The sequence below is a fragment of the Ornithodoros turicata genome, chromosome 8 (assembly GCF_037126465.1).
Source record: "Ornithodoros turicata isolate Travis chromosome 8, ASM3712646v1, whole genome shotgun sequence".
Taxonomy (NCBI): domain Eukaryota; kingdom Metazoa; phylum Arthropoda; class Arachnida; order Ixodida; family Argasidae; genus Ornithodoros; species Ornithodoros turicata.
In genome coordinates this window covers 14,154,549-14,432,868 of record NC_088208.1, presented here as the reverse complement: position 1 = coordinate 14,432,868, position 278,320 = coordinate 14,154,549, and the positions used below count along the sequence as shown (strand labels likewise).

General features: G+C 46.2%; 8 protein-coding genes and 1 long non-coding RNA gene across 9 annotated transcripts; 7 read left to right on the top strand and 2 right to left on the bottom strand.

Annotated features, from left to right (window-relative positions):
- Positions 1 to 3,095: 3,095 nt before the first annotated feature.
- On the top strand, positions 3,096 to 5,408 carry LOC135365971 (chitinase-3-like protein 2). Its single transcript, XM_064598614.1, has 2 exons — positions 3,096 to 4,298; positions 5,072 to 5,408. The coding sequence occupies exons 1-2, from the start codon at positions 3,208 to 3,210 to the stop codon at positions 5,343 to 5,345; spliced, it is 1,365 nt and encodes a 454-aa protein (XP_064454684.1). The 5' UTR covers positions 3,096 to 3,207; the 3' UTR covers positions 5,346 to 5,408.
- Positions 5,409 to 9,642: 4,234 nt separating this feature from the next.
- On the top strand, positions 9,643 to 41,369 carry LOC135366500 (ATP-binding cassette sub-family A member 2-like). Its single transcript, XM_064599210.1, has 11 exons — positions 9,643 to 9,758; positions 11,051 to 11,493; positions 15,769 to 16,961; positions 19,869 to 20,074; positions 21,997 to 22,352; positions 27,231 to 27,488; positions 28,008 to 28,677; positions 31,886 to 32,644; positions 32,891 to 33,165; positions 37,596 to 38,213; positions 40,930 to 41,369. The coding sequence occupies exons 2-11, from the start codon at positions 11,060 to 11,062 to the stop codon at positions 41,330 to 41,332; spliced, it is 5,172 nt and encodes a 1,723-aa protein (XP_064455280.1). The 5' UTR covers positions 9,643 to 9,758; positions 11,051 to 11,059; the 3' UTR covers positions 41,333 to 41,369.
- A 2,012-nt stretch (positions 41,370 to 43,381) lies between these two features.
- Positions 43,382 to 74,917, bottom strand: LOC135367528 (phospholipid-transporting ATPase ABCA3-like). The gene is made up of 11 exons (XM_064600824.1): positions 74,812 to 74,917; positions 68,236 to 68,671; positions 60,400 to 61,604; positions 58,605 to 58,807; positions 57,022 to 57,635; positions 53,522 to 54,300; positions 52,388 to 52,547; positions 51,141 to 51,960; positions 48,070 to 48,344; positions 45,361 to 45,978; positions 43,382 to 43,824 (listed from the first exon to the last, which is right to left on the bottom strand). The coding sequence occupies exons 2-11, from the start codon at positions 68,661 to 68,663 to the stop codon at positions 43,422 to 43,424; spliced, it is 5,505 nt and encodes a 1,834-aa protein (XP_064456894.1). The 5' UTR covers positions 68,664 to 68,671; positions 74,812 to 74,917; the 3' UTR covers positions 43,382 to 43,421.
- On the top strand, positions 69,987 to 70,804 carry LOC135367526 (uncharacterized). The gene is made up of 2 exons (XM_064600823.1): positions 69,987 to 70,342; positions 70,460 to 70,804. The coding sequence occupies exons 1-2, from the start codon at positions 70,025 to 70,027 to the stop codon at positions 70,802 to 70,804; spliced, it is 663 nt and encodes a 220-aa protein (XP_064456893.1). The 5' UTR covers positions 69,987 to 70,024.
- Positions 74,918 to 81,583: 6,666 nt separating the features above from the next.
- Positions 81,584 to 108,250, top strand: LOC135366499 (protein shuttle craft-like). Its single transcript, XM_064599209.1, has 12 exons — positions 81,584 to 83,090; positions 83,751 to 83,912; positions 86,544 to 86,788; positions 88,478 to 88,613; positions 92,610 to 92,912; positions 95,555 to 95,869; positions 97,153 to 97,352; positions 99,076 to 99,303; positions 101,222 to 101,397; positions 102,398 to 102,599; positions 107,505 to 107,650; positions 107,767 to 108,250. The coding sequence occupies exons 1-12, from the start codon at positions 82,004 to 82,006 to the stop codon at positions 107,990 to 107,992; spliced, it is 3,426 nt and encodes a 1,141-aa protein (XP_064455279.1). The 5' UTR covers positions 81,584 to 82,003; the 3' UTR covers positions 107,993 to 108,250.
- Positions 108,251 to 108,831: 581 nt separating this feature from the next.
- LOC135366498 (uncharacterized) lies at positions 108,832 to 111,307 on the top strand. Its single transcript, XR_010414195.1, has 4 exons — positions 108,832 to 108,891; positions 108,965 to 109,046; positions 110,745 to 110,865; positions 111,226 to 111,307. It is a non-coding gene; the product is annotated as an uncharacterized LOC135366498 (long non-coding RNA).
- A 123-nt stretch (positions 111,308 to 111,430) lies between these two features.
- LOC135366492 (RNA-binding protein 33-like) lies at positions 111,431 to 143,779 on the top strand. The gene is made up of 15 exons (XM_064599204.1): positions 111,431 to 111,770; positions 113,266 to 113,411; positions 114,941 to 115,157; positions 122,658 to 122,908; positions 123,863 to 123,964; positions 124,033 to 124,096; positions 124,916 to 125,094; positions 125,358 to 125,696; positions 130,969 to 131,085; positions 134,487 to 134,664; positions 136,558 to 136,820; positions 138,073 to 138,291; positions 138,724 to 138,843; positions 140,736 to 140,824; positions 143,006 to 143,779. Exons 1-15 carry the CDS (start codon positions 111,512 to 111,514, stop codon positions 143,052 to 143,054), a joined length of 2,592 nt encoding a protein of 863 aa, XP_064455274.1. The 5' UTR covers positions 111,431 to 111,511; the 3' UTR covers positions 143,055 to 143,779.
- A 12,683-nt stretch (positions 143,780 to 156,462) lies between these two features.
- Positions 156,463 to 164,793, bottom strand: LOC135366491 (succinate--hydroxymethylglutarate CoA-transferase-like). Its single transcript, XM_064599203.1, has 12 exons — positions 164,572 to 164,793; positions 164,426 to 164,498; positions 163,754 to 163,827; positions 163,587 to 163,672; positions 163,477 to 163,527; positions 163,303 to 163,423; positions 162,270 to 162,505; positions 160,375 to 160,542; positions 160,136 to 160,233; positions 159,949 to 160,051; positions 159,813 to 159,870; positions 156,463 to 156,861 (listed from the first exon to the last, which is right to left on the bottom strand). Exons 1-12 carry the CDS (start codon positions 164,657 to 164,659, stop codon positions 156,719 to 156,721), a joined length of 1,299 nt encoding a protein of 432 aa, XP_064455273.1. The 5' UTR covers positions 164,660 to 164,793; the 3' UTR covers positions 156,463 to 156,718.
- Positions 164,794 to 165,141: 348 nt separating this feature from the next.
- On the top strand, positions 165,142 to 276,103 carry LOC135366490 (integrin alpha-PS1-like). The gene is made up of 26 exons (XM_064599202.1): positions 165,142 to 165,453; positions 229,579 to 229,709; positions 233,029 to 233,108; positions 235,492 to 235,674; positions 237,270 to 237,420; positions 239,271 to 239,472; positions 240,642 to 240,726; positions 242,795 to 242,900; positions 243,932 to 244,023; positions 247,068 to 247,222; positions 248,949 to 249,053; positions 252,164 to 252,389; positions 255,805 to 255,954; positions 258,185 to 258,264; positions 258,896 to 259,046; positions 261,633 to 261,710; positions 264,167 to 264,246; positions 264,351 to 264,431; positions 265,785 to 265,887; positions 266,090 to 266,209; positions 267,172 to 267,231; positions 268,970 to 269,083; positions 271,384 to 271,503; positions 271,565 to 271,666; positions 272,640 to 272,768; positions 273,666 to 276,103. Exons 1-26 carry the CDS (start codon positions 165,290 to 165,292, stop codon positions 273,744 to 273,746), a joined length of 3,129 nt encoding a protein of 1,042 aa, XP_064455272.1. The 5' UTR covers positions 165,142 to 165,289; the 3' UTR covers positions 273,747 to 276,103.
- Positions 276,104 to 278,320: the final 2,217 nt, after the last annotated feature.

Below are 278,320 nucleotides of genomic sequence, written 5' to 3'. Positions count from 1 at the left end.
ATGTCAACCAGCCTACGTCGACTGAAAAGGGAGGTCGACGCAGAGGAGGGAGGTCCCTAGGAGGGAGTAGTTCAGTCGACCAATGGTCGACTTTCCTTCGCCATGTATACCGGTTCATGCAGTCGACCTGGCGATCCATGTCCGTTACGTCACCAGCGAGCCCTTCCCATATTGCCCGCGAAATTCCGGATTCTCGGAGGAAAGCAAGCATGGCGACGGAAGCAAGCGATGTTCCCGCTACCCCTTCGAACCCACCGCGATGCGCATGGACCGGCGAAAGCACTAAATTAATGTTGTCCATTATTCGGGAATTAGACATCGCATCGCAGCTGGATTCGAAGCGGCAGCGGAACCAAGTTAAGTTTCAGACTGTGGAACGAAAAATGGCACAGGAGACTCCGCGAAAAGCCTGTACAATGCGTTATAAGACACTTCGTAAATAAATATACTGCGAAAATAAAATACATTTACTTCCGAGATAATATTTTCGGCGCTGCTGCTGGCGAGTAAGGTGGACTGAATTTCGGGAGCGCTAAGGCGGCTTATCTAGTTGCCATGTAAACCGTGGACGGTCGACGCTCCCGATCAGTCGACTGGGGACTTCAGTCGACGTTCGCGCCCATGTGAACGCAGTTATTGTCGTCCCGATCGACATTGTCTCCCGACGTCCGACCATACGACGCTTTGCAACACCGGGCCGCTAAAGGCCTGAAGTTGGGATGCGACGAACTTAGGGTGGCGCCTTAACGGCTTCCCGACGAGCACCCGATTCGCTGCTTCCCCTCTCCGGCCTAGTACTTTTACCCATACCTCTACGTATTAGAATGCATTTCAATAATCACACCATGTTTCAGAGTGAAAGATTTTATTGATGACAGTGAAATACTCAAAAGAGGTGTAAACTTTGCAAATAATAATAAAAAAAAGAAGAAATGTGCCCTCAGTATGAAACCTATGCAGGATGTTTCACCTAACGTGATAAAAAACTCTACCTGGCGACGTACTCGCCGGTGGATTGTGGGACTTGCTGCAATTACCTCCTGTGCGAAACTTTTCCGTCATTTAGGAAGGCTTTGGATAATGTTTAATTGAGGAAAACTCATTTCCTCCAATTGAATTCGTCCAAAATGCGCCTAATGTGCCGCTTGCGATGGAAAAACGCCTATACTTCAAGCTTTTTTTTTTTTCGTCGAAATGTAGCCTCTGTGACTCTAACTGACGTGTGTAACAAATGTGACTCAAACCGATACGAGGATGAAGAGTTATTTTACTCCAAATACGCGGCACAAACCAAGGCCTAATGCTACATCAGAGGAACGTTGTCGACCAAAAGTAACGTGCTGCCTATTTGTGCTGCGTAAGCCCATGAATCTGATTTTTTTTCTTTCTGTTTTTTTTTTTTTTTTCTTGTGTTTGCTTGCTCTCGCTCTTACCTCCGTCACCAACCGTCTCCCTCTCTTGTCAGGTATAGAGAGCTTTAGTAGATCGTACGCTGTCGCCTTTGTGTACGCTCGCGGTTTACTGCTTGTCTCATGAACGCTTGCGAGTGGAAAATCAAGTGCAACGTCGTGTAAGTCGGCAGCGGCACCACAGAAATACAGTACTCCGCAATTAGTTTTCGCCCAGCAACTCCTTCTGCTATGAAAAGACTCGCTCTTGGATGTCCTCCCACTTGATTCCCCGCTGGACCCTCCTTCTGTGCGTGTCATCGACACCTTCCCCACGAGTGTTCGTCATGCTCATTTGCGTACTCTGTAGACAGTGCTAACGAGCCATCTCTATCCGTTTCCGCTACGTCTAGTGGTCGCAACTGACGCCTCTGTCTTAGAGGAGCGCTCTGGTGTCGGCCTTTTCTTCCCTCAGCTCGACTTCCAGTTCCCGGGGCGGCTCCCAGATTTCACCCCTCCATTTCATAACGAGTTCCTCGCCATAGTTTTAGCTCCCAGAAGGGTCCCTCCCTCCTGGGAAAGGGTGATCTTGCTTTCAGACTCACTTTCAGTCGATTCCGCTTTGGCGACCCCTTCCCAGACCTTGCTCTCCCTTCTGCTCCCGCTTGTTCCCTCGCACATACGCGATATCATCATTACGTGGGTTCCTGGTCACTGTGGGCTTGCTGTAAACGAGACTGCTGACTCCCTCGCAAAAATGTCTCTCTCTGGTGCGGTTATTGGCCTGCTGCCTCCCCTTCTACATGTTTGTGTACAAACAGTTTTTACAGCTATCCTCTGGCCCCATTTTGCGCCCTGCGTACGCCCACCTGTCCTTCTCGTGGAAGCCGGCTTCCTGTCCTCGGCCGTCACAAGACTCGCTGCCTCGCCCTGCCTCTCAACTTGTATCTTCACCGAGTCGGCCACTCTTCATCCCCCGCGTTTCCCCACTGTGGCCAGAACGAGATGGTTGAACGCTTCCTCATGCACTGCAGCGTTTACGCTAGGCTACGAGAGTCCTATATAAGTCCCCCTCTCCGTCTTCTGGGGGTTCCCGTGCCCCTGTAAGCCCTCCTTTCGTTTGGAGCCTCCTGCATTTCCAGCTGGGACAGATCGGTAGCGGTAGGGCTTTCGTATTTCCTTTCTCGCTCGTGCCGCTCCTAGCCCTCCTTTGCATCATCCCTTATCTTCCCACAATCACACCTGCGTAATCATCCATAGAGTGTAATCACGCGCACACTGAAGTGGATCATTAGGATAGAAGAATTCCGTAGGCTCCCTCTCCCCAGGCGACTCCTGAAGCTTTGAGTACCTCTGAAATAGCAGCAAAGGTCTGAAAAGGGTTGCATGTTGCCGAAGGACACAATGGCATCTGCTTTGCATTTGACTTGGATTACCCCGAGTGTCACTCCCTGCCTGACTTTCAGCATAGAGTATCTAGCTCCGAGAGCTCTTACTTACCTAGAATGTAAAACTACGATCAAACACATAAAGACATACCTCTACAATAATTCTACATGTGAGTTCTGCAAATAATCTGGACATGGACAATACTTGCCCCTGGGCCATAGAACAAAAACAAGCAAACTTAAGTGGCCCACATTCACCACGTCCATCACTTCAACCATCACATTCTCCACCCAGATTGTCACTGTCATGTCTCCTGGCCGATCTCCCTGGTGGCTAATGGTCATTCTGCGTGGACGAAGAAGAAGAAGAAGAACGACGACGGAACTTTAACGAAGACATCCAAAGTGCACCGTTGTGCTGAGAGTACAGCATGGACCATGATGTCCAGCCCAGTGAACCACAAGAGCCGCGTTCCGGGTCTACGCGTGTGCTCGCCGACGAACCCTCCTTCCTGCAGAACATCCTGGCGAAACACAATCCATGCATTCTGCTCTTTCTCTTCGTAGCAATTCTGACCATAGCAGGAGCGTGCACTGGAATCTTTTACGCTGTCTTCGAGCATTTTCAGACAATCGTCGACCTTCCAACTGACGACCCCATAGTTCCAAGGAGACGTCAGTTACCACGCGAGTCGATGCAGAAGATTGAGGTCTCCAGGAATGTCTTCTGCTTTTTGAACCATAACCCCAAGTCCGGTTCGCCTTACAAATTCTTTATCGAGAACGTGAGCGTGTCCTACTGTAGTACTCTGGTTTACGCGTCGTTGGGTATTGACAGAAGCGGAACTAAAATTCGCAGCAAAAACCCGGAGGTTGATTTCACAGCTAGAGGAATCAAGAGGTTCGTCGGTCTTAAAAAGACCCGGCAGGACCTCACGATTTTGCTATGCATCGGCAGCGACGATAGGGACTCCGAACACTTCCGTAAAGCCGTTAGCAGTCGCGAGACCAGGCTTTCATTTATCGGTCACACAATCGCGTGGTTGAGGGAGCAAGGCTTCGACGGTGTCGTCCTCTACTGGCGGTACCCCAACTTGGAAGTGAGGACTAATTTTAGCAGGCTGCTGACAAGTGCAAAATCGATGTTCGCCAAATCCAACTTGATCGCGTGCGTCGTACTGCCTTGGCACAGCAGTGTACGACAAAAGGCCTACTACGTGGAATCCATATTCAACAATTTCGATTACGTTTTCATCGATAGTCACAGAACTGTCGACCCGTACCTGTTCCCGGTGACAACGTGCCAGAGTCCCATCAGGTCTGTGTTCCGGGCCAGGCACCAAGGACAACCGGGGCTGGCGACCATCCTGGACGACCTATCTTTGGAGTCGTCCGGTTCGCTGAAACGAACTGCGCTCAGCATTTCACTTGGTGGTGTGTCCTTCACCGTGTGGAAGCCAATGATCCATCGAGTAGGTATGAGCGCCACTGGACCAGCGAGGCCGATGGACTATACAAAAAAGTGAGTGACCACACATGGGGAATATGCGGAATATGGGGAATATGGGGAATTTCATGGGAAATATGCGGTGTTGTAAAAGCGCCATTTCTGCAGACGTGTTATATCCTAGTCCGACGGCAAACCGAAGGCCCTTAATGGAACGGTCGTATAACTTCACATGTAGCCCAACCATCGTTTCGAAAGACATCGTTCGCTGGCCTGATCTGTTGAAAACAGGAGGCGTACGCCTTTTTTTTTGTGACAGTTATAAACTGCGTATAAAAAAGTCGTAGAAAATGAGGAAAAGGCGGAACACCGCTAGTGCGGCGGATGCTCCCCCTTGTCTAATATCGAGCATTCGCATGGCGCAGGAATGCCGGTAGTGGCATAGTGCGCCCATAGCAGACGACGCCCTTGACCCTGTCGTCTGCTACGTAAAATCGTGCGGCTGCGCCATATTTCCCATGTTTAGAAGCGCACGAACAGATATTACTTTCAGCACTCGCGCACACATGACAGCAGAAATCGATGACGTTTTAGGCATGTTCCGGTGCAGTATTCTTGAGAACGTTGCTCGTGTGAACACACGGTTTATGGCATCTTTCATTCCGCGAGAACAAATTTTTCTCGGCCATCTCGTACCGTGGGCCTTCTTACCCTTTCAGACCTCTAATAGTGCCATGGGCGAACATACTTAGTAATATACTTGGATGGAAGGGACGTTTCATCGTCACCAAAGATAAAGTTCTTGTTGTTACATCTTCGTGGTTGAACGTTGTGTTTTTCCTTCGCAGGATGGGTAAAGTGAGCTACTATGAGGTGATGGAAACGCTTCACAAGAACTCCAGCTGGACCAAATTCTACCACAGGTTTTCTGGTTGCTCGGTGGCGTTCTCGGCGGGGACGTGGATAGGTTTCGAGGACGTTAAGAGCATCAGTGCAAAGAGACCACTCGTCAGGAAAACATCCGGTATTGCTGTGTGGGACCTGGAGATGGATGACTTCTCCGGTGGTCTAGGTCCGGCTTGGCCGCTGTTAACGCAGGTGCACAGCCTTGTGGTCGACTAAGCCTTTTATGACAACTTTTTCTCACGCCCTACTATAATAAAATTTGAATGTTGTCCGTTTCTACATAGAACCCATCATACGTACCCTGTGCATCGAGCGATGTCTTTAGCACAAAGCACGCTGATGGCCAATCATACCACGGGATGATACGGCTGTCGCTTCTGATTTGTAGAACGCGCGGGACGCGTTTTTCCTGACAAAAACTCAAGACAAAGATGCCATTCGAGATGATGGATGGCAACGAGCGTCTTGTGTGCTGCAGTGCTGGTAGAAGGGACGGTTCCCTGTCTGTCTCGATGCTATGGTGATACAGAGTGGGTGCTCTAAAAGGTCAGTCACATTTTCGCAGGTAACGCTGTACCTACTTGACAGACTTCCGCTCCACGCGGTGAATAATTTATGCTAGAGACACGGTAAAACTGTGGTTACCAGGCACTGCGTAAGAAAAATACGACCACGCACACTTTCGTCTCCATGCATTTCCTATACGCTCCACCGATGTAAGCACGGCAGTCGATGTAAACCGGTTAGACGGCGCTGCGCTTTCAATATGGCGGCGTCCATGGGAAAACTGTGCATACTTGATCACGAAGATTGCAGGATCAAGAGCTCGACTGTCGGTTGAGGGCGCGTGACATTCATCTCACTTCTTCACGCCTTCTTCACGTAACGACCAATGACAGGCGAGACACAAAGTAATCAATGTCAATTACTCTGACAAGAATAAGCCCCTCATTGCAATGCAAGCATGCAGATGAAACAAACAAACATGCCCCACCCTATAGATAGCAAAATAAACAAACGAACACAAACAGACAAAGCAGTGTGTGCTTGCTCTTCGTTATTAGGGCGAGGGCAGTACTATTTTTGCGAAGGCAGTATATTATTTTTGCAATGTAATGTGGGCAAGCGTTGCGCTTGTCCTATCCTACAAATGGCAATACAACCATGCAAGTTTTTAGTGTAAAATGCCTGCGCGCCTGTGGTTATGTTTAAAAGAATATTTTGGTTTAAGTAGTCGAGCCAAGTGGTAAATTCTGAACAACCTGTGAGGATCCATATCGAGCAGGTAGTTAAAAAGCAGAGCAAAGATTCTATTTATTGATGGCCGACGTAGTCGTCTATCAAGTTTGGCTAAACAGGCGTAGAGTTGTTCATGGAGGTGTCTGTTGGAGAAAAGATAGTTTCAGAAAGAGCATCAGCTATTATGAGTGTACGTGGCTTGGGAGGGAAAGGTTACCGCCGGAGCCCCAGAATTTCTCCAAACAGTGGCTCTACCAGGGCTTCTGGGGTCGTGGATGGGATCATCATTTCACTTCAGTGAGTAAGTATATCGCGGAGTGGTTTAAATGTGAAGCACAGCGGTGCTGGTACTCCTCGAGTGTATAGGATGGAATGTTGCACCTCAGTGCGACAGCAATGTTATAAAGTTCTAGAACTCGTCTCAGTTCTTGACTCCGGGTTAACGAGAGGGGGCTAAATGTTTCGGGAAAGTTTATGGGGATGAGTACACAAATCTTTGTGGCTCATCTCATAGAGTAAACAATACAAAGTACGCGTGGGACACAAAGAGGAACGCTAAATGCGGATACGGCAGTCACGCCGTCACTGTCACAGAACGCTGAACATCCAAGGTCGTTGAAATTTCTTTCCGGTTGGTCCTACAGCCACAGTGGCATTCATGGTAACGAGGTGACAGATTTCACTGCTGTGCCCATCATCCTCTCCAACGGTGATAGGCGATTCTTCTTGTCTGCGTCGGTATCACCCTTGGCTCGCCAGCAATGGTGCCAGGACATCACTCAATTGTCGTTCCTCTATGCGGCTGCCCGACCTTATCATTCAAGGTGCCAGTGTCTTCCCTCGCAGCCTTGCTTCACTTGTGCGGCGTTTACTACTCAACGTCGCCTTCACCCCTGCGTTCCGGGCTGAGTTCCAGTACCACGATGTTTTGCGCAGCCTGCCACGCTCCAGCTATACGATTCCCCATATCGTCGAGGTGAGGGTTCTCAATATATGAGGTCAAGGAGAGTGAAGGGAAGTTGGCTATGTAGTGCCATGAGTACACTCACTGATGAGGTCTGCTATCGCTCACCAATGAGGCCTTGAAGGACATGAGGCCTTTGAGACGTGTGACACAACCATCGGTACCATATAGCGCGAGAAAAAAAATGCGGTACGTTCCACGATGCTGACATTCGTTGTCGGACGCAAGGGACTTTGAGATCCCGTGATGGCGCCTGCATGGTTTCAAGGAACCTTATTCTACCACACAATAGTAGACGTAACTGTGGAGAAGTAGGTCATGCGCGATGTATGCCGTACAAGTGGCGAGTTGTTGATTTTGAATGGTTTATTTTTATCTAATTAGATTACGTAATTAGAAGAGAGCTACTGGCTGTACTCTCTACTGCGAGTGTCAGCCGCGACGTCGGGCGATGCCAACAGTGAAATGTCTGGCACGGTTGGACGTCTAGGCTGACCGAAGGCGAGGCACTGGTTTCACTGGCGGAAGTTCGACAGATACCTTTTTTTATTGTCCCGTGTAGGCGTCGCGAAGCAACTGTGGCTATGAGCGGTGTACAGACGTCGACAGATGGAGAGAGGACAGCAGAAAGGATTGGTGGACAGGGGAGGTTAGTGTGCGTTCTGGACTGACTTCAGGGGGAGCTGTGTCGACATTCGTCTGGAAAGTCTGCCGAAACTCAGGGAAAACCTCAGAAATCACAGCAGATGGTAGTATTCGAACCCACCGCCTCTCTCGCTTCAGTACGACATTGACTCCCACCAACAAGCGGACATGCTTTCAGCCGCTTGACCATACCGCTGGTCAACAGATATAATGTTAGTGGAACCTCAGGACAAGGGTGGCGGCGGAACCCCAGTTTATGACCACTGCTACACGGAACCGTGGTGACATTTGTCTCGAAGCGTTGCAGGAGGCCCCGCAAAATGCCTATAGGTTGTAACACGGTTCTAACTCGCTCAATACCAGGTGTCGCCTTTCCGTTGTTGTCAGTGGGTTGTCATTGCAAGAAGATCTCGCAATCGGGCTGATACGTGAATAACTAAGGTCGTGTGGTCATGCTCATAAACCACATCAACAGCAAGCCGCCCAGTCAATCTTTACACCACCGTTATTGTTGCTGCAGGATGTTGTAAAAGAAAAAGGCATCAATCTCAACCAAACAACAACAGCCAGCATCTCTACAACATCTCTACACCAGCGAAACAAGCAGGACATGAAAACTAGTGCTTCTCTCATGTCCAGCAATTTAAAGAAAGTATGGAAGAAATATGACCTGCCACACAAGCTGGGTGGGCCCTGCATGAAGACTTTTAGTCCTCCCAAAAACTTTTCTCTTTTTTTTCTTTTTTTGAACGTGGTTCAAAGAAGGAAGAACGTGGTGGAAGACCATGTGGTTCATAATATTCCTCTCAGCTGTGGAAGAGCTTACATTTGACAAACAGAAAGGGCACATTACCGTGAGGTAAAAAAAAAAAAAAAAACATAGAGCCTCCCTAGGTACAGTGGCGGATCAAAGGTGTGAGGGAGGTTCTTCGATCGCCCCCAGTTTATACATTGGATTTCCCTCCATCCCCTCCCCTACTTCAGTCCCAGCAAAGCAACCGCCCCCCCCCCCACCCAAAAAAAAAAAACAAAAAAAAACGGGCGTCTGGATCCGCCTCTGCCATGTACCTAGGCATGGGTGGGCATGGGTTTGGGGTGGGCATGGGGCCATGTACCTAGGGTGGGGCATGTTTGTTTGTTTCATCTGAACGCCCCAGATTGAAGGTGTCTGTGAAAAAATACAAAACTACGACCGTAAAGCCTTCCAGGCTTTTGTCATTGGGGAACTAGGACACATGTAAATGCGTGGTCAGCTCATTAGTGCAACTATCTCCACAGTAGGAGAGATTTCTCAAGATTGATAACAGCGTGGCGATGTATATCGCAGATGGCTCTGAGGAGCAGATGTAAAAACGGCCTCTCTCTAACAATAAACCAAGAGTTGGTAGTTCAGCGTTGTCTGTGTCGCTCTGCTTAAGGGCCACAATGGTCAGCTGTTACCACAAAAAAAAAAAAAAAACACGATTCTCTGTCTTAGTAACATCACTGTCCCCGTAATACATATGGGCACTGAAAAAATAAAAATAAATGCGATACAGAGTGTCGGCTGTGTGATTTGACACAGGCAAGGCAGAAGACTCATTTACATTACCATTACGGGGGCTTGCGTTGCACCCTACGCGTCCGTTGAAAAGGAAGAATGAAATCGCCACATTGTCATCAACATCAACGGCCCATCATCACCGCTACCGTAACATCATCATCCGCTCATTCGAACCATAGGCGACCTTTGGCACTACGTCAACCACATGATCACTGCCTTCTGAACAGCACTCTTTAATGTAAGCATTCTTATGGTGCCGTCAGTCGGCTTCCTAGGAGCATACTTGAAGAAAGTCCAGTTGTTCGAAATGCGGATATCGTCTGACCCCAAATTTATGTTGGCCTGCCCCTGATTGCGGTTGTATTCGAACGGGAGCGTCCATTTGGTTCTAGCAAATAAGGGATGCAGCTCCGTACCTAATCACCACTGAGCTTTTAAGCCCAGTATGATCCAGTTTTAAGCGAAAGCGTGTGAAGACCTGCGAACAGACTTGCATTACCGTGAAAGAGGGTCTAAGAAAATTACAAAAATTGTGTGGTAAAGTGGCGTAGGTAGCGTTTTATGTGCGTTTGTGTGACACCGTATGAAGAATTTTATCAGCAGCAGCTAAGGCTGGCTAAGTAATTCTAACGGATGTAGAAGTTACGGCTAGATTATATTAATTTGTAAGTAATCAAACGTCGTCGTGCCAGCACTCGACAGCTGTTTCGGTCTCATTGGTTCATCATCAGCCGTGTAAAGGCAAGCAACATTTGAGTGGGTTCAGTGGGCAACATCGGAAGGTCTCGTAAGACGTTATATCCCCCGACAGGCCGACAGCATCCCTGCAAAGTCCTGTGCCCTGAGCCCTGTGCAAAGTCAGTAATGCACACCCAGGAAAATAACCGTTCGCGAAAGAACTTCGTATTTTCCCCTTGAAAAGGTTCTTCAAAAGTAGGACGCCAGGAGATCCTTATAGCAATTCTGTCCTTCAAGGAAAGATCCTTGCAGGGGCGCATCTAGAGTTGGGGGTCTGGATGCCCTGTCCCCCTCCTCAATTTCTGTCTTCACATTGTGCGTAATTGACCCTAGATCGCGTGTCTAGCATGCTGTCCGTGGCAGGCCCCCCTAAAAAAATCCTGGATCCGCCGCCGGATTCTTGCACTATGAAGAACTCTCGAAGAACGCTTTTTTTTCTGTGTTGTAAAAAACAAAGAAAGCGAAACTCCTTGTCTGCACATAGCGTATGAGTTCATTATATTGGGTTTAGGTTCGGTTGCCTCCGTGAGGTGAGGTTCATGTTAGGTTAGGTTCCTTTACTGCCTGTGGGATGGGGTGCCCCCTGAAGTGGAAGACCCTCATTTGTTATGCACAGCATTGCTGCGCCGCCTGGCGACACTTTGACGCACGTTAGGGAACCATAAGATGGGGAAAATGAAGCCACAGGTCGACCACTGTGGCCGCGCCACGGACATCATCCGTCCTCATGTATCCTCCGTCCTCTGCCATGAAATCACCAATTACCTTTTTACCATTTCTTTTCATGCACAGCCACAGGAGATGGGCCTGTTGTCGCAGCTGTCCGTCTTCCTGTGGAAGAACCTGTATGTTCAGAAGGTAAAACGCCACTATCTTCTGGTCATATCTGAACTGGTTGTGGCACTTGCTGCCTTCGCCATGGTGGAGCACGACAGGCCCTTGCCGCCCGCCAACATGAAAGAAGCTCCGTACCTGTCACTACAGTCGCAATACCCGAACAGAGGTGAGGAATATCTTGAGCACCCCACGAAGTTGCTCTATACCCCAGCGAACAGGGAGAACGACCGGCTCCTGGAAGAGGCCTTCAATGCTTCGTCCGGCGTTGAGCTGCTTGGGTACGCCAACCATGCTGAGATGATGGTAGCGTTCAAGAAGATGGCACCTGCACCAGCAAGTGGTCCAGACCAGCACGTCGTAACGTTGTTTTTGGAAGTGCATAACAACAGTCAACTCCAGTGAGTGATTTATCTTCGTCTAAATTTCGGTGCGCTTGATAGCAACACACAGACCACAACAGGAACTGGAGCCTGCATCTAGGGCAAATTCAGTAATCTATCTCGGAGCTAAAGAAAAAGTCCGACAAACGTTTTAGAGGAGTACTAAAGTGCCAAAACAGCACTTACGACTTTAAAACGAAAGTAACGGGAGCTCCCTTCACGTCATTCGTGACTTATGAGCGAAAGAACCTGCAATTTACCGTGTATTCAAACGAGCGATATCGCAAAAAGGAATATTCTACTGGGAGGAATGGCGAAAAACTACTCGTTGGGGCGGAAGTTCTGCCGCGATGTCGAGCATTCGCACTGACCGCTCAAAAAGCAGACGACACCATCGGTCCTGTCGTCTGCTTCGGAATATCTTTGGGCTGAGCGGCATGGTATTCATCCGGTTAGATGAGCACGAAAGGACATGACATTGGGTGCTCGAGCAGAAAGTAACGACAGCAGAAAATGCAGCAGCAATGGTGACAGCAGAAAATAATGACGTTCCCCCGGAGTACTGTGGAGAATGTCGCTCGTGTGAATACACGATTACGCTTTCCCTCTACCTCCGGAAGGTCGCCAATGCGCAGCACTCTCTCATTGGTCTCCGCAAACAATGTACTCCAATCATCGCGGGATATCGTTTGAAGAACGGTGTCGAACCAAAACCGAACCGGAAACCATGCAGGAAACGTCATTTTTGCCGGAACCGAATCCGAACCGCAATTTTCATGACGCTGTTGAAACCGAACGGGAGCAGAACCGGAAAAAAATAATAGGGGTAACCGGTTCGCACATAAAAGAAATCAGCATAAGAGTTCAAGTGCATCTCAATCTTCGAACGAGGACACATTGGTCTTCATATCGTGGATTTCGTAAATTTTCATCTAGGAGTCAAACGAGGGCGTGTAATGTGCTTTCAGAGCCCATTTTAACATGCCGCGTTACTTTTTTTAGTAACGGTAGCGGTACTCCTTACTTTAAAAAAGAGTTATCGATATCGGTGTTTCGATACTCTTTACTGAAGTAACGAGTATCGGTATCGCGATACCGCATTTCGGTAAAGGGCGCAAAACTGGAAAACAATCGTTTTTGGGAACAGAGTAGCAGGACTGCACCGCTTCATCAACGTGGACGGTATTTGCATATTTGCAAGTGCTTATCCATTTCTCCTTTGGAGTACCTGACCACTAAAAAATGTCAATACAGACAACAGTAGTAAGCAGCAACCCCACAGTTCCTGATAAAAGCGGCTCTATATTAGATATAACACGGAAGCGTTGAACCGGTTCTCGAACCGGTTCAACTTCATTTTAGGGGGGGGGGGGGATTTTTCGCGCGGCCGAACCGGAACTGACCCGAAAATGAAATCTAAGCAACGCGAACCCGAACCGAACCCGAATTTTTTTGCGGTTCGACGCACTGATTTGAGGAGACCAATCCGGGCTTACCCCACATTGTCCGGCTTCTTGAGGAGGAGAGGGAAAGCGCACATTGCGGTTTCTTTGACCCTTACAAGAATGACGTAACGAATGACCCAGCGAATGCATCCCGTTCATTTTATGCTGATGTCTAGGTAACGGCATCGTTCATACCACATAAGGATATATTTTGACACTTTAGCGCCGCCTTCGCTCCCATTGTAACTTTCTCGATGTGCTTCAAGTTTTTTAAGTTCCTGAAAAAGGCGGGCGGAGTTGCGTATTAAAACCGGCGACGTCGCGAATTTTTCGCGAACGTTAGGTTCTCAGTCGAAACCCGCTGGTTCGCGGGGTTCGAAGAACTTTCGAATTTCGAGCCAGCTTCGCCGAGGTTCGCAAAGGTTCGCGACTTGGCCTTTGTCGTGAAACGTTGAAAATGCTATGGCTGATATAGCTCTTGAAATTGAAATGCATGTTTGTCGAGCATGACAAAACAGTGGTCTGGCTCGTCAGTCAAGAGAGAACTCATGTTCTGAGGCTGGAACAACATATAGAAAGAACAAATACATGCAAAGCCTCAAATTGCCTAAGAAATTAACGATGAAAGATGGAAGACCTGGAAAGATGAAGAGTCGAGTCCTACAGCCTGGCTAACCTTTTCAGTGACTTCCATCTTTCATTTTTAGTCAGTCAAGTTCAGGGTGAAACGAACGCAGCACGGAGAAGGGACGACGACACGCAGGCGCAGCCTAGCAACGACGGACAGTTTCTTGAAAACAACAGTTCTTCAATCACTACCGCAAGAAGTGCGATCGATATTGTAATAATGCAGCCGCATCTATCAAACCTACCCCTTAAGTCGTCTGTATGCTACAGCTTTGGAATAGTTTGAAATCGCTTGTCATGATGACAAGCGACGGCACAAGAAAATACCACGGTTGTCGCCCGGCGGCGTCTCAGTCGCGCCAGCAGGTGGCTTTTTCTTTTTTTTTTTTTTTTTCTTGTCAGGTTTCCAGTTCACCTCGCTAACGTAATAAATATATAGCGCATAGAAAAATGTAGAACGTCATAACATAACCATAACACAAGTACACTCTTAAAAATGAAGTTCACCCAGTGGCGTATCTAGGGTGTGGCAGGTGTGGACAGGTGCCATGGGCGCCAGGTGAACAGGGGCGCCATTATGTGGTCGGGTGTGAATGTGCCAGGTCGGGCACTCAACCTGGCACATTCATAAATGATCTAAAGCACCCGCCATTAGAGAGGTTGTAGTGTGAAACGTAGTGCGGACCACACGAAAACGCATCCCCAAGGACATCATGTTAACCACGAGGTAGCTAAACTGGGCGCGTGACGTATTTGACGAGAACGGGGCACCGTGAGCAAACCGAACCAGCTCAGTGAGCGGCTGTCACAGCGGAGACCAAAGCAGCCTAAACAAAAGGTAAATCCCACTCGAGACGTGACAGCAGCATTTGAGGATGTTTAGGTAGCAAGCCGATCGCAGCAGTGAGACTTTGAGAGAGATATCTGAGCAAGAAAATCGACCCGACGAAAAGAGGAGTTCGTATCGGGCGAACCAACAAGAGGGTCAACCTCAACCCGTGTGTCGGGCTGGGGCAGGTGTAAAGGTGTAGGGGCGGTTTCGGCAAATTTTACGCTTCCGATGTTGACGGCAACGAGCTGTACGAAGAAATTTTGAACTGCAGAATGTTGCTCGCGAGGCGCTCAGAAAACAAAATATCGAGACCCGAAGAGCTTCTTGAATTTATTGTTCACTATGGAGATGAGAATGTCTTCCCGAACCTTCGGGTTGCGGTCCAGATAATGCTTACAATCGCGGTTTCAATTGCCAGCTGTGAGCGGTCATTTAGCAAGCTTATACTTTACAAGCAAGCTTAGCAAGCTTATACTTAGCAAGCTGATACTTTCGTATTTAAGAGCATCAATGGGCCAGGACAGGCTTTCCGACCTTGCTGTCCTAAGTGTTGAAGGAGAAGAAACAGAAAAAAATGATTTCAGTGACATTATCGACAAATTTGCAGCAGCAAAAGCCAAAAAAGGCTATCATGTGACATTAGTGGGCCATTTGCATGTGTAGTAGTTATGTGGACTTCATTAAAGTATTTACAAAACATGACCAACTGTGTCCTCGATATGTGCCTGAACAGGGGCGCAGACTCATTGGTTGCCATGGGCGCAGGTAGCTCTAGATACGCCACTGAGTTCACCGCATAGCACGCTCCTAGCCAACCATCATCTCGAATGGTATCGTTATCTGCCCTCATTTGCTGAAAACGGGAGGCGTACGCCTTTTTTGTGACAATTATGAACAGCATAAGTGTCACAAAAAAGGCGTACGCCTCCCATTTTCAACAAATCAGGGCAGATAACGATATCATTCGAGATTGTGGTTGGCTAGGAGCGTGCTATGCGGTGAAGTTCATTTTTAAGAGTGTACTTAGCGGCTTTTCGAGTCGTCAAACATATGCTTCCGCTTCCGGTAAGAAGGCTCGCGCGCATGCGCAGTCGAAGTCAAACTTCTACGAACTTTTTCAAATTTTCCCGAGAAAACTTTTAACTTCGGGAACTTTCGCGAATACGAACTTCGGAAAGGTTCGCGACATCTCTACTTAGAACAAGTCAAACATAAACGCTCTTGGCGAGCGCAGCCCTCTAATGTCGAGTAACCGCTGTGCTGTTCCCGGCGCAAAACTCCGTGTCAGTTGCATCCAAAATGCCTCTCCTACAACACTTTTTTTTTTGTTGTTGTTGTTGTTGTTTTATTTGGGCGAGGCATTCCAAGGTCACACATCTCAAATTTCAGGTTCATCATCGGCTTCTACGACAACACTGACTTCATCGATCGACGCAAGAAGGACATGCCGGTCTTCGAACCTCTCCCAGATCCCGTGACGCAGCGCGTAACCGTTGCCCGGATTCAGATCGCCCTCAACCGCGCCCATCGGAAACTGATGCCCGTGTCTAATCTGGTCGACATTGAGGTCTCGACACAAAGGCTTCCGCAGGGCCCGCATCCTCTGGACTCGTCGCCAGAAAGTCGTCGCCATCTCATGGTCTTACGCCTGGCTGTGGCATTCGGGCTTCCCTTCATCATCATCATCTTAACACTAGTGCGAGAAAACCAATCCGGCATGAAAGAACACCTCATGCTCATGGGCATGCGCGATATGGCCTACTGGCTCGGACACTTTCTTCCAGCCTTTATCTTCGGCATGATCGTTACCTCGGTGATTATGCTGTACATGCTGTTTGCTGATCGCGAGGGCCACCATTTCTTGGAAGGCACAAATTCTCTCCTGGTGTTTGTGTTCATGTTCATTTTCTGCGCCCAATATTCCGCAATCGCTTTGTTCTTCTCCGTTTTCTTCACCAACACCGTGCCGGCTTTGCTGTTCGCGGTTTGCTACTGGGTCCTGTCCAGTGTCGTGCCCTTCCTCACCATCGAAGACTGGTCGGGTCGTTCGATGCACTACATTATGCTGGGGCATAGCACGAAAACGCTTACCTCTCTCTTTCTACCCTGCATGGGTCCGCACTGGTGCTTCCGAATCTTGGGCTGCGCCAATCTTGCGGGTGATCCTTACAGTTTTGGATCGATTTCCGTGCCCGTCTTGAATCTGGACAACGTGACTATGGCTGGTATTTGGATGATGATGATTCTGAGTATAATATGTAGCTGCATATTGTTGTGGTACTTCGGCAACGTGCTCCCGTGGGCCAAAGGTCTGTCGAGACCCCCGTGGTTTCCCTTCACGCCTCAGTACTGGTGTCCCGCTAGGGTTGGGACGCACGAAAAACCTGCCGTGCCGGACGGTGTGCGATTCGAAGCCGATCCGCTTGATGTCGAGCCCGCAGTGTTCGTGAACCGGCTAGTGCTCGAGAAGCAGCAGACGTACATATTGCACGAAACAAACTTCAAGACCTTTCCCGGAGAGATTACTGTCGTGCTCGGTCCTCCGGCTTCCGGGAAGACATCTCTAGTGAACGCTATTGCAGGTCAGTAGAAAAGCTGTAAATTCGCGTGTTTGCGTCGTTATGGTTTTGCGTTGCACCTTGGACAGTCGACGTTTAGAGGGAAACATTGCCCTCGCGTTATAGTTGTCTCAGTTGAGTGCAACGGAAACTTAAGAACCTATTCAGTAACTTCAACAAAAGCTTGCTATAGTTCTCAACAGTACTGAGGACGAGTCCCGTAAAAGTGATAGATTGATTTACGTTGAAATAAAATGCGTGTGCATTCAGGGCTACGGCCAACGCCCAAGAAGCGTAAAAAAGTTGGTTGGAGCCGCAATGACGGCAGCTGACGGTTGAGTGCAGGTGGCGGGATCCGGACCCACATGTATCTTATTGGGGTTCAGGAGTGATGACAACGCACCCTCGTCAGCATACCAAGGCAGCGTTCAGAAAGACAAGTACGCACATTCACGCGCAGACGAACAAACCGAGGCAGACGGCACTTTCTAAAGATGATAACGTCACTTGCTGAGGCCAAAACGGCAGTTAGAACAAATAGCATCTAAACTTCACCAGCGTCCACGGAGTAACGTTAAAAAGCGGCACATGTACGCCCAGTGACGAACAGTCCGTGTCTCTCTAAATGAGTCCATGATATGTTAACGACAGCACTACGTTGAAGTCAATAGAAGTATGCAGCAAGCTGGTGTAATCTTTGCAGAGACACCATGACCTCGAGTGTAAGGGCAAAGATGACACAGGACGGACGGGTCGTCGTTTGTGTGTGTTCCGTCGTCAGCCCTGTCTCGTCGTTGACCTTAGACTCAAGGTCGTGTTGCATATGCTGAGAGCACTATACACACCACACACCGCACCACATAGCACGCTCCCAGCCAACCGTCATTCCGAATGATATCATTCTGTGTCCTTATTTGCTGAAAATGGAAGGAGACGCCTATCTGGGCACACATTATGCACATTATGATATCATTCGGAATGACGGTTGGCGAGGAGCGTGCTATGTGGTGAAGTTCTGCGCAACTTAAGGTGCACAGAACAGTAACAGTGCGCAATTTAATGTGCACTCTTAAAAATGAACTTCACCGCATAGCACGCTCCGAGCCAACCATCATCTCAGATGATATCGTTACCTGCCCTGATTTGTTGGAAACGGGAGGCGTACGCCTTTTTTGGGACACTTATGCTGTTCATAATTGTCACAAAAAAGGCGTACGCCTCCCGTTTTCAACAAATCAGGGCAGATAACGATATCATCTGAGATGATGGTTGGCTACGAGCGTGCTATGCGGTGAAATTCATTTTTAAGAGTGTGCTTTACGTTACTGTTAACGAATATCGTGCTCTTGATATCGCTATCGTAATCTTGCTATCATGTTCGTGATATCGCTATCGCAATCTTGCTCTGGAACGGCGTGCGCTTTGTTCCTCTATGTACCTTCCAACAGAAAGGACTGACGAAACTCTCTCGAAAGCATGCCGTTTTCATCGCTTCCATGTGCCAGAACGACATCTGGTTTAATAGCGCTCTGCGCTGCGCCGATTGATGCAGTTATCACTTCTGATGTGAGGAGAGAGAGGGTTATATACGCCTCCCGCTTTCAACAAATTAGGAAAGCGAAAGATATAATTCTGCATGACGGCTAGTTCCGAGAGTCCTTAGTCGCAGAAGAACCGGAAGTCTTCGTGGCACCGGAAGTTGTGGCGGGGCTTGTTTATGTTTACCCGACGATGTCATGTATATTGCTGAGAGCGCCACCAGTACAATTGAACCTCTGTATGCAATAAGGGGATAAGTCGAATTATCCCCTTTTTATAGTGTTTTTGTTGCAATGATATCTACATTCCAGTATGTACCTGCTAAATAAAATTTAGGACCATACTGCAATTTATTGACTCGCTACAGGAAGGTAAGAAACGGGAAATGCATGTGTGTCAATGGGATGGACAGCCAGATCAGGCACCTTTTCTACACATACATACAAATGGCGTAGCTTAAATTTTGCTGCTATGCGGAAATGAACTTCGACTTCCATTCGAAAAACATAGGAAAGTAGTTGCCTCAATACAGAAGCCGCCGATATTTCGAACAGAGACTGTTCTTCTTCTGGGCCCAGAAGAAGAACAGTCTCTGTTCGAAATATCGGCGGCTTCTGTCCTGAGGCAACTCCCTTCCTACATCTCTACCGGTTCGCTGGATTTCTACCCATCTACATTCGAAAAACATGTTCTCCCTACCTCACGTGATCGTGTCAGCAGGGCTACTGAGCGTTGTAATCGGAAAAACGTGCGCACTGTGCTAATAAGTCATATTTTACTGGTCATGCAGAACATTATTTTCGAGATTGTGCTCGTTTAGTAATGCTATAATCATATCTAGGCTGCTCCACTGCACAAAGGTAACTTCGGCCATCCTGCCGTCACTATGAAAGCTCGACTCGTGAAAACTTTTTTTCCTGCACGAAAATCCGGCACGTGCGTTGTTATATAGGAAAAGGGGATATGTCATGCTGCTGGATTTTGTTCAATTTCTGCTAAAACACACACACAGAAATGATGCGAATGGGACATGCACGTAGAGCAGATACGTGCATACGTGTTACACATTTTGCATCTGCGTTATTCGAGGAAACTTGCAACTCTGCAATTACTTTACCAAATATTCGCTTGCAGTTTCCTCGGTCTCGGATTTTTCCTCTTATCCCCTTATTGCATACAGAGGCTCAATTGTGCCACTATTTATTTATTTTTTAATGGTACCTGATTGATAATGAAATCCTTATTGATGGCACCTGGTGAACCCCTAAGTTGTCCCTAGTGGTGCCTAATCGATCGCCAAACCTTCGTTGGTGATTGCAGTGTAACCTTTATTTATTTTTTGCATTGATATTGTGCAAGGCTGTGTTGTAGGATTTCATCACTATATTGCAGGTGTGATGCAGCCAGCCAGAGGCCAAGTCATTGTTTGTGGATTCGATATGACTGAGGAGACGCGGCAAGCGAGGTCCCAACTGTCACTGTGCCCGAAGCGGGACATCCTTTTCGATGATTTCACAGTCTGGGAAACACTCTGGTTTTTTGGAACGATGCGCGACATGAAACACGACCTGTTAAGACAGAAGATCACCGAGACAATGGTACGGCACTTTCTTGTTCCGACTGAAGCTTGTATGCTGATAAATTAATCAGCTTAAAACACTATCGCTACAATACAGCCGCTCCTTGCGCACAGCTGATAAAATAGGGTTTTCGTAACGCAGGATAGGGAGCTTGCGGTCATTGCAAGCAGTGCCACAGCTAAAAAAAACGAGACTTGCAAAAGAAAAAAAATATGAAGAAATAAAGAATGGCTTTTTAACGGACTAAATCTCGTGTCTTCAGAATCCTACCAAAGTTTCGTTACTGAAATGTTCTTGTCTCACTTTAAATTCCTGCGAAGTATTTTGGTTCTACACTCTTAAAAATGAACTTCACCGCATAGCACGCTCCTAGCCAACCATCATCCCGAATGACAACGTTCTCGCCCCTGATTTGTTGAAAACGGGAGGAGGAGCCTATTTTGTGCTCCTCCTCCCGTTTTCAACAAATCTAGGGCGAGAACGTTGTCATTCGGGATGATGGTTGGCTAGGAGCGTGCTATGTGGTGAAGTTCATTTTTAAGAGTGTACGTGACGCGAAAGCTAGAGAAAAGTAAGGTACGTTCGATTACGCCTACACTCCCTGAACCAGTCCCGGGCGGTGCAGGGCCAGTTCTGAACTAGCGCAGCACTAGGCCAGCTCCAGTTCAACGGTGCAACATTAGTGCTGCCGCGAAACGAATATCGAAGAGCAGCGCTGGACTTCACTTGGACTTCAAAAATGGACTTCACCGTATAGCTCACTTTTAGCCAACCATCATCTCGAATGATGTCGTTATCTGGCCTGGTTTGCTGAAAACGGGAGGCGTACGCCCTTTTTGTGACAATTATGAACAGCATAAGTGTCACAAAAAAGGCGTGCGCCTCCCGCCTTCAACAAATCACGGCAGATAACGATATCATTCGAGATGATGATCGGCTAGAAGCGTGCTATTCATGGTGCGTGGAGTTCATTTCTGAGAGTGTACAGATGGAAAGAAGATACAGCAGGAACACTCTTAAAAATGAGTTTCACCGCATAGCACGACATCATCCCGAATGATATCGTTATCTGCCCTGATATGTTGAAAACTGGAGGCGTACGCCTTTTTGTGACACTTATGCTGTTCATAATTGTCACAGAGAATGCGTACGCCTCCCGTTTTCAACAAATCAGGGCAGATGGCGATATCATTCGAGATAATGGTTGGCTAGGAGCGTGCTATGCGGTGAAACTCATTTTTAAGAGTGAAGGAGCTCTTCAGCGCTGGAGAGCTGATTGGGGTCGAGGTTGATCATCTGCTTATAGATCAACGACGTTACAGTGCAAGCCTCGGTAGTTCAGTCAGTAACGTGCTGGCTAGCTGAACGCAAGGTGGAGGGTTCGATTCTCGCCGAGGACGGTAGTAGTGTAGGAGAGGCACACATTGCCTTCCAGCACGTGTGTAGCCAGCCATCAACCCGAGTGACATCGTTCTCGTCCCTGATTTGCTGAAAATGGGGGGCGTACGCCATTTTTGTGGCATTACGCAGCTCATGATTGCCTCAAAAATCTAACTTTGTAAAAATAAAATGCAAGTGGAAAATGCACTCTTAAAAATGAACTTCACCGTATAGCACGCTCCTCGCCAACCATAATCTCGAATGATATCGTTATCTGCCCTGATTTGTTCAAAACGGGAGGCGTACGCCTTTTTGTGACAATTATGAACAGCATAAGTGTCACAAAAAGGCGTTCGCCTCCCGTTTTCAACAAACCAGGGCAGATAACGATATCATTCGAGATGATGGTTGGTTAGGAGCGTGCTATGCGGTGAAGTTCATTTTTAAGAGTGTGGAAATGGGAGTCCAGGAACTTCCAGATTACACCGCACATGTTCATTGGAGCCAATAAAAGTTAATCGAAGTGAGTAACTAAAGCGTCCGATTTATTTCCCTCGCAGAACATCGTTGCCCTAACAGAGTTCAGTTCAACTCTGGCCGGATCTCTGGACGCCGCCCACAGACGATTCCTTTCTGTTGGAGTAGCCATAGTGGCGACGCCCCGCGTCATTGTCCTGGACGCCCCGGCGCATGGTCTGGGGCCCTTAGAGCAGGAATTCTTGTGGGGCGTCCTTGCAAAAGTGAAAGTTGCTAGCCCCACATCTATCATCATTACGACATCGGAAGTAGCTTGCGAAGCGTTCGCAGACAGAATCGCTATCCTGGGCTACGGTGCCATGAAATGTCACGGAACGCGGGCCTTCGTTCGTCATCGCTTCGGCTGCGGGTACAACTTCCGCTTCATCAAGATGAAAAGGTAACCGTTTATTTGTTGCTTTATACGCGCTGTTGTTGCTGCTTTCTAGCTAGGTTGTTCCATGAGTGAAGTGACAAAACGAAATTGCTTGTTTCCATGGTCCTTCAAGACCAGGGACGACCAGGATGGAAGCAAGAGACACAACATAAGCGCTGTGTTGTTGTCTCGCACCTCCGTCCCTGTCGTCTGCGCGTTGTGCCTTCTCAGCATGATTTGCCGACTACCACAACGTTCCACTGTTAACCCAGAGATTTGCGCAAGGATTGTCATCTCTGAGGAGGGGAATTTAGGCAAGGGGTGACGTCATCTCTCCTGTATTCGCTTGCTTGCTCGCATGCCCTTTCTGGCATGACTTCTTTCATTTTTTGCGGGCGGAGGGGGTTTGATTAAGTCGGTGGGTTGTATGATGGCGTTGACTCCGTGAGGCGTAACGTCTTTTTCACCGCAAAAAAAAGGCGCAGCGCCTTTTTGTTACACTTGTAACCATCACAAAAGGCGTGTTACCAAAGGTTTCCACTAGTCACGATCGCCAATTATATCATCCCGTGCAACGGTTGGCGTTCAGTGCGCTACGTGAAGTAGTTGAAGGCGATGGTGGAGGAGTACCCCAGAGTCGACGAAAAGGACCATCAGAAAGACCTTCCCAAGCAGCACAACAATTGGACCAATATTGGCAATACTGATCCAATATCGGGCAGACATTTCCAGTAATGGTGCAATATTGGCCAAACATGTTGTGCTGCTTGGGTTCCTCCAACATCCTGCGTGCTTGTCCAGCTGGTCTAGCTACCTTGCGCCTTGCCGGCCTTGTCTCTTGTCGATGCAGTTGTTTCGTGATGGGAAATTTAAGGAGTGGTCAGCCTAGGCGAGCTGGCTAGCTGCTCCTGTAGCTGGGCGCGTTACATAGCGGCTCTGCAGAGCACGCTCCGTCCACTCTGTCCCTCTCGCTCCGGAAGATCTGCTAAAAATAAGGCGATGTCCCGTTTAGTAAAAAGGAGATGGGGACAGCTCCTTTTTATCGCAGCTTTTTCTCATTTCATTTTTTTTTTTTTTCGCTCCGGAGTCGCTACTGAACGCTCCCGTTCTGCAGTCTTAAAAATGAACTTCACCCCATAGCATGCTCCTAGCCAGACATCATTCCGAGCACTGCCTTCCTTTCTTCTGATTTGCTGAAGACTGGGGCAGTCCGCCATTTTTGTTGCATTATGTGCTTCATAATTGTCACAAAAACGTCCGGCGCCCCGTTTTCATCGAATCGAGGGAGAGAACGTTGTCGTTCGGGATGATAGGTCGCTAGGAGAATGCTGTGAGGGGAAGCTCTGCTCTTAGAGTGCTTCTAGAGTGCATGCCCTCCGTAAAGAGAACCTCGCCGCATAACAAGTTGAAGGTCAACCATGCATAGAATGATATCATTCTTACTTTAGATTTGTGCAAAGCAGCACTCTCAAAAATGAGCTTCACTGCATAGCATGCTCCTAGCCAACCATAATCTCGAATGATATCGATATCAGCCCTGATTTGTTGAAAACGGGAGGCGCACGCCTTTTTTGTGACACTTCTACTGTTCATAATTGTCACAGAAAAGGCGTACGCCTCCCGTTTTAGACAAATCGGAGCAGATAACGATATCATTCGAGATTATGGTTGGCTAGGAGCGTGCATTGCGGTGAAGTTCATTTTTAAAAGTGAGGGATCAGCTTTTATGTGACAATTAGCATACCTTGATAAATGTCACAAAAAGACGTACGCCTTCCGTTTAAAAGCAAGTCAGGGGAGAGAACAATATCAGTAGGAATGATAGTTGGCTAGGAGCCTTCTATGAGCCTGTGAAGTTCTGTTTTAACAGTATAGCTACTTCGCTACACTCCATCAAACTGGACTTCACCGTACACTCTTAAGAATGAACTTCACCGCATAGCACACTCCTAGCCAACCATCATCTCGAATGATATCGTTATCTGCCCTGATTTGTTGAAAACGGGAGGCGTACGCCTTTTCTGTGACAATTATGAACAGCATAAGTGTCACAGAAAAGGCGTACGCCTCCCGATTTCAACAAATCAGGGCAGATAACGATATCATTTGAAATTATGGTTGGCTACGAACGTGCTATGCGGTGAAGTTCATTTTTAAGAGTGTACTTCACGGCATAGCACGCTCATAGCAAACCAACATCGCGGATGATATCGTTATCTGCCCTGATTTGTTGAAAACGGTGGGTACGTGTACGCCTTTTTTGTGACAATTATGAACAGCATAAGTGTCACAAAAAGGGCGTACGCCCACCGTTTTCAACAAATCAGGGCAGATAACGATATCACTCGAGATGATGGTAGCCAACCATCATCCCGAATGACAAACTTTCTCGCCCCCGATTTGTTGAAAACGAGAGGCGGGTGTTTTGTGTCATTATGCACGGCACAGAATAGGCTACGCCTCCCGTTTTCAACAAATCAGGGGCGAGAACGTTGTCATTCGGGATGATGGTTGGCGAGGAGCGTGCTATGTGGTGAAGTTCATTTCTAAGAGTGTAGGCATGTCGCTTCTGATTCGGAGGGAGAGGGGGAGGGGGGGGCTTACGCCTTTTTGCGCCGACTTGGATACGTGATAATTGACACATAAAGACGCACGTCTACCTCTCTCATCACATCAGGAGCGATAACCCTATCATTCATGGCAATGATTGGGGAACAGCGTGCTATGCGTTGAAGTTGTGTTTAGAGTGTAGCTAGCTTTATCCTGTTGAAGTAGAACTTCACCACATATCACGTTGGAAGCTGAACCTGGAGCCTGATTTCGTGAGGCGTACACTGTAGAAACGGAACTTTACCGCATAACACGCTGTGCGCCAACCATTGCGAAGAATGATACGGTTATCGCTTCTGATTCAAAGAGAGAATGGGGCGTACGCCTTTTTGTGGCAATTTTAACACATCCAAATTGCGGTGAAGTTCTGTTTTTAGACTGTGGGGTTATCGCCCCTTACTGGAAGAGAGGGGGGTTCGTATGCCTTTTTGTGGCAATTAGGATATATGGTAATTGCCACAAAAAGGCGTCCGCTTCCTTCTCTCCCTAGAATTAAAAGCGATAACTCTATCATTCGCGGCAGTGGTTGACGCACAGCATGCTATGCGCTCAAGTTCTGTTTTTAGAGTGTATATGCGGTTTTTTGACAAAAGGGGCGTACGTCACCCGTTACCGACAAATCAGGGTAGAGAACGGTTTCGCTCGGGATGATGACTAGCTGGGAGCGTGTCATGCCGTGAAGCTCCGTTTTTAAGACTAGCAAGAATGTGAACCGCTCGACAACTCTCAAAGCACTCACCAGCGCCCAGAGATCAGCAGCAGCAGCAACATCATCAGCAGCAGCAGCATCTCAGCAGCTGTTGAAATTACTTTGGGGAATAGAATAGGGCCCCTGTACCGAACGAGCGTCCAGACGCGTGGTACGCTGTTAAAACAGAGCTTCACCACCATGTCACGCTCCTACACTCTAAAAACAGAACTTCACCGCGGAGCACGCTGCGTGCCAACCATTGCCAGAGCCGTTTATAGGCAGAGTTTGGCCATTAGGAGGAGCCTAACTTGAAGCGCGTCATGTGACGTCACGGCTACGCCACCTCCCTCGCCGTGCTCTATTGTTGTCCCGTTGTCAGCCAGTCGCCGATGCCATATTGATGCTGATCGTTGTTTACGATGCAAGGAGGGAAGACACGTACATTGTCCTTCGAAAGCCCTTCGTCCTTGAACACTTTCAGTTTGGTAACAAAGCCCCCCCCCCCTTATCAGAGGCGGCTGTGGGTCATAAGCCGGTTATTCTTGTAGGTTGCATTCATCGCGACAACAAAGCTGACGGACAGCATCTATATGGCGCGCATCAGATGGCTGATAAGCGGATTCTGCTTGGATTCATGCTTTTTGGGCGGCGCAACGACGACTCTGACGTCAAAGTAGGCTACACCTACGAGGCTGCAAAAGATCAGAGAATGGCCAAACTCTCCCTATAAATGGCTCTGACCATTGCCACGAATGATAGGGTTGCCGCTTCTCATTTGGAGAGAGAAGGGGGCGTACGCCTTTTTGTGGCAGTTTGGATATATGATAATTGACACAAAAAGGCGTACGCCTCCCTCTCTCCTCGAATAAGATGCGATAACGCTATCATTCGTTGCAATGGTTGGCGCAGAGCGTGCTATGCGGTGAAGCTCTGTTTTTAGAGTGTAGCCAACCATCATTCCCAGTGATATCATTCTGTGTCCTGATTTGCTGAAAATGGGAGGAGGCGCCAATCTGGGACACATTACGCATGCCCCAGATAGGCGCCTCCCCCTGTTTTGAACGAATCGTACATAATATAAAAGGAATAGCAGCCAGGGACACGGATAAGGAAGCGCACAAACGAACTGCTGATTGCTTGTGTGGGCTTCCTTGCCCTTGTCTCTACACTGTTAAAACAGAACTTCACCACATAGCACGCTCCTAGCCAACCATCATTCCGAATGATATCATTCTGTGCATCGATTTGTTGAAAATGGGAGGAGGCGCCTATCTGGGACAGATTATCTTGTCCCAGATAGGCGCCTCCCCCCTGTTTTGAACAAATCATGACGCAGAATCATATCATTCGGTATGATGGTTGGCTAGGAGCGTGCTATGTGGTGAAGTTCTGTTTTAACAGTGTAGCTGCTATTCCTTTTATCATTACCCTGGTTCCGGTTCTCTTTTCTGCGTTCTTTTCTTTCTTTGTTTTTTTAATTTTGAGGGTATTTGGGTATTTTTATTCGTTATTTTGGGGATGTTGTAAGATCTTAGGGACGTGGGGGGCAGGGATGCTGAGAAAATGCCTGTCGGTGCCTGACCGATGTCCTAACCATGCAGATTCCAAGCGAAGCAGTGCATGGACACCACTAAGAAGCACGTGCCAGAAGCATACGCTCTGTCAGACCACAAAGAAGCGATGGTTCTGGGCTTGGGAGAGACCGTCAGCCCAGCAACGATGTCGAACCTCACTTTTGCGTTTGAGGACAACTACCCGAAGCTGGGAATTGCGCATTGCGGTCCTCTGTTCACAACTATGGAAGACGTCTTCATTCGCCTTGTGCTGGAGCTGGACAACAATCCGCCTAGCGTTGCGCCGTGAGTCAGTCCGTATACCTTACGAGTTAATGTGAAATCGAAAGAGGCGCGAAAAAAAAATTCCGGCAACAGTAAGCCGGGAGAGCATTGACTGTATGGGAACAATAAATCACAATTTATTTAAAAGAAATCGGGGATGGTCGAGCGCAATGCCTGGGACGTTTGGGATGGAACGACCCTGAGGGACTAATTTTTTGTGGAAGTACATTTAGTCCCCGTATGTCCTAATACTCATGTCATATCAGCGCATGTGTTGTGTCCCTCTCTGATGTCTTCGTCTTTTTAGAGCTCAGTGGCAACATGGCCTCATACCAGCAAGCCGAAATTTCATCACTCTTCCAGTGCTAATACTCCTTTCTTTTTTTCTCTCTCTTTTTTTCTTTTTCTTCGAGTGCGTAACAAAATGTATCGAGAAGAGCAACGTTTCGAGCTTGGAAACAATTTAAACGAGATACTTCACAGTAGTAATTATTCGAAAATCCGTATTTTTCCTTTTTTTTTTCCCCTTTTCTCTTTCAGGAGACCATTAGGAATGACAATGAGCCGGAGAACGAGCCGAAGCCGAAGAATGAGCGCCGCAGGAACCGTCGCCGAGGACTGGGAAGTATCCGGTCAGAACGTAATCATTCCCACACAGAAATACATTGCTGGAATGACCTCTCAAGAGGAGTACTACGAGTCCCAGGGGGAGATCGAAAATCACATCCATGCCTTGTGGAATCTGAAACCGGGCAAGTCCAGTCACTCGCAGGTCTTCAAGGCTCTTCTCGGGAAGCGAGCCTTCTACACTCGCCAGACGTGGGCCCTCCCGCTCTTCTGCTGGCTCTTACCGACCGCGATACTGTTCTGGCTGTGCTTCATCGAGTCCTCGTCCCAGGAATGGCACTTTCTGAAAGTAACCCCCGACAACATTGTGTACGACCTCGACTTGGTGTACCCTGGTGCGAACGCGTTTGTCGCCTATGCGGCGTCGACCAGCTCCAAGACTGAAGAAGCCTACAAGAAGACATTGGAGAATATGTCGCCCAATGTAACAACCTTCGGGGACGCGGTTATGTTTCTGCAGCGTCTGTCTCAGGAACGTGTCCCTGTTGACAACCTCGTAGTGGGCGCTGAGTTCAAGGACGAAAACAAAGGGCGCCTGCAGAAGGTGACTGCGTTCTACAGCGGAGACTACTACCACTCGCAGGTATTTGATTTGATCGTGTTGATGATCCCTGCTATTTCTCGTCTCTTATTCACATGTTTTATTCGTGTCCCTGCTTGCTTCAATAAACCTACCCGAGCACAAACTGAAACCGAAACAAATCGGAAGGAGGAGTGCTGGGTAGAGCCCTGCACGGGCCCGGGCCCCCGACCCGGCCCGCGGGCCGAGCCGGGCTTGTTATTGGCTGTGTGCTTCGGGCCCGGCCGAGCCCGGGCCAACAAAATACGCTAGCACCGCGGGCCGGGTCGACAAATATGTTTCAGAGAGTCAGGCCCGACCGGGCCACGCAGCTAATTCCACACAATGGAGATGCATTAGTTCATATCATCATGCGCTTGCGTCATTCCTGTGCATATTTTGCAAACACAAGCAAGGGATACGGCATTAGGCATATGATTCGACCCTCTAGAACATTCTGAAAGCCACATTACATTGCTCCTCACTCCTCACGTATTTCACAATCACTTGGCAAAGCTTGGTGAGAGGGGTATGGACTGGGAGAAGGAGTTTGTCGACAGCGTCCTCTACCACCGCAAAATCTTGTAACGATAACGCCCATGCCCGCATACGTTCTGGATTTAATTTGGTCTGGTGCGATTATGGTGTTAAACCGCCATCACTTGTATGTTTGTCTTCTCTCCTTATAAATTTACTGATAAATTTGTTTGATAATCGCCAGAGACGCGTACGTCGCGGCTGGAAATACTATGCCGGGATCTACTCGCCGGGCCACCGGGCCGGGCTCTAGTCACTGGGTCACCGGGCCGGAAGGGTCGGACCGCATAAAAATATGAAGGTCCGGGCTCGTGTCGGGTCGGGCCATTTTTCGATGCGCCCGGGCCGGGTCGGGCCCGGAAAAGTCGGCCCGTGCAGGGCTCTAGTGCTGGGACCCACGAATGGACATTTGTTCGCTGCCTCCTATGGGCCTTTTTCACAACGGCCTATGCGTATGACCTTGAGGCGCCGGAGAGGATTATCACTAGATGGCGCACTATGAGGACGGCACCCAGAGCCGTTTATAGGGAGAGTTTGGCCATTAGGAGGAGCCTAACTTAAAGCGCGTCATGCGACGTCACGGCTGAACGACCTCCCTCGTCGTGCTCTATTGTAGTCCCGTCGTCAGCTGGTCGCCGACGCCATATTGATGCTGATCGTTGTTCACAATCCACTGAGAGAAGACACGTGCGAACTTCTTGCTTCAAAAGCCTTTCGTCCTTGAACTCTTTCTGTTTGGCAACAAAGCCCCCCTTATCACTAGGGCGAGTGGGTCATAAGCCGGTTATTCCTGTAGATTACATTCAGCGCGACCACGAAGCTGTGGACCAGCTGGAGGACAGCATCAATATGGCGCGGACTAGACGGCTGATAAGCGGATTCCGCTCGGATTCAGGCTTTTTGGGCGGCGCAACGATGACTCTGACGTCAAAATAGGCTCCACCCATGAGGCGGCAAAAGATCAAAGAATGGCCAAACTCTCCCTATAAATGGCTCTGACGGCACCATCGGGGACGAGAGGCGGAAACCGCACTACTGGCGCGAGCGTGTCGGCCCCACTCAAGACCGGTTTTGGTCCTTTGTGCTACCCACGTGGATTTGTTTTGACGCGTGCCAAGCATGGTTCATTGCATAGCCGCTAGGATACGACGCGTATGTGAAAAAGCAGAGCCATTTATAGGGAGAGTTTGGCCATTCTTTGATCTTTTGGCCGCCTCATGGGAGGAGCTTATTTTGACGTCAGAGTCTTCGTTGCGCCGCCCAAAAAGCCTGAATCCAAGCGGAATCCGCTTATCAGCCATCTAGTCCGCACCATATTGATGCTGTCCGCCAGCTTGTCGACACCTTCGTGGCCGTGTTGAATGCAATTTACAGGAATAAGCGGCTTATGACCCACTGGCACCAGTGATAAGGGGGGCTTTGTTGCCAAACAGAAAGAGTTCAAGGACGAAAGGCTTTCGAAGCAAGAAGTACGCATGTGTCTTCTCTCCTTGGGTTGTAGACAACGATCAGCATCAATATGGCGTCTGCGACCGGTTGACGGCTCAATAACAATAGTGCACGACAAGGGAGGTCGCTCAGCCGAGACGTCGCATGACGCGCTTTAAGTTAGGCTCCTCCCAATGGCTAAACTCTCTCTATAAACGGCTCTGTGAAAAAGGTGCATTGAAAGAAAAGTAGGACTAAAGATCGCGTCCCTTTCAGAGACCATCGTAGTCCCCTCAAGACCGCGGCTTCCGCGACGTGGCTTTCAAGACCGCGATCTTGTTCGCCTGCTCCAAGCGTAGTTGAACTCTACCAAATTGGTGGCGCTGTTGGACGCTCTGACGTCATTTCTTTACAAACAGGGAGAAGTCTATTGAATGATGGCAGTTGAAGAAAAGTCACTAGCAGTGTCCTTGGATATTTCTCTAAGACTGTACTCTAAAACCGTACTCTTGAAATGAGCTTCAGCGCATAGCGCGCTCCTAGCCGATCATAGTCTCGAATGATATCGCTATCTGCCCCAATTTGTGGAAAACGGAAGGCGTACTCCTTTTCGTTTTTTTTTTTTTGTGACAATGATGAAAAGCGTAAGTGTGACAAAAAAGGCGTACGCCTCCCGTTTTCAACAAATCGGGGCAGATAACGATATCATTCGAGATGGTGGTTGGCCAGGGGTGTGCTATGCGGTGAAGCTCATTTTTAAGGGTGTGCGAGCGAGATGCAGACCTTCACCCGTCAGTCAGTGTCCTTTTTAGCTCCCAAGCACGGGGGGATTTTCGCGATTTCAAGATATGAACTACCGAACTGCGCACTTCTTTAACCTATTCGATATACGCGGCTCTCTTTGATGTGTCTTAGTGCGATATGTGCCGCTTCATGGTACGACTCGTACTGAGCAATTGCGGCGACCTCTGCCAGGCTACACGGTAACTGTTAGAAAGTGCATTCCGCCTTCCGCATTGCTCTCTGCCTCCACCGATACCTCGCCATGTAATGTCGCTTGTGCAGGTACAAGATTAGGAGTACAGGCAGATGGGGAACAGCGCGCTAACATAATCAGGAGCATGAACCCAAGTCGTACTAAATTCAAGTGGGAACACCTTGCAATTAAAGGCAACTGGTCATGCTCTCGACAACTGTACGTCAGTTGTTTTGATGCAGCAAAGCAACTAACGTTAGTGTAATCTAGGCCCCTTCCTTCTGCCTGCAGGCCGTCTCCTTGAACCTTGTCAACACCGCCCTCCTTCGCTACCTCACCGGCAACGACAAGTCCAAGGTGACGGCTGTGCTGCGGCCTCATCGAAGCGATGTCCAAAAGGTAGAGTCGGAGCGCATCAGCAATAACCACCTCACGGATCACTTCAACACAATCACCAAGCAGCGCATCGCACGCCTCGTCTTTGTACCCGTCGCAACGTCCTTGCTCATCTCCAGTTACGTCTTCTTCCCGATCGACGAGAGGGCCACCAGATCCAAGACAATGCAGTTACTTTCGGGCGTCTCGCCCCTCGCGTACTGGGGCGCCAATTACGTGTGGGACCTGATAGCCGCGTTTGTGTCCCTACTGTGCATGTTCTTTCCCATCATGATATGCCACCCGGGCGCATCGAGGTTATTTGGACACATCATTATTTTGACGCTCGCCTATGTCCACTCCGTCGTTCCCCTGGTGTACATCTTCTCCTTCGTCACTGATTCCATGACGACGGGGTTCTTGGTGCTCGTGGGTCTCCTGTCCCTCACGGGTGTGTCTTCAACGCTAGGATACCAACGGGCATTGATGGCCAGCGAGCATGGAATTGAGCTCTTCATGCCAGTCTCCAGAAGCCCTGCGCTGTACTTTCTGTACTTGCTGCCACCCTTCAGCTACCATTGGGCTCTGGTCAACTTGGCGCAACTGGACTACGAAAATTTCCTCTGCTCTAATCAGGCCTTGGTTGAGCTGCATGACATGTGTTCCTTCATTCAGGTATGACTGAATACACTGTTTGCAGGCCCACGATGACAGATGGGCAAAGGGTGCAACTGGCATAACTCGCTGCTGGCCAACAACCATCACGAATAACGTCGTTGTCCATAGCACAGAAGACAACCCTTTGTCCGGAGTGATGCCCCCATGACACCTGAATCGTTTGTGATTACGGTTGGCCAGGATCGTGCTACGCTTGGAACTTGTGCGGTGAAGGATGTTCTAATCTTGTTTGTATCATCTCAGGGAAGCACGGAGGAAGCGGCGGTCTTGCTGAACGGCATGCGCTATTGCTGCGGAGAGCTCTTTCGCAACAACATGACTTATCTCTCGACACTGGGCGCCCTGTCGCTCCACCGAGATTCAGCAGCTATGGAGTTGCTAGTCATGCTGTTTGAAGGTGTCATCTTTCTGATGATGCTGGTGACGGTCGAGCGAGGAGTGTTCAGGCCCTTGGTCACTTCTCGAGTTGGGCCTTCACCGCCTGAAAAGCTTAAACCGGACGTGGCTGATGAACGAAGGTACGTGTGCGCTAGAAGTGCAAGGAAATGCAAGGTTTGTTCGGATACTAGACACTGAATAAGAGCGAGGTGACTGAACATCCGGTAGATGTCGCAGGGGCGCTACCTTCGGTCAAACTTAGCTCTGGAGTTCATGATCTGTCAGGTGGCGCAGGCAATGCATCTGCCATAGCCTCCTATATACTTCAATGCTTGCCAGGTTGAGGCGGAATGGCCGTTCACCGCACTATGCGACGGCGGCGGCGCCACCTACCCTGGGTTGTGATGATCATATCGCTGCGCTTGCTGCTGTGTGATGTTTCGATTTCGTGTTCAATGTGTTGAGCGTCGTCTGCCACCGCGCATACGCAGAGATATCTCGACGCGCCCAACGTCACTGAAACCGCGTGGAAAGGCTTGCAAGCAGATGAGGGTATACGTTGACACCAGACAGACAGAACAAGCTGGCAGGCAGACAACGCTGCGTCACACGCGAAACCGAAACATCACGCGTCAGAAAACTCAGCGATATGATGATCATACGCCGCGTATGTGGCGCCACCAAAGTGGACGGCCGGTTCGCATGGGTTCCGCTTCGACTGGGCAGGCATTGACGTATATAGGAGGCTGACTCCGCACTTCTTTCGTAGTCTCAACTAGTCCGCGGAGGAAGGAAACAGATGAAGGGCCCCTGTCCGAAGGGAAAGTGGGAAGCTGGAGCTGGGGACCAGCAGCCATGTTACGTTCACACAGCTAGCTTTTCGGTTTTGGTTGTACAGTTGCTGCATAGCCCTTTGAAGGGTGGTTTCGGAATTCTTGAAGAATGTCTGTGCCTAACCCTTAGGTGGCGTGCGCAACGCCTTCATTTGGCCGCCTCAGGCAAAGTGGACGTTACAACGTTCCGAAGAAGCTAAAATTCCGTCCTTAGCCGTAAGTCACTTGCCCCACGCCAATTATTTCCGCAGAAGTTTCCTATAATAGGTGTTTTGGAACTCTGACGGGGAGGGGGGGTGGTGCCTCCTTGCCCTTCCTCCGTGGTTTGCAGTGAGACATCGCTATGCCTGCAGATGAGGCGAAAAGCGTATTTGTACCAGTCTAGACGAACATTGGAACTAGACAGAAGTGAGCAATGAGGTGACACTTAACATGGCTCGAAACCCTGTTTCTTTCGTCAATCAGTCCAGGAGTCACCATGCAAAATATTTTCGCTGTTAACGTGGATTGGCACTGCTCAATCATGTTCACAAAAACACTGGGAGAAAGCGGCCAAGGATGGCCGTCGCCATCGCCTCGCGTTACGTCGTACAGTCCCAACGCCCTTCTTTCTTGTTTACTTCTCAACTCACGTGCTGCTTATACTGCCTTGGACTGCGCCAGCCTACGTCGCAAAATACACAATCGGCCCTGCCAGGGCAATAGGTGACGCAGGAGCAGTTCGCAGGAGCTCATTTTATTTTTCGGGAGCTCAGAACACCCCGCAAACAAAAACAACAAAAAATTAAGGGGCCACTCCAGTGCTCATTTTACGTGGCGCCTTCATCGGCTTCTATGAAGCGCAAACCGCAGAGGCTGAACTAGGTCAACTGAAGAGTCACTGAATAGCTTCGATCCGAGTAATGGATTCCTTTTTCCCGGCACTATGCCGACAGCGGTCTGGAAACGCTGAGGGCACCGCTCTCCCATTGGACAAGATCTGCAACTCGGCGACATTTTGTTGACACGCCAGTAAAACCTCACACTCTTAAAAACGAACTTCACCGCAAACCACGCTACCGTTACGCAGCGAACGGAAGGAGCGCTATTCTCCACGTGAGCAAGAGCGCGTGCGCGGGAAAGGAAACGTGGCTTCCGCGTTTCACGTTGGAACGATCGGCACATCTTTTTGCGTTCCGTCCTCTACGTTGTTTTCGTCGCACAAAACATGGCTGCCCGCAACACCTCGTTGACTGTGTCGTCGACTGACTGCGAAGAGAAGGCTAGGAGCCTACGCTTCAGTACGAGGGACTACATCTTCTTATAAGAAGCCGTATTCCTTGTACCATTCGAAAACACGAACTTTCTGGACTCTGGATGCTGCCAACCAAGTCCGAGTGAGCAGCATCGTCCGCCATAACGGCGGGTGATAACGATGAACTGACCGGCAGGGGGTGTTCGTTGTCCTTTCGTTTGTTGATGGAACAACAAATTAATTTTCAAACGCAAAGAAACCAAAAGCAGAGCACGAAAACGTAGTTATATTAGGCAATTCGTTCAGAAAGATATGCCTAGACAACTTGGGAAGGGTGGTTCTTGTTATCGCCGTTGGATGGCAACACAGTTCTTACCGTACCGTTCGTAACGTTGCCTGACGATCTGCTAAAACTCTCTTGCTATCCGTTTAACGGTAGAGAACTACGTACTCTGCGTTAACGTTCCGTCCGTTACGGAACGGTCTTCTAAAACTCTCTATTATCCCTCTAGCACGCCTCCCGTTTTCAACAAATCGGAGGAGAGACCGATGTCGTTCGGGATGACGGTTGGTTAGGAGCGTGCTACGCGGTGAAGTTCATTTTTAAGAGTGCAGTTTCTTTCCTCCCAGGCAAAACGACCGTATCCTGCGGCCAACTTATTTCACATCGCGAATACCAGCGCGTTGACCGTAACAGCACGTGCGATTCTGTTTAGAGGGCTTTGATCCAATGTCGTGAAGGGGACCAAAAAGCGTGGTCGAATAAAGAACGAAGAAAGAAAAAAAAGAAAAAGAAAATAAAGAAGAAAGAACGAACGTCCACTGACGGGATCCATAGCAGACAAACTTAACGTAGACAATATGGCGTCCCCCCCCCCCCGCACACACACGGCGCCCCTGATGTAGGACTTGCAGTTGTACATCAGTTGCAATACTCTAAAGCTGTTCAGTTGGCGTATTCCATTGGGAGAGCAGATTTTGCCCCGCGCTGGTGGGGGCTTGAGTGCAAGCTCCAGGCGGGGTCACACGGGTTTGCTTCGTCAATGGAATGCTAACAATCGTTCGAGGTACGATGCACGCGCTGCGCACAGCACGTGCTTTCCTGGGTTAGCTTTGGTCTCATGGGTCAAAAACTATTGGTCTTTGCAGCAAACGTTTTGCCCTTGCTCCGCTAATGAAACATTCAGCGTCTGACACGATTCTGCCAATGGAACAGTTTTTGTCCCTTCCCGGGGCAAAAGATTTGACCCAGCTCTGCCAATGGAATGCGCCATGACCTTAGACTACACATCATTTAGGCTTCTCCAACGTACGGCATCAAGGACGGCAGAAGAATACACCTGACCGGGTATCAGAGGGGGCATTGGGCTCGATTCCCAAAACAGGCTCGCGTTTGTACAACTGCCGTCGCTGATGCAAATGAGGCTGTCTATAACCAGAGTAGAGGAACACGCTCACGCACAGTTGTCAAATAAGCTCAATGTGAAGAAAGGAATGGAAAAAAGGAGCGGGTGCTACAGGGGAGCGCATGACCCAGTGCTCACAGTGGTGCTTCTCTAGCGATCAGCGAAGTTCGTTGCTCGCCAGTGTTTCAGCAAAGACTTCGGAGTCTATCATTTGTGTATAATCCTTTCGTAGTATTACGGCACAATATCGCGAGTAGGCGCACTAACAAAAAAAAAAAAAAAAACTTGATTGTGTGACACGTTCCTATTGTCAAACGTCATTCCGACTGCTATCGTTGCCTCTCCTAATATGCTGACAACGGGAGGCATACGCCTCTTTGGGACACTTACGTTAATAACCCTCGTTAATAAATTGAAAAAATATGCGTTATAGGCATTGCTGAAAATATATTTATAATACCATCGCACTAAGGGTGTAATCGGCACCAGGAAATGTGTTTTCTTTTTTATGATTATTATTTGCCCGTAGCACTCCCTAATACTGTTCTGGTTCCGACTAGTTCCGACTACTACTTTATTCGCGCCCGATAAACACGCGCGTTTCGTAGTGACAATGACTATGCATCTGCCGCCCGAAGCAAAATGACTACTAAAGAACCGCAATGCAAGAAGTCGTCGTCTATGTTTCTGGCAGTGCAGTCCATGGTAGGGTAGGGTGTGGCGGGTTAGGTCAAGGTAGGGAAGGTACAGGTCCCGATACAAGTGCGAGACCCTAGCGGCAAGCGGAAGCGGTGGGGTGGAGGAGTGCGCCGGCAGCGACATCACTTCAAACCACGTTTCGAGCACGTACAAGCGATACCGAAACTACCGCTGTGTGTCGCTACCAGCGCGCTCGCTCACCCGTCTGAACTGAACGAGTACACGAGCCCGTTTCCGCTCGCCGGTAGGGTGTCGCACCGAGGAGCAAATACACCGCTCGCGTGTTCCGTAAACTTTTGTCGGGACCTGTGCAGTTGGGTACAGCACCGTATGCGCATGGTGACGCTGTTCCATGCAGAAACACGGCTTAATTACTGTTTTCTTCCCACGACATGCAGACTAGTCGAGAAGACACTCGCTGACAAGGACTTCTCAAAGGCTGCTTTAGTCGTCCACGATATTCAAAAAATCTACGGCAAAAGATCTGCACTCCAGGGCGTCAGCTTCATCCTTCGGCCAGGAGAGTGTGTGGTGGTCCTCGGCCTCCGGGAGAGCGGCAAGAGTTTGCTCCTGGAAGTCCTCGCAGGCATCACGGCTCCGTCCGGCGGTAGTGCTTTCATGCCAGACGGCGTCTCCTTGTCAGACTTGGAGAAATGGCGGCAAAATATAGGCGTCTGTCCTCAGTACGACGGCATCCTGGGTAAGCTGACAGTACGACAGACACTGTGGTTGTACGCAAACCTGAGGGGCATCGAGTCGTCCAAGGTCCATGACCTTGTGACGCACATTATTGAGCTTCTCAATCTTCGCTACTACGATTCCATGTACGTTTACACCTGCAATCCGGCGACGAGACGTAAGCTGGCTGTTGGAATAGCCATAATCGGACTACCTCCTGTCGTTCTAATGGATGATCCAGCGACCGGCTTGGACCTCCTGGCTAAGAAAAAGATCTACGACACTATCAGGCTCATCAGGGAACTTGTTTGCGCTGCTGTTCTTGTGGTCACGCCCAGGTAACCTACATTTGCTACTCATACTTTCATGTGGTGACTATGTCCATCGACCTTGTGTAGCGTTTACTGTTTACCGAAAGACATAACGTTAGAATGCGAACTGGGCCTGTCATCTCCGAAAGCGGAGAGTTATGTATGTCACCGTAGGTTCGGTGTAGAAATATGGCACAAGCGTAGCTTACACACGCACACACAGCAGAACAAGCAGTGGTGTGCGAGTGTATATAGATCGGTTACTATTGGGAAAGATGCCATTATTATACATTGTGTTCGTTTGCGTGGATTGTAACGGGGCGAGTTTTAGTTTCATTAGAAAGTGTTCACGATAACACGCCCTGTTTCTTTCGAGTGGGTGACATCACATTGCTAAGCTTCGATTTGATAACGTCATTGATCGTATCGTTTTCGTGGAGTTCCTTCTAAAACACCCTAAGAGCCAGTTCTCACTTGGCGACGCCGACGCGATGTCTTGAACGGACGACGGAAATAGATGTGCATTGCATTTCCGGCGTTGAGACGGGAGAGACGTCGAGCCAAAAAAAAATTGCCATGCCGAACTTCGTTCGTGACGTCGGCGAGAGCTGCCGAGAACGATATATTGGCGACCAATCAGGTGACACAGAAAGGCCACGCCTCCTGATTTTTCGTCTGCTCTGGACGACGGAATGCCACTGTGGTGTGAACATGAAAATCGTGCGATCTGACGGGGAGGCGGAAATGCGCCTCTACTTCTGCCGACGTCGCGTCGGGCGTCACCAAGTGAGCACTGGCCCTAATAGAGAGTCTTAACAGACCGTTGATAACGTGGCTAGCGTCTCACCGTATCGACCGGAGCCAATATAGTGGATAAGATTCTGAGTCACGCACGAGTGCGATTGGTTCCGATAGAGACGATAACTAAACTCATACTAAAACTCATTAGTGTGTCAGGCACTGGCCTTCTGTCCAGATGTGTAGAGAGAGAGTGTGTCCGATAAGAAGGGTTGGCAGCATGCTGTAATGGTGGCGTATACGAGGCTTAGAAAAAGGACTTGCTGCTCCTGATCGCTACGTAGTCGACACAGCCTTTTGTACAGCCAGTGTTGTCCGCACACAGTGTAGTTTTACCGCCGTACCTGACTAGCTGTGCACAGTTGGTTGCCACTTCGACACATTGTTGCTCGTAATTTTCAGTTTTAATTTTCTATACGTCGAAAAGGGCAACAAAAAAAAATAAAGAAACACTGTCAAGGAGCCCGCGAAGAGGGAATCACACACGTACACTCTAAATCTTTTCACACCTTTAAATGTGTAACAACTTGCATGGCGCACGCCTTTTTAGGTGTAGTTTTGGTAACATTATAATGGAGCACGGTTTTGCACAAATTTTCTTTACTCGAGTGTTGTCTGTCCTCCAAAAATTCAGTCTTGCAACATCTCAACATTGTTCAACAGTTTTGTAGACACTTGCCCGTGCTCGATTATCGGTAGCGATGCATATATGCATTAGCTCGTGCCTACGATATCCAAGACATCACGAAAGCAAGATTTGCACTGACACTTGATCTTTAGTAATGCTTTCGGAATTTTGTAAAATATCATCCTGGAGATGCAATGTTACGCAACCAGGTTGAATGTGCATAGCGCACACCTTTAAAGGTGTGAAAAAGTTTACAGTGTAACATGAAAAACGGTTAGGAGCAACTAAGATTTATTTGAACAAGAACTTTCGTGCAAGAGACTGCACTTCAGGTAATTTTATTTTCTTAATTTTCTAAAAGTAATTGTGACGAAAATTGTGGTGTGAGAGTGCTGGGGGCTCATGCTGTCGAATATATTAATCTTACGCCTCTCCTGCTTTGTGGTGCAGGTGGCGCCGGAGTTAACTTAGTTAACTAACAGTTAACCCTGGCGGTGCTTAGTAGAAGTAACGGCGGAGAGTGTGTTTTGGTCATCTATTTACAGTGAGAGGGGGGGGACCCTCGTTATGAGGGTGTTGTTCTCAGCTAGGCGTTCCCGATGCTAGCTCTCTTGTCGCTTCCCGGCCTGGAGTGGTGTTCAAGTTAACGCTGATGCGAGCTGTACCTTTAACGTCGAAGGTAGAGTTCTACAGGAAATGAACGTTGATAGTAGTAGTCGATGAACAGTTTGGTCTTCCGAAGCATGCTTCGTTAGCGACACGCAACTTCAGGAATGTGCGTTCTGCACTAAAAGGATCCTGGTTATTTATAAGGGTTTCCCGTTTTCTGCAAGCAACCTTTTTTTTTCCTAATTTCGGTGTGGAAACCGTCAATTTAACACTGAAAAGCGGTGGTTTTCGGTGAGAACTCTTTCGGAAATGTCAGACACGGTGAAAGGCGGAAGTACAGCAGCACAACTTTGCAGAACTTTGCAACTTGCAAGCATATATCGGCCAGCTAGATTGTAGTTTGCTAAGCGTTCCTGTTGGGATGCACTGTCATCCCATATGCTGACCCGCCGAGCTGCACAGGCTAGCTACTACCATTTTTGGCGTTGTCTGCGTGGCATGCCAGGGACCCATCAGTACCGAATCGCTGATCGTTCTTGAAACGGTTATCGGCGGTTTTCGGAAAATACCGAAAGGGAGAAACCCTAGTTATAGGATGCATGTTGTTACATAATCGTGTATCACAGCGACCTCTGGGATCATCCAGAGTTCCCAGAGCAAGTATATCGTAATCAAAGTGAGTTGAAACCAGCTGCCTCTTCCTTTCAGCATGAGTGACTCCGTTGTGATCTCAAACCGCATGGCCGTTATGTCACACGGACAATTTCAGAGCATCGGGACCACGAAAGAAGTCCACTCCAGACTGTGCAGAGGGTGTCACCTTGCTGCCGTGTTTCCACCGGGCAAACTAGTAGACGTCGCCGCATTCACCGCTGTAGACAACATCGTAAAGACTTGGTTCCCTGGGGCCACCGTACTGGCTGTCCTACACAACACCATTGAATACACCGTGGAGCTCAAGACGAATTGGACGAAAACGTTCAAGTCCCTGGGTGATCTTAAGGCGCAGTTGCAAGCAGAGGACGTTCAAATTGGAGAAGCATCGCTCGAACGTGTCATGTTGCGTAGTGGCCTTCAGACGTCTTCACCTTTGGCCACTGTTCGCGTATGATGTTTATAACGCTGGAGTAAAGCAATTTTCTCGTAACCGTGTCATTCAGCATCTTTTTGGAAATGGGTCTGCCTTCACCACGAAGAAGAGTGAATGGGATGGGTATTCTGACTTGGGTATATTACAGCTCTGTACAACTGTACTCGCGTGCAGATGTCATATGCGACATGCCATGTCCGAGGCTTTAAGATAGGAAAGAAAAGGTATGGTACGTTCACGTCTGGCTTCGACATCGCGGTTACGTATGCGTGACGAATGTACACTGCTAAAACAGAACTTCACCACATAGCACGGTCTTAGCCAACCATCATTCCGAATTTTCCTTCGTCGCCTTCATGTAAACGCGCCTACTGAACCCGTGGAGAAATTGCAAACCAAGAAAACTTCGAATTGATATTCGGTAACGTAATTGCAATTCTCGCATCACCACCGGTAGGGTATCTCCGCTGGCGATGGAACTCCCCATTCATCTCACAATAAAGTTGTTGTTGTTGTTACTGTACGTGCATGTCCTGTTAGCATATCGTTTCGGGGAGTGTGATTTAGCAGGAACTGCATAAAATCCAGCAATATAACTTGTGCATGCGGTGCACTTGGTGCAGAAACAAAGAATTCTCACGTGTCAGACCTTGGTGGATGAACGATGGTGATGCCAGGTAGGAGAAAAGTGACCCGTGTGTACAGCGGAGCATCTAGTATTGGGCTGTGCTTGAAAATGAGGTGCTAAGACAACCAGCACAATGCCACTTCGTGCATGCGTTTTTCCGATTGCAATGCTCAGTAGCACTGCTGACACGACCACGTGAGGTAGCAAGAAAGTGTTTTTCGGGTGGGAAGCCAGAGTTCCTTTCCGTATCGTCGCAAAATTTATGCTATACACCATTTGTATGCGCGTTTGGAAAAGGATCCCAATCTGACTGTCCATCCCACTGACACACATGCATTTCCCGTTTTTTACCCCCCTTGTAGCGGGTCGATAAACTGGAATACGGCCCTAAATTTTGTTTGACGCGTACATACTGGTACGTAGATGTCATATAGCAATAAAATTACTACAAAGGGGATAAGTCGACTTATCCTATTGCATCCACGGGTTCAATCCCATTATTCCACCCCTACACGGTATTAAGGGTACTCCCTGTGGACCATTGCGAAGGAAGTCGAGACAACATCAGAAATTGCAGCATTACCCAGAGCTTGCTGTGCGGATACACACCCGCCACGTTACTACATGCCGTCACACAATCATCAATCATCATATTCCCTCCTCCTCTAAGCACTATGCTAGAAACACGTAAAAATCAGTAATTTCCTTGGTGTTCGCGCGTTGAATGCTTTTATATCGTTGCTGTACTATCGCTTTCTCCATTTGAGAAATGAATTTCTCGAAAATGTACGCTTCCCCTTTTCAACAACATGGTTGGCCATGAACGTGCTATGCGATGGAGCTAACCGGTGTCGTCACCACTACCTGTTTATGGTGGTTGACGCTACACAAGGCTAAATTTCCGACCCTTGAACGTATAGATTGCACTTCTATTCCAGCGTACGCATCAATGTCTGACCAAGGTGTACGAGCGGAGACGACGTGCGCCATGAAAGGTGTAGTTACCTTGACTCCAATACAAAAGGAAAGGGATTTACGCTCTTCCTTTTCCTCTCCTTCTCAAGAAAGCTGACAAGTTACAGTTCCCGCTCCTTGTGTGTTGGTGTCAAGGCGCTTTACATGCCGCAAGGAGAAACGTTCCCAGTAAAAGAAAAGTAAAAGTTAAAAAAAAAGGAGTCTGAAGCAGTGGACGGACCCCTGTAGCCAAAGAACGTAGGTTTATTAAGCCCTCAGTCCCAGCCAAACCACCACTGTTTCCAGACATTTCAGAACCGCCGTTCAGGCCAATGTTCCCTGCTTTCCTTGAAGCTTCTGTCTACGTCGCCGCTTACCATTGGCCAGCCAATGGTAGCCACGTATTTCATGCGTCGACACTTTGTCTTCCTTCGTAACACCCTTTACATTCCCCTATAGCGTGCCTCGACAAAATTAAGAACTATACATACCAGAAGACTCCTTTAATGGCACTAGACATTAAAGTCGCTAGACACGAACATTAGGCTGAGTAGGCATTCGACGCACAGACCGAAGCATGACGTGTTCGAGAGTCGCTTCGCCAATAAGAAGGTCCTGAGCCCGCAGCTGAGCCTTGAGGTCGTTCAGCGAGCGGAACGTTTCGCTCCAGCTCTTGGTCAAAACCACGCTGTACTCGAGGATCTGCTCGTGGAGAGCAGCAGTCAACATGGCACCTGGAAACCACTTCCTGACCGTAGTATCGATGTGAGCAACAGTGAGAGGATCCTGCAGTTGCGCAGGAAAGAATCGTAGACTGAGCTGGCAGCCCTTGCAGAGTCTCGTACGCACTTCCTTGATGGTACCGATGCTCTGGAACTGGCCGTTCACCATGAGGGCCATGCGATCGCTGACGGCGTGGCAATCGCTCATGCTGTTGAAGACAATGCGCGCAAGAGGACGGATTAGCGTATAGCGTGATTTAATTTTCCACTCAAATGGCACACCAGGGGCCTGAGCTTCAACTTAGTCGTTATCCCATAACGCGCGTTAACTGCATTACTCCAGCCCGTGATTCGTCACGGGCTCTTGCGTGAGGCTTTGGGGCGCGCGAACACAACATAGCGACAACCATCGCAATGTGAACGTTGTAGATCGGGCGCAGAGGGCCTATATGGGTGACAAAAGGAAAGAGGTAGGTAGGTATAGAGGAAGCTAGGTGGTAGGAAAGAGGTAGGTGGTTGGGGTAGGTCGTCCGTCATACGACAGAAAGGCGGGGAGCGGGTCATATACGTATGTATTTTATATTTTTGTCCTGGGCTTTTGTGTCCAGCAATTTCACCTGTACAACTGAACTTCACCTTATACAGGGCCCCCAAGGTCGCCATTTTCCCATGTATTTGTTCGTATCCCGATGCGTGCAATGCCGGAGGCCGCCCTTAGATACCCCATTGTTACCAGACGTTGGCTTGCGTGGATTGTAGCGCGCTAAAGATCCAGTTGAAGCACAATCCAAGCCAGGCCAAGTCACCGAAGGAGAAATGGACGACTGCAGCGCCTACGGCGCCTGGTACGACAGGTACGCTATGTGATGCACGCAGCCGTGCACTAGATCCTTCCGATCGCTCAACACGTTTAAAAACGGGACCAAAAAGTGAAACACGACAGAGAAAGTTGTTATACGCGTTTTATTTCGACATTTGGACTAGATTCATTCGCAGAAACTTAGCGCGCTGCCGCTAAACTTAGCGCGCCCAAGTGATCCGGAACGGCAACAGTGGGATATCTAGTGGCGGCCTTCTTCGTTGCACGCTTTTCCGAGGTGAGTTTGGGGGACCTGACCTTATAGTACGACTACACTGATCTCAGGCGATGTATCGGTGCAATGCGTGGGGCACGGCGTATTACGCAATGAAGTAGGGAAGGGAGTACGGGTAGCGTGATTGAGACGAGAACAGAATGCGCCACAAACGCAACCAACCACAAGGACCAGCCACTGCGCAAAACGATACTGTTATCACTCTTGGTCTCGGGAGGGTGCACAGCGAACGTCTTTTTCTGACAATTCACAATTTTTTGTGAACTTGGCAATTTGGATACACGTTAATTCACTGTTCGGAACTCAGAAGCACTGATTACCGCAGATGCCCAGCGTGTCCATGCGGTCAGGTTCTGCATCAGCAGCGTAGCCAGAAAAATATTTCGGGTGGGTTCTATGGGAACCTTACATGGGGGAGGAGGATTTCACCCTCGTTTCTCTTTCCAAAAAGCACTACGAAACGTACGGTTTCTGGGGGTTTCAACCCGACCCTGGCTACGCCACTGTTCTGCTTGATACGTCGGGTACGTAACGTGTTGCATTTTGTTGCGTTTTGTTGCAACGTTACATTTTGCAAGACATCTTGTTACGCCATCCTATACGCTGGTCTTCCTACTGAAGTGGCCATCACCGAACATTAGCCATCCTTACCTGTGCGTGACGACAACGACAGCAGCCTTGACCAGCGTCCGGATAAGGCGAATTGTGTCGTACATTTTCTTTTTGGCGAAGTAGTCCAGGCCAGCCGCTGGATCGTCCATCAACACAACAGGCGGCAGGCCGATGATGGCGATGCCCACCGCAAGTTTCCGCCGCGTGGAGGCGTTGCAATACGACACATACAGCGTATCATAATACCGCAAGTTCAACAGCTCCACTACGTGAGAAACCAATTGTTCCACTCTGTCGGAGTCGATGCCCCTAAGGTTAGCATACAGCCACAGCGTCTGTCGGACTGTCAACTTCCCCAATATTCCGTCATACTGAGGGCACACCCCGATTCGTTGTTGCCACATCTCCAGATCTGACAAGGGGGTGCCGTCGGTCATATAGGCCGAGCCACCATTCAGAGGCTCAGTACCCGCGAGGACATCCAGGAGCGTGCTCTTCCCAGAGCCTCGAAGACCAAGTACGACCAGACATTCTCCAGGACGCATCAGAAAGCTCACGCCTCGGAGCACCGGAGTTCTCCAGTAGGTTTTCTGAATGTCATTAACTATCAGGGCGGCCTTCTCAAAGTCCTTTTCTGCAACGATCTTCTCCACTGCCCTGGAAAGGACAATCCATATTTATGTCTGCGCTCGAAGAAACTGCTCGTGTAGCGATTCCTTATGTTCACTGCCCCCTTCCTGTTTCTGCGTCATTCGTGACTTAGCGGATCGTAAGCGCCCTCCTCGGGTTCTATTAAAAACCTCTAATGGTCAGTTACAATTACAGTTATAATTTTTCAGTTTTCCCATCCCCTTCCCTTGGGAAGGGGATGGGAAGACAAGTAGACGCGTTAGCGATATACCTGAAGGCAACATGTCAACACGGTGAAGAAGAAGCACGCACCCTTAATGTCCTAGAAACACACCGTGACAGAAAGCAGGCGCCTGCCTTCTGCCTCCAACTGCATTCTGCCTTCACGATATTAACTGCCTTAATCACTTCATCGATGAGGTGATTAATACCCCTGTTACACGGGCAGCCTTCGACGACCGTTGAAGCCTCCCTTGCAAAACGCATGTAGCGCCAGCAAGCGTATAGTGTGTCAACTATAGAGTTTAGTGTCTCAGGCGGCATTAAGGCCAGTTCCCACATATAGAGCTTTGCTACATAACGCTAGAAAATTGCGCTATATTTTCCTCCTCGCATTGCTGCGAACTGCTATAAAACCACTCTTGTCGAAGTAGAGCTCCGATCAACTTTTCTAGCGCTATTCTGAGCGGTGAGTTTGTGTTAACCAATCGAGAGCTTCTTTCAGCCGTGACGTCGCGGAAGCTGGGGTTTGTTTTGCTTCCGATTACTCGAAGCAGCAAAGCGGGAAGGCGACGACGACGTGAAAATGGCCACGAGTTTCATCTGCCGATGCATGGCTTTTTAGTTACTAGAGTTCGGTATCGAGATCACAGCATCGAAAGTGTCAGCCGCGTTCATGTGCTGCGGATACCCGACGCGAATCACTGTAATATGCGTATGCGTATGCGTCACTGTATGCGAGACTAGGGAACACGAAGGGACAGGGGTTTTTACATTATGCATCATCTTCACCAGCTCGCTTGCTTCCTAGCCATTTTTCATTGTCAATCACTGTAGTACAGCTTGGGACAAAAGTTTACGGGACACCGGAACGGTGTTACGAACACGGATTTCTCCATTGGAACGAAACACCGTCAGCAAACAGGAGCGGACATGCATACTATGAGATGGATAGAATAGTCTGTCACCCGTTTCTTATTCGATCTCTTCCTGACAGCTTGCAGGAGACCGCTCGGATGAACAAATACGCTGATGCCGTGTTCCGCAAACTTTTGTCCCAAACTGTACCAGTGCATCACGTGTCAACGAGATATCCCGTAACTGCAGCAGTATAGCGCTCTGTGCTCGTATATGTGAGAACGGCAAGCAGAAAAACAGATTTTGAGAGCTATTTTCTAGCGCTATAAATCGAACTGGCCTTTACACGCACTGACTCTTACTTCTCCTGACTCTTCGAAACAGGGGGCGTAGTGCTCTTACAAAAATGGCACGCTCCTCTGGTCCTCAGCTATGGATAAACGGGTTGGCTTTGAACGCGTTATGTGATATTCTGTTTTTACAGTGTACATTCACATGCAGACACCAGCACAACACGCGACTTAAACTCCCATTCGCTGCAGCATTCCTTCATAAGAACGCCGAACTGTTCAACTTGCGGAACCGTGTAAGAACACGGAGCCTGTGCTGTTCACCTGCCGACTCTATAGTAGGTAAACACTGAAGAACGCCCTTACTGAACTTGACGACCGACATTTTACTGTTGAGAAGGCACAGCGGAGCTGTTAGCACCAACAACCTGCGCTGTGTGCCCTGGCGAACTGCCTCTGTGCTGAAGTAATCTTTTAAATCACTCCCCAAGCAGCAAAATGTACTGAAAGTCGAGTGCAATAGAGGTGGACGGGTAGGTGGAAGGCCTTGCAGAGACTCGTGAAACTAAAGAACATTGATAAGACACATACCGTTCACCCCTATTGCACTCGACTTTCAGTACATTGTGCTGCTTGGGTCAATGCTTTCACACATCAAGCGTCATGGACGTAGGTTTCGAATATTTTCTTTCCACTTCTAATCAAATCTAGCACAACAAGTGACTAGCAACAGAAGTAGTATGCCAGGTACCTCCGTTCTTCAGCTACGTCCGCGTTCAGCTGCTGTGGTGATGATGGACCGCTTTTGGAACCAGCCAGAGGCTTGAGAGCACCACTTTCCACAGATACCAATATCATCATAAAGACGATACCTTCGAGGATTAGTATTATCAACTCCACTGCAGCGGAGTCTCGGTGGAATGAGAGTGAACCCAGAGTCGACAAGTACGTGAAGTTGTGCCTGAAGAATTCCCCGCAACAGTAGCGCAATCCTGTGAGTAACACTGCTCCGTCGTCTTTGCTCGCCTGCATCCAAGGATGTGTTGATTAGAAAAAAAAAAAAAGTAGGGATGTGCCAATGGAATCCTCGAATCCTAGGCAGTGCCTAAAACAGGGAATAGATTCTTTCGAATCCACCAACCACGCTTGTTTGTTTCTTTTTCAAAATTGTCGCCTCAGGACAAGTCCACCGAAAGCTGAAAAAATCGTCGCGCGCTGTCCTCTGCGAGCTCCGTAGAGCATGATTTTCGGCTATTTTTCCGACATGATAGCTCCTAATTGTCATTATTTGAGTAAATTCGGCACGCTCTTCACATTAGCGTGGTAAAAAAGTGGCGTTTACTTGGCAAATTTCCCGAGTTAGCTCGCAAAAATTTAGGAGATGGGACGAATCCAGATTGTTACGAATCCGAATCCGGATCCGAATCCAAGGAAGGTTCTACGAATCCACGAATCTTGCGAATCTCGATCATTTTTTAAAAAGAGTTTGAAAGGCCAGAAAATTCCTACCGAAAAGTGTTTTGAAGCATAATATGATACAGGAGCAAATGCAGGAGAAAATATACCCGTATAATTCTTCTTAAACGTAATGTATTTAACATTATTGTTCAACGACTACAAGTAAGTTCTCGAGTCTGAATTATTTCCATAAAACCAAGCAACGAACAGAAGCAAAATCATGTTACTTTGAAACCTGTAATGTAACAGTTCCTACCTGAACCCTTTCACTCAATGTAAACAAAGAAACAAGAAAACACCTGTCGGTCATTGTTTACATTGAGTGAAAGACTTCAGGTAGGAACTGTTACATTACAGGTTTCAAAGTAACATGATTTTGCTTCTGTTCGTTGCTTGGTTTTATGGAAATAATTCAGACTCGAGAACTTACTTGTAGTCGTTGAACAATAATGTTAAATACATTACGTTTAAGAAGAATTATACGGGTATATTTTCTCCTGCATTTGCTCCTGTACCATATTATGCCTCAAAACACTTTTCGGTAGGAATTTTCTGGCCTTTCAAACTCTTTTTAAAAAAGGATCGAGATTCGCAAGATTCGTGGATTCGTAGAACCTTCCTTGGATTCGGATCCGGATTCGGATTCGTAAAAATCTGGATTCGTCTCATCTCCTAAATTTTTGCGAGCTAACTCGGAAATTTGCCAAGTAAAGGCCACTTTTTTACCACGCTATAATGTGAAGAGCGTGCCGAATTTACTCAAATAATGACAACTAGGAGCTATCATGTCGGAAAAATAGCCGAAAATCATGCTCTACGGAGCTCGCAGAGGACAGCGCGCGACGATTTTTTCAGCGAAATCATTGTCAGTCCGACGAAAGGAGGTTGGAAACCCAGCCCACCCAGGCATGGTAGAAAGAGATAACACAGACATAGCTTATCGCTTATCATCTTTCATCGTAGCTTATCGCGTCCGGCTTCGGCTGGGACCATACCTTCCCTCACCCAATTTCAGGGACTATCACTTTTTCTACTATCACTACTATCTACTGACAGCGAGTGCGTTCCAGGGATTTCCCTACACCCCCTCTGCATTTTTGCAACACCCCCCCCCCTGAAATTTCTCAGGTGACCCCACCCAGCTCGGCCACCAACACGTTCTGGTAGAGAGTCCGGTGCAGCGAATTACATCCTGTACTGTCAAACTTGGGCTGTAGGACCACAGTCATACAAATGACCGTACCATGCATTTGTACAATCTGTGTGCTAGGTATTCATTGAGCTTCGTGAGACAAGGTGCTAGTCTTTGTTCGTCGTGTGATTATGCATCTTAATGTTGAAATGCCGTTCATAATGAATCTGTATTCTAATGTACTGCGTTCTAACGTAGTAACATTTACAAATAAAACGGGAAAGCTGTGCAGAGATGTCACCATTGTTCCACGATTCTTTCCATGTCTAAGAAAATTCCTTAAGTGCAACCTTCACCAAGCATACCCCCCCCCCCTTGAAAGCTCGGCACCCCCCCAGCAGTGAATTTCTGGGGAAATCACTGGTGCGTTCAAAAAGTCTTCGCGAGTTATAAAGCGCCCCGAGAACCATGATGTTCGGCTATTTTTCCCGACAGGATAGATCCTGAATATCACTGTGAATATCATGAATTTGAATTCGGCACGCTGTTCATGTTGGTGGGGTAAGTGACCTCTACTTGGCAAATTTCAGAGTTCACTTCGCAAAAATGCAGCAGGTGCCAAAACGTAATAGGAACGAATGCCGTTGACTGCGTGATTCTAGGTGATGTAGTTTTCATTAGAATTGAATGACCCTGTATAGGCATTGCGAAATTACAATTGATCTGACATTATGCAGCAAAATTGCGCTGCCACACGCCACCGTGGTAGTTTCAGTATACGCTTATCAAGTCAGTCAGCTGTCTGCGCAGCATACCTCTCTCCATGCACTATTGTACCCCTGAAGCGATCTCTTTGGTCCCTCTTTCACATAACGCGGTAACCTTTTCTTCTATAGATCAATTCTGGTCTACGAACATAGGCCCTGTCACGTTTCTTCTGCAACCTTGACCCTCTCCCCTGCGCACGGTCGAAGTGTAGCAGCGCATTGCATGCCCATTTGAAAACAGTCTGCCGCGGTGTCTCTCTACAAGCGCCGCACTCCATGATCTACCCACGGAGGAACTATGGTCCCTAATTCCTCGAACCCTCGTCCTTATCCCTAAGGATTATAGTTTTAAAATGCCGAAAATATCCGAATTTGACAAAACATACAAATACCGAAAAACACCCGCCGATTCTCTCCAGGAATGAATGCCGAAAACGCAGAACCCGTACTGTACGTAAGACTTACCTGTATAAAGGTACAGATGTCGTGCAGTTCATAGAGGGCGCTCGTAGAGCAAATATAATTCTCCCACGTCAACTGCGCCACCTTGACGAGCGACCAGTGGTAGCTAAATGGCGGTACGAAGTACAACAGGTAGAGCAAAGGGTACCGCTTGACGGGGGCGAAGAGAGAGACTCCTTCGTCGGTCTTGATCATCAGGAGCTGGAAGCCCAGCGTCGACGTGATTCCAGAAAAACTCAGTAACGCTGCCAGCTCAAGAAAGCCAGCAGCCATCGAGTCCGTCACGAATGAGAAGTAGTAGACGAGGGGCACCATACAGTGGACATAGGAGAGGGTTAGGAAGACAATGTGGCCCATGATAGCTACGGTGCCGGGATGGCACATGAAGACCGGAAAGAACATGCAGAGCATAGAGACCAGTGCCAACACCAAGTCCCAAAGGTAGTTTGCCATCCAGTAGGACAGGGGAGAGACACCAGACAGGAGCTGCATACTTTTTGCCTTGGTGACGCGCTCGTCGATGGGGAAGAACACGAAGCTGGCGAGCAACGTAGCCGTTGCGCAGGGGATGACGATGAATCGTATTATTCGGTGGGCGCTTATGTGGGACAGCAGTTTAGTGCGATTGTTGTGAATGAGCCGGATGGAGTCCTCTTTTACTGTGTCGCTGCGAATGGGGCGGAACGCGGCGGTCACCTTGGAGGTGGGCTCTCCAGAAACGGTGCGTAGAAGGGCGGTGTGGACGAGGTTCAGAGAGAGGGACTGAAAAATGGAGAACAGTGCGTGCATTACTTCTAACACCATGGTTTGTGGCAAATGCCTTCTTCGCAACGCAATATGTTAACTGTCAGAAAACGATGTACGCTCCGAATTTTACGTAAGGCAGGGGCCATAGCGATGTCATCCTGTGCAGTGGTTGCTTTTCAGCGGTAACGTTCTGCTTGAAGAATGGCTATGCACAGGCAAGGGAGAGGAGGTTGGGCCGGCCGGTGGGCCACACGCCATTGCACGCATCTACCGCACTTCCCAGAAAGCAATACCGAGAGTCACCCTTAGGCCGCTATGCGACTTTCGCGATTTCGCGTGTCAATCTGGGGGCCCTTGCGTAAGGTGACCACAAAGATTTGTAATTTTTATCTTCTCTAGAAAGAACGGAATGTCCTCGATCTTCTAACCTTTGGCTAGGGTTATATCAGCGGTCAGAGAGATACATGATCAACTCCAAGTTCAAGCTAAACACTAGAAGGTACCGTGTTCGCGTCCCACCATCAGCTGTGGCTACTCTGGGTTCTCCGCCAGGCTTTCCAGACGGACGTTCCACATGAAGTCCGCCCATGACGCATATGCTAACACCGTAGCCTCCCACTGGTTCCCGCTCCGTCTGTTCACCGCTCATGGCCAGGCTCACATCTACATCTTACACGTACATCATCTCACATGTACATCTAGCCTATCGACTGTCGCACATTTCACTTGGCAACCACAAATCACGCCAAACGGCCAAAACGGCACTCACGTTCTATGCGCACGGTATCAGAGGGGGCTCTAGACCTATGGTGGCGAAGTTAGGTTCGCAGGAGAGGCATTCTGCCATATACCCCAGCGGAAGACACGTCATAGAGATCTGTTACCACGTAACCGTGCAAAGTCATTTCTTTTCATGCCCTGCTAAACGTGGGGAAGGTTCTGCAGCGCAACCGAAAGATGTTCTGTAGGAAACGACAGGAAATAACGCGGACAGTTTGGTAAGTTATGTGCGCCACGCCCAGCATTTCCAGTACGAATGCTGTTTCACCCTGTTGTGCCTTCTGTGAAGGCGGTAACAAAGGCGCAAGGCTGCATTTTATGGCGCATCACCCCTCAAGGCGTCTTGATCACTCATTAAAACTGCAGCGCCTACCGAGTACCACTCAGTAGGCGCTGTCCTATCGTCCACCAATGCAGACCACTATCCAGGAATGGAATTCGCTACCTGAGCATAATGTGTAATCCCCCCTTGTGAAGTACACTCTTAAAAATGAACTTCACCACATAGCACACTCCTAGCCAACCATCACCCCGAATGACAACGTTCTCGCACTAGATTTGTTGAAAACGGGAGGAGGAGCCTATTTTGTGCCGTGCATAATGAGCACAAAATAGGCTCCTCCTCCCGTTTTCAACAAATCAGGGGCAAGAACGTTGTCATTCGGGATGGTGGTTGGCTAGGAGCGTGCTATGTGGTGAAGTTCATTTTTAAGAGTGTACCTTTCAAAGGCCCGAGACAGCGAACGTCTACCAAGGTAGACGGCGCGTTTGCCCTGGCAACTCTTAGACGACGTCAGAGAGGAGGGAATAGTACTTTCCTTTCGTTTTTCTTTTTTTCTGCTTTTTTTTTCACATACCATATGAAAGTTGGTCACCACCACTCGCTTCGCACCAACTTTCATCTCGCTTCGTGCACTTACTATAATCGTAATATGACAATAAAGCTCTTGTTCTTCCACTCACCTCCGTATGATACGCGTCACCATAGTAGTACGCAATGGCTTGACCGGATTTCTGCTGTTTGTCTTCAGTGAACCGCGCTCCTAAAAAGAAGTTCATTTCGGGAGCTGTCTCCTTGGAGAGTGCGTCCAGAAATTGGTTTATGTCCTCCCTCGTGGTCACCTGGCCCGTGTGCTCTTCCACGAGCGGCATGTAGATGTTATGCGCCAGCGCCATGCCGTTGATGTCGTAGGACACGAACACCTTCGCGTTCGGGTGAACCAGCTCCAAATCATAGACGATGTTGTCCGGGGAAACTTCTACGCTGCTCTCTACGATTCCGTACCTCGATTTTTCGAAATAACACATCCAGAACATGAACGCCGTCGGCACCAGCCAGCAAAAGAGCGGCAGTGCCCATGACTGCCGCGTGTAGAACAAGCGCTTTAGCAGCAGGGCCTTGAGGACTTGCAGGGTGCCCGGCCGCCCGGGCTTCAGTTCCCAGAGTTCCTGGACGTGGGCCTCAACCTGTACTTCGGACTCGTAGTATTCTTCCTGGGATCCCACGCCCGCTATGAACCTGTTCGTAGCTATGGCAACGTTTTCGCCAGACAGGTCCAGGTCACCGGCAAAGCCAGTCATCAAGCTCATACGTCTGCTGCCACGCCGTGTCATCAGCACTGATTTTCCTCCGGCCCTGCGTAAGAATTACGGGTTAGAAACTAGCTCTCGTATTTTTTTTTTTTTTCTATTATCACCTGTGGTGAGTTTCCATGGGGGCACGACCTTCTGTCCTTTGAACGCGCCCACCGCGCACTAATAAACCTCATGCCTTCAGAATGCTGACTGTTATTTTCGATACACGTGTTTCACGTTGTATTTTGTGGTTTTGAGGAATACGACGTCATGGCGGGTCCAATTTACCCACGTGTCTGGCAACGTTGCCCCTCGAAGGTCCATTTCGGTCTCCTCACTACAGCCGCTGGCAGTCTTACAACGTGAGCCGGGGAGCGGAGACGCGCGCGTCTGACTACACTATTAAAACGGAACTCCACCTATAAGAACGATCTTAGCCAACAACCCATCCCGAAAGACGTCGTTCCGCCCCTGATGCGTTGAAAACAGGAGGCGTACGCCTTTTCGTGGCAGTCATGTTAATTGTCAAAAAAAGGCGTACGCTCCAGGCTTTCCACGAATCAGCAGTGATAACGGTACCATTCTGTGCAATGGTTGGCCTTCATCGTGCTATGTAGTGAAATTCTGTGATGTGGAGTACTGTGAAGTGGTGAAGAGTGTAGAAAAGAGAGAGAGAGAGAAAGATAAGCGAGAGACCCCTGTGACGTCACCTGCCCTTGGGAAAGGCCGAAACTATGAAGTTTCGCGGCTTCTATCGAAAACTCGTGGGAGCGCGCCGTGTTCACAGACGGCATATTTTTCGTACTCAGAATTTCAGCAAAGTCGATTTATAATGCGAAATAAAACAAACATTATTTAGCACGTAGTGGGAGGACTTTCTGTTGGCTATGGCTCCCGACAGTCATGAGGACGATGGGCGTACGCCATTTATATGACACTTCGCGCACGTCCAAGGGCGTACGCCCCCGGCTTTCACCAATCAGAAGAGAGACAGCGATATCATTTTCGAGTCCTGCACTCTTAAAAATGAACTTCACCGCATAGCACGCTCCTAGCCAACCATCATCTCGAACATCACTCTGTGACATCCATTTACTCCCGTGCATTTACTCCCGTGCATTTACTCCCGAAAGGGACTATTTTTTGTGGCAATGCAATTACTCCCCAAAAGGAGTAAAAGTACTCCTTTTTTTCTTAGAGTGAAGTTTTTCTGTATACAACCGTACCTCTACTGTCAACACCCAGGATCGCTCGCGCCTCTTGCTGGTGGCCTTGCCGATGGGTCTGATTTGGTATTTTCGCTTGTTTTCGCTACCAGTTAAGATATACCTTGTAGTGGCTCCGGACCGCGAGGAGCGCGTTCCTGCTTACTAAACATTACATCTCCTTTTGCGGAGCGTGGAAGCTCCCGCGCTCCTACGCACCACCCTCCACCCTCCACTCCGGTTGGACCCACCCGCACCTTAAAGGGGTTGAGAAACCACATGGATATAACTTAGTCTCTGGCAGGGTCTGTACGCCTCACTCCATGCTCGCACTTCGTATGCAGAGTCCCACATCCTATGATTTTTTTTATGCTACAGAGTTTTAAAAATCTCCCATTTTCGGCGGTCCCGCCGACTGTGGCGGCAAGCGGTGCCGAGCACCTGCATGAAACACTTTGACCGGTTGCTCAATGGCTCTACGTCATAGCGCTTCCGCTTATTTCCGCTTTCGTCCCAAGCACTTCCCCGCCGCGTTCCAGCGTTTGCCGCGACCCTGTTTACGGGCGTCGTCATGACGACGGTAACTACGCACATCCGTTTCACGCTTATGTACTACGTCATACCGAGATCGCGCGAGGAAGAGATCAGCCAAGAGTGAAAGGATCTCCTCATATTTAAAGTGGCATAAGTCCGTGACGCGGGAGCGTACCGTGAAGAGGTTTCGACGAAGATGGTTGTCACCCATAAATCTACATTTCAACCATGATTTCGTGTTAATATTCACTGATCTTTTTAAGGTTGCAGAGAGCCGGGTTGGAAGACGGCTATACCGGAAGAGAACATTCAGTGACATCTACACTCTTAGAACTTCATCACGTAGCATGCTCCTACACTCTTAAAAATGAACTTCACCTCATAGCACGCTCCTAGATAACCATTATCTCGAATGATATCGTTATCTGCCCTGATTTGTTGAAAACGGGGGGCGTACGCCATTTCTGTGACACTTATGCTGTTCATAATTGTCACAGAAAAGGCGTACGCCCCGTGTTTTCAACAAATCAGGGCAGATAACGATATCATTCAAGATAATGGTTGGCTAGGAGCGTGCTATGCGGTGAAGTTCATTTTTAAGAGTGTAGCCAACCATCATCTCGAATGATGCCGTTATCTGCCCTGATTTGTTGAAAACGGGAGGCGTACGCCTTCTTTTGTGACACTTGTGCTGTACATACAGCACAGTCGCCTCCCGTTTTCAACAAATCAGGGCAGATAACGATATCACTGGAGATTATGGTTGGATGCGGTGAAGTTCATTTCTAAGAGTGTAGTGCATTCTCATGTTGCTTGTGCCCTGATCATGTTGCGAAAACTCTCGTCGCAGTCGACGAATATTCATTTGCACGTTTTAAAGCAAACATAAAATGTTCGCGTTAACAAAACATGTGTGAAACGCCTTCGCAGTCCCCCTGGCGCCCGCCATCTTCTCGTACGCCCCCACTCTCAATGTGGGGACTACATCCACTGTTGTGCGGAGATATGGTATAGGAGTTCTGATAACGAAGGTACGGGCATACCTGACACGTTCCGGTCTGTCCTCGAGTTCCAGGACAAGGCGAATGTAGACGTCCTCCATGGTCGTAGCGAAGACACACATGTGTCCGATCCCCAATTTGACGTTGTCCTTCTCAAAGCGTTGAAGCAAAGCCGCCATCTTTTCAGGAGGCGCAGCTTCCCCTAGGCTTACCACTTGAGCGTCTTTGTGATCAGATAGGATATACGCTTCAGGCACGTGAGACTTGGCTATGTCGACGCACTGTTTGGCTTGGAATTTCCGCAGCTTCGTAAAACGAATGTTATATCCGCACCCGAAACGACGATGCAAGAACGCCCGGCTGCCATGGCACTTGAGGGAACCGTAACCTAGAATGGCAATACGGTCTCCGAGCATCTCGGCCTCCACGTTGGATGTGGTCACGATCAGGGACGTAGGACCGGTGGCCTTCACCTTTTGCAGTATACCCCATAATCGTCTTCGATCAACAGTGTCCAGCCCGTAGAGAGGTTCGTCGAGCACAACAACACGAGGTGCAGCCACGATTGCTATGGCGACGGAAAGAAAGCGCCGATTCGTCAAGCTCAGGGTGTTGGACACCGCGGTAGACCAGACATCGCGCAGCCCAACGAGCTCCTGCGGGGTAAGTGCTGTGTGCATCAATGGTTGTAGCTATATAGAGCCATTGAATAGCTTCGCTCGGAGTATATTACATTCTTTTTTCCCGGCACTATGCAGATAGCCGTCTGGCAACATTGAGAGCGCCGCTCTCCCATTGAACAAAATCTGCAACTCAGCGACATTTTGTTGACACTCACAGTGGAACCGCACACCTTTAAGAATGAACTTCACCACGTAACACGATCCTAACCAACTATCATCCCCATAGTGACGTCGTTCTCAACCCCGATATGTCGACAACGGGAGGCCTACGCCTTTTTTGTACAAATTATTAAGCGATACAAGAAAAAGGCGTACACCTCCCATTTTCAACAAATCAGGGGAGAGACCGATGGGCTGTCGGGGTTGTGGTTGGCTAGGAGCGTGCTATGCGGTGAAGTTCATTTTTACGACTGCGGTTGCTCTCCGCCCTGGTAAAACGACCGTACACTGTTAAAACAGATCTTCACCACATAGCACGCTCCTAGCCAACCATCATTCCGAAGAACATCATTCTGTGTCCTGATTTGCTCAAAACAGGGGGGAGGCGCCTATCTGGGACAAGATAATGTGTCCCAGATAGGCACCTCCTCCCATTTTCAACAAATCAATACACAGAATGATATCATTCGCGATGATGGTTGGCTATGAGCGTGCTATGTGGGGAAGGTCTGTTTTAACAGTGTATGCTGCGGCAGAACTTATTTCACATCGCGAGTACCAGCGCGCTGACAGTCACAGCACGTGCGATTTTGTTTAGAGGGCCTTGATCCACTGTCGTCAAGGAAGACGCAGGAGGTTTCTTTCTTCCTTTCTTCTTTTTTTTTTTCCGTCAGCGTCTGGCTTTCACCGCCCTATGTAGTGAAGTTACGTTCCTAGAGTGTGGAGAGGTCGGCAGACCAGCCGGAGAGACACCTTCATCCGATAAGTATAGCGATATCTCACCAATATCTGCGCGACACGTGCGTCGACGTCACCCTCAATATCTCGCAGTACGGCGAAGAATCGCAGTGTCTCCCGAACAGTCAAGTCGTCGAAAAGTACGTCGTGCTTTTGAGACAGGCCCAGCTTTTGTCGAGCCTCGCGAGTGTCTTGTGCCATGTCAAATCCACACACGATGACCTGCCCACTGGCTGGCACGAGCATGCCTGGAATATGCGGGGAGGAAAAAGCTTAAATGAACAGATACATATGAGCACCTGAATGTAAAATGTAGCGGTGGGTGCAGCCGTGTAGGGACATCGGAAGATAGGAGGCAAAGGGTGCGACCGCACCCCAGAGAGCTCTGGCTGTGCGGTCCCGAACATCCACCTTCACACTCTTAAAAATGAACTCCACCGCATAGCACGCTCCAAGCCAACCATCATCTCGAATGATATCATTATCTGCTCGGATTTGTTGAAAACGGGAGGCGTACGCCTTTTTTGTGACAATTATGAACAGCATAGGTGTCACAAAAAATTCGTACGCCTCCCGTTTTCAACAAATCAGGGCAGATAACGATATCATTCGAGATAATGGTTGGCTAGGAGCGTGCTATGAGGTGAAGTTCATTTTTAAGAGTGTAGCCTTACCATCATCTCGAATGATGTCGTTATATGCCTTGATTTGTTGAAAACGGGAGGTGTACGCCTTTTTGGATGGACTTCCAGTGTCCATCAGCGAACATCGAAGCCCATAATGGCCGCTACATGTTTCAACCCTGCTGTCACTAAATTGGACCACCGATGTAATTATGATAGTCATGTTACCCTCAACCGTGTGCCCTGATGCACATTGCACGGGCTACATGTCTGCTTCTCTGCTATTTTTTAATAGCATACTTGACTGCGTGCGTCATAGCGTTCCCCTTATGTGTCTACTTTGTGAAGCTTTCAAATCAAATTATACGGGGTGTTTCAAAAAACGTGTCATTCGGACTTTATAAAAAAAACGGGGCGACGGAAAAATACGGGGTGAACGGCATTTGTGTGCCAACTGATTTTGCCATCTTTCAAAAATATTTTCGTTTGATTTTAATTAAAAGAAATTTACTTTACTTTTTTTTACTGAATTAGAGAGCCCGTAGCGAACTTAGTCACATCTGGGTTGCGGAACGGGATCACGCATTCCATTCCGAGGAATGGAGATTTGTGATAATTCCATTCCTTTCAATTCCTCGGAATGAAAACGTATGGCCAATTCCCACTCCTGGAATGGCTTGGCAGCCAACCGTGCTGGGTAGCCCAGCAGTGCTATAGAGAAGATTGACATTACCCACCACGGAAAACGCAAAACGACAAGGTTATTTCGCCCTTCACCGTGTGGCACCCAGACCAGTCCATTCCAATCCCGCCTGCGAAAATATGCCTAATTCCATCCCATTCCTAGGGCAGTTTCCGCCATTCTATTCCATTCCGGGCTCTGCTAAATCTGGAATGATTCCGGAATCATTCCAACCCCGGAGTGGCAACTCCGCAACCCTGTGTGCATATACTCTCAGAAGTGCAGTACCGTAAAAATAAAATAAGTATTTAAAGAGACTGAAACATTTATTTTACTGAAAAACAAGCTTTCGGACGGAAGATCGCACCTGATGAAGGACGGACTCCGTCCGAAAGCTTGTTTTTCAGTAAAATAAATAAATAAATGTTTCAATCTCTTTAAATACTTATTTTATTCACTTGCGAGTGCTAGATTTTTTTGCCGGTTAGTTTCCTACCGTAAAAATGTACAGTACAGTACGGTACAGTGAGCTTACCTGTAATGGCACGCACAAGTGCAGTTTTGCCCGATCCCGTCGGGCCCAGCACAACCGTGATCTCACCGGGAAAAGCCTTGAAAGTTGTCTCGTGCAAGATGAACACTTGAGTCTTTTCAAGTTCGAGGCGATTTACAAACACTGCCGCCTCAACACCCGGAGGATCAAGTTCAAAGCGCACATTATCAGGCAGGGCCTGCTCCAGCGGTTGGTAGGACCCGGGACCCGACACGAACCAGTAACGAGGCGACAAGAGGAACCAAGGCGATCGAGGCACACCTTTAGCCCATGGAAGAACGTTGCCGAAGTACCACAACAGTACCCATTGCAAAATTGTGCTTGTCAGCATCGCAATCCAAATCCTGATCATGGAGACGTTATCCCGTTTGAGTACTGGTGAGAAAACGGAACCCCAACCGTACTCTTCGCCGACGAGGTTCGCGCACCCTATGATTCTGAAGCACCAGTGGGGACCCATGCAGGGGAGAAAGAAAGAGCTCACAAGCTTGGTCCTCGGGCTCAGCAACAGGTAATGGGCAGAGTAACCATGCCAGACCTCGAGCGTCCCCGTGGGCACCACGTAAGATGTCAACCAAAATCCGAAAGAGAACACAATGGACGCCGGTATGCTTGTAAAGAAGAGCGACAGAAACATGGCTAAGCTGCCATATTGCAAGCAGAAGAGGAAGAAGATAACGATTACAACGGTCTTGCTGGTGCCGTCCAGAAATCTCTGATTGTGATAAGGGACGAAGGACATGTACGCGATGATGAGCGTGCTCATAATCATGCCAAAGATGATAGCAGTCAGGTAGTATCCCATCCAGTAGGCAAAGTCCCTCATGCCCATGAGACGCATATTCTCTTTCATGCCCGTGTGCGTCTCCTTGACCAGGCGCGTAATGAAGACGCAAAAGGGCAAGATGAATGCCAGGCCTATCCTCGTGGCCATGAAGCTACGTCGACTCTCCGACTCCAGTGGATGCGGTCCCTCCGGGAGCCGTTGGATGGCTACCTCGAAGCTTGGTGCAGTGACGCCTTTCGATCGTGATTGGACCATCTTGCGGTGCGCTCGGTTGACGGCTATCTGCGCAAACGCTGTGGTCACCCGCTGGGTCACTGCGTCTGGGAGGGGTTCGAAGACTGGGTTGTTCTTGAGACGCCGTGACAGGAAGTTGGTGTTGTCGTAGAATCCTATGATGTACCTGCGAATGGAAAAATGTAATGTTCACCAAACTCTCCTGCTGTAAGCCCCCTCCCTCGTCACGATCGTGAGCAAGAACGTCGTCGACATTTGCCTTGTTTACGTATCTCCTTCCGTGTGAGCAACTTCGTGAGCTCCGACAAATGTGCACCAGTTTGGACCGAAGCCAAACGTTTTAAAGTGCCGTCACCCCCTTCTGTTACGCTGCCGTACTATCCAGGTGCTATCCACGCTTCAGACTTCCATGGCGACTACCACACAATACACGTACAATATGCTATACAAACTTGCATAAACCTTTATGTACACCATGTAGAAGACTACATATGCGCACAAAATATGTAGGGTATATACGTACAGCATATATGTGCAGTTAATGCCTACAGTCTACCTACAGTCTAATGTCTACCGTGCAAAATATTTCAGTTAAATTCACTGACAATTATTTGTGGCGATTGTTTCTAATAGCCAGCAATTTTTGGCCTCGCGTTGCGGCAAGAGCCTTCAATTCGAGAAAAAATCGAAACAGTTCGAAAAACGACGAACCGGTAGCAGACCACAGTTCTCGTGACCCTGGGGTATGGTCAACACCTAGATATACAGAACGCCTGCGCGCTCGTCGACATGACGTAACAGTTAAGAGTCAGCCAATCAGGATCGCGTTTTCAACGGCAGTACCCAATCACGAACGTGCTTTCAGCGGTCGTGGCCACGGAGAAGTACCACCGTCGTCTACGAGTTGTGATTGAACGTCCCGTCGTACTACATGAGAAAAACCTATAATAAAGCGCGAAACGGTCTCAATCTTTCTCAAAACTGATTTTCCGGAAAGCGTCTTGTACTTTTTGCCGAAATATTTAGGTCTGCAGGTTCCAGGTTAGCTGCAGTCACTTGCAGGTTCTTGAATTCGCAGAACGGTGAATCGCAGTAGCAGACGAATTCTTGACTATTGATGTCCACGCAGCGAAGGAGGGAGAGGAGGCAATGAGCAGGCCTTCTGTATCTAGGGGGCGTTGGTATGGTGAACGACCCTCGAGAACTAACGCCGCTGAAAAAAAAAGGGCCGCAGGAGACGAGGAGCAGGAAAGGGGCACTAGAGTATGGAACGACAGTCTTGTCATGCATTACAGAAATACAGCAGGCATTGTTTCTGCCACGACCTCTTAGATTATAGCGACCATGTCATATGTATCTGTAGTTGATGGACAGACCAGGCAGGAAGGACAAGACCGCTTTAATACTGTGGCCGTTTGCCACCAACTACCAGGAAAGAATGAAAAGGGGGTCGCAGGCACCAGGAGCGCGAGAGGGGCGTGACACAGGTGTTTGCTTCGTCTGCGTCACGGAGCGGCGCGTCGTCTGCTACATGCCCCCCCCCCCCGCTGGAGTCAGTGCAAAATTGTCCGACCATGTAACGGTCTTGGCTGCAGGCTGGTGGGACGGAGGAGTAATGTCGGGCCGACGACGTTGAAGGGGGAACGGGACGTCGGGGAGAGCCGCGACGACTGGCGGGCAAGCTTCAACCGTAGGCCGGCCTTAGACGGTCGACACTCAATGTCGTGAGTCCCGTTGAGATTGACACGGTAGTTCTTGCCGGCGCGACCAAGTACAGGATGAGGACCGGAATAAGGCGGTGTCAGGGATTTCCGTATAGCGTCAGTGCGAACGAAAACGTGGGTGGCGCTCTGGAGGTCTTGGGGAACGTAGCGCCTGTATGACGAGGATGGGCCAGGTCGGACAGGACGAATGGAGCTGAAAAACTCGTGAAGGTGCCGTACAAAGTCTAATGCATTCCACTGGTTTGAAGAGGGGGCGAAACATTCTCCGGGCAGGCGCAGGACTCTGCCATGGACGAGCTCCGCCGGGCTGGCGCCAAGGTCAGGCTTGAGCGCGGCACAGAGCCCAAGAAGGACGATGGGCAGGTGGGCCGACTAGTACGTTCGGTCTTCGTGAGCAATGAATGCAGCTTTTAAATGACGGTGCATGCGCTCGACAATGCCGTTGGATGCAGGATGTTATGATGTCGTCCGCACTCGGGGAGTTCCGAGCAAGTTGGTCAAGGCGGAGAAGAGTGCACTTTCAAACTGTCTGCCGCGGTCAGTAGTGACCTGAGACGGAACGCCGAATCGGGAGATCCATGCTGAGGAAGGTAGCGGCGACAGTTTCGGCAGTCATGTCGGGCATTGGCACCGCCCCGGGCCAACGGGTGAACCGGTCGATCGCTGTCAGCATGTACCGAAAACTGGATGACGGAAGCAAGGGGCCCACTATGTCCAGATGCACCACGTCGAAGCGAGTGTCGGGAAGGGAAAACTGGCCATGGGGTGCGATCGGGTGTCTCGGTACACCTTTGATCGTTGACAGGGCAGGCAGGCGCGGACCCAAGCCCGAACATCGGCACGTATCGAGGGCCAAATATAACGTGCGCTGATCATGTGCTGGGACGCGCCTACGCCGGGATGCGCAAGGTCGTGCTGGGAATTGAAGACCGCTGGACGAAGACCGGCGGGAACGAAAGGCCTGGGCTGGGCCCCGGACGTATGGCAACACAGCGTCAGCCGAGAGTCTGGAATGGCGACGTCGGTAGGCTTCAGAGAGGTGGTGTTGGACGCGCGCAAACGGGTGAGCTCGTCATCGGAGGTCTGGGCCTGGGCGATAAGCTCAGGGGAGAGTGTGGGTCGATGGCGTTCAGGTGCGCAAGCCTACTCAATGCGTCGGCCGGAGAGTTGTCCGCCCCACGGACGTGCTGGATGTCAGTGGAAAACTCCGCGATGTAGGAGAGATGGCGGATTTCTCGGGGGGAGTACCGACTGCTGGCGGAACGGAGGGCATGCGTCAAGGGCTTGTGGTCGGAAAGGATGGAAAACCGACGGCCTTCCAAGAAATTCCGGGAATGCCGTACGGCAAGGTAGGCAGACAGCTGTTCACGGCCAAAAGTGCTGTAGTTTCTCTCTGGAGGTTGGAGGGCTTTGGAGAAGAACGCCGTGGGCTGCCAATCGCCGTCGATCTGCTGTTGGAGGACTGCCCCGACGGCGACATTAGACGCGTCGACCATGAGTACTGTTGGGACGTCATGTTGCGGGTGATACCAGTAGCGTCGACTGGGCGAGGTGCCTTTGATCTTGCTGAAGGCGGCCTCGGTTGTCGGGGTCCACGGTAAAGGAGAAATGTTAGATTTCCCACCGGCGAGCAGTTCTTCAAGAGGACGTAGGGTCTCTGCGCAGTGCGGGATAAGACCGAGAAAGCGGCGCAGTTGTCGGAGGGACTCAGGACGGGGGAAGTTGGTTATGGCCTTGACCTTGCCTTCCAGGGGGGCAATGCCTTCAGAGGTGACTCGGTGGCCTAAGAACTCAGTGGAGGCGACACCGAATTCACACTTTGCCACGTTCACGACGATGCCGTGGTCAGCCAGGCTCTGGAAAAGCAGGCGAAGGTGGCGTTCGTGTTCTTGAGGCGAGGAGCTTGTCACTAAAATATCGTCTATACACTCAAACTCCTTTACAACGAAACTCAGGGGACAGGAAAAAAAATTCGCTGTAAAGGTATTTTCGTTAAAAAGATGTCCATTATTGGACCGATAGGCTCCAGCGGGACCGTAAAAAAAATTTGCTGTAGTGGTATTTTCGTTAAAAAGGTGTTCGCTATAAAGGAGTTTGACTGTATAAGCAAAAACAAAAGGAAGCCCTCGGACGACGCAATCGATGAAACGTTGGAACGTTTGAGCCGCATTTCGTAAGCCGAAGGGCATGCGCCAAACGGTGTCGTAATAGCAGTCTTGATGATGTCCTCTGGAGCGACGGGAATCTGGTGGTAAGCTTTCATTAGATCTATTTTGCTGAAAATTTTGGCGCCGTGCAGGTTGCTGGTGAAATCTTGAAGCCTAGGGACGGGATACCAGTCGGGTGTTGTGACCATGTTTAATGCGCGAAAGTCCCCACATGGGCGCCAGTCCCCCGTCTTTTTAGGCACCATATGAAGCGCGGATGACCAGTTCCTAGAAGAGGGACGGGCGACACCAATGGAGAGCATGTGGTCGAACTCGGCGCGAGCTATCTTGAGCTTTTCGGGCGCCAAGCGACGCGGGCGAGCGAAGACTGGTGCACCAGTGGTGTTGATATAGTGCACGACATCATGCGTCACAGGTTTCGTCCCGTCCGGTGCACGAGTGAGGCTAGGAAAGTCGCACAGGATGGCCGCATAAGGCGACATAAGTGCAGAGATGGTTGGGCCGGCCGGAGGGGGAAGGTCGCTAGCCGAGGCTGCTGGAACGGAGAGTGAGGTGGACGTGTCCACGAGTCTCTTGCGGGCGACGTCGACGGTGAGGCGGAAATGATGGAGAAAATCTGCTCCCAAAATGGCTCTGTCGACGGCGGCCACCAAAAATAACTATGGGAAGTTTCGTCGCAGTCCGAGGTTTAGGGTGAGGGAGCGCTGCGTGTACACGGGAGTTCCGGTATTGTTGACGGCAGTGATATGAAAAAGCGGGGGGCGCTTTTTGTCGAGGGCAGAGGCAGGGAGCACGCTAACTTCGGCGCCCCTGTGGACCAGGAACTTGGTGCGGGATGCCTGGTCCACCACGAAGTAAAGTCGGCTGCCTGGATTGCCGGAGACTGCCGCAGCCACTAGCGGTCTCCGCTGGAGTTTTCCGCCCAGGAAGAATGCAGTGCTGGGCGCTGGAGCCAAAACGACGGTGGTAACGGCAGAGACGGGATGGCTGTTGTGGCGTAGGTGCGGGAGAACGGGGACGACTGTTGTAACGACGCCGTGGGGATCTTGATCCTCGCCGCCGAGGGTCGTTGCGGGCGAGTGAGGAAACTACCAGGGTCGAAAGACGGGCGAGATCGGCTTGGAGCTGCGCCACAGCACCCGTGAGGTTCGAAGGATGGGTGTCAGTAATGGCGGCGCAAGTGGCTGGTTCAGACGCAACGGCGTGAGAGAAGGAGGCAGCAGCAGGAATTGCAGCGACTTGCGGAGGGGAGACCTCCATTATGTTGTCCACGTGAGCGGCCAGGTCTTGCAGAGGGAGGGTGGTTGCCGTGGCCAAAATCATTTGCACGTTCGCGGGCAGGCGGATCAGGAAGAGCTCCTTTAAGAGGGTGGGATCAAAAGCCGCCGCGCGATCGGCAAGGAGATTTTGCATGTCGCGGAGGAGTTGACTCGGGCGGCGATCACCAAGCTCTTCGGCGGTCAGAAGCTGTTGGAGGCGCTTACGCTCCGATGCTGTAGTGCGCTCCTGGATGGCAGTCTTCAGGGCATCGAAGGGAGCGTTCGCTGGAGGAGCAGACAGGATATCGACTACCTGGGCGGCAATGTCTTGTGGAAGAACGCTGACAACGTGGCGGAACTTGGTGAGCTGAGTGGTGATGTGCGCGAGCTCAAATTGGCACTCCACCTGCGAAAACCACACAGCTGGGTTCTGGGGCCAAAAGGGGGGAAGCCGAACGGCGAAATGCTGCACGGCTGCAGAGGTGGGCGGGGCAGTGCTGGACGGTGAGGCCGCAGGCGGAAAGGCGCCGGGTACGTTAACGGCGGGGTTTGCTGACGGTGGGTCCATGTCGGGTTTTGTCCGGGTCACCAATGTAGTTGATGGACAGACAAGGCAGGAAGGACAAGGCCGCTTTAATACCGTGGCCGTTTCCCACAAACTACCACGAAAGAATGAAAAGGGGGTCGCAGGCACCAGGAGCGCGAGAGGGGCGTGACACGTCGTCTGCTACATCTCTTCCCAGCATCGCACTTCGAGGCTAGCGGTGGCACTACTCATCGGCCCGGTTACTGCTTCCTCAATTTCTGCCAATACTTTGTACTTTAGCTTACAAAAGAGAACCAACAATGAACACTTCTTTAATGGACACTAGCTTTCATGTAGCAGACTACATTCCTTCAGGTGTAAAGGTACAACATATGATGCATGAATATACACAACATACAAGATAACCATGTGACATGTAAATAGAGAGAGTGAACAAATGTGAAGCTAGGAAAGAATGCGAGAAAAAAAGTAAACAAGGAGGGGAAGAAAAGAAAGGAAGCAACGTTGCCTGTCACGTAGTGTGACCGTGGCCTGTGAGAGAGTGCGGGGAAGACTGGCTCAAACAGGACGACGGACAGCGAAACTGGCTGGTAGTCGGATTGAACCACGTAAGAGGTCTGGAAAACAGTGGTGACGAAACGAAGGCTCCCTAAGAATGAGTGGACTACGGGTCAGGGGCGGATCTACACTCTTAGAAATGAACTTCACCGCATAGCATGCTCCTAGCCAACCACCATGTCGAATGATATCGTTATCTGCCCTGATTTGATGGAAACGGGAGGCGTACGCCTCCTGTTTTCAACAAATCAGGGCAGATAACGATATCATTCGAGATGATGGTTGGCTAGGAGCGTGCTATGAGGTGAAGTTCATTTTTAAGAGTGTACCGCCGTTGAAAACACGATCCTAATTGGCTGACTTAGTGGTTACGTCACGTCGACGAGTAAGCAGGCTTTCTCTATCTAGGTACTCTGCCACAGTTACCGGCGTCCTCCGTCCGGGTAACGAACCCGCGACCTTACCATCGATAAGCGGGCACGCTACCAGCAGATGCACTGCGGAGTCCGGTTCTCCTACAACTAACGACAAAAGTTCTTACTGTAGGTTGGTCTGGTTGGTCGAGGTGTCGATCTGTATGGTGATAATATTCTGGTCGGGCCCCAAGTCAGGCTTTGGCGCCTGCGTTTGGTAGCCCGCAATCATAGCGTCGTGGTTGGCATAGCCCTCAATTTCGATGCCAGGGAAGGCGTCCATGAGCAGCAGCTGCACGTCAGGAGTGTTCGGGAAGTAGAGCACCTTTCTGGGCTTGCTGAGTATGAACTCTCTCTGCTGATTGTACACGGAGGCCGGTGCCAGGTAAGGAGGGAAGGGGATGTTGTCGGGTGGCAAGGGTCGGTCTCTCTCCACCATGACGAAGGCTGCTAGCGCCACTACCAGCTCTGCCGCGGTCAGGACGTAGTGGCGCTTTACCTTCTGGACGTACAGGTTCTTCCACAGGAAGATGGACAGCTGGGATAGCATGCCCATCCCTGTGGCTGTGGATGAAAGGTAGAAGGATTGCGAAAACTATTGAATGATCAAGAAAATGTGCTAAGTACAGTCACTGTAGTATGCGGCAACAAAGAAACATATTGGAAAACAAACTGAGTGATTCACATGGCTCGCATTTTTTTACGGAGAAAGCCGACCTTTGTTCCCTTTAAACAGAGCACCTGCCCTTTTCTCATTTAACGCTTAGAGCTCGTGATATTTCCTTCATGGATCTCATCCACCAGCTTGCCTGCGTCGTGCTATGTTTCACTTTTTTATTTACTATATCTTTATAGAATAATATGTTTTAATTGACCGTATTATTCTTTATCGACTTTATGCCTACCTTATACATTTGCCTATACCTACTTTACTTATACCTATACTACTTGACTTTATATACCTATAGATCTCATGCCGGTGGCTAGGTTGCCCATTGCTAGTAGCTCTGTAGTAGCGAAATTAATAAATAAGCAAAGAAACCATTGAGCGAGGATCGCAAGGCAAACCGAAGAAGCCTTCACGTGACATAAATGGAGACAACGTTTACCTAGTAGGTACAGCAGGTCAATTATATGGTCCAAGCTGGGGAGGTAAAAGCAGGAATCAAGATATAAATCAAGAAAATAATAGTAACCATTACAAAATACAAGGAACACGTGCCCCAATATGAAAACGAATGTGGCTCAATCTGTCTAAGGCACTCCGAAGCACCTGAAAATTTCCCTTGAAGCGCGCAGTGAAGTTGAGCGCAGTGTATGTTCTGTGTCCTCTAGCACTCTAAATTGAACAGTCTGATGGGAGTAGCTGCCTCAATGCGGTGCAAGAGGGCCTTGGGAGTGGACATTCCCCAGAATGCTAGAGCGAAAGATGCGAAAAAACGTCATAGCTTTCTGCTGTCACGTGAGCACCAACGCTCAACGTCATGTCTTCACGTACACTGCTATATCCACGGGGAATATCCTGCGACACAGCCGCAGGACATTCCGTAGCAGACGACAGGAAAAGACACTGATGGTGTCGTCTGCTAAGTGTCGTCCGATAAGTGCGCAGTACGGCACTCCCGATATTCCGGCACCGTGTGAATGCTCAACATAACGTGGGACGGAGTTTCGGATCCGTGAGCAGTGTTTTTGCTTTTTCTTCCACTAGAATCTTCCGTGGGGATGTCGCTCGTGTGAATACGCGGGTAGGGGAGTCTTTCGTGGAGTAGTGTGTTGTGTATGAACGACGAAGGGGAAATAAAGAGAAGTTGACGATGGAATGGATGCGGACGGTCACGCTGATCTACGTGTTCGGATATAGGACATTATGGCGACGATGGTAAAATTTTAAAAGCAGTTTACGTGCATGTCGACATGAATTTCGCCGGACTCTTGCCTCCCTCAACCTTCCTACCAACACCAGGGGAGCCATCAAGTCCGTGGGAGCAATGGAAACAATCGTTCCTGACGTTCTTAAAGGCTGTTGATGGAGATGGCTACCCGCCGGCCAGGAAAAGAGCCATTCTGCTACACTGCTTGGGAGCGGAAGGTCAGAGGATTTTTCATTCGTTAGAGCCTTCAAATGCGCAGTCTTCAAGTACAGTTACTACGGCTCCAACGTCAACTACTACTCTCACGACTGATATCTTCACAGGGGCATTGAGCCATCTGGACAAGCGTTTTGGAGCACAAGTGAACGTGTCACTTCAAAGACACAGATTTCGCGGTCGCATGCAGCAACCGGGTGAGACTACCAAATTCTTCGTCGGTGAGCCGCGTTCGTTGGCTTCGCAGTGAAACTTCGGACAGTTCGAAGAAGAAGCAATTAAGCAGCAACTCTTAGAAGGAACAAGAATGCAGCAACTTAGGGAACGCTTGCTAGTTGAAGGGCAAGCGTTCACACTGGAGAAGGCAGTTAACTTGGCGACGACCATAGCAGCCGCCACTTCAGCAACTAATGAATTTTTACGACCATATGAATCCAGAGCTTCAGTAGAGGCCACTGATGCAGCGGACGTGCAACGAGTCGACGGGAAACCCAAACGGAGTCTACCGCACAAGTCGTCACAACCGCAGCCATCTTCTGGCAACAGACAGTCTAAGCAGACACCTGCTTGCTATAGATGTGGATCGTGTCAGCATTTGGCGAAATGACAAGAGATGCAAGGCACTGGGTCAGAAGTGTCAGCGGTCCGGAAAGTGTCAGCGGTGGGCATTTCAAGAATGTGTGCCGTAGCAGGCCCTACGTGAAATTGGTCGAGGAAGAGGAAATTCTCGCGGTACGACCAGTGCACCTCGCTGAGATACGAGAAAATCTGATTTTTGTGGATGTCACCATTGAAGTTGAAGTGCTACATGCGTTGGTTGACACGGGTTCTGCAGCATCATTAATGGCAGGAACTCTCCACGACACAAGATTCAAACACAAGTACGCACTAAAGAAGCCTACTGCGTCACTCGTGGACTATAATGACCAGAGGATCTATGTTCGAGGATGCTTCCGTGCAGCCATACAGTTTCAAGGAAAGGAAGATACGGTCCTGTTTCACGTTGTACCAAGGGGGACAACCCTGCTAGGAAGAGATGCAATTCGGAAGTTGGACATTGCTACTCAGGGAAGAGCTTCAAAGTGCGCAAGTATTTACAAAGATGCCGACATACTTCCAGAGGACTTGAGGAATGAGTTTGGCCACTTATTCAGTGAACGCCTAGGTCTCGCAAAAGGCTTCGTACACAAAGTGCAGGTTAAGCCTGATGTTAAACCTGTGGCAGCCAAACTTCGTCGTCTGCCGTTGAGCTTGAAAAGCAAGGTATCGGACGAGCTGCAAGAGTTGGAGAAGAAAGATATCATCGAACGGGTCGACGCCACAATGTGGATCTCTCCAACCGTCGTAGTTCAGAAACCTAATAAACCATTCGGCTGTGTGTGGATCTCAAAACACCTAATGAAGCAATCGTAGCTGATGCTCATCCGCTTCCGTGCGCCGAAGAGTTGTTAAACTCATTGGCCGGAGCTCGACACTTTTCCAAATTGGATTTAACTTGCGCGTATCACCAAGTGAAGCTAAGCCCAGAAAGTCGTTGCTTAACTACCTTCATTACCCATGAAGGCCTCTTCCGCTTCAAGAGAGTAAGTTTTGGGTTAGCGTCGGCACCATCGGTGTTTCAAAGGATGATGACGAGTATACTTAAAGGGTGTAAAGGGGTACTCGTCTACCTTGACGATATCGTTGTCTTCGGGAAAACAGCGAGCCAGCATCGCAATAATTTACGTGCTGTACTGAAGCGGATCTCGGATGCAGGACTGACTTTAAACCGCGAATGCTGCTTCGATGCTACAGAAATTACGTTCCTGGGACGCAAAGTTTCAAGTGAAGGGATAGCACCGTTACAGTCAAAGATTGATGCTATCGCCAGTGCTCCAGTACCTCAGGATGCAAAGACGCTGAGATCGTTCTTCGGTTTAGCAGGATACTATGCTCGGTTTGTGCCACGCTTTGCGCACGTGCTAGAACCTCTTCGAAGACTGCTAAAAAAAGGACAGACATACGCTTGGAGCGAGGAAGAGCATCTCACCTTCAACACACTTAAGAAGCTGCTCACCGAAGCGGAACTACTGCAGCCCTTTGACCCAGACCTGGATGTTATGGTTACAACGGACGCGTCCGAGAAAGGTCTCGGCGCCGTACTGCAGCAAGTGGGGTCAGAAGGAATCAGGACAGTCGCCTTTGCATCTCGAGCTTTATTAACTAAATACTACTAATACTACTAAATACTACTAAATAAACTAAATACTCCGCAGGGGAGCGAGAGGCTTCGGCCTGTGTGTGGAGCTGCGAGAGGTGGTACATATATCTCTGGGGCCGGCATTTCACCCTTAGGACCGATCACCAAGCGCTGATTCCGTTGTTTTCGCACCACGGCTGTAGAGGTCGACCAGTGCGCATTGCCCGGTGGACTGCACATCTTCTAGCATATAACTTCACAGTGGAGTACAAGAAGGGGTCTGAAAATTTGGTAGCTGATGCGCTTTCTCGCCTACCCTTACCGTCATCAGAGGAGACCAGCTTTGAGGCGGAAGTTGTGTCCCTGGTAAGCGCTACTTTGAACAAACGAGACATGCAAGATGCCGCGAAGGAAGATGCACTGCTCCAGCAAGTGAAGCAGTTCATACTCACTTCATGGCCACCAAAGAAGGAACTGCCAGCAGAGCTGATGTCATTTTTCCAAATTCGCGACGAGCTCTCTATCGTCGAGGATATCATTTCCGGGGAGACCGGGTAGTCGTTCTGGCATGCTTGATGCAGCGAGAAATTTCCGCGGCTCATCAGTCTCATCCCGGAATAGTTCGTACAAAACAACGCTTGCGTGAGCTATTCTGGTGGCAGGGCATGGACAGACAAGTCGAAGATTTCGTGCGAACGTGTACTATTTGTCAGGCGGCAGACAAGTCTGCAAACCCTCTACCAGCACCGCTACAACCGGTTCCGTGGCCCGAAAAGCCTTGGCAAAAACTTGCAATCGACATCGTGGGGCCAATTGAAGCATCATCATCATCATCATGAAGCAGCACCACAGAATGCAAGATTCATAATAACGTTAATGGACTATTACAGTCGCTGGCCGGAAGTGGGATTTTCTTCGAGTGTCACTGTTCAAGTAGTTATCGACTTCCTGAACAGTGTCTTCAGCAGGGAAGGATATCCTGATGAATTGGTCTCAGATAGGGGACCTCAGTTCACGTCAGTAGTTTTCACGAAATTTCTTCAAGAACGCAACATTAGACATTGTTTTTCGTCGGTCTACGACCCACAGGCCAACTTATCGAACGATTTAATAGGGCGCTGAAAGATTACATTCAGTTAGCCCTCTTGGAGAGGAAACCTATCCGTCAGACTGTTGTGGAGTACCTGTCGATCTTCCGAACAACACCTCACGCGAAAACAGGTTGTGCTCCTGCACTTCTATTTCACGAAAGATCTCCACGTACTGCACTTCACGTAGCAGGGTTAAGTCACGGTCAACGCGGTAGGTCATTCGGTCCTGGCAGCTCAGACATTTATCTTCGGCAGGCAGTGCAACAGAGCCAAAGGAAAATGAAGCAGTACACAGATATGCGGCGTAACGCTAAAGTACCGACGTTCAAGCCAGGGGATCTTGTACGGATCCGGCTAAAGCCCAGAAGTAAAGGAATACCCTCCTACTCGAGACCTCTCCGAGTTTAGAAGCAATGTGGAAAAAACTTCTTGCTACAAGATAATCGCGTCTGGAACTGTTCAAAACTGGTATTCGTCACTCCGAGCGCATACACTCACGATTGGAAAGATGGTCCTAGCATTGGTCGCAGTCTCTGGCCTCCTCTGGGAGCCTTTAAGTCGGCGGAACCAGTTCAACATCCACAACCTGTACCACAGCGTATACCCGACAGAGAGGAGCAGCAGCATTTCGACGCTGCAACTACGAGTCAGAGACCTCCGGAACTGGATGTGGAACCTGAACCAGAGATTGCCACAGATGGAGAGGAACAGCACTTGGACGCTGTAACCACGAGTCGACAGTGCCATCCGCAACCGGATAAGGGTGCATCGAATCAAAACGTGCCAGTGCGCCGTTCCCGTCGCGTCAAGAAGTCGCCGGCGTCGCTGAAGGATTTCGTGCTCGATTTTCAATAGGACACTTGTAGCACGCGAGACAATCAGTTCTTTTATTGTTGTTTGGGGCTATTATAGTTGTACTTTTCTTGTTTTCCCAACGGGGTAAAAGACGAAGAGGAAATAAAGAGAAGTTGACGATGGAATGGATGCGGACGGTCACGCTGATCTACGTGTGCGGATATAGAACATAGTGGATATCAATCTGTCCGGCAGGCTCGACCACTCACTTTGTAGCTGGGGCATAGATATACCCCGGACGAGCACTAAAGTGGAAAAGTTTCTCTTCGTGGAGTAAAAGATGTCGCATCACAATTCACGCTTTTGAGGAGAAATTTGTTTGAGCTTTCGCTGAAGGGACAAGCCGAACCGCTTTCGTGTCACACCTCTAGAGGGCTGAACGCGCAATTTCGTGAAACGCCACTGTAGTCCCACTCTGTGCGCATCAACGTACGTAATCAGAAGTCATACTCGTATTTCAAAAGGATTCAAAGCTTGCAATGTACTCACATTATGAAGTGCTGCAGTCCAGAAAGTAGTGACCCGCGCCGAGAGAGGATATGGTTCGAATAACCTTGGGTATGACACGCGGCGGAAGCACGCGGAAATACAACAGCAGCAAAGACGTTCATGTCGATAGTGGTTCCTCCTTGTTTGGCAGCACTATCAGCGCAGCCACGGGATCTGGCTACGCCTTGGCTGACAATAGATCAGTAGGTAGCACATAAGCCAAGACGTAGCCACATCCAGTTGGCTAGTGGCTGAGATGATTGCCTCACGACCTACTCTAGTAGTAGGTCATGGATTGCCTACCAAGTCGAGGCTGATAGGTGAACCGTACTCGAAACCCGCCACCGGCTGTTCTGTCCTGGACGTCTTTCCTGGTTTTCGCTTAGACGCTAGCTGTAAGGCAAAGGTCAGCATACTTCCCACGAAGTTGGGCCAGGGTGCACGAATCCCCCCCCCACCTGCCCGTGCAGCATGCCGCAACAAGGGCAGGCAAACCGCTCAGTAAAACACGCCACCAACCAGGGTTCACAGTATAGAATAAGCGAAATGCTGCTAGTGCTCGTATTGCCGTACGGACAACCCATCGCTGTCTCACACGCTTCATTTTTCGGGGAACCACACCGCTCCCATTCCAAAATCCCGGAGACACAACTTGTCGACCTTGAGTACCTCCTTCTTCGTGAACATGAAGTAGATCACATGCCACACAAGCAACGACCGGTTAATGTGTAGCTTCAAGAGCGCCGACGGTAGCATACCTTGAGCTTGAGGGAACGAGAGGACGCACAAAGGAGTAGACAGACGAAGCTTCTTTGCGCGTCCTCTCGTCCCCCTCAAGCTGAAGGTATGCTCGCTTGCCTGCTCATCCTTATTTCAGCAAGGGCGCTCCAGGACCGTGTGATCCCGAAGATTCATATGAAGATGATCCCTATAGACTATGAAGATACACACTCTTAGAAAAAGGGGTGGAGCAGCTACACCTTCTAGGAGGTGATAGTTGTCGCATATGTTGTGCCTAAAAGGTTGCAAAGTTCTACTTATACTACCTCACTCTCAAAACAGAACTTCACCGCACAGCAGCTGTCCATTGCCACGAATGATCCTGAGCGAGGGGGGCGACGGCCTAGTTGTAGCAATTTCGATAATTTCTTTTACCACACTTTTACACCCGTTATCAGACGCCATGTTGACCTAGGTGGTAACTATAGAAGTTACCACCTTTTCACACCCTTTTTCTTTTCTTTTTTTTCTTAGGGTGCAGCGCTGTTCTTGCGTTGGAGAGACCGCGAAGAGCTCCGCGAACTGCGCAAAGCCCCACTTCATCCCTGTTCTCGTTTACAGGTCCTCTCTGGGCAGCCTCACTTTAGCATTCCATGCGCGTACTGAAATTCGGACAGCGGAGCAAGTGGGTTTGAAAAGTGAGCAAGTGGTGAGTGCGCCTGCTGAAAAAAAGTGCTGTGAAAAAAAGGGGCGAGTGAGCCTGCTCCAGTCTGTGTGACTGGTCTCCCGCTCCGCTGCCAATGCTCTGCTTTCTGATCTTCTATAGGGCGAGAGTAGCTTGGTCAAGCGTTGTTGTGACTCGTCACATCTTCCACTTGTCCCACGTTCCTGCAAACCAAGAGCCAGGAGGCTCGAAACGGCCCTCTCCTTTGGCGTTCTGATGATCGCCTTAGAGGGCGATAAAGTAGTGCCAAGTAGTAGGGCAGTACTATTTTTGAGATGTGACGTGGGCGAGCATTGGGCTGAATGGACCTTTTTCACAACGCTTTTGCGCATGCTCTGTGACCCTGACGATGCCGAATAAGATTCCCTACATATTCAATAGATAGCGCCAATAGGGCGCCGGCTCGCCGGCTGTAGGGTACCTCGATACTTGTACTGTACTTGCGCATTCTTTGCTCTGACTGTTGCTCTGTTTGTTCTGGTGTCATAATATGAACCTATGAACACCCGCACAGTTCGCAGCGCCCATCTCCTGGAAAGGAGAGGTCCCCCCCCCCCTCCCCAAATAGAAAAAGTCCTGGGAACGCCCATGCTGTAGCTTGAGCGCCGGAGGCATTTACATGTGCGTGTGAGTGCACGTGCAGTACGTAGAGAGGTGCGCTACGCTCTAACGGAATACGACTTTAGGACTTCCGAAAGGTTTTTTTTACCGATCACGCCCGCTTTTATGTGATCGATTTGGGAAAGTGGTGCTTACGTTCAAAGAAACCAAGTTGGCGCTGTCTTTCACTTGCGAAGTGCGTTTCTCCTTGATTAGCGTCACATAGCCATCAATTTCTTCTTCTGATCCGTAGACATGGTTAATTAGCGCCTCTCATTTCTGTGAGTTCGGGTCCCTAAAGATTTACTCAGGGATTTCATCTCCAGAAGCCTGCAGTGTACAGAAGCAACAGGATTCCGAAACTGCTCGGTTTGCGCGGGTATGCGACCGAGTTGCGCGGTTTCAGCCATATGTGGCGCTGAAGGACATGGTTCGCAGCGCCCCCAAACGTCGAGCAACGGGCTAGTGCTAGTGCCCTCTGGAGGGGTGGTGTCAGAGAATAAACGAGTTTATTGTTGAAAGATGAAAGTCACTGAAAAGGTTAGCCAGCAGTAGGAGTCGAACCCACATCTTCTGGATTGCCCTGGATGTATTTGTCCCTTCTATGTTGTTCCAGCCTCAGAACATCAGTTCTCTCGAGTTTATTGTACTTGTCACTTGGAATATTTCTAATGCAAAGTGTGTGTGTTTGTGCATAGCCTCCTATATACTGATCATGCCTGCCCGCTGAGCGCGAAACACACGCGAAGGGACCGTTCACGTTGGTGGCGCCAGTTTCCCAGGATCGTGATGGTCATACCGATGTGTGTGCTCCCTGGAGAACGGCGCTTGCTGTTATGTGATGAGCGCTTTGTCGTCTGCTACTCTCCGTTGAAATGTGCGTCACGTGTGCCTCGCGCCTAAAAACCGTTGCTTTAGGTAACCGCGCAAGAATGTCTTAAGGTAGTCTCATTACGATGAAAGATGAAAGTCACTGAGGTTTTGTATGTATTTGTCCTTTCTGTGTTGTTCCAGCCTCAGAACATCAGTTCTCTCACGTATTCTCATTAGGTACGGGTTTCTGATACATGGCATTGCCTGCCACACGTTCAATTATGCCTGTAATCTCCCGTGCTTTTCTCATTACATTTGTGTGCGTCTCCCAGTCCTAGAGACACCCGAAAACGTTTGGGATGGCCGGTGACCACTCGTGACAAAGCAGACGTAACGGGGACACGGCTTGCACAAAACGAACTTTTGTTTTAAAGTAAATTGTGCTACGACAACATGTGAAGTAAACATGAAATTGATATGATGGACTTAAGGGCCTGGGAGATGGGGTGGGATGGGGATAACTACAGTGCGATCTCTAGGACGATTGCAATACAATGACTAGGGGTTTCAACTTAAGCGCGTACAACAAGAAAACGGCCGCAATTCAATCAACGTTCCTTCCAGCACAACTAACGTATTCGACGACAGCAACAAGAATTAAAATTGAGCTTGAATTCGGAAAATTGGGAAATAATGCGGGTTTTGCTTGAACTCGCTGGTTTCTGATGTGCCCAAATTAAGGCTTGTATTTGTTTGTCTCTTTGCGTGGAGTCCGACAACCATCTCGCCTGCCTCGTATGTCATCTTAATCTACCTTCGCTTCCATATGCAGATGACGGACCTTTTTCGGCTGTTCGACTACTGCCTCACATCTAATCCCTCTCAATCTCTCCTTCTCTCTCAGTCATTGTTGCTTTTGACGCAAAGTTTCGCGTGAGGGACAATCGTCTCTGCGCAAAGCACAGCACGCACTGTAAAAGCTCACAAGCACTGTCCCAGCAAACCACAGATATCCCAGCGATATCCCAGTAACATCCCGGCGTGGATGTTCGGATATCCCAGGGATTTGCCCAGAGAGCCCGTAGAAGTCCTTTGTACATCCATAGGACTAGCAAAAGACCCGCTTTTGTACGTTTCAAGAACGTCCTATAAATATCGCGACGGGATATTCGGACGTTCAGAGGATATTCCCGTTTGCATGCTTCTTGTCGTTTGGAATATTTATAGTGGTTTATGCTGACATTCACCCAAAATGAAACAAGAATATGCTGTAACATATCTTTTATTGTACCACACACATAATTTTTTTGCAGTGTATCGTATAACATTTTTTAACATAGTTACGGGTGCAGAAACTCAAAATCCTGTCACGCTCGTGCCGTGAGGCTACGCCCTGTTCGTTCCGCGGATTAACGCGCACCCCAGTAAACCAGAGACGTCCAGTGAACATCCATGTGATGTCCTGACTCGGAGGTCTGAACGTCCCAGGGAGCATGCCAGAAATCCCATAGACATCATCTGTACGTCCAGGGGACGAAAAAATCTTCCCCTGTTGCACATTCCACGAACATCCCACAAACGTACAGTAGACGTCCATGGGATATTGACAGCTTTGAGATCGAGACGCCGCATGGACGTTTATTGGAAGCTTGAAGTTGCATTTATCATCTTCAAAGCTAGCTAGCTGCAGAGCCTTACTCAAATTTCCTACTAATACAATATACTGAAGCATGCATATCTTGAAACATTTTGTAGAAGTCTTGGGTGGGCTGGTGTCGGCACCATTAACGGACCCGTAAATATATAGAGAGTGGCCACCACATAACTATTTCGTTCCCCGTTTCTCCTATATGCCTGTTTCTGGAATTTTCCCATAAAGAACACAAAGCGCGGTGGTTTAAATAAAGCAAACAGAGAAATGGAAAAGCTCACAGTCCAAAAATCTTCGAACGGTACTAGCATTTCTTTTCCAAGAGCAAGCAAATACTATATATTGCTTGTCGCGCGAACTTCCGCGAATGCGAGGGTACTGCTCGCCTCCGAAACAAAACGGAGGGTGAGCTGCCTAAGTATAATGCGATTACGTACAAAAACAGCAGTCAAGTGAGGGGTTACGTGGTGTATTAATTCTGCAACAAGGTAATGACTCTGTTTCTTACTGCTCTTGGTCTGACACACTCACTAGGTTCATCCAAAGTCAAATTTGGAGAGTGCCACAGAATTCCGCATCTCTGCCTCTTTCTCAATGAGTGCTCAACGTAACATAGACGGTCAGTTCTGGAAGGAACGAAATCTTGCAATCTTGCACAGGACCGCTCTTTGTTTCCGATAAACGTAATTCAGCCCCGGTTTGCACATCCTTTTTGGTTCGTGATGCGATCGCCTCAGAATATCCAAATCTCGATGTACCCAAGATATTCTCTTTGGGACGTAGAGGGGATATACAGAATTGGATATCCCCAACAACTAAAATATTTTGAGGAGACATTCTGGACGTCTATGTGACGTCCATGGAACATAGCTACAGTTGTGACATGCGACATAGTTTTAATCCAATCAAGAATATCCATGGGACGTACATAGGATGTCTCGACGTCTTCGACGTCTGCGACACATTTTGGACGTCTCCAGGATATTCGTGGTTTACTGGGACGGACGTGGAATAACGCGCCAATGCACTTGAGACATGAGCAATTGTCATGATGGATACTGCCACAAAGTAGGCGAAGGGCCCGGCTACTGTCACACGTCCAGACGTTGGAAGCAATGCCATAGTCGCAGACGTTTCCTTCGCTCTGGCTGTGCTGACAGCCCAAACAGGGTGCGTACGTGTGACCGTGGGTGGAACACGCAAGTCATGGTTTTCTCAGCATCCAACATATATACTTACATGTCTGTACAAGCCACAAAAATAAACAGTTGGAAGAGAGAGTTGGAAAAGTTTCATGAAGCAATATAAACAATTCAAAAGACGAGGGAAAAAAAAGCCAGAACGCAACTGCGTTGGCGGTCTGTTTCAGAGTTCACGTAGCTTCAGCCGCCTTGGTAGAAAGCCGTAGAGAATTCTCCACACCCGAATGTGCAGTAAGCTGAAATTTCTGATGAGTGATACGATGCTGTATTATCATACATCAGGAGCTAAATAATTTAATGGCTTTGACATGCTACAGCTGAGTGGCAGTCCAAAACCTCGAAACATTTATGTCAAAACTGACCTACACGCTGCAAACTGCAAATACGCTTGAAAGCACAGCACAGCTGTGGGGGCCCGAAAAGGCCTCTAAACCACCCTTGCGCGGCTGCCCTTCCGCGGTAGAAGCGATGCGCAGAGCGTAAGGGCCAGTTCTCACTTGGCGACGCCCGACGCGGCGTCGTGAGCGGGCGGCGGAAATAGACGCGCATTTCCGGAGTCGGGAGAGGAGAGACGTCGAGCCAAAAAAACTGCCATGCCGAACTTCTTTCACGACGTCGGCGAGAGCTGCCGAGAACGACGGCTGGCGACCAATTAGGTGACACAGAAAGGTCACGCCCCCTGATTTTTCGTCTGCTTTGGACGACGGAAGGCCACTGTGGTGGGAACATGAAAATTGTGCGCGCTGTCGGGGCGGCGGAAATGCGCCTCTACTTCCGTCGCGCGCTCACGACGCCGCGTCGGGCGTCGCCAAGTGAGAACTGGCCATAAAGTTGAGTTGGCGACTTGGCGACGGAGGGAATTGAGAGAGTGCGATCAACGGCAACGTGTCACGTCTTAGTTACCGAGGAAGTTGTCGCAGCTCTGCTTTATGAAGGAGTCCGGCTCTGTGTATGTGTATTCTGAGAAACTGGCGCCCCCACGTAGTGCGGCGCCGCCACGTAGTAGGCATGATCAGTATGGTATATAGGAGGCTATGAGGCTATGGTTTATGGCACTGTGCTTCTGCTCAGATGTAGCCAATCCAATCCAGTGCAGTGGATTTTGTTTCTTGTTCTAGTGTTGTTGCTTGTTAGCCTCTCTGTGCTTCACACCTATTTAATATCGTACAAATCCGATCAGACTGATCTTCCGGCTGACGCATCAGTAGCACGAGAATCAATTATTTAATCGATTATTTCGTGCAGGTGTCTCGTCATCTTGTGCTTGAATCGAGAAATTTCACGGGGAACGGTGTATACCTCTCTGCCCATTCAGCTATTTTCCTTAAGGGCGCCATAAATCACTTCTAGGAACACGACAGCTGTCCGTGTTTTTACGTGAGGATAAGTGACGGTATTTTGCGTCTTGTGGCAACGACTTTTTTCGCTAGCACATTTATTTCTTGCCCTAAAAGCGCCCGACCGACTTTTGCTGTTGTGGCAATGGAGGACGTTCCCATGTGTTCCGGTGCATACATTCCGCAAAGCGAGTTGTACCACACTTTCGACGACGGTAGACGCACATCGTACGTAGCCAGCGATGTCCAGCTTCCTTCAGCCGCCTCAGCTCCCGTGGAGCACCGTGGGTTTTATTACTTCGACCCGCAACTGAACCAACCAGTCAGTTCGGCCGTGTGGAGCACTGGCGATTGCAGAACCCCGCAAAGCATAGGTATTCCAACTGTGTCTCTAAATAGAAACTCTTCCAACTTTAAGCACTATGCTAATCAATGTGCCAACGTCGGATCAAACGTAAGGGCCAGCAAACAGAAGGGTTCTGAGGAACGAAGCCGGAGAAAAGGCGAACCCTTTCGATACGACCGGCGTTTTTATAACCGCACGCACAATGAATGGGCACAGCCCTGCAGCGTGCCTTATAGTGAGGCCTCTCATAGCAATAACTCCTCTCCGAAATGCACCGGTGATGGAATATCACCCGGTACACCTTCCGCCAGGAAAGCGAGGAAATCTGCGAGAGAAAGAAGGAATCCCACGAATCAGCCGCCTCCAAATGGCGTTCACGTTGTTGAAGAAGTCTACAATCACTGCAGCCAGCAAAACGTTAACGTCAGGTCTTCGAGGAAGCAGTCGCAACAGAGATATGAGAGGAACCAAGGTCCTCAAAGGGCTGAAAAAGACAAGGAGCAACATCCGCCTGCAGGCCCCGGAGGAGCTTCAACCTCTGGGTCAGCGGAAACTTCGCAAGGGGCCACAGCTAGAAAGAATCGTAGTCCTCGTGTGAACCCGGGACCTCCAGCTGCTGCACGTCAAGACCAAAGAGCCAAGTGGAGGACGAAAGAAAATCACGAGGACAGCGCACGGTGGAAAGACGAAGTGGCGAGGCACGCGGGAGAGGAAGGACAGCGGAGCGCGGAACCTCGAAGGACAGCGAAGCAGGACGAAATGAAATGGAAGAAGGGATGCAACTTCCCGATGGTTTGGCTGCGAGAATCTGCGATCGACAGGAGCATCTTTCCCAAGAAAGTGCAGAGCTCTTCAGTCAGCAGGGCAGACGACGCACCGCAGAAAGGTGAGGTTGCGGAGCCGCAGAAAAACTCTCACTTCCACCGAAGCCGCAGACAAAAATGACAGCTGTGGTCTGACCACCCTGAAAATAGTGCGAGGAGGCGGGTACATCATCTCGCAGATACAAATTATGAAACTAATGTAACAAATAATACCCGAAAATGTGTTACACTTATTCGAAGCAAACTTTATACCCCCTGATGGGAATATGATGGGAATTGATGTTCTGAGGCTGGAACGCATAGAAAGGACAAATACGTACAAATCCTCAAGTGCCTAATAAATTAATGATGAAAGAAGGAAGTCCCCTGATGGAAACAGACTACGCGAGTTGTAAAAGGTCTGCACGCCACTATTCCCAGGTTGGACAGAACACAGTCTGCTCTTCAGCGCGCTGAAGAAGAACACACTGCGTTTGCAGTATCGATCCGTGACCCGAGACTTCTCTGTCCGTATAGGCTATCTCCGATTAATGCAAAACTGGTTGCGTTTGCTCGACTAATGACCGGACAAATGACACGCGTTGTTGGACCTTTCGGATTTGCATTCGGCCCGCGGGAAAGCGTGCTCCTGATCCTGGACTTTGAATGTGGCCTGTGCCGTTTTGCGTATTAATCTCCTGCGTCGTCGTAACCGGTTTTCCCCCATTCACGTTCCGTTGCAGATCGCCTGACGGAACAGCTGATGAATGGCGACTGCGAGTGCATGATTTGCTGCGAGCGGATGCGAGGATCGGACCCCGTCTGGTCGTGCTGCAACTGCTACCATATCTACCACCTGCACTGTGTCCGCAAGTGGGCCACCTCACCTTCTGCCATTGTTAAAGGTAACAATGGGTTGGTTAGAAGAGACTAGTGGTTCTCAGCTGGGGTTCAGCAAACACGAAATTGTAGAGTTCCCACGCGTGGCACCTCAGTGCATACACGGGCTCGCCTTTGGCCAGCGCCGATTCCGCAGTCAACCGTTGACTTACGAATTCCTTCGCTTTACGAACGTTGCATCCTGGGACAAAACGCCTCCCTTCGTTATTCCTGTTTGGTTTATGAATAGAGCCTGAAGTTTTCGGGAAATATTTTTTTCTAAATTCGGGGGGTAAAAATCGGGTAAATAAATATGTGCACTAGATTCGTGCAAATTCGGGTGAAAAAAACTTCCAATATGCTAAATTCGAGGAGGAATCGGGCTCAGTTACTCAAACTAACAGTAGTGGTTTGGTACAAACGGTGATGGAACTACATTTTTCTGCCAAATAAGTAAGTTTGTGCATTCCTACAGAGATCCCAGTGAGGGCAATTTGCCGGGTAAAAATCGGGTTTCACCCTAAAGCGGCAACCTTCAATTCAGGGAAGAATCGGGTAAAACCCTAAAACTTCAGGCTCTATTTATGAACCCTCGATTTCTGAACAGTGAACACATGTTTCAGGGAAACACCTTGAAGGACCCCACTCTTTTTGTTCTCTATTTATGAACTGGGGTAGGCACAGTTGTCCAGGTCCATAACAGGCCAATGGAGGTCAACAAAGTAAGAAACGTAGAACATTCCGTGTCCCACTGTCAAAACGCAAAAAGAAGAAGAGGCGATTAACCCATGAAATATGACTGGAGCGTGAAGTTTTCGGGAACTGTTTTTTTTTTCTAGATTCCAGTAGTAAAAATTGGGTAAATAAACATGCGCTCTAAATACATAAATTCAAAATTCTAAACATTCTAACATTCAACATTCTAAATACATAAATACGCAAATTCGGGTGCAAAAACTTCCAGTACGCTAAATTCTGGGAGCAATCGGGCTCAGAACTGAACTGGTTCGGTACAGATTGTGATGTAACTGCATTTGCTGCCAAGCAAGCTAGTGTGCATTCCTACAGACATCTCAGTGAGAACAATTTGCTGGGTAAAAATCGGCTAAAGAGGCAGCCTTCAATTCGGGGTGCAAATTCGGCGAAGAACCGGGTTAAACCCTAATACTTCAGGCTTTAAATATGACTCATTGTTCTGGGGGGCGTGGTCGGGATAGCAGCTGTCACTTTAGAGCCAAACTTGGAAATGCACGCATATTGGGGTGTAATGCAGTGCATTTCCTGTCATTCTAACACTCTTTTCAATCCTTGATTTACCGAGGATTTTTCGAGAAAGATTAACCATTCATAAGTCAACAAAAGACTGTATTTTGGTCATTATAACCACGACTATGTATTCATAGGGCCTGACTTTTTAGGGTTAAACCCGTATCCGCCCAATATTTACCCCCCGAACGAAATCTGTAAAATTTGGGTTTAACCCGAATCTACCCGAAAACATCCGGGTCGCGTGGCACACTCATAAGCGTGCATTAAAATAAAGTTTGATAACATTGCTAAACATTAGTACCATGTTAAGACAAATTTTTATTAAACAAAAAAAATCACCCGAATTCCTGACGACAGAATATGCCGTAACGGGATTTAACCCGAATACACCCGAATTTTCAAATGAAAAATATCACCCGATATTTACCCCCCGAATTTGGCCAAAAATAAAACCCGAAAAAGTCAGGTCCTATGTATTCACAGGTACAGCTTCTTTCGTGATTTTTTCGTGAATGTGTTGTACGATGATGTTGCGTATAGATGTGAATATTCGTACATATAGAGTAACATTGGGGGATAATATTCTGGAGCAGACTGAGACCGGAGCTTTACCTTCGTTACTGACACGTGAACGATATGTTGAAGGAACAACAAATCACAACAGTGCTTCTACGCTTAAAATTTGTATTCACTGCCTTCCCTGCCGACTTTAAATGTTGTTAATGATTTCTAGTAGATCGGTAGGCGCTCACGATAACTGTTTCAAAGACACAATATGCCAATCGCCATGTTCCTCTAAAGTGGACAACATCGCGTTGATTATCTTTGATTTTACAGCTTCCTTTATCACGTAGTTTTCCTAGAGTGCTTACGGTCGATACTTTTACCAGGGTGTCTACCAACCTGGAAAACCTGGAAAACAGGGAATAGTCAGGGAATTTTGATGTGACTGGAAAAGTCAGGGAATTGTCAGGGAATTTGGCTAAAAAGCAGCTGAAGTCAGGGAAAATCGCAGGCAAGTGTCGTGATGATGCGCGGCGAATCGCGAGTGCCGACCGGTGGTTGAGAGGCGATGCCGCAGCAACGTTACCGCGAGTAGCAGTTCACCAGTATGACAAGCTCTGACGCAGAATAGTAGGGTAGCCTCACTAATACTTAATAAATGGTCCGTTTTATGTTGGATCTGGTATCAAAACGTATGAGCAGGCACCAAGTTACCTTTTGTTTTTGTCAGGGAATTTGCTTTAAATAGTCAGTGAAAACCTGGAAAAGTCAGGGAATTTGAAGGCTGCAGTTTGGTGGACACCCTGTTTTACGAGCGATACTTTTTCTTTCTTTTCTTTTCTTCTTCTTCTGTTTCTTTTTTTCCATCTGTGTTTTTTATTTAGAGGGTGGCTGGCGGTGCCCGGCATGCCAGCACACAACCAAAGCTGTGCCGCATCAGTATTTCTGCTTCTGTGGGAAGCGCGTCGATCCAGAGTGGAACCGCTACGGAGTCCCACACAGCTGCGGAGAGATGTGCGGCCGTAACAGGGGCTGCGTCCATCGCTGTACCCTTCAGTGCCACCCGGGACCGTGCCCTCCGTGTTCTGCAACTGTACGGAGGCCCTGTCACTGCGGACGGATTACGAGGGTACGTCCTCTTCTCTTGCGATCCGGTGGAACATGCGTCGTAACCTCTCGCTGACACGTGAGCGCGAGCACTCCGCATCGTATCTTTTCACGCTCTTCTAACTACTACGTGTGATTTATCTTCCGGACTCAACCACAAAATATTTCATAGCAGACGACAGGGCTGGTCATGTCGTCTGCTGTGTCTGCTACACAAGGCACAGTAGAACTTTTCCCCGAAATCAGCTTTTTCTTTTAGTATAATTTTCCATGGGGATCTTCCTCGTGTAAATACACAGCTAGGCTACCTTTTGTTTTGCGTGTGTTTGTGACTTCTCTCATGATCTTAGTTGTCTCGCAACATGAGATGTCGTGTTGCGCCAACTTGTACCTTCTAGAGTTGAAGCTCAGTACTTAATTGGGGATGTGGCTCTTGAAATAGTAAAAAATTCTCAAATATTTTGAAAAACAAGTTTAAAGCAAGCAGTGGTGACATCAGTTTCAGGTTTTCAAAAGCATATTTATTGCAAACTTTGGTAATTGAACTGACTGGACAAACTCTGTAGTTTTTGGGAAAGCAGTTGTCAGGAACTTTCTTAAATCTTTGTATAAAGCCGCACTCACTTTGTTTTATACCCTCTTTTCTGGTGCTTTTCGGCTTATGAGCGCCATTTCGGAACCATTCGAATATACTTGGTTTAGCGCAGATATCGCTTCGATTCAAAATCATTCAACTTCCTTTATTTGCAATCTTATGCAAAGGAAAACATGGAAGAAGTGGGACTGCAGGGTAAATTCAAATAATATAGAATTCCATATTTGATTCGGAATTCAAATCGAATACAGTCAACCCTCGATTTATGAACCTTCGATTTATGAATTCCCTCGTTTTATGAACACTAGCACGAGGAACCAAACTTTTTACATGCATTTTTCCCTCGTTTTATGAACCTCGATATTCGAATAATGAATGGAATTTCTGGGAACCAACTAGGCGTTGCCCAGCGTTTTTGCCCTCAATTTATGAACGGGTCGTTCCGAGGCCAACAAAAACCTTCAAAGGGATTATTCTATTATTATTCGTGGTCTTATGAATGACGCCAGAACAGACAAAATGTTTTCCAGGTATTGCACCCTCGGTTCTTAACCCCTCGAAATCCGAACAACAAACAGGTTTTTGCAGAAGTGTTCCTGACCGCAATTCATGAATAAGGTGTCCGCTGTCACCCTGAGATTAATAAACGTAGGTTAAAAACCCCAGAGGAAATTTGAGACCAGTTGAGTGCGAATGTGCTGACATATCGTCTTTCTAAGATTGACACAGCGGAAGGCATGGTCCAAAGCAAAATTAAACTATTTAGTATTGCATAATAAACAGAGTGTGAATGCGCTAACATCTGTGTTTTATGAGACTGATACAGCAGAAGGCATGGTCGAAAGCAAAATTACACAATATATTGCATTATAAACACAATACCAACTCGGAAATACTGTTCCATTTGTTCGATAGTACTCACTTAACGGAATTTTCAATTTATGAATCCCTCGATTTAGGAACGATTTTTCGGGGAACCGAGGGTGTTCATAAATCGAGGGTTGACTGTATACAATTATTCACCTCGGCATCCGCAAAAATCCACCTATTTGTAGAGTCCTGGACAATTTGACGTTAGAAAGTGGTGACAGAGATACGTGTGCCATTTCGTTGCAGTGCGTGCGATGTAGCCAACAACAGGACCTGAGTTGCGGGGATCCCTGCGGGCAGTTGCTCAACTGTGAGATTCACACGTGTGATGTTCCGTGCCATGCTGGGGGCTGTAAACCTTGCGAAAAGATCGTAACACAGAGTAAGTGACTACGGTATGCTTGGTGTCTGACTTTTATTGTGTCAAATGCCTTTCCCAGGCTCGGGGGAGGGGGGGGGGGGGGGTGCTATTTTTAAACATGTACAGTCAAACTCCTTTACAACGAAACTCAGGGGACAGCAAAAAAAATTCGCAGTAAAGGAATTTTCGTTAAAAAGGATGTCCATTATTGGACCTATAGGGCTCCAGCAGGACCGCAAAGAAATTTGCTGTAATAGTATTTTCGTTAAAAAGGTGTTCGCTATAAAGGAGTTTGACTGTAGTTTGGGGTGGAGTCTGGTGTTACAACGTAGTTTGTTCTTTCTTTCTGTCCGGCACTCCAGCTGCAGTTAGAGTGCATACTCGTATGGCGGTTAAACATGCGTTCCTTGCACATTGTAGACACATGCACGAAACAGCAACAACAACTTTGTAACCACATGTTGTAACATCATGTGTGCTTTGCATAGATTATTGTTGTACACAAATATTTGTTACATCTGACATGCATACAGATTGCTACTAAATAGTGCGCATGACACGTGACGAGGGTTGCCAGGTCAAAATCCTGAAAAGTCACTTATGCAGCTTGTGAAAGTAGCCAAACGTAGCCAATTTGCCTTGTGTGTAGCCAATTCTGTAGACAGTGGTGTGCAGGCATCATATATTGAATCAAGGCTGTTGAACGAGTGCTAGAATTCCAGTAGACAACACCACAGTCCACAGGACGTAGTGCCGGCTGAGAGAAGGCTGATCGTTAAGGGGGACAGGAATGAACGAATTGTGCGTACAGTAAACCCTCGTTAACTCGAACTCGCCTATCTCGAAATATCGGTTATCTCGAATATTTTTCGCGTCCCGATCCATGTCCCAATGCTTCCTATATATTTGGGCCCTTTTAACTCGAAGCCTTTTTTTGCTCGAGTACGGATATTTCGAAATCCCATCACCGGTAGGTCAGCGTACCTACGGCTGATAACGTGCATTCTTCGGTCCAAGAGGCTAGGTCAAGGTCGAAGCGTTTCAGTCCTAGTGACTCACGCCTCACGCGCCGCTAGCTGTGGCAGGCAGACAGCACTACCCTTTCCACCCAACGTCACTCCTCCTCCTCCTCCTCTGCATTCGTCCGAGCTTCTCTTCGTTTTGTTCTTCGCGCCGCCATGATGGCTGAACAACGCGCATGAAAGTCCCTGACTTTGGAGCGGAAGGTGGCATTTATCAAAGGCCTGGTAGAAAGTTCATCAAGCCAATAGCATGAACTCTTTCTTTCATGCGGGTTTCTGGTCTTCCATCGCCGTACCAGAGCCAGCAGACTAGTTCAGTGGCTGTGATGAATTGTGCAACGACGTGATGCGCCACGTATGTTTTGGGGAGAGTGACTTAGGACTTGAACATCGAGGACTATGCGCTTTACGACGGCGATGTTCCAGTAGCGGTGAACTGAGTGATACAGAAATCGTCGAGAGTGCCCGCGGTAGTGACGTGCCGGGAGCAGCGTCTCATGCGTTGCATTGAAGTGCTTGAAGATGCTTTCTTGTTCACAGACGCAAATGCCAAGCAGATTGCTATTACGGAGTTATTCAGTGTCAGATGACGTTAAAAAATAAATGGCTTCGGAATTGTTTACGAGCCCTATTACTGTAGGAACGCTTTTTTTTTTTACGTTTCATAACATAGCGCATTGTACTAGTAACATCGTGGCAACGTAATTTTCGCTGTTCGCTTAACTCGAAACCCCGCTTATCTCGAAATTTTTTCCGGTTTTTACGACTTCGAGTTATCGGGGGTTTACTGTACTTCGGCTTTATGGGTTGCGCGATGAAAGGTATCCCTATTTACGTGTGTAGGAGTCTCAAAAATGCAGTGCGAGGAAGTATCCGCAGAAGTAGCCAGAAAATAGCCGGGTCACCGTTGCCCAAATTTCAGCGCAATGACTGTCAGAAAGTAGCCAATAAACCTCTACCCGACAAACATCATCATGACGTTGGTAGACAGACCGAAAGTGAAACAGATCGGAAGGGGAGAGCTGGGTTCCACGAATGGGCACTTGTTCGCTGCCTCCTATTGAAAGAAAAGTAGGATCGAAGGTCGCATCCCTTTCAGAGACCATCGTAGACCGTGGCTTTTGGGCGCGACCACTAGCTTTGAACGTAGTTCAACTCTACCAAATTCGTGACGCTGTCGAACACTATGACGTCATTTGTTTACAAACAGGGAGAGGTCTACTTGGCGTAACGTAGCCAAATCTGGCAACCCTGTAATGTGACTGGAATTCGGCAAGAAATTTGGAAGGGTGAATGTTTGGGCCTGTTGGTACATAGTCATGGAAAAGGTAATCAGCAGTAAAGAACACGACAAGAGAAGTACAGGGTTCACCAAGATAAACTTCGGGGTTTGTAACGAAGATAAAACAAATTAGAACAGTGTCGGAAATCCAAAGTAGAAGACGTATTATGCCCCAAAATTTTATGTCAATAATGCCACTTGGTCTGTTTCTCTGCGGATAAATCGTGAAAATTAAAAAATCGCTGCTGCCTAAACGGCTATACCTGTGTTTCAGCTTCTTTCCGTCAGATGGCGAAACGGTTGAACGCGGCGTTGCAGAGTACGATTCTGCATTCAGTTCCACTTGTTCAGATTTCGATGTCGTCTGCAACGCCGCGTTCGACCGTTTCGCCATCTGACGGAAAGGAGCTGAAACACAGGTATAGCCGTTTAGGCAGCAGCGATTTTTTAATTTTCACGATTTATCCGCAGAGGAACGGACCAAATAGCAGTATCAACATAAAATTTTGGGGCATAATACGTCTTCTAACATCTACTTTGTCTTTCCGACACTGTTCTAATTTGTTTTATCTTCGTTACAAACCTCGAAGTTTATATTGGCGAACCCTGTAGAAGAAGACACACAGACGCTTGACTGAATTGGGCTGGACTGAAGAAATTGAAATTGATCCGAATTGATCCGAAACATATTATGGACAGAATAATTGGGAGGAACCAAATTGAACCCGAAAAGTGCAAGCCCTTAATATACAGTAGAGTCTCGATGGTACGATCACGGATGATACGAATTTCGGGATAATACGAATTCTTTTCCGGTCCCGGCTGTAATGCCTATTCTTCCCATGTACATATTAGAGTTCGGATGATACGAACGCGTTATCTTGCCTTTAGGATGATACGAATGAGCCGAGGATGCGACAGAGGTCGTTCCCCCGTGATGCGAGAGCGCGCGAGTCATGCTGCTGCTTCTTTGGAAAAGGAGGGCGATCCTCACCACGGACTCCCTTACATCATGTAGCGCAATGCAAGCAATGACTTTCCTTTTGGTGGTGGTGGAGGAGATAAAATCAAAGGGATTGCACGGCCCCGAACCTTATCACCTTATCTCTGTTTTGACCTTTTTATCCCCCTCGCAACAATAAACCGCGAAGCTGTGTGACATCGCTCTGGCGGAAAACAGCGACCAGAACACGTGGAGGGAACGTATCAGGACAACCTGTGGAAACATTATGCGTCACCATTCCGCAAGTCGGCTTCACCTAACGCCTCCGTGCTTTTGGAGAAGCTCGCTTTAGAACATTGTCACGCGACTCGCGGGTGGAAAGCACGTGCTACGTCTTTTGAATCATCTCGCGTGTTTGGGCAGCATTGTCCAAAAACGGAGACACAAAAGCGTTACGACCGACCTCTTTCACTGACAGTAACGGAAAATGAACAGTCACTGTCTATTTTCTTGCCTCAATTTTTATTTCGGTTTAATTCGTTTGATACCAATTTCGGACGATACGAATTTTGTCCGCGACCCCGTGAGACTCGTATCATCGAGATTCTACTGTGCTGCTTTTGTCATCTATTGAAAGGTTTTCATATGATATCCTTTTCTCTCTTTTTTTTTTTTACGCCGATTCTTTTGTCTCCTTTATTGTTTCAAGCAATGCAGGGTTGATGATGTCAAGGTACTGTATGCACTAACCATTGTTTACCTGGCTCCAGGGTGCTACTGTAGTAAGAAGAGCAAAGAGGTGACCTGTACGAAAGAGATGAACGTGTCGAGCGAATACTCCTGCGGGGAATCGTGCGGCCGCCCACTCGAATGCGGCAGCCACGACTGCTCCAAGCCGTGCCACTTCGGGGAGTGCGGCGACTGTCCCAGACTGCCCCACCTGGTGTTGTCCTGTCCGTGCGGTCAGACACTACTCGAGGACATTGCTGGGACCAAGCCACGGACGACGTGTACTGACCCAGTGCCTCTCTGTGGAAGCACCTGCGGGAAAGAATTGCAGTGTGGTCCCATTGGTGGGTACTCTCATAGCTGTTAATTAATGCTTTGTTTCAGGGGTTCTCAATCTTCTGACATCCCATGTGTAGGAAAAAATGATCCCGGAGAAACGGCCCAGGAGTGAATGACACCGGAAAAAGGGGGTGACGCTGATATAAACCTGATTGACTAAACCGCTGATTGGAAATGAAACGTTGAAAAATAAATCAAACTTCCAAAGAAAAGAAACAGCGAAATAAACCGCAATGTACGCTCTCTCTCCCTGCTTCTCAAGAAATGCAACAATGCAGAGAGGGCTCGAATTGGTCTCCTCAAACAATCTCCCACGTTGACTGGACGCATCCTTTGCGGAGACCAATGAGAGCGGGCTCCGCATTGCTATCCTCTTGACAAGGAGAGAGCGGGAGGGAAGGCGACATCCCATGATGTTCCCTGACGTCACAAAAGTTTGAGAACCGCTGCTTTGTGTTACGCCTCTTTAATGCTCTTTCCATGGACAACGTAAATATCAACACATTCCACTCCTCGATTATCTCGCTGTAATCGCACGCTTCAAAGTATAGCAACGCAAAAGGTCACTACCGTAAGTCGAAACTGAAAAAGCACGTTTGAGATGCGGGTTTTGGCTGCGCACGCAGTGGCGCGGTAAACAGCAGTGTTCAGCTCAACACCAACAAAATTTATTGTTATTGCGGTTGTCACGTGCTGTAGACACGAGCATGTGGATATGTGCGCCGCCACCGGCGGTAATTTTCGGTGCGCCGATGCCGTTTCGAAACCGGCGAGAGGGCCGTGAGAGGTGGAGGGCCTCTTCGCACCTGTTTTCTGACACGAAAACGCCCATTGCTGGCCTCTCGTGAAGTCTAATACCCCTGTCAGACGGGCGCACTTACGGCCTTAACGGTCACGGCCGTAAGTGCATACTGTCATTAACTCCTTGCCAGACGGGGTGCAATACGGCCTTTGCGACAAAACTGAGATAGAAGGGCAATGGCGTTCCCGCAAGACAGTTTACGGCATTCCATCGAAACTGCTCAAGCCTCGTCACCAAGCGCCATAAAAGCAGGATTTCGCACATTTAATTCAATTCGAAATAAAATGTTTTTTACCCGACGTAATGTTGTCATCTGTTTTTCTTTTTGTGTTTTTCTGGCATTTTTGCACTTTGCTTCGCTTTTTATCTCGTCGGTACAGGTGTTAAGTTCGTAGGGACACCCTCGACCCACTGCGCGCGGCATCACACCGCGTCGTCTGCATTCAAAAAGTCGGACGCCACTCAAAAAAATATCAAAAGCACTTCAAAGCAAATGTAGTTTGCTCTTGTATTTTCAAAATACCAACAAAACGTTGCTTTCGTGTACTCTCAGTAAGAAAAAAACGTGACTTCACTACATTACATTCAACATTCACAGACTTGTTTATCGATGTGGACATCATCGACAAAATGGCTTCACGGATACCGTCTGGCAGCTTCCCAGAGCTTAAGGTCGTATCTAACTTACGGCAATTTCTTAATGCCGAAACTTTAAAGGCCGTATATGTGCCCGTCTGACAGAGGTATAATTTGCTTTTGTTGATGCCGATGACAGCAAGTTACGGTTTTATGCCGTTTTCCGCTTGTTTTTCTTTGCACCATGGGCGCTCACGCCAACGGTGGCAAAATGTGCGTGCGTGACGCCAACGCCATTCAAAGTTCCATCGGCGCAAACGTCTACGTAATATGTACCCATTTCTCATTTCGGTACCCAACGGCGGTGTACTCTCGTTCTTTCCAGAATTGTGCAGCATGAGTGCAAGCAGTGCTAGTGAACCAACCAAAGAAACGTCGATACGCGAGCGCGCAGGAGAAAGCATTAGAGGTCACCCGGAAATACAAAAGTTACGAATGCTCCAAGCGATACTGTGCATAAATTACGGATTACCTAGCGTTACATGATGAATAAAGCTCGGTATCTTGCGCCCTTCATAGTTTGATACCTGTTTTATGACAAATGGCGTTTTGCGGTACGCGCAGCGCTGGTAGCTTCAGCGGCCATCTTTGTTTCGCTTGGCGTGTTCCATTCAACAAATTTCTCTGTTTAACTAAACAAAGAGCCAGCATTTACAAATTCGTTACATAGAGGTTCAACTGTGGTCAATTCAGATTCGAAATTCCCAATGTTCGCACAGTGTCTTTCCTTTCTTTATGTAATTTTGTACGTCATGACTAGAGCCTGACGTTTTAGGGTTTTACCCGATTCTTCCCCGAAATAGCACCCCGAAATGAAGGTTCACCCTTTAGGGTGAAACCCGATTTTTACCCGGCAAATTCCCCTCACTGGGATGTCTGTAGGAATGCATTAACTTGCTTTTTTTGGCAGCAAATGCAGTTGCATCACCATTTGTACCAAACCACTACAATTAGTTTGAGTAACTGAGCCCGATTTATCCCCGAATTTCGCATACAGGGAGTTTTTTCACCCAAATTCGCGTGAATTTAGTGCACACGTTTATTTACCCGATTTTTACCCCCCGAATTTAGAAAAAAATATTTCCCGAAAACTTCAGGCTCTAGTCATGACACGTGAGTGTGTCCATGGAAGTCTTTGTAAGAGGCACAAAAGTGCCTGCAAAGTTTTAATCTATGGCAGCACCGTACATGCATACCCATGTTCCTCAGACAATCCCCACCGCTGCCAGGCCAAGTGTCACGAGGGGGATTGCCCGGATTGTCCCCTGTCCACGCTGATCCGCTGCCGCTGTGGCGCGACCTCCCGGGACGTTCTCTGCATGGAGGCTGCGAGCTTAGAAGAGCAGACGTGCCAACGGCGTTGTCAGAAACGGCGTCAGTGCGGTCGTCACAAGTGCCTGGTCATGTGCTGCGTGGACACGGAACATCCTTGCCCCCTCACTTGTGGGAAGAGGCTCACGTGTGGTCTCCACGTCTGCCAAGAGCCCTGCCATCGGGGAAACTGCCACACCTGTTGGAACGTCAGTGAGTAGCACGTTCCAACTGCCTGCGTTGTGCCACGCTTTTGTTGGCAACATAGATCTGCTAGATAGAGGTGGCATTTCCTTGTGCTTGAGGAACACATGAGACGATGAGGACAACGCGAGGCTGTTGTCCTCGTCGTCTTGTTTGTTCCTCGACCTCAAGGAATCTCTCGATCTCTCATGGTGGTTCTGTGCACTGTGCGAAGCTCTCTTTATGTTTTACACATGCTTGAGACCACCAACGCTATCTGTTACGTACACAAAGGCATACGATGCACTAAAACTTTCTAATGCCACGCTCGAAGTGCTGTCCACAAGTGGGGCATTCTAACGGGGATTTCCTTTTCCCATTCAAAGGACGGCAGCTAACATGGTACGGCATATTCGGAGTGCTTCGTAATATTCCGAATTTGAAAGAAATAATTCCTACCACAAACCCTAATTTTAAGGAACCGTGTGGGAGCATTTCTTTTAACCTTTGATTTGAGTCCCATCATTTTAAACACAATGAGTACAGTGTTATACACAATGCTGATACACATGACAATTTAACTTCTGTATGCGATAAGGAGACCAGTCGACTTATCCCCTCTTTGTTGTTTTTGCTGCAATGACATCTACATACCAGTATGCACCTGTCAATGAAAATTTAGGACCGTATTGCAATTTATTGCCCCGCTATAGGATGGTAAAAAACGTGAAATGCGTGCGTGTCAATAGGACGGACAATCAGATCTGGCCCCTTTTCTCGGTTTGGGATTTTTCCACTCATCCCCTTATTGCACACAGAGGTTCAATTATTCTCTTATTTTACGCACGAACTGAGTACCACACTTTCTTTCCCAAGGCAGACTCGTGGTTTACTTCACAATTAACCGTGTGGCACTTGCTTTCTCATTGGGCATCTGCATCATATCTAGAGCCTGAAGTTTTCGGGAAATATTTTTTTCTAAATTCGGGGGGTAAAAATCGGGTAAATAAACATGCGCACTAAATTCATGCGAATTCGGGTGAAAAAACTTCCAGTACGCTAAATTCGGGGTGGAATTGGGCTCAGTTACTCAACTAACTGTAGTGGTTTGGTACAAACGGTGATGTAACTGAATTTTTCTGCCAAACAATTAAATTAATGCATTCCTACGGACATGCCAGTGAGGGCAATTTGCCGGGTAAAAATCGGGTTTCACCCTAAAGAGGCAACCTTCAATTCGGGGTGCAAGTTTGCGGGAGAATCGGGTAAAACCCTAAAACTTCAGGCTCTAATCATATCTGTGTATTATGCAGGCTTTGAAGACCTGGCCTGCCATTGCGGAAGCACAAGCATTAGTCCTCCAGTGCCGTGCGGCACGCGGCCACCAGAGTGCAGTCAACCTTGCTTACGGCCTCACCCATGTGGCCATACCGTCACGCACACGTGCCACAGCGAAGACTTCTGTCCACCTTGCGCAGCCTTAACTGAGAAGTGGTGCTATGGGAGACACGAGGTATGCATTATCAGGAGACCCCGAAGTTTTTGGGTTTTATATTTTTCCAAATTCGGGGGGGCAGAAATCGGGTCAATAAATTGATGTTGAAAATTCGCGCAAATTCGGGCAGAAAAACTACCCTCAGACTGAGTTCGGGGAGAAATCGGGCATTATTGTAGAATAAACGTTCACTGGTACCGTTTATCCAGAGTGCCGGAAGTAAGGGACAGTCGCATATTTTGTGAGAAACTAATATGTCGATGCCGTGAGGTGCCTAGCCTAGGTGCAGTTTTGCAGGTAGAAATCGGGTTTAACCCAAGATAGGTGACCCTCAATTCGGGGAAGAATCGGGTAAAACCCTAAAACTTCAGGCTCTAATTATCAGTAGAGCCTGAAGTTTTCGGGAAATTTTTTTTTTCTGAATTTCGGGTAATAAAAATCTGGTAAATACACAGGTGCACTAAATTCATGCGAATTCAGGTGAAAAAAAACTAACAATACGCTAAATTCTGGGAGAAATCGGGCTCAGTTGCTCAAGCTAACTGTAGTGGTTTGGTACAAACAGTGATTGAACTGCACTTGCTGCCAAACCAGTAAGTTAGTGCATTCCTACAGACATCCCAGTTAGGGCAATTCGCTGGTTTAAAAATTGGGTTTCACCCTAAAGAGGCAACCTTTGATTCGGGGTGCAAATTCAGGGAAGAATCAGGTAAAACCCTAAAACTTCAGGCTGTAATTATCGGCATACAAATTGGCAGTTTTTTGCTCTCGTGCCCGCTTTGTGATGTGAACTCTGTTGCATAAAATAGAAATGCCTTATTTCCTCTTTTTTTGCTGTGGGGGAATGTTTGTTTTTGTGTATGTTTGGTAGTGGACGATTTACATATGATGCGTATATAAGAATTTAGCATTTGGTGATACGCAAAACGAGCATCGCGATGAAAGCCACCGCTACTAGAAATGGGCTTCATTCTGTGTACAGAGTGATTAACAAATTCGTCGGAAAGTACAATGTGTCATTGAAGTTTAATTTCCTGATAGGATCTTCTGTGGTACGTTACATGACTTCACCCGGACTCCTGAGGAAAAATCTTGTGCATGAGTTCTCTAGCTCTCGTTATTGCTCGAAAATTGAGGTCAATATAATAGCTGCAAGGTATCAGAGGAAAGTTTCTGAGGAATTCACTCACCAAGCTTGAGGTTGTTTAACTCACGCTACAAGAAAATATCAAGCACTCCAAATGCAGCTCAGGGGCAGTTTGACAGCTGTCATATAGCTAGAGCCTGAAGTTTTAGGGTTTTACCCGATTCTTCCCCGAATTTGCACCCCGAATTGAAGGTTGCCTCTTTAGGGTGAAACCCGATTTTTACCTGGCAAATTGCCCTCACTGGGATGTCTGTAGGAATGCATTAATTTACTTGTTTGGCAGAAAAATTCAGTTACATCACCATTTGTACCAAACCACTACAGTTAGTTGAGTAACTGAGCCGGATTTCACCCCGAATTTAGCATACTGGAAGTTTTTTCACCCGAATTCACACAAATTTAGTGCACATGTTTATTTACCTGATTTTTACCCCACGAATTTAGAAAAAAATATTTCCCGAAAACTTCAGGCTCTCCACATATAGCGCACAAGCTTTACTAGTACTGGCACAGAGGGTTCACTGTCAGATTTACTAATTTTACTAACGTAAAACGATCTTTATGCGCGACTCGACATATTCGCTTTGCTTACAGAAACGCAAGGCAGTGCCGTGCTTCCTCGAGGGTCTATCCTGTGGCATGCCCTGCAACAAAGAGCTGGGTTGTGGACTGCACCGGTGCAAGAGTACGTGCCATGCGGGACCCTGTTTGACGAGCGATGCGTGTGAGCAGCCATGCCCAAGACCCAGACCTTCCTGTGGCCACCCTTGTGCTGAGGCTTGCCACACGGGAAATTGTCCCAGTACGCCCTGCAAGGCAGCTGTACGTGTTTCGCTTTATAGTTGCCCTCGTGCCTTGCTGTACTTCTTCGTTGCTCTTATTGTCACTGTGTGTTTTAGGGTTAAAACCTAGTAAAACCTGGTTTTTACCTCCAATTTGCATCAGCGTCACTTCGGATGAAGCCTGAAAAAAAAAAAAAAAAACTAGAGCTGTGCGGATAGCAAAATTTCCAATGCGAATTGTTTACGAACCACTTACGCTGCGAATTGAATCCGAATAATTTCTTCAGATGGCAAATTGAATTCAAATAATCAGAAAAGGCCTAATTTGAATAATTTCAAATACCTCATGGTGAAATATTTTGTGGTGTTCTGCTCATTATATGATGTTCTGCTCCAAACATGTGAGCCTTTTCATGCATCATAACATATCGTGAGAGAACGATCCCTCTGTGTTGTGTATGGTAGACTGCATTAGTGGGATGAACTGCATTGAGAGTTAGTCAACATGTTCCATGCAGCCTGCTTAGTGTGCATCTCCTCATTTCTGTGTTTACATTGTGAATTTCTTGTACTTTTTTTAGAAACTGCACATCATTCCATCTGTTACTGAACATAACTCTCAAAGTTGGGAGTACATTTACTGGAACGTGCAGTGTCCAGAGTACACTGTTGACCATGAGCTCACAAAATTTGTAGACTTTAATGACAGGATATTGTAAACAATGTAAAGCGGGCTTCACCTAATGCTCGAGAGTAATGAGGTGAAGCCGATTTGCAGAATAGAACAGGCACACCAAAAAAACAGTGGCAGTAATGTAAAGTGGGCTTCACCTAACTCTTGGATGTACTTGGATGGACCACTTGCAGAATGGCAATAACAATATCTCGCTTCAGTACTATTCTATCTTCAGTGTCGGTTTCTGTATTTTGTTTATGTGATCTACAGGACTTGACTCCCCTCTTCGTATGCGCTTCAGTACTATTCGAAAAATCTTCGAAAATTTCAAATACTGAAAATAGGTTGCAAATATCATTTGAATAGCATCTGAAATTCATTTCACATTCGAATATTCGCACAGCTCTACCCAAAACTAACCTAGCCAACTGCTAATTGAACTGAAAAATTAGCGAAGCATAGGTAACATTTTTCTTTATGAATTCCGAAGCCAGTGGTCATAGCATACTATTCCAATCTAAATAACTGATTTTTTCCGAAGCTTTATAACAAAGATATGACAGCCGCAAGCCATCGCTTGGCAAGGCGTGCTCGGTGAAATTTGCAACTTTACTCATACAACAAGGCAGCTTTGATTACGGAGGGATGTGGGTCGGCCAGCTTCGCAGTGATAGCAGACAGCTTAAAGCAGACAACTGCATTCACTTGTGATTTGCTTGCAGAAATGGTAGTGACTGTACATAGCAATCTTCCATAAATGAATTGTGGTACAGACCGCTAGTAGCCAGCCTCGTTGACCATGACACACACTGCTGAATAAAGATGAGATCTACGAGAAAGAAACTAAATGCGAGACGATCTACATTCGAAAAACGAGAAATATGTTGTAGATTTATTAAATCTGGAAAAGCGCACATGCCATTGCAGCAAGAGGTCCTGATTGTGTCATGCGTCGGAGGGCATGAGTTCCCGCTACATTGCATAGATCAGTGGTTCCTCAAGTTACGTTGTGCGGGGGAACCTGCAGCGGTACCGGCGCGGCTTCAAGGAACCTGCTCTTTGCAATGCTCTTCTGCAAAGATGGCATGTTTGACACAGTGAGTTACCAAGGCTTAGGCCTAAGTGGTCAAGTACCGGTACAAGCTCAAGTTACACTTGCAAGTACAAGACAGTTTCACAGAACCTCATCACAGGGCTCTCTCAACCCTGCTTGAGAGCTGCTGACATAGATGATCTGTTTCAGCTATTTGTGGCATGGTTACATGGAGAATTTCTGTTGTAGGTGACCATTACCTGTGCCTGCGGTCACCGTTCAGAACGTGTGAGCTGTGGAGAAGGCGGCCCCGCTTACAACCAGCTGTCAGCCTCTGTCCTGGCCACCAAGCTTCAAGGCATCCAGCTCGGAGAATCGGTTGACATTGGTGAAGTTATGGCCCTCTCAAAGACCAAGCCTTCGAGGTCTCTCCCTTTTTCTAGCGTTTGAATTGTACTGAACTGAAGTAGCTGGGTGGATGGTAACGATCCATCGAAGATTACTGTTCACTGGTAGGGGTGTCCGAATGTTCGAGTTATGGAATTCGAGTCGAATATATATCAATCGTTCGAAGTATTTGATTCGCGAATCGAATATCTAATATTCGGTTTTCCGAATATTCGACTATTCTATGAATATGGACGACACCACCACGAAAGTGGGCTTCACCCGATGCTTCCTTGCATGAGGTGAAGCCTCCTTTACGAAATCACTAGTGCTGCAGGACCAACAGAGGTGGGACGGCGTTCCTTTTAAGATAACGTTATCTAAAGCTGGAACTTCCGCATCTTCTATACAGTGCATTCATACTAGCGGCATCGCCACAGAATATTCTGGCAAAAGAAAAGGCCAAACACGTCTCACTACGTGGAAGTTCTGCCGCGACTTGTGTTGAGCATACAATCGCCGCCGGAGTTTGGGGAGCGGCATACTGCTGCGTGCACGGCAGACGACACCTTTGGCCCTGTCGTCTGCTAGAGAATATCTTGTGACTGAAGCCACAGGATATTCTTTGTGGTTTGAATATTTGGACAGAAAGTGCTAGGCGCTTTCCAGAAAATCGGTTTTGAGAAAGATTGAGACCGTTTTGCGCTTTATTTCCAAGTTTTCTCATTTAGTATGCGGGAATGTTCAATCACTACTCGCAGACGATGGTTGTTCGTCTCCATGGCAATAACCACAGAAAGCCTGTTTGTGATTGGCTACGGCCGTTGAAGACACGATCCTGATTGACTGACTCTTTTACGTCACGTCGACGAGCGCGCAGGCTTTCTCTATCTAGGTGTTGTTGGGTAGAGTATCTCCTCTGGTGATGAAACTCCCCTGACATCATCATCATCATCATCATCATCGCATAAAGTTGCCGTTGTTGTTAGCTTCAAGGTCCCCAGGGCACTCAGTCATGACAGATTCTCATCATTGCAGGTTAGAATGCAATGAAGAGTGTGCGCTGGTGGAACGAAATCGTCGCCTCGCTGCAGCCCTTCACATTCAGAACGCTGACCTCTCGAGTCAGGTTGGCACGTCCTGCTACTCGGAGTTTCTCAAGGAGGAGGCTCGTAAAAACCCGGCCTCCGTCGCTGCTGTCTACCAGAAATTGACTGAGCTGGTCCAAACTGCTAAACAGGTGAGTGTTTTATTCCCTGAGGGTCCGAAGTTGGGGAAGTCGGTACATGACAAGTTCACACCGCCGCAGCCAGAAACACAGACAAAAGGCACACACACAACAGGACGAACTGCAACTCACGACTACTTTACTGTTGAACACACATACACTCTTAAATACCAGAGCAGGCACCTGTTCCCCTATGTATCTGACCTATTTTTTTAGATAACAAAATTCCTCCTGTATGAGGGCGATAGAGGGAGCGCTGACACATTTTTCTCCTTTTTCCTCAATCAAGAATGCTTCGTATATCTCTCGATCCTGCTGTGATCGGAGATTAATTTCTATTGAGGTTTTATCAAAGGCAGGCGAGCATCCACATCTATCGCAGTGGAATGCCAAGTGGCCCGACGGTGGCATCCCTTTCAACAACGTCGCGTGCTCACGTAACCTAGTATTGATACACCTGCCCGTCTGGCCGATGTACACTCTTCCACAGGATAGCGGAATACAATAAACCACACCCTGACGGCAATCAACCCATCTGTTTTTGTGTTTGGTGTTACACACATGTCTTTTTTGTCGCTTGTTCACCTTAGGGCAAAGACTATACAACTTGCAAGGGGCTGAGATCACAACAGGAACATTATGTCTGACACCTACTTTCTTTATGTTATGTGCAAGTCCGTGAAAATAGGGAATTGAGACCGGTCTACCCTCCACCCGGCTCCCACCAAGCTTCGGTAAGCCCTTACATTTCCGAACAAGGCACTCTGCCACAGAGATGAGTAGATCCTCGGGATAACCCCCAACCCGCATTTTTTCTAGCTGAGACTCGAAACTCCCCTGAATTGTATGTTGACAGGACTTCTCCAAGGCAGCCCCCAGGCCTGAAGTGGCAATAGCCCTCTTAACAATCTTGGAATGCGCCGAATCGTACGGTAGTACCATCTTTTTTGATCTAGGGTGGAAAGCCCAACAAATATGGTCGTGTCCCACTCTTAGCTTCAAATCCAAAAATTGGAGGGTACCCTCCACCGGTAACTCAAATGTGAACCTCAGGCCTGGAGCACAGGATCTAAACACATCTAAGCAGGCCTGAACATAATTACCCAAAACAGGTGACCCTAAACTTGAATCGAGAAAAATGAGGAAATCATCAACGTAGCGAAACACTTTCACTCGCCGTTTGGCATCCATCATGTTCTGTATGGCGACGTCACATTGACCCAAGTATATGTCAACTAGTAAAGGAGACAAACAAGAACCTATGGGGGTGCCACTCTTCTGTAGAAACAATTGACCTTCCACTTCCACCACAGTTGCAGTGAGGTACCCTCTTAACAACTCCAAAAAGGTAGACAGATTGATTCCTGTACTATTCTGAAAAGTCACCGTCCCCGAAAGAGAGAGTTGAGAGTTCGGGGACGGTGACTTTTCAGAATAGTACAGGAATCAGTCTGTCTACCTTTTTGGAGTTGTTAAGAGGGTACCTCACTGCAACTGTGGTGGAAGTGGAAGGTCAATTGTTTCTACAGAAGAGTGGCACCCCCATAGGTTCTTGTTTGTCTCCTTTACTAGTTGACATATACTTGGGTCAATGTGACGTCGCCATACAGAACATGATGGATGCCAAACGGCGAGTGAAAGTGTTTCGCTACGTTGATGATTTCCTCATTTTTCTCGATTCAAGTTTAGGGTCACCTGTTTTGGGTAATTATGTTCAGGCCTGCTTAGATGTGTTTAGATCCTGTGCTCCAGGCCTGAGGTTCACATTTGAGTTACCGGTGGAGGGTACCCTCCAATTTTTGGATTTGAAGCTAAGAGTGGGACACGACCATATTTGTTGGGCTTTCCACCCTAGATCAAAAAAGATGGTACTACCGTACGATTCGGCGCATTCCAAGATTGTTAAGAGGGCTATTGCCACTTCAGGCCTGGGGGCTGCCTTGGAGAAGTCCTGTCAACATACAATTCAGGGGAGTTTCGAGTCTCAGCTAGAAAAAATGCGGGTTGGGGGTTATCCCGAGGATCTACTCATCTCTGTGGCAGAGTGCCTTGTTCGGAAATGTAAGGGCTTACCGAAGCTTGGTGGGAGCCGGGTGGAGGGTAGACCGGTCTCAATTCCCTATTTTCACGGACTTGCACATAACATAAAGAAAGTAGGTGTCAGACATAATGTTCCTGTTGTGATCTCAGCCCCTTGCAAGTTGTATAGTCTTTGCCCTAAGGTGAACAAGCGACAAAAAAGACATGTGTGTAACACCAAACACAAAAACAGATGGGTTGATTGCCGTCAGGGTGTGGTTTATTGTATTCCGCTATCCTGTGGAAGAGTGTACATCGGCCAGACGGGCAGGTGTATCAATACTAGGTTACGTGAGCACGCGACGTTGTTGAAAGGGATGCCACCGTCGGGCCACTTGGCATTCCACTGCGATAGATGTGGATGCTCGCCTGCCTTTGATAAAACCTCAATAGAAATTAATCTCCGATCACAGCAGGATCGAGAGATATACGAAGCATTCTTGATTGAGGAAAAAGGAGAAAAATGTGTCAGCGCTCCCTCTATCGCCCTCATACAGGAGGAATTTTGTTATCTAAAAAAATAGGTCAGATACATAGGGGAACAGGTGCCTGCTCTGGTATTTAAGAGTGTATGTGTGTTCAACAGTAAAGTAGTCGTGAGTTGCAGTTCGTCCTGTTGTGTGTGTGCCTTTTGTCTGTGTTTCTGGCTGCGGCGGTGTGAACTTGTTTTATTCCCGACGACCAGAAAACAACGCGTGACGTGCTCCATTGTCTGAGTGGTCACTGTGGTCTGAGTGAAATCATGTGTTAGCCACTGATCCTGTGTTCAAACGGGCTGTGACACTGGTGTGTGTGGCTCATTAGTCATTACTAGGGCCTGACTTTTTCGGGTTTTATTTTTGGCCAAATCCGGGGGGTAAATATCGGGTGATATTTTTCATTTGAAAATTCGGGTGTATTCGGGTTAAATCCCGTTACGGCATATTCTGTCGTCAGGAATTCGGGTGTATTCGGGTGATTTCTTTTTGTTTAATAAAAATTTGTCTTAACATGCAATCAATGTTTAGCAACGTTACCAAACTTTATTTTAATGCACGCTTATGAGTGTGCCGCACGAGCCGGATGTTTTCGGGTAGATTCGGGTTAAACCCGAATTTTACAGATTTCGTTCGGGGGTAAATATCGGGTGGATAGGGGTTTAACCCTAAAAAGTCAGGCCCTAGTCATTACATGCAAGCATTGTACTGTACGCAAGAATGTCTAGCAGGTTCATACTTGAGTGGAAACTGCAGCAAGGGACGCGGACAGGCGGGTTAATACATATACGACGGGTAGACCTGCAGACTCGCAACCAGCAGAAGTTTAATGGAAAGAGACAATATGCATTGTGTTTCCTGTTATCTGCAACAAATTTTCCTAAAAAGGGGAGTTGCCTTAGGGCCATTTTACTTTCGCCATTGGATTACTCGACGGTGCTGCTACTAGGAAACCAATTTTTTTGCTCAGTTAGGGGACTAATTAACAGAAATATTTCAATCAACTTTGTAATTATTGACTGAAAGCCTGATCACCACACGATCCGCTTGAACCACTGATGAAGCACTAAAGTAATCTCATCGCGTGCTATAGACCGAAATATTTCGCCTCGACCATCCGCTGGAAACAGAAAGCGATCACCAAAAGAGCGACGGTGCCGTCGATATCTCCACCCTCACTTAACGTCACAGAAGAACGTCATATGCGATTTTGGAAAACCCTTGTTGCGTTGTGTTTCACGATCTTTGCTTTGTTCTTCATTTTCCTTCCTTTCGTTCCTTCGTGTGTTCACAGTCGGTTGCTATATCAGTCATTTCATCCTGCCGGACACAGCTCTTGTCCTTCCCCAGTGTGATAAGCGCTGATATGTAATGGTGGTGCGCAAAGCAAAAAAGAGGAAGAACAAAGCAAAACAAAGGTCGTGAAACATTATGTCTTTCTGTGACGCTAATTGAGGGCGGAGATATCGACGTCACCGCCGTTCTTTTGCCGGCAACTTTAGGTGGGCAACAGACGGCAGAGCTGAAATAATTTAGTCTGTGGCACGAGCTGCAATTACCTTTGTGCTTCGTCAGTGTTTCGAGCGCATCATGTGAAGATCAGACTTCAATATTACAGTTGCAATGTGCTCCCTAAAGTCAACAACTAAAAAGTTGATTATAATGGAGAACTGATGTTCTGAGGCTGGAACAACATAGAAGGGACAATCACATACAAGGCCTCAAGTTGCATGAGAAATTAACGATGAAAGATGAAAGTCACTGAAAAGGTTAGCCAGCTGTAGGACTGGACCGGTAATCCAGAAGATTTCGTTGTTCGAGTCCTACACCAGGCTAACCTTTTCGGTGATTCCTCATCTTTCATTGATTAAAATGTCGCTGTAAATATATGTTGGATACGGGGACAAATAGTGAGGATAGGTTGATTGATAGTGGCCCATATTTCAAGGCTGCATTGGTCAGAAAGCTGAAAAAGTGGGCGGAGCTTCAGGTATGGGCATGACCCATTAATGGCCAGACTCCCTTTTAATATACGGCTCTGTCTCCTGGCGTGCCATTGCGGCTCCTTATCTCCAACAGCATATGTAGTTGATAGATTTCTTGTCCTTGCTAAGTTGAACACTAGTATAGGTGACTGTGACTGAGATAAAATCTGATTTCTGGAAAAGGTACTAGTACCATGGCTAGCTATACAGACAGTCCAGTTGGGTCTGCTACTGTCTTCATTATTTAAACAATTACCAACTTGGGCGTACATTTGCATTTACATACCGTTTTACCCAGAATATGCCACTCCTGTGGCACAGTTACTCATATATACCATCACCTATTCCTTAATACGATATTACATGTACTGTTCCAGTCCAAGCAGAAGTTCCGAAGCCACTCCTTTCCCTCGATGAACAGGGATCAACGCAGAGTAGTCCATGAGTTGGCAGAGTCCTTTGGATGCGAAACACAGAGCTACGACGCTGAGCCTCACCGCAACGTTGTAGTCACTGCCCACAGGTAGAAACGAATTTGTTTTGACACACTCGTACGCTGATTGATCAGCAGAATGTGAACCACGATTTATAAGGTGTCTAATACAGGCGTACCAACTCTCCTGTCCTTTGTTTTCGTAGGGAAAAGTGTCACGTTCCAAGCGTGAACCTCATGTCTCTGGTCCGCCGAGAGACAGGACAGCGTAAAGGTCCCGCTCCTGTATCTGTGGCTTGGAGACGTGATCAGCAACCAGCTAGTGCCTTTTTTGGATTATCCGCAAATTCTTCGGCTGCATCGTCATCAAATTCAGCTCAGCGTGATGAGCCAAAGTCGTCCTGCCTAGATTACTTCAATTATGCTTCATAGGAGAGTGGCAGTAGCTAGCTACTGGCCACTGGAAGAGCAAGAGTATGGTGACGATAGGACGCAAAGAAAATTTACAGGAGGCTTTCTTATTACTTTTTTTTTTTAATTATTGTGCCAGTGCAGTAACAGCAACTTCTGCTCCTGCTGTAATTTGTTGTTCCACCTTTTATAAAAGGTGTGATGATGTGATCATTTTGTGAATTTTTTATAGTCTGCTTCCATAATAGATATTAATAAAAAATATTTTCAATTCACTTGTGCGCTGTTTCTGTGAAAATTTTTTGCAATGCCGATGTCAACTTTGAAGAACAGAATCTGAGAAATCACTAGCGCCCCCTGCTTGTCTGAATGCAAGTATGGATGTATCGTCGAAGTCTGACAACTTTGCAAGTGATGGGCTCTCTTAAACAATTTGTAGCTTAAGTTTTTGGCGGTTTTTGTGCAATAAGAATACGAGTAGTATTTACGCGCAGAGCTTCACGCGAAAAACTGGTGACACTAGCTTTGTGGATGCCTTGATAAAGCTTGGGTTAATGAAGTTTGATGTGGTCAGCGACGGAGGGGGTCCTTATCTGCCTAAGCCTAGTTCACGATCATGGCCAAGTAAGTAGCGTCTTGTGGACAATCTGAAAAGTGAATTCCATAGAGTGGATAAGTCAACACAAGCTGTTCAAGTGCACATATATTTGTCCACCGTTTCCACTAATTAGCCGTTAGTATTTGTACAGTGTGTCTGCCTGTCAATGCGCGGTGAAGCGGTATCTTACCCACGGTTTCAATTAAGTTTCTATCATTAGTGTCATCAGAGGTATAGTTGCGTTCATGCTGTGTTTTTACAAGCATATTTGTCTCGCAGAAACAATGATGATGACCTTCTAGAAGATGATGCACAGTTCAAAGTAAGTTGTCGCTTTTCTTGTAAGCGAAGTCCTAAGCACTTGCCCTGAAGTGCTGACAACCTTTGCGGTGCAGGATGAATATGAACTCAACTTGGAAGAAGAAGATGCTCTACTGGCACTAAATGATGACGAAGTGTCCACATCTGAGGGTTGTGGTAAGTTAATAACGTGTTCAAGTCGGTACCTTTGTTATGCCATTAACCACAAACGGCCTGTCGATCCTTAATGGTTACCCAACGATTTGCTGCAACATTGAACCGGACATTTAGGCTGATGTTTTGCAGCCTCACAATACAATGTTATCTCCCAAAAGGAAGGAACACAGGTAACACTGGGAGTCTCAATGGTCGTTTAAACTAACAGCCATTGAACATTGCGTTAGTGCACCCCAGTGTGTGAGACATCAACCTCTCAAGGAGCAATGATCCAATGTTCCTTGAGAGGTTCTCACGCTATACACTAGGTGGCACTAATACACATGTCCATTGGTTTAAATGGCCATAGAGATTCCATGTACAACCTCAGTATTACTTTTGTGATGAATTCAGTTGAAAGAAGCACAATAGAGTTTCTATGACATACCTGTACATACCCAAATATCTGCTTTTGCTTGTCTTTTTTTTTTTTTTTTTTGACAGTAGAAGACCTGGAACTGCTAAGAGGACAAAACCCAAGACAGGGAAGAAAGACACAACACACACACACAAAATTTCTTCCCAGTCTCGAGCCAATACCGATTTGACAATACAGCACCTTAAGGGGGAACTAAAGCCGGGGAAAATTCTCGCAAAAAGATTCATCCGCTGTTGTTGTTTTCGGGTGAAAGAAACTGCAATCTACGTTTACCCTCTCCTCCTCGCTCCTCAAGAAGAGGCGCCTTGATTGGTCTCCTCGAACTATCTCTCGCGATGATTAGACAGATTGTTTGAGGAGACCAATGGGAGCCCGCTGCGCATGGTCGACCTTCTTGAGAAGGAGAATAAGAAAGAAAAGCGTAGCGGTTTTTTTCCACTCATAAATCACGAACGATGCAGTGGATGAATTCCGTTCCTTTTGTGTTGGTGTTAAGGTAACAGCTTCTTTTATTCCATGTGGTCAAATTATTGCATTTCAGTGTCCCTTTAGTTGTCCAAAAAGAACACGCATGAGTGATGTAATTCCAATGAGAGGTTAGCCGTATGTTTCTACGGCAGACCTAGGGTGCCTGAAGAGCAGCTCCTGCTGTGTGGGGTCACCCCTTGCAGAAACGAAGGCTGCAAAGCCGCCATTTTGAAGCCCATCCTAACCATGTATGGATGCTGTGTTCCAAGTTCGCCCACTTTTCCAAACCTCCTGCGCTATGTATACACGCAGCTGTGTAGCTATGCGTATAGCTGCAGGTTTAGTAGTGATGAGCTGTGCGTGAGTGTCAAGGTGGCAGAAATTTGTAGCAGACGACGCGGTTGTCTTCACCGTACACAGAGGGAGCTAGTTTTCGGGCACCCTACACAGACCTGTGTCTCATGCCCCTGTCACGCTGACTAATTTAATGTCACTTTCAATGAGTGACACTCACACTTAGTGTCATTTGTGTGGTATGTCACAAGGTATCTTTCAGTGGCACTTGGAAGAAAGTGCACTGACTATGTAGTCAGTTCCACAAACTCGCTTCTCTTCTCTTTGGCAAACCGAGTGCATAGCCTCGACAGCAGTCTTTGTGGTGTCGATAAAAACATATTGAGAAAAAGCAAGGGGCCCCGACACTCCAATATTTTTAAATTATTGCCAGCTTATTATTTGCCAATAGGTATACATAATTACCTGATATGAAATGATAGTTTTGCCACGTACAAACAGACGTATGGGAATTGCAGGTGACAGAAGTGGTGAAGTAGAGTACGTGGACGAAGATGGAAATCCGGTATCTGTTCACGAGGGGCGTTCTCTCGAGGTGGTGGCCGTTCACGAGGGTTATGGCTACCGATCCGACGGAGCGTAAGCATTTCTCTTCCCTTTCTTTCCCTTCCTGGTTTTCTGGATTACTGCAGTGGCATATTCCTGAGCAGCATTTGGTGCTTGCTTAGAGCGGCATAGCTAAGTGGATGCAGGTCTGTAAAACCCTTAGTGTTCGCTCCTGCATACTTTTTTTGCAGATTGAATCGAAATTTAAAGGGCTATGCCAGCTTCCGTGTGCAGTCTTGTAAACTGATTTTCTCAAGAAATGTGTACTCACCAACGGCAATATTATATTTTATTGGCAATTCTTGAAGGTTGTACATTCGTATCTTTGGTCGGTAAACACATGTTCGAGAGTGCCGTGCTCCCTTAAGGATGACATGTTTTTGTGTCTTGCAGTGATAATGAAGAAGAAGATATTTTGGAAGTTGGCATCGACCCAGAATTTGATGCACTTGGGCAAGAAACAGAAGAATTTGATGTGAGCATTTTTGGAAAATGTTCTTTGCAATGTTGTAATTTAACACTACAGGCATTCTTGATCGTGCCTCTTACACTCCGTTTTTTCTTCTTCTTCTTCTTCTTATATTATGTCCAGCCTCCACGGAGTATCCCGGAACGTGACCGTGAGCGAACTTCACAACGTGTTCCACATTCGCCGTCGACGTCCCGCGCGTCATCCGCCATGTCTCCACGTCATCCATCAACACCGAGCGCGAGAACTGAAAGCTCCGAGAAAGGACTCGGTCAGGACGATGCAGGAGGCGCGTCGCGCGACACAGCCGATGTGACAGACAGCTATGAGGAGACACAAGGCGGAGACGACGATGAGGACGAGGACGAAGATGGAGAGAAGACGAGGACGCGCTTCCGGGCAGAAAGGCGAGAGAACCCCGCCATGTCATCAACAGGAAAGCGCCGAGAAGAGATTCCGGACTCGCTTGGTACGAGAAACTTTTTTTTTCTTCCTGTTTCTGGAGCAGATGTCTAACAGTAGCCGACGGACTTTTCGGGCGCCGATTACTTGGACTCATTTGACAATTCAGACTCCCACGGGGAACAGTGACCTTCGCCGTGGGGTTAAAGGTGTTGGGACACTATCATGTGCATAGGTGTGTGACTGTTATAGATAGTCGCTACGACTATCGTTGCGTTTGCTGACCAAGAGCAAGGGAAGCTCCGCCTCCTGGATGCGGACCAATAGGAGGACGCGGAGGGCAGGCACTTCCCAAGCCTCTGCTCTCGCCTAAGAGATGGCGCAGCGTTGCCGTTGTTTCGCGTGTCGCTAGGCTTCTGCCACGGCGCACCAATCTTAACCAACGGCTTCACCGTCTATTAACCGGCATACACGCGACTCCCACTTTGCCTCGTTCCCATGTTGACGGACAGCGAAGCCGTTGGTTAGATTGGCGTGTCATGGCAGAAGCCTTGCGGCAGGCGAAATAACGGTATTTACACTCCTGTCTAAGCCTCACTCTGCCGTTGGTTAGATAGGTGTGCCGTGGCTCAAGCCTTGTTACATGCTAATCAACAGTAACGCTGCGCCATCTCTTAGGCGAGGGCAGAGGCTTGGGAAGTGCCTGCCCCCCGCGTCCTCCTATAGGTTGGCGTCCAGGAGGCTGAGCCTCCCTCGCTCTTGGTCAGCAAAGGCAAGGATAGTCGCAAGGACTCACTTGGTACGAGAAACTTTTTTTCTTCCTTGTTCCTGGACCAGATGTCTTACAGTAGCCGACTGACTTTTCGGGTGGCGATCATTTGGGCTCGTTCGATACTTCGGACTCCCACGGGGAACGATGACCTTCGCCGCGGGGTTAAAGGGGTCGGGACACTTTCGTAGATGCGGTTGCATCACATCATGGATGCATCGTGCTGCACGCCAGAATACGAAGGAAAAACAAAAGAATTATTCTTTTATGTGTAGGGAGATACAATCCCTTGAACATACTCCTAAGCAAAATGCAGACGTCACAGAGCTCAGAGCTGCATCCAAAAAAAAAAGAGTTATTCTTTTATGTGTCGTACTTAGGGAGATACAATCCCTTGAACATACTCCCAAGCAAAATGCAGACGTCACAGAGCTCAGAGCTGCATCCATTCCCATTGGTAGCCGTAAGCGCGTGACTTCTCGTGCACTGCCTCACTGGCGACGGCGACGGCTGACACTACGTGCACGTCTGTTTTGTAAATTTTTTAAAATTTTTGTAAAAAGTGAGTATTTTTGCAGACAATCGCCCTCTACCGTCGATGGCAGGCGTGGTGAACACATTGCTACTGTCATGTTGAATTTAGTGATCTTCTGGTTATTCAGACTTTCTTCCGGTCACCGTCGAGTCCGCAAAAAAAAAAACGGTCGGCTACTTTAATGGATAGGGTCTTGCGTTTTGGAGTCGAACCTGGTAAAACCTGTTTACTAAGGCTCTCCGATGCCTCACGTTACAGACGCCGTGATAAGTGCGGAAGATGCAGCCAAGGTGGATGCTTACCTGAGCAGAGAGGAGGAGAGAAAAAGGAGTCGCCGCGGCGGAACGGCCAGGGGTATCAGATCCTTCCAGAAGAGATGTCACAGAGGTGCTGGTGGCAACAAGGTACAGAGTTTATAACGGGACTTTCCCTGATGGCCCTGGATTTAGGCTGATATATTGAAACCCAGAGCTTCGGAGAGGGAATATGCTAATTGCATATAATGAGAGAGGGCATACATTATTTACTCGCATAATTTACGCACCCGTAATTTTGCACGCAAAATGTCGATAAGAGAAAATTTTGCATACAGTAGAATCTTGATTATATGAATTTCAGGATGATGCAGTAGAATCTCGATGATACGAATCTCACGGGGTCGTGGAAAAAATTCGTATCAAGCGAGTTAAACCAAAATAAAAATTGAGGCAAGAAAATAGACAGTGACTGTTCATTTTCCGTTACTGTCAATGAAAGAGGTCGGTTTTAACGCTTTTGTGTCTCCGTTTTTGGCCAATGCTGCCCAAATACGCGAGATGATTCAAAAGACGTAGCACGTGCTTTTCACCCGCGAGTCGCGCGACAGTGGTCTAAAGCGAGCTTCTCCTAAAGCAAGCAGGCGTTAGGTGAAGCCGACGGAATGGTGACGCGTAATGTTGCCACAAGTTGCCCTGATATGTTCCCTCCACGTGTTCTGGTCGCTGTTTCCCGCCAGAGTGATGTCACACAGCTTCGCGGTTTATTGTTGTGAGGGGGGTAAAAAGGTCAAAACAGAGATAAGGTGATAAGGTTCCGGGCCTTTCAATCCCTTTGATCTTATCTCCACCACCAAAAGGAAAGTCATTGCTTGCATTGTGCTACATGATGTAAGGGAGTTCGTGGTGAGGATCGCCCTCCCTTTTCGAAAGGAGGAGCAGCGTGACCGGGGAACGACCTCTGTCGCATCCTCAGCTCGTTCGTATTATCCGTAAAGGCAAGATAACGCGCTCGTATCATCCGAACTCTAATACATGGGAAGAGTAGGCATTCCAGCCAGGACTGGAAAAGAATTTGTATCATTCCGAAATTTGTTTAATCTGTGATCGTGCCATCGAGATTCTACGTTATAAGTAGGGCCTGACTTTTTCGGGTTTTATTTTTGGCCAAATTCGGGGGGTAAATATCGGGTGATATTTTTCATTTGAAAATTCGGGTGTATTCGGGTTAAATCCCGTTACAGCATATTCTGTCGTCAGGAATTCGGGTGCATTCGGGTGATTTTTTTTTTTGTTTAATAAAAATTTGTCTTAACATGGAACTAATGTTTAGCAATGTCATCAAACTTTATTTTAATGCACGCTTACGAGTGTGCCACGCGACCGGAATGTTTTCGGGTAGATTCGGGTTAAACCCGAATTTTACAGATTTCGTTCGGGGGGTAGATATCGGGCGGATACGGGTTTAACCCTAAAAAGTCAGGCCCTAGTTATAAGATGCTGCATTATGCGCTTTAGAAGTGTTCACATGCCGATCTTGCAGGAGAGACAGCATTAAATACTTCAGACTAACCTCTCTTATTGCGAGTAGAGAAAAAATATGTATCTTTTGCAAGTATGCATTTCTTACTACATTACTTACATTAAAAATGTACTCCCCATTTTCTATTTTCACACAGCCTCTGCCACCACACATTGACCCGTGGATGCCACACTCCGGGCCGCTGGCCTTGCAGCAGGGACGGTTTCTTTCCCCTAACCTGGGAGGAGGTCCACAGAGGAGGTTTCCAGCAGTGCCGTGCATGAATGACAACAACATGCGAGGGAAGATCTTTGTCAACCCACAGTTCCACAATGGTAGCATGCCACCCAGAGGACCGGGGATGCATAATGATGGTGAGACCCTCGTACTAGAGCCCTGCACCATCCGCGGATATCCGCAAGATACTTGCGGATTCAGATGAAAATTTAGCACTTTCTGCGGTGTGCGGATCGGATGCGGATGGCGCAAGGTCGGATGCGGTTCGGATGCGGATACGAAGGCAGCGGATCGGATGCGGATATACCGCGTGCTGTCATTTTTCCACCAGCAATTTATTTGTATTGCTCGCCGACAGCCGACAGAGAGCGCATGCTCGGGTTCACCTTTGACCATGCACGGCGGCAAGACGGGAGAGGAGGCATTCTGGCGTCTCGAACCGCGCGAGCACCGACGAGGTAGCGTTCCACGCGTTCCAGAAGTCTCTCCATATCGCGTTTGTTGAAAGGTTTACCTTTGCTTGTCGTCATGACTGAGTCCTTCCGTGACAGCATGGAGGCATCCGAAATTATACCAACATGCTTCCGGCGGTCTTTACGCGTCTTTCGAAACGTGCGGATTTTGCGGATCGGATGCGGATGGTGCTTTTTGCTCAGCGGATCGGATGCGGATGTAAACTGTTGTGTACGGTGCGGATGCGGATCGGATGCGGATAACGTGTGCGCGGATGCGGGTCGGATGCGGATGCCAAAAATCTCATCCGCGCAGGGCTCTACCTCGTACCGTTGAACAATGAAAGCTGTATCTGGGTTCACACTCGATGCGTTTCTCAAGGTAGCACCGATCCGCGACGCGTTTCTTGCACAATTCACCCGAAGACCGTTCTCTGGTGACAGGAAACCCCCTTTACAACTGCTTACGTCACCGCACCATGTAAATGGAAAAGTTTGCGCTTCCTTCCTTTACGATAACATGCCACTTCAGAAAGCTGGCGGATGTGATGCAAGTTTGTTGATCAAATCAACGACAGCGACAGAGTTGTTTATTTGAGCTTGTCCGTCGCGTGTTTTGCTACGTGTCGTTTTATGAGCCGAGACGTTGAGAGAGCTGAAGCTCTTGGGGAGACGTGTACAGCAGACTTCGAAGTAACTCGTTACTGTAACTAAATTCCTTTTTTTGGTAACTTGTAACTTAACTCGCTACTTTTGCGTCGTGGTAACTTTCAGAGGAACTCGTTCCTTTTTCAGATAACTTTGCAAAAGTAACTTAAGTTCCAAGTTTCTTTTAACTCGCTCTTCACTCACGTCCACATATTTTCTTGCTTTCTCTCCAGTTCCTTCATGGCATTTTTTGCCATAAAATGTGATATTCAATCAGTCACAGTATTTTATTCAGGAAGTAAGAACCGCCGCCATTGAAATGAAGCTGAACCATTGTGCGCCCACAGGGAGTAAGATGCAAAGCGTTCGGATGGACCTCTACCAGAGAAACGTCATCATGACATTGGTAGACAGACTGAAACCGAAACAAATCGGAAGGAGAGGGCTGGGTTCCACGAACGGGCACTTGTTCGCTGCCTCCCATTGAAAGAAAAGCAGGACCGAGGGTCGCGTCCCTTTAAGGCAGTGGTTCTCAAACTGGGTTCCGCGGAACACAGGGGTTCCGCGAGCTGCCTTCCCGGGTTCCGCGAGAAGGCTGCCGCCTCGGCCCCTATCCATTCACAGAACTTGAATTCCCCCGCCCAAGCTCGCTCGGCAGGCCAGAAGCACGCGCACCGCGGCTGCGGAGTTTGTTCGCGGCCTCTTTCCGTTGTTTATGGGCGCTTTGACCCGTTGACAAACCCCTTACTAGGCAAAGGAGTAGGCCTGGAACGTGCCAGCGAGAAGCTCCGTGACCTCTTCGTGGGGGCCTGATGTACGTGATATCTGATGTACTGCTCATGTTTAGGAACAGGGGTTCCCCGGGCCAAAAAAGTTTGAGAACCACTGCTTTAAGGGACCATATCGTAATCCCCTCAAGACCGTGGCTTTCGGGCACAACCTTGTTCACTTCTAGCTTCGAGCGTAGTTCAATTCTACCAAATTTGTGGCGCTGTTGAACACTATGGCGTCATTTGTTTCCAAACAGGGAGAGGTCTATTGTTGGACATAAACGAAAATTATCTAAGCGTGTTGCACTCCTCCGCAGGCAACTCAAGGTCTAACTCAACTGCTCACGTGCGCTGCACCTGCGTAATGCTATTTTGTGTCCGAAGTAACTTGGAAGTAACTCTTACTTTTTTTTAAGTAACTCAGTAACTGCGAGTTACATTTCAGGCTGAAGAACTTCGTTATTACCTTAGTTACATTTTTCACACGGTAACTTAACTTGTAACGAGTTCTTTTTGATGGGTAACTTCTCAATCTATGGTATACAGTCGTCGACCAATAATTAGAACCCCAATTTTTGGGCATGCTCGATTATTCGGACTCGTTTGCGGAACGGCCGCGGAGCTCTTGAGGCTTCGTTTTTAGCCAGCAGCATGTTTCGAAAGGCCCAGCACCTGCTGCCCATCCGCGATTCCCGCAACAGTGCTGTAATGCGGGCTTCACCTGAAGCACGCGTGTGTTAGGTGAAGCCGGCTTGCGGACTTCATGACGGCGGGGCCCCGTGTCAGTGTACAGTGACGAAACGTCGCTATGGGAAATAGAAGCTGATTGTTATCAGACAGAGCTTGAAGTGCGTTAGGAAAGAATCAACAAATTTTTCCAGCCTACTAGTGCTTAGTAAAGTTTATTTCGAAATCGAAATTCGTTTTTTCGGACTGCTCGATTATTCGGACTTTTGCACGATCCCCGCCGAGTCCGAAAAATCGGACGGTGACTGTACTTCTTAGGACGGACCACAGTGAGTAGGGCCCAGAATTTTAGGCGTTCACCTATAAATGCGACACTCTCCGGAATGCCTGCGTTTTCACGGACTCTATTGAATTGCGGCCTTCTTTAGCATTCTTAGATGACGTAACAGCCTTTTTTAAGGGTGAAAGTGCGAGTGCGCGTTTCAGGCTCATGTTGAATGCGGCATGTTGCTTTTCGTTTCTGCGTGTTTGTGCCTTTTGTTCTTTTTTTTTGTGTGTGTGTGTGTGTGTGTGTTTTTTTTTTTTTTTTTTTCTTCAGTATCTTGGTTTGCTAGAAGGGTTAATGCATATTTGACCTAAGGGTTTGCCCTCTCTCTCTTGATCTTTCAAGATCATCGAGACCGGAGAACTAAAAGTATTATTCAATATAGCTAGGGCCTGACTTTTTAGGGTTAAACCCGTATCCGTCCGATATTTACCCCCCCGAACGAAATCCGTAAAATTCGGGTTTAACCCGAATCTACCCGAAAACATCCGGGTCGCGTGGCACACTCGTAAGTGTGCATTAAAATAAAGTTTGATAACATTGCTAAACATTAGTTCCATGTTACAACAAATTTTTATTAAACAAAAAAAAAATCACCCGAATTCCTGACGACAGAATATGCCGTAACGGGATTTAACCCGAATACGCCCGAATTTTCGAACGAAAAATATCACCCGATATTTACCCCCCGAATTTGGCCAAAAATAAAACCCGAAAAAGTCGGGCCCTAAATATAGCTTGCTTCTAGGCCACCTCAGAATTAATGTACCACAAGTCCAAGCTTGTCCCGTGCTGTAGCCTTTAAGTGAGCACATTTTCCTGTGGGTGGAGCATTTTCAAACTCTAGCATATCCAAAGAGCGTACCACATTAACGCGCCTATTTTTGCATTTTATTGCCCGTTCTGGTGTTTTTGAGGGCCTAAATGCCAGTGATGGCCACTAACTACTTCTACAGTAGTTTAACTATAACTACTAACTACTTTGCGATGGAGTAGTTTAACTAGTAGTTCAACTACTTTTCAGTGGAGGTAGTTAAAACTACTTCTTTAACTACTGCAGTGTAGTTTAACTACATCTATAACTACTTAACGTTGTCCATCAACACCAATCCCATTCTATAGCGTTCTTAGACCCCTAAATATGAATCACAAGCAGTGATAAAAGTGAAAATTTAGTACACATGCATGACACAATTGCTCTGCACCTCCGTTCTCATCAAACAAGTAGCTCAAGGTAAAAGTCGGAAGCACAGTCCTGCGGTAAAGCTTGCGGCAAAATCGGAAGTAGTTGGCGTCTGCAGTAACCTAACTACTGTAGTCAACTACTCGAAATAGTAGTTTAACTAGTAGTTGCACACTACATTTCTGCAAGTAGTTGATAACTACTTTTTAGCTACAATCAGGTAGTTTAACTACTAGTTTAACTACATGTAGTTAACTACTGGCCATCACTGCTAAATGCCTGCGTATTTCCATCGTTTTTCGTGCCTATATCAAGGTGACTTCTTCTTCTTTTTCTTCTATTTCTTTTTCTCTTTTTCTTTTTCTTCTCCTCCACCTCGTTTCTTCTCTCCTGTGTTTCGGCAATGCGACGTACGGGACAAGATCTTCACGAAAATTTAGCCCTTAACAGCTGTTGCTGTAAAACGAGCGCGGAGGTGAAGAGTTAAGAGGAAAAGCGAATGAGCTCCTCCGACTCATTCACTGGGTGAATGCCATTTGGTTTTCACCGTGTGCCACGCAACAAATGTCATTCAGTGCATATGTCTCTGGGAATGACATTCAATTCAGCAGGGTAAGAGGGATTCAGCAAGATACGAGGGTGCACTCTGTCACTTAGCGAGTTGATCTGAAATGACCAGTGAAGCGTGTGGATCCAATCTGAACCGAGCAGCGAAACACGCTTTCTCGCGGATAACAAAATGTATGCTCCAAATCGACCAGTCGAATTCGCCATTAGTTCCTTCAACCGCGGCTTTGCGTCCCCTTCATTGGCCGTGTAGCGAAGAGGAAGGATCGTGAGCAGCATAGTTCCATGCTAGCTACGTTACTGTTGATCATGTTGATGAGTTTGAATTTTCACATTTTTCACATTTTATTTCGTGTATGCATTGTAGTGCAGATCATAGATAGGGCCTGACTTTTTCGGGTTTTATTTTTGGCCAAATTCGGGGGGTAAATATCGGGTGATATTTTTCATTTGAAAATTCGGGTGTATTCGGGTTAAATTCCGTTACGGCATATTCTGTCGTCAGGAATTCGGGTGTATTCGGGTGGTTTTTTTTTTGTTTAATAAAAATTTGTCTTAACATGGAACTAATGTTTAGCAATGCTATCAAACTTTATTTTAATGGACGCTTATGAGTGTGCCACGCGACCCGGATGTTTTCGGGTAGATTCGGGGTAAACCCGAATTTTACAGATTTCGTTCGGGGGGTAAATATCGGGCGGATACGGGTTTAACCCTAAAAAGTCAGGCCCTAATCATAGATTGTATCCAGACAGAGGTCCCATAGTTGGAGCTTGTTACGGGATCTCGTGTTTTTTTACAAGTGTAAAAGCAACTCTCGGAATTAGGTGTAACGTGTATTAAGAGAGAAAACAATAATAATAATATTATGGCACATGGTGATTAGCACAGTAGTAATATGGATCTTACAGCTAAGAAATACACTAACAAAACAATTCTGTATGTTCGAGGTTACGATGCAGTGAAAAGGAATTGGTGTAAGGCATTTTTGAATGAATGAAATGAAGATGTATGTGTGTAAGCACGATTTGTGGTATCGTAAGCCGGCTGTGCAGTTTTTTGTGGGTTAGTAGCAAGGCACAGACATGTGTAAGTTTCTCTAGGGGGTTATGTTAAGCGATGGATAGATAGATTTGACACTTTCTGTGCGGTTCATGTGGAGAAAAATTACTGGGGGTTTTCCTCCACTCAGGTACGCGTGGCTTGTACGGGACAAAACTGTCAGTTCTAATTACCCGGAGTGTTCAAATTAACGGGAGTTGCACCGTGGAAATCTGTCAGGCCCTTGTGGCTTTGGGTAAGCGCTGTGCCGTGCAGTGCCCCCAGAAATAGTGCAAGTGAGGATGTGAGTCTGGAGCACGTTACGTAACCACATTTTGGGGAAAAAACTAGGGGTGTGCGAATATTCGAGTTCTCGAATTCGAATCGAATACCAAACGCTCAAACTATTCGATTCGCGAATCGAATATCCAATGTTCGATTTTTCGAATATTCGACTATTCTACGAATATGAACGACACAACCCGAAAGTGGGCTTCACCTGATGCTTCCGTGCATGAGGTGAAGCCTGCTCTATGAACTTGCCCTTGCTGCAGGACCAACACAGGCCGGATGGTGTTTAGTTTAAGATAACGTTATCCAAACTTAGTTTAGTAGACATCGTCTGTGGAAAGGATGGCGCCCCTCCCACATACAATTTAGCGGTGCCGATGGGGGACTTTAATTTGATGTTTGTGAGGTTGCCTTTGAAAAGTTCGGACTCTTGAGTAATGACTACAGCCCACAAACAAGAAGGGTGTTTTAAAGATGTCCTTCATGTCTAAAATTTCAGCAGTGCAACTTCCTCGGGTGAGAGCACAGAAACTAAAGGGTGTTCATGGCAAAGCTGAGGCAGGATGCCAATTCGTTTGTTTCACAAATGGCATGTGGTTGTCTGAAACAATTATAGCCTCATCCGTATAACATGCTACCACCTGACATAAAATTTTTGAAATGAAGGTAACAACTCCAGTAAGTGTAGGCTCACCTGAAAAGCAGGAACCACTCCGATGCAAAATTAAAGAGTATGGGCTTTAAACAGAAGAATTGCATGTATCTCTTCTGACAGTTAATGCCAGAAAAGTTACACTAAAGCCATGGGCCACAAAATGGAAACTTTTAGTGCAAAAGTCTTATATTGTAAATTTTGCACGAATATTCGATATTTGATTCGGTATTCAGAATTTTTTCCCCCATTCGATTCGATTTGACTTAAACTATTCGGATTCGCACACCCCTAGGAAAAACAGTTTTTCTACAACTTTCAGTTAGGCTCTGATATACAGTCAACCCTCGATTTATGAACCTTCGATTTATGAATGCCCTCGTTTTATGAACACTAGCACGAGGAACCAAACTTTTTACATGCATTTTTCCCTCGTTTTATGAACCTCGATATTCGAATAATGAATGGAATTTCTGGGAACCAACTAGGAGTTGCCCATCGTTTTTGCCCTCAATTTATGAACGGATTGTTCCGAGGTCAACGAAAACCTTCAAAGGGATTATTCGTGGTCTTATGAATGATGCATGAACAGACAAAACGTTTTCGAGGTATTGCACCCTCGGTTCTTAACCCCTCGAAATCCGAACAACAAACAGGTTTTTGCAGAAGTGTTCCTGACCTCAATTGACACAGCGGAAGGCATGGTCCAAAGCAAAATTAAACTATTTAGTATTGCATAATAAACAGAGTGTGAATGCGCTAACATCTGTGTTTTGTGAGACTGATACAGCAGAAGGCATGGTCCAAAGCAAAATTACACAATATATGGCATTATAAACACAATCCCAACTCGGAAATACTGTTCCATTTGCTCGATAGTACTCGCTTAACGGAATTTTCGATTTATGAATCCCTCGATTTATGAACGATTTTTCGGGGAACCGAGGGTGTTCATAAATCGAGGGTTGACTGTAGTTTGTAGGTTTGGATTTTTCTTGACGTATCGACGAATCGCTTTCAGGTGTGGGGATGGGTCGACCTCCTCCGTACCAACAACTGAATCATCCCCATCAGCAAGGTGGCCTGTACCCGATGAGGCCCGAGTCATTTCCCTTCATGAGGCCTCCAGTCCCATCGCGACCTGAGCAGAGGGTACCGCCGTTCTCCCAGAATCCAGGGAACGGACGAGGGTTCCAGCGACCCCCTCATGCGTCTCAGACGACATATGCTAACAATGGGCCACATCCTCTGGCACCCGCACAGTTTTCAACGGTCAGTATAATGAGCATGTGTTATGTATAGAACCTGAAGCTTTAGGGTTTCACCCCATTCTTCCCCGAGTTTTGTACCCCGAATTGAAGGTTGCCTCTTTAGGGTGAAACCCGATTTTTACCTGGCAAGTTGCCCTCCCCGAGACGTCTGTAGGAATGCACACTAACTTGTTTGGCAGCAAACGCAGTTACAACATCACCATTTGTACCGAACCAGTTCAGTTAGTTTGAGTAACTGGCCCGATTTCTCCCCGAATTTAGCGTACTGGAATTTTTTTTCACCTGAATTCGCGTGAATTTAATGCGCATGTTTATTTACTCGATTTTTACCCCCAGAATTTTGAAGAAAAAAAAAAATCTCCCGAAAACTTCAGTCTCTACTTATGTAGCATTGGTGGACGTTGTTGTTTCTGCAAAACCGCGCGTTTATGATCTTGAATGAAGTGAAGAGTCTTTTCATGAAGAATACGTCCCAAAGTACATATAGAAATTGTGACCTGCTCAGTAGAATCGGCATCGAGTAAATTTTTCTTTATATGAGAAATAATTCTCTTCGTATTCGAAATTTTCGAATAATGGCACACCTCGAATAAAAAGGAATATAGTAGAACCCCTTTGTAGTAAACTCTCTGGGACCATGATGAAATTTTACTAGATCAGGTGTTTTATTATATCAGGTGTGCCATTGAATGTATGGGATTCTATCGAGACCGCAGTTCTCGTTTACTATAAGCAGAGTTTTACTACAAGAGGTTCTACTGTATATACATTCTGGGCTGTGTGATGCAAATCTAACACACTGTGCGGAATCTGCTGTTTCTCGGTCACAGTTAAATCGACCCCAGCAATGTAAATGGGTTCCAATAACTGAAGGATTGTAGCTTTTGTAACTTTTACTCACACAGAAGCCCTCCTGATTATGTTAACATCTCTTTCTACCCCTCTCATCTTCTAGGCAATGGATCGATTCGTTCCTACCTCGCGGCCTGGACTGGAACCATTTGAGATGCCTCCACCTCACATTGACTTTGGGCCAGGACGAAATGGAGAGTTCCCAGTGAGTACTTCACACTGGGCAATAGAAGTATTGGCTCTAATATTTACACCTTGATACCTCGTTAACAGCCACGCCGTGATATCGATCCCTGGGTACACCCCGCAGGCAGCGGACATCATGGCATCGCCCCTGGTATGTTTTCTTCTGTTACTGGATTCGGTGCTCATCACCATGGACAATGTGTGTGTTCGAATATCACGAGTGCTTTGCTTCGGCTTTTGGAGGAATCAGCTTGGAAGATGTGGAAGGTTGTCTCTGGAATATGCAAATTGAAGTTCCAAAATAGAAACGAAAAATTGAGCGGTTCCTTGACTTGTCCTTGAGCTGAAATACTGGACGTGGAAATGCATTGGTCCCATGAAGGGTCATGAAAATGGCTGGTGTTAATGCATTGTCCATGAGATAAAAAAAAAAAAATCAGAATCTTTGGAATGCAAAAAAATCGATTGTGACTGTAATTAACAACTGAACATTTGTATGTCACCTCACTGTGATTCACTGCCCTGCAACGTCGACTGTGCATATTTCTATCAAGGAGCATTTTCGTTTTTTTTTAGTAGCCTCATCAATAATGCTTAGAGCCTAAAGTTTCCAGGAAATATTTTTTTCTAAATTCAGGAGGTAAAAATTGGGTAAATAAACATGTGCACTGTATTCATACGAACTTGCGTGAGAAATCGGGCTCGGTTACTCAAACTAACTGTAGTGGTTTGGTGCAAACGGTGATGTAACTGCATTTTTCTGCCAAACCAGCAAGTTCGTGCATTCCTACAGACATCCCAGTGAGGGCAACTTGCCGGGTAAAAACCATGTTTCACCCTAAAGAGGCAAACTTCAGTTCGGGGTGCAAGTTCGGGGGAAGAATCAGGTCAAACCCTAAAACTTCAGTCTCTAATAACGCTGCAGGCTCAGTGAATTTTTACTGACGTTATGGTGCGTGACTTATCCCAGGTGCTCGACAGCAGTCTCAGCCTTTTGGAAGTCCTCCACACTACACCAACGCCCCACTACAGCCACCGCAGCAGCATCACATGTCTTCACCTGTCCCAGCGCACCCTTTCCCCGTGGTGTCGCAGCATCAGCATTGTCCTCCACCGCAGATTTCCCAGTCTGCTGGCCAACCTCCGCAAGTAATTACCGTAAACTGTTTGATCACCCGTACGTGCACTGGAGAACGCTGAACACTATGCACTCAGTACTGCAGTTCGACATCTTGTGCATATCCGAAATTTAATGCGTACTCCTTTTTCTCTTAACTGAAGGCTTTTGAAGTAAAGTGAATTTATACCACTCATTAAAAATGCCAACTGATTTCCTAAACTCAGAAAATCTGTCAGTGTGACTGTAGTTGTTGGTGAAAGCGTTAATCTCGTTAAATTTTCTCGCGGCTCAGGAGCAGCACTACCAGCATCGCCCGCCGCCCCATTTCCATCAGCAGCAGGGTGCTCCTCCGCAGATGATGCACGCTTCCCACCCGCCGCCACCTCACCCTCCGCACCACCACCACGGGCCACCACCACCTCCGATGCAGCCGCCTCTGTCACCCTCGCATCCAGCTTCCTCCCCCGGGGGAGGATTTGGGGCGACCCCAGTTCCAGCAACAGAGCCCCCATTTGGGAGACAGGTGCGGGGCGTACTGAGGAAAAGGGGCAGCCCTAGCGAAGGGGCGGGACAGGGACCCCTGCTGCCGTGCCCCCAACCCAAGGTTGGGCGAATGGACAGTCCCCGATCCGTGAGTTTGCCTCTCATTCTAAAAGATGGTAACAGTGGCTGGGCTCAGGGTCACAGCCGTTGGCATTTGACATACCTTATTTTCTCGATTACCAGACTTTTTTTTTTTTTTTTTTTTCAAAAAATCCAGTGTTCCAAAGTCGGGGGGTCGTCTTATACAGTCACTGTTTGATTTTTCGGACTCGGCGGGGATCGCGCAAGAGTCCGAATAATCGAGCAGTCAGAAAAAATGAATTTTGCTTCAAAATAAACTTTACTAAGTCCTAGTAGGCTGGAAAAATTTGTCGATGCTTTCCTAACGCCCTTCCAGTTCTGCCTGATAACGTCAGCTTCTATTTCCCGAAGCGACATTTCGTCGCTGTCAGTACGCTGACAAAGGCACCGCCGTCATCGAGTCCGCAAGTCGGCTTCACCTAACGCATGCGAGCTTTAGGTGAAGCTCACTTTACAGCGCGACGCAAAAGCGCTACGACAGACCTCTTCTACTCAGAGGAATGGAAAATCAACAGTCATCACTGCCCTTTTTTTTTTTTTTTTTCTTCAATATTGTAGTTGGTTGATTTCTTTCAATACGAATTTCAGATGATGCCAATGTTTTCCGTCACCCCATGAGAGAAATTCGCGGGTTGGGCAAACAGAGTCCGAAATATCGAGCAACGGAGCTGCACGGCGTCCGAAAATTTTCGACGTTCTTATCCATCACTTCTATGGGACCCGCGGCGGCCGTTCCACGAACGAGTCCGAAAAATCGGTCGGCGACTGTATTCGAATATGCGTGCCACTGCGAAGTCCGGGGAGAGGCAGAAGCGCATGACGGGATCGGCCAATAGCGAATCGCGACCGGTATCACGTGTTACGGTGTCAGTGCGATGCAAATACGGCAATACGGGCACAATGGGGGGGACGGCTGTGGCGGCGTTCATTCTTCATTCACTGTCACGGCGTCAGTCTCCGGCGTTTTGATGAAAAGTCAACACTTTCGTAAATACAGCAACAGTTTAGCGGTGGCAAGGCGCTTTCAAGTATTGGAAATTAGTGTTAAAAGTGGTTAAAACAACAGGGAGAGATCAAGAATTGTGTCAGTGCAGTGGATTTTGGACAGTTGGTGCAATGTGCCTGATGACGATGTCGGGCACATTCTTAAAGGGACTATGAAATTTCCCGAACCCCCATACTTTTTTTGGATGGAAACTGTTCTTCCTGCAGAGAAACTAATATGGCACAAATTTTTCCGGACGAAATCGCTCCACTCTGCGAGGAGCGCGCGCTGGAAATGTCTCTTCCGCGTTCCTCCTCTCCCGCGCATATTTCCCTGCCGATGGTGTAACTGTACGGACCGCTCTTCGGTTCCCCGTTACGTCACCGGTGTTGCACAATGGCAAGTAATGCCGCGAGCTCGCGCTGTGGCTGCCGCCACTGCCGAAATCTGCCGATCGCACGAAAGCTGCTGTCATGGAGATTTCCACTCCCGATGAACGCATACGCGCGATCCTACGGCGCATGCTCCTGGCGGGATTCCTCGGCTCGGCAACACGTCACGATGACGTATTGCTGAGCCGGCCGTGGTCGCGTCAAGTTGCCCGTTGTGTCTCCGCTCGGCAGCTCGTCACGGCGCGGCGCCAGCTGTCCTCCCTTCGCCGCTCCGTTTAAATTCGCTCCCGAGAAATCCGCTCGCGCGACGAAAGTAAAATTTCGGTTCTAGACTCAGAAAAATGTCTTCTTTCGAACGAAACGAAGAAAAAAATCATTTCATAGTCCCTTTAAGAAATATGGTGTATCAAATTTTTTGGACGGAACGGAGGACGACGAGCTGTGCGCAGTTAGCAACAAAGAATACAGTAGTGTAGAAAGTGTCGATAAATAAACAGTATTGTGCGTTGATTCCAACTGATATTCTGCCTCCCAATCCCTGTCAACTTTCTTTCCAAATTTGTGCACCCTAAACTTGGGGTGTCGTCTTATATTTAGGGCCTGACTTTTTCGGGTTTTATTTTTGGCCAAATTCGGGGGGTAAATATCGGGTGATATTTTTCATTTGAAAATTCGGGTTAAATCCCGTTACGGCATATTCTGTCGTCAGAAATTCGGGTGATTTTTTTTTTTGTTTAATAAAAATTTAACTATGTTTGAACTAATGTTTAGCAATGTTATCAAACTTTATTTTAATGCACGCTTACGAGTGTGCCACGCGACCCGGATGTTTTCGGGTAGATTCGGGTTAAACCCGAATTTTACAGATTTCGTTCGGGGGGTAAATATCGGGCGGATACGGGTTTAACCCTAAAAAGTCAGGCCCTACTTATATTCGAGGTAGTCTTAGATTCGAGAAAATACGGTAGGTGCACTATTTCCTTTAACTTTCAAATGTTAAATGCTTAATTTTTTGCGCCCCACGTTGGGCGCCAAATGTGGGATCTGCTCTTATTTAGGTAGCCTATCCCACGACCGTGGGCTATAATGGCCCAGTTCGTTCCCTGCTGCCAACTAAGAATGATTCTGACACGGAAAGTAGAACTTGCATATCGCCCTTTGTTCCTCTTTTCCCCCGCCTCTCACGTCTTCGTCTGAGCACCGACTGACTCCGGGGAGTCGCTTCCCCAAACCCCTCTGTCCCGCTGGTGTTCACGATAACAGGCACCACAAGGTCATTGCGATCGGCCAGGGGGATGCCCCCCCGAGGGGCTGCATTGGCACGCAACCCCACAAACACGCGAAAATTGAGACTCAAGGTTCTAGTTTATCATTGAAACTAAGGAAGGAGGTGCTTTCAGGAGAGTGCTGAAGTAGGTGTGCAGTGCACTTAACCGTGCAGAAACCGAAACGAAACCTGGCACACCTAACGATAGCTAGGCGCGACTGTGTCGTGAACACCGCATTGACTAGTGCGTAGGCAGTTTGGGACGCACAGGGAGAACCGTGGCATGGCTAACTTTTTGTTACGCAGAATTTGGTGACTACGATTTTTGAAAATGGTTTTCACCGCATAAATGCATAAATGTGTGGGCGTGCGCCACAGTAAGCGGGGAACGTGGTACATGCGTAAATGTGGGGCTTTTTTTTTCTGCACACCCCCCGTACTTCGTGGATGTCATCCCAGCTGGCCATGTCACGAGTGTTCGTGTGCGGTGACGCTCTGATAACAACGATCGAATTTCGCGTTCCCTTCAACTGTTAGGAACAGGCTCGGCTTTATGTACTTTAAAGTAATGCCGCAATTGACACGTGTTGTCATGAACGACTTTGGAAGCCATTTAATAGTAAAATGTTACAATTTTATGCACGAAATGTTGTGTTCACCAAGATGGAGATGGCTTACCATTAAATGTAATACTTGACAAGACGACAGTGATGGCCACTAACTACTTCTACAGTAGTTTAACTATAACTACTAACTACTTTGTGATTGAGTAGTTAAACTAGTAGTTCAACTACTTTTCAAGGGAGTAGTTAAAACTACTTTTTTAACTACTGCAATGTGGTTTAACTACATCTATAACTACCTAACGTTGTCCACCAACACCAATCCCTTGTAGTGTTCTTGGACACCTAAACATGAATCACAAGCAATAATAAACTTTGGCTCAAGTCATGGCTACGATCGTCAAATACAAAGCTTGCGGCGGGATTCTTTCTGTGCCTACGCGATAAACTAAGTTGCAGAATTATTTCGCAGCAAATGAGGCTTCACTAGACAAGCATTCAAAGTGAAGATTTAGTACACATGCACGACACAATTGCTCCGCACCTCCGTTCTCATCAAACAAGTAGCTCGAGGTAAAAGTCGGAAGCACAGTCGTGCCGTAAAGCTTGCGGCAAAATCGGAAGTAGTTGGCGCCTTCAGTAACCTAACTACTGTAGTGAACTACTTAAAATAGTAGTTTAACTAGTAGTTGCCACTACATTTCTGCAAGTAGCTGATAACTACTTTTTAACTACAATCAGGTAGTTTAACTAGTAGTTTAACTACATGTAGTTAACTACTGGCCATCACTGCAAGGCGATGAGTTTATTGTTTCTTCAGGCTAAGTAGTACAGAGCAGTCAAAGCTCGCCACTCTGTGTGAGCATTTTCGCTACCGCTCATGCATCAGACAATACACTCTTTGTTGTTGTTTTAAAGGCGGCAGAGAGGGCACTACTATGTGGTTACACGTTAAGGTCGGTGCTGGGTCTTGCGTTAGTGTTAGCCAAAATTGATGGGCCAAGCCATGCAGCAAAGAAATTTCTTGCACTTGGGTAAAGCACGTTGAACTTGAAAAATACGACCTGTGTCCTCTATTCTAGTTTATGGCTCCAAGCTGTCCCTTCAATCTCGAAGGCAATGTGTTTGTTTTGGATATGAAATGGAGGGTTTTCTTTCAGTCGGAAATATTATTAGGAAACAGTCTTCTTTCGACATGTTTATTATTTCGATTATAGTAGAATCTCGGTGGTACGAATCTCACGGGGTCGCGGAAAAAATTTGTATCATCCGAAACTCGTATCAAACGAATTAAACCAAAATAAAAATTGAGGCAAGAAAACAGACAGTGACTGTTCATTTTCCGTTACTGTCAATGAAAGAGGTCGGTTGTAACGCTTTTGTGTCTCCGTTTTTGGCCAATGCTGCCCAAATACGCGAGATGATTCAAAAGACGTAGCACGTGCTTTTCACCCGCGAGTCGCGCGACAGTGGTCTAAAGCGAGCTTCTCCTAAAGCATGCAGGCGTTAGGTGAAGCCGACTTGCGGAATGGTGATGCGTAATGTTGCCACAAGTTGTCCCGATATGTTCCCTGCACGTGTTCTGGGGTTCTGGTCTCTGTTTTCCGCCAGAGCGATGTCACACAGCTTCGCGGTTTATTGTTGCGGGGGGGGTAAAAAGGTCAAAACAGAGATAAGGTGATAAGGTTCCGGGCCTTTCAATCCCTTTGCTCTTATCTCCACCACCAAAAGGAAAGTCATTGCTTGCATTGCGCTACATGATGTAAGGGAGTTCGTGGTGAGGATCGCCCTCCCCTCTCGAAAGACGCAGCAGCATGACTCGCGCGCTCTTTGCGTCACGGGGGAACGACCTCTGTCGCATCCTCGGCTCATTCGTATCATCCGTAAAGGCAAGATAACGCGTTCGTATCGTCCGAACTCTAATACGTGGGAAGAATAGGCATTCCGGCCGGCACCGGAAAAGAATTCGTATCATCCGTGATCGTATCATCGAGATTCTACTGTATTATATTATTTCAACTTCTTCTTATGCACTGCTGAACTGTGTTTAAAGCGTTACGTTGTTTCTGTAGAGCCGTCCACCGATGGGCCGTACAGTCAACAGTTCAAACATCAAAGAAGTTCCTATTGTGGAGAACCTGCCACCTCCAGAGCCCGTTAAGGTCTCCCTACCGAAGGAAGTGGAAGAGGTAATGTTTTCTCATCTTTTTATTTTCTTATTTTTTTTTTTTTTTTTGAAGAAGTTCCTAAATCTTTTCCCACTGCTGAAAGGAGCATGGACAGGTCGAAAAAGTAAAAAAAGACACGTCAGCGGGAGTAGAAGTTAGAATTGCAGGCCCTGGGATACACGTTTGCACAAAACGTACGAGCGCTGTGCACAATCTTAGTGCGCAAGCGAGCCTTTAGTGTCGCATCACATTCAACAAAACGACCTCCAAAATTCAGTAATTTATTCCGATTCGCTAAGCTCTGTGCGTGCGCTGCTTTCATGCTATGACAGCAGGAATCACCTCTTCAGGCGGGTACGAGCGCTTGCGACCCAGCTTCGTTCCCGAAGCTTTTCGGTCTGTCTCTGCTGGGTCCCCAGCCACACTGGGATCCCGGGGAACGAACGAGCCGACCGTGAGGCTCGACGAGCGTGGGCACAAGAGGAGTCAGCTCTAGGACTACCATACCAAGACATCCTGCCAGTGTTAAAGAGAGCGATGTTTTTCATTCGAAAATTCGGGTGTATTCGGGTTAAATCCCGTTACGGCATATTCTGGTCGTCAGGAATTCGGGTGTATTCGGGTGATTTTTTTTTTTTTAATAAAGATTTGTCTTAACATGGAACTAATGTTTAGCAATGTTATCAAACTTTATTTTAATGCACGCTTATGAGTGTGCCACGCGACCCGGATGTTTTCGGGTAGGTTCGGGTTAAACCCGAATTTTACAGATTTCGTTCGGGGGGTAAATATCGGGCGGATACGGGTTTAACCCTAAAAAGTCAGGCCCTAACTGTTCTTAGCATACATTCATACAATACATTCTCGGCATTCAATGCTGAATGCAGGTGGTCAATGACCTGATGTCACATCATGCCAAAGTAGCTGGGAGAGACCTCGGGCGCTGTGCTTATTCTCATACACCAAGGGTCGATTCACACGATGCAATTCTCGCTGCAATTTCGTTCCAGAAACGGTTGTGCGCAATTGAAGTTGCATAGAGTAGGCTCCTTTCACAACACAAGCAATCACCATATCGTAGCGTTGAACGAAATCATCAAATTGCACGAGAGCGAGAACTGAAAAAAATACGATTGACAAGAGAGAAACTGATGTTCTGAGGCTGGAACAACATACAAGGGACAGATACAAACAGGCCTCAAATTGCCTAAGAAATCAACGATGGAAGATGAAAGTCACTGAAAAGGTTAGCCAGCTGTAGGGATCGAACCCACATCTTCTGGATTACCTGTCCCTTGTATGTTGTTCCAGCCTCAGAACATCAGTTTCTCTCTTGTTCAACAGGTGCCGCTTGCGTCGATTTCCGTCGTATGAATGTGTGTATGAGTGAGCAAAAAATGTAAGAGTGAAAGGAGGGTGAGTGAGAGTGAGTGGCTGGTTTGTCGTCCCTTCAGATGACGCACCCCGAAAGTCGCTGGAGAGGCGTGTTAGCTTAGCTCAATTGGTAGAGCCCTGGACCGGTAATCCAGAAGATGTGGGTTCGATTCCTACAGCTGGCTAACCTTTTCAGTGACTTTCATCTTCCACGATTGACAGTTTGTAACGGCTCGTGAAATGTGTTACGTGAGCCGTCGGGCCAGCTTCCATGCTGCTACGACGTTCTTGTCTGGGCTGCAGAATTTACGTCTCGGAGGTAACGTCCAGGCAGGACGCCACTGTGATTCGATGTCTTCGGAGAAGGGGGCCAAGCAATTGACAGGTTGCACCTAAAGATGGCCAGAAAAAAATCGCTCATGGGGCGATACGTCATGCAACTCTTGCAGCCAGGTTGCACAACCCAGTTGCGTGCCACTGAAGTTGCATCGTGTGAATCAGCCGTAATTCTCTCCAGGAAATGTGCACTATCCGAAGCAAATATTTTGTGCGGCAATTCCCAAATTAATTTGATCTCATATCACAACAGTAAAAAATATGAATGTTTGAGATACGTCCCGTGCTTCTTTAAAAGTAGCCCTATTTCCTTCCTCCTTTCTTTTTTTAGTGGCCGTACTGACTCATAATTAGGGCCTGACTTTTTAGGGTTAAACCCGTATCCGCCCGATATTTACCCCCCGAACGAAATCTGTAAAATTCGGGTTTAACCCGAATCTACCCGAAAACAACCGGGTCGCGTGGCACACTCATAAGCGTGCATTAAAATAAAGTTTGATAACATTGCTAAACATTAGTTCCATGTTAAGACAAATTTTTATTAAACAAAAAAAAATCACCCGAATTCCTGACGACAGAATATGCTGTAACGGGATTTAACCCGAATACACCCGAATTTTCACATGAAAAATATCACCCGATATTTACCCCCCGAATTTGGCCAAAAATAAAACCCGAAAAAGTCAGGCCCTACTCATAATCTAATGTGAATGACAGTACCACTTGAAACTTTTGCAGGGTGGCACAAGTTATGTTCTCAGAACTTAGAATCCGCAAAGTTTTACTGGTTAACTTCGATCAGAGAAGATGCATCCTAGTGTTTCACCTGTCAAACTTTTGTGGCCCTATGTATTTGTCTTTACTGTATAACACAACTTTTGTGGGAAGAAATTTGACACCTGTTGCGGTCCTGCGCGAGACTTACAATTTTGCGACTTGATAGTGTTTTTGCCATGATGGTGTTCCTGGCATGATATGTGTGCATGTATACTGGTGTACTGTATTTACTTGCATAATGAACACGAAACACACAAGGATATAGCGCTATGGACTGGTGAATTTATTAACGGGGCAAAAAAATTACAGCAACACGTATAAGTGTTGAACAAGAAAGAACTGATTGTATGTGATTGTCCCTTCTATGTTGTTCCAGCCTCAGGACATCAGTTCTCTATTGTTCAACAATCGCCGCTTGCGTCAATCCCTGTCGTGTGAATGTGTGTATGAGTGTGCAAAAATGTAAGAGTGAAAGGAGGATGAGTGAGAGAGAGTGGCTGGTTTGTCCCTTCAGATGGACACACCCTGGAAGTCCCTGAGAAGGCGTGTTAGCTTAGCTCAATTGGTAGAGCCCTGGACCGGTAATCCAGAAGATGTGGGTTCGAGTCTTACAGCTGGCTAACCTTTTCAGCGACTTTCATCTTTCATCACATATAAGTGTGCTCAGGTACAGTGAGTCAAATTTAATACCATCCAGAGCACCAGTCTTGGAACAAAATAAAATGGGATACATTTTAGTTTTAAAAAAATTAATAGTGGATTAAGTCTCGTGTCGTGACCTTTTGCTTAAATTTTAGCCATGACCCATGGCACGAGTGATGGCAAAGCCACGATTATTTTCACTTTTTGGTTATTTGAAGTTTTGCCAAGGCACACGTAGCTCAAGCAGTTGGATGCTACTTGTAAGTAACGTTTGACCCTTCGCACGATTGCAGGATTCAGCGACACTCGAATTGCGCCGTAAGATCGAAGAGCAAAAGAAATTGCGAGAACAGGTCCTGCGCATCAAAGCGGAACGCCGTAAGCTAGCGGCCATGCAGAGGCAGAGGGACGTTATGGAGAAGAATCTGCATAGCGGTATGGGAGATACCGCTCAGAAGAGCGACAGTGCAGGTTTGTGTCTAATACTCACGAGAGTTGCGTTAAAAATGAGCAGGCTCCCGTAGCCACTTCAGTGAAAAAAAAAGAAAACGGACACGAGTTTGCAAAACTCGTAGGACCCTATATGGCTAATCTGGGTTAAAAGTTGTTTTTGTCCTGCAGTTTGCATCATTGTCACTAATAGTAAAACCCAAAAAGCACAGAAAACGAACTTGCCATATTGTGAATGCGGCCACTAAGTGAGGCACTGGAGAATTGTAGGAGCATTGGCTGAGCACACAATGCGGCTGTTTCTCACCAGTTGTTCACCTGAAATGCAAGAAGTGATTTAAAACATGAAAATCTGTTTTTCCACCATATATCTTCCAATTTTACAGTGAAACCCGCGTATAACGATATTGACGGTAATCGCGAATTCCATCGTTATACGGAGTACATCGCCAAACGAGGGCTGACCTAAATAGCGCGTCCCCTGCGTGTAGCAAAAAAAAAACAAACAGAAACAGATGCTAAAAAAAACAAAACAAAAAACGCGAAGCTGTGTGACATCGCAGTGGCTTGGGAAAACAGCGATCAGAACTCGTGGAGGGAACGAGACAACATAGCAGGACAACTTCTGGCAACACTACACGTCACCATTCCGCAAGTCGGCTTCACCTAACGCCTGCATGCTCTAGGAGAAGTTCGCTTTAGAACACTGTCGCGGGTCGTGCGGGCGGAAAGCACGTGCTAGGCCTTCTGAATCATCTCGCGAATTTGAGCAGCATTTGCCAAATACGGAGACACAAAAGCATTACCACCTACCTCTTTCACTGACAGTATTGGAAAATGAACAGTCGCTGTCTATTTTCTTGCCTCAATTTTTATTTTGGTTTAATTCTTTTGATGCGAATTTCGGATTACACGAATTTTTTCCGCTACCCCGTGAGATTCGTAGCATCGAGTCTCTACTGTATCTTATCGGTTTACGTGCACGGGACAGCGTCCAACCTCGTTATATGAATACTCGGAACCACGGTCTCCATCGCTATACGCGGGTCGTTTCCCCATAGAAACAATGTATATTTTGACGGTAAAATCATGAACCATCGCTTTACGAGGGATATCGTTATACGCGATATCGCTATCCGCGGGTTTTACTGTATTTTATTTTGCCGCTCCCGAAATAGATTCGTTTTCGCTCCCGAAATAGATAGATTGTTTTCGCTTTGTTTTTTTCCTCCAATTTAAAACAAATAGCATGAAAACTGGAAACAGGAGCGTCCAAAGTACACTCCAAACGAACAATGCAGCCATTCCTCAGTCTCCTGTTGATTGTTGTTCTGTGCTGAACACTATTACTACAATTTTTGTTGCGCAACTAATGTCACTGTTATCAACGCAAAGCAACTGTGCTGTAGACAGGGTAAGGAGGTGAACAGATAGAGAGAGGATACCAGTAAGGAGGGGGTGGCAGGATGAGGGAAACGTTGGCGGTGGAAGTACATTGGTCCTACAAGGGAGTTTGATGAAGCTACTAGTTTTGTCAAAAAAATTGGGTCGAAAAAAAAAAAGTCACAATTTACGCAGTCAGAAATATCGAGCAGTGACTGTGCTTCCCCAATACAGGGCGACAACATACATATTTATGTAAAAATGTGTAAAGAGTGAGCTCTGCACTATCAAGATTTCAGAACAACAGAAAAAAATCACGAGATGACAACGTTGATGTTGTACCATACCGGTAACACATTTTCGAAGTGGAGGTGAGAAACATACGGTTACAAGAGACAGATTTCGAATTTTGTTTTGGTGAACACAAGGGGGGTAGTGCCATGATCTCTCTCATGTATTTTCAAACAGTGTTCATTCCAAAGAAGATCATTTACAAATGATCTCATTTCTCACCTGGTCTCCTTTCTACAGCTGTTGTAGCGGAGGCCACAGCAACAGCTGCTCCAAACAAACAGCAAATTCTGCCAGTACAGCGAGTACAGCCGCCAGAAAAACCAGCAGTTAGCGTCAAGCAACGCCTGGGCCTGAAACCAAGTGTGCAGCAAGACACTCCCAGTCCAGTCGTGGGAGGCCCAGTGAAGAAGGTGGTGATAGTGCGAAGAAATCCGTCTCAGCAGCCAGCCATTCCGCAGCAGAAGCTGCCGAACCGAAATGTCATATCTCTGTGTCCGCAGGTGAGGAAGATGCTGGAGAATTGTTGTAACTGTCGCGGCGCATGAGCAACAGCGTGGTCCACTTTAGTAATGCTGTTTGTATTTGTGATTTAGCCGCCACCGTTTCTGGTCGTTCTACGCACTGAAAGGTCCCTAGGTGCTTTTATTACGCACAAAATGGAAAGCTACATTGATGCACTTGCATATGTTTGTGACAGTATTTAAAAATTGCCAGATTTTCTATTGTATAACTAGAGCCTGAAGTTTTAGGGTTTTACCCGATTCTTCCCCGAATTTGCCCCCCGAATTGAAGGTTGCCACTTTAGGGTCAAACCCGATATTTACCCGTCAAACTGCCCTCACTGGGACACCTGTAGGAAGGCACTAACTTAATTGTTCCGCAGCAAATGCAGTTACATCACCGTTTGTACCAAACCACAACAGTTAGCTTGAGTAGCTGAGCCCGATTTCTCCCTGAATTTAGCATATTGGAAGTTTTTCCACCCGAATTCGCATGAATTTACTGCACACGCTTACTTACCCGATTTTTACCCCCCAAATTTTGAAAAAAATATTTCCCGAAAACTTCAGGCTCTATGTATAACTAGGGCCTGACTTTTTCGGGTTTTATTTTTGGCCAAATTCGGGGGGTAAATATCGGGTGATATTTTTCATTTGAAAATTCGGGTGTATTCGGGTTAAATCCCGTTACGGCATATTCTGTCGTCAGGAATTCGGGTGTATTCGGGTGATTTTTTTTTCATTTAATAAAAATTTGTCTTAACATGGAACTAATGTTTAGCAATGTTATCAAACTTTATTTTAATGCACGCTTATGAGTGTGCCACGCGACCCGGATGTTTTCGGGTAGATTCGGGTTAAACCCTAATTTTACAGATTTCGTTCGGGGGGTAAATATCGGGCGGATACGGGTTTAACCCTAAAAAGTCAGGCCCTATGTATAACATGCACTGCAGGGTTGGAAGTACTGGCACTAATATTACGCAGATATCTTCAGTATGGCTTTACGGAAAGCATACAAAACCCCCGTGCATTATGCCGCTTCTGGGGCCCGCACGACCCAAGGCCCGTCGTAATTATATAAAGAAGAAATACTCGGACTATGGTATCGATATGTGAGGTGGGGGGCCCTGAGCACGAGGACCACCCCTCAATATGCTTGGGCGTACTACTCTGAAACCCTCTGTTATCGTCATAGGTCGACTTGAGCGTAGGCTTTCCCAAGACTGTGAACTGCAATTTACTTTTACAGGGTCCAGGAGTTCGGCACCCTCTGCGGGGCAGAGGTGGGATCTCTGTGGTGGGCCGGGGAGCAGGGCGCAGTGTTGTGCGCCCCTCGTTACCTCCACAGCAGCAGCAGCAGCCACAGTGCGCCCCGAATGTGGCGAAGAAAGTTATCAAAATCGTACCTGCAACCAGGGGTCGCATACAGGGGCCTTCAGTGCGAGGGGGTGGAGGCGATGTTGCACAGGTTAGATGACTGTCATCTTATGACCTTTACCCCATTAAGTCCCTTTTGGAGATTCCTGTGCCAACGTTTCTTGTAGGAGGGGTATTCAGAAACTAATTTTCAATTTATTTATTTATTGGCCGTTTTATTTTCACTGGGTTGCAAGCTACTTTTCCACACAGTTTACACCATTTTTGAGGTGTTTGTCATAGCGAGACACAAATTTGTGCATACCCAAATGATGCTTCTATCAAAGTAAAGTGTTGTGGGCTAGATCATGATGTCACTGTTTCCTTCACATCATCTTCAGCATTTTAATTTATTCCGTGTTGGAGAAAATGGTGGCCACGATGAGATGTGTGAGATAGGGAGGGGCCTGGTGTTAAAATGTGTTCGTTGAGCACCAAGTGCATGACACATCGAAATTAAAAGGCAGTCTGACATTTATAACAGAGGCTTGGACACCAAGGGGGACACATACCACCGACGACGCAGGTCCTTGTCAACAACTTGTCTGCCTCAACCACTGAAGCACAGCTCAAGCAGCTGGGAAGCACTTGTGGAGTGATCACTGTGAGTGGCTGTTCACTTAGTTCATACTTCATACTTTTCTCTCTTTCCTTGTCTGTCTGTCTGCATGGTGAGTGAATGTGTGTGTGTGAGAGAGGGGTGGGGGAGGATGAGTGAGGCTGCCTGAGCCCCTGACAACACAATTGACCGTACATTGGTGGCTTGCAAACACTGAATCTCTCAGCAATGTGTATGGGTAAGGCACTGTGTTTTTGGGGTAAAACCCATTTTTACCCCCCGATTTGCATCATCGTCACTTCGGGTAAAACCCGAAAGCTAACTTGGCAAGGCGCAAATTCAGCCGCCAATACCGGCACTAGAGGACGCTATGTTCCGCATCTCATGTTCATGTAAAACGTGAGAAGCACTCCTTTTTTTTTTTTTTTTTTTTTTTTTTACCATACTGCATGATTTTACCGTTTTACGGCCAATGCAATAACGCCCAATTTTTACCCCATGATTTTCAAAAAATATGAAACCCGAAAACACAGGGCACTATGTGTGGGCAGTGCCTGCGTTTTTTCTTTGGTCTCTTAGGCACGATGCATTGTGATAGAGTCCGATACTGAAATTCCTCGCTGAAGTAGATCTGATGAATGATGTCAAGTGCTATTTATTTTGAGCACTGATAAAGAAGGCTAGGAGGTGAAACATCACTCTCTCTCCCACGACCAGAGACTGTATTAGGAGCAGCTCGAGCCCGCAGCGTCATCTGTTGCACGAGGACGCAAATCTTACGAAGCTTGCGGTGATGTGATGCTGCCGCTTGCTCGGGCGCTGTTCATCGTCTCCTTGCTCGATACCGTTGGCGCGGCGGTTTGCATTTGCGTCTCCCAGTGCCTCCAGCTCATGTAGGGTGGCTTTGGGATGATCGAGCAACATGCACTCCTTGCAGGCGGGTATGCTGCTCGATCAAGAGAAGTAGCTCAAAAGCGGACACACAGTTTTCGAATAGTTCTGGAGCATACTGCAGTGCTACTCTGTTGGAGTGCTTCGGCCCGATCGCCATCGCAATCACCATCACCATCATGGTGGGTCTGTGCGTGCGTGTGTGCGACATGGAAATCTTGCACTGCCGTAGTATGGTTCGTGCGGAGGACTAGGAGATGCTTGACGAGCCACTGGCAAAAAGGAGAAGTGCCACATGGAAATGCTCTTGTCTACTTCATAACCGCCGTAACATGTAAAACGTGTGGCGCAACACAACACATGCCGACTGGATCGGCTTTCAACGTTTATGAGAAGGAGAGGGAACAGTGCAACAGACACAAATCAGTGAAAGATGACTGACATGATGCAGCCCAAAAGATCGACTCCCGGCGCGGAGAAAAGGGGCACTGGACAATCAAGCTAAAGTTGCGCTAATGGTCGCAGTCGACTTGCAGGCGTCCTCACAGTGCAGTTCTCAGCAGTATCTCTCTGTGCGAGGCACATCGGCATCAAGTGAGCGTCTCTTCTCTGTGTCGGGAAGTCGTCGCCACCTGTCTGTCTTTCGTACAACAGCCTTTTTCTCTCTCTCCCAATGTGACGTTCTCTGGTCCCGCGCCCATGCTTGCTGCCTTGGAGACTTTCACCTCCTAGCCGTATTTCTCTGTTGCACCATGTAACTTTGTTCACATCACAGCGCCCGGAGAAACGTGGACAAGTGCCGATGAGCGCTCGTTAGCGTATTTGTGCGTTACCTTTCTTTCATATTTGAATGAGCAGTGCATATTGAAATTCTTTCAACAAATGGAATACACTTATAAAGGCACTGAAAATTTATGTTGGAAATGTGTGAACCTTTGCACGCGCAGGTTAATTATCTGCCTGTGTTTGCCTACAAGGACCTTTGATGAGCTGGGGCACTCGCGTGCCGTTTAGATGTTGACTAAATTTTGGGATGCTCTTGCCAGGGTATAGTGCTGGACCGCAACCAGAGAAGAGCCGTGATTGGCTTTCAGGATCAGCAGCAGGCCTTTACATTTCAGAAGAAATACCAAAGGTGAGTGAATTGATCGAGTAAACAGTGAAGATTAAATAATCTTGTCTAACAGACATTGCTGGTGATCACTTCGCTAAAGCCTGTACCCCACAACACGCTACAAGTAACAAATTCGATGGTGGCGCCACTACTCAAGCGACAAGGAAGCTCTGTCATAGCTACAAAATCTTGCATCTACTCCCTGTAGATATTTGTCACTTCTCACCAATGACTGTTGCCTGGCGCATGCCCAAATCCGCTAGATTTGGCGGTATGTAACTGGAGCGAATGATAAATCATAGAGATGTGGGGGCAACAGCGTAGCATGGGTGGAAAGTCAGCATTATTACAATGGAATTTCGAGCTAGTAGATTGAAAGAAGCCGTTTGATTCTGTGGTTATCGCGCGCGACCACAATCAATTGCACATTGTGTGGAAATGGATAGAACTACAGCGCCACCACAGACACACATATCATAACTAGAGCCTGAAGTTTCGGGGTTTAACCCGATTCTTCCCCGAATTTGCACCCCGAATTGAAGGTTGTCTCTTTAGGTTGAAACCCGATTTTTAAAGGGGCGCTAAAATGCACAAACAAGTTCACTTCAAGTTACGTTACACGCTATGTTAATTTTCGACCCTGTTATCATAATCCAAAACTTGGCTTCCGTTACGGATCTACAATCGAAATTATATCAGACTCTTTCTTGCTTTGGCGCTAAACAGTGAACGTCATTTCAGCTCGTGCCATGCTGCGCAGGCCGCGTCATGGAGCAGTCACTGTGAAAAACATAGTGCGCGTTGCAGAGCGGACCGGCGTTGCTGTCCGAAGGACGTGAAGATAAATGTTGTCAGTGGAACATTCGTGAGAACCGCTGTGGGCTACAACTCAGTGAATCGGCATTGAAAAATGCAGCAGTGCGCATATACGGAACACTACGATCAGACCCATTCCAGATCCACACGGCCACGATAGGTATGCGGGCGCTTCCCCTGCTGTCTCATCGGATGCCACCAGCCTTTGCCTCCTGGAGGTCCCGTTCGTTAGCGCCATAGACGGCTCTGTTTTCATTGCGTTTGTCTTCTAAACCAGTGGTTCTCAAACTTTTTTGGCCCGGGGAACCCTTTGGACCTAGCCAGAAGGACAAGGGAACCCCTGTTCCTAAACATGAGCAGTACATCAGATATCACGTACATCAGGCCTCCACGAAGAAGTCACGGAGCTTCTCGCTGGCACGTTCCAGGCCTACTCCTTTGCCTAGTAAGGGGTCTGTCAACGGGTCAAAGCGCCCATAAACAACGGAAAGAGGCCGTGAACGAACTCCGCAGCCGCGGTGCGCGTGCTTCTGGCCTGCCGAGCGAGCTTGGGCGGGGGAATTCAAGTTCTGTGAATGGATAGGGGCTGAGGCGGCAGCCTTCTCGCGGAACCCGGGAAGGCAGCTCGCGGAACCCCTGTGTTCCGCGGAACCCAGTTTGAGAACCACTGTTCTAAACGGTGGCGCTGCGTCAACTAATTTTGCTCGCATGACACTAATCGAAACATGGACTTTCATTTGAGAGCAAGTTGTTTTTGCATTTTAGTGCCCGTTTAATAGCAAGCATAACCGGGTATGACCCTAAAAAGTTGGGAGCTAGTTATATTGCGTAGTAAAAATATGCATTGTTTTCATCCTGTTTTGCCTTGACAAAACAACACCACCTTTATTTAAATCATGATTAGTGGGGAGTTTCACCGCCACTGTACATACCTAGGGCCTGACTTTTTCGGGTTTTATTTTTGGCCAAATTCGGGGGGTAAATATCGGGTGATATTTTTCATTCGAAAATTCGGGTGTATTCGGGTTAAATCCCGTTACGGCATATTCTGTCGTCAGGAATTCGGGTGATTTTTTTTTTGTTTAATAAAAATTTGTCTTAACATGGAACTGATGTTTAGCAATGTTATCAAACTTTATTTTAATGCACGCTTATGAGTGTGCCACGCGACCCTTATGTTTTCGGGTAGATTCGGGTTAAACCCGACTTTTACACATTTCGTTCGGGGGGTAAATATGGGGCGGATACGGGTTTAACCCTAAAAAGTCAGGCCCTATACATACCCTGCCCCATTGCTGGCCCTAGTCACTTTGCCTTTGACTAAGCCACGGATTTGCTCTGCACTAATTTGCTCTGCTGTAATGTTGTTTACCCGTTACTTTCTAGGCACATGTTTGACCTGTCCATGATCCAGGTGAGCCTTCTTCCACCCTGAAGAGGAAAACTACAGAGTTGGGCCGTTCCTCACCTGACAAAAAAGGTCGTCGTAGCCAGTTCGTCGTCTTCAACATGGAGGAGGTAGGGCCGTCTCGTTCTCTACTGCATTGGACTCCACCAGTAGACATACGAGGACCTGCCCAGTCGACGTCTGCTGCTGCTTCTCGTGCCGTCTGGTTTGCTAAACCGAAAAACACTCGAGAGACACACTAGAGCCCTTTTTTGCGGTTTCCAGCATGTCCCAGTTTTCTGTGTCACCCGACTGTTGTCCGGTTGTCGCGGAAGGCCGTGGCTGCCTGCCAGCCACTGTTTCCGCTTGGTCATCATGTGACACGGTACACTTCACAGTTACACGATTTTGAGAGCTGCTGCACAGTTGAGTGGTTAGAACTCGATACGAAGTACCTCGGTCGACTGGGGGTGCTTGAGCTGTAGAAGAGCGCCCGAAGTTTTTTTTTTTAATTTTCCATATTCTTTTTATTTCCTACGGGGGTTTCCTCACTTCATTGCATTGCGGAGAAGAAAGACTCAGGTGACGGTGTGCACCTACAGCCAAGCTGTAGCAGTACTGCATATCAGAGACAAACTGAAAAGTCTGCAAGATTTTCGGAGTTTCGTTGGAAGATCTTCCCTCGTAGCGGTCAAGGTCGTGCCATGAGGATCTCGCACTCTTTCCTCATTCGTTTTCTGTAGTTCATTAAAGGTACGAGTGTCAAACAATCACCGATAACGTTTCAGCATTTCATGGCCACGGGCGTGCAGCCGATTGCTTCCGCCCGTCTCCGCGGGTCACGAGAGATGCGGTCCTTCTGCAATGGAGCTGTACTAGGAGCCCTCTCGGGCTGGCAAATTCCTCATTCTTGCTTTGCCAAGGAGGTACGAAATCCCCGCTCCCGTTTAACGAGTTCTTTTACGAGGCTTCAGACGTTGTTCGTTGCACCAAGACGGGGCCATCGCGGAAGAGTTCACAACATCATCCACAGCCATTCAGTTTGCGGTGGTTCACCGTAGGAACTTCTGGCCTATAGCACTTAAACGCTTCCAGCTTTGTCGAGAGACCACGTTACTTTAGGTCTTTTCGATATGGCTACACTTGCTGCACTAGTTCCAGGAAGCTCTGCAATGGCGCCACGACGAGTGTAGTTCCGGCAAAGGCAGTTCATGCATAGCTTCAATGCTAGTGAGTGCTCCATGGTCGCTTTCAGGACGAAAGAGTGAGTACGGAAGCCTTGTCATCTACACTTCACGTTGCCTCAGTCCTGCTCCTTGTGTTCACACTGTTGATTTTTGTTTTCATATTTTTTTTGTCTTTTACGACGACGACGTTCTCTTCTACGCCGCCGATATGGACCCGTAATATTGTCTGCTTGACGTAGTTGCACTCTTGCTGCACATCCTTTCAAGCAAGTGCAGTCCGGTCGTGAGCACGTCCAGACCTAGGTGCACACTTTTACATAACCTATAGGAAAATGCATAGAGTGTGCAGCATTATTTGATACTGCAATGCGCTGCACTGCCTGAACTGGTGCAGTGAGTGCAGCCAAGTCGAAGGGGCCTTTTAGTGTAATGACGCAGGTGGCATCAACGAAAATTAAAAGATGGCAGTTGGAAAAGTAGTAGGCAGTAGTAGCAAAAGTAGCAGTAGAGGCAGTGAAGAAAAGGCAGCAGAAGTGAATTTTCAACCGACGCCTCAATTTTTGGGCAGAGGTGCTACATGAAGGTCATCAACTAAACTGCTGTGCACGGCAAGCAGTGGAACGTTGTACACTGGAAGAGATTGTGAGAAACTACAGCTGTATAGAGTTGACACCGTGCACAACTGCGTTCCTCATGACTACTTTTGCATGAGTGTCGTGTACAGACCATCATTGGTGTACTGGACTCATCTTGACCTTCTAGTTATTGCATGCAGCAAAGTGCACAGTGAACCCAAGTTCGAAATGATTGACAGCCTACTGGCCACCTGCAGCACCGCAACCAAACCCTTGAGCTTGTAAAAGCACAATGAACAAGAAGCTGTCTACGCTCGATCTTCATGTCCTCGTACTACTAGATTTAAACCATGTGACCACAGCGTCGCGGGGTTCTTTTTGGAAGCTCACTTTTGTGAGTGTCGAATACCTCTGCGTGGCTTGATGACTGCTGAGTTGTACAGATCATCTAGTCAATCCTGTCATTGGAGAAGATGTGCAAACAAAGTGGCTAAGCTCATGCCCGATAAAGTTAAAATGAAGGTGCAACCAGTAGGGCTCATTGCCCTACTGTGCCCCATTTATTGCGTTTGAACCTCAGCAAACTACTGCTCTACATTGAAGATACTCGAAAGGCAACCCACTGAACCTGATTTCTCAGCACATCTCTCTGGCTTTGTTATCAAGTAAGCGTTTCATCAACGTCCATGGCCACGAGGTGGACGCTGCTGTCAAGTTCCTCAGGATGTGAAGCCAGCGGAAAGCCACCGATTTGATGCTGTGTTGACACTTTCGTTTAGCATTTACAAACACAGCACAGGTCTTTGGTAATGGTCAGGAAAAGTAAAAGGGCCCTGTCCATGTTGAAGACACACTGTGCCTTCATTTGGCATGAGATTTTATTCGAGGGTCTAGCCCCATGTTGACAAGAAGATATGCTTTTCTGAAGAAGAAGAAGAAGATACTTTTGTGTTTGCTGCTCAAGAAGGAACAAGCACAAAGAATTTCCGGATCTAAAGTTACAGTGCTGGATATGTGGTAAGTATAGAAGGTGGAAGCCATTGCTGGTTTCTTTTAACACTGTTTTATCGCGCGTGGGCCCTCGAAACCTCGGACGTGGGGACGCTTTTTCGCCTACGGAGAATCAGCGATGTTGTCATCAAGGAATCTTTTATAAGATGGATCCTCGTAAGAAGACATGGCACTGAAGTCATGACAGAAGACCATATTTCAACATCAACATGTTTGCCTCTCATTTCCTCTAGCCGTATTAGGCTGGTTCGTGTGCTTCGCTCACGGCAGCATTCCGGCCTAGATTCTGGTCATCCATCAGAGTTTTAACGTAATGCTCAACACCTCCATTGCACAAGGACAACATCTGTCCCTGACCTCGGGTTGTTCATGTACACCTTCTACCTCATATTGTGTATGGCATTTTCGCTTCAGATTTTTCTGAAATTCAGCGTGCCAGTGTCACATATACACACACGACCACTACGCATCCAGCATTCTCAGGTTCGTGTGTCTGCACACCGTTTGTTGATGTGCAGACCCACAGCCTGACCATAGTCAAGTCAGGGACGATTCACACGGTGCAACCTTTTAGCTGCAACCCACTTGCATTGGTTGCAAAAAATACGCCCTTTTTACACGGTGAGCAACTCTGAATGTCGTAGTAGTCACCGTGCTCGCCAGAGGGCGCTAAGGAACATCTCTGTGTCCCGCATAGCCGCAGCCGTATTGTTTGCTGTGTCAGCTACGTTGCGCGCACTTTTGGAAGGCGTTTCCAGTGATGAGCAAAGCACTTCCGTAATTTCAGCGTCCCGTCCGTACCGCCGCGGCAACAGCTGAACCGCGGAAGTGTCGTCACGGAAATCGCACGCGGCAGCCAGTCGTTCCGATTGGACGCGCATGGAAGAAGGAGTCATGTGACTGGCGGGTTGCTCCTAGAGTTGCAGGAGAAATTGCTCGCGGAACCGCCGGCCGTGCAACTCCTGCAGCTCGGGTTGTGCAACCGGAGCGTCACCGTTCACGCTGTGCCACCTGGTGGCACGCAACTGAAGTTGCATCGAGTGAATCGACCCTTAGAATTGTATTTTTTGAGCAGCCAGCTCTTTTATGATACGTATTTATATTTATACTTAGGATCTCTACTCATTGCTTTACCGTTGTTATATTTACATTTCCTCGTGACGCATTGTTTGTTAACGTTTAGTTTTTAATTTCTACGGAGTTCAACGTGTTCTTGCGAAGGTGATGAACTGAGAAGTCATTTTTATTTTGCCTTTCAACTTTGTCTTAGGTAGCACAATTGATAGGGTCCTGCCACACTTTTATTCTCGTTCATATAATGACTCTGCGAAGTACACCCGAAACGTGACAGGAAGAGTTTAAGGTTGTTCCCAACGGAAAACATAATAACACCCGAACCCTACGATATTCATTATGTATCGCATAGCGGGTACTGTAACATTCGTATGGGGGAAATTGGAGGTCGCTGGACTTTTAGTCAGAGTCATTTCAACTTTACCTCAGTACTTTCCTATGGAATAATTTCTATTGATACTGTAAAGTCATTATTTTCGCACTTTTGGGTAGGACTAAGCGGAAATGAGATTTGGGAACCATACTTCGCGAGAGATGTCTGGGTTATTGTTCGGGTGTTTTTCTCCGGTCGGGAGGCCAATCCCAGGTCGGGTTACATTGCCGGAAAGGCACATCCGAATGTTTCCCTTTGTTTGAGAGAGTCGGGGGGGCAACAACGCACTCAAGTCTAGGACATTTCCCAGCTTGTCACCGGCCTGACTGGACAGTTTTCTATAACGCGTGCAACTCCCAAGCTCTACAACAGTCACTAGTTTCGTACAAAGACCCTACAGATTTTTACACCTTGTGTGTGGCTGGGGACTGCGCAGTATGTTGTGTGGGCAGTGCAATACTCATCGTCAGTAGTTAATATCGAAAGTGGGATATATACATTTTGCAGGTACTTAAATTTGTGGTGTGTTATTTTTTAAATTATTTTTCTAAATCAGTTTTATACAAAAAAGATGACTTTGACATTATATTGGTACCATAATATTACTTTGCTGTCACTTGATGTCTAAAGACTTTACTTGCCAATATTCGTGCCCTAACATTTCAGTATTCGCATTTTACTAACAGTTGTTTATTTAAGCGCAAATAACTGGTATCAGCTTGTTGGGAGTCAGAAAATTCAGTGAACTAGTCAGGAAATCTCGAGGGAAGATCCTCAAGATGAGAGCCACCGATATTTCGAACAGAGACTGTTGTTCTTCTGGGCCTAGAATAAGAAAAGTCTCTGATCAAAATAGCGGCGGCTGTCATAGTGAGACGCTTCCCATAACATAGTATCAGCTTGGAGACTCGTAACCAAAACGTGTAACGAATATGACGCTTTCTCAGTATAATCAGGTGAACACTAAAGTTGCAAAAAATTTACATTTCAGTATTAACATACAAGCATTTTAAGGCTAGAAATTGGACAGTACCTGAGCAGTGTTTTTGGTACATTGTTGTTGCTACTTGTTATGACTTATACCTAGGCTTCTTTGTTTTTGGGTTAAAACCGATTTTTCACGATATCCCCCCCAACAAATTTTCAAGAATTCGGGTATAGCTAGGGTTGCCACCTTTCGGAGTCAAAAATACGGGCTGAGGGAGAGGAGGTGGAATTGAGGGAAAGGAGGAAATGCTCGTGGGAAAGGGAAAGTGGGTGAGGAACGTTCTAGCTGACTCGACACAGCCACCAACAGCTTTGCACAACCACAACGGACTGTGCTGCTCTTGTACCCTCCGAACACAAGATGTAATGAATGACAATGATAATAATAATAACAATGAATAACTAAGAAAACGACTGGTGACTGCGGAGTTTGGTCTGTGCTCCACATTTATTCAAGCTGTAGTGGAATGTTGAAGGAAAAACCCCGTAAAAAGCCTTATGAAAGGTCTTGAGCCACAAATACCGGCAAACGCTCTGCCGGTATCACCTTCCTACTGGCAACCGGCAGAGGAAGCAAATAACCGGCCGTGCCGGTATAGTACCGGCCTGGTGGCAACCCCAGGTAAAACCCACTATCTACCTGAAATCCTTGCGGTCCTTCAACCTGTCATTCTCGGTAAACTGTCGGAAGCGTGAATCATAATATCAGCAACCTATTTGTCCTCTGTTTACGATCCCCTCCTGCAGGAGAGTCAAAGACGAGCTTTTGTGGAGCTCGGGCAAGTGTTTGGATACCGCGGTCATTCGCTATCCCAGTTCCGAGCGGAAATATAAAGATTATTGTTTCTCGTACTAGTGTCACAGCAGTGGCTTGTTTCTTATGCCTTTCGTTGCACCCAAAAATTCCCCAGTGACACATCAAACAAAGATCATGGCACCCGAATTTGAAAAATCATAAATCTTGAAAACGAAGAACCCTAATTATACCTTATCCTTATCTGATTGCATCACCTTAACTTTTATTTTCAAAAGCCTAGTAACAATCTATCAGCGCTTGATTGATTAATCAGGAAGCGTGTGAATGAGTAGTGCAGTATAAAGCACTGCACAAGCCTGAATTTACCGGCCCGTACCCGAAGCCACGGAGTCTTACCCGACCCTAGCATGACCAATCTTCAGGAAACTCACCCCAGCCTCCACCCGATGCCACAGAGGCTTACCCGGCCCAGCTGCCGAAAACCTAGCCCGGCCCGCAGCTACATGGGCAGATTTGTGATGCGATCCGCCCAACAGGTTCGATCCATGCGGTAGAGACTCATGACGCAGCGTAAACCACACATGCCTGGAACATGCAAGCGCAACCTTTGATGCAGTTTGTGCTTGTAGCAAAACGTTGACATCAAGTCTTGTGCGCCTGTCTGACGGTGTAATACTCAACGTAGCAAAGTCGAGAATAACGCGACGGCTGTGTTGTAGCGTTTTAGCAGAAAGATGGAGGAAGGGCCCAGGTACTTGGTCGCTTTGTTTTGAGGATGGATGTTGTGGATTAAATAATGTGAAAGAATGGCGTACAAAAGCTCGGCCAGACTCTGCACCGGGAACTCTCGGACTGGACCCTAGCCCTCAAGCAGAACGACTTTGGAGCCCGATTGCAGGCCAGGCTCAGGCTTTCGGGCCAGCCCTGCCCTTTGCAGTGCTGTAGTGCAGCATGGGCTAGAGATCGTCTGGCAGCCATGAATGCAGCAGACACAGGGTCTGTTCACTGGAAGTTGGCCGCGTTGCTTTTACTAGTCCTCAGGAGGTCCTGGAGAGGATGTAACAGGGGCACACAACTCTGCGAGAACCGTCGGTAGAAGTTAAGCAGCCCAAGAAATTCACAGAGTTTCCGCTTGGTAATGGGCAGCTTAATCTTCTACAGATACTACAGATACAGATACTACTTCTACAGATACAGATACAGAGTTGTGCATCCCTATTACAACCTCTTCAGGACCTTCTGAGGACTAGTAAAAGCAACACGGCCAATCTCCAGCGGACTGACCCTGTGTCTGCTGCATTCGTGGCTGCCCGACAATTTTTAGCCCATTACTACTTTAGCCCACTACTCATTCACTCGTATGTGACACCAGCCACAAATGTTTAAATGATGTCACCAGGGCAAGGGCCTTTCACCATGAGAAGACACCTCCTCTTGCTTTTCTCACTCTGGTTATGAACCCATGATTTCCAAATGGTGAACATATGGTCAATAATGTGTACATAACGCAATAAACGCGATACAGTAGTACTTCAAGGGCAGGGATGACAAGTAAAGCTTTATACCTTTTAGCCTGAAGTTTTTGGGTTTCACCCGATTCTTCCCCGAATTTGCACCCCGAATTCAAGGTTGCCTCTTTGGGGCGCCCTCACTGAGACGTCTCTAGGAAGGCATACTAACTTGTTCGGCAGCAAACGCAGTTACGCCACCATTTGTACCGAACCAGTTTAGTTAGTTCGAGTAACTGAGCCCAATTTCTCCCCAAATTTAGCGTGCTGGAAGTTTTTTTCACCCAAACTTGTATGAATTTGGAGAACATGTTTTGATTTACCCGATTTTTACCTCCCAAATTTAGAGAGGAAAAATATTTCCCGAAAGCTCCACGATCAATTTATACCTCTGCCACACGGGTGTTTCGACGGTCGTCGAAACCAATGGTCATCCGGCATTTCGACGTTCATTGATGCTACACGGGCGATTCGCTGCGCACGGGAGATAGACAGAGAGATAGTGCACATATAGATATAGATAGAGATAGTGCACATGTGGAAAGCGAGTTCTGTACATAAACCTTTTGTAGGATAATGTGTGTGCACAGAGAAGCAAAACTGGATGCGAAAGAAGATTTTGGAACTTTAATACTGCGTTTATTGTGTATTTGTTTGCACGTTGCTTCTTTTTGTTGGTGTCACAGAAGCAGACTAAGTTTCAGATGGCTCACTGGGTGCTTTGCATATGCGTGACATTGCAGACACAGCGATGAAGAGTAAAAAAGTAAATATACGATACTGATTACACAGGGCCGCTCAGATTACACATATTTTTTTACTCTATTAATTTGTATTTACTCGCTTTGTTGCTTTATTGCGAATTTTTGTTTACCGCTTGCTTGCTCGCAAGGTACAACTGCCACCAGTAGTTTTCCATGCTCATCGACAGCTTCAGTTATGTATCTGGGGTCTCCATACAGTTGATGAATGACCATCCAGTTTAATGGTGATCCAAGGTGATCATGTGGCAGCATCCGATCGTCATTCATTTCGATGACCGTCAAAACGCCCGTGTGGCATGGGTATAAAAGACGTTGTGAAAGCAATCGTGTTATAAATATTCTTTTATGTAAGCTAAACATGCACATTGGAACGTCCATGTCTAGTTTAGATCCGCCACTCGATTTGAACCTTGAAATCTACATACCTGGATGTAATTATGCAGGGTGCATCGTAATGCGTTATTAATATGCGGTCCTCAGCGCCACAGATTCCTCTAGCGACCTGTGTTTTACGGAAAGTTTTGGCATCGGCGGCCATGGCATCTCCATGCATCCATTGTTTAACTACGAGGGCCTTCGCACACCTCACCCTCTTCCCAGACAGCAGACGCGCTTTGCTATGAAAGTGCATTTGACTCAGAGTGGCCGCAGATGGCCGTTTTACAGTTTTCTGAAGCGTCTGCCACCAAAGCATGCCTTGTCTTACAGATATCCGAGTTTTTATTGTCCCTGTAAAGCGTTAAGCCTCCTTGCACTCGTGCATTTGCTGTCACGTATAGTAGTCCCGTCATTATTTCTTCACGAGGTCAATGAAAACGCAGATATCTATAAGAGAAGGTGTGCTTTAGTGGCGGATGCTTCAGAAAACTGTAAAACGGCCATCGGCGACCTCTCTGAGTCCAGTGCAAGCGTCAAACGCACTTTTATAGCAAACGTGTCTGCTGTCTGCTACCAGAAGTGTTACGCGTTTCCAGCGACAGGCGAAGAGAATGTCGGGAAGAGGGTGAGGTGGTGCGAAGACACTCGTATGTAAACAGTGGACGCATGGAGATGCCACGGCCGCCAAAATTTTCCGTGAAACGCGGGTCTCTAGAGGAATTTGTGGAACCGAGAGCCGCATATTACGATGCACCTTGCATAATTACATCCAGGCATGTAGATTTTGAGGTTCATGAAGGTTCAAGGTTTCAAGGTATGAAGCATTCAACTTCTATGCATTTACCCACAGATGCACAAGGATCTCTTCTTTCATAAGTGGGTGGACACAGTTATCGTTACTGAACGAAGAAAACACATTGGCTCGCATAGCAATTACAAAACAACAAAAAGGTGTGAACGTTTCGACGCCTATGTGGGCATCATCATCACTATGCAAAATGAAACAAGTTTAAAATAGGAATCCTTTTAAACCCCTGTAACACCTTGTATGATATGAAACATTCACACTTTTTGTGTAATTGTTACGTAAGCCAGTGTGTTTTCTTCCTTCAAAGCAGAAGCGTGCGAAAAGTACATAACCTTTCAAAGTATATTTCAAGGGGGGCCACCTACTCGAGGAAAGCAAACAAACAACAGTATGAAACCTTCAAGGACAGGCAGCAGAACTTGTAGCAACAGTGCAGTCACTGCGCGTGGGAACACTGCATAGCAGCAGAGAGACCAAAGCGGGAACACTTTGGCGTCGGACTTAGCACTGGGATGCTTTAAGTACTAGGCTTACTCTAGATCAGTGTGGTAAAGTATGATTATCGAGGCTTATGAAGAACTGCGGGGGTGACTCACACACCTTCACAAGTTCAACCATGCATACTTCTTTCCCCAAAGGTGACTCCTTCCATTTACCGTAATTTCACGCGTATAAGCTGCACCGCAGATAAGCCGCAGGACGCGTTTTTAGGAACGTTTTGAAAATTTTCTGGCAGATAAGCCGCGGGCAATACGAGACGACTGATTCGTGCGACAAAGGAGACCGCAGAGAAGGCCATAAACCCTGTGGTCCATACTCCGGGGGTCGGCATAGTGTGCAACAAAGGAGGTCCGCTCTAGAGTTCTACCAACGTCGGATTGTGCCCTTGCTGGGTGTTTTTCGTGGATTGATGGATCAGTGGTCTTCCAGGAGACGTGGATCACTGTCACCACTTTCGTTAAAGCTGCTTGGGAGAATGCACCAGGAAGATCAATCTACTCGAATGTGGACCCTTCCCTGTTACGCACTGTTCGTGCATCGGCAGGGCAGTGCTGTTCCAGAGACACTGTCGGCCCTTTCGTTAAAACCGGCGTGTGGGGAAAATGCTAGGGAAAAATAGACATCAGATAAGCCGCAGAGCGCCCGTGAGAAGAAAAAAAATTGCGCATAAGCCACGGCTAATGCGCGTGAAATTACGGTACTTTGGCTTGTGCAGGAGGTATGACGCGATGTGTACAACATCAATAACTCAAAGTGGAAGCATGCATTTGTGCATACAATTTAAGTGGTACAGCGAGCACAGCATTTCAGGAGGGTGCAGACCAAACCGAAGAAAATATTGTACAACTCACACCCCGTTTAGAGCATGTTTGCACTTCCCCTTTTGAAAGAAAAATTTGGAGGCAAACTGGATTGTATTATGGTAAAGTACAAGGAATTTACTTTCCATGTACATGTTCTGGGATGCTTTTATTTGTTTCTTTACATCGACATACTCTTTTTAGGGACAGTGCTGGACAAAAGTTTACGGAACATGCTCCGGCGCATTCTTTCCTCAGGGTGAGACGCTGGCAATGGATGGTACGGTACGGACTTACAGGCATGTGTCTAGGTAGCCCGGTCACCTGTCCGCAAGTCCGTACGATACCATTTGCTGCTAGTGCGTCACCCTGAGGAAGGAATGCGCCGGAGCATGTTCCGTAAACTTTTGTCTGGCACTCTACATACCACATTGCCACAAGCATTTGGCTTCTGTAACTAAAGAGTTCTGAAATGAGTTGAGGCTCATACAGCTTCATGGTGAGCCAGTGCAGCAGTAAAGTACGAAGGTGCGAATCACAAACAGGAGTTTGTCACCTTTGCCACTCTCTTGTAGCGCGAATATGTTGAATGGATTGGGACTATTTGCTTAATCAACACTAGCTGAAAAGAAGGTTCACTAGCATTCATTGGTTCCGTTGCATTTTAAAAGTTAGACTAGTTTGGACTATTTAATTCATTAATTTGGCGCAACAGAAAAAAATGCTGACAACTGGATCTGTATCATTCACGTAGAGTGCTCCGTCATCTTTTAAATCTTGGTACATGAAGTAGAACTTGGAGAAGCACGTTGCCAGATGGGTGGCAGATTGCACACGCTGTCATCCTTCTCAAAACAAGAAATTAATCTTACAATTAATTAAGCAATTAATCTTAATATTTTGGGAGAATGTAATGTGAGATGAGCAGGTCGCAATGACAAATTAGGTTGAATACTGAAGACGTGAGATCTGGCACATAGTGGTGGACATTCGAGAAGCCAGTAATTCTTTAAATGCTGCTCAAATTAATACCAACAAAGATGCATTAGGGTTTGGCATTAGTGTATCTTATTGCAGGAGGCAATCATGTTTAATGATATAACCAGATATTGTTACAACAGGTGCACACTGCCCTTGACTGCAATGACCAATGAAGAAGTTGAGTAATATGTATAATAAGTATTTCCAAATTGAAGAGTAAATCTAGTTTCGTGTTTCAAGCTGTAAAATAGGGTAAAATGAGCTTCAATTCACTTGAGCCTGTAGCTAGCATTTACTGTCAGAGAACAGAAGTCCAAATGCTTGGGGGCCGCATGAAATCGTTTCCCCATAGAGAGCATGAAGTAGGTAAGTATGAGCCAAAAGTGTCGTCTTCGAAAAATGCCGGAAGTCTTTTTTTTTTTTTCTTTCTTTTTTTTGTAGTGCGCATGCGAACTAAGGTGGTGTAAGACTGCGTGTGAAATACTGCTAGTGGTTGCATTCTCTTGAAAGAATATGGAATATATGGAGCATACAAATGTGTATTGGGAGACTAAGCTTTTAACCCTTAGTTTTCTGGACTGGTGAGCGTCCTGTCACATCACATTGATATGGCCTCCCCGTCGTTTGGAGTGCCTCAAGACTGAAAACTCAAACACACACTCTACCCACTTTCTATACTCCATGTCCTTGCACCTGACATACTAGTGCGGGAACATAGTCGAGGCCAATACAATCTGTGGACAATACAAACACTTAATGCAACACCCAGGAACTAATGATATTGAAGTAATTTACGAAAGAGTGACAATGCCACTGCCAGGGCTCAAACCAGGACCGTACGAAGCTGTCGTCTGCTACAGATTGTCACCTCTTTTCATTGGCTCCTGGGTATTGAGGGTCTGGGTGGTTGTATTGTCATCAGGCAGGAGCTCCAAACGACTCGTGAGAACTCCGTGGGGAACTCTTAGAACAACTAAAGGAAGCTGTGCTGCTTGCTTCCTCTTCGTCTCCCGTATTCTTGTATCATGCGGTAACAAACTGAACGGCTTCTGACATCGAAAGCTGTTCCGCGTGTATTTGGTGCAGTGATGGAAGTGCAAGCATTGTTACCTTGAATTACGAATGTGAAGAAATCAAGTGTGAAAGTGTGGTGTTCCTCGAATGACAGTATGTGTATGTGTCTAACGACTACTGGTACCATGGTGTATGCACTTTTCGTATATGTCACATCTTTGCCTTCTGTGTGTGTGATCTAACGTGAGGGCTGTGATTCTAGGATGTGGTGTAGGAAAAGAAAGCGCAGCAAGATTTAGCAATGTGTAAGAAATGTACATTGCCTGCACCTGTGATCATTATTGTACACCTAGGATGGCATCACTTTTGTGTTAGTTGTTCAGACAGTTGGATGCCCGTAATGACTTGCATCAAGTTCCGGGAACTGCATCTGTGCAGAAACTGTCGTTTTTCTTGTTTTTTTTTTGTTTTTTTTTTATGTGGTGGAACCTACAAGTGTGATAAGTATTTCAGTGCCAGGACAACTTGTGACAAGTGTTTCATACATCAGCACCGTTTGTTGTTGAACTTGTCAAACCACGTACCTGATTCAACCGTGAAGATTGATATTTACAGTATATATTATATGTTTAGTGACTGCTTTTGCAGCACACGTTGACGACGTGAATGCGTGTGCACGCTGTGATATAAAAATGTGCACATATAACAATGGGTACACTATGTATTCCCACCTGATACAAAGTATAAGTTATTTTTTATTCAACATTTCCAAGAGAATATACAATATTTTAATAACAGCACTGTCTCTTGTGCAGTTCTTCTATTTGTCAAAGCATGCACTCCAAGGCACACGACTGACAATCATGTTGTTACAAAGATTCGACTGCACAAAATTACTCTCCAAACATTGCACACACAGGCTTCTGGGAACATTTTCCAGAACAGCACTATGTTGGTAGTCGGTGGCGACCTTCGGATATTAGATTAGGAAGGCCTACTGTATCACTTTCTTGGTCCTGAGGTCACGTATTTGATCCAAGCTGAGAACGGAAGACAGCACCTGATCGGTGTGTTCACCTAGAAGAGGTGGCGGTGATCTCACCGTATTGGAAGCATCGCTAAATGCCACTGCTGGACCTGGAAGACAATATCTGTAAGTACCTTGTTGTCTGTGTTCTCAACAAAGGGCTTAAAACAGAATGTGCAAACTTTCAACTCTTGCCCGCAATTAAAGAGGTCTGGTTATCAGTGATGGCCACTAACTACTTCTACAGTAGTTTAACTATAACTACTAACTACTTTGTGATTGAGTAGTTTAACTAGTAGTTCAACTACTTTTCAGGGGAGTAGTTAAAACTACCTTTTTAACTACTGCAATGTAGTTTAACTACATCTATAACTACTTAACGTTGTCCCCCCAACACCAATCCCTTGTGGTGTTCTTGGACAGCTAAATATGAATCACAAGCAATAATAAACTTTGTGTCAAGCCATTGCTACGATCGTCAAATACAAAGCTTGCGGCGGGATTCTTTCTGTGCCTACGCGATAAACTAAGTTGCAGAATTATTTCACAGCAAATGTGGCTTCACTAGACAAGCATTAAAAGTGAAGATATAGTACACATGCACGACACAATTGCTCTGCACCTCCATTCTCATCAAACAAGTAGCTCGAGGTAAAAGTCGGAAGCACAATCGTGCCGTAAAGCTTGCGGCAAAATCAGAAGTAGTTGGCGCCTTCAGTAACCTAACTACCGTAGTTTAACTAGTAGTTGCCACTACATTTCAGCAAGTAGTTGATAACTACTTTTTAACTACAATCAGGTAGTTTAACTAGTAGTTTAACTACATGTAGCTAACTACTGGCCATCACTGCTGGTTATCCTCCCAAAATCTATCATTTTTGTTGACTATCAACACTATTTTGATAAAGTGACACTTGGAGGATATGCCCCACGCTAACAACAGACCACAGATTGTGCATACAAAGGGAATCGCACATAGTAGAGTGACTCTGAACCAAATAAGCATGTGCATATGCATGTAAGGTTAGAACCTCGTAAATCAGCCTCGAAATATCATTCATTTCTCACAATTATGTCATTTTATTTGAGAATATCACAGTGGATGATCCGTGCTCTGGCCAATGTTTATTTTTATAAAATGTACACCAAGTAATATATGATGTTCTGCACAGAACCCTGATGAGATCTGAACTGCAGTGTTGTGTAACGTAACTGTAAAGCATCATGCACATTCCTCTAGACCGTCAAAAGTTGTGTATGAAATGCAGACTTTTCCTCTGCATAAAAACGCACGCACACAAAACAAAAGCCGCTTTCCTGGACATTTGACAACACAGCAGACACATGACGAAGAAACGTTAAAAATGTACTCATCCTGAACTTTGCTAGCATGTGATACTAATTCAGAATAAATTAAGGCCCCGGATTTTCCGCGAAATTTCACGGAATCCGGAATTCATCGCGGAATCCTTCATTTGGCATGGAATTTCACGGAATCCCTTATTTTTAGGGGGGGCGCGTGGGTACTCGAGTTCTCGAATTCGAATCGAATATCAATCACTCGAAGTATTCGATTCGCGAATCGAATACCCAATAGTCTGATTCGAGTATTCACCGAATATGATAGACACCTCCCGAAAGCGGGCTTCACCTGACGCTTCCCTGCATGAGGCGAAGCCTGTTTTACAAAATTGAAGCTTGCTTTACGAAATTGTCCATGCTGCACGACCAACACAGACAGATTGTAGTTTAGCTTAAGATAACGTTAGCCCAAGTTTATTGTGCATACTTCGCCTGAGTGTCCCTCCCGTGTGCAGTTTAGCGGTGGCACCGGCGGGATTTTGATTTGATGTCTGGGAGGTTGCCTTTAAAAAGGTCACTCTTAAATAATGCCTATAGCCCAGGAACAAAAAGGGTGTCCTAAAGATGGAACTTCCACAGGGCACGTATTGTAAACTCCTTCCTATAAAGTTCCTATAAACTCTGTAGATGCTGAAAGATCTTTCAGCAGGTATAAAATGATTGCAGGGAGACAGACCGCATCAGAGGAGAACACAAGATATCATGATGTATGTAATGCTGAGCCACAGCAGTGCTTTGAATCTAGTCTTATAAAATATTTTTTGTTCCCACATTATCCAAGAAAATGAAGCGTTTCCCCTTCCAAGCAGCCGTTGACTCCTTGCCGCGGAAAATCGCAGAATTTACAAGTCGGTGCCGTAGAATTTTGAAGTTGCCGCAACAGAAAACCAGGTGTCTTAACAATAATAGCTTTGCTCGAATTGCTATTTTTTTTTTTTACCATGGATTTGAGGACTACAGATTTCTTTATTGGAGTAACTAATCTTAGCGTTACAAAAAAAATTTAAAACCTGTCCCCCGCTGCCCGCTTAGCCACCTAGCTGCAGTCAGTGCCGAATGCGGAACAAGCGATAAATCAACCCTGCACTTCCCTGCTCAAGAGATGTTTTCAGCATGAACGGTGCCCTCATAAACCAGTACGACTGACAGCTACGATATTCGCCAATCTGCAGCAATGAAATGCTCACTGCGTCAGGGCTCGCGACAAGTTTTGGAATGTTCTGGGTGGTGGAATGTACAGGTTGGGACAAAAGTTTACGGAATACGCGAGCGACATATTTTTTCTTCGGTGCGACACCCTAGCGGTCGCAGGAAGCGGGCGAGTTCACTGTTTCTTAGGGGTGGGAGGGTACGCTGTTAGCAGCACACAGGTAGGGTAGGGTCCACTTCCCAGGCAGGGCACACCCAAGTGGCACAGGAACTACCACAGTGTGTCGCTAACAGTGTACCCTTCCATCCCTCCGAAACAGTGAACCGACCCTCTTCCGGCAGCTGCTAGGGTGTCGCACCGAAGAAAAAGTACATCGCTCGCATGTTCTGTTCATGTTTGTGTGTTCTCTTTTGTCCCAACTTGTACTTGACCAGTTAGAGTGGATAATGGGCAGGCCTTGTCTTCCTGTATCTGCCTGCCATGCTCATTCCAGTTTTTGGTGTGGGCCAAGAAATAGCAGTGCATCTCACTCTACTTCACGCTGCTTACCCACAAGCGATATCTCCCCGGCCGTCTTGTGCTGAAGCTTCACGACCATGTCTTGAGCCTGTGAGAAGTATGTTGGGGAAAATGTCCCTATCTCCCAACAGCTATAAGTTGCACAGCACAACAGTCAGACACTTGCCAAGGGTTCATTGAAGACCTGCTCAATGCTGTTAATCGGTCCGTACGGAATTCCGCAGCCTTCAAAGAGCTCGAGCCATTCCGAAGTTGTCTTTGTCTTGAATCTGCCGGCAGAAGCAAGTGAAGCGCAAGTGCCACAGGGAAGTAGGTCACTGGCGAAGTATGGATAATTAATAGATAGGTATTACCTTGCCTGCAGAATGTTTGTGAGTTTTTTTCTGTTCTTCACTCTGCTTTCGTTATCTTTGAAGCAGCTGTCTGACAGCAGTTCCGTGAGGTCTAAAACCTGCAATGAGATCCAAAATCAATTACATGTACGACGCCCTAAAGCATGAGTGTCAGTCTATAGGGAAAACGGAAAAGAACCACAGAGACCAAAATAGCCGTAATTTTGTCACTACTGTTTTGAGTGGAGAGATTAACATACTTTACATAGGACAGCAAATTGGTGGTTGCTGGCTGCTCCAACTGTGAGATATCCGTCGCTGACTTGAAACGCATTGTATGGCACAATGCTCTCGTGGCTGGTTCCAAGACGGCTGCCTTCAATCCCGGCATTCAAGTAATTTGATGCAACATTTACTAGTAGCGATACCTAAAATATAAACAATGACAGCTGTAAACTCAGGTGTTTCAACGTAAAGCTGGCAAGTTTGCGTTACATAAAGCATGTGCAGAGTGTCCTCACTGCAACTACTTCCGTTCTTCACACTGATAATTACTTGCAAATGAAAAGCATTCTGAAATTGGGACATGAGATGGTGCTCACAATCACGGTGTGCTGTGATTTGAGAATTGATGTGCAAATAACGTAGTCACAACAAAGTGATTGACTGATAGATTTGTCATTCAGCGGGGAGAAGACACTGATGCAGGCTGAATGGACAGAAGCCACGTGCAAAGAGCAATATGACTTGATGACAGTTCCAGGGGTGTCAGAAGGTGGGGGCAGTCCCGCCCCCCGAACTTTTGCTCTGAGCATCCCAACACCCAATTTTTCAAAAATATTTCAAGTTTCTTCAAAAATCAAAAATAAAGGAACATACAGTTGCTCGCTTACGTTTTTTGTTTGTCTTATCGCACCTAATGAGGCCATCGACCAATATTTCAGTTTGCGTTGCTCAAACACGTATTTCTCGTTCGCCTCAAGGTAATGAAGGATGTGATGTGGCCTTCCCATATGTGTTACGACCTCCACGGTCATCAGATTGCATGGACAAGTTGTTTCTAATAAGAACCTCACTCGCTTCACTAGGTTAGGTTAGGTTGGGTTGGGTTGGGTTAGATTAGGGCTCCCCCCGCCGTGAGAGACTTCCAATGCCCCTTGACAATTCTGACATATTTTCAGTTTCACAGTTTTTTGCCAACAGAGGTTTCCCCTCATTTCACCTCAGGTTCGTTTCTAAAAATTTTCTTCACCTCAATACCAGTATTTTCCATAAATTTTTCCTCATCTCACCTCAATGTCTGCGAGGTGAGCTTCATCTGCCCCTGTAAGGATGCTCAAATATGATCAGGAGTTATTCATGTAGAGGGCATAAACATGTATTTAGAAATCATTGCTGTTGAGGTACTTGTACTTAAAAAGTTCCTGTAACGTGTTCACAGCCCTACATTCAAAGCTGGCTAACTCTTACGCATGTACGATTGAAATACAATTTGCAACAGTTGTACCTATTTATTTATACTAGCAACTGTTTTGAACACACCCCAGTTATACAAAAAAAAAGGACCGACAGTGTCCTGCCAATGCACGAACGATGCCTAACAGGGGCGCGTCCACATTCGAGTAGACTGACCTTCCCGATGCATTCCCCCAAGCTGCTTTAACGAAAGCGGTGACAGTGATGCATGTCTTCTGGAAGGCCACTGACTCGTCGATCCGTGAAAAACATGCAACGAGGGAACAATCCGATCATGGTAGAATACTAGAACTGACCTCCTTAGAGTCTGGACCACAGGGTTTATGGCCTTCTCTATGGTCTCCTCTGTTGCACAAATCAGTGTCGTATTGCTCGCAGCTTATCTGCGAGTGTGGCTTATCTGCCCGAAAGTTTTCAAAACATTCCTAAGAACGGGTCCTGCTGCTTATCTGCAGTGCGGCTGATACGCGGGAAATTACTGTACATGAAAGCTGTCCTCCGAGAAAGAGCACCTAATTACAGTTACTGACTAATTGCTCAGTAAATGACCACTCCCCAAGATCGACTGGCACTACCACACGACAATCACCGTACCAGCGAGGGCGCTTCACTACAATTTAGGCACACGCGAGAAGCGCAAGTTTTCGTTAAAACGGGCGACCACGTAAGGAGCCCTTACCTGAGAAGAAAACAGGTTGCATTCTATTTTCTGCCCCGTGCCCGTGAGTTTCTGCTGCAGTAGAGCAGCCAAGATGGCACCGTGAGCATACAGCCCCGTTGCAAGGTCAGTCATGGCAACGCCAACTTTGCAGGGGTCGCCACCTTCTGGCCCAGTGATGTGCAGTAATCCAGCCATGGACGCCGCGATGACATCATATCCAGCTCTGTCCTTGTAGCGTCCCTTAGAGCCGTAGCCTGCAGCCGTAATGGTTCCGTGTGAGAGATGTAAGCTGTGATTGTTTTTTTGTTTTTCGTTTTTTCGTATTTGCGCCGCAAAGCAAATGTGGCTACGTGTGGCGTACAGATGTGGTCGGATGGAGAGAGGACAGCAAGAAGAAGTGGGGGGACAGTATGCGCCCTGGGCCGACTTCAGGGGGAACTGTGCCGACAATCGTCTGTATGTTAGGAGTGCGCTATCTTGCGCAATGGTTCGAGAGCTTGCTTTGTTACCGCGTCATTTCCGTACCCTCGATTAATACCACACGGCTGTTTTTTAAGACATTAATTCTACTTTTGCTTGATCAAGCATAATTAGAGCCTGAAGTTTTCGGGAAATATTTTTTTCTAAATTCGGGGGGTAAAAATCGGGTAAATTAACATGTGCACCAAATTCACGCAAATTAGGGTGAAAAAACTTCCATTACGCTAAAATCGGGTAGAAATCGGGCACAGTTATTCAAACTGACTGTAGCGCTTTGGTACAAATGGTGATGTAACTGCATTTTTCTGCCAAACAAGTAAGTTAGTGCATTCCTACAGACATCCCAGTGAGGGCAATTTGCCGGGTAAAAATCGGGTTTCACCCTAAAGAGGCAACCTTCAATTCGGGAAAGAATCGGGTAAAACCCTAAAACTTCAGGCTCTAAGCATAATCCCAGATTGGGTAACGTCAAAAAACAAAAGTCGGCTGTGTTATGTGAACCAAGGACGCAATTTTATGGGGGAAAATTATGTCATTCGCAATCGAGGAAATCTAATTATCTGTTACGTACCAGATATTGAGCAGTACACCACGTTTGGAGCCACAGCTTTGATATCTTCGTAGCCGAGCCCGAGGGAGTCTAACTTGCCAGGCATGTAGTTCTCAACGAAGACATCGCACGTCTCGGCTAGCTTCGAAAAAATGTTGAATACATGCAACCGATGCACGTCGTTGTCTGTCTTACCTTTTTTACAACATCGACGCCTTCAGGACGCTTCAAGTCCACTGCTATTCCCTGTCGTTAAAATACAAATGCACTATTTCTACTTGAAATTTTTCAGACACTGAACTTGCCTTTTTGTTTCTATTAATTGCTAGAAAGTAACAGCTCTGATCCCCAATGAAAGGGGGACCCCAATTTCTGGTTTCGTCTCCAGAACCTGTAAAGTTATTTAGAATGACGCGTCAGTTGCACTATAAAATCTTTAACAGAGTGCAACGGAGCGTAAAAAAGAACTGACCTGGCTTTTCGATTTTGATGACTTCTGCTCCCATATCACCAAGAATCATTGAACAGAAGGGTCCCGCTAATATTCTGGAATCAGCACAGCACCGGTGTTAAAATGTGGTGATCGTTTTCATTCTGCGGTAACAGAGCTGAAAACTATTCTGTCTCAGATAATTAACACTTGCGGAACGTGAGGTTGTGGGACAACGTTCAGGAGGGGCCGAGCCCCCGCAGCCGTAACTTGGGGAGGGGAGGGGGCGACCGCCCTTTCCCTCCAGTGCCCCTGACTAGAGAAAAGGGAGTGTTTCAGTTTTCACCCACCTGAGGAAGAATTTTATCCTCCAAACATAATTTTTCCGTCTGTTCCACCCCTTACCTCCCCTTGATCCCTTCGCCCCCTTCTGTCATCACAATGTATCTTGCAAGTCACTACGATGAGGGGAGGGTGGTGATCCAAAAATTGGGAATTCGGAGAGGAGGAAAGAGTTTATGTTGTAGCAAAAAAGAAAAAAACTATAACTTTTGTTGTTGTTTTTGTTCACAAGTTTCGTTTACGACGGCGCTTTACGACTTGGCAAATCAGTATAGCCGAAGATATGAGCCCGATGAGAAGACTTTAAATCAAACAAGTCGTTCGGCTGCAAAACTTTCGTACAGTGTGTCCCGTTTAGGCAGTATATCATACCGAGTTAAGTCCAGTATTCGGATGCCAGCCAAGGGACCAGTAGACGTGTGCTTCAACTTTGCGATGTAACTTCCTGGAAATTTTGAATGTGACGTGCCCTACAGCCGCACTAATATTTTGTTTTTGCATGTTGTATTCGAGCTTACCATTTTTGTATCTTTCGGAAGCATCAACTGGCAGCCGTAACAAGATCCGTAAACTGCGACGTCTCATGTCTCTCAACAAAACTGCCATCGTTAGCTCCTGCAAAAAACACGACTAGCTCGTAGCGGTAGCAATAAAGATAAAAGTCTTTGTGAGAAACAATTGACCGAAGGAAACCGAAACCACGACCGAAACTTGCACTAGTCCCGTGATCGGCAACGGAGTCGAGAGTCGAGACCGATACGAGACGACCGAGACGACTGCAGAACGATAGTCAACCAGAAACACTGATCAGCTGATCAGTGGTTACAGTCTACAAGGTGCCATAGTGATAGTTAGTATGTTAATGTTATTAGTGAAGCTTGAGCTATTTCATACTACCAAATATTGTAAAGCAGTTTGTATATATCCGCATCTGATCACGTGATCTGCACCCTTCGCCTTTATTTAGTAGTATACTTTTCTGTTGAGAGATGGCAGCAACGTCTCAGCCGCTTTTCTAGTGCGTGAGCGTTGCGTTTGGTGCCGTTGCTGTCGTTTCGTGTGTCACTCACTCACAGTACCCACCTCTCGCAGCGTGTGCACTACGAGTGTGCCGAGTGGGTGAACAGACGACAGAGCGAGCGAAGTTTGCGTTTACACTGGTGGTGTCTGTCTGTGTCTCTAGGAAGTGCGAAGTGTTAAAGGTCGCACATCGGTGCGTCCGTCAGACAGAACAACATGGAAGTTTTACTAGTTTTTGTGACTTTCGTTGGATGGGTGTGTGCATTCAATTTGGAACCAAGGTTACCTATTTTTAAGCTTGGTGAGAAAGGAACCTACTTTGGATACTCAGTCTCCGAGCACTCTGTGTTGAGTGGGGGTAATAACATCGTCGAAAACATGTGAGTATGTCTTCCGTCACACAAGTAGAACATTGCCGCTCAGGTTGCACTGAGCCATGTCTTGTCTGCACGGATCCACAGTTCGGATGGCGCGCCGGTTTCTCGGTCCGTCCAACCATTCGGCAGAAAAGTTTGATACCGACAGGCCGGACTCACGACGAATGCTCGGTGGTGTAGTAGCAAAACTTCTACAGCTTTTTACGCTTCAGTAAAGCGCAGTCTCCAGTGACCTTTATCGCAGGATGAATGATTTTACGACAAATCAACTGAGCTTACAAAACAGCGTTCTTTCACTTTTTTTAATATCTCGGTAAACAGCATGTGTGGACATCTGTGACCCGATAATAATATTGCGTGGTAGTTGCCTCAAGCCTGTGATGCTTGCGAGCTGCGAGTGGGCGCAGCCCTTTCAAGTGGGATCTCGCATTACCAAACTTGGGAGTTGGTGCAGCGCGGAGCAAAGAAAGATGCCATTTGTTTGGAGGACAGGTAGCTCGGTTCCCCCTCGCACGCACCTGTTGTGTCGTTGGGCAGCAACGCGCTTCAGAAGGGTAACGTCGATTTGTCTTCTGCAAAGTGCATTCGCCACAAAAGAAAAGAATGCAGACACGATGTCTGCGTTATATTTCTGCTCATTCGTAACCTGCACGGCTGTGCGTGCCCTTCCGTTGCAGGTTCTGTATCGTCCCTGCGTGATTTCTCCCGTAAGTTGTTGTGGCCTTGACACCGGCAGTACGGATTTATAAACTTCGTCTCCTGCCGTCTCCTGCCGACAAGGTTCAGGAGTTTGTCAACAGCACCCTGCGCGATAGCCGTTTCGAAATGTTTGTAGCTTTCCTGGTGCACATATTTAGTGGTTATTTGGTAAGATTTTAGTGCAGTAACTTACGTGAAGTTGTCTCCGTTCCTAAGTTGTTTGAAGAAACTGAAGTGCTTCATCTGTCGTCTGCTTTCAAATCTGCTCACGTTCGACCATCATCTGTTGTTATTTATTTTTATTTTTTGCGTCATGTACATATGACAAAAATCCGCGCGTTTAATTAGTAAGAATTAAACATAAATGTAAAGATTACAAAAATCTCGATTTTGTGCATGCTCTGTCTCTCGTAGTTGACCCGCATGTTGTCATGTGAATAACGTGCACATGTCAACAGCTGTTAGTTTTCGTATCTTCCTTTTATTGATCTCTCTTTCTTTTTTTCCAACATCAACCCTGCGTCCGCGCCCGTTCTGCTTCGCCAACTTTTTAACATTCACAAGCTTCATCACTTCTCACCGGTCGTCGTCTGCAGTGACAGTGACTGTGGAAGCAGGCTCGACGGAACATGGAACCCCACGTATGTGGGTTCTTCCTTAATTTTTCTTTCCTTTTTTGCCTACACCCCAGGGGGGCTGACTCTGTTCTGACGACCGTGTTTATTTATTTATTGTAGCCCGTATTCCGGTGCCTGCCACACCCACAGCTCTCATGCACATCATTGTGCTTTTATACATCTCTCATGGAACTGGAGGAGGAACCGGAGATCGACCATATAATATGTACCGTGAATTTTTCTCTTTTTTTTTTCGTCGCGTGGGACAATGTAAAGCGTGGCTTTTTGAGGCGCTTCTAACGCTGTCATGGGAATTGTGTGTGCCCTTGGGAATGGAATTTGTACGTTTTCATCGTAAATACTCCATTTTACTTTATGGTTGGCCGCGTTTCTGCAACCACGCTTGTACTGACTCTAAAGGGAACCAGAAAGTACATATTGCACAGTTGCTTAGGGTCAGCAACAGCTAATAGGGTCCTTTCGTTTCTTTTTTTTTTTTTTCTCGTTCTTTGCTGTTTTAGTTGCGTTTCTCCTTCATGTGCTTTCTCGTCTCATCTTGTCGCTATCGTTGTCAAGGAACGGTGTACGCACCTACGTCGGAACACTGATCGATTTTTTCCTCGTGGGGACGAGGGTAACCCGTGACTCAGATTCGCTGGGTCCGTACTGAGTCAGACGAACAAAAAAAGTAATAATTGATATGCGTCTGGGCGAAGTAATCCTAGTCACATTTGCTATATTGAAGCCGGGAGGCCGGTCGCGCCTGTCTGCGACAGTTGGGGGATGTACCGCGTTCGTCTCCACCGGAGAACTAAAGCTGCGATGTAGGCCCTTATAGTACTTACCATACGCATGTACAATATACCCTAGCAACACAAAATGTTGCCGGAACATTGTTGCAATGTTGCCCCCCAAACGTTGTCAAAACGTGGCTAATGTCCTTTTGAAGCCACGTCCTAGTAACGTTACATGCGAACATTTCGGCGACATTGCCACAATGTTTAAATTAGCTTTGCAACGTTGCTGCAATGATACTGCCACATACGGACAACATTTTTTTAACATTGTTCCAACATTGCTGCAATGTTCCTGGCAGCAATACTCGGTAAACGTTTGAGTGTGACGTTGTGACGACATGATGACATGTGACGAAAAATGTTGCCACAATATTGTTGAATATTGTAAAACATTGCTCCACTATTTACAACATTCGCAACGTTGCAGCAACGTTGTGGCAACAATATGTGTTACTAGGGTATTTACCGAATACGTCGTACTTCTGTCACGGAAAAGTTACTTTAAAAATGGGGTAACAGCCACGATTACTTGTTCAAGGAAGCTCGTGAAAACAGTAACTGACTTATTTACTTATTCCAGATATGTAGCCAGTTGTAGCTTACCAGTTACCAAGTTAAAGTTGTTTGCTAACTGCATTTTAGGGAATTAAATTCGTATAAATGTAACTGTCGAAGGGGGAAAAAGAAGAGAAAAACATTTGCAGATCGTAGCGTCCCACCCAACGCAGTTTCGAGCTTATCGGCAGTTAGATTCTCCCGCATCAATCCAGACACATCCCTTACACACATCAAAGAAGCCGTTAAACAGGACCGCCGGACACGGATACACGGTCCCGCACGGCTGATTACTTGCAGCGTCGTCGAGTGATCGTATTTCTTGCGTGACCAGAACATGCCAGACAAGGAACTCGCCCCTGTTGATTATCGGTGAAGTGGAGGAGTAGCCAGCCAGCCAGTCTTGGCTAACCTCTCCTTTCCTTACAAATCCCCCCTACCGAACGAAGTTCACAGGGACACAGCTTATATACCGACGACTTGCGAAGGGACCTCATTCAACGAACGGGACTACGATGATTCATAATTCCGTGTATTTAACGTGCATGAAAGCTGTTTTTTCCGTGTCCACGAGAAACCTGATGAGGACGCCGCGAATGCTGGTCGTCTCAGTTCAACCGGACAGCAGCGACTTCCTCGAGCGTAATGGACGAAGGCCTCGTCAGTCCAGGTTAACACGAAGATGGCGTCACTGTGAAATATGCTGAATGCAGCGAAGAGAAATGTGTTCTGTCTCTCCGGCTGCTGCGCACGTATGGGAGCAATTTGACGAAGCAACAACAACTTTATTGGGAAATGATGAATGGGGAGTTTCACCGCCAGGGGTGATACTCTACCCCATTGTTGCTGATGATGGGGAGAATCAAATAATGAGCCCTTCGACGCAATCGCCTTATCAATTGAGAGTTTTAATGCGACGGAAGAATGATACTAAGACTATATGATAGAGGAAGTTATCAAATCCAAGCCTAGCAATGTCAGGGAAACAAGGCGATAGGGCTGTTGCAGCGAAGTTTCGCACAGCGCGCAAGCGGCCACGGATCCTCTACCTGAAAAACGTCATCATGACGTTGGTAGACGGACTGAAACCGAAACAAATCGGAAGGGGAGGGCTGTGTTCCACAAATGGACACTTGCTCGCTGCTTCCTATTGAAAGAAAAGTAGGACCGAAGGTCGCGTCTCTTTCAGGGACCATCGTAATCCCCTCAAGACCGTGGGTTTTCTAGCGCGACCTTGTTTGCCCATAGCTTCGAGCGTAGTTCTACTCTACCAAATTGGTGGCGCTGTCGAACAGTATGACGTCATTTGTTTACAAACAGGGAGAGGTCTATTTCATCAGCGAGTTCTGCATGGTGTTTCAAGCGGTATGACGCCAAAGAAGGCTACAAAACGTGTATAGGAACAAGAGAGAAACTGATGTTCTGAGGCTGGAACAACATAGAAGGGACAGATGCAAACAAAGAAGATGTGGGTTCGATCCCTACAGCTGGCTAACCTTTTCAGTGACTTTCATCTTTCATCGTGTATGGGAAGCCCACAGAAAAAGCGTTGCATCTTGCTAAGTGCGAACAACTCGAGACCATTCATTTGAAAGCGCCGCCGTCGTCTGCTAAATTTCCGCGCGTTGCATATTTTGGGGCGCTAATGTTGCTGCTCGCTCATGCCCCAGAAACAGGTTTATTGGCTTACGTTTTCAGAACTGTTACCCGACCTACCTTACGATGTACCAAAACTCTGGCTTTATTTATCTGCCGCGTATAGTGACGGTTACCAGCCTCCGATGAGTCCAGAAAGGCGGTTTTATCGTCTCAGTGGAGGCCTCTATAAGTTCCAGAAATCTCTAGCGGTAAAGGGGGCCCAGAAGCGCAAAACTGGCGAGTACACTCTGTAGTGACCGCCCGTCCTCTTGTTGACGGGAATTCGGAAGATCCTAAGAATAAATATCTGCATCCATTAGCACCGGGTCCCGAGCCGCTATACCCTTGCAGACGCCCCCCCTCCGGTCCATTCCCTATACAGCCGTATTGCCATGGTTGTCAGCACACATCTTCGACAGATGGGAGCACACACACACACACACACACACACATTTGCCTGTTTGTGCTTTTGCAGCCTTTTTGTACGCTTCCCCGCGTCCGTTACATGTTCCGTCGCACCCGGGGATGAGAACATCTGTTGTAAGCTACGATCTAAGCCAAGACCGTTCTTCTAGGCCAATGTGGATACGTCGGACAGAATGACACGGTTGTCGTGATTTGTTACCGTTAGGAATGTCGGAGCGTGGATGCCGTTTCGGGAGTCACTCGGAAGTCCCGGTCGTTTTTTTGAAGAATTTATGCGGCATCTTGACCTTATAGTTTGCGAAGAAGAATGGCGATGCGAAAGTATAGACCCGGACTTCCACGCGAATTTCTTCGAGTCAAGTTACCGCGTGAAGTCTGCCCAGGACGAACGACTCCACCCCCCCCCCCCACACACACACACTCACACGAGCAGCATGTTGGTTAGCAACTGCTTAGTATGACCACCACCTTCCATATTTGGAGTATTGTCGGAGCAGTGTTAAAAAGGTATTTCTGGCTGAGAGAGCTGTTGAGAAGTTGCGGAGTGAATCATGTTCAACGTTTTTATTATTATTATTGTTGTTGTTGTTGTGGCAAATAATTTTGTTCTTTGTCTCCGATCATCGTTTTGTGTATACCGGAGCGCCATAATGGAGTTAAAAGGATAGAGTGAAATGTAACCAGCGCCTATCGCGCATAGTGGAAACTGTCGGAGGATGTATTTAATCCTCAGTAGCTCCCTCCGGTGCTTCCTTAAGTAAACTTGATTCTCAAACGAAATAAAATTTGGATAAACGAAATGTTAAGCGACTATTCACTCGCGCGACCTCAAACTCTTGACATAACAATCGGTGCCGTTTAAAACTGTGACCTCCCTTTTAAAACGGGACCTCTCTCGCGAAAAGACGCCACAAAACGTCCCGACCGTATATGCAATTTTCTCGAAAAGTTGGGCATTGTGAAAGCAGAAAAACGTCGCAGACGACAGTGTACAAAAGCAAGGCAGACGACAGAGGAGCAGCCCCGCAGAACGCCTGGAACCCTCTACATCTTGAAAGTGAGAGAATCGCTCAAAAAGACCCGGAAGAGTTTCTCCTTTGGCAATGTGCCAAATGGGCCAAGAGCCCTCGGCTCGGACTCGGGCCCAACGCATCGGAGGATGTATCTTTACGGGCCAGCGGCGGTCGGGACGTAGCAGTGTTTAGAAACCATTCTTTGGGTAGATAAGAATCATTCGTTGTATCCAGGGGCGGAGGTGTTAGATGAGAGTGTTGATTTGTTCCAGCTGGTTTGTATCCAGATATCATCTAACATTTCTTCTATTTCTTTCTTTATTTCGCGTGGAACAATTTTTCGCCCTCTTTGGCGAGCGCGAAAAATTCGTCCATTTTCGTTGGAATTGGATGTACCGTTCACTGAACATTGTGGGCCACCGCCTAGACAGCTGAAGCAGGAACGTGTTAATGTGGAATTACAATACGAAATATGGCAATGCTTTATTCATAGCTTGTTTCTGAATCATTAGTAATTCCGGTTTGATTTGGTTCCGCTATTTCCTCGAAGCAGCTGACATCACGAAATGTGTCGTCTGAACTCAGTCACTCGAATGTAGCAGACGATGCCACGAGAGGTGATTGGCCCTCGCGATCGTCTGCGAAATGTCGTCTGCGAGTTGGCTTCCTAATGCGACGCAAGGTCCTGATCTCTGGTTGGTACGACTTTGCAAAGTACTAGTAATATAGGCTTGCTTTATCGAGATATGTATCGTTATAAATACAATTTACACTTAAATTTTTGAAGAACACCTAATCTGGACACACAGGCCTCCCTGAGAGAGTTTGTAACCTGATACCGGAGTCGCGTGCTCTCACCGACTGAGCTCGCCATCGAGGCAAAATGTGCTCAAACGCGTCGACGTTATCAGACGTTATCATCAAACTCATCTCGGGACACCCTGAGGAGAAAATAAAATATCAGTTACTATCGGCAAATTCTATTATACCCACACAGCGTTCCCGCCTTGCCGCAATTGTGATTTACGACGATGAACGTCACTGGCGGTCATGAAAATAAAGGCCGTCTGCATACCGGTCAATGAAGCATTCACGGTAGAGGTCAACGCCTCACATTTACAAGAAAGCTCCAGTCCATTTCTTTCTTATTTTCGTACGCTGCTGACGTCTATTTGATCCCGAAGCAGACAATGACCTTTTTAATTCCCTTCCGCGTCGCAGACGACGGCAAGCTAGCAGATGCACGTCTGCGCGCACATGTTTCATTGTTGTCTGCTTCACAACGAACGCGTGAGTGCTTTCGTCCCGGGAGCGATTGACAGGTTAACTAGCCCGAGAACTTAGCAACTGTTACATTTCAAACTTTGTAGCCACCTTATTTGGCCCCAAAGTGGCATCGAATGAAACCATCTGCGTGGCACGGCCGCTCAACGGGTGTATTTAACTTTTTGAAAGGGGGAGAGGAGGAGCCTCCCGCTTCTGCCGATGAAAGAACATGTGTTCGTCGCTTGTGTGCGTTTTGTTTTGCCCGTACATGGTATGGTTAGATCACAAGGAAATTGTCGGTTGGGAACGGGTGGGCCGAATAGGGGGGAAGGAATAAGCAGGATATAGGCGTGGTCAGTTGTGATGAGCCTTTAAAAGACGTGCGACGTAAAGACTAGCCCTGTTCATTGATTGGTCGGCCTTTGAAACTTGGTCGCGTGCGAACTTCCGGGTTTCCTGTACTATATGTGTGTTTGTGCGTTCGCCCGGTGATATACAGAGCGATCACGCATATAATACCCGCACCTGTTTCTGCACCGCAGATCTACGATGCGGATCTAAGGCTATTATATAGCCCGAGTTCACACGTGGTCGAACAGATGCGTTTAAATTACCCTTTTATGTTGCTCCTACGTCATATAAGCTTGGCAACAGCTATTTACCGGGAAATGCTGTAGATATGATGAATGAATGGAAAGTGGGAGGAGATATATGTTGTATAGGACATAATTTTTGGCATCGAAATTGTTTATTTTTCAGTATACCGAGGATCCTGGAGCGAAAGGCATCAGCCTGATTCCTTTCTAACCCAAAATGTTTCATAAGCATGATTTCTTTTTCTCTTTTGAATTATATTCCGGCATAAATGTTTCGTCATCCAAAAAATTTGCTGCCCTGGTATACGCGGTGTAGCTCTATCATTGATAACTTCTAGATTGTCGGGTGTGTTATTGTAAATACGGAAGTTCAAATCATCTCTAAAACCTGTTAGATATGGCGTGCCACAGAGAAGTACATGTTGTGTCCCCGTTTTTTATTCTTATGTGAATGCCATTATAAACTTATGCTCCGAGGCGAAGTTCATTATATACTCAGATGATGCTGTAGCATGCTTCTCAGTGGTAAAAATATTGATGAGGTTATTATAGGAAAGCAAGCTTGCTATTACGAAAGCTATCAAAGTGGTCAAACGCAATTAAACCCCAGTAAAACGACAGCTGTTGTATTTAGATCTCGAAATCGAAGAGTAACAAACAATATGGATGTCGATGAAGCAGTTAAAATATTGGGCGTACATTTTTCTGCTACGTTGACGTGGGATGCTCATATAAATCATGTTCGGTCAAAGATACGTTCTGCTCGACAGGTATAATTTATATAGATATAAATGTTTCCCGCCATGTGATGTTTTAAAGCTATTGTATTACTCACACATTGGTTCACAGCTTAATTGTTGCCTGCTGGCCTGGGGCACTTCCTCGGAACGCGCTTTGACGAAGTTATTAACGAAAAAAAAAATTCTTACGAATCTTGGAACACGTGGACAATTACCGTATACGACTCAGTCTTTTTGAAAAGCATAAAATACCTAATCTCCATAGTCTGTGTAGTTACAGGCTGGATCTGTATTATGTAGAACAGCGACTAAAGATAATACGACTCATTTTTTGGACGCAGCAAGCATAGAATATACTTTTCTAGTCGTCTTTCGTTTAGTGTTACCTTCCTCATAAAGCGAAACCGTCCCGTTGTCATTCAAACGAGGAAAAATACCTGCTGGGTCACGTTAAAATACGCAATCCTCAGTACGATCTCGTTCCTACCTTCTGTCGTGATCTTATAACAATATCTCAATCGACGTGTTGTCAATAGATTTTCCAACAACGCGTAGGTATATAGAGAGGTGATATTTTTAGTACTGACTCGAAAAACCCCCCCAAAAAAGAGCTTCCCGAAATGGTTGCCCGTTGTTGTGGCCCCCCACTTAAAGAGAGGGGGAGAGAGAGAGGCTTTTGTTAGAAACGGAGCTAGGGTTCAAGCTCCGCTGATTTGCCAAATTGAGTAAACCACGACCTGCGCCGGAAACAGCTCTCATATATAGGGCTTTGCTCAGCCGGCGAGTTCTCGTTAGCGGCGTTGGCACGGTATGTGTACCCCTGGCGTTGATCACAATGGAGTTTCTCCCCCGCCCGGAAAGGGAAGTGACCATGAATGACTTCTCGCTGGTCATTTATAAGCGGAGGGTTGTTTGTCTACGGCATAGGGCACGCACGCTGCGGGCTGCTCCCGGTAGGGTTATCCTCCTTCTTCTTCTTTTTTTCTCTCCTACTTGGGGGAGTATTTTTGTTTTCTGTACTGTGTGTTGTCTAGCATTCATAGGGGTTTTCGTTTTCGGGTTAAACTCGATTTTTCACGAGAGCTCCCTCCCGAACAATTTTTTTAAGAATTTATGTAATACCCGATATCTACCCGAAATCCTTGCGGTCATTCAACTTGTCGTTCTCGGTAAAGCGTCGGAAAAGTGAATCATAATTAGACCCTGATGTTTTAGGGTTAAACCCGATTTTTCCCCGAATCTGCACTCCGAATTGAGGTTCACCTATATAGGGTTAAACCCGATTTCTACCTGCAAAACTGCACCAAGGCTAGGCACCTCAAGGCATCGACATACTAGTTTCTCACAAAATATGCGACTGGCCCCTTACTTCTGGCACTCTGGATAAACGGTACAGTGAACGTTTATTCTACAATAATGCCCGATTTCTCCCCGAACTCAGTCTGATGGTAATTTTTCTGCCCGAATTTGCATGAATTTTTGACATCAATTTATTGACCCGATTTCTACCCCCCGAATTTGGAAAAATATAAAACCCGAAAACTTCAGGGTCTAATCATAATGCATATCAACAAAGAGAGCTGTTTGTGACAACCCGCAGGAGTCAAAGATGAACTTTTGTGGAGCTCGGGCAAGTGTTTGAATACCGCGGTCATTCACTATCCCAGTTCCGAGCGGAAATATAAAGATGATTGTTTCTCGTCCTAGTGTCGCAGGAGTAGCTTGTTTCATATGCCTTTCGTTTCACTGAAAATTTCCCCGATGACAAACAGAGATCATAGCACCCGATTTGTCCCCTAATTCTCGCGTGTAAATAGCATCCGATCGATTTTTCCCTCCCGAATATGAAAAATCGTGAAACCCTGAAGAACCCCCCCCCCCGTAAAAAAAGGTCCCCTCGCAGAATGAATGAAACACGCCGTTACCTCAACACCAATCTAAAAGGAACTGGATTCATCCATTAGCGCCGTTCATGATTTATGAGCAAAATAAACCGCGACGTACACTTCCCTCTCAAGAAGGCCGACGATGCAGAGTTGGCTCTCATTGGTCTCCTCAAACGATTTATCCAATCAGCGCGGCAGACAATTTGAGGAGACGAATCCGAGGCCTGTCCGCATTGTCGCGCTTCTTGGGAGGAAGAGGGAAAGCGTAAATTGCGCGGTTGCTTTCGCTCATAAGTCTCACGAGGGAAAAGTTTGCAGTTCAGCGCCCCTATAAATCCGTCTCATGTTTTCTTGGCGCCATTTCTGCAAGTGCGCTTCTTGGCAACGAGTTTACCAGCTGATCTCCAAAAGTTTTGATCCAAAACAGAGGCGTTCGTGTGCAAAGCGTAAGTAATTCCTTATCAGCGCTATCGAAGTGGTCGTGACACTTCGCCCTCCAAGGTATCCAGGATAAACGTAATAGATGGTTATTTGCATGGACGTGGACCTGCATTCCAAGTAGCCTATTACGGGCAAAAGACGCGTAAAAAAAGGGTACCGAAAAGGTATGCCGAAAACTAATCCTGATTTGACATCGCTGCGTCTTAGCAAGCATGCTCGCATTTTGTTGGTGTTCCGTTCGAATTAACTTCTTTTAGTCGGTCTTTTTCTGCTCTGAAACGCCACATCCGCAGCAGAGAGGGACCGATCAGCAATGCAGTGTGCGTGCCTCTTGGGTGTTCCGTTTAAAGAGACAGTGCTTGGGTGTGCAGTTTATAGAGACAGTGCGCAGTGCAAAAAGGCAGTGCAAGATCAAAGCCTATATAGGTAAAAAAAAAACACGTCCTTTCTCGTGATACAATCATCGTGCGAAATGTTTCGATTGAAATTGGAAATATAATTAAATTCGAAGCTAATCTTTATTTCATTTATTTATTTTTTGCCGCACCTTCGCTCCCGTGACGTCACTGTTAGTCGCTTCGGGTTTTGTTCTGCGAGGCAATCAAGCCACTGGTAGCTAATGCTTATACGTATCATCTCCCGTGGCATAGTGGTTAGCATGATCGCTTTCCACACTGAGTCTGGGTGGCGACACCGGTTCGAATCCCAGCATCGGCTGTGCTGTCTCAGGTTTTCCCGAAGACTTTCCAGGCACAGTTACGGCACAGTTTTCCCTGAAGTCTGCCCAGGACGCATACTAATCCCTCTGTCCCCCTGCACTCTCCGCCCTGGTATCCTCTCTCCGTTTGTCCACGTCTTTACGCCTCTCATAGCCACCGTTGCTTCGCGGCGCTAATTAAACAAAATAATGCTAACGTGATTGTGATGTGATGTGATAAAGAAGAAAAAAAATGGGGATTACGTGATTGGTGAAACCGTGACCATACCGTACGTTTTACTGAAATAGCTCAAAGAATACAACGTTCTGCTGGATGAAATTGCGCATATGGCATCAGGATACGAATAAGGAAATCAGTGTAAAAGTATCCTCGCTGTCCCTTTAATACGAAAAAAAGGAATCGAGGCAAACTTCAAAGAAATGACGTTTGCTCGGAACACGGGCAATGCGTGCCAGCAGTAATGTGTCCCGTCGGTATAGTGCGGAGATGATTATAACATTACGACGGCCGAGCCGAGAGAGCTATACGCTGAGGGTCAGACACAATGAGTGTCTCGTCACCACGGCAACCGAAGGTCTTTCCTCGATAATATTGCGAATGAAGAAATCTGTTACGAGTATAAGGCTGCCATGTAGACGGCGTATGAGGTGTCGTACTTTCTTTGTCTCTGTCACTTCTCGGCGACGATGAGGTTAGCGGCCTCGGCGGGTCAGTTGGTGACGTATGTCCGTATTACTCGTCTCAAGGTTGCGTGAATTGAATAGACCTCTAAACCGAGAAACGTCATCATGACGTTGGTAGACAGACTGAAACCGAAACAAATCGGAAGGGCAGGGCTGGGTTCCACCAATGAGCACTTGTTCGCTGCCTCCTATTGAAAGAAAAGTAGGACAGAAGGTCGCGTCCCTTTCAGGGACCATCGTAATCCCCTCAAGACCGTGGCTTTCGGGCCCCTAGCTTCGACTGTAGTTCCACTCTACCGAATTGGTGGCGCTGTCGAACACTATGACGTCATTTATTTACAAACAGGGAGAGGTCTATTTGGTGACATACTGGGATTTGCTTAGATATATCGCCATATCGGCAAGTGAGTGTTAACCACACCGCAACAGGGGACGCTAAAATACTTTAACTTGAAGGTGAAATTGCGGTAAAACAGTGACGTGTATGCCGAACGGAGCCTGGCCATTAATGGGACCCGCCTATACCTGGAGCTCCGCCCACTTTTTGAGCTCGCTGAGCAATCACGAGCCAAAATATAGTTCGCTATTAATCCCAGGCTGTCCAAGCTGTATATCACCTACATGGGTGCCGACATTTTCGGGAAACTGGATTGGATTGAATAGGATATTTCCTGACGGCCCACCAACATAATGGGTTTGCGGCCAGTTTTATCGACGCCATCTGGATGGAGAGGGGCACGTCGGGAAGACGCAGAAAAGCAGAAGTGCTTGCTAGCAGAACTGATTGGAGAAAAAAACGAAAACAAAAAAAAACACTTTTACAGGAGTCTCCCCTTACGCGCACTCTGTAAACCTTCCGCCCGTGGGTAAGGCTTGTAACCCTTTCCCCCCTCGTGTGGCGTGTCAATGTAACCTCCTTTCTTCGCAGCTTTGCGCTCAAACTTACGAGCCGTCAAAAAAGAGCCGGAGCCAAGGGCTCATTTCCACGGATTTTTGGCGAATTTATTTCGGCAATTGCCATTGCATTACGAGTGGGATTGTGCTATACTGACCACTAAAATGACCACGGGGAACCCATTTCCGCAAAGAAAACGTTAGGTTGCCTTGGGAAATTTCGGAGTTCAATTCATGAAATTACCTTTCCGTCAGTTGAAATGAAATAAAAAATGTTGCCAATATGTGGCAAAAGTTAGTGGCAGAAAAAAAATCCCTCGACCGCATGTCTCTCCGGGGCCTGAGTTTTTAACTATGAATTTCTACCATGGTTGGTGGACCACCCTGTCCTGTATGTATCCCTGCATGGAATACGCGCAGACTTCTTTCCGTATATACAGGGTGTATGCTATAAAAGGTCAGTGACATTTTCGCGCGTGACACTATATCTATTTGAGAGACGGACTTGTGCTGCCATACAGTGAATCACTTATGCCAGAGAAACCTACGAAAAAATTGTGGTTACCATTCACTGCGTAATAAAATAAACACGGCCACGGAAACTTTCGTCTTCATGTGTTTCCTATGCGCAATACCGATGGATGGAGGTGAAATTTTGCACGGTCATATTTATTTTGTTACACAATGCTAGGTAACCACAATCCTTTCGTAGGTTCCTCTAGCATAAATGATTCACTTTGAGGCAGAGAAAGTCTTTTCGTGATAGAGGTATAGCATCAAGGAGGTATCACTTTTTGCACGAAAATGTGACTGACCTTTTATAGCATACACCCTGTACCGAGCGCGAGTTTACCGTCTTTCGTGTGCAGCGGGGTCTCGTTGTGCAGATTGAATCCGTCTGTCCGCTATAAAGGGGCCGCAAAGCGGTTACACATGAGTTGCCGTCGACGGATTGCGTTTCGCCTATCGGCAGACTCCTACGCCTTCCCTATTATAGGCTGCACGCGCAATGCGAATGTTTCGCGCCACGATGTCGTGACAGTCGGACGACGTGGCTCCTTCTCTTTCACACACTTTCTTTCTCTCTTGCTTACTTTCTTATTCGTGTTCTGCTCGCCGATGGCATTGATTTTGCGTCTATACTGCTGAGAGTATACAGCTGAAACACGAAGACGTGCGAATTTTTCCTGTCTTGCGTTGTCTTCTTGAAGTACAGGGTTGCCGACGATAAAGTACTGCTTCGTAGGGAAAAAAATATCGCTGGGAAGACAGACGTTGGAACTTTTGTCAATGATGTATGAAGTATAAACGTAGAAAGTATGAGGTGTTAAAAGTGTAGTATAAAGTGATACGTATAAAGTGTGGAGAAGATCGGCGTGACCAGTGTTGTTACTGTAAAATGGGTCAATCGCCTGCACGGCATTTTTTTTTCTCTTTCTTTTTTTAGTTTTGCGGAATCACTGTCGGCGTGAAATGAGTTTTAGAGGACATATTTACTTAACGTGAACCAACCAACGAGCATATTTTTGGAACGCAGGAATTCACTCTGCTATGGCCACTACATTGCCGCTAACAATGGGGTAGACATTGCCCCCTAGCGATTAAGCTCCCCACCCACCATCATTCAAATAAAGTTGTCGCTGCTGTTGCTAAGGAACAACTCAGACACGCGAGGCTGCTTGGCTTTTGTTTATTTTACTTTTTTTAATGACTATTTATCGAGAAAGAACTGAAGGGACCAAAGGACAATTTTTCATGGTCTCTTTAGCATACAATATGGCTTCCAACGGAATGCGTGTGTGATAAGTTACACCATTTGGTGTTGTCTGTCATGATGAAATATGGCGAACTCCACGCGCATACCAGACGATTAATTTCCGTAACGCCACCAAGCGTCGGAAAGAAAACACTGCCCGAAGGAAGAAAAATAAGAAGAGGGCGCAGGCGGCCTGGGGAGCACGATTGCGACCTCACGTAAAAGTTTCGGATTCTGTTTTGGTTCTCGATGACGATGGGACTTCCCGCGTTGCTTCCGTTCTCCCGTATATAATTTACGGCTATAAACACACGGGTGCACCGCATCCCGTGAGGTTATCAGCCGACCATGCAGCATGCGTGCTGTCCACATTTCTTTGTGCGTACCTTCATTTCGCTAGTCCCTTGCCATTCTGTCAGGGGTGATCTGCGTTTCGTCTGCTCGGCCTCCTTTGGCTTCGCTTTCGAAGCAGACGACGTTGTTGTTACGTCTGCTTCCGTGGCGGCGCAGGCATTCGGTTGTCGTCTGCTCGCAGTTTCGTCGCTGTGACGTTTGAGCACGATGGTGTTGTATAACGTCGCGTGTTGGACACGTTGTGCCTGTGGTTGGTTGCTTTTGTTGGGCCCGGTATCCTTTTACTGCGCGGAGTCGTCGATCGGCGCGAAACTTGATCCGCCGTCTTTCGCGAAGTCAGCACATGCGAAAGCGTAGTCCGAAACACGACGCCCAGATTTGTTACAGAATTTGTTGGGAATTGTATCTTGTTTATTTATAGATAGGTTGGCTTCGGAGCACGATCGTGCGTGTCGTTAGCGCTCGGGGAGGTCACAGCTTGTACTTGAAAAAGCCATAACGAGTTGAAATGTAATACGTCGGGCAACATATCGTTCACGCTACAGCTGTGTGCGGAACAGTGCCATCTGCAAAAAAAGGGAGTCTGGCCATTAATGAGACCTGCGTATACCTGAGGCTCCGTCCACTTTTTGAGGTATCTAGCCAATCACAGGTCGAAATACGGTTCCCTATTATTGCAGGTCATCCAGTACTTATACCTCACCCTTATATACTGGGTGCCACCATTTTGGAGAAACTGACGATTGGATTGGATTGAAACGACGGATTTTGCTCCCACTTTTATCAGCGCCATCTGCATTGATCTGCATGGAGAGAGGCATGTTGGGAAGACTCAGAATTGCACAAATGGTTGCTGGCAGAAGTGGTTGGCCAGGGGAACGGTAACCGCTTCTTCGTAGCAGGCTGCTGCCGGTATGAACTTTTATATCACGTGACGTAAGTAGATGGAATCACAAATGCCTAAAAACGTATGTACTATAAACAAAGTACAACGATGTAATGCAAAATCTTACGCATCAGTGGCGTCTTTCTGCCACTGATGCGTCAATATTTTGCGCTATTTTCTTGAGATCGCATTTTTCGCTAGGCCTAACGTCGACGGCGAGGCCTAGACGATGAAACATGTCATTTCCGCGTAAGTAACAATAGCGGAGCGAAATTTGAAGCCGATTTTGCAGCTAATTACAAGAGGATGTATATACTCACAGAATAAAATTAGAGAAGTAATGAAAGAAATTGTCACGAGATCTCCACATCGTCGCTCCTAGCACCATCCTCCATTTTGGAGAAACTTTGGTGTCATGCCGGCCCCCGTAGAAAACGACAACCAATCAAATGCAGCCAAGTTTGATTGGCAGGTCGAGCCTCTTTTTAGGCTCCTCCTAAGGGCCAGACCTCCTCCTTTTGATACGCGGCACTGGTGCGGAACGACTCGACTCCACCCCCTACCCCCACCCCCTTTGTGTACGTGAAAGTATATAACATTATCAGGACCTTGTCGGGGTTAGGAGAACTTGTAACCTACATTTCATTCAGCTTCCAAGAGTGAAGATGGAATTTAAAAAAAAAAATAGAGATGGTACAAATCCAGAATTTTGCGAGTCCGAATCCAAGGAATGTCGAATCTTTTGCACCCTTTCTTAAAAAAGAGCTTACAAAGCCAGAAAAAAAAAAAAAAACACACTTCTACTGAAAGATATTTCGAAGTAGAATTTGATATCTTTGTTTAATGAAAAACAAATTAAATTTAATTTATTTAACGTGTTATTCATCAAGGCACAGGAAATACGCAAACTCTTGTGCCTGAATTCTTTCCATAACACTAAGAAACAAGCAAAAGCAAAACCATACTTGTAATGTAAGAGTTCCTGTCTGAGCTCTTTCATTCCGGACCAATGTAAACAAACAAACAAACAAGAAAACACTGCTTAAAGTCTTCAATTAATGCAGATTTTTGTTCATTTTTAAAAGAAACAAACAAACGTGGTCGGTGGATTCGAAAGATTCTATTCGCAGTTTTGGGCACTGGGGTTCGAATTCACGAATCTCGAATACCTGCCTATAAGATTCGCGGACATTCGGTTGTACCACCCTTAGGAAAAATGTCCTAACACCGTTTGTGTTCGACAAAGAATCGACACTTCGAAGGTTAAGCTGCAATCGCAAGCCCTGCTTTCGCAACTGGTTGCATGTAACTTTTTGAGATACGCACTTTGCAGCGTAAGCATGTTTAATGCTGCTTCAATCAAATTTGCTGGGGTAATCTCTGGCTAATCGCGAAGAAAGTCAAAACAAGGAACGAGTAATGTCAGCATCGAAAGTTCGCGAAGTTTAACGGCCGCGAATATGCGCCCCGTGTCTGATTCGCGAAAAATGAGGTCGGCGCGAAAAGGGCTCTTACGGCAACAAGAAGCATCGTGATATGTACCACGAAGCGTTTCGCCGTTTCCGATGTTTGAATATACTGCGAATATACTGCATCAAATCCACCAAGACTTCGAAGAGCGCGAACTGTGCCAGGTTGTTGCCAAACATAAGCGAAAATACTCCAGATTTAGCCACGTTTACGAGGGTGGTCTGTGTCTGTCACGTCTAATCGAGTCATGGGTGGTCGAGTTGGCAAATTTTTATAAACAACCTTCGTTTTGTTGAGTAACGTACTCTTACACCTCTGTTAATTGTGCGTTCTGTTAGTATACGTCCCCTGAAGGACTACGACCTTCATGTACTGGGTATCGACAACACTCTCGCAGTTGCTTGCAATCCTAACTGATGGACCTGCGTATAGAGTTCGCGAAACTTTGTGTTTTCCTTCTTGCGTGTCAGCAAGAATAATGGGAGGAACATGAGATGAAAAGGAGGGATCCATGAAATTCGAAGGATCGAAAAGCTTCTTTCCCATCTACGAATAACTCTCCAATGCCGTCCGTTGTCCAAACTGTCCACTGGTTAGATGCGTTAACCTGTTGAAGTTACAAACGCTATGAACTTTTTTGTGGACGAGTGGTATCGGGAAAGGAAGTTCTGGTTGGCTATTTAAAAAAAGAATTCGAACTGCGACCCTGCTTATAACCCGATCCAGTTCGTTAAACGGTATTGAGATTCTCAAGACGGCTTGGACACCACCACTGGCGTCATGAAACTCAACGAATTTGTAGTAGTAAACAGCGTGTGCCATGCCTCCCTCCGGCAGATTGGAAACTTTCCGCCTACACTCTAAAAACGTACCTTCACCACATAGCACGCTCTTATCAAATCCCCATCCCGAATGATATCGTTCTGCCCCCTGCTTGGTTAAAAACGGGGGGCGTACGCCCTTTTGCAACACTTATACGGTTCCAAAAAGGGCGTACGCCTGCGCTCTCCACAAATCGGGTAGTGATAAAAGTGTCATTGTGTGCAAGGATTGCTCTACACCGTGTTGTGTGGTGAAGTTCTATTTTTAGATTGTTCACCACATTGCACGCTCTTATCCAATCCCCATCCCGAGTGATATCGTCCTGCCCCCTAATTGGTTAAAAACGGGGGGCGTACGCCCCTTTTGCAACACTTATACGGCTCCAAAAAGGGCGCACGCCTGCGCTTTCCACAAATCGGGTAGTGATAAAAGTGTCATTGCGTGCAAGGGTTGCTCTACACCGTGTTGTGTGATGAAGTTCTATTTTTAGAGTGTTCACCACATTGCACGCTCTTATCCAATCCCCATCCCGAATGATATCGTCCTGCCCCCTGATTGGTTAAAAACGGGGGGCGTACGCCTTTTTGCAACACTTATACGGTTCTAAAAAGGGCGTACGCCTGCGCTTTCCACAAATGGGGTAGTGATAAAAGTGTCATTGTGTGCAAGGGTTGGTCTACGCCGTGCTATGTGGTGAAGTTCTGTTTTTAGAGTGCAGGCTTCCTGGATGCGCACCTCGTAAGAAGGCCGTCACCTCAATGGCTATATGTGACGTCGCCCGCGAACGGTAGACGATAAAAATCAACGCATGCTCTTCAATTTAGCAAACCGGGTGCCGATCGTGCAGCGAAACGCGCAGAGGATCGTGCGGACCAATATAATATCGCCCAATAGCGTAAGCCTATGCCAACCCACGTGCGGTAGACGAAAGCGCCGTGGCAAAGCCTAATGTGGCGTGACCGCTTGCAGTCACGCTTTCGCATGCCTTCCGCTCTGAAAGCGTCACTTACTTCCTGCAGGGTGGTCCCGTTAGATCACTCTCTAATGGATGACGTCACTTTCAGTAGGCGATCTACAACCCACCCGCACTGTAGGCGTCCAGCTCGTACACCGTATGGAAGATCTGAGCGTGTGTGTGTGGGAATGTTTCGTGCGAGGGTGAGACGCCTGCATACCGTCTCCGTTCTTGACGGATTTCATTGAGAGAGCAAATTTTGCACACACCCCTCCCCCTCCACGAGGGAAGTGCGTCATGTGCTTCGTCCCGGCCAACACCGCTTCCGGTCAAGAGAGCCATCGAGTCGGGAGATCCAACCGGTAACGTGACAGGCGAGTTAAAAGATCCAAAGCGTCCAGAGTTCCAAGTTGGTCAGAGAGATCCATCGAGTCGGGAGAATCCAACCGGTAACGTGACAGGCGAGTCAAAACATCCAAAGCGTCCACAGTTCCAAGATTGTCAAGAGATCCATCGAGTCGGGAGATCCAACCGGTAACGTGACGGGCGAGTCAAAACATCCAAAGCGTCCAGAGTTCCAAGATGGTCAAGAGATCCATCGAGTCGGGAGATTCAACCGGTCACGTGGCAGGCGAGCCAAGAGATCCAACCAGTCAAAGCGTCATACTGGTCGGGATCCCGACAGGAACAACAGCGACTACGTGAATCCACCTATAGATGAGAGAAATTCTGCGATTTACAGTTCTGTGAATTCAAGAACCCGCAAATGATTGCAGCTCACCTGCTGGGAACCTGTAGAACTAAATATTTAGACAAAAAGTGCAAGGCGCTTTCCAGAAAATCATTTTGGAGAAAGATCGAGCCCGTTTTGCGCTCTATTTCCAAGTTTCCCCATTTAGTACGCGAGGGCGTTCAACCACAACTCGCAGACGACGGTGGTTCTTCTCCGTGGCCACGACCGCTGGAACCACGTCCGTGATTGGTTACGGCCATTGAAAACACGAGCCTGATTGGCTGACTCTTCATTGTTACGTCACGTCGACGAGCGCGCAGGCTTTCTGTGTCTATAGGTGGTGTTGTCCCGGCGGTATATCGTACTGGTTTGCGTCGCCAACGGAATGCCGTCGGCAATCCGCGATAGCAAGCGTATCGCACGCAGTGCCACGGCATTATTGTTGATGCGCCAAAAAATACAAATCATCATCTTGTTCTTCTGGGATTGGATTGATCATTTGGTGTGAAGCTTGGGACCAAACTTTACGGAACACGACACCGGTGTATTTCTTCATCGAAGCGGCCCCCTGCTAGCTATATCGGGAAGAAATCTAATAAGAAACAGGTGACCCTCTCAGTATGTGTGTCCACTCCTGTTTGCCACAATGGAGAAATGCAACACCGCGGTGTACCGTAAACTTTTGTCCCAGGCTGTACGCGGCGACGGGGGTCACGAGAGGATTTCGTCGGGACCACTGACCCACTCTACACTCTAAGACAAAAAAAAGAGTAAAATGGGGAGTAATTGCTGCTTCTATAGTCCCCTAGACTGCAATTACTCCCCATTTTAGTCCCCTAACCCCGACATTTACTCCCCAGGACCGTAAATTGTCAATGAACTTCGCGAGTGGTCTTCCGAATGCAACAGTCTACGTAAATATGTGCCCTTGGTCAGTTTGATAACATGAGGCCCTATAACTCAGCCAACTTAGAAATTTTTCACCCACACAGAGTAAGAAACAGTTAGCGCCTCTTTCTTCGCAAATTGTGCCCTATGTATGTCACAAGATTTTATATCGCTCGATGTATCATGGTTGACGGTTTGATTCAAAGTATTGTCATGCATGCACACGAATTATGTAACTGGGACTCTTAGAACAGAGCGTGAAATGCAGTCTCCACTCCGTGAAATTCATTTACTCCCGTGCATTTACTCCCGAAAAGTACTCCTTTTTTTGTTTCTTAGAGTGTAGATTGTAGCGTTGCCTAGTGCAATTTAGCGCTTCCGACAATACCAAACCTGGAAAAGCTCTTCGGCATTACCGGCTCACTTGTCGCCTGTTCTCTTCCGTATAGCGTTCCGCTTCCTTCGCCACGTGCGAACCCGTATATATCGGTGGGTCAAAAAATTATTCCTCTCCCCCCGCCAGCGGAACATTCCACGGCTGGTGCTGCCAACGGAACAGTTTTTGTTACAGTTTTCCGCGGCAAAACATCGACCCACCTGTGCCAACGGAATTCGCTATCTCTTGCCTGTTATCGCCGACGTGCTTTTCTTCACTCCTATACTGTCACGCTGTACTGTCACCATCTTATCGTACGAAAGAACATCGGTGGATGTCTCGCAGATCGCGGGTTCGAATCCGGCCGAGGACGGTAGCGATGTGGGGGAGGTAAACATTGCTTCCAGCGCCGCGTGTCGGATATTTCCGGCGCACGTCAAAAGAGCCCCAAGGTGGACGTAATTACCCGCAGTCCTACCCTACCCAACGTCCAACAACGCTGTGAAGAATGTTGAACATGAGTTTCTAAATGTCTTTCTTTCTTTCTCTCTTTTTCCTTCTTCTTTTTTCTTTCTTTTTTTTTTGTGCGCTCCCTTTCTCACAACGCCCAACCTACTACTTCCGTCGCCCGCAAGCGGTGTAGCGTTGCGCTTCATCAAGTGCGCATCAAGTGGGAACTGGGCATTATGTACTTTGTTCCTCGAGTCTGTCAGAGTGATTGTAGCGTTCTCATTCGCCCTTATTAGTCGACAGGAAGCACTTTGCGCGGCTTTGTGAAAACAAATTGAAAAGTATTCTACGTGCGTGCAGTAAAAATATTTGCGCGAGCCCTCAGCGTATAGTTATTTGATAGGAGTGGAAGTAAGCTCCCTCTCTTTTTCTTTTTACGGAAGGTCCAGAAAGTAGAGCATATGCAACGCCGCAGAGCACACGGACTTTGAATGTCACGTTTTAAAGAGTCAGACCCCGGTTTATATTTCGTTGGAAAAAAATAAATAAATAATAATCCCACAGTATTTTGGACTGAATATAATACGTTTCGAGATTGTGATACGGGTCTTGGAGTAGGGCAAGAAAGCACGTGGTACAAAGCACGTAAAGCTTCGCGCTGTGTGTTCTTTGGACCTTGATGATCGCTAGGCGTTGTGGGCACGTGCAAGAAGATGTCGTTTCAGAAAGGATGCTTCCGGGATCTGCATTTGCCGCATTGTTTGATTTTTTATTTATTTTTACTTTTTATTGCTACGTTTTATCCAGGGATGGCTTCCTACTTGCTTCTGGGCAAGTCTGTCACGTGGGCTTCGGTAAATTTCGGTCGGTGATCGTGGCTTCCGAGCCGTTCTGCCAGGGCGTACTCTGTGAACTTTATTCTCACTCTGAACAAGAGCTGCTTGTGAAGTGTGGCAACTGGCACGCAGTCCCTCTGCCTGGTTGGTCATTTCACAGAGGACCTTTCGCAGTCACACAGAATGCCATTGCTTTATGTGCGTGTCTTCGAAGTGCAATTGGTTTATGAGACTGCGAGCAACAGGGAACTGAGTCGGCCTCTTAAGTTTTTTGTAACTCTTTGTTTATTACTCCGAATGATGTGTTCTCGAATTTAGTCCACGGTAAAGGTGGTGCAGCAAAGGATCCGCTTGAATTTGATTTCGGAGGTGTTAAAGTGGGACTACGCAACAAAATCGCCGCAGATGTTGCGTTATATTCGTAACCTTTGAAATGTCATGAACATGTGTACGAAGCACCTCGTTCCAGAACTGCGCAGATTTTTTGCAAACGAATTTATTACGAAGCAATCGTTTCGCCTCTGTGAAGCGAGAGGGCACTGAAAGCAACACACTGATGACATCATCCGGCATCTTTTCCCGGCGCTGCTTCATTTGCCCTGCTCGTGTTTTGGAAAGATCCAACCTTTTTCGAAAACGTACTCGCTTCTATCCCGCGTTGCAATGGACGTCATATAATAGTCGGCTCAATATGTTGCTACATGGGACGTCCTTTCCTTTTTCTGTTTGTTTCCTTCAAAACGCAAGGGAGAATGCAGGTTTCGTAGCAGACGACAATGCTGGGTGACGTCACGGTATCCTCCTCCGGACGAAGTATGGAGCTCTGTTTTCTGCTCTCCACGTATCGGTTTCGGTTTGCTATTGTCATCATTTAAGTATTAATTACGTGCGCAAAATGAATGCGAATGTCGTATTCGGCATCGAGGGGGTGGTTCGTGTTTAGTATGATGCTAACTGTCACGGGTTCGGGTGACGATACCGAGTAATGTCTGGAACTCCGTGACTAATTATGATTCGGACTCAGCGGGTCAAGCGGCTGCAGTCAGTGGCTGAACGATTGCACACGTACACAGAACTACAATCAACAACATATTTACTCATGCTACAATAATGTTGCAAAAACTGAGATTACACAGAGCCAGTACCACTTCAAACCAAACAGTCACACTTAGCTCAGTTCTGCGATGTCTTGGAGGGGGTCAATCGCTGCCTACTTCCAACGGTGGTTCTCGGTGGGTCTCTTGAGTCGTCGCTTCACTCACAACACTTGCCGAACTCAGTCAGCTTTCACACACATTTCTAACTTGTATCATCGTCCACCTGCAGTACATTGCCGCCACTCCTCTAACTTCCCCACCACTCTCTCGCTGGGACTCTTAACTGACCACCTTGCGACGACTGCCCCACTTTCCCTCAGTTACCCCTTATATTACCTCGGGAAACGGGGTTCCCAAATGTCACTTCACGGAGCATCCCCCCTTTTCTGAGAAAAGGTAATCACCCCTCTCTCCCAAAACACAGCTGGTATTTTTACGTAAAAAAAAAAAAGAAACAATAACAACACAACAAAAAAGAAAACTTCTTTCAACGCATCATTGCGGAGACGACCCTCAAGTTCTGGACCTTAAAACAGAATCCTATTCTACAACACGGCCTCTGGTTAATGTACACGGTCCGAACGACCCGAAAGCAGCAGCACTGGTCGCGCCGCGGGGTGCCAAGAACAACCCGGAGGACACAAACACAGTCGCGTCGAGGTGTCGTGTTTCTCAACGTGGACTGTTCCCCCACGAGTCTAACCAAGCATCTGGACGCCATAAATCTGAGCATCCCGAAGATGTCATGGCCCACCAAACCAGAGTGTGTTCTTCCAAATTGACTCTCCCAAAACTGTTAAACGACAAAAATCCACAAAACAATCTTGTCGCCCTGTGACACTAACCTATGATTTTTATTTTTTATTTTTTCGAATATTTGCGAGGTCTTCAACAGCATGCATTTCCGAGCTTATCCGTGCACAGCACCGAGTGACCGTCACCTTCACTCCTTCGTCATTTGCCATTCAGACTTCCTGTTTCCGAAAGCATACGCGCGTGTCTGCTTTATGAATGCCAAATGGATACGACGACGTCATTTCCTGTAGCAGACGACACTTCGATAGCAGACGATCGAGAAGCGAAGCAGACGACCGTGAAATTCTTCCGTGCGGGATCTCATGTGATTTACGGGTTTCTGCGAATTCGCTCTCGTTCGATGACGACATTGTTGCGGTATAGTGGTCGGATTACCACTGAGAAATATGGTCGAACGCAATGGATTTTCCGCGTCGAATGTCCATACGTGAAAAAGGGTTGAAGTACTTGCTTGTGAAGCAAAAAAACTGCGTCGCTGATGCAAACGTTCAAATTATAATGTAGCGGTGCAGAAAGCAGACGTTGCAAAGCAGTAGGGATACGTCACGCTGGATTAAAGCTCACACACAGGTATCGCCTACAACGCGAAATGTTCCTGTGCACAATAGGTAACAGCAATGATTAATCCTCACTGCATCACTTACTTATAAATTGCCTTAAACCGGACACACATTCATAACCAATCATGCGCAAATGTGTGGTATCCAGAGAGAAATATCCGAATACAAGTTCTGTCGCATGACCGTTATGTGACCGGCCTTAGTCGACTAATCAGGAAGATCGACTGGACAGCTGAAGAATCCAGTGAACTTAGTCGATTGAAGCGCCACCCTAGCCACCAAAGTCATAACTCTAGCGCTTTTAAGATACATCGCGCTTATCTGACTCTGACTGCTTTACTTCTGACGTTAGTTCTGCAGTCTTTCGATGCTCAGTCTGTTTCGAAGTCTCCTCCCGACACGGGCCTTGTATTGGGCTGCTCGCTGAGTCGCCAGGTTACATGGCGGAGTTCAGCCGTCAACAGGCGTCACAAATACGTAATCCGCATTGCGCTGTACCCAGGGTTGTTTGGATTTAATCCACATGGATGTTATCCGGTGGATTTTTTAAAATTGTATCCACACAGTTTAATCCGGATTTTTCAGAGATTTTGTCTAGATGCGATGTGAAAGACAATCTTAATTCATGCAACGTCACACGGAAAGCTCCCGTTTTATTTTGTTGTTGTATTGGCTGTTTACAAAAAAAGGTATGCGCAACATTAACTTCTAATTTTTTTAACTTTGTAACTTGTCTTTTTTAACTTTTCAGATTTCACGTTTTTCCCGTTTTCATCAGCCCATTCAGGACTGACAGTTCCATAAACCGAAATTATGAGAGGTCACCTGAAATCAAGAAGGACAGCGCAACACATTTGTTTTTACTCTGTGTCACATTTCTAGGCTTGTCTACATTCTCCAAAAATATCCGGATTTTATCAAAAATGCCCTCTGGAGAGGATCTTTTTAAAAATATCGGGATTTCTTTTTTTTTTCAACCCTGGCTGTATTGGTCTCCCTTATATATGACAGTTCACACGCGCAGGTGGGGTGGGGAGTAGATTTTTCTCGCCGACTTTTACCGCCTTCATGTAAAGGCACCTATAACGTAACAGGTGTTTCAAATCTACTGTTGTCGTCCATTGAGGAATCTCATGGCTCTGGAGTTTGCGTAAACGCCCACCCGAGTGCAAAAAGGCGGGAACGAGAGAAATGCCATAAATGCCTTTATTGCCAGGCGTCCAGTACAGATAAGGTTTGAGAGGATACACCGGCGGTGCCTGAGGCAAAGCTGCGCTTTTAGGCTCACGACCCCTTCGTGATCACTCTCGAAAAATGATAGCGTAATTTGACGTGTGTCGTTGAAACGTTATCTCAGGGCACGCATTGTGTCTCGATCAGATAATTTTGCCTTTCTTGTAATTACGAACAATTATAATAATAACAATAATTCGGAGCTTGTCGCAAGACGACTGTGATCATGAGCGACGCCACAGCGGTCGGGTCTGTTGATCATAGTTTTGCCCACCTGAGGGCGCCGAAATCTCGACATACGGCACAGCCAACACCACCTCCTGCTAGCTCGTAGACGTGACGTTTCCAACGGCGGTAGCCAATCACGAACGAGCTCTCAGCGGTCGTAGCCATGGAGACGAACCACTGTCGTCTGCGAGCAGTGATAGAACGTCCCCGCGTACTAAATGGGAGAACTTTAAAATAAAGCTCAAAACCGTCCCATATCTTTCTCATGAGTGATTTTCTGGAAGGAGTGTTGCTTTGTCTACAGATTCATGTCTACAGGTTCCAAGCTAGCTGCAATCATTTGCGAGTTCTTGAATTCGCAGAACGGCGAATCGCAGACGAATTCTGACTTTATATGTCCACGTAGCGAAGGAGGGAGAGGAGGCAATAAGCACGCCTTACGTAGCTAGGTGGCGTTAGCACAGCGCTCAAACTAGAGCTGACAGAAAAGAGGCGGAGCCAAGGACTCATTTCCACGGATTTTCGGCCAATTTATTTCAGCAATCGTCGTTGCGTTACAGTGCGTTACAGGCGCTATACTGGGTAACATGACCACGATGAACCCATTTCCGCAAAGAAAACGTTAGGTTGACTTGAAAAATTTCGCAGTTGAATTGGAGAAATTAAATTTCCATCGATTGAAATGTAATAAAAATGGCACCAATGTGTGGTAAATACTAATTCCTCGACCGCGTGTCCCTCCGTTGCCTACGTTATTTATACTATGAATTTCTATCGTGGTTGGTGGGCCACCCTGTATACATGCAAGAAGTCATCGACCTCTGAGTATATGCAACACGAAAAGCAGTCTTGGGTAGTAACTCACTTACAAGTAACGGTAACTAGTTACTTTTCTTAGTAACCATTTACTTTTCTACAAAAGTACACTAACACTTTTGTTTAAAGTAACCGTAACCGTTTAATGTAGCCGTAACTCAGTTATTTGCGCAGTGCCACATTTTGCACGCTTCAGTGAACTGATGTCGTGTTGTCATTCCTTAGATAGCGAGGAAGTCTGGACGTGAGCAGAGTTGGATATTTCATGCTGTTGCGCCATGAACGTGGAATGTAACTTAGTTACTTTTTAAAAGTAACTTACTCATTAAAAGTAACATATTAACAACGCCTTAGAAGCACGCTTATTGGTGATGCCGCTTCCGGGAACAAGCACCGCGTGCTCATTGAAGTCGAACCTCGACGAATTTTTCCCGTATACGCGTTCAGATTTCGCGAACACTTTTGTGTTAATTAACAGTTAACTAACTTAATTAACTAAGGTATTGAAAAGGTAAAGGGTTAAATTAAGGTAACTAAGTTAACAGTTTTCACCTACACTCTTAAAAATGAACTTCACCGCATAGCACGCTCTGCGCCAACCATAATCTCTAATGATATCGTTATCTACCCTGATTTGTTGAAAACGGGAGGCGTACGCCTTTTTTGTGACACTTATGCTGTTCATAATTGTCACAGAAAAGGCGTACGCCTCCCGTTTTCAACAAATCAGGGCAAATAACGGTATCATTCGTGGCAATGGTTGGCACAGAGCGTGCTATGCGGCGAAGTTCATTTTTAAGAGTGTATAAACAGTGATACCGTCGAGCAAGTTTTTTTTGTCTTTTTTTTTTATATAGCTAAACCAAACGTTGGGACGCAGTGCTGCATGGCACAGGGATACATCTGATCAGCGCCCGTATACCTGTTTACGTTCAAGGCTATTCACGACCGCCTTCGGCCTTTCTTTATTTTATTTTTTTTTCTATTTCGTAGCTGGTAATTACGTTGTTACCTGCTTGGCCTTGCCCCCGGCTTCCTTCCTTACGAGGGGGAGGCACGATCGTGTAGAGTGAGCAGTGGTGGGTGACGCTTTCGTAACCACCCTTTTACGGAAACCGTTGAAATATAAGTGCTTGTTGTGGCCTCCTTTCGTCTTCTCCCCTTTCTTTGAGCTGTCCAGCGCACCCGTTACTTACGAGCCACGAAGTGAATCCACTCGCCAAGGTGTTCCACCACGGAATTGTCCCAGCTCAAGGTCTGCGCTGTGCACTTCCAAGTGTCGTACTTGCGTAACGTTTCAAAGCTTATTGCGTAACGATACAAACGGGCGCACGGTGAAGAATAATGTTTACATTTTTGTAGAGGGTATCGACGATCCTGCTTTTTACAAGACCTGCTCTTACAGTTTAAGAAGAGATGATATGTATCTCAGAGTGCCACAACGAAGGACTAACGTTGGACTACAAAAACTGGGGTATACAAAGGTCCAAAGCTATGGAACGAACTCCCATTACAATATAGATAAATGAATAATTTTCCAGCTTTCAAAAAACACTTGAAGGCTTGCCTTTTGTCGGAAATGTGGCTGATACAATCGATGTCAGCCTTGTTCTATCTTTTTGTGATATTAATGTCTCCCCCCTTCGTGGTATCTCAGTTATTTTTGCTACATATGAATATGTAATACTGTGTAATTGATGCAGATATCAGACTTTTTTTTTTCTTCTGTGTCATTCTAGTTAATATTTACAAACTGGTTATAACTCGGTAGGCCCACGAGACGTGCGTTTCTTGCTGTGTTGTTCGGGACAGCAGCACAGGCCTTGTCCTCGCTGATGTCCCACACCTATCACGTGTATCTAGAGCTCCAAATAAAAATATTTTGATTTTATTTGATCCATGCCGACATGTCGTGCTTAGTAATCACTCTGTAGAGGCAGAACATTCAGTCGTCTGCTAGCAAAGCTCTGAAAGCGATTCAGTTGCGGTAATAATGGTAATGTGGCAAGAATGCGTAATGTACGAACCCGATAATTAAAACAATCAACGCGACCGCGTCTGGGGAGCAGCGTGTCAACTGTTCATCGCAGTGCCGCCTGTTGGCGTCGTCTTGACTACGGAATTCGTACATGTCACATTATGACTCCGCACTGCATGTGATATCGCTCAGTTTGTCCTAAACGAGATTTGAGTGGCCTTTGTATTCTCACACAAAATAGTGTTGGTCTATGTGACGCTGAAGTATCATTAAATTAATTTTTAGTTTTGGGAGGGATGACTCCACGCGGTGCTCAGCCAACCAACGTGTCTGGGGCTATTGGTTCTGTAAGTTTGGTTTCCGTCTCTTCGCCGCAGCTGCTGGCAGTCTGCCAACGTGCAGCGGAGAGCGGAGACGACCGCTGTTCCTGAAAGAGAGAGACGCCAGTTGGAGAATCCGAAACAATAAAGTTTTGCAGGTGATGTTGATAACTCATGGAGGCGCGTAGCGTTCGCAGACGACATTTACATTATATATATTTTCTCTCTCTCTCTCTCTTCGTAGTAGCGCTTTCAACGACCAACACTCTATGTAGATGAGGACGATGATGTCCCATAGTTGCTCGCGGTGATTTCTATTATTGTTATCATTATTGATCCCTTGTTAGCGCCGCGAAGGAACTGTAGCTATGAACGGCGTATAGATGGGACAGGGGGTTAGTATATGCGTCCTGGGCCGACTTCTGGGGGAACTGTGCCGACTTTCGTCTGGAAAGTCTTCGGAAAACCCAGGGGAAACCTCAGACAGCGCAGCCGGTGGTAGGATTCGAACCCATCACCTCCCAGACTTCAGCACGACCTTGGCTACCACCAGCGGTAATTTGGTGAAAATATAATGATGCTGAGCTAAAATTTTCACTGCTTCTCCTTCAGTCTACGGAATTAATGTGAACAGATTCCATACATCACATACGGGCCTCGCTCCAAAGGCAATTCTAGGCCACCGTTTTTCCCCCTTTTATTTACTCGACAACGTTGCGCTTGAGAACATCTTTTTCTGCCGAAGAGCGGCGGTCTATCCATAGATCGAAAAGGTACCCGTCAAAAAGAACTCGTTACGAGTTCAGTTACGGTGTGAAAAATGTAATGAAGTTAATAATGAAGTTCTTCAGCCTGAAATGCTGTAACTCGCGGTTATGGAGTTACTTACACTTCCAAGTTACTTCGTACACAAAATGGCACCACACAGGTGCTGAGCGCGTGGGCAGTTGGGTGCGACCTTGAGTGCAACACGCTTAGATCGTTTTGGTTTATCGAACAATTCGAACGCTTTACATCTTAGTCCCTGTGTGCGCACGGTGGTTCAGCTTCATTTCAGTGGCAGCGGTTCTGACTTCCTGAATGGAATACGGCCATTGATTGGATATCACGTTTTATGGCCTAAAATGCCATGAGAGAACCGGGAAGAAAGCAAGAAAATAAGTGGACGTGAGTGCAAAGCGAACTAAAGGTAATTTGGTACTTAGCTTAAGTTACTTTGGCAAAGTTACCTGAAAAAGAAACGAGTTTGTCTGAAAGCTACCATGGCGCAAGAGTACCGAGTTAAGTTACAAGTTACCAGTGATGACCACTAACTACTCCTACAGTAGTTTAACTATAACTACTAACTACTTTGAGATTGAGTAGTTTAACTAGTAGTTCAACTACTTTTCAGGGGAGTAGTTAAAACTACTTCTTTAACTACTGCAATGTAGTTTAACTACGTCTATAACTACTTAACGTTGTCCATCAACACCAATTCCTTGTAGTGTTCTTGGACACCTAAATATGAATCACAAGCAATGATAAAGTTTGGCTCAAGCCATTGCTACGATCGCCAAATACAATGCTTGCGGCGAGATTCTTTCTGTGCCTACGCGATAAACTAAGTTGCAGAATTATTTCGCAGCATATGAGGCTTTACTAGACAACAATTACAAGTGAAGATTTAGTATACATGCATGACACAATTGCTGTGCACCTCCGTTCTCATCAAACAAGTAGCTAAAGGTAAAAGTCGGAAGCACAATCGTGCCGACGTAAAGCTTGCGGCAAAATCGGAAGTAGTTGGCGCCTTCAGTAACCTAACTACTGTAGTTAACTACTTAAAATAGTAGTTTAACTAGTAGTTGATAACTACTTTTTAACTACAATCAGGTAGTTTAACTAGCAGTTGATAACTACTTTTTAACTACAATCAGGTAGTTTAACTAGTAGTTTAACTACATGTAGTTAACTATTGGCCATCACTGCAAGTTACAAAAAAAAAAAAGAAAAGAAAAAGAACTTAGTTACAGTAACGAGTTACCCCGAACTCTGTCTAGTACTCCCGCGGTACGTGACTCCGGGTCTTGAAATGAGCGACAGGGTCATGCCCTATAGGGAACATTCCTTCATTGCTTTTGTACGCGCTCTCCTCTAGGGCTCGTACGTATTGTTTACGGGCATTTTTTGTTCTCTATCCGTATAATGCCCTGTCTCGATGTGAGGCAGCACTCACGGGGTCAAAGTTTATGCTCATACCAAATGTCTGGTGTGCGGCGCCGCGGCCAGTCCCGCTTTTGAAAGCGTACAGTGGTTGTTTGATTTTGTAGGCTATAATGCCACGCACACATAGGTCCGTAATATCACGTTGCGGTAATATCACGTGAAGCGACAGAGGTTTCTGTCTTTTTGTACTTATTTTTTAATAAGGCCGATTTAGACGTATTTTGCGTGTATATTTGTTTGGCGACCACGACCTATAGTAGATTATAGCGACCATGTCATAATCGGCAACCGCTATGCGGAAGCCCGTCCGCACGATCCGCTAGGGGCGCTACTCATCGGCCCGCAAGATTAACATCATGATTGGAAGGTGGAAATTTGAATTTTGAACGCGCAGAAGCGGACGTAAGCCTACCTAGCAGACGACAGCAACCGCGCCTATGAAAACGCGTAGAGTGATGATGATGATAACCAACTTTAGAAAGGAGCATGTTTCGTGGGACATCCACCGCTTGTACAAAAATACTAAGGAGACCTAAAGTACAAAATATTGTAGAAATTGAGGAAGCAATAACCGGGCCGATGAGTAGCGCCACCGCTAGCCTCCAAGTGCGGCGCTGGGAAAGGGTTCATATGACATGGTCGCTAGTAGGTCGTGGTGGTGACATGCTGCACGTACCGCAGGATAGGACGGCAGGTAATTTCGACAACCTGAGGGTTCTTTTGACGTGCGCCGGAAATCTCCGACGCACACGGCACTGGAAGCAATGTTTTACCTCTCCCACATTGCTACCGTCCTCGACCGGGGTCGAACCCGCGGTCCTATTTATAATACTGGTAATGCTGTATAGGGGGTATAACCATGCACCCTTAAGAGTATGACCGAGTCGATGCTCAGCAGTTAGTCAATGCTTGTACGTTGTTTTCATACGAAGCTCACGGCGCACTCTAAGAAAAAAAAGGAGTACTTTTACTCCTTTTGGGGAGTAATTGCATTGCCACAAAAAATAGTCCCTTTCGGAAGTAAATGCACGGAAGTAAATGAATGTCACAGGGTGAAGACCGCATTTCACGCGCTGTTGTAAGAGTCCCAGGTACATATGGTGCGCATGCATGAAAATACTTTGAAGCAAACCGTCAACCGTGATATATCGAGTGATATAAAATCTTGCGCCATACTATAGGGCACAATTTGCGAAGAAAGATGAGCTAACTGTTTCTTACTCTGTGTGGCTGGAAAATTGCTACGTTGTCTGAGTTATACAACCTTATGTCGTTCAAACTGACCGAGGGCACATATTTACGTAGGCTGTTGCATTCAGTAGACGTAGACACCATTCGCGAAGTTTAGTGAGAATCTGCAGTCCTGGGGAGTAAATGTCGGGACTAAATGTTGGGTTAGGGGACCAAAATGGGGAGTAATTGGGCAGACTAGGGGAGTAGAAGCTGCAATTACTCCCGTTTTACTCCTTTTTTTTTGTCTTAGAGTGCGGAACGCCGAGATTGCTAATAAATTCGGTGCGGTGTTGAACATACGAGATTTAGTACGTAGCAGCAGTTTACGAAAGAAAGCCCGCGAATCAAGGTGGTCGTGGACCGGAGCCCCGTGCATATTGGTCAATCGCCTCAAAGTTTGATGAGCACGATGTTAAAAAAACAAACAAACAAAAAACACGGAAAGTACTCGAGATGAAGACCATGTGTTGCCTGTTGCTTTCGAAGGAGAGTTCGTGCCGTATGCGTCTTTCATGGAGGCACAGCGGGGGGTCGAATAGGCAGGGCTCTCACCTTACTGATGGCTCGGAGAGGTGCATGACCGCGCTTTGGCCTCGCTAGGTACAAAGATCAACTCGGCTTCTCGTCAGGGGGCTCTCCTGTATAGGCTGTTTAGTCTGCACGAGTCGTCGTAATTGACTGTCGGTATTGTAGCTCGTAAAGAGTCGGAAACAGTGACTGGATTATAAAGAGCAACGCACTGTGCTTTCGTTTTCGCATGCAAGTTGACCAATCGCGTATGCAGATTTCGAAGGGGCAATGAAATATCGCTTCTTATTTATTTTTCCTGCGATGCATTGTGCAAAAAGTAACATACAATAAAAGTAACATACGCTCTTGCGCAAGAATGATGTTTGTCGCTTACCAGTAGGGCGCCCGAAAGAGGTTTTGTTGTGCACTTCTCTCCCCTCTTTTAGAGAGCCCGAAAGTGAATGAGAGATGTTGACGTCACTACGTGACGTGGAGAGTCCGCTGCAAGTGGCGCCGCGCCGTGTGCGGAGCGGGCATATATTTTCAATGGGAAATGAGGCCACGCGGATGCTCCCCGCGCATGTGCTACGCCGGACTGATTCGATTACGTTGCGATAGGCGATTGGGCCGGACCTCCAACGTCGCTGCATCGCTAATGGCTGCCTTTCAAAGACGATACTGTAAATTAAATTCTGCAAATTGAATTGACGGGACTCCTGTTCGGTGAATCTATACGCTACGACAGTTGTCTCTGCGCAGGGGAGAGGATAAAGTTTGGAGAAGCCACGTGACGTCTTCCCACTCATACGGAAGCGATAAGGTGGTATTTGTATACCGGTCCAATGAGGTCACTGTACATGCAACAGGGAAGAGAGGGAAAGGGATAAGCTGCGCAGACTGCCGATCAGCTTGCATTGTGGTGTCTGATAGTACTACAGTGGAAAGTTTGGGTAGTTTGTATCCTGACGGTGGTGGTCTGACAGCGGCAAGCACGAGAAGAATTACGCACACGTCTCTGATAGGCTGCTTGATGACCGTGTATTCACACGAGCGACATTCCCCCAGAAGCGGAAGATGCGAAAAGCGTGCTTTCTGCTGTCACGTGAATCGCGAGCGCTCAACGTCGTGTCTTCACTTATACACTGCTAACCGTGGGGAATATCCTGCTACACAGCCACAAGATATTCCGTAGCAGACGACAGAAAAAAAACGATGACGGTGTCGTCTGCTAAATGTGCAGTACGCCACTCCCAATATTCCGCACCGTGTGAATGCTCACATAACACGGGGCGGAACTTCGTCTCTGTAAGCAGCATTTTTGCTTTTTCTTCCACTAGAATATTCCGTGAGGATGTCCCTCGTGTGAATACACGGTGAATGAAGCTAAATGTCACCTCTGCCCTCTTTTGCACGCAAAATGAGTCCTTTCTGCTTTTAAATGCAAATCGCATTGTAACAATAAATTGGGTTGTTTGGCGTAGCTACCCTCGCACACACAATGAACGGGTATAGTGCCCTCTCCCACTGCGTAGGTGTTCCTGTTCTGGCTTCTCTCTCTCTCTATTTGCTTCTCGATTCCCACTCCCTCTTGCGCTCGCTCTCCTCCCCTACAGGCGCTAATGCCATTGGCCAGATATGTAATAACATTACGGTGCACGCAGCTCACCTGATACGCACAATCTTCCACCCTTCGTAGCGTACATCTTGGCCCAACATTGGCTTGATACTGGCAATACTGGTCCAATATTGATGCAGTATTAGACCGATATCCAAGCAATATTGGGCCAAGATATTGGCCGCTTGGATTCGTTCATTACGGAAAATCGCACTCAACAAAATATTGTCAGCATACGCCTCTAACGGACGGAACTTCGCCTCTGTGAGTAGCGTTTTCGCTCTTTCTTCCACTAGAATATTCCGTGAGGATGTCGCTCGTGTGAATACACGGTAAAAGCACCACCCGCCTCTCTGGAAAATGTATGACTTTCTCTCTCTCCCTCTCACTCACTCTCTCCCTGCAGACAAGACATTTTCGCAGCGAGTTACGGTGACCAACGAAAGCAATTGGCTACACGAAGTGTATAAGATTTGCTCGGGCGGTCATTCTGTTTACTCCTTCGTTGCGGGTGCGTTAGATAGGCGCTTTTAGGAGTGCCTACCTGCGTAATGTCGGATAAGGGAGCACTCTAGGTGTGGCAAATACGGAGGAAGCGGTGATAACAACGCAGCCATGGAGCACGTAGTCGTCTGGAGAGGCCTTCAGATAAACAGGAGGGGCGATGGGCGTTGCATGTCCAGTAATGCCGTTGGATTGTGGAGAAATGAAACGGTATATACCTCAAACGAGCGACATCCTCAAGGAAGATTCCAGTGGAAGAAAAAGCGAGAACACTGTTCACAGAGGCGAAGTTCCGCCCCGTGTTATATGTTGAGCATTCACACGGTGCCGGAATATCGGGAATTGCGTATTGCGCACTTAGCAGACGACACTATAGCAGATGACACCGTCTGCGTCCTTTCCTGTCGTCTGCTACGGAATATCTTGTGGCTGTGTCGCAGGATGTTCCCACGGTTAGCAGTGTCAACACCACGTAGATATAGAAAGCCCGCTTACTCGTTGCCATATGACGTAACAATTAAGGGTCAGCCAATGAGGATCGTGTTTTCAACGGCCGTAGCCAATCACGAACGTGCTTTCAGCGGTCGTGGCCATGAAGACGAACCACCGTCGTCTGCGAGTTGTGATTGAACGTCCCCGCGTACTAAATGGGAAAACTTGGAAATAAAGCGCAAACTCGTCCCAATCTTTCTCAGAACTGATTTTCAGGAAAGCGACTTGCACTTTTTGTCTAAAAACGTTTCATTGTCGATATTCGCCTGCAAGGGGCAATGAAGTGTAGTTTGTGGGGTGGCTGGAAACTATGTTTACGTGGTCAAGCAAACATACACACGACTAGGTATGTATGTATATACGAATATAAACGCCGGGGGGTGGGGGAGAGGTAGCCGAAGCTCTATGCCTGCACGTAGTGTGTGTTTATAAGTACTCAAACATCGCCATACCAGCACTGGACAGCTACATACACGAATATACAGCTATATACACGACTAGACATGAGACACGACTTGCTCCTGCGTTGCCGCGTGGCACTGCGAAGATGAAACTCAACGCGGAGTCACTTCGTCTGTGTGAATGCTGCAGGCACTGCGGGAGGCACACGTTGTCATTGCTTTGTGTAGCTGTCAGGCCGTGTCTGTGGTCCAGCTGCGTCCCTACACAGTAGACACATGCGAACATGTACCCAGGCGCAGGGACAGATAAGACATATACGAAGTACTGTTGAGGTCATTGACAGAATGGCGTAAATGCAGGCTAGCTGGTGGATAAATTCCATGATAGGCAAGCCCGAGCGATGGGCAAGACACCTTCGTGTTTGTGTTTGTTTACGTGTCTTGCCCATCGCTCAGGCTTGCCTATCATGATACTGTTGAGGTGTATCTAAAATACGATACTGAGTACTGAACGGAAAATGTACTTGAGATATACAGTACAGCGATACTTGGAAAATAAAGTAGTTATTACAGTACAGCAGTAGTATTAGAGTAGTATCACTAGTAAACTATTTAAGATACGTGTAAGGTACTCAAGTATTGTTCAGGAACGTGGTTACTTTTTTTTAAGTGTAAGCATATGCATTATTGTCTCGGTGTTTGATTTTTACTTCACAGTGTTTGTCAGTCAGCTTTCTCTTTGTTTGAAAAATAAGCCAGCTGTTCACTTAGTAGGCTTCTCCACATTGCACTAAAAAGAAAATGCCGTGGAACGAAGGGGGTATATACCTAGTGGTGAAACTGAATTTGGTATAACCGGGAAAAAGTATTTTAAATACAGGTATACGACTATGAGGAACATTTTAGATAAGGTGCGGTTAGCTTGATCAGTGGTGGTGGCTGGTGTGCACCAAGGAGAGGAGGAAAGGTGAAAGAGGGAAAGGAAATTTGAGAGTGCAGGAGGAGGAAGGCGTGTGTAATGTGCTCTTTGTTTCGGGTATTTGCTCCGAGATGGAACGGTGTCGGCGCGCTGCGGAGAAACGATGAACTACCGTGGTGTGGACGCGTCGTCTGCTGTTACACGTTTATTCCGCGTTCAGTGAAGTAGGCAGAGCATTGGGGAACCGAACCGTATCGTACCATCGCGGCACAAATGGTCTTCCGGTGAATATACGCGAGAATTACGGAAAAGAACCATCAACTCCGAACATCGGCCGGCGTGTTAGCCGCACTATAGAAAGGTGACAGTGTCGCCCTTGTAGGTCGGTATCGCAGCGAATAATGCCGCACACTCTAAGAAAAAACGGAGTAAAACGGGGAGTAATTGCAGCTTCTACTCCCCTAGTCTGCAATTACTCCCCATTTTAGTCCCCTAACCCAACATTTAGTCCAGACATTTACTCCCCAGGACTGCAAATTGTCACTAAACTTCGCGAACGGTCTCCTGAAAGCGACAGTCTACGTAAATATGTGCCCTTGGTAAATTTGAACGACATAAGGCTCTATAACTCAGACAACGTAGCAATTTTTCAGCCACACAGAGTAAGAAACAGTTAGCGCATCTTTCTTCGCAAATTGTGCCCTAGTATGGCGCAAGATTTTATATCACTCGATATATCACGGTTGACGGTTTGCTTCAAAGTATTTTCATGCATGCGCACCAATTATGTACCTGGGACTCTTACAACAGCGCGTGAAATGCGGTCCTCACTCTGTGACATTCACTTACTCCCGTGCATTTACTCCCGAAAGGGACTATTTTTTGTGGCAATGCAATTACTCCCCAAAAGGAGTAAAAGTACTCCTTTTTTTCTTAGAGTGCAGAACTATACCCACCACAGAAAACATGCGAGCATTCCTTCAGTAGCCTTCATTGGAACGTTTCCGTTTCCACGCCAACCGCCTGCACGACTTGCATGTACGTATATCATACTCGGTAAATCATGCCTTGTACGTTTATAGTTCGCGGATAAGGTCGTTAGGATTTATTTGCTCCTGCCCGCTGTCCTCTCTCCATATGTCCACATCCGTACGCCGCATCGTAGCCACAGTTGCTTCGCGGCAATCCAAATAATATAAAAAAAGGTGCGGGGAATCTGTTTATTTTGGCTATAAACTACTACGAAATATGTGACAATCCACCATTCGTATATGTACACATATCAGACAAGATTGAAATGTGCTTCTCGCAGTAAAATTAGGTTCCGATTATTACACTATTTATACGACCTGCATTGCCTGTTAGAAAGCGTGCCCGTACTTCACTCATACGTGCTTACGTATTGGACCACTGACGCAGGAACTCGTAGCACTCCCTGCTCACCTAGCGAAAAGAAACAAGCACTTAAACGCACAGTATACTAAGTGAAAGTCTTGTCCCATGTCTGGCATCCATGCGTGTGCAGTTGTTAGGCATTTGAATTTATTTGTGTTTATTTAGAAAGGAAAACACCGTGGATGGAGGGAGGCTACAGCGGCATTACATGACGGTGCGCTAGTTCGACAGAGTGCGCACTACTACATAAATACACACACTACAAGTGCTGAAACTATGGCGGGCTAGCCCGCCATACTGAAACCACTGCACGTTAGGCAGTAATGACAACGAGGATATAACAGGCAGGACACAGTCAACACCTTAACTCGTACGATGGGTTACCCATACGGATCGCACATAAAACATCTTTATTTTGTGATGAGGATCGGTCGGGGAGAGTTTCATCGCCAGGGGGGGGGGGGGGCGATACTCTAGTGATTGTTGGTAGATTATCGCCCCTAGCGACGCATCGCACAAGTGACACAGACGAGGTAAAAAGTTACGTGATAGTGGTGCCTAGAATATGGGCTATTCCCTGTTGAAACGTATGATGATCTCTAATTACAGCGCTATGACGGGGAAGGTCATTCCACTTTCGAATTGCGCATGATAAGATGATGATGGTGATGAACAACAACAGCTTTATTTGAATGATTAGTGGGGAGCTTCATCGCCAGGGGCGGTATATACCCCATTGCTGGCGGTAACGCGGAAGAACGTCTCTATTTCCTGCTTATTTTATTTTATTCAGAGATTGTTCGTTAGTGGGCACATGATCAAGTCCAGATGGCCCGACGGGCTGGCTGCACTTTCCACCAGGCAGCATGTTTCTCAAATGAATCCTCTTTCGACCGTGGGCGCAAGCTTCCAGGTGTCACGATAAATTCCCCCTCTTTGATTCATCGATGAGTCTTCCGCTACTGCAACACGCCTTACCCACGTGTTTCACCCGCGAGGTGACGTCATATCCTACTTGGGTTACAACCCTGGAATGGCCCTCACTAGCCGTAGTTTGTGTGCGGCCTTTGTTGCGGCTATTACAAGACTTTGGGATGTCCAGTCCTCTCTCTTTCTCTCTCTTACACACACACATTTTCCCGAATAGGGGTTTATCGGATTCCGAAAATTAGGAACAGCCAAAATAGCTTGAACAAACCTAGGGTGGTATTCGTGTTCGAATAATTTTGTACCGTAAGCTTTTGAGCTGCGTTTTGGCGTGCGGTTCAATTAATTACTTAGTGCAATCAAGCAAAAAGTTTCTAACTTCGTTAACTTCGCGTAATTCATTGGTGGATAAGGGAGTGAAAGAGCGTCCTTTTGCGCTTCACCGCGACCAAGCGCGACAAAATATGTAAACCGAAATTAACTAATTACTGCAACAAATGACCCGCTTCGGTGGCAGATTTTTCTCTAAAAGGTGTCCACTGAAGGTCCCAAAAAGGGGTAGTACCCATTTTAATGCCGACGATGCCCTGCTTTAGAAGTTTTGTTTTTTTACGAAACTCATTTGAATTTTTATTTAAATAATGAGCGCCTCCCACTCATTCACACGGTGCGCAGCTTGTTGGCGGTATCGGATAGATACTTGTAAAAAAGAAAGTTCTTCGATTGGTGCACCCTTTCGCGAATTATTTGGCCCGGGGGCTTAACTGAAACACCCGGTATACGTCGACGGGGGGGGGGGGGGGGGTAGCGAAGGAGGGGGAGGAGGCAATAAGCAGGCCTTCTGTATCGAGGTGGCGTTGGCACTGCCCCACTACGGACGCAAACGCTGCAATCCAGCAGGGGCCGAGTGGAAGTGACCACCTGGGATCCATCAAGTTGTCAACCTTTGTACCCTTCCACCAATCCTGCTGAAGTATCGATGACCACCAATGGTGACGAATTCTGTAACGATTCGGTTATGGGATGTGATATCATAATTGCATGGGCAGTACGCGAAAGTTTCAGGTTATTTTAGCGATACAATAAATAATACGCGTCGCAGTAGACCTCTACCCGAGAAACGTCATCGTGACGTTGGTAGACAGATTGAAACCGAAACAAGTCTGAAGGGGAGGGCTGTGTTCCACGAATAGGCACTTGTTCGCTGCCTCCTATTGAACGAAAAGTAGGACCGAAGTTCGCGTCCCTTTCAGGGACCATCGTCATCCCCCCCAAGACCGTGGCTTGCGGGCGCGACCTTGTTCGCCGCCTAGCTTCGAGCGTAGTTCAACTCTACCAAATTGGTGGCGCTGTCGAACACAATGACGTCATTTGTTTAGAAACAGGGAGAGGTCTATTTCTCGGCATTTTGGTTTGCATACCTCTTTCCAAGCTACCTTTGCTGTCGTATGGGAAAGGATGTTACACGTTCGAACGTACATACCCCTAAATAAATGTGACACAAATACGTCTTCGCAATAATATGGGGAGATACTTAAAATCACATTGACCGAATTCAATTCGGCAAATATTCGGTTGTTTCAGACTTCTCTTCTTTGGAGGGTTTTTGTTCTGTGGGTTTTATTACCGAACAAGTCTCCCTGCTGATATGGCTGAATGCTTGCTCGGGGGGAGATCTTGCGTCTTGGGCAGACTTCGCGCCTTACAGCGTCTGACGAAAACCAGGGCGTGCTAGGATCCAAGCCCGCGTCGCCTTTCAGCCTCGACCTGGAAGACGGTCTTGTTAGCCGCCAGTTCTCTTTGACAGTGCATTATCTGTGTTTCGTCTTTTTCATTTCTTTTATTATTATTTTTATTATTTTTTGAATAGCAAGCCGGCCTTTGTCTGGCTGACCTTCTTTTAATAACTTTTATGCTTCCTTTAATTGTTTTGTTTTAGTAAACTTTCACACACAAACACACCCCTCCCCGCTAGTTCCTCCTTCTTTTGTAGATGGCTGAAAATCCCTGAAAAATTTCTGTGTGTTGGCTTTGTTGTCTAACAAAAAATGCGGGTGTACTTTGGACTTGGCGGGGAGGATGTTTGCGTTTCAGTCTGAGGCAGAACCTGACTCAGGACTTGTTCAATAACCGGTGAGTAGTCCTCGGAGTCTGACACCGCAGGTGACGGTTGCTCTTCCGCTCTGCCACTCCTGTCGAGTTCGATGGAAATTGAGAAATGGAGCTGACTGGTTGCACTGAGAGATAATCACATTTTTGCGTGCGCAGAGCAATATACTATACGTGCGCGCTGTCTCACGCGCGATAAGGTTTCAGTGAAGAAGCAGGAACTCCTTCGGCAAATAGTCGGTCCACTGTATGGTTAAATAACGGCGAAGGTAATAAACTACCTCTCGTTTCGGGGCACCTCATGAAACCGGTTGGTCGAAACACGTAAAGATACCGCAACACGCAAGCAGTTTGACACCGTTTACCGTGTCCTTACGGAAGATTCATGTGGCAGAAAAAGCGAAAACACTGTTCACAGAGCCGAAGTTCGGTCCGGTGTTATGTTGAGCATTCACACGGAGCCGGAATATCGGGAATGGCGTACTGCGCACGTAGCAGACGACACTTGGCAGACGACACGGTCTGCGCGTCTTTCTCTGTCGTCTGCTACGGAGTATCTTGTGGCCATGTCGCAGGATGTTCCCCACGGTTAGCACCTTTCCTTTCTTTTTCTTAATAAACATATCCCTCCCCCCACCACCACCACCACCACCACCACGGTTAACTGTGTATCGCGAAGAGAAGACACGGTGTTGGGTGCTCGCGCTCACGTGACAACAGAAAACTATGACGTTTTTCACATCTTCCGCTCCAGCATTGTGGGGAATGTCGCTCGGGAGAATGCACGGTTTAGGGAGCTCTAAACTCCAAAAAAATTCTCTTTCGGAATGAGAGGTTCTGTTACCTACACACCAACACAAAAGGAACGAGATTCATCGGTTGCGTCGTTCATGGTTTATGAACGAAAAGAGCGGGATCCTATTGGTTTCCTCAGGACAATTTGTCCAATCATCGCGGGAAATGGTTTGAGGAGACCAATGACAGGGCAGTTTCTTTTGTTCATAAATCACGAACGACGCATCCCGTTCCTTTTATATTGCTCTCAAAGTAACGCAGTCTTTCATTCCCCGATGAGAAATTTTTTTGTGTTTTGGGGTTCCCCTTTAAGAGCTTGTTGCTTATAACCACCGCGCAACATAGCGCATAGATCATATGTCGCTCTCAAAAATTAATTGTGCTGCAAAAATTGGGATAAAATAAATTGATCGGGGTGACGCCTGGCGTGAGACAACCCTCAGCCCAGCGGGCAACACTGTCGCTCATGTATCCAGCATTTGTTTGTTTGTGTGTGTGTGAGAGATTTTGGTTTTCATGCGACGCGCTACAGATGGCGTTGCTTTAGACCCGCTGTTATGCGCATACAGTGTAGTTTTGACACCGTACTTGACACGCAGTGCGAAGTTGGTGTCTACTTCGGTAAAGTGTTGTCTGCAGTTTTCAAATTTCCTAAGAAGACTGAGAAAACTGGGGTCGCTATTGAATGAACTTACTGTATGTGTTTGTGCCTCAACTGCTTAGTGAATGATATTGAATAGGCGACAAATCAACAGTTGTTGTTGTTGTTGTGAAACCTTTATTGTTATCGCAGGTAATACAAATCATAATATACAGACGGGGATCCCTAGCAAGCAAGTATGGGACCCCGTGTTAGTTACAATGTGAATTTAGCAGCTAAATATACATTGATATAAAAGGTTATACAAAAAATTCAATAAATTATGTATAATATACGAGAAGGTGGACTATATGGCAGTTCAGAGGTTATAAGAAATGCATCAACATGGGATGACAAACAATGGGACGACAAAAAGAAAAAGAAAAAAGGAGAAATATATATATATATATATTCGTCAAGGAGTATATTCATAGATGCGGAGCAATTTATTGGTGTTGGTGCATGGAGAGCAAATGTGGTAAACAAATGTGTTGGGATGAAGAACATGCTGCTGTACAAGGGAAATATCTGTTGCTGTTACTGGTGCGCTTTGTATAGGACGTGGTTCTTTAACTTTTTTTTAGTGAGATTGAGTTTGAGATTGAGTTTGACAGTGAGATTTGCTTTTCTCTCTCCACCTCTATTTTTTCTTTTTCACATCTCTTTTCCTCTCCTTCTTTCTCTTTTATTCTTTTCCAGTGGAATCGCAAGTCGACCTTGCATCTGACTAACCTTTCCTTTTTCGAAAAAACAAACAAACAAACGAAGTGAAACATATTCAACCCCTCACCCCCTTCGAACGAGCTCAGCAAGAAACGAGTGAGAGAGCGAGCCGCAACCCTGCAGTCGAGCCATGTCCCAGGGTCTCTACAGTTTTCCGTTCTTGCGTAAAACGTTGGTAACGTCCCCAGCGAAGAGTGATGGCGTCTGTCTCTCCTGGTTTTAGCAACAACTGCTGCGTGTCACGTGGGGGAAGTAAAAGTGCCGGATCAGTGTTTTTTTTCGGAAACAACCTCTCATTTACATATGGCTTTGTTGACGTGCTTTCTCCTTTTCTTTGTGGGAACTTGCGAAGAAGGAAGCTGTCTTTTCAGCGAGCACACGACGTTTTTCGGTGCCAAAACACGCGGTGTGTGGGTGTGAAGGGGTCCCTGTATTGAGAACGTGGGACACGCCCCTGAATACTCCGGCGGAAGATGCGCTAAGCGTTATGTCTTTTCGTGCCCTTCTTGACCAATTTTGGGGAGAGTTCCTGTAACTAATACCCCTGTCAGACGTACTAATTTAGTGTCACTTTCAGCGAGTACACTTGCAGTAAGTGTCATTCTTTCGGAGTCACACGGCATCTTTTAGTGACACTAAATGCAAAGTACACTTACGATGAAGTGAGTTCGCCAAACTCACTTCACTTTGCCTGCGACAATCAAGTACGTAGCCTCCACGGCAGGGATTGCGTAACAAAAAGCTTATTTTTGGAAAAGGAAAGAAACAACCCAATCGGAATTTATTTTTGGACAAATTTGTTAAGACAGCGCTGATTTGTATAAGAAAGACGTAAGGATTTTTGGCGTGATTTACCGGTACTCTCGTTCACAGACTGCCCAGTAGAGTTCGTAATCCACTTCGCGGCAGCCATATTTGTTGACATTGCACGGTGGTTAAGTGTTATCGGCGAAATCGCGAAATACTCGCAGTGAAGCACTGAAGACAAAAAAGACAAGGCATCGTGGTCTGAGATAGAAACCTATGCTATCAGAACATGGGAGGACCAAGCGAAACGCGAAAGTGTATGCTGACATCGCGGGCCAGTTGCACGCGCAAGACATAGTAAACACCACCAAAGAGGTGAAGAAGAAGATTGAAAATTTGTCAAATAAATATACTTGTGTTGGTTCGCAACAATTATATTTATGACGTTCAATCGACTTCAACTGCGAAGAAAATCTTTATGAAATGTTTCTGGACGTAAGAAAAATGATTTTACCAAGAAAGCATGGCGCACTCCCCGATGTTAGGTGGGAGTTCAAGCTCGCCCATCGTCATCACCATGACTGCTTAGTGGCACTTACTTATGCCGTGTAGCAGGAGCCTAGTGAAAGTGACATTACGGGACGGAGTGCACTTCAAATAAGTGACACTAAATTAGCACGTCTGACAGTTACAGTTATAAGCACGACAAAAGTAACTCCGCTACATGTAGAGTTACTCTGAGCAAAAAATATCTAAGTCACAGGTACAGTTAGAGTAACTAATGTACTTCACGATTACTTCTAATTACTAATTCTGCGCTAAGCGGGCACGTGCTGTATATATCCCGCTTAACTGCTGCAGAATGCCGGATATTATGCCCAGACTGGTCAACAACAACAACAATAAATGAAGAAGTGATGATGACATCAAGCTGTCAAGAGTGGTCAAGCTGTCGGAGAAAGTATTTAAAAAACGCTTTTATTATTATTTTTTTTTCGTCTGGTGCCCCCCCCCCCTGTCTTCGATGCAAGCGGGTGAAAATAAGGTTAAAAACCCATCTACCTATCGATCTTCACTTGCCAATTTTTTTATTATTACAGGAAAGCTACGTAAGGATGATAAAATAAAGAAGTAATGTGTGCACGGCATTTTTTTCGTCAGTCCATGTCTTTGTTGTGTGTGTGTTTTTTTTTTTTACACTTATGGCGCCCTGTACGACATAGGAGTTCTGAGTGGTTGCGAGAGGGAAGCATTTTTAAGAGGAGCACAAATACACCTTCTCTCCCGCCCTCCTTTTTCGCCTGCCACTTCGCACATTCTTCGTCTTGGTTTCGTTTGCTCTGTTGCTTGTTTCGTTCGTTACTGTTTTTCGTCTTTCTTTCTTTTTTTTTTTTTTTTTAGAACGTGAAGCCCCACAGTTGTGCAGCATATGCTGGAATGATTGATGATAGCGATGTTTGTCTTTTTTTATCGTAATATTATTGCAGCCGGTCGCTTGCGTCATCTCAAAAGTTAATGAGGGGGCTTTCGAGCTCAAAAGAGCAATGAGGAACTCCTCTCTACATTTTTCATTATTATTGTTGGCCGTAAACGCGTTAAAAAAAACGCATGTGTGAATCCAGCTTATGAGACGCCTACACGGCCGCGGCATTCCTTTTCTCAATGTCGCGTCCTCATTGGTTCTTAGGGAGTGACGTTTTCTCGTGTTTCCGGAGAGGGAATTCCGGCGTACTCTCAACATCCGGCGCATGCTCTTGTCATGTATTCCATCGAATAACAGTCAAACTACGCCGCTATTTCGCACTATGACACTGTAGTTTCGAAATCCACTGGAACGGATGCGGCCGTCCCTTTCAAAGGAAGTGACGTAACAATTCGGTGTCCACCAATCACGACGGGGCTCTTGGCGGCTATAGAAATGAGCCATCAGCCACTGGCACCTACAGAAAGCATGTGTTCGCAATCGTCTGCGGCGATTAGCTGACTTCTACATGCGAAGGAGTGAGAGAAGGTATTAAGCAGGCCTTCTGCATATAGGTGGCGTTGGAGCTGCTCGCTGCGGCGACGCTTCGTCACACGGGCCTAATTGCGTCACGCCAGGAGATCGGGCCGGGCCTCCAAGGGGCACGCAGCTCCTTTCGTGGCTGCCATTTGCAGTTTTCGTAAACGTATAATTGCGCACTGGCGACGACGCATTGTACAGCGCGCTCCCTGCCGGCAAAACGTAGCGTGATTCATACAACATATAGGCCACGCTCACTGAGCAGAGCCCATGTTGTGCGCTACAAGAGTGGCCTTTGAAAATAGAAAACTTGTCAAGCGCGGGTGTGCCCGGTTATTTCGGGGTGTGAGCGGCACGGCAAAGCACGTGCCGTGTCCAATCGACCTCAACCGTGGGTTCTCCGCGTTCAACCCAGCAACGACAACGGCAGTTGGAAAGTGGGGAAAGTAAAAGAAGAAGAAGAAAAAAAGGAGGACACTTTCGTCAAGGCCTCTGTCATTCGCTCTGTTTCATGTGTGCCAAGTTCCCTGTTCCAGGCGGTCTTCCGTTTCATTTGCCCGTTTGTTTTGGCGGTTCCTTTCCTGCGTGTTGCGATTCATCCAGAGGCGGAAGATAAAGCTCTTCATTATGAGGAAAGTGACTCATTTGTTCCGTTTTTCGCTGTGATAAGCAGTCATTCGGTTCCTCATTTCATGTGATATACCAGATTGATGCAAGACGGATTTTGCTACTGATACCGGTTACTCACACCAGCAATATCTCCAGAATATCCAAACAGAATACGCGAAAAACGTCGTAGCTTTCTGCTGCCACGTCATCGTGTCTTTTCGTGCGCTACTAACCATGGTGAATATATTAGATATTATGTGATGTACAAGATATTCCGTAGCAGACGACATGAAACTACGCAGACGCAGGTGTCGTCTGCTAACTGCGTGGTACGCTACTCTCGATATTCCTGCACCCGTGCGGATACTCTATACATAACACGCAACGGAACTTCTGCCCTGTGAGCAGTATTTAGCTTTTTCTTCCACTAGAATATTCCAGTAGACCGGATGTGAAAGTGTCCCAAAGTGTCGCCCATTTTTCTCGTTTATCTAAAAAACGGCGACCTCTGCTGGATGAAATTTTGCATTTGAAATTATGCACGTTTTCGAAAAATTATAGGCTCAAAAATGTACGCAATGCTTCTAAACCGACACAATATTTGCTGCACTTTTTGGAGCTCATATCACGCCCTCCGATGCCCCTATGACAATAGTACACGTCATTTTGGAGTCGCGCACCATCGACGAACTTATTGCGGTATCTGAAAGTAAGGTAAATTCTAAACATCGTTCCACTCAAAAACGCTAAAGTAGCACGTTCAAACTGTACCAAAGGTCCGCAGTGTTCCATTTCATGTGCGCACTATGTTTTCAGCGCTGTATTGCTCCGCGAGATCACCGCGATGTTCCCACAACAGGTACTCCCCGCGCGCCGCAGCTTGTCTCAACGGGGCCCGTCATTGGCTTGGAGTCCGAAATGTCCTCCATCTCCAGCGTCTGGAATGAACCGTTGCTACACGTAGGAACACCGTGTCGTATCTGGTGGTTCCAAGAAGGAAGGAGAGAGAGTCGCGCGAATTATGCTTTTTGAATGGCAAATTTTCTTGGTAAATACGCTCGCTAGAACTAAAGAAATTACGTGTTACGATATTGTGGGTCACGTTCCTTCATGGAGCATGATCACTGGAGATCGTTGAGCGAACTGGTTAGTGCGCCCCTTCGAGGGTCTGACAATAAGCTATACAAATAGGACAGATGTCTGCGCAGGTCCACAGTTCCCTCTCTCCCCTATTGGAGCCACCGTCATCCACGTGGGCAGCCGCAGAAAGCCACCGTTTGAAACCGTCCGCGACGATTGGTCGACAACCCGGCTTTATATGTCCGCGTGCGAAGGTGTGAGAGGTAACCGGGCTTGAATCCCTGTGCCGGCTTTTTTTTTTCTCTCTCTCTCTTCCTCAGACGCTATATGTCGGCGCAGTTCCTTAGAAGTCTGCCCAGGAGGCACATTCCCCCAGAGCCGTGACGTTGCCCCCCTCTGTGAGGGCCGACAATGGCAAGCCCCTTTCATTAGCACCATGACGGAGGCAAAAGCAGGCCTTCTGTACCCAGGTGTTGCGTTGACCAGACGCCCACTGTATCTCTCCCTACATTAAAGTAGATCCAAGAATAGCTACCCTCTATGGGATATAGCGTATAAGTTAGGTGACTCTGCTTGCACAAGAGGTTAGCACAGAGGGCCTTGAGCAATGGCATGCCTGCACTTTTCTTCTGGTTACCCTCGCGGGTTCATTGGCTTCATTGGTGGCTAGACAGTCCGGAGTTTACGTACGCGATTGTGGTTGGTAATGAAAGTCGTTGGATGAGAAAATGAGGAAGCTACTAAGTTGCAGTGTCATTGCATCTCGTTGGATTTCTACAACTACAAGCATGCGTGAAATGTACAAGAATCAAATCAAATCGAGGCTACTTTGTCATGCTTATGCAGGGTGTTCCACCTAAAGTGATAAAAAAAAAATTTTAACTGGCGGCGTACTCGCAGGATGATTGTGAGACTTTCGGCAATTACCTTCTGGAGGAAGGCTCTGGACAATTTTTAATTGCGGGGAATTAATTTTTCAACTGAACTTTGAAGATTGCCAAGCGAACCTCAATTTTCTTTTTAACTGAAATATGAAGTACTCCGCGGATAAACGCGGACCCAACAAAAACTATGCACAGTATCGCAACAGAAATAGTCTTAAAAAATCGTAAAAGTTACGCTTTAGCCCCGCCTGCTTCATTTTCGCAAAGAAGCATGCGCGAAATGTACGTCTAGAGGAGGAAGTGCCCCCCCCCCCTTCATTTGTTTTGCCTTCTTTGTGATAAGGCGGTTATCTTGTTTTCTTTATGATAAGACGGTAGTCACCAGCATCAAGGTCAAAGCGCCGGGAAAGAAAGATAAAACAAGAGGCGGAAGCACTTCCTCCTCTCCCCGCAACTTCCGTGGGCTCTTCTTTGCGATAATCGAGCAGGCGGGGCTAATGCCGAATTTTTACTTTTTTTTTCGACTATTTCTGTTGCGATACTTTGCATAGCTTTTGTTGTGTCTGGGGTTATCCGTGGAGTACTTCATCCCACTGTAAAAAAAAAGAGAGAGAGAGAGAGAGGTTCGCTTGCCAATTTTTTGAAGTTCAATTGAAGAAATAAATTTCCCTCAATTAAAAATTGTCCAAAGCCTTCATAAATGGCGGTAAAAGTTCCCAGAAGGTAATAGCCGAAAGTCCTACAATCCTCCGACGACTACGTAGCCAGTTAGAATTTTTATCACTCAATTTTTATCATTTATTATTAGAATTTTTATCATTTTTATCATTTATTATTAGAATTTTTTATCAAGGTGAAGCACCTTGTATATAGAGAAAAAGTACACAAGCGAGCCGGTGTAACGTTGAAGGGCATTACCGATAGAGAAGCCGTTACGCAGCCCCCTTGGGTCGTTGCTTAGTTGAGGAGAGATTGCACGGATGAAATTAAAACGAACATTGCGGCATTGGTTGGTTCGTTGGAGGGTCACAAGCGGTCACATGTACCTCTAAGTCTATGTGCGCGAACGATAAAACGTTACAAAGGGAGTCTAAGGGTCATAGTATAGCGACATACATTCCGCCGTAACCGTAATCCTCGTAAAGTATCAATGACATGACTTCAGAACACACGACATCAACGAGAAATTAACGAAGAAGGATGAATCGTTGATAGGAAAGGATGGTATGGAAAGGAAGGTTGAAAGGATGATATCGTTAATTTCTTACGCAGTTTGAGGCTTCGTATGTATTTGTCCTTTCTATGTTGTTCCAGCCTCAGAACATCAGTTCTCTCATCTCTCATACACGACGTCAGTTTCATAAGCTTACTCGTATAGTCCAAACCGGCGAAGTTTTTTCTTGGACCGAAAACCGTTAAATAAATTTTTCGGTTTCCCTCCTGAGCGAAAAAACGGTTTCGATTCCGTTCCGGTTCGCACCAAAATAGCGATTTTTTGTTTGTTTTCGGTTCCGGTTTTCGGTTTGCTCCGACACCCTGGAAATTAATTTCTTGATTTCGTGTTAGTGCCACAAAGCATCTGACTGTGAGCGGCATACAGACATTGACAGACGCAGAGAGGACAGCAGGAAGGAGTTGGGGGGAAGAGGGGGGTTAGTACGCGTCCTGGGCGGACTTCCAAGAGAAACTGTGCCGACACGCGTCTAGAAGGTCCCCCGGAAAATCCAGGAAAACCTCAGACAGCACAGCCGCTGTATATAGGATTCGGAGCCGCCACATCAGTCTCGAGCACGACCTAAATTAAAACGAGTGATAAAAGCAATATGCAGCAAGAATTTAATAAAACGAAATTAATAATGAATTACACGAAAAAGGCGCGATAGTGTCGATGAAGGTCTTATCGAAAGTTCGTGATAGAAACGTCGATGAAATATAGATATGGCCTGACTTTTTCGGGTTTTATTTTTGGCCAAATTCGGGGGGTAAATATCGGGTGATATTTTTCATTCGAAAATTCGGGTGTATTCGGGTTCAATCCCGTTACGGCATATTCTGTCGTCAGGAATTCGGGTGATTTTTTTTGTTTAATAAAAATTTGTCTTAACATGGAACTAACGTTTAGCAATGTTATCAAACTTTATTTTAATGCACGCTTATGAGTGTGCCACGTGACCCAGATGTTTTCGGGTAGATTCGGGTTAAACCCGAATTTTACAGATTTCGTTCGGGGGGTAAATATCGGGCGGATACGGGTTTAACCCTAAAAAGTCAGGCCCTAAATATAGATCGTGGGAAATGCACGGCCCGGATTTGTAAGCTGAGAATTAACTGTGTAAAGAGTGAGATTTGTTGGGTGCGCACCGGCCTCCCAAGACATCGTGCCGAAGAGGAAGGGATCGTCTGCCACGCGTAAGTCTAAATATTTATATGTGACGCAACCGTTATTTCCGTTACAAATAGCGTCAGTGCGGTGTAAGCGTTAAGCTTCGCATCGTAAACCATAAATGTTTGCCCTTTCCCGCGCAATCCCCTTAACCACGTCACTGGGTATTTATGTTCAGAAATGGAAGTTGCGAAGCTTAGAGCTACTGAGAAATCTACACGGGCGGTGTGTCATTTTGTTTGCACGCTATAGTTAAGGAAAGTCAGGGAGAGAGAAAAAATGGGCTTTGACTAAGCTTCTCCGGTGGCTTTTTTTTTTTTTTCGAAATTCGGAGGTAATTGGCATGGAATCGGGGTTTTCTGGAGGCAGTTTGACTTCTGCCTCTTCTGCACTCTCAGAAATGAACTTCACCGCACAGCACGTTCCTAGCCAGCCATCATCTCGAATTATATCATTGTCTGCCCTGATTTGTTGAAAACGGGAGGCGTACGCCCCAGTCTTGGGTAAGTTACTTCTAAAAAGTAACTCAGTTACAATTACAGTTTATCTGGCAAAAATAGTAACTAAGTTACAGTTATAGTTACTTTTGTGGACGAGTAACTAGTTACAGTTACTGAGAGAAAGTAACTTATAGTTACATTACAGTTACTTTTTATAGAAATGACCATGAGAGGGTGATCCAATTGTTAATAACATACATTTATTTACATTTACTGAAGTGCGATAAACGTTGTCTTACACTTAACCAGACACAGTGTAAGTTAATACGCGGTTATCCCACACAGTAGGTAGGGTAAAGAAAAAAAACCACAAGGTAACCACAAGGTAGGGTAAAGAAAAAAAAAGAACGACATTTATTCTAGTAACTACATTTTGCAGTTACATTCACAGAAATAGTAACTAGTTACACTTAAAAGCTACTTCTCTGGAAATTTAACTAGTTACTGTAACTAGTTACCCCCAAAAGTAACTAGTTACAGTTACAAGTTAAAAGTAACTTAGTTACTACCCAAGACTGGTACGCCCTCCCGTGACAATTATGAACAGCGTAAGTGTCACAAAAAAGGCGTACGCCTCCCGTTTTCAACAGATCAGGACAGATTCGGATCCAACCGAAGCCTTCTCGCAAAAACAGAAAGCATGTGGGTTTAGACGAAAACGAAATGTCCTGTACTTGAAATATATACCTTGAACTGGATGGAATTCGTGAAACTTTGGTTCACAAAAACCGCATTTCTTACAAGTAACCAGTGTCCTTCGTACGTTTACTAGAGCTTCGCCTCGACCGCACGTTTTCGAGTCGTCCGAGTTATCTGATAACACCCCAGCAAACAAGAGATAGCCGACGACGTCTAGTATGTGCAGAATGCGCTGTGTGTATACCGACATCCGATGTTCCCGGAGCATGTTTGCGTTGGCTTGCAGCAAAGCCCAATCGATCGTCAAGACGACGTATAGCGTCCGTGTATTGCGATGTGAACCACCTGTTCGTGTCACGTTACGACGGTGATTTTCGCCGGGGGGTTTATTTAGTTGATGTCTCGCGTACAGTCACCTTTATCACCTTCGAAATATATTTAAATTCAAATATTCAATTTCGTGCTTTTACTAGCTGAAGCAACAGGGGTTAGGGAAGTGAAAGAATCAGGGTTTAAGTACAGGGTGGGTGCTATAAAAGGTCAGTCATATTTTCGCGCGTGACGCGATACCTACTCGACTGACAGACTTCCGCTACCACGGAGTACATAATTTGTATCAGAGGAGCCTCCGAAAAAATCGTGGTTACCAGGCACTGCATAACAAAGTAAATACGACCACGCAAACTTTCGTCTTCACGCACTTCTTATGCGCTATACCGATGTGAACACGGCGGTCTGCAAATTGTTGTGTATAGCATCCGCCTAGGGGCGCTAGCCGACACGAATTTGTTTTCGCTTTCGACGCCGCTAGCGCCCCTAGGCGGAAGCTGCACTCAACTAGTGGCAAGCCGCCGTGTTTACATCGGAATAGTGCAGAAGAAATGCATGAAGATGAAAGTTTGCGTGGTCGTAGTTACTTTGTTATGCAGTGGTATCGCGCCACGCGCGAAAATATGACTGACGTTTTATAGCACCCACCCTGTACATCGTACGCCGTCGCCTTTGCGTACGTAAGTGATGGTGCGGTGGTCCTGCGTAATGCGCAAAGCTCTGCTTTTGTCTTGCGTGTGCGCAGTAACACCAGCGTTATCTATTACGTACGGAAAGATGATAGCGTACGATGTACTCACAGTCCTCACCATATGTGTCGCTGTAAAGTGTTAGCACTGTCCTTTGGTAGCTTACTGGTCACGGAGCTTCTGCGTAACTCTATGGGAGAGTTTCGCCCAAGGGACCGGAGCGCCCGTGCAGCGGCGCTGCCATCTGTGTGCGGGAGAGAAACTCCCCTGTCTGGCATTACGTTGCACGTGTTTCTGCTGTCAGCGCGCGTTAATTGTACGCTAACAGCATGAAATAAATGTGACGCATTACGAAGTGTCGTCCGGGGTACTCGGGAGGAGAGAAAGTGTCCATGTTTACGCTTCCTACGGTTCTTGACAAGAGCGACACACTTCGACCCGACGGATGTCGTATATATAGCACGATGAATTCATCATCAACGGTGAGAAAGTGCTGCAGAAACGTGACAGACCAAAATTTCGAGACGGTGCAGTGGCACGCATATCCGGCGGCTGCCCACCGTATACCGAAGCACGCTCAAACCGCGAAGCATTTAAGTTACCCCCGATTTGTTCCCAATTTCCAGTCACTATGAAATCCTCAAGTGACGGTTGCCACGAAAGACAAGCAAAGGTCGACAACACATGTAAGAATGGGTCGCCTACGTTCTCAGCAACCACATGTGTCTCAGCACTGTCTATGCCATCGGTGACTAGAGCTGGTAGACACCACACACTCACACACACACACACGTATATATATATATATATATATATAAAGAAAAGGACTTAATAGACAAGAGGAGGAACAAAGACATCCGAAGGCACATTTATCAACCGATTTCTTCCCGAATTATAGATTTCGAAATATAGCGGCCGCTTTTACCCCCTGAATCTGAAAAAGGCCTTAACCCGAAAAAGTAACTCCCTAGCTATAAGGGTGCATGGTTTATTAAGCCGTCACTGGTCAGGCATATGGAATTTCGAGGAAAACTGCAAGCAAATGCATTTTGAGCTTCATTCATTGGTGGCAGTATTCCGGAAGCGCACTACGGAAATGATAGATACGCTGAAAGAAGCTGTCAAATCCAAGATAGTGTGGTGGATGTGTCGTTTGCTGATAACATGATTTATGCACGAACGAATCCACTACTGTCGTGGACTGGCTGGTGGTGTGTTCGAATCCCACCACTGGAAGTTTTCCCTGGGTTTTCCGGGAGACTTTCCAGACGAATGTCGACGACCGACAATGGGAAATGCAGTTCCCCTTGAAGCCACACCAGGACACATACGAACTCCCCTGTCCCCCGCTCCTTTCTGCTGTCCTCTCTCCACCTATTCACATCTGTACGCCGCTCATAGCCACACTTGTTTCGCGGCACTTACTCGGAAGTAAAAAACAAAAACAAAAAATGTCCAGGGTGCATTGCCTGGCACATCGCTGAGGGACCAATTTGTTGTTCTGGTGCCTCCGTGGTTGAGTCGCCCTTTTGCAGAAGCGAACACTGCCAAGCCGACATTTTGACGCTGGCGGTGCACAATGTCTCAATGCAGTGTTCAAACTTCCTCTGCCATTTATTTATTTATAGCCAAGTGTTAGGCGTACGGGTTGTGCCAACACCACCTGGATGGAGAAAGCCTGCTTACTCGTTGACGTGACGTAACAACTAAGAGTCAGCCAATCGGGATCGTGTTTTCAACCGCGGTAGCCAATCACGAAGGTGCTTTCAGCGGCCGTGGCCATGAAGACGAAGCACCGTCGTCTGCCACTAATGATTGAACGTCCCCGCCTTCTAAATGGGACGTGGAAATAAAGCGCAAAATGGTCCCATATTTTTCTCAAAACTGATTTTCTTCAAAGCGTGTTGCACTTTAATTTTTTTTTCTACATATACATATCAGGTCCGCAGTTTCCAAGTTAGCTGCAATCATTTGAGAGTTCTTGAATTTTGCAGAACGGCAAATCGCAGAAAGCGGACGAATTCCGACTTTATATGTCCACGTAGCGAAGCAGGGAGAGGAGGCAATAAGCAGGCCTCGGCGTTGCCTGTGCTTTGGTGACAAGATGTGGCGGATATCGTATCATATGGGGCCGTTGTCTTCACCTTACACAAAAGGATCTAGTATTTCGGCACCCTTCGGGATGGATGGGTACTATGGCATATATCAAGTAGACGTGCCTTTGCTCTTTGTAACGGGTAGTAGCTTGGTAACGGGCCACCTAGCCTGAATTAAGTTTGTAAATACGAGTGGTTTGAGCGGTTGCCTCCCACCGCGTGTGTATAAATTGTAACTGTTTCCCCATTTTGTATACCTACACTTCCAATCATTTAGCTGTGATGTGATGTGATGTGATGTGAATAAAGAAAAAAAATGGGGATGTGAGTTTCGAATCATTTAGCTGGTCCTTCGTGTTTTCTACTAATTTCATGTTAACTTGCGCTGGTGACGGCTGAATATCACGGATTTGAATTGTGTTTTCATCCAGGGGGCGGAGGATGGCATTCCGTATGGTGTACATGATAAACGTGTTCGATTTTTCATTTTTCTTTTTTTGCTTTCTTTGCGTGTTTTTCTTGAGGCAAGGGTACGACGTTGGAGGGGAAGAGTTTAGGGAGGTGGGATGGGAAAGGGCAAAAATCCGGGAGTCAGACGCCTTTTCCTCTTACGCAACTCCGCGCCGCCGTTATTTACGTGCATGCTAACCATGTTCCACGGAATACTACCTCAGCGGAAGATGCGGAAAAACGTCATAGCTTTCAGCTGCCACGTATGCGCGAGCGCTCGACGCCAGCCGCAAAACGTTCTGTAGCAGACGACAAGAAACAACGCAGACGCAGACGGTGTCGTCTGCTAAGGACACAGTACGCCACTCTCAATCACTATTCCTGCGCCGTTCCAAGTTTTCTGCTTTTTCTTCCAGAGTATTCCGTGAGAACATTGCCCGTGTGAATAACAGGGTTACGTTCTTGGCTCACAGAGCAAGTGTCGGCAGCGCCGCTTCGTGGCGATAATGCGCACTAAATACCACTGACGGTGAAACATTGACCGGGTCAGGAACGCCGAGATTAGTGTTCCCCCACCGGAAGAATTCGGTGGCCCTTTCTTAAAATAATCTCAGCGGAATTCGCAGCCCTCTTTGTCCTGTATTATTTTATTTCGTCTGCTGCTTGTTTCATGATATCATCTGCTGATTCTGGCAACGTGCCGTGCCTTCGTAGTCACGGCCCGGAAACTTGTGTTTAGGCTGGTTTCCGTGATTGATTGATTGATTGATTTTTCTTTTACGTATGGCCCGTGAAACCGCTGATGAAATCAAGCTTCCCTCTCGCACAAGATGTATGATTCCCTTTTTCTTTTTCTTCACGTGCACTCTGCTGGTCATCGGTCGGCGAGCGAAGGTATGGATTTTCTGTGACGTCATGTTTTTCCTGCTCGTCAAGGAGTAATTTGTTGCTGCACAACTCTTCCTTTTGTCGGCGTCGGATTGTGGTTCACAGGGCAGGAAATTTCCCCATACCCAACTGCACAGTGACCCATTCAAATAAAGTTGTTGACCCTTTCGGAAACGTACCTATACAGAGTGGTTCACCTAGAGTCACTAAATAAGCTACGCTTCAGAGTATCGACACTGAGTTCCAATGAGCGAGCATGCGCCATCTTGTTTTCGCGCCACGCTTCCCACGCGCACGCGCACTGCGCACGTTAGCGCACGATGCCATCTATCGTGCGCGGATGAAATGTTCCTTTCGTTTACAAGCAGCAGTTGACGGTCTTGAGCTCACCTTGACATCCTCGGGACGCTCTGGTGGACAATAGATGGATTATCGCGCAACAATCATACACGCTTATTTAGTGACTCTAGGTTCACCTAAAATGATAAAAAATCCTATCTGGCGACGTACTCGACGGAGGATTGTGGAACTTTCGGCAACTACCTTCTGGAAACCTTTTCCGCCATTTCAGAGGCCTTGGACAATTTTTAATTGACGGAAATTTATTTAGTTCATTTGAACTGACGAAGAAGTGAACTTTGTGTTTCCCGGCTGCCTCAACATTCGTGTACCAGACGTACAGGCTTGTATACGGTGCCGTAGCCTTTAAACGAGCAAGTTTTCCTTGATGGGGCATTCGGGAACACCAACAAAGCCAAAGAGCATACCAGATTAACGTGCCTATTTTTGCATTTTATCGCCTATTTTTGGGGCCTAAATGACTGCTTATTTCCGTCGTTTTTAGTGCCTAAATTTCCAGGCCCTTTTTATCGCCTCAGGTGAAACACCCTGTATACCTTCCCATCACTTGCGACCTTTTGTAGGAAAGTTGTGAATGTTTTGGTCTACCATCCTCGACGAAAGTAACGAAACAGCTTCTCATGGCATCCTCGCGAAGGTAGCCACACTGGGGCGCATTCTGCAATACCCGCATGCTAAAAGCGTGCGTGTGATTAAAGGGGTTTTTGGACTCCATTTTATGCCAGATGAATATGAAACACAATTATATTATATTTTCATCGATTTGAACCTGAATTTCAATTTATGCAGCAAAGGGGATAAATGGAGGCGCAGAAAATAGGTGCCGAACGGGGTTTATTCACTGACGTCACCCCTGCAGGGGGCGCTAGCTTCGAAGAGGCGACACAGCCGCCGCCGATGATGCACGTCTAACGAGTTTTGGTTTCAGTCTTCATTTGCGGCAGTTTCTTAGATAGCAGCCATCTTGCCTGACGTCACCCGGTCGCCATTAGTGCAGTGTGGGGGCGTAATGGCCGCGCCCAGTGATATGCGCCGAAACCAATGTATACACACTGTGCAAGCAGTTATAAACACCAAATGAACAGTGAATGTGTTGAGGATGAGGAAAATATGGGCTCAAATCCGCCAACGACTGTGGCGCTCCCCTGTGAGTAACGTCATGCGATCAATACATCCTATACAGAAACTCGCCCGGCTGCGCACCGTCACAGCAGGTACACCCGCCAGTGACGCGGGCGCAGGGAGGTCACGTGCTTTGCTGGACCAATGGGAATGCACTAAGCTCGCGAGAGCTTCATCCAGACGTGCGTTCAGTGGTTTTTACCTCGCTGACACGTCACGTAGAAAAGTAATTTCCTAAACACTCTGGTATGCAGCGTAATAGGTGCAGGTTTAGGTCTATATACGCATTAACATATATTCGTAGAAGCCCATAAGTTGATATAGACCTCTCCCTGTTTGTAAACAAATGACGTCATGTTCGACAGCGCCACCAGTTTGGTAGAGTTGAACTATGCTCGAAGCTAGAAGCGAACAAGGTCGCGCCCGAAAGCGACTGTCTTGAGGGCATTACGATGATCCCTGAAAGGGACGCGACCTTCGGTCCTACTTTTCTTTCAATAGGAAGCAGGGACTGAGTGTCCATTGGTGGAACCCAGCCCCCCCCCCCCCTTCCGATTTGTTTCAGTTTCAGTCTGTCTACCAACGTCATGATGACGTTTCTGGGATACAGGTCTATTCGTGAAATGCCGGGCCCTTCATCCTCGTCCCAGAGCAGACATGTACAAGATACTCAAAAATGTATTTAAGATAAGATAATAAATACTAACGTTAGAATGTAATTAAGATAGAGTATAAATACATGAAAATTAAAGTAATTAAGATAGAGTACAAAATACTTCAAAAAGTATTTGAAATACAGTTAAGATACTATTTATCCTTGAACGCAAAAAGTCACTGGTCAATGCGGCAAATCGTCGCTATGTGACATGAATCACCAAAACCCTGCGCACTAGCGCAAGCCGCCGCTGTGTGGCAGGAGTCATCTAAACACAAGTCCCAAAAAAGATGACAAAGAGATACCACATAACTCCAATAAGTATATGTGACCCAGAACAAAGCAAAATTCTAGCAGGTCCCCGCTCGGCGAGGTCAGAATTCGGCGTCATCGCGTCAGGGTACACATAATAGAACTCTCACTGGCAGATGATTAAGACACAGGGGGCAGGATCTCTAAATGCAGACTTCCAAGAAGGGCCAATGTCCAGGTCAAGTCCGAGGGACTCAGGAAATTTCCACTGAACAAGCAAGATAATGGAAAGACGAGACACAGCAGGGAGATCCAAAATATGTAATTAGAGTATTGAGTATAAAATACCATAAAATGTATTTTAAATAGAGTACAAATACACAAAACAAAAAGTATTGAGTAGAGTACCAAAATACCGCAAATTGTATTTTAAATACGATACTCCAAATACGTACAAGTCTGTCCCAGAGCCGTCCTCATAGCGAGGGTGATTAAGCTTTTTCACGCGCCGTCAGCGCATAAATGGTAGATGACAGGCGACTGCAGAAGTGGGTCCCCACTTTTAATCAAAGAGGTGCCGACCTTGACATGGACGTATAGTGCAGCCGGAAGCGACAATTAAGATGTACCCAAATAACCGCGAGCCCCTCTTTTTGCACGGAGCAGGCAATAACGCCTCCGCTTCAATTGGCGAGGAGGTCATCTCTATATGTATATGCATGCGTTCGCATTGTCGACGGATGCGAAAAACCTGTTTCCCAATTTCACTTTTATGGCGGCACCGAACACCGTAAAGAATGAAAAGGTTTTTTTTCTTCTTCTTTCGAGGTCCCCGTTGACAGGTAGCGGCGGAAAGCAATAAGACGAGATGGGTCACGTGACTTCTTTGTCGCGTGTAATCCTTGTTCCTTAGAGTCGGAATGTATTATGTATACATTACGATGTGGCAGAACAATTTTTTGTCGTTCTTCTTTCTTTTCTTTTTTTTTTTTTTTTTGCACGTTCGAGTAATTATCTTAAAACCGAAGCGAATGGATACATAGCCAAAGCAAATGCGAAGCGATATTAGGTACGCGTAGTTTAAAAAAAAAAACGAATTCGATACGAGGTGAATAGTTGTGTAACCGTACCGAATACACGTACAGCGCATGTATGGATATAAACATGTGTAAAGCATGAAAAAATTTAAAAAAAATTATACATATATAGTATACGAGTATACATATGAACGTGTACACAGAGCCGGTCTGCGACGAATATCTACCAGAGGTGAAGCCCCCCTCCCCAACCCAACACTACGGAAAATGTTGTTCTTCAGAGCTCTAAAAATCCTGTAGGGCTTGCTTTGTTGCCCAAAATTAGTTCTGGGGAAGGCGCCCGGGGCGGCTGCCCCTCTCGCCCCCCCCCCCGCCCCCGAAACAGCTCTGTGAATATGAAATACAGCGCCTCCTCGTGCCGTTTTCGGCCTTATAACGAGAATGCTATTTTGCCGCGTGTGTCAATCCGAGCTCGCGAATTATTAAGACCGAGAAACTACAACCACTTGTACCATTTGACATGATGGAACACACAGAAGACAGTCTCACCATCATGTCAGGTTTTAACCAACCTGCTCAACACCTTCCATATATATATATATATATATATATATAGTACACTTATAATACCATATTCGGTTTGGAAGAAACGTCGATTCGATTCCAAATTCGAATATATATCTAGTTCCGTATTCAATTCGGAAATCGGTTCGAATATATCGAATTATTCGCTTCGATATTTAAAAAAAATCGAATTTTCGCACATCCCTATTTGAGGAATAGGGTAGATATGACGAGCGCTTTCTGTTCCTCGCAAGGAAAACGCGACGTCGGCTCTGCAAATAGTAGTCCAATTCGAGAAATTTAAAATTATTTCAATGAAAATTTCATACATTTTCTTGTGGTCGACATCAAAAGTTCCTTGCGGATAAATGTTGCTCGCGCGTACTTTTCCGCAGTGTACTTTTCTTATTAAAATCTTTCGACACTGTTAGTGAAACACCCTGTATATCGAAATTGGCACAGAAAGAACGCTGTCATTCTTTGTGGTGTTCTGAGTGTGTTATGCGATGAAGTTCGCTTCTCTCTCTCTCACCCTTTGCTTTTCTGTTCGAGTGAACGTGCTTAGGTACCGCAAACGCATGTAAAATGTTGCTTGTATATACATAGTTGTCAGAATGGATGGAACGACGGGAGAAAGGCGTTAAGACGCTCTGGAAGACAGGTTCATTGCCTCAACAAAACATTTTTAAATAATAATAATAATAATAACTTTATTCAGCACAGTGGTGCGGGAAACAAGGGCAAAAGTATAAAGGGCCATCCAAAATATTTTCAGTGTAAGACTTCTGATGAAAGTATATGCATCAACTTGGGGAACAGCACAAAACGTTTTGACGCATGCAGATTTCTTTTTTTTTTTAACAACAACAACAAAAAAAGAAAACGACACAAACACAGGCGCGCTCGTTCACTCTAGACTTTCCCCTCGGAGTGTAACAAGGAGGAGAAGGACGGCCGATGACGTCATACCGTCTGCGCGGTCAGTCGAGGTCAGCGCCTGTCTTTTTCTTTTTTTGTGTGAGGGCTTTCTTCTTTTGTAGTCGGTAAACCTGGTTCCCTAGGGGGAGATTAGGAATTGAAAGGGTGACCGTGCGCATGGAGGTTTTCGTTGTCCCGCCAGAGTTTCCCCGTGTGCAGTGCTTCTTCCGAGCCCCGAACAGCTGACTCTAGCAGACGATACTCTGAACCAATCAGCGAGCGCGGACGGTGTAGCGTCAGCGCAAGGTCACAGGCTGTGACTCCTCTCCGCCACCGTTTCGCACGATCGCTTTTTTGCTGCGCACTTTAAATTCAGTTTCTGCGATAATTATAACTGTGGTTTGATTGATTGATTGATTGATTATGTGTTTAATGGCACAAAGGCAACAAAGGCCATAGAGCGCCAAAACTATGGTGAGTGTGTCGGAGATGATTATGAGAAAGATGGGGTGTAGGGTGGATTAGTACTTCTCATGGTGCGTTTTACTGGCCTACTTAACAATTTTATAGAAAGAAAACAGGGTGTCAAAAACGTCTTCTGCGCTACTTTAATTGATTGGTTGGCTCTGTGCGGATTGTGATTAGCACAATGCGGAGCGCGCTCTGACTGGTCTCCTCAAGCGTTTTGTCAAATCATCGCGAGAGATCGTATAGAGAGACTAGAGTCACTAAATAGAAGCTATTTAGTGACTCTAAGAGAGACCACTCAGAGGCCTCTGCATTGTCACGCTTCTTGCGAAGGAGAGAGAGGGAACGCTGCACTTTCTCTCACTTGTAACCGCGAAAGATGCCGCGTTCCTTTCATATTGTTCCTACGGTAACGCCATCTTTCATTCCGCGACGTGCACTTTAGTGCACCTTCAACTTACAGGAAGCACTATGAAAGCAATATTTACCTTTCGTCCTCGTCTGATCTTGGACTGGCGCCCAGTGCTCCAGAAGGATCCCCCTAACAAGCTGCCTTGTCTTTCGCGGCTTATTTTACGACCGAAGGAAAATAGAGAGCAACAGGAGGGATACTTCACTGCAGATCAAGCGTGTACTGCGGTGATGCGAAACGTATGCGCGTTTTGTGAGCTGACCTCCTTTCTGTCGTGAGAGTGTGTATATTTAAATTTTGTTGCTCAAGTGGTTTCTTACGAATTGTTGTAGCTATTGCGCTTATGAGAAATTTCGCGGTGCAGGTGCGAAACTTGCGGACCATGTTTCAGCCAAGTACACGTGACATGTCATTTTTCGTTTCTCTCGTTTCATTTAAATTTATTTCATAAATAAAATCTACGTCGGCGCGTATATGAACAGAAATATGATAATGAAATATACATCTTATAATATTCTTCTCTCGTATTTTTTTTTATTTTTTATTCCTGTAGGTGAGTTTTGTTTTTCGATTCCGGTTTTTTTTTTCTTGTATGGGATATGCTACAAGGTATTAGTTCATAGACTACCGAATTTTGAAATTTGATTTAAAAGAAATGTCTGTTTGAAAGAGTCGAATGGTCACAGCGTAGAATATGTAACATCGAGACATTTGTGAATATTCCTGTTCATATATCTGGTCATATATGTAATGACTGCAATTCCTCATTTTTACTTTTCTGTCCGTTGAATGATTTTTTTCTGTAATGGATGAGAACAAAAATTTGCATGACATCATCCGCTCATTTCGTTAAAGCGGCTCTTTTGGTTATCCAGTACCAGCGAAAATTGCATCAGGTTGTTTCAATTTAGCATTAGGAAATTATGTATTTCTTGAAGCAATATTCTCATAATTTTACCAGAATAGCACCCTACCGAACGCGAACAAATGTGCTCATTATACTTATCTCTGTTATCTTTACCTTACAGATTATTAATTGGGGCGCCTCGGACTCAGACGTGGCAGCCTGGCACAAACAAGTCGGGAGCAGTGTACCGATGTCCCATCACATCGCAGTTCAAAGACTGTCACCAAATAAACATCGAGACCAGCAGCGCAGGTAAATTATACGCATTTTTTAATTTTACTAGCCGATGATATACTGTTTGTCGTACACTGAGTGGTCATTGAAATATTCAAACGAGGCACTCGTCGGACAAGCCGCGCAGCGGCTAGGCCTTGAGCCTGCGCTTCTTCGTTGCCAGTCCGTGTTTCCAAGCAGGAGGGACTGTGCCTGACTCCCATATTTCATTGTATTTTGCAAGGAGTCTGTCTTGTGTAGTTAGATTCTTGAGGGCCTGGTAGGTGACTCCGTCTTGACCTGGGCTGGTGCGGCGGATGCTGCTATGTAAAGCAGACATGAGTTCGGTGCGCGTGAAAGGGGCGTCCATGCGGTGGTGAGGGAGCTGTGGTAGTTGTACTGCCGGCTGAGGAACTGCTGCCTGGGTGAAGGTTTCAGCGAAGAGGTTTGCTGCTTCGGTGAGGGTGATAGAATGGGCGAGGGCAAAGTCCTGGAAGGGGTGCTTGTTGGAGCAGTTACCAGCGAGCTTGTTCACCACTGCCCAAATCTTTGTGCCAGGCGTGTGTGGGGTGAGGGAGGTGCAGAAACCCTTCCATTGGAAGCGTCGCAGGGCATTGGAGTACCGCCTCAGTACGGCAGAGATTCGGTTGAAAGAGAGTGTGTTGTCCTTTGTTGGGTTTTTGCGTAGTCGGCGCTGTGCCCTTCTCCTGCCTTCCGTCTTTCCGCGTGTTTTCCATGGCTTATTCCAGCGTCGTTCGGATGCTCTTGGCATTCCTTCCGCGATATCTTCTTGGCGCGTGCTCTCCTCCTCGATGTCCTCGATCTCCTTCGCGCCCATATCTCGCACCATAAAGCCGCTTGTGCCGGTACCTGGTGAGGGGCAATCAAAAAGTGCGCAGAGGATAGATAAAAAAGAAGAAGAAAAAGAAAAAAAAGAGGCGCTGACTGACAAACGTCGTCGTGCCTGACTTTTAGCCAGCGGGGATACCGCCACACACCCAACCTGATGTGAAAATAAGTTTCATATTCCACAAGAATGGTGCAACTGCAACACAGTACGACAACTTCGTACCCGCTGTGTGGTCCGGCGCCGGCGCCACGCGCACCTCCTCACTCGAGAATACCGTGACGTCACTCTCGCGGTGGTGGGCGTGTCACCTAGCCGCGCGGAGCTGCTTTCAACCGAAAGTTGCGCGTGTCAAGGCACGGGGATGAACCGCGTAGGTATAAAAAGTTTGAAAATTTCTCTCGTTTCTTTCCCCCTTTTTTTGTACCCTATTTAATAACATACTAAACTTGGCACGGTCGCTCTCTTTCTTCTTCCGAAAACTTTGGCTGTACAAGGGCTATTTCCACGAGTGCACAGCATTTAGATACGTCAAGATATTTGTGTCCTTTGTTTCTTCTAAATGGCAGAAAACGCAACAATGCTTTTGCTCTGTCTCTTGTGCCTGTAGGAAGCTGCACAAGAACGATTGTTCTTGCACGAAAACAATGATTAGAGCAGACGCGTTAGAGCAGACGTCTAACGCGTGAGCGCGACCGCCTTCAACCCTCAACTCAGTGGTATACCCAGAATTTCATCCCGGGGGGTGTCACGTCACAACATGCAGGCTACTCCCATGTACTATATGCTCTTTGACAAAATGTTACGTAATCTCGCAAAATTTTAGGGGGCTGTCTCCCAGCTTTTGGGGGGGGTGTTACGGTGTCTGGATAAATCACCGCAACTCCATCACAGAGCCAGATGAGTGAAGTTGATACCACACTAGTTGTGTTTGTTTATTCCATACGCACTGACGTGACGTATGAGAATCATCCTACGTCATCGACTCCAGCGGCCCACACCGAGAGGAGAGGGTCGAGTCTCGAGCACTTCTAGTGTAGAACTCTCATATTTGAGAGCCGGAGTCATGACATAACATATCACGCGGTCCGAATAAACGAACGCACCTTCTGTGAGGGAGACACAATCGGAGTGCACGCCTGGCTCTGCGTTCGTTGGAGGCCCGCAATGCTGCCCGTATATACGCTTTATACGCTCGTACGCTTTATACGTTGCGTCACGGTAGCAGATCCAGCAGGGTTGCGGAGTTGACACTCCGGGCTTGGAATGATTCCGGAATCATTCCAGATTTATCAGAGCCCGGAATCGAATTGGAATGGAATGACGGAAACTGTCCTAGGAATGGAATGGAATTTGGTATCTTTTTCGCAGGCGGGATGGAATTGGAATGGACTGGTTTGGGTGCTACACGGTCAAGGGCAAAATAACCTTGTCTTTTTGCTCTTTTCGTGATGGGTAATGTGAATCTCCTCTATAGCACTGCTGGGCTACCCAGCACGGTTACCGGTTCCTTTTCTTTCATTGATGGAATTAAAGGAATGGAATGGGGTTGCAAAGCCATTCCAGGAGTGGGAATTGGCCATACCTTGTCATTCCGAGGAATTGAAAGGAATGGAATTATCACAAATCTCCATTCCTTGGAATGGAATTGGAATGGGTGGTCCCATTCCATCCCACTGTCAAAGTCGAACTGCTTGGTGATAAGACAATGATCAATGTATATTTTGCATTGGTTGCACTTGCTGGATTAATTATGTCAGCAGCTTTAAAGGGGCACTAGAATGCAAAAACAGGTTGCTCTCAAATGAAAGTCTGTGTTTCAATTAGTGCGATTCAAACAAAATGAGTTCCCACAACGCTACCGGTTAGAAAAAAAAAAAAAACAATGAAACAGAGCAGTCTTTGGCGGCAGCGAATGGGATCCCCAGGAGGCAAAGGTTGGCGGCATCCAATGAGACAGCAAGAGAAGCGCGCGCATACCTATTGTGGGCATGTGAATTTGGAACGGGCCCGATCGTATAGTGCTCCGTACATGCGCGGCATGATGTGCACTGTTGCATTTTTCAATATCGATTCACTGAGCTGTAGCCCACAACAGTTCTCGCGAATGTTCCGCTGACAACATTCATCTTCACGTCCTTCGGACAGCGACGCCAGTCCGCTTCACAACGCGCACTATGTTTTTCACCGGGACTGCTCCGCGCGTGCACGCGCAGCATGGACTAAAAACACCGATGCACGAGCACTGCTTTGCGCCGAAGCAAGAAAGAGTCCGGCGTATTTTTTGTTGTTGCTTCGTAACGGAAGCAAATTTTTGAATTAGGACAACGAGTATGAAGATAACCTAGCGTGTAATGTAATTTGAAGTGAACTATTTTTGCATTTCGGTGCCCCTTTAAATGTCATCTCACTGCTCCTTTAACGAAGGTGTCACTCTAGTGATGTTTTAGCTTGGATGGCTTTGTGATGCTCGTCTAAGTAAGCACTTACGGAGCATGACTTCATTTCCAGCTCCTCCAAATGACATTATGAAAGATGACCAGTGGCTGGGGGTCACGGTGAAGAGTCAAGGTGCTGGCGGCTATATCTTGGCAAGTATCCTAAAACGTATTAAAGGCAGTGTTGCTGGTTTGTTAGAAAGTGCCTCAGTGGCTCGCATGCATACTTGTTTACTTTGTGGCTTTGCTCTCTGTCCAAGTATGACAGTAATATTCTGTTCCATCTATGAAGTCCTTTAAGTGTTGTAGGACATTACATAGTAACATTGCGTAAGAGCAAGGATGCAGGTAAAGGCAGGTAATATTTAGAGTTCCGGGTTTTTAGAGTTTATTTTTCAACAAGTTCAGATGACATTTTTCGGAGCTTATTGTTTTCCGAGAATTCTGTGTTTTTCGTGTCTCTTCTTACAGCCGCATTAATATCAGAAAATTTTTAGAAAAAGTGGAAACACAAAGACTCAGAAGGGCAGTCCAGACAGTAGTTGAAGAACACAAAGACAAAAAAACAACAACACTGAAGACGATCACACATCAGCAGGAAATCTTCATCTTCATCAGGAAAAAGCGGCTTGGAGTTGGAGATATTCCGAGTAAACTGACAGAGTGGCTGAAATGAGCTCGAAATGCCTTGTTGTTGAGTAGAGTGACAGCTGTGAAACAGCGTGCTCAGAAAAAGAACGAGAAGCTGTTTGCAGAAATACTTGCTGTGCCGCAATTGGTTTGGGACATAAACATCTCGAAGTGTTCCTCGATATAGTAGTAACAAGGCAGCTTTCGCTTGCGTCCCATCTCACTGCCCGCGTTGCAACGTCTAGCAGCCTTTTTCAGTAGATATTTTGTGTGTCATCTGCGCTTCCTTGTCCACTTCGAGGAGGAAGTGAAGCATGATTATCAGAAGGGAAACCTTAGGAGTTGGAGATATTGCGAGTAAACTGAGGAAATGGCTGAAATGAGCTCAAAATGCCTTGTTGTCAAGTAGAGAGTCACTAGGTATGGTGCCCTCTTCAGGTACTCCAGTGTTGAGGTGCCTCTATGCAAGGCTGGAAGTCACCTGCAGTTACGCAGTGCTACCTGCAGTACGGAAGTTACGCAGGTGCTTCTCTCACAGTCGGTGTAAGATTCTTTTGCAGCGGACTTGAGTCGAGTGGGCTAACCCGCAATGCGAAGCGATATCAACACAAAAGGAAACGAAACATGTCAACCTCTGTTTTTTTTTTATGATAATTCAATAATTTAATTGCTTTAAATTTTACTGGCACATGATTTTTGGATAAACACAAAAACCAGGTAGTCCTACTAATATGCTACATGAAGCTTGGTGGTTTATATGTTCCCCAATAACTTTTATGCCTGCAATATACAGGGGTTTTTGTACAGAATTTTTATGAAAATGCTATGAGAGCAGGATAGATAACATTTTTGCTGTTGAGTTCTACGGCCATGCGGACATTCTCTGGGAGAGAGTATGCAACTAGAAGATGACTAATTACCTGAAATTCATTAATTAACTCCTTAATGAGAGAATTTTGGGCAAAAGCGGGGTGACAGAACAGGAGACAATCCTCGTTAAAATCCACTCTATCTTTTAAAAATTAAGAAAAGAGCGGGTACCGTGAAATATTCATAGTCGAATGTCAGTTTGCAAATGAGCCGAAACCAAAAAGGAGCGCATCGCCCTCACCGACGGAGGCTTATCCAAGCCGAAAGGCGGTTTACCTGGCCAGCAGAGCGGCACCTACTCCAATCATCTCGAAATCTCATGGTCCTCTCACGTGAAATGAGTGCTGTACTCCCTTTGTTCCCAGTCGCCGCGGTTTTGGTCCGTGACGAAAACCCGAGGCCGGGAAAAAGATGAGAAACAGACGACACAACACAGTCTCAAACACAGCTAAAGGATCGTCATGGATCTTAGCCACCAGCTCGCTTGGTTTTTAACCATTTTAGCAGTTTTGGTTTCGGCCTTTCGCATATCGAAATTCGGGGATGGATATTTTAACGTGTATATTTATGTATATAACGTGTATATTTTAACGCACGTGTACGTTTCTGAATTTGTTGAACGTGAAATGGCTTGCAACTATGGCAGTCTGCTATCTTGCTTTTGCCCAAAGTCCCCTAATCAAACTAATGCTATGCATACTGAAGGCCCTGTAAACCTTCCTATTATCAGGAAATATCATCTGAGACCCCTCCTGCAATCTTGTACTTCATGGTTACGGGGTGTTTGCCAGTGTTACGAAAGAGTGTGCAATGCGCAATGTGTTATCTAATATTTCATGTTGACGCACTGGCATGTGTCCTCCACTGTGTAATTAAGGGGGAGAGCTTTCGCTGGGGGAATGGCTTACGCTACACGCTACAGGGTGCTTACGGAGCTATGGGATATGGGGTTACGGGTGGTTACGGGGTGGTTGCCAGTGTTACAAAGAGTGTACAATTCACAATGTGTTATCTAACATTTTACGTTCACACGCAGGCATGCGCCCACCGCCACGTAATTAAGGGGGAGAGCTTTCGCTGGGGGAATGGCATCTGCTACACGCTGAGGCAGGACCTGGCCGTTGAGCGGGAATGGGATCCCTGTCTCAACCGTCCCGTCGACAAGGCCCACGAGCAGTTCGGATACTGTGCGGCCGGAACAAGTGGCCTAATCACAGAGGTGAGTGATACTGTAGATGTATGGCTGCTCCATGTCAGATTCGGGAGTGCCATTTTGAGGCAAAGTGATTTGTAGAGTGTGTGTATAACAGCTTTGCGAGGAGTCCTTCTTAAGGGCAAAATTTTCGCATATTTTGCACACTGACGAGAAAGGTTACGTCTGACGGTGTTTCTCATGAAAATGTCCGAAAAATCCCCTTGTCTATGTGCAGGAGGGCTGACGACAGAGGCTGCAAAGCAGGCTAACATTCCTCTCAACAGTCAACAGTGCTACATATTTGCCATTAGTACTGGTGGAACATTTTATTTATTTGAGCATGCTGCCAATCAGTTTGTGCGTGTGTGTGTGGGGGGGGGTCAAGTGCAGGGTACACTTCTCCTCCTTACTCCCAACGCTGAGCGCACATGCGATAAGAGTTTTGTGCGGACATGCGAATGCCATCGACATCAATGCAATCTCGGGAAAGTCTCCGCTATCCAGCTGACACTTTAAAAGAGAGCACAAGTTTCTCAGATTTCTCCAAATTCTCACGTTTATTGTCGTCAAGCCCAAAAAATACCAGATTGTCTCTTCCTGATCTGTTTCCTAAGTCATCTTTTCTGTCCATGAGTCTCACTATCTGATTACTCAACAGGTCCATCCTAGCTTGAATGTTATCCGCATCAGTGTAGAACTTGGAAGTTTTATGGGAACTTTTTTCTAATGCTTCAACTTTGGCAGTTACGTCATCAGGTTTAGCATCGACAGTATTTTGCTTTTTCCGTATGTCACCTAGTGTCTCGTGTTTTTTTTTTTTTTTTTTGCCAGCGATGAATCGCCTACATTTGTATAACTATCTGATACTGACCATTTTCCAGCTTTTATCAGAACTGTGCTAACGCCAGGAAAGTGAACTGCATCAGTTTCAGCGGATATATACTATCTGTTCTACCGGTTTAGAAGTTGCTGGCCTGTGTTCTCTTCAATCTTCCCAGCTAATATGAGTAGGGCCTGAACACAATTACTTACATTTCATTAAGTAAGCACAATAAAAAAATACTGCTGACTACGACTTACAACTGCCAACAACATTGAGCTTGCTTGACTGCTGTGGTAGAGAATTAGTTTATGTCAGTTTTGATGTTCTGTATCTCATGAAGTTTTATTATGCATATAAGCTAGGCTCAATTAATTTTGCTGCGTCTGAGGATTTGTTGTGTGTGTCTTTCCTTCTCTTTATGCCACTGGGTTCTGTGTCATGTATCAGTGCCAGGTTGCCTGCACAATTTCTCTCCTTTGAGTGTTAGAGATATTTCTTTCCTTTTATTCATCTTTCCATCATTTCAATAAAAGTGTGACGGAAAGAATGACATGCAGAGTGTTCTGATGTAGTATGCAATACTGTAGACAGTTTTAGACATGCCAAGTAATTTTTTTTCCTTTTTATGTCGATGTGCTAATATTTCTTGATATCCTTAATGGCATGCCAAATTATTACCTTGTTCCGGAAATGTTATTGCCACACATCAGATTTGCTTCCAGTGGTGTGTCATTTTTGTATTTTTTTCTGTAATTTTTGTATAATTTTGTAATGTAATTTTTGTTGACTTGTTCAGGATGATACGATACTATTGGGAGCTCCTGGACCATACACCTGGAAAGGCACTGTTTTCTCTATAGCCGCAAAGCGTAGCCTTCTCAAGTGGGCTTGGTCATTTGGGCCTCTCCTGGACTCAAACTCACCCGTAGAAAAATACAGCTACCTCGGTAAGAACCAATCGGACAACAGCTTAGATGCGCGACCTCATGAATAGTAGATGCACAATGTTCAATGGGCTTGTAGATTCGGGATAAAGGCAAGGATGTGGTATGAAAATGTTACTTGAAGGAATTCAGAGGCTATTGAATTAGTAGAATATTTAGAAATCATAGTGGGAACAGGAATGGGTATAGCCCTATGGATTTTATGGAGGATGCAAGAAGAACAATTCCTGCTGCTACTTACTCATTTGGATATTGCAGCAGCGCAGGAACTAACTTATGTTTTATGAGGTATGGGTGTCTGCACTTTAACTGTAGTGTGGCTGGTCATGTTTTCAGATTTTAAGATCATTTTAACATATTTTGTCTTTTTGTGTTTGTTTTGTGTATGGAAATCCTCCATAGTGAACGGGGCTTTCCTTTTGTATCATTCATCATGCATCATTCATGCATTTATGACATTGTTAAACAAACGGGTTTCCTAGAGACACATATCTTTCACGGATGATCTAGCACTAGACAGTCCACTGTCTTCCTTCTTGTCAGCAAGAAAGAATGTTGTGTATAGTCTGTGATGATCCTTTGGTCCCTGGAAAAAAGTCTCGAATGAGCAGCCACACTCGCATGATATTCTATTATCCATGATCCTTGTACCAGTTATATGTAGGGCCCGACTTTTTAGGGTTAAACCCGTATCCGCCCGATTTTTACCCCCCGAACGAAATCTGTAAAATTCGGGTTTAACCCGAATCTACCCGAAAACATCCGGGTCGCGTGGCACACTCATAAGCGTGCATTAAAATAAAGTTTGATAACATTGCTAAACATTAGTTCCATGTTAAGACAAATTTTTATTGAACAAAAAAAAAAAATCACCCGAATTCCTGACGACAGAATATGCCGTAACGGGATTTAACCCGAATACACTCGAATTTTCAAATGAAAAATATCACCAGATATTTACCCCCCGAATTTGCCCAAAAATAAAACCCGAAAAAGTCAGGCCCTAGTTATATGTAGAGCCTGTAGTTTTAGGGTTTAACCCATTTCTTCCACAAATTTGCACCCCGAATTGAAGGTTGCCTCTATATGGTGAAACCCGATTTTTACTCTGCAAATTGCCCTCACTGAAACGTGTGTAAGAATGCTAACTGGCTTGTTTAGCAGCAAATTCAATTACAACACCATTTGTACCAAACTAGTACAGCTCGTTCGAGTAACTGAGCCTGATTTCTCCCCAATTTAGCATACTGGAAGTTCTTCCACACAAATTCACGTGAATTTAGGGCACGTGTTGATTTTCCAGATTTTTACTCCTTGAATTGGGAAATATTTACCGAAAACTTCAGGCTCTAGTTATATGGTTAACCAGTAATCTGATAAAGAAAAATTTAAGGGGCCTCTCTCGTTTGAGAGGTCTGCGAGGTATCTGCTGTGGAACTTACTTTGGTGACTTTATTTAATCAGTTAATAATATAATTTTCTTTATTAGTTACTCATAATCTTACTTATTTTAATTATTTACAATTAAGTAATTAATTACTTAAATAAAATCACAGGTTATTAATGTTGACAAATTAAGTTATAATATGGTGAGTGATGATTAATTAATAGTTAAGGTTTAAATTAATTATGTCAGTTCGATTACTTCAACCACAAGCAGAGCGTGATGCCAAAGATGCTGCGTTCAAGTGTGGGTCACATAAACAATCGGAGAGACGCAAATTATCTGTCAAAACTGAAGGCTAACCATCTCTTCCCTTTCGTAACATCATAGAAGGAGCTCTGTCTGTGGGCACAAAATAAAGGCGTGTTCACACACAACCTGTGACAAATTTTCTTTTTTCTTTTTGCAGGCATGGCTGTTGCTGCAGGAAAATTTTATGACAACACGATGACTTACGTGGCTGGTGCGCCACGATCCAATGGGACTGGTAGGGTTGTCTTCTTCATGAAGGGTCCCGACTCTGTCCTGTACACGCGTGCCACCCTCGAAGGGGAACAGTTTGCCTCCTCTTTTGGGTACTCGCTCACGTCCCTAGACATCAACAAAGACGGGTGAGCATGCCGCTTTTCACTTTCAGTTTTGGAGTGGTCACTGTTGGCGTAACATTTTCACGGAAATATGAAATACAGAGTGTCCCAGCTAAGTGTGAACATAATTTTTAAATATATACAGGGTGTCCCAGCTAACTGCAAACATATTTTTAAAAAATATATATAACACTTTTTCCAAGATGAAATCAATTGCAACATAGCATATGCTGAAGGGCACTCCCTAGGAGGGCATTAGCAAAGTCCAAAGGCAATGTCTTAATTAACTTTCATTAATTAACTTTTTAATTATAAAAGCTACAAAGTTGTCCCAATGAGAACATCTGTTCCTTTCGGTCACCTGATATCGTAGCCGTTTTGCGAACAAAAATCCGTTCGATAGATCTCCCGCAACAAATTAGTGAAGGAACGCCATTTTTTCCTTTATTTTGTTCATTGCACATCTTCGCAGACGCTTATTTCCTTCATCCCCAACGTGAGAGGGGAAAGGAGTACAGTGCCGCCTCATGCGTCGAAGATGAGCTTTAACTTGCGGAAACAAAACAATAACAAATATATAGGGTGACTCTGTCGGAACTGGTCTTATCTTGGGTTGCATTTTCTGTTTCCTTTTAATCTTTTTCCAGGACGCGAGAGGCGATAGTGTGCTCTTTCTCCCTCTCACATTGGGGGTGAAGGAAATACGCGTCTTCTAAGAAGTGCAATGAACAAAAAAAAAAAAAAAGGCATTCCTTCACAAATTTTTTGCGGGCGATCTATCGAACGGATTTTTGTTCTGGAAACGGCTACGATATCAGGTGACCAAAAGGAACAGATTATTGAAAGTTAATTAGTACATTTTCTTAGGAGTTCGCTTATGCCCTCCTCAGGAGTGCCCTCCAGCATATGCTACGTTGCAATTGATTTCATCTTGGAAAAAGTGATATATATATATATATATTTAAAAAATGTGTTCACACAAATGTGTTTGGCACCCTGTGTATATGGCTAGAGCCTGACGTTTTCACTAAATATTTTTTTCTAAATTCGGGAGGTAAAAATTTGGTGAATAGATGTGCTTCAAATGCATGTGAATTCGGGTGGAAAAACTTCCAGTATGCTAAATTCAGGGAGAAATCGGGCTCAGTTACTCGTTATTGGCGCATACTCAAGAGCATCTCTTCATATTTCAGCTACGTTGACCTTGTTGTTGGAGCGCCGTTTTACCATGGCAAGGGACAAGGTGGAGCTATCTACATTTATATGAATGCTGCCCAGGTAATAGGACCTCTGGTTTTGTAGGGATCTGTGAATCCGAATTTTCGAAGTCTAATCTAATATCGAATCAAATGGGGGAAAAAATTCCAAACACCAAATGATAAAGTGAATAATGTAAACATATTTCTCTTTGCATCGAATTAATTTTTGCAAATTTTGCGACCACTAAAAAAATCGCGAAAAATTGTACCCGTTAGCACAGCTTGACGTTTTGTCACGCAAAAGGAAATGGCCTTGGAATCGCAAAATTAAGCGCTCTCGAAGATCTTCGCAAATGCATGAATGCGCGATTCGCGAGAACTGATGCTTTGCAAATAAAAATATGCTTACAGTATTCATGCGAAGCTTGCAATATATGCCTTTTGCACTAAAAGTTTACAATTTGTAGGCCATGCCTTTAGAGTAATTTTTCTGGCATTAACTGTCACACGAGAGACACGTCGTTCTATGGGAGCCTCTCAAGATGGTGTCTCATAACTTTCAGGCGAGTCTGCACCTGCTAGGGTAGTTATTAGGGGTGTGCGAATATTCGAGTTCTCGAATTCGAATCGAATATCAAACGCTCGAACTATTCGGTTCGATTCGAACGCGCGAATCGAATATCCAATATTCGATTTTTCGAATATTTGGCTATTCCACGAATATGAACGACACAACCCGAAAGTGGGCTTCACCTGATGCTTCCATGCATGAGGTGAAGCCTCTTTTACGAAATTGCTCTTGCTGCAGGACCAACTCAGGGGGGACAGTGTTTAGTTTAAGATAAAGTTATCCAAAGTTAGTTTTGTAGACATCGTCTGTGGAAGGGGTGGCACCCCTCCCACATGCAGTTTAGTGGTGCCGACGAGGGACTTTGATTTGAAGTCTGTGAGGTTGCCTTTAAAAAGTTAGGACTCTCGAATAATGACTACATCTCACGAACAAGAAGGGTGTCTTAAAGATGTCCTTTAAGTCTAAAATTTCAGCAGTGCAACTTCCTCGAGTGAGAGCAAAGAAACTAAAGGGTGTTCATGGCAAAGCTGAGGCAGGATGCCAATTCGTTTGTTTCACAAACGGCCTGTGGTTGTCTGAAACAATTACAACCTCATTCGTATAACATGCTACTGCCTGGTATAAAATTTTGAAATGAAGTTAACCACTCCAGTACTCCCGTAAGTGTAGGCTCACCTAAAAATCAGGAAGCACTCTCATGTAAAATTAAAGAGTGTAGGGGCATTTAGCAGAAGAATTGCATGTCTCTCTTGTGACAGTTAATGCCAGAAAAATGACACTAAAGGCAGGGGCTACAAAATGGAAACTTTTAGTGCGAAAGTCGCATATTGTAAATATTGCACGAATATTCGATATTCAATTCGGTATTCGAAATTTTTTCCTCCATTCGATTCGATATTTGATTCGACTTAAAATATTCGGATTCGCACACCCCTAGTAATTATCTTGATTTCAAAATTTTATATGAGGCAGTGGCATGTTACATACAGGATATATAATTTTGTAATACAGATTTTTCATAAACTATAAGAGCTGTAGAAATGCTGTTTTCACTTCTATCATCTCTGGGCCGGCAGACGTTCTTGGAATCTATGTTGCTCAACCGTCAAATGACTAATTACCTAAAAATCATTAATTATCTTTTTTTGGCCTCAAAGGTTGCTGTAATAGGCGATTTCAGATATTGCCCTTGTGCTCCGCACGGAGGCCCTCCGTCGCCCAAGTCACGCGCATCGCGCAATGCGTCGTGGGAAATGGTTTACATTCGTGCTTGCCTGCCTGCTGCTCGAAGGAAGGAGGGAACACCGAAACCGTTTGCGCTGTTGTTCTTCTGTCTGACTCATTCATACTAAATCCCAAGGTGCAGTGGGGCATTCGCAGCACGGCGCTCCCTGGCATGCCATCCATGCAATTTCTGAAATCGTCTGTTGCGCTCAGAAACGAGACCATATTTTTTGCAGTGTTACTATTAAGGTTGACGAGAGCTGTACACTCTCTGTGCCTAGTGGTTATTGCAGCTACAAGAAAACAAGTTTTTGTAATTCCGTAAGTATATATATTTATTTTTTTTTCTAAGGGAATAACAAATGACACCAAGCCAATCAAACTGGTTGGAAAAGAGGAATCAAGGTACGGATTTGGGCTCTCCACACTGGGTGACATCAACAAAGATGGCTTTCCAGGTGAGAACACTCGTAACTACTAATACCATATGTTATGACGAGTGCAAGGATTTGTTACTGTCCTGGGATGCGATCTCTGCATCATACACATAGAGGTGCTTTTTCTGCAGATTTAGCAACTGATGATTATTGGAACAAAGTTGTTTTTTTTTTTTTCCTTTAAAAAAAGTTATTTACGTTATTTAAGTTAAGTTATTTGCGCCTTCTTGCTCGCTTTTGTTTTTAATCTGAAGTTTTATTCACTTCTGTTTTCTTAAGCCTCGTAAGAACAACTTGTAAGAGTGCCATGTTTTCTCATGATGCGTTATATCGTAGAGTGTTGTCGTACTTGGTTGTGATAATACTTAATTTGCATTTTTAGGAATTTACGCACATCATGTAAGCATTTCAGACATACCTAACATTGAATGAAGGTCTTGATAATGTGCTTTGTGAGCTTGGACATTTAGAATTCCGAACTGAAGTGGTAACTGGTATTCACCTGCTAATTACTGGGACCCAACATACTTAGGGTGTGACTTTTTTGGGCCAATTGCCTTTACCAGATTGAGGGGGGAAAATAAGGTGCTATTTTTTAACCTGTAATTCGAGGTGAAATCAGGTGCTACTGACACAATAGGGTGCTATTGGGTTACTGTTTTCTTTCTGTCCAGCAAGCGACTCATAGAGGTGCACATATTGGTCAAACATGAATTCTTCACGATTTATACTTACAAGCACTTCATTATGTAACATTAAATTTGCTTCCCATAGTCTACTCAGTAGTCAGTACTCACACAGATAATGCTTTCATCAGATCTCTACAAAATTGTGTACGCGTGGGACATAATACAACCTAATATGTGGTTGGAATTCGGGGAGAAATTTGGTTTATTGGGTCCAAAACTGATTTGGGGGGAACGATCGGTGAAATTGGGTTTAACACGAAAAAGTCAGACCCTAAATATGCTTCGCAAATCTACTGCCTTGTTTTCCTGTGCGAGAGAGAAGATTTTACCCTTTCTTTTTTTGTCTCTGTCTCTTCTCTGCAGACTTAGCTGTGGGTGCACCATATGAAACAGGAGGTGGAGCAGTGTATATTTATTTGGGATCGAAGGACGGCATTGTTAAGGAGCCATCCCAGGTAAGACATTCGTTGTGCTGCGCAAAGTGCTTGCACTAAGAACAGCGGAACGGCTTCCATCGAAACAGTACAATTTTACTAAAATGCATAATGATGTGGACTTGCCAGTAAAAGAAATTAACAATTAAAAATGGTAAGAACCTTAGCGTGGTGATTAAGAAGAAACGAAACAGTTTGGTATCAGCCGGTGAAGTCCACAACCCATGCCCATCAACAAGATTCCACGTATTCACCTACTTGGGGCTCCACACTTTTGGTTTTTGTTGCATTGCACTCGAGCTTTTTCGATCAGCGAAACCTCCGATGACATCATTGTGACATAGGAGCCAACAGGACCAATGCGAGGGCGGAGCACCGCCGGCGCCGTTCCCCCATTTTCCCTCACAGACGTCGTCTGCTTTGGAGATGGCGTCGTGCATGGCTACGTGTATGAAAGAACCTATTGCTTCGAAAGTGCTGTGAAAGTGTGCCCCTCCCCCAGACCCCCCGAATCTGTAGAACCTAACCTGAACTAACCTCACTAAAGTGAGGTGATTTAGCCCATTTCAACGGCCCTACCTTTCGCAAGATGGCAAGTTTCGAGTCCGTCAGGCTTAGCACTCCCGTTTTTCTCCTGCGCTAGAAGTGCGTCAGATGGGGTTCTTGAAATGCATGTAAAAAAAACTTCTAGACCACACATTCTTGTAATTCTTGTCTTTCTTTTATATACGCTATACAGTCTTCTCTCACTTCATTATTTAGCTTTTGAACACTCCGGCTAATTAGCAAAAAGCCATAAGCCCGGCTACGGAACTACGCCCGTAAAGCGTTATCCATGTGCTTGGAATGAAACGGGCATGAAATCACGCTATTTACGACGTATGAGAAGTGTTTTGACACTGTTCCTACTGACAAGTCGCTCAAGAATACGCGGCGGTTATCACAACAAAAGATGGGTGCGTTAACCAGCGAGTTCCCTCCGCAGACAAACGCCATTGAGGAGCAGGTGATCGGCGATTCAACTGCCCCCGCAGTTTCCGAGGAACCGACAACCGGTGTTCGTCAGGTTCCACTGGGGTACAGTGAGTGCAGAGGCATCTGTCATTTCCAAGTGGACAAATGTCAAAATGCCCGCGAGTGCACAATCATCATGAGTAAGGCCCTTCTTTTTCTGCGATTCCGCGATTCTGCAAAAATTCGCGGTATTGTGGGTCTGCCGCGGAATATGAGGCTTTGTGCAGAATTTTGCGGAAACCGCGTGCTTAACTCAGTTTATGCGCGAAATGAACGGACTTTGCTCGCACCGGGTCAGCTTGCGTTACAGCGTAGATGTGCCAACCGGATAAGGCCACCAGGCCCTGATATGGCCCCATCTGTGTGCGGAACAACCCTCTAACTCCTCTCTCTAACCCTCAACTCTCTGGGATTCTGGAGTGGAATGCAAATGCTGACCCCTGCTTTGGTGTCCATAGCTGTCAAGTACCTGTGTGTGACAGTAAACTCTGTACATGCAGAGAAGTCACTTAGCAAGTACAATTTGATAGTCAGTGACAAATGTCACTCCCTCACAGAAGAAAGTACAGTGCACCTTGTTATGCTAAGTCACAAAAGTTTCTGGAGTTGTAACCGTGTTCTTCCACACTAAGGACTAACAGAGAGTATTTTCTGTCTGAACTAGGGCAATTTGCCTTTTAATCATTTTTTAATTTTTATTTTTTTAAACTGTTTATTTTTTTAATTTTTAGAAATTAATTCTAATTAATTTAAATTTTAAAAAATGCAGAATTCATAGTTCCCTGCCTCGGAATTCTGGATTTGCCGCAGCAGAAAAAAAGGGCCTTAATCGTGAGCGATCGGATATGATCGGCTTACCTGAAAGTGTCGTCGCCATCGGACGGTTCGTTTTCACTGCTTGCGCCTTCACTTGCGGCAGGGTCAAGTGGCAAACGATCTGTGGAGTAAGGGTCGTCATCTAACACAATTTCTTCAACTCTGTAATCCCCAGAACCGCTTGGAAGCGACGCAACGTCACTCTCGTATTCCGACGATTCCGACGTGACGGCTGGCTGTCTGCTCGCCGCCTTGCATTTCAGATGCTCGCCAACCCCACTGATCATCTGTGCGAGATAAGGCACGCTCTCATTGGTCCTGTTGGGTGTGACGTTTTCGAGACTTTTGGGGAGAGCTGGTGGAGAGGGCCTTCATACTCAGTCTTCTGCTCTTTGGATGTATTTCGTTAGATTGCTCAGCACATACGCAACCTATTCACTTGGGGTTTTCGCTGCTCTTGTCGGGGACCACCAAGAAATATTGCGGTACTAAAGTTTCGGAATCGACCAGGATGGATGCGATAGTCCCTTTAATGGCCAGACTCCCTTTTAATATAGGGCTCTGGTACACAGCACAGTGTAGTGCACTACATCAGGTAGTGCCTGATGAAGTACAGACTCTGTTCCAAAAGCTTGTCAGTGAAACTATAGATGCTCCTAATCCTTTGAACTGTATACTCTGATAACCACCTTTCGTGGACTTCTGAACTGAGAGCGCAAGATACACGGACAAAGAACGGAGAAACAGACAGGACGGGCGCTAACTTCCAACTAAGTTTATTGAAGAAAATGAGTAAGAAAGCATAAACCCTTCACAGCACACGTGTCACATTCTGGGCGCACCGGTTCTGAGCACACCGGTTCTGAGGAAGATCAGTTCCTTTTCGGTTAGAGACACAGAAGGTGTGCTAACGCATACATCTTGATGGTTATTTATCTCAAGATGTATGCGTTAGCACACCTTCTGTATCTCTAACCGAAAAGGAACTGATCTTCCTCAGAACCGGTGCGCCCAGAAAGTGACACGTGTGCTGTGAAGGGTTTATGCTTTCTTACTCATTTTCTTCAATAAACGTAGTTGGAAGTTAGCGCCCGTCCTGTCTGTTTCTCCGTTCTTTGTCCGTGTATCTTGCGCTCTCAGTTCAGATGTCTCATTACCAACTAGCCCAATCCTCAACCCTTTCGTGTGTACTGCTCCATGCTCAGAAGCAGACTCTTGCTCTTCCCTTTTCTCAGGTGATAGTTCCAGCGGATATCCCCAAGAAAGTTCAGACCAATCGTCCAATAACCACGTTTGGATATTCTCTCTCTGGTGGGCTGGACATGGATGCTAATGGTTATCCTGACTTATTGGTAGGAAACTACGAGGCTGATAGTGTGATTCTGTTGAGGTAAGCCACATGTTATCCCCAACAACGCCAAATATCCTCTGGACGTACAAATAAAGTCCTAACGGATTCATACATCCGAGGGATATTCTCAGGACATCCGTCAGACGTTCACATCTGTTAGGACACTATTTGTACGTCCAGAGGATGTTCTGTGTTGCTGGAGATGTTCCCCTCATATCATGGAATATTACACTTCCAGTGGGCTTCAGTGCCAATGATTTAATGTGATCGTAGCTCCAAGTCAAATTAAAACATGTTTAATTGCGAAGCTTGTTTCCAAATTTTGCAATTTGCTCAGGAAATACTGTCTATCATTCGGCGAAGTGATCTCTGTTTGACGTCACGGGCAGTCTGCCTCTCAGCTGGGTTGTATAGCAACAGCCGTTCATGGCTGTGGTTAATACAGGATATTTTCGCTATTTGAATGATTTTCAACTTCATGTTTAGAGCCTGAAGTCTTGGGGTTTAACCCGATTCTTCCCCCAATTTGGACCCCGAATTGAAAGTTGCCTCTTTAAGGTGAAACCCAATTTTTACTCACCAAATAACCCTTTGAGGCGCTTGTAGGAATGCACACTAACTTGTTTGGCAGCTAATGCAGTTACATGTCCTTCCGAACCAGTACCGTTACTTTGAGTAACCGAACCCGATTGCTCCCCGAATTTAGCATACTGGAAGTTTTTCTACCCGAATTTGCATGAATTTAGAGCACATGTTTATTTGTCTAACTTTTATCCCACGAATTTAGAAAACAAATATTTCCCGAAAACCTCAGGTTCTATTCATATTTAGAGCCTGAAGTATTAGGGAAATATTTCTTTCTAACTTCGGGGGATAAAAATTGGGTAAATAAACATGTGCTCTAAATTCATTTAAATTTGGGTGTTCACACACACTCGTTTTTTTTCTTCTCCTAAAACTATATCCGACTGGGGCGACCTGCCGCAGTCACTCGTGTCCATCACTAATTTTCAGAGTTCGAGGTAACTGGTTACTGAAACTGAGTTCCTTTTTTTTGGTAACTTGTAACTGAACTCGGTACTTTTGCACCGTGGTAACTTTCAGAGGAACTTTTCAGGACCTTTTTCTGGTAACTTTGTGAAAGTAACTTATGCTAAGTTCCAAGTTACTTTTAATTCGCTTTTCACTCACTTCCACATGTTTTCTCTCTGTTTCTTTCATGGCATTTTATGCAATAAAACCGTATATTTAATCAATGACAGTATTCTATTCAGGAACCGCTGCCATTGAAATGAAGCTGAACCATTATGCGCTTACAGGGACTAAGATGCATAGCGTTCGAATTGTTGGGCATAAATGAAAATGATATAAACGTGTTGCGCTCCTCCGCAGGCATCTCATGGTCTAACTCAACTGCTCATGCGCGCTACACCTGTGTACTGCTATTTTGTGTCCGAAGTAACTTGGAAGTAACGTGTTCTATTTTTCAAATAATTCCATAACTGCAAGTTGCATTTCAGGCTGAAGAACTTTGTTATTAACTTAGTTAGATTTTTCGCACGGTAACTCAACTCGTAACGTGTCATTTTTTTTTATGGGTAACTTCTCAGTCTATGGTAATTTTGCCTCATTTCTTCGTAATCATGCTGAATTTCTTGAATGCTGGAGTAAGCCAGCATGTATGGCCCCAGGAGGGCATTTGAGGTTTTTGTCATAAATAAAGAGATAAGTAAATTAAGTGATGTGTGTTGGAACTTGCTCCTAGGTCTCGCCCCATCATAAACATCACAACGTCTGTGTCCGGTGAGCTAACAAACATCGACCCCAACCGTCCAGGGTGCAGCAGTGACCCGGGGAGCGATGACGTCTGGTGAGAAGATCCATCATTTGATTTGGGATTGGTCTTGCTAGCCTTGTGCACAAATTTTTTTTTTTTTTTCATTCACTACGTAAGTTAGAACTCCGAATTTTCGAGATATGCTGTGAATATTGCACTCAGAGACCCTTGCGTTTTTTCTTTTTTTTTATATCAAGGGAAAAAATCTGGTTTCATTGCAGGTGCTGTAAAACCAAGAAAAAAATTGAGCAATATTGGGCTGAGATTTTTGTGTAGAATATTTTGAAAAAAAAAGAAAAGAAATGCAATGACAGGCAAGGCTATATTTACCGTAATTTCACACGTATTAGCCGCGGCTTATGCACGATTTTTTCTCTTACGAGCGCTCTACGGCTTATCTGATGACTATTTTTTCCTGGTATTTTCCCCATACGCCGGTTTTAACGAAAGGGTCGACAGTGTCTCTGGAACAGCACAGCCCTGCTGATGCATGAACAGTGCGTTACAGGGACGGGTCCACATTCGAGTAGATTGACGTTCCTGGTGCATTCCCCAAAGCAGCTTTAACGAAAGTGGTTGCAGTGATTCACGTCTTCTAGAAGGCCACCGACCCATCAATCCACGAAATATGCCCAACAAGGGCACAATCCGATCTTGGTAAAACTCTGTAGAGCTGACCTCCTTTGTTGTACACTATGCCAACCCTGGAGTATGAACCACGGGGTTTACGGCCTTATGCAGCCTCCTTCATTGCACAAATCAGTTGTCTCGTACTGCCCGCAGCTTATCTGCCAGAAAATTTTCGAAACGTTCCTATAAAGGCGTCCTGCAGCTCATACGAGTGAAATTACGGTAATCCAAATGTGAACACGTTTAATGCAGGTGTGTCTTTGTTGGGGGGTGTCAGGTGTGTTTCGTTGTGTCTATTGATTCATGCACGAAGAAGGAGCCACGTTGGCTCCAAAACGTCGGGAAACTCGTTTCGTGGTCTTTGGTTTGTGTTAGTATCCGCCTCTCTTTAATCTGAACGTAAGAAAACCTATAACATGCAATAGGGAACATAATGATGGTGTGTGATGCCTCCCATAATCGTCCGTGTCGCCGTATGATGCGCTCCAACCACTGACGAAGCTGGAAGTAAATGCAGCTACTTAATTCCTTAACCTACTTAAATTAACTTAACTACTTAACTTAACTAACCTACTTAATTCAACTGTGCATTCTTTTACGCACCTCAAGTGGTCGGCAAAGGAGCGATGGTGATGTCGATATTTCCACCCTCACTTAGTGTCACAGAAAATAATTAGAGTGAAGGTTGAGATAAATGCGAGACAGAAGACGAAAGTTGGGGAAGTAACAAAAAAGGTTTATTAAAACTTAAAGGTTATAAAAGTTAGGGGCGACATCTACGTCATGGCGGAAACTCCGCCTTCTTCACGACGAAATAGCTAAATAGCTCATTTAGCTATTTCGCCCTTGAGGCAGCGGAGCTTCAGTCTTAACGTAGACATTGCTCCTAACTGTTATAACTTTTAAGTTTTAATAAACCTTTTTTGTTACTTCCCGTACTTTCATCTTCTGTCTCCCACTTATCTCAACCTTCGCTATATAAAGGGTGTCTCGCGTAATGTGTCAATAAATTTTATTGGAAGACAGCAATAAAGGAAAAACGACCGCTACTTTTCTGCTACTTGAGTTACAAACAGGTGCTACATCAAAAGTATCACCTGTTTGTAACTCAAGTAGCAGAAAAGTAGCGGTCATTTTTTTGTTTTATTGCTCTCTTTAAATAAAATTTATTGACACGTTACAAGAGACACCCTGTATATACATATATATATAGAAAAGATGCAGAGACAGATTTGAGGGTAGTTAGGAACACTTGTTTGTTCGGTAGGGAGACGTTGAAAGTGATTCTTGTTTATTTGTTTTCTGGTGCTACGCAAAAGGGAACCAAATCCCTGTCTAGGCGAGAACACCAGGACAATATCACAAGGTTACACGCAAAGTAACACAAAGTAAAACGCAAAAAAAAATAAATAAAAAAAACAGTTAAAGATGCACAAGGAGGGAATAAAAAAAGAGAAATGTGATCATTGCATCAACGTCCGCATTATGTTTTTCTTGAACACAGCAAGAGAAACATTAGAAAATTGGTTACAATATTCATTGTAATACTTAGCTACTAACACACTTATCTTATCAGTAAAAAAGTAAAGTTATCTTATCGTTAAAAAGTAAACCGGGCAAGGGGCCGACGTTTCGACGGTGGCACTGTCTGTGTCAGGACAAAAGGGGTACAGGGGGTTACACATTGCTTAAATACCTTCAGTAGGCGATGTCACAATCTGTGCAAGTACGCCACGTGTCGGTCATAGGTGAGTAACATTCTGGAATATTCCACAAGGGATGTTACTCACCTACGGCCGACACGTGGCGTACTTGCACGGGTTGTGACGTCACCTACCATAACCTTATATCAGTGGTGGCCACTAACTACTTCTACAGTAGTTTAACTATAACTACGAACTACTTTGCGATGGAGTAGTTTAACTAGTAGTTCAACTACTTTTCAGGGGAGGTAGTTAAAACTACTTAACTAACTACTGCAATGTATTTTAACTACATCTCTAACGACTTAACGTTGTCCATCAACACCAATCCCATTCTATAGTGTTCTTGGACATCTAAATATGAACCACAAGCAGTGATAAAAGTGAAGATTTAGTACACATGCACGACACAATTGCTCTGCACCTCCATTCTCATCAAACAAGTAGCTCAAGGTAAAATTCGGAAGCACAATCGTGCCGTAAAGCTTGCAGCAAAATTGAAAGTAGTTGGCGCCTGCAGTAACTTAACTACTCGAAATAGTAGTTTAACTAGTAGTTGAACACTACATTTCTGCAAGTGGTTGATAACTACTTTTTAACTACAATCAGGTAGTTTAACTATTAGTTTAACTACTGGCCATCAGTGCCTTATATATCGTCCAGAAACGTTTGCAGATAGCGATTTTTGTGAACTAGGAATCGAACTACGCAATAAAAATGTTTGGCATTTCCAGGTCATTTTTCTCAACAATAATGTGGCAATAAAGGGGTTAAGGTCCATAGTGTATAATGACAGTTTCTCTTCCGCAGTTTTAGCATCGAGGCATGTTTCCGCGTCGACACAGGGTCGTTGGTGCAAGGGCGATCGCCTCGAACCCGGCTGAAATTGGAGTACAGCATCGAATCTGAGCCGGGCAAGAAGTACTCCAGAGTGTGGTTCAATGCACCAAAGTCAGAAAGCTTTGTGAGGAAGCACATTGAGGTGGACATCTACCGTCCACATCAGCAGTGCACCAGGGAGATTGTGTATCTCAGGGTATGTATGCGTTCTTCTCCGTTGACGCACCTACTCGTAATTGCGGATTCGAGCATGCAAAAAGACACAAGATGCAAAGGTTTAAAGGAGCACTAAAATGCAAAAACAAGTTCTCTTCAAATTACATTACACGCTGTTTTAATTCCGCACTTGTTGTCATTACTCAAATCTTTAATTTTGTTACAAAGCTGCAATGAGAAGTACAGGGTGGGTGCGGAAAAAGTAGCCCCACATTTTCGCACATATAGCGTGTTCCCTGCATACTGCACAAACTTCCAACGGTGCACAACGGTATATTTGTGCGGTTCAAATCGACAGAAAATATTGTGGTAACCAAATTTTGCACAATAAAATCGTTAGCAACGCTGACTTCGCTCCGTATATTTCCAATGGGACGTTGCAGTATATAGCACAGTTGCATCGCCGTACCGCTAGGGGTACCGCTCACGCAGAAACAAAACGAGATCTGGAACGCCTGACGGTAGCTAGACGCAACTGTGTCGTGACCGCCATATTGACCTCTGCACAGAAAAATCAGGATGCACGGAGAGCAATGTTTGCATGGATAACTTTTTTGTTACGTGGAGTTGGGTTACTACGATTTATTTGTTTGTCTTCATCCGATAAATGCGTCATCCCGCGCCATCGGAAGTTTGTGTTGTAAGCAGAAAATACCCTACATGCATACATGCGGGGCTACTTTATCTGCACCTGCCCTGTATACCAGGCTCTTTCGATTATCCTTGCGTTTGCTGACCAAGAGTGAGGGAGCTAGGCTCCTCCTCCTGGATGCGGGCCAATAGGAGGACGCAGTGGGCAGGGCCTTCCCAAGCCTCTGCCCTCGCCTAAGAGATGGCGCTGCGTTACTGTTGTTCCACATGTCGCAAGGCTTCTGCCACGGCGTACCAATGTAACCAACGGCTTCGCGGTCCATCAAGATGGGAACGAGGTCAAGCGGGAGTCACGCGTATGCCGGTTAATGGACGGCGAAGCCGTTGGTTAGATTGGTGCGCCATGGCAGAAGCCTTGCGGCAGGCAAAACACCTGCAGGCGCCGGTTAACGGACGGCAAAGTAGTTGGTTACATTGGTGCGCGATGGCTAGGGTTGCCACCTGGCCGGTATTGTACTGGCATGACCGGTTACTTGCTCGCTGTGCTACTTGCCGGTTGGAAGGTGATACCGGCAGCCTTTTGCTGGTGTTCGTGGCTCAAGGCCTTTCATAGGGGCTTTTGCGGGGTTTTCCTTTCAACATTCCACTACAGCTTGAATAAATCTGGAGCACAGACCCACTCCGCAGTCACCTGTCGTTTTCTTAGTTATTCATTATTATTACTATTATCACTGTTATTCATTAAGTATTGTGTTCGGAGGGGACAAGATCAGTGTTGTGCAAAGCTGTTGATGGCTGTGCCGAGCCAGCTGGAACTTAGGCCGTATACAACCATAATGAGATCTCTGCCTGCGAAGAAGAGTTTCTCTGTGTCGATGCGTTTTTTAAAGTAAGTGGCAGTCCAATGCAGCTGCTCCAATACAATCCAGTATGGTGTTCATGTCTGTTTCTAGCAATTGCTAACATCAATGATCCAGCCACGCACAGGAACGTATGTTTCCTCGTATTATCTTGAGCCAGCACGCTGGCTCTTTCTCTCTGTGCTCATCCACCCCTCACTCACTTGCCCTTTCCCGCGAGCCTTTCCTCCTTAACTTTTATTTCACCTCTTCTCCCTCAGACGATATTTTTCACTACGAAAGGTGGCAAACCCTAGCCATGGCAGAAGCCTTGCGACAAGCAAAACAGCTGCAGGTGCCGGTTAACGGACGGCAAAGTAGTTGGTTACATTGGTGCGCATGGCAGGAGCCTTGCGGCACGCAAAACAACGATAATGCTGTGCCGTCTCTTCTGCGAGAGCAGAGGCTTGGGAAGTGCATGCCCTCCGCGTCCTCCTATTGGCCCTCATCCAGGAGGCGAGCCTCCCTCGCTCTTGGTCAGCAAACTCAAGGATAGTCGCTCTTTCTTGCTTCAGCACTAAGCAGTGAACATCGCTTCAGCTTGTGCATCTGGTATACATCGGGTGCTTTTAGTACATGCTGCGCATACACACGTGTGCCGCACCATGGAGCAGTTCCGGCAAAAAAAACTTTATGCGCGTTACGAAATGGACGGTTGTCGCTCTTTGCATGACGTGAATATGACTGTTATTAGTGGAACACTTGTGATATCTGTTGTGGGCTACAGTTCTGTAAATTGGTATCGAAAAATGCAGCAGTGTGCATCATGCTGTGCATGTACAGACCACTACAACCAGCCCCATTCCAAATCCACACGCCTGCGATAGGTATGTGCACGCTTCTGCTGCTGTCTCACTGGATGCTACCAATCTGTGCTTCCTGAGGATTCCGTTGGTTGTTGCCAAAGATGGCTCTGTTTTCATTGTGTTTTTCTTCTAAATCGTAGCGCTGTGCGAACTAGCTTTTCTTGCACTGTACTAACTGAAACACAGACTTTCATTTCAGAACAAGTTGTTTTTGCATATTAGTGCCTCTTTAAGGTCGCATACATTTCAGACGCTAGAGACATAGAAGCACTAGTTTGATACTTTGCACATTTCTTCAACTCTTGACATGTATTCTTCAGCTTTTGTGCACTGATAGAGAGCCCACTTACAACAGTTCTTCATTGGTCTAAAGTGTGCTGTGTAATACATTTTTTTTTATAGGAGATCTAGCAAATATTAGCAATAGTGGGCAATAAATATATTGAAAGGTACATGTGATTCTTATAATCGGGAGCACACCGGCTAATCCGCACGCGTAACTCTCACAGAAAGTAAGTTATAATTATAGCTCCTAGCCTTGCACAACTCCGCGATTCCACATAGTTTTGCGGAGTTGGCCCTGTCTCACGGAACTTACTGTTTCCATCAGAATCGTCCCTTTCTCATGGAATATTTGATACCTTACGGAATCGTGTGAAGACTTCAATCGATCTGCAACATTTCCATAATCTGCTGATCAGTCTTCAAAACACTTACACGGCTGAGCGTGCCTTGGCGAAAGGAAATTTAATGACAGCAACACTCAGAGAGAACGGAGTTTAGTTTACGAAAGTTTTTTTCAACGTCACGGAAGCTGGAAAACCTTGCGGGATGAGTCTCGGTGCAATCTTGAGAGAATGCTCCACTCTTTTCTATTTCTTGTTTTCCCTTTCCTGCTGGTTCCCCCAGATTTTAAAATCCAACTTCGTGGAAGAGTAGATTTTCCACTGTGGAAAGGCTATATAAGGTTATAGCTATAACGTTAAGGGTAAATAAAGCTAAAAGTATAGGTAAAGGTAAATAAGAGTAAGGGTTAAACAAAGGCTATAAGGTTAAGGGTAAGGTTAGGTTACAAACCAACTGTGTTCTTTCATTGCAGGACAAATCAGATATCCAGAGTCCCATTAAGTTCAAGTTGACATACAAATTGGATCAGAAGGATCCAGTTTTTAATACGGAAAAAGAAGGTTTGCCAGACATTAATAACTTCCCAATTCTGAATCAGCAGGAAGCCTCCAAGATCTTTGAGGTGAGATTACTGAAAGTGATGACATTTAATTGTTCCATTTTTGCATGCTATGCTCTGTGTGTATTGTGCATGTGAGAAATATGCATAGCAATTCTGATTTGGCCTGGCAAAATATAAGTAAAACATGGAGGATAATCTTTTAGTGGCTCAAGCATTGTTTGTGTTTCCATGTAAATACTGCTGTTTTCGACTGATGGACAGTGATGGCATTTGATAACTAGAGCCTGAGGTCTTAGGGTTGAACCCCATTCTTCCCCAAATTTGCACCCCGAATTGAAGGTCGCCACTTTAGGGTGAAACCCAATTTTTACCCCGCAAATTGTCCTCATTGAAACATCTGTAGGAACGAGCACGGTAGTTTGTTTGTCAGCAAACACAATTCCATCACCATTTGTACCAAACCAGTACAATTCATTCGAGTAATAGAACCCAGTTTCTCCCCGAATTTAGCATACTGGAAGTTTTAATGTGTTAGCGTTGCGAGTGTCGAAATGGAAAAAGCTGTGTGTATGTGCGTGTGTCAGATGGTGAAGCCTCACCAAGACAGCGGTATCAGTGGACATGCAAAGAGGATATAAGGGGGTAAATGTAAATAGAGGCAAATGATTTGGAATTGACGTAGTCAAAGCCAATTAAGAGTAAAGGGTAAGAGTAATTGAAGGTAGTTAGAGGTAATTAAAGGCAATTAAAATAAGAAAGTTGAGATTAAAGGTAATGAGTGTAAGGTATATGTAATTAAGAGAAAGACGAAATGAAATTGAAGAATACCGAAGGTAATTAACATAAGTTACAGCGGAATTAAGAGTAATTAGGGCAAGTAAAAGTAATTTAAGGCAATTAAGGGAATTCAAGATACCCTATGTAACCTGTAGGTAATTACCTGCAGGTACCCTATGTAACCTTACCTAGTAATTGAGGCTAATTAAACGTTAATTAAATGGACATACATATAGTAGCTGAAAGTGTCAAACCGAAAATCAAGCATTGACTGGAGGTGGACAACCGGAAGTCAGGTTAGACCAGGAGTTGAGAACTGGAAGTCAGGTTAGACCAGGAGTTGAGAACTGGAAGTCAGGTTAGACCAGGAGTTGAGAACCGGAAGTCAGGTTAGACCAGGAGTTGAGAACTGGAAGTCAGGTTAGACCAGGAGTTGAGAACCGGAAGTCAGGTTAGACCAGGAGTTGAGAACCGGAAGTCAGGTTAGACCAGGAGTTGAGAACCGGAAGTCAGGTTAGACCAGGAGTTGAGAACCGGAAGTCAGGTTAGACCAGGAGTTGAGAACCGGAAGTCAGGTTAGACCAGGAGTTGAGAACCGGAAGTCAGGTTAGACCAGGAGTTGAGAACCGGAAGTCAGGTTAGACCAGGAGTTGAGAACCGGAAGTCAGGTTAGACCAGGAGTTGAGAACCGGAAGTCGGGTTAGACCAGGAGTTGAGAACCGGAAGTCGGGTTAGACCAGGAGTTGAGAACCGGAAGTCAGGTTAGACCAGGAGTTGAGAACCGGAAGTCGGGTTAGACCAGGAGTTGAGAACCGGAAGTCGGGTTAGACCAGGAGTTGAGAACCGGAAGTCGGGTTAGACCAGGAGTTGAGAACCGGAAGTCAGGTTAGACCAGGAGTTGAGAACCGGAAGTCAGGTTAGACCAGGAGTTGAGAACTGGAAGTCAGGTTAGACCAGGAGTTGGGAGAACCGGAAGTCTAGTATAGACGATGTGGACAAATGGATGTTGGGTTTAAACCGGAATTGGATACCCAGAAGTAAAATATGGAACGGAAAGGGCTGTTAATGCTAACGCATTTCTCTCGCGTTTACCGCTAAATCGCCAGTGATTTTTTTTTCTTCACCCGAATTTGCCTGAATCTAGAGCTCACGCTTACTTCCCCGATTTTTGCCCCCCGAATTTGGAAAAAAAAATATTTCCCCGAAAACTTCAGGCTCTAATGATAACTTTATTGCTTCTATCGGTTACATTTGAGCTGTTATACCCGCTTCAGTTGCAATGCTCCAACTTGAAAGAAAGTACACTAAAGCCTCATTATCGAAATCAATGGAACCTCAGAATCATCCAACATACTGTAATCAGTGTATTCATCCTCCTGTTGCCGTTTAACGGTGACTAAGGCTTGGAAGGAAACCGGGGTGCACCTTGTACGAGTTAAATGGGTTTTGCAGTGTTAAACCCAAAAGCACAAGGACCTGCGCATAGTACAGTGAAATCGCTTCCAATTTTTAGGCACGGTTCCTCAGAAACTGCAGCAACGAGGACTACTGTTTGAGTGATCTCCACATTGAAGCTGACCTTGTCCTACCACGGTAAGTACATAAAGAGAACCACGATCTCGAGCTTTGAGATGCATGTGTAAAACTTAGCATGACAAGAGACTGCGCTCTACAATGGAACTGAACTTTGATGATTGCCGACGAGCGCACATCGAAAACAAAACCTCAGGTTCACCGGCACGTGTGTCCAGGCAATGATGGAAGATGACTATAAGACTACATGCTGACGGACCGTGCGTCTGCTACACATGTTTATGGCCCTATATGCTTTCAGGATTTATGTTTTTGTTTTTTAATTGGGGGGGGGGGAGCATTATTTCAGGAGCTGTAAAATTGTGAAAATCTGGTGATATCGGGTGGATAATTAGCAAAAACTGCTCCTCAAAATTTAGGTTAATGCAAGATACGGAACATCTGTTCTGAATGTCCAATGCTTAATGCTCTCCAGTGCCTTTGCTGGTGGCTGAATTGGCATGTTGCCATATTCATTTTCTTTTCTTTTTTCTTGTTTTACCAAATTCATGATGCAAATTTGGGGTAAAAATGGGTTTTCCCTAGAACACAGGACCCTATGCATGCTCATAGCTGTTGCACAAGATGTCCCAAATGGAATGCTCAATTTTTGGCATTTGAATCGCTCACATTTCTGTGACACCCATTGCAGGGAGGATGGCGTTCCTATTCTGCATCTGGGTGAGGAGTACATCAACATGTCTGTGAAAGTTCACAACTACAAGGAGCCAGCCTACGATGCTGTTCTTTACATTCAACATCCACCAACAGTCAGCTATGTGAAGCGCACCATGATTACACCTGTAAGTATAGGCCCGAGAAAAATTAAATTAAAAAAAAACAACGTGACTACGGCGCAATTTGCAGTGCACGTACGGTCAGGGGTGTGTAATACTGCGCATCTCATCTGAGTAGTACATATTAAGTGTTACATACACAGGGAGTGGCTTTTTCGGGATAAATTTCCCCTTCTCAGATTCGGGCACTATTTTTAAATCTGTAATTTGAGGAGAAATCGGGGAATAATTGTGTGTTCGGGTGTTATCGGGTGTCTTTTCTTCTCCTCATGTGTATTAAATCCTTCCCTAATCTTTATTTATGTATTTATTTCATAATATTAATTATTATATAAATATTATTGTTTATTATATTGTTATATAAATTATTAATATTGATTAATTATATATGCTTAATAGATGAATTAATTAATTGATTGATCAATCAATCAATCTGTGGGACACCTACCAGTGCTAAGACCGGAAGGCATCGTCAGTGGAGAAGTCACATGATGATTTCATAGTGAGTGGAATCTGGAAGAAATTGGGTTTAACCTGAATTGGTCAGAGGTCAGTTTGGAGGGAATAATCGGGCGGAATCGGGTTTAACCTGAAAAAGTCACTCCCTGTATATACAGGACGTCCAGACCAAATTTTGATGGAATTTTACGTGACATCGAAATGCGTTACTTCAGTTACATTAAAAATCGGTATATTCCGACCTAAGTGCAGTCAAGTCCGTTTTCGACCGCTATTAGTATGGAACTATCAACTATCTCCTGATTCGTTATCCTCGTAAATTTCAACTAATGAACATATTAATTGTGAATGATAAGCACAATTTGCAGTGCACGTAGGTTCAGCGGTGTTTTATCAATTGTTACTGCACATGCTGTCTAAGTAACAAGTCAGGATGTCCGCACTAATTTTGGACGGAAGTTTACTTAACGTGTATATGCCTTATTTCAGTTACAATAAGTGTGTATATATATCCTGAATCAAGTGCAGTGTGGTCAAGTGCACTGAGTCAAGTTAAAGTCACGAGCCCTTATGGGACCCCTATCGACTGTGGAACTATCATCCACATCAGGCATTGTGCTCATCAGTTTGAACTAATGAACTATTTAATTATGAGAGGTAGAGGTTCACTGCAATAAAACATCAGTTCCTTTTGATGCTCTGATGGTGTGATCAATTATAGACCCTGAAGTTTTCGGGTTTTATATTTTTCCAAATTCGGGGGGTAGAAATCGGGTCAATAAATTTAAGCAAAAGAAATTCATGCAAATTCGGGCAGAAAAATTACCATCAAACTGAGTTCGGGGAGAAATCGGGCATTATTGTAGAATAAACATTCACGGTACCGTTTATCCAGAGTGCCAGAAGTAAGGGGAAGTCGCATATTTTGTGAGAAACTAGTATGTCGATGCCTTGAGGTCTAGTAGGTGATGCCTAGGTGCAGTTTTGCAGGTAGAAATCGGGTTTAACCCTAGATAGGTGAACCTCAATTTGGGGTGCAAATTCGGGGAAAAATCGGGTTTAACCCTAAAACGTCAGGGTCTATCAATTAAGTGTCGCGCAGGAAAATGATCCCACGAATATGGTGGAGTTGGAGCTAACATTTGTCGCTCCTTCAGACGCCCACTTTCTCGCTCGTCCTTAAATGCAAGGATAAGCAAGAGCTGCTGCATTACCTTCCTTTCATTTCAGGGCCAAAGAGAAAGAGAGAGAGAGTGCACACTTGACAGATAACAAAAAAAAAAGCTACCTCCACATCAGCCGTTTTTCGTAGGCATTGCCTCTCGCTATATTGGTTCGGTCCTATTTCTGCAAATGGTAACTGCGTCAGGGGAATGGATGTTTTCTGTTGCAGGAAGCCTCTATCTTTTTTAATTAAAACTGCCTCAGTCAAAATTAATGAGGACAGTGCCCCAGGAGGTCGCTGGCGTGGCCGTAAGGTGGCCCATTTGACCTTGACTATATGGCCATTTGTTATAAAATTGTATTACAAAGTTCGGTCAACAGTTAGTGTAGACACCTTTGTGTTGCTGTCCGTGAAGAAAATGAATTTCTTCAAACTACAAGTGCCAGAGGGATGCACCAAAAGGTGTCTCCTGCGACCTTCTTTAATGTGGCATTGTTTGCTTGCACCCCTCGTGAAACAGTCATTTACCTGCCTCGGTTTAAAGACATGACTGTATGTGTCGTCACGGTGGTGTAGATCTTTAAAGTGCCACTACGGACTGTATCTCGTGTCTTCAGAGTCCTTGCTAGGAGATGACTGCCCTCTCTAGAACATGACATGATTGCAGTTTGTGGGCTTATGATTACGTCACCCACTCCACACGTCATCGAAACTTGTGGAGGCTCAGCAGATCTTCAAAATTAACAGAAATGCGCAGCGTTCGTAAACAGGATTGCAATTTCGCATAGAGAATCCTTGAGGCACCTTCTTCTCGTGGACTGCATAAGACAAACTCTGTTGTCCAGAGTCCGTAGTGGCCCTTTAAATGTTCTAAGTGCATCTTTGTGATGCATTGTCACATGTGATGAATTGTGGGGTATATATTACTGTGGGGACCTTGATACACTACTCCAAATTTGTCTTTGCAGTCGTCCGAATTGCACTGTCGACCACACAACGCAACACTTCTTTCGTGTGATCTTGGGAACCCTTTCAATCAGGGAACTGTAAGTATTGGATTGTTGCGACGAAGCATTGCTAATACACAGTTGCCACGAAATCGTGTTCAGATACTTATGTAAAGAAAATGAAAAAAAGAACAAAGTGAGGACAATCCTGTGCACCAAGTTTGTGAAAACATGCAGGCAATCAGTGCGATCTGCAACTGAAGCACGTGAGATTTGTTCTCCGGATGAGTGATTGACTTTTAAGTGAGGCAAAAAGCAGAAGCAACCAGATGCACAATTGTAAAGAATTTCAGGTAGGGGAGCTTGACATGCTTCATGAGTGTGCACCATTCCGCCAACCTGGTTTTGGCCTAGGGCCAGACCACATCTTAGTACAGGTTTTCCCGCCAATTTTAATCCAAGCGCCATCAACATTAATCCATGTGCCATGCAAACTTTATGGGACGTGGATTAATTCAGCTGGCACTTGGATTAAAATTGCCGGGAAAACCTGTTAGATCATTACAACCGTGTCATAGGCGCACCCCTTCCCAACGCCCCGCATTTGGAAGCTAGCGGTGGCGGTGCTCATCGGCCCGGTTGTTGCTTCAACTTATACAACGCTTTGTACTTCAGCTTACCTTAGTAGTTTTGTACGAGCGGTGGATATCCCACGGAAGATGTTTCATTCTAAAGTTGATTATCATCATCATTTTATGCGTTTTCGTAGGATCTGTTGCTGTCGTCTGCTATGGTAGTCGTACGTCCGCTTCTGCGCGTTCAAAATTCGAATTTCCATTGTCCAATCACGATGTAGATGTCCACGTGTGTCACGATGTAGTCCAATCACGCGGGCCGATGCGTAGCGCCCCTAATGGATTGTGCGGACAGGCTCCTCATAGGGGATGCCGATTATGACATGGTCATTATAATGTAGTACGTCGTCGGCAGGACACCCTGTTGCCTGCTGCATACTTCATGGTACACATGGTATTTGTACAATACAATATTGTACAATACATGCAATACAATACACATGGTATTGTATTGCATGATAAAAGCGCTTGACGTATCATGGAGCAAAACAGTGCGGACGAGAAGAAACGAGGAAGACACACTGGGATCCATACTAGCAACGAGGCTTTATTGATAGGTGCAGTTTGGATTGATTTGTTGATTTTCACTGGATTTTCAAATTTGTTGGTAATCCTGTGGTGCACAGGTTACACGAGCATGTCAGTCAATAAGACAGTGGGTCATATTTCTTTGGTGGTCCATTATAGTAGGAACATACGTTGGCCTTGTTTCACCAACACTGGTTAACTTTGAACCGCGATCAAGGGTTGTGAAATACTGGAAGTTAACACTCAATAGACCTCTGCCAAAGAAACGTCACCGTGACGTAATCATGACGTTGGTGGGCATAGTGAAACCGAAACAGTGCGGATGGAGAACACCACCATTTCACAAGGCTGTATTCCTTCATGTAAATCACAGGTGGCTTCCTTGTATTAGTGGTACACACAAATGAGGTCACGTTTTTAGTCTCTTTCATGTCTTCATTCGCGTTCCCAGTCCACCGCTGAAAGAAAAAAAGGCTTCACCCCAAGATTTGCATTGTCTGCTGTGTGCAGAATGTGGTTTGTTGTTATGACTTAGTTTGGGCTTGCTATGTATAGAGATACCACGTGCATTCCGAGAGAAACTCGTGCCCTTCAGGCTCCTGAAGATGGAACGACACGGTAGCCATCTTTAGAAAGCGCTACCAAAAAAGATAGAGCTATCAGTACAATGGAACAGAACAAGGCTATGCAACTAATGATTAGGGCCTGACTTTTTAGGGTTAAACCCGTATCCGCCCGATATTTACCCCCCGAACGAAATCTGTCAAATTCGGGTTTAACCCGAATCTACCCGAAAACATCCGGGTCGCGTGGCACACTCGTAAGCGTGCATTAAGATAATGTTTGATAACATTGCTAAACATTAGTTTCATGTTAAGACAAATTTTTATTAAACAAAAAAAATCACCCGAATTCCTGACGACAGAACATGCCGTAACGGGATTTAACCCGAATACACCCGAATTTTCAAATGAAAAATATCACCCGATATTTACCCCCCGAATTTGGCCAAAAATAAAACCCGAAAAAGTCAGGCCCTACTAATGATGTGTAAGGAATTCCATAAAAATCTTAGAATATGAGAAGCCACATTTAAACGTGGCCTTCTTGCGACTTATTGATGTTTTTATATGGTAGTTCCAGTCTACCAAGTTGGTGGCGCTGGTGTACCATGTGACTTTGTTTGTAAACAGGGAGAGGTCTATTAGTTCTTACAAATGTTATTTGGTGATGTGACGAATATTTCAGTGACAATAAGTCCCTCTAGTGAAGAAACAGTCGAGCGTTAAACTCAAGTTAGGGGAACATTGCTCCGTGACTGACCAGATGTTAATCAGTGTTGGTGAAGTCCGGCCATTGTGGCACGATTAAAAACAGTCGTTTTTATTTCAGTTAGAATTCTACATTAGGTTCAGCACCCTGAAAGAAGCTATGGAAGAAAAACGTTTGGCGTTTGTCTTAAGAGCAAACACGTAAGTTTTCCCTTTTGTGAGCATCTTAAGAACTCTGCAGGCCACGGTAGAGGAGGCTTTAATCTCCAACATTTCCTGTCGCCTTGTTTTTCATTCTGTTGCAGAACGAGCAATGAGGAAAACGAACAAGATGACATTGAAATTAACGTTCGCGTTGTCAGAGTTGCGCAGCTGGACATCAGGGGGTGAGTTCCACTTTTCTTTTAGGCACCGAGGGAATGTCACTTAAACGGGCGCCAAAACGCAAACGCAACTTGCTCTCAAATGAAAGTCCACGTTTCGATTAGTATAATGCGAGCAAAACTAGTTCACACAGCGCTACCGTTTAGAAGAAAACGCAATGAAAACAGAGACGTCTTTGGCGGCAACGAACGGTATCCCCAGGAGGCAAAGATTGGCAGCATCCAATGAGACAGCAGGAGAAGCGCACAAATACCTATCGTGGGCATGTGGATTTGGAATGGGTCCCATCGTAGTGTTCTGTATATGCGTCATGATACGCACTGCAGCATTTATCCGTACCGATTCACTGAATTGTTGCCCACTAAACAGTTCATGCGAATGTGCCACTGACAACATTTATCTTGACATGCTTTGGACATAGGGTTTTCACCTTCCGTAGTGAAAAATACCGGCTGAGGGAGAGGAGGTGGAATAGAGGGAAAGGAGGAAAGGCTCGCGGGAAAGAGAAGTGGGTGAGGGGTGGAAGAGAACACACAGAAAACAGAGAGATAGAGAGAGAGCTCAAGATAATACGAGGAAACATATGTTCCTGGGTGTAATAATAATAATAATAATAATAATAATAATAATAATGATGATGATGATGATGAATAACTAAGGAAAGAATTGGGGACTGCAGAGTTGGATCTATGCTCCAGATTTATTCAAGCTGTAGCAGAATGTTGAAGAGAAAACCCCGCAAAAGCCCATATGAAAGGTCTTGAGCGACAAATACCGGCAAAAGGCTGCCGGTATCACCTTCCTACCGGCAACCGGCAGAGTGAGCAAATAACTGGCTGTGCCGGTATAATACCGGCCTGGTGGCAACCCTATTTGGACAGCGACACCAGTCCACCCCGCAAAGTGCGCTATGTTTTTCACAGACACTGCTTTATGGTGTGGCACCTGCGTGCATGAGCAGCATGGGCTAAAAACACTGATGCACGAGTTGAAACGACGTTCACTGCTTGGCACTGAAGCAAGAAAGAGTCCGGTATAATTTTGATTGTAGCTCTTTTTAACGGAATCAAAGTTTTGAATTTGATAACGGGTACGAAACTGACATAGTGTGTAACGTAATTTGAAGTGAGCTTGTTTTTGCATTTTAGTGCCCCCCTTTAAGATTGCTGAAAACTCAGCTAAATTCAGTAGGCATCCTGTCCGAATTTTCCACAGAACAGATTTTTGCGAAATCTGATCTTTGTCTCGTTGTGCCTGTTGGTACCATGAGGAAGTGCCAAATTTGAATCGTGCATTGCTTCCATGTTTGTTGCTAAGTAATTTCTCACCTCGATTTTTCCTCCTCCTGCTATCAGGGCAACAGAACCAGAGCAGGTGTGGTACGGAGGCAAAATTGTTGGTGCCCAGGCCATGACTTATCTCGATGAAGTGGGCAGCGAAGTTAGACACAAGTATCAGGTATACTAGTTTACGTTAAAATTCTTCCTCATGCTACAAAGTGAGAAAAGGAAAATTCATAACGTGGTCACTGCCGCATGACAACTATATCCACGTGTCCAGAGAGGCCAAACACTGTTGTTCCTGCAATTTTTATGCAGTTTCTAGCTTCCGTTTGCTGGTATGTCGATGATTTCAGTCTTTCTGGTCTGGTTTCACTTAGGTATTCAATCAAGGCCCATACACAGTGCCCCAACTTGATGTCGTCGTAACGTGGCCCTTTGAAGTGGAGAACAACCAAAGGCACGGAAAATATCTCCTTTACATGACAAAGGATCCCGTGGTATGTATTCATAATTGTCGTACAACGTTGAAAGTACCAGAACAAATAACTCATTTGCATTGTCATCTGCCACCCATGGGAGGCTGTGATACCGTGGAAAATTGTAGGGCTGTGCAAATAGCAAAATTTCCGTTGCGAACCTAGTCCGAATAGTTAGTATTTTCGGAAGGCGAGTAGAACTCTAATAATTTTGAATACCTCGTGGTGAAATATTTTGTGATGTTGTGCTCATTCGATGATGTTCTGCTCCAAACTTGTGAGCCTTTTCATGCAGCATAACATATCGTGAGGGAAGGGCCCCTCTGTGTTGTGTATGGTAGGCTGCAATAGTGGGATGAACTGCATTGAGAGTTAACCAACATGATCCACACTGCCTGCTTTGTGTGCAAATCCTCATTTATATGTTTACATAAACAAAATATAGAAACCGACACTGAAGATCTTCAGTGTCGGTTTCTATATTTTGTTTATGTGATCTACAGGACTTGACTCCTCTCTTCGTATATATGTTCACATGTATGTTGTTATATGTTTACATCGTAAATTTCCTGTACTTTTCTTTTAGAAACTGCACGTATTTCCATCTGTTACTGAATATAACTCTGAAAGATTTACTGGATTATGCAGTGCCCAGAGTAGTGTTGACCACGAAAACGCAGAAGTTGCATACTTGAGTGGCAGAATACTATAAGCAATGTAAAGTGGGCTTCACCTAACACTTGGGTGTAATGATGTGAAGCCGACTTGCAGAACGAAAAAAAAAAAAAAAAATGGCGGTAACGTGAAGTGGACTTCACCTCCTTGACATGTCAGGTTCTTAAAATACTTGCAGTTTTAAGTGCGTTCTCAAGACATTTATATGACATGATTGCGGACATGGCAGCAAAACCTTGCATCTCAAGAAACTAAAACAAAATTTTTGGCTTTTGATTCGGCTAATGTTTGTATTCTTTTAATTTCAGGTTGGTGGTGACGGAGAATGTCGTATGCAACCAGGTCAAGTGAATCCTCTAGGATTACAGGTAAACTGGCTTGACTGCATCATGGCTGTGATAAACTGATATGCTGCACATGTGTACAAACAAAGAGCTTATCCGCAGCGCTTACGAACATGAGGTAGTATTAACCACAAAATGATAGCTCTGTTTTTAGGTGTAACTAGGGCTGAGCAATTGCTCGACATTTCGAATACGAATTGAACATTTTCAGTACAGTCAAACTCCTTTATAGCGAACACCTTTTTAATGAAAATACCACTACAGCTAATTTTTTTGCGGTCCCGCTGGAGCCCTATAGGTCCAGTAATGGACATCCTTTTTAATGAAAATACCTTTACTGCAAATTTTTTTTTGCTGTCCCCTGAGTTTCGTTGTAAAGGAGTTTGACTGTATTGAGTTTGACAAATCTATATTTGTGGGTTTTGAATAAATTGAATGTCTTCAAACGTTCAAGTTTTCGCGAATGCACAAGCTTAACGTGGTAAACCCACGCAATGAGTTTCCCCGAAACGGTGCTTTCCGTGCTTGTGACGGCAATGTCGTGCAAAATCATCCAGTCTGTCTGCAAATGATTTTTAGACAGCTGTGTTTCTTAAAAGCGTTACTTGTGAACACGACACGAGGGGTCTCAATCACAATGCAATGCGATCACGATGCAAAAAAAAAAAAAAAAACACTGCCAGGTAACTTGAGAGAGCATCAGCTTAGACACGAAAGATAGGTGGAATGATGGTGCGTCCTTTTAGGATCGCTGAAGATGGAGGTTCAGGGCGGTAATGAGAGCAGCGGCACCTGGTTACGATTAGTCACCAAGGACCACTTTGTCAAGAGGTGTCGTCTATTACCCACGCCTGTTACGTCTGTTACCCACGTCTCTATACGGTGGTTTCGGCGCAATATCATCGGGCGCGGTCATGACGCCCCCACAGTGCTGTAATGGCAACCGGGTGACGTCAAGCAAGATGGGTGCTCTCCAGGAAACTGCCGTATTACCCGCCATGACATAAGAGGACAGATCTTACGTGACTAAAGCGAACTTTACAGGAGATGTCTTATAGATTGCTTAGGCACATGGATAAAACTTCTATGATACAGAACTATGCAGCAGAGGTGCGCACGGGTTGCATCCTTGTGTGCAAGTCACTATCAGCGCTGCTATCTGTTTTGTGCAGATTGGATTTCATTTCACTGTTCTTCTGCGTCGGCTTCCGTCTCCTCGTCCGATTGTGATATTCGAATGCTCAACCTGAACTAACCTGAACTAAGAATCAGTGTCGGTATAGTCCGAGGGCTGCATGCTCGTTGCGCCAGCGCGTGGACATCCAGATTGCAAACTGCAATCTGGATGCACTAACCATCTGGATGCATTCTTGATGCACACACAATCAACAATCCACACACAATCCACAACCTGGATGCACATTGCACACTGCTGTGCAATCAGCTGGTTCCACAGCTGATTGCAGTGCAACCAGATTGCACTGCAATCTGCGCTTTTCCTCTCGTTCTTGAGAATGCCGACAACGCAGACCGGGCCCTGATTGCTGGCCTCGTTTTTCCGATCTCCGCTGGTGGCCATTCTGAGGCCTCTCAGCATTGTCTCGTTTCTTGAGAAGGAGAGGGAAAACGAAAATTGCCGATTGTTTCTTTTTCTGATAAATCACGTACAATGCAAGCGATGGATCTTGTCACTTTTGTACTCGTGTCAAGGTAACAGCATCTTTCATTCTGTGAGTAGAGGTTTTTGCATTCTTATGTTTAGAATCGCAAGGTGCAGCCGGCTGCAATACGTACCAGGTCGCGTCAAAGAAGGGAGGTAGTGATTTCACCGGAGGAAGTACGTCTGGAAGGAAAAACCATCAAGCTGGTAACTATGGTAAGGCAGTCTCTTTAAGTCCTGTTGATGACATTCCATCATTTACGTTTCTCTGACGAATAGAGTTAACACTCTCAAGATGTATGTGTAGAGCCTGAGGTTTCTGGAATATATTTTTGTCTAAATTCGGGGGATAAAAATCGGGTAAATAAACGTGTGCACTAAATTCGTGCGAGTTCGGGTGAAAAAAAACTTCTAGTATGCTAAATTCAGGAAGAAATCGGGCTCACTTACTCAAATTAACTGTAGTGCTTTGGCACAAACGGTGATGTAGGTGTATTTGCTGCCAAACAAGTAAGTTAGTGCATTCCTACACACATCCCATGAGGTCAGTTTGGCGCGTAAAAATCGGGTTTCACCCTAAAGAGGCAACTTTCAATTCGGTGTGCTAATTCAGGTAAGAATTGGGTAAAACCCTAAAACTTCAGGCTCTATGGATGTGATGGAGTAACTGAACACAATTTAGTGAAAAAAAGAAAGGAATGGGTGCAAATGTTGAGCAGGCTTCCACTTCAAGTGGGAGCATCCCTGTTGATCGATGGTGTAGCCAGAAAAATATTTCAGGAGGGGTTCTGTGGGGACTTTATAGGGGGAAGGAATATTTCCTCCTTGTTTCCATCTCCCAAATGCGCTATCAAGGGTGCATACTCGAAACCAATGGCTACACCACCGGCCTATATCTATCATCCCCCATTAACGTAACGCGTATCAGTTAATGTAAAACTCTGTAATTTTGCTTTATTTGTTTTGTAATGTGTCTTTTTGGATGTCTGGGTTTGGGTGTCTTTTGGGCACCTATTAGCAGCCCCCAAATTTTGCGATTCCTGACTGGTAGAGCTTGTGACTTGATTAGCTTGTTTCATAGCAAGCCTGGGACTGCCCCGTACCGCATTGAATAACATATAGGCTGCTTTCCAGAACTCACCCGGGTCAACCCGAGAGTAGGGAGTAGCTACTCTCCGCGTTCCAAAACCTACTCAATGACGTCTGTCCAAAAGCAGGTTGCCTACTCGAGAGTGGCTACCCGAGGTCGACTCGCTCTACTCCCTATCAGACGGGAGTAGGTAAGAGTAGTGACGTCAGAGCTGTCGTCTGCATTGAAATCTACGGTCGTCTGCTTTTGCTGCTGCTCGTCTCTGCAGCATCATAGCGAAGCCAGGAAAGTTCCAGTGCGAATTTTGCGACCTGATGTTTTCTTCAGAGCAACATGAACGGAACCATACATAAAGCACACATCAGATCTTTGTATGTGAAGGTCGAAACCTGTTTCTGTACGTTTCAGAGCTAGCTGCAGATGATAACAGTGCTACCCTTTCTCGGAACGTGCGGTAAATACCTCTAATTCACAGCGTGGATGCTTTACGAACCCACGCAGATGTCCCAATACCGAAGTCAACAGCATCACACTAAAGCGAAGCAGCGGACAGCGGTTCTTATGTCGCGGGGCCCAAATGTCAATGTCGTCTGCTGTCGCCATGTTGAGAATCGTATTCGCGCCCGTTCCACAACCTACCCGATGGTTACCCTACTCACGTGGTCACGTGGTACAACTCTGTCACGTGACCAACTCCTACTCGAGGGTTAGTTGTGGAACGCACCCATAACTGCAGTAATGCACATGTTCATACTGCAGAGCCGCTCAAATGCACCCAGCTAATAAAATATTTGAAATTACAGCATGGCTTTTAGAGCTCTTTACCAAAATTTTCTCACCCCCTTATGACTTGCAGAAACTAAGGGCTCATGCACATGTAAGGTCCTACAGCTTTCTGGAGTACCCCAAAGGGTACATTGCCAATAGAGAACTGTCACGCTCTTGCTCTTACCCAAGAAACATTGATAGAAACAGATGTTTTCCTTTTTTTTTTCAAGGGTGGGGGTGGGGAGAGGTGTGGAGGCGTAAGGGCCTTTCCAGCATCATCGTTTGTGATGTCCAGGTGATCAAAATGATCAAAAAACTTGTGATTATTTTTGCTCGTAAGAAATGTGTGAGCGAATGAGAAGATGTGTTGATGTCAAGGGCTTCATGCTGATTCTCACGAGCTAATCTGCAGCTCTGCTTACAAGTCCTTGTCTCTGTGGTCCAATCAAGTATGGCACCATATTGAGGGTATCGAGCAGGTCGAGGAGGTACTGGAGGGGGGAAGTCGCAGAAAAAACTTGCTCGTTGGCTTCATTCTATCAATGTTTCTTGTGTGCTTGAGGTCTTAGTGCTTATCTCCAGGCAGTTAAGCTGCTTCTCTTTGAAAAGGAAGAAGGTCCTGAATATGTTTCCTGAATGTTCATCTCTCCTGTTCCAGAAATGCAACAAGGGCAGCGCGAGGTGCTTCCAGTTTCGGTGCTTAATCCGCAACCTCAAAAAGTCTTCTACTGCTACGATCACTATTACGGCTAATCTGTGGAATGCCACTCTCGTGGAGGTAAAACCGGCAGTGCATCGGCATTGGGCCGGGAGAGTTGACACCCTTTCTATCCTGCTAGGATTACCCAGCTGTTGATCAAGTGAGCATCTTCTCTTCCGCGGAGATACAACTCGACCCTGCGCTGGAGGTTCGGCAGAGGACAGAAGACGACTATGCTGAGGTACTATACACTACTAGTTGTTCTGATACTGGCATTCGTGAAATTCATTCTCCAGTTAGATTTCAATTGAGTACGTCATTATTCTATCCTTACCCTATTCCAGTGCTGGTAATCACACTGTATTGTCTGAGTAGCCAAGTCGATGAAAACAATTTGCGTGGAACTGTAACTAGACCAGTTAATTGTGAACGGTACCAGATTTGACATTGCCTGGCTGTTACCCCTTTTGTGTGCTAGTGAGTGCAGTGTAAGGGTTCGTGTGAGGAAGCCCAAGAAGTCCAGTATGCCGTATCAAAAAGTACTTTTTAGTACTTATAGTACCTCGTATGAATATAATTCGACCCCCTGTGTTTTCATGTTTTGTGTCTTTTGAAAATAGGGTTTCATTCCAGGATTTGTAAAATAGGGTAAAATCAGGAGATATGGTTCTGAGAAGATGGAAATAAAGAAATTCAGGTTTAAAATTAAAAAAATATAGCATATAGTCCATTTCAGATAAACACTTGCTGATGAGTGACTTAGCTGAGTTTAATGCTTAGTGTTCCCCAGTGCAAGAAGGTAGAATGTTGAGTCAAGGTCCACTTCACAAAAGTAACAACAAAAATGTGAAACACTAAAGCTTTCCTTGAACGGATACAAGCTTTCATGTAGTGGACTGCATTTCGTCAGGTATAAAAATAACAACACTAGAGTTAAAAGTTAGTCTAACTTCGATGCTGTTTTTTTTTTTTTTTTTTTTTGATGAAATGCGGCCCACTTCATGAAAGCTGGTATCCATTCAGCTTCAGTGTTTTACATATTTGGTGTTACTTTTGCCAAGTGGATAAATTTGTACCTCGGCAAGTTCATTTTGGGGGGTTCTTCTCATTTAACCCCAAGTGAAATCGGGAGGGGAAATGGGTTGTACTGGGTTTAACCCTGAAAAACAAGACCCGAAATATAATTTTTCGTTCAATTTCTTTGATCCATACAGGCAGAGACAAAGGCATACCCCGATGCCAGTTTATACCAGGCAGCGGAAGGCGTCGCCCTCTGGATTATCATTCTCTCTGTCTGTGCAGGGATCCTCCTGCTTCTCATCGTAATATTTATCCTTTACAAGGTGAGCTTTTTGAACCTCGAATCATGTGCAATGATTTTTTTTTCTGCGTGTTTGTTTTAGTGCAGTTCAAGCATGCTCGTTTCTGGCAGCACATGTTACTTTAGCTTCGAAAATTCCGGAGTTTTAGTTTGGAAAATTTAGTACTATATTGAACAAGATTAAAATCTGGGCAGGTTGGTTATTCATTTTAAAATCGATAAAACGCCAGTGCTGGGTAAACTGGGGATGGTACAAGTAACGACAAACAACATATTAGTATATTGCAGCTGGGTTTAGATAAAACTAGTTGCGACCAGCTCGCGTGGTGTAGTAGATAGGATGATCCCCTTCCTCGACTGGGAGGGGACATGAATCCCGGCACCGTGACTGCGCTGTCCGAGGTTTCCTCTGGGCTTTCCAGCGAATTTTCGAGACTGATGTCGGCACAGTTCTCCATGAAGTCGGCCCAGTACCCCGCACCCATGTCCTGCTGTACGACTCTTCTCCATCTGTCCGCATCCATACACTGCTCATAGTCACAGTTGCATTGCAGTGCAAACTCGGAATTTAAAAAACAATAAAATAGAACTGCTTGCAGCCCATTGCAAACGTTAAATATGAAAGATAAATGTCACTGATCTTTCAGTCAGGCGGAGCCTGGTTTATCTTGTGTTCTCCCGATGCACTGGAAATGAAAATGTCTCGCGTGAAGTACATGTGTGGGTCTCAAAGAGGGTAGTGCGCTGTTGTGCACGAATGGTGGAGTTGTTGTAATGCATGTGCTACAGGTATATATAGTTCACAAATTCTGACACATAGGGCCTACAGCCTCCAATAAAGCGGCACGATGAATTGTCGTTCCAAGTTTCACGTTTAGCGCCGTCTCATGACCACGTTCGATCTTTTCTAAACCCATAGCTGGGATTCTTCAAGCGGAAACGTCCCAGGGAAGGATATTCGCCCGCACCAACTTCGGACAAGGAACTAAACGGCTCCTAGGAATCCAAATTCTGCTGAACTCCCTCAGGAAGGCCACCTGCAGTGATGAGACGCATTACGATTGGCTGACCCCCGACACTGTCGTCTGCCATCGCAGCATTGAAATCGCCCGATTCGCGTGTTGCTGGGGAGTGCAGAAACATTCAGGTGACCTTTGTGCCAGTGCCATGAAACAAAAGTAACCGCCCGTCCAGTTGCGCATGGTCGACCTCACCATGCGGTAGCCGAGCTAACCCCGATGGATAAGCTTCTTGGTCTGTGCTTCTGCCAAGATATTGCGCTATGGATTTTTTCGCTTAACTGGTTTTGTGGCTCTCTTCCCCTCCGCTGGACAGCCACGTTTTACATACTGAGCAGACAGATCAATTTAACTTATCCGACCTTGAGTTCGCTTGAGAAGTGCCATTGTTATTTAGTACCACTGCAAGGGTTAGCTAACTAGAGTTGAGTATGGGCAGCTAGACATGAAATTTGTGAGTGTAATGAATTTCGTGTAGATTCATTGTTTTTTTGGAAGCAAGGTTCACAAAGTTGTGGCTATAGCTATCCTATCAAGATCAAAGGAACACATTTATAGATCACTCGTCCTGCGCTGATAGGCTTAAAACATCCACTCTTTTCTTTTTTTTTTCTGTTTTCATTCATTTCTGAGGATGCAGAAGGTATTTATTATACATATAAATGCTGCTCAGTGCATGGGCAGGAATGTGCTTTTTTATTTTTTATTTTAATGTACATGCAAAGTTTAGTTCAGTTTTGCAAAGTAGCAAAACTACACATCATAAATATTTACTATGTGACCAAATCATGCAATGGAGATGAACTATAACTAACATTTAATGACGCTCCTAGAGTATACAAAGCGATACTAAGCCCGTATATCCCGTATTATGAATATGAGATGCAGTGGGGTGTATTCACGAAAGTTCGTGTCGCACCCGTATTTGGTTTCCTTTATGCTTGGAGCGTGCAAATCACCACTGCCAGCCCTATTACTATGGTTGTTTTAGGTTGATGTTATTATTGCGATAAAATGATATTTCTTCTTTATTTTCGCCGTCAAACGGTTGCTACCACTAGGAAGCTTCTCCGATCCAGACACAAAGTTCTGCATCTCCATCAAAGTCGGCATCACGCGCGACCGGAGCCGTTCCAAGGCACACTTCAGCCTGCGGCAGGATAAGCGTGAAACATCCCTTTCGCCCACAGTCATTCTAGAACTGTCTTAAAGAACTAATAGAGTTTAATAAAGAAAGGAAACATTGGTTCAGCAACAACCGGGGAAAAGTTGCTCTTATGAGCTCTAAAATCCTTGTGGCTCTCGCTCTGTTGCCCAACGTAGCTCTCTGTACCTGCCTCACGTCCCCCCCACCCCCTTGGAACGGCTCTGTACTTGACTTTCCGAATTTAAGTAATTTAATGACTGTACCAGCAGTGACGTCATTTTACATGGTAGTTACTCCTTATGTACAGCTGTACAGCGCTATTTGTGTTAGTGCCAACTGCCAAGCGGGAAAATTGTGTTCAAGTGTTGCCAGTCAGCGCACGCACTATTCTGCAGAGTTTATACTTGTGCGTTTTACTTTGAATCGACAATCTCTTTCTTGCGCCTGTCCTTTTTCCTGCATCATTCATCTGTACATACGTCTGTACATGCTTACAACGTGAGTGCTTCAAATAGGAACAGGTTCATTGGAGCAGATTTTGCACCGTTCTTCCTTGTGCCACGCAACTAATGGAGATCGCTAGAGCTAGATTTTGTACAATACTTGTGTGCTTCCATTTTTGTTTGTGTTGTGCCTGTCGGAGTGGATGCTGTAAATAATGAATTATCTTACGTGCTTTAGGGTACTTAGGGTACAAGATTATCATTATTCAGCCTCGATCAACGAGCAACAGCCAGATTGGTGTACGACGGACTACAACAAAGTTCCGAGCCTTATCGAGCAAGTGTTGCATTTAGAATCAGCTTGATTCATTTGCTTACCACCTCTATACTGCCAAGTGAAAAACATGCATTTCTTTTTTTTTCATCTTCTCTAGGATCGGACTGATATTATGTAATGCAGACGTTGTAAACTTTTTTTTTAGAATGGGGTGGAGGATTAATGAAATGTTTCATTCACACGCTTTCACAGAAGGCGTCCACCCGAGCAGCACAATATCTTGGCCCAATATCGGCTAGATATTGGCAATATGTGCCAATATCCAGCCAATATTGAGCCAACATGTTGCGCTGCTTGGGCAGCGACCTGTTCCTGATCAACAGGACTACCCACTCAGTGCCCACAAGCCTAAAAATATAATTACATAATATTTATATGCACTGATTGCGTGTCTGGTAGAAGGCCTATATATGTTGTTGCATCTCAAAGCTGCTGCATTCTACATTCTGGCGTAGAGACTGACAAAGACCATGCTTTCGCAGAACCTGCAAAGTGTTGTTTATGAAATGGCTTCATAGTGGAGCTGCTCTAAACTTTTTGATTTGTGATTTGTTCATCAAAGTCTATGAACTGCTTTCTATAAGTATGGGCAGCATATAACTGTATTCAGTGCAGTATAACTGTCATCTTCATGGTCATAGCATATTGTGTAGTCATCTTCACTCTGTGGCTGGCACTGCCAGAAGGCTGAAGTGCTGCGATATTTTGCTCTGCGATGCACAAACAATGATGTGTGATAAATAATATTAATAAATAATGCCTTTATGGTGCAATGAAATGAGACAATATCAAAAGTTCGCTCCGTAGCAATCTAGCGTGCTGTTCGGGAGTTGAAGATGGCTGTACTACGTTCCTCAAGGAGAAACTCATTTACAACGGTCGCAAAGTTGTTGACCCAGCAGCAGGTTCTTGGCACCAACGTGCTCTTCCTGTGATGCAGACATTGCTGATGAATTCACGCAGTGTCTTGAGGTTGTTAACAAGGCAATGTTGCTCTGTTAGAATACTGTTTGTAAATTAAATAAATGTTTAACTTTTTAGTGAATAAAAATGAGAATAAATATCTCCACTCACTGGATGTTTAGAAACTGGGCATGATGGTACGTTAACTACAGGGTGAATTTAGCAAAGGTTACGCATTTTGATCGCGTCCAAAAAATAGAAAATGACGCCTCTGGCACTTCAAACTTTGCAGACTGATCGTCATTTGCCCGAAGTTTTGTCCATATCTTTTCAAACTGTATCATTTTGTAGGAAAAAAAGTTAGAAACCAAATTTCAAATGCTATCACTTTGTAGCAAAAAATTAAGGTGCAAGGTAAATTCTCACCTCATGCATTTCCTATGTACTGGCCGCAAACCACCATTTTTTCATCTGTCTGCTTCACGTTCTCATCACCACGTATAGGTGGCGCTGCCTCGAAACCCTGCATCTGGTCCATCTGGGTGGTGGTTGTTCCATTGGTGTTGGTTTTGCTTCATCTCCAGGCAGCACCACCTATATGTGGTGATGTGAACGTGAAGCAGACAGATGAAAAAATGGTGGTTTGCGGCCAGTACATAGGAAATGCATGAGGTGAGAATTTACCTTGCACCTTAATTTTTTGCTACAAAGTGATAGCATTTGAAAAAAAATATGGATAAAACATCCGGCGAATGACGATCAGTCTGCAAAGTTTGAAGCGCTGGAGACGTTATCTGGTATTTTTACGACACATTCATTATTACACTCAATCAAAATGTGTAACCTTTGCTAAATGCACCCTGTATATGTGCTGAAAAAAGTTAGAAGTCAACACCCACGATGCACTCAACGACGACTACTACATATTCCGAAGCATTCAGGTTGGAGTTCCCAGAACGATGTGCTTAACGCACATGGTTCAGGGAACTCCAACAATGGAGGCGAAAATACCATCACTAGTGCATCCAACTTCAAGGGTGCACCAATAGATGAGTTCAGAAAATCCCAGTGCTCTTTGCGCACGCATTGCATCCTGGGTACTTGCTGAGCGGGGGAATGAAGAATAATCCTTCACATTTCGCTTTCGCTGACCTCGACACGTAGTGGATAATGGACCGGTAGGGGAGAAATCGGAACAGTTTGGAGGCCCACCCGTTTCTTTCGCATTAGTAAAGTCCCACAGTTCAAAGCGAAGCTAAGCACTCTGGGATTTTTTGAACTCGTCTATTACGCGAATACGTTAATTATGCGAGTAAATAAGATATTGCAAGAAAACTAACATTTACTGACCAGCACCATTGTTTTCTGAACACATTCAGTGAACACTTGATTGGCCTACACTGTACTGCATGTTGTTCCATTCTGGTCCTACAGTGATGGCTGTCTCTGCTAAATAGTCACTTTGTTTGTTTTAGTTGCTACTGCAGGATGTCCAATAGGATGGCAGAAAAAAAATGTGAAAGACCTGTGCATAACAGGTCATAATGGCAAGACAAGGATTGTTCTGGGGGGGTCCAGTCTAGGACAGCATTGCCTGGGCACAGCCTAAGATATATCGAAGCACTTGTTGATGACAAAAATTGAGGGCAGAGTCAGGACATGTGGGATCCTCCTCTAGATCTTCCCCTGGACAAGTAATTGAGAGAGGTTGCTATGACTTGTGCT

Excerpts from the sequence above, each read along its gene's own strand:
- LOC135367528 (XM_064600824.1), bottom strand. The coding sequence starts at position 68,663 with ATGGGCATGCTATCCCAGCTGTCCATCTTCCTGTGGAAGAACCTGTAC. Across the intron at positions 58,808-60,399 it reads ACTTGTGCGTGCCATTACAG|GCATGCTCGTGCCAGCCAGT; the intron begins GTAAGCTCACTG and ends CGCATATTCCAG. Across the intron at positions 45,979-48,069 it reads GACGTAGCTGAAGAACGGAG|GGCAGTGGAGAAGATCGTTG; the intron begins GTACCTGGCATA and ends TGTCCTTTCCAG.
- LOC135366492 (XM_064599204.1), top strand. The coding sequence starts at position 111,512 with ATGTCTCCACGTCATCCATCAACACCGAGCGCGAGAACTGAAAGCTCC. Across the intron at positions 122,909-123,862 it reads CACCCGCACAGTTTTCAACG|GCAATGGATCGATTCGTTCC; the intron begins GTCAGTATAATG and ends CTCATCTTCTAG. Across the intron at positions 138,844-140,735 it reads GCACTTGTGGAGTGATCACT|GGTATAGTGCTGGACCGCAA; the intron begins GTGAGTGGCTGT and ends TGCTCTTGCCAG.
- LOC135366499 (XM_064599209.1), top strand. The coding sequence starts at position 82,004 with ATGGAGGACGTTCCCATGTGTTCCGGTGCATACATTCCGCAAAGCGAG. Across the intron at positions 86,789-88,477 it reads ACTGCGGACGGATTACGAGG|TGCGTGCGATGTAGCCAACA; the intron begins GTACGTCCTCTT and ends ATTTCGTTGCAG. Across the intron at positions 99,304-101,221 it reads GTACGCCCTGCAAGGCAGCT|GTGACCATTACCTGTGCCTG; the intron begins GTACGTGTTTCG and ends TTTCTGTTGTAG.
- LOC135366500 (XM_064599210.1), top strand. The coding sequence starts at position 11,060 with ATGGGCCTGTTGTCGCAGCTGTCCGTCTTCCTGTGGAAGAACCTGTAT. Across the intron at positions 22,353-27,230 it reads CGCTTCATCAAGATGAAAAG|ATTCCAAGCGAAGCAGTGCA; the intron begins GTAACCGTTTAT and ends CTAACCATGCAG. Across the intron at positions 28,678-31,885 it reads GAGACTACTACCACTCGCAG|GCCGTCTCCTTGAACCTTGT; the intron begins GTATTTGATTTG and ends TTCTGCCTGCAG.
- LOC135366490 (XM_064599202.1), top strand. The coding sequence starts at position 165,290 with ATGGAAGTTTTACTAGTTTTTGTGACTTTCGTTGGATGGGTGTGTGCA. Across the intron at positions 237,421-239,270 it reads AGAAAAATACAGCTACCTCG|GCATGGCTGTTGCTGCAGGA; the intron begins GTAAGAACCAAT and ends TTCTTTTTGCAG. Across the intron at positions 252,390-255,804 it reads GGGAGATTGTGTATCTCAGG|GACAAATCAGATATCCAGAG; the intron begins GTATGTATGCGT and ends CTTTCATTGCAG.
- LOC135366491 (XM_064599203.1), bottom strand. The coding sequence starts at position 164,659 with ATGGCAGTTTTGTTGAGAGACATGAGACGTCGCAGTTTACGGATCTTG. Across the intron at positions 162,506-163,302 it reads GGTGTACTGCTCAATATCTG|GCTACGGCTCTAAGGGACGC; the intron begins GTACGTAACAGA and ends TTACGGCTGCAG. Across the intron at positions 159,871-159,948 it reads AGGTCTTCAATGAACCCTTG|GCTCAAGACATGGTCGTGAA; the intron begins GCAAGTGTCTGA and ends TACTTCTCACAG.
- LOC135367526 (XM_064600823.1), top strand. The coding sequence starts at position 70,025 with ATGAATTTCGCCGGACTCTTGCCTCCCTCAACCTTCCTACCAACACCA. Across the intron at positions 70,343-70,459 it reads ACAAGCGTTTTGGAGCACAA|TTCGAAGAAGAAGCAATTAA; the intron begins GTGAACGTGTCA and ends AACTTCGGACAG.
- LOC135365971 (XM_064598614.1), top strand. The coding sequence starts at position 3,208 with ATGGACCATGATGTCCAGCCCAGTGAACCACAAGAGCCGCGTTCCGGG. Across the intron at positions 4,299-5,071 it reads CCGATGGACTATACAAAAAA|GATGGGTAAAGTGAGCTACT; the intron begins GTGAGTGACCAC and ends TTTCCTTCGCAG.